This window comes from Pectinophora gossypiella, chromosome 21, assembly GCF_024362695.1.
Source record: "Pectinophora gossypiella chromosome 21, ilPecGoss1.1, whole genome shotgun sequence".
Classification (NCBI taxonomy): Eukaryota; Metazoa; Arthropoda; class Insecta; order Lepidoptera; family Gelechiidae; genus Pectinophora; species Pectinophora gossypiella.
In genome coordinates, this window is record NC_065424.1 from 10,359,500 (window position 1) to 10,647,161 (window position 287,662).

General features: G+C 38.6%; 5 protein-coding genes and 1 non-coding gene across 9 annotated transcripts; 1 reads left to right on the forward strand and 5 right to left on the reverse strand.

Moving 5' to 3' along the window:
• Positions 1–40,240: 40,240 nt before the first annotated feature.
• LOC126376571 (solute carrier family 2, facilitated glucose transporter member 8-like) lies at positions 40,241–49,511 on the reverse strand. Its single transcript, XM_050024051.1, has 10 exons — positions 49,355–49,511; positions 47,668–47,900; positions 46,870–47,023; positions 45,986–46,155; positions 45,465–45,588; positions 44,803–44,919; positions 44,126–44,184; positions 43,608–43,766; positions 41,106–41,288; positions 40,241–40,549 (listed from the first exon to the last, which is right to left on the reverse strand). Exons 1-10 carry the CDS (start codon positions 49,389–49,391, stop codon positions 40,322–40,324), a joined length of 1,464 nt encoding a protein of 487 aa, XP_049880008.1. The 5' UTR covers positions 49,392–49,511; the 3' UTR covers positions 40,241–40,321.
• Positions 49,512–50,631: 1,120 nt separating this feature from the next.
• Positions 50,632–62,257, reverse strand: LOC126376568 (facilitated trehalose transporter Tret1-like). 2 transcript variants are annotated; one of them, XM_050024046.1, is made up of 10 exons: positions 62,069–62,257; positions 61,363–61,472; positions 60,843–60,962; positions 59,327–59,489; positions 58,637–58,794; positions 58,006–58,132; positions 56,149–56,238; positions 54,992–55,209; positions 54,392–54,574; positions 50,632–51,979 (listed from the first exon to the last, which is right to left on the reverse strand). In XM_050024046.1, exons 1-10 carry the CDS (start codon positions 62,127–62,129, stop codon positions 51,740–51,742), a joined length of 1,470 nt encoding a protein of 489 aa, XP_049880003.1. In that variant the 5' UTR covers positions 62,130–62,257; the 3' UTR covers positions 50,632–51,739. The 2 variants fall into 2 exon arrangements, with proteins under 2 accessions (XP_049880003.1, XP_049880004.1); XM_050024047.1 differs by lacking the exons at positions 60,843–60,962; positions 61,363–61,472; positions 62,069–62,257 and adding an exon at positions 60,347–60,426.
• A 12,921-nt stretch (positions 62,258–75,178) lies between these two features.
• On the reverse strand, positions 75,179–124,807 carry LOC126376533 (uncharacterized). 2 transcript variants are annotated; one of them, XM_050023989.1, is made up of 6 exons: positions 124,756–124,807; positions 124,610–124,660; positions 92,845–92,920; positions 91,971–91,997; positions 77,537–77,632; positions 75,179–77,150 (listed from the first exon to the last, which is right to left on the reverse strand). In XM_050023989.1, the coding sequence occupies exons 2-6, from the start codon at positions 124,610–124,612 to the stop codon at positions 75,469–75,471; spliced, it is 1,884 nt and encodes a 627-aa protein (XP_049879946.1). In that variant the 5' UTR covers positions 124,613–124,660; positions 124,756–124,807; the 3' UTR covers positions 75,179–75,468. The 2 variants fall into 2 exon arrangements, with proteins under 2 accessions (XP_049879946.1, XP_049879948.1); XM_050023991.1 differs by lacking the exon at positions 91,971–91,997.
• LOC126376522 (zinc finger protein 729-like) lies at positions 107,035–169,990 on the reverse strand. 2 transcript variants are annotated; one of them, XR_007567724.1, is made up of 11 exons: positions 169,761–169,990; positions 169,098–169,229; positions 167,223–167,918; positions 166,344–166,546; positions 165,991–166,123; positions 164,927–165,223; positions 163,835–163,957; positions 163,354–163,464; positions 162,857–162,972; positions 161,919–162,368; positions 107,035–107,101 (listed from the first exon to the last, which is right to left on the reverse strand). XR_007567724.1 is itself a non-coding variant. In XM_050023971.1 (10 exons), exons 1-10 carry the CDS (start codon positions 169,866–169,868, stop codon positions 162,218–162,220), a joined length of 2,070 nt encoding a protein of 689 aa, XP_049879928.1. In that variant the 5' UTR covers positions 169,869–169,990; the 3' UTR covers positions 160,820–162,217. The 2 variants fall into 2 exon arrangements, 1 of the variants encoding a protein (XP_049879928.1); XM_050023971.1 differs by lacking the exon at positions 107,035–107,101 and having other exon boundaries at positions 160,820–162,368.
• Positions 140,488–140,560, reverse strand: Trnav-aac (transfer RNA valine (anticodon AAC)). The gene has a single exon. It is a non-coding gene; the product is annotated as a tRNA-Val (tRNA).
• LOC126376689 (PSME3-interacting protein) lies at positions 142,854–152,210 on the forward strand. The gene is made up of 7 exons (XM_050024244.1): positions 142,854–143,062; positions 144,029–144,127; positions 144,250–144,370; positions 145,803–145,917; positions 147,012–147,106; positions 148,106–148,247; positions 149,014–152,210. The coding sequence occupies exons 1-7, from the start codon at positions 142,966–142,968 to the stop codon at positions 149,098–149,100; spliced, it is 756 nt and encodes a 251-aa protein (XP_049880201.1). The 5' UTR covers positions 142,854–142,965; the 3' UTR covers positions 149,101–152,210.
• Positions 169,991–287,662: the final 117,672 nt, after the last annotated feature.

Consider the following 287,662-nt stretch of genomic DNA (forward strand, 5'->3'; position numbering starts at 1 on the left):
CATCGTGAGGAAACCCACATTCCCGAGAAATGCATTTTCGGAGGTATGTGACCTAACCTGTATTAGGCTGGTTTTCCCTTCGCGGTTTGGAACGTCAGACAGGCAGTCGATTCTGTAAAAAACTGGACTTGTCGAATCTTCAGGTTAAATTAAAAACGGAATAATGGAGGGAGGCGAATTATCTAGCTTACCGCCCGTGACTTTGTCGATTATCTGTCATAGTAAGTATAATTATCATCATATTACAATACCAAGAAATAATCCGTGGTACAGTGGTTGAGCGTTGAGCTCATGATCCGGAGGTCCCGGTCGAATCCCGGTGGGGACATATCACAAAAATCACTTTGATCCCTAGTTTGGTTAGGACATTACAGGCTGATCACCTGATTGTCCCAAAGTACGATGATCCGTGCTTCGGAAGGCACGTTAAGCCGTTGGTCCCGGTTAGTATTTACTGGTGTAAGTGAATAATCGCTACATGAGCCATGTCAGTAATAACCCTGACACCAGGTTTGATGAGGCTGGTATTCCACCTCACAACCTACACGATAAGAAGAAGAAGAAATGTATAGTAAAATGTACATAATCCAACCAAATTTAATTCATTCTAGACAGCGGTGATACGTACGGCTCGCCACCCGTTAGGTTGGCCTAACCGAAAGCTCAGTGAGGTGTGGGTACTTATTATGTGACTCTGACTGCCCCATTGGGAGACGTGTGCTTATGTTGTTTAAAATATAATCTAATCTTTTCTAAAACATTACGCAACAAAAATATACAGAAACTATCTCTCTGCCTACCCCTAAGGGGATACAGGCGTGATGCTATGTTATGTTATTATTATTATACACGAAACGTCATTATTTATCACAACAGCTTTTAAACCATAATGTCTCTATAAACGTAATATTTTACAACAAAAAATTCCGCTGCCATAACAGTTATCAGTACCGTCTCGCGACGGTAACCGACGGTGACCATTTCGTGGTGATTGCACCTCAATGACCATGGTATTGTGAAACCGGGTTTGTCCAGCAATTTACTTAATCATATGGTCGCCCTATCCTTTAATGATACTGTGTTTGCGGAGCGGGAGGAAAGTGGATATTTCAGGAACAAAAAGTTTTCGAAGTGACAGTAAGTGTGTTATTATGTCCCTTTCTTTATTTTATTTTTTACTAGCGACCCGCCCCGGCTTCGCCCGGGTGCAATTCTGAGGAGAAAATGAAATTATTTACGACATCACATTAAAAACCTCAAAAATAACAGTATTTCTCCACTGTTTAATGGATGTTATTATACATATAAACCTTCCTCTTGAATCACTCTATCTATTAAAAAAACCGCATCAAAATCCGTTAAGGGACACTTTTTTCAAGTTGATAGAGTAAAATAATAATTATGTCTCTAGATTTTTTTTTTTTGAGCATTGTTCTTTCATCACAGAACGGTATAATGCATTCATAACATAAACATAAACTGCCTATATACGTCCCACTGCTGGGCACAGGCCTCCCCTCAATCAACCGGAGGGGGTATGGAGCATACTCCACCACGCTGCTCCACTGCGGGTTGGTGGAGGTGTTTTTACGGCTAATAGCCGGGACCAACGGCTTAACGTGCCCTCCGAAGCACGGAATCATCTTACTTTTTCGGACAATCAGGTGATTCAAGCCTGAAAAGTCCTTACCAAACAAAGGACAGTCTCACAAAGTGATTTCGACAATGTCCCCATCGGGAATCGAACCCGGACCTCCAGATCGTGAGCCTAAAATGCATTCAAATATTATAAAGAATTTATGTCCATACTTATTCAGCTTACTACTTCGGTGACAGAACACTCAAAACCAGTACCGTATCTGTACAACATACTGCCGGTCGACATACGTCAGGAGTGCAATATAAATAAATTCAATAAATATTTATTTAAACATCTTATTTTTTTATTTTTTTTAATTAAGATGGGTATGTTTTTGACTTCGTTCTTCCACGAGGGGAAGAAGAGAACGACGCGTCGCGACGTTGGAACGAGCTTACCCAGAAAATGCCTATTCCCCCGTGATTTAAAGGTCTCTTATGCAAAAGATCTCTCAGCTATAAGTTAACTGTAAGTATTTTAAAACATAATATCTTTAAGCGAACTCCTCTAGCACAGACAAACCGATGAATTGGTTTTGTGGGATTTTTGTTGTACCAATATGTTTTGTATTTTTATGAAAAATAAACATTTCACTTACTTATAAAAAAAATAATAATTACAGAATTCATTTGTACAAAAAATGCGTTTAATACTGTACAGTTGTGCGCAAGATTGACATTTTGAGTTCTGAAATGAAAGGAGTAGGTACAATTTTACTTTAATATGTAAGTATAATTATAGTGGGTTGGGCTTTGATAGCTTTCGATAAAGGCTTGGCATTCCGAGTTATCTGGAAGAGATTTCTCTTAGTGATAAGTATGTGTCTGTCCTTTCTAAAAATGATGGACAATTTGTATTGGCACAGGTTGGCAGGTCGGCATAAGGTTCATCATATCCATCTTAGGGTTTTGTATCAACAGTGGCTGCAAGTTGTCTTCTGATTTCTTGTGCGTCTGCCTACACCCATTGGGGATTATTGGCGTGAATTTATGTAGGTATATATGTAAGATATCAAATAAAACTTATCTAAAGTAGTCTAAAGATCAAAACTGAAGATGAACATAACTTTAAACCTATCACGTTGGTCTAACAGAAAGCTCGGTGAGATATTGTGTTATTAATTTATCTTAAGTGCAGTTTTTACTAACACAGTTGGCTCGACCATTATAATATGGCGATACGGCTCACCGAAAGAAACACACACACAAACAGAAAGCTCGGTGAGATGTGGGTACATAAGTTAGTTCATCTTGCGATCGATGTACCTCTGACTACCCCAATTGGGATATGGTCGTGAGCGCTTATTTATGTACCTAGATCAGGTGCAAATAATTATAAAAACTTACTAAACTTTTATACGGAACCATAAAATATGCAATAGCTCAATAATGATCCGTAACTATCATACATCTTTTTTTATAACGTGTCAAGTAAGTATGACACATTATATCAAAGTCCTTAAATACATATTATTAACCAAAGTAGCGCGGTTAGTAGATAATGGTGCTAATTCCTGTAGACAATAATTAATTTTATTTTGAGTTATATCTATCATTTTCTTATCCGCCGAAAAGGAAAGGGACGGGTAATCGACAAGCATAAAATTTATTGAACACACATCATATTTCTGTACCGTCGGTGAAAAGTAATACAACTCGAGTTGTATCACTTTTGAGTTATTAGCACACACTTCATGTTCAAAAAATTCTCTTTCTTTCTGTCTAATTCTCGTAACTGTAGCTATTATAAATACGGAGATAATTTTTGTGTTTAGTGATATAAGTACTGTTTGTGAAGGATTCATGCTGTTATAACACGTGTAACATAATTCATCTTAACTTGCATTAAAGTGAAATGAAGATTTTCACTAAATATTTTGGTGTAAGTAAATGCAACTCAACATATATTAAAAAACACGCAATCCTTGAATTCTCACAGTCCGTGTTTAATTATATAATTTTAGTTGTAACATCAAACACCAAATTTATTATTTCGTGAAAAGTAATATAAATTAATATATATCAAAATATTTCAGAAAATACGATCTTGGATATCAATAACGGGTCGTGTATAATGATACATACAAGTTCGATTCCATGCGCCACCAGTGTGTATTCTAGGGTGACCTCCGCATAAACCTGTCTATGGGAAGACATTTTGTCTAGAGCCACAGCAAACCATATCTGATCCGCATTGCGAATGGGTATAGGTTAAGTTAGTACTTCAGACCACACCGTGTTTTTTCTCTTTCTGCTATAACCACCTTGTAGTACTTAATTACAGTACCTCAATAAGTTGTGGGTCCTGATCATGGCGTCGTTATCACCATGGCAGGGTTAGTCAAGAGGTATTTGAGATTTGTCATAACTGTCGTTAGTCTCCTTCCATAGCTCGAAGAATAGCTGTTTTACATAGTTTTCTTGATTACATGCAGGTTAAGCGGTGGCAGATTGAACGCTGCCTTCATTGGTAAGGAGGTTGTAGACGTGAAATAATGGCTCCAAATATTATCGAGCTCCAATTAATATGCAAGCCATTCAATACACGCTGGTTAGATCTTTTATGCAAGCGCCGGTAGTGGTATTTTTGAACCTACACAGCCGTAGATAACAGCTCGGCATCGGCAGCATCGGGATCTGCCACATCTTCTCAAGAGAAGATTACCAGTTTCTCAAACACGTTGAATGGTGTAAATTTGTCGAGCTTCCTCATTTTTATAAAGGGGTTATTCCCTTCTGCTCTGAACTCTTGAGCACCACCAGTAATATTTGTTTTCTGTATTTTGATTACATAAGAGAGAATTACGCACAGGACTGTGAAAAATGGAAAGAGGAAGGGGAGGCCTTTGCCCAGCAGTGGGATCTTGTAGGATAGATTAGATTAGAATAAATAATTGGCAACACCACGGGCACAACCCTTTAATTAAACCAGGTCACAAAGTTTGTAAAAATCCCAGGAGGTATTTGAGCTTCTGAAAGGAGTTAGTTGGCTTACATAGTCAATAAAAGCACGCATAATGGACCACTTGTGTTTATGCGGAAAACTGAGCCCATTAAAATAACATTACATATGGGACATTCGAGTATTCATTGAGTCAAGTCAGGGGCCTATGGCGGCTCAGCTATAACCCTGACACCAGGGTTGATGGGGTTGGTAATTCACCTCACAATCCACACGATAGAAGAAGAAGAAGATGGGACATTTGCCCATACATGTTGTGCCGACCCCACCTAGAGTGAGATAAGGGCAGGAGGATGATGATGATATAGTGGGAAGTTTGCCCACTTCACAATAGTGGTCCATACGCGAGGATACGCGGAAAGTCCCCCACGTGTGCTTACGTGTAGAGTTTTGCGGAAACGAGCTCATTTAGCTTAACCATATCAGACCATGGTCCATGGTGGTCATGGTCATGGTCTGAGGATAGCCCTGTGTAACCTATAGGTTTGGAGGTGAACCAATGATCTTCATTTTCACTACCTATTCTCATCGTCAACATTGATTCGACTCCGTTTATCGTTCTGTCAATGTTGCGGGCTACCATTAGACCGGGAATTTTGATAATTCGAAATATCGAATTTTACTTTACTTTAGGGGATTGTGAGTGTGGAATGAGTTGTGATCTTTTAAATAGTTTCAGCAAGAAAGAAGTAACACTTACCGGTTTGTGTGATTTTGGTTTAAAAGTACGTAGGTACATCACCTTTATCTCCAGGCCATACTTCCAGGCTAGCCCGAAACATTCCTAATGACCAGTCTTAATATGATTCCTCTTACCTTCATTTGTTAGGGGTGTAAATATTATCATAATTGAATTTGTAAGATTTTGACTGCAAAAATGAACCAAAAGTGGTTTTGATTAGGGGCATAGTGTAGTTGACAAAATGTGTTTGTAGTGGGCAGCAGTGGTGGTTTTGACCGGTTATTTATGAGTTTTGAGAGTAAAATCATAACAAAAATATCTTATTATCGCCACCTTACACTATATATACGTGTACCATCTTTATATGTATTTATTATTAGAAATTCGTAAAAACATGTATCATTTTACACAATAAAACCGACAAAATAAGTCATGTTAAACCACTTGACACAAATTCGTTATAGTTTATCGTTTGTGTCAATTGATATAAGTTACGTTTATTTACTTTTTAAAGAAAATAAATAGAATTTTGCCTTTCTACAACATTATGAAATAAACTTTCTTCCAAGACATTTTGTTTTTTGTAGAATAAGACTGTAAAATTAATAATTGAAATATGATATATCAACGATGACTTTTTTATAGTTATGTGTGTAAAAAGGTATAAGTAGACTTGTATCAATTTACACAATGTAAAAGTTGGTGTCAACTGATACATGTAATTTATTTTGATCCTCTACCATTTCTGTTTAGGTTCTAAATATAACTAAATATTAGAAAAGAAACCTTCCATCATCACCTATCGACACATCTAACTTCTGTTCCATTATTCCTTATAAGTCGCGAGCTAGAATATTTTTAACTTTAAACTCGATTTTCTCAAAACTTGAATTTTGGACTTGTATTACTTTTCACCGACGGTACAGATTTAAGGACAAATCTAAAACCCTATAAAAAAATTGCATTGGCTAATAACCCGACAGAATTAAGTTGAGAGCACACGTGAAACGGTTTGCAAACCAGCGAGATTTCTTTTTGATTCGCCCGGGTTATTCATTTATTTACTCATTCTTTCTAAAAATTAAGAGCTGTCAGTCATCCGTCCCTTTCCTTTTCGGCGGATAAGAAAATGATAGGTATAACTTAAAGACAGTAGTTAAACAAAAACTTTACAAAAAAGGTTATTATAAAGTTAGTGTTTATTTAGAAGATATAAATGCATGGGATTAACTGTCTGAGAACTGTTATTAGGCAGCTAAATTACTCAATTGTATATCAATATTTTATGTTTATTTTTATTTTTTTTAAAAACGTCTAGGGCCCTGTGCCGAGGTTTTTCTTGCAGCTTCTTTTCCCCGGCTATACAGGTTGTGAGAAGCTGCAGTAGTTTTAGGCGGATGAGACGTTCGTTATGTAAAAATTGACGATTCAAAGTGTAACTATGTTACCTACTGAATAAAGATAATTTTTGAATTTGAATTTGAATTTGAAAAGTAAAATTAGGAGGTGTCTGCACGAATCGGGGCCAAATACAGATTATTATTCTATTTGAATGACCAGATAACCAACTTGTTGAAATATACGTTTTATGTATCGTCAATGAGAAGAATGAATGAGAAGCCGTGGTAGCCCAGTTGGTAGAACGCTTGCCTCTCACTTTGAGGTCGCAGGTTCGAATCCAGCATGGGCCTAAACCAATGCTTGTCGAATTTGTTTTCGAATTCATGTTTGGATCATAAATGATTATCACGTGCTCAGCAGTGTAGGAAAACATCATGAGCAATACATTTTCCCGAGAAATACATTTTCGGATGTATGTGACCTAACCTGTATTGGACTGGTTTTCCTTTTGCGGGTTGGAAGGTCAGACAGGCAGTCGCTTCTGTAAAAAACCGGACCTTATCTAAAGGCGACAAAAAACGTTTTATTTTTCTATTCAACTTAATTATGAATTTGAATAAAGAAAACTATAACAAAAACGTTAAATAAAAAGTATCCGATTTGACTAGTTGGAAACTGTCGTATTCTTACCGCGCATGTGGACGGTTGTAAAATGTTATCTTTATTTAAATATAATTATTAATTGTACTGAACTGGGGGGTTAAAAAGACCACAAGGAAACAATTCATCTAAAAAAGCAACATTGCAATTTGACATTTGCGCATATAAATGCGCAATGCAAACAAATGTCAATATTGCTTTTTTATGAATTGCTTCGATGTGGCCATTTTAACCCCCCTGGTCGTACTGTTGAATACAAATGTTTAATTTTTAATAGTTGCGTTCGAAATTCAAATTTTAAAATAAAACGCTGGGTTTGTTTAAAACAAATTAGGTGTTTCGAATTCACTGACGATTTGACACGCTTTACAATGATTGACAATAATAAGCCCGAAGATAATCGGCTCTACAATTGGTAGGCGTCACTCCGATACACAAATAACTATTATTTTGACAGCACGCCCGTGAATGACATGTGAAAGTGTTGTGCCTGTTGTTATTCCTAACGGTTATAAAGTTATAACTTTCGTTTTCACTCGCTAATTAAATGCTATTTGTGGAGCTCAATCTTTGATTTGATTGGTTTTATTTTGAATTTGAACGAGCATTAATGTAAAAAAATAAATGGTGTTTGAACAAAGTTTTTGTTTCGTTTTAACTTTCGCTGCCATTATACTTTTGAATTGAAGTGATACGTGAGATAGTATGTAAACAAGTTTTGTTGATGTATTGTCAATGTCGACGAGCTCATAAGGTAAATACGAAAATAGGGACGGTACTACTACTTTCTTTATGTGCCTTGGTAATCATCGTAATTCTTTACCTTATTTTTGTATTTCAAAGTACTTTATTTTTATAAATAAGTCACTTTAGTCCTGTGGTTCACTGGCTAGCTTCTCAAACTGGGAGCGTTGGCTCAAACCCCGGTAGCGGACTTGCACCAATGAGTTATTAATCTATCTTAAGTACAGTTTCGCTAACACAGTTGGCTCGATCATTATAGCAATACGGTTTCCCTATCAGGTTGGTCTAACAGAAAGCAGTATCGTATACTGCATATTATTATTACAAATACAAAACAAAAAAGAAATAAAAAAATTTTCGCTTTTTGTTTCCAAAAGATCTATATTGATAACAATAATTTAAATATTAACTCACAAAACATAGCGAGAAACGAACCATCAGTTTTAAATAAAACTTTTCAGGCTAAATAACAGATTTAAAAAATATATATACGATAGGTACGTAGGTTACGTACATTGAAATTACAACTACAAAATGCACGGACATAAAAATTTAAACCGGAAAAATTCATAGCCACAGCCTACGCCGCATAAAAAAGGAAAAAAATGTAGTTTAATGACAGCGCGCGCAAAAAAGTAAAACATAAAACAAAATGGCGGGAGGAAAAACAATATGGCAGACAATGGAAGAAAGGACAATAATTTTACCAGACCGTGAATCGCGCGGTGATTTAAAACTAGTAGCGAGACGAATAATGCTTTATTTATCTAACTACTTTATAATTATTATTAAATAAATTGATGATGAAAGAATTTGAGCTTTTCACGAATATTTCCCAATTGGTGTAGTCAGAGGTGCATCCGTCGCAAGATGAACTAAGTACGGTCACGAGCATTAATATGTATACACTTTGGTACCATGTCACATTAACTTTTTTGACAAATTGAACTGTAAGTCTCACTTAATATCAAATATGTTAATGCGACAGTCCTAAAGTGGGTAAGTACATTATATTGCTGATGACTGTACCCACATTTCACCGAACTTTGTGATGGATGTACCTCTAACTACCCAATGAACATAGCCGCGAGCTTTATTTTTGTTATATTTATATTACACGTGAACAGGCATTTTCAATAATATTTTATCCAATCTAAAATGTCCAATATCGTCATATCTTTCCGAGATAGCAAAACCTATAAAGATGTATTCAGACACGTTGCTCGGTATTCCAATATCTCGTGGTATCTGGCTGATGTTTATATCTTGACCAGGCTGCATAGACCCTTTAGTATATCTTTCAGATATATTGAGTTAGCTGCAGGTTGAATTTTCTTATTGGTTTATTTAAATGTTATTGGATAAGATTGCTTTTCTTTTATAGCATGCTTGTTGTGCACTGTACATCTTATTTGCCTTTAGGTACAAAACAAAGTTGTTTTAAATTATTTCGTCTCTCACAGTTGGTGGTTGATAGTTCTTTTACGTGACTTATAGGATCCACATAATACCAGCGTCGTGGTTCACGCTGCGACTTGTGCTGAGTGAGGCCCTTTTATCTCAGGCCGTCCACCACCACCTTAGGATCATTCTAATGAACATCCTCCTATGCTTTTTGTAAAAAAAATTAATTGGTGTTATTGTCTTGTCTTTGTGTGTGGCGTCCTTTTATAATAATCAATTTCTATTCTATTCTATTCTATACAAACTTATTGTTGATTTGCTTCGGATAGGGCTATCTGCTTGGCAGGAACTCTTATATTAGTTATGCATGGTGTTGAACAAAATTATTTTCTTTGCTGTAAAGTTGCGTTTGACTATAATTTCACCTCTTGGCAAGTTTTCAATGTGTGTCACGCTCTTCTAGCCAATACCTTAATGCCTTTTAGAGTAAATACTCTAGCTATAGAATCAATGCGTTGGAATCCCGGCTAGGGCTCACTGAATTCGACTTTATTAGTTTGAATTCATACTAGGGTCATAGATATTTGATATCACATAGTTACCAGGATTTGTGCCCGGTCAATGGCCATAGTTTTACCCCTATAACATCAACATGGGACTTAAACATAGCTGGCGACGAGTGGGTATATACTATACACCTCAGGCTACCCCTTTGGGATACAGGCGTGATGCTAATTCATGTTGTGTTAGTAAAATTAAAGTTACTACTTTCTGATGTAAGTAAGTAGTCGTTACATGAGCCATGTCAGGGGCCTTTGGCGGCTCAATAGTCAGCCTGACACCAGGGTTGATGAGGTTGGTACTCTTGGTACTGTTGAACCTTACAACCCACATGATAGAATAACAATAATTAAATAAATAAATCCCTTTAGGCTCTTTTATGAAGGACACCACCACAAATTGATGACCAATCCATACACTCAATTACAATTTACCTCAATGTTTACTGTCTATTTATTTCTACTCTCTTCTGTAAGTTGTTTTGATTGTAAGTTATGAGTTATTCCGTGTTTTGTTTTTAAATATATGTGTTACTGTGGTGTCGTGTGGTGTATGTGGTGGCTATATACAATAAACGTTTCTTTCTTTCTTTCTTTAAATAGTAACCAAACTGTTGTTACAATTAAGCTCACAAAAGGCAGCTCACAGCTAGATTTTAATACTCAATACAGTTAGTTACATCTATAGCACAGTTCCTTGCATTGAAGAAAGCAAAATATTTCATTATGCCCGCTGCATCGCCTCGGCTATCTCGGCTATTGCCAATAAGTACTGGGATCCCAACAATAGATGGATTTATATTAAAAGACGAGCTATTTGAACGTGGCCTTCCCGAGGCCTTTATTTATTGATTTTCATTGACCACTTGCGGAATATATATTTACTTCAAAAAAAAAAGTGATAATATAAAATATTTTTTAAGGGGAACCTCAAAAGGTAAAACGGGTCCCTTATATTTTTGTCAACCTCACCTGATGTTTTGTTGGTTGTGCAATCAGCAAGACATTATGAGGGTCTTGTTGGTGACTGTGTTCCGCCATCTTGGTTTTCTTATGAGATAATTAACTAATGTAGACGACAGGTCGACATGGCTATTCTCGAGTGACGTGACGTTTTCAATATCGATATATTTTTATTATGTTTGTAACAAAATGTGAATAAAATAATACCACGTTTTCATTTAAGTTAATATTTATTCATCTGAATCATCTAACATATTGCTACAAAAACATAAAGAATCTTCGTCACTGGTATCTCCGACTTTTATAATAAAATCTTCCATTTCATTTTCCATTCCCATGTCTTTTTCCCAATATTCATTTTCAAGGTTCTGGACATGTTTTTCGAAATTGCACACAATAGTAATAAATTATGTGAGCCGTGTGAGCGAGATTATATCCATAAACGCGGTCGATACGGACTCGTGCGACACTAAGACTAAGACGCCGCGGGGACTGTGCGGGTGTGCGGGGCGACCACGTCTCCGCGGCTCACCTCATGCCCCGATTGCCATGTCGACCTGTCGTCAACAGTACAGTATTTCAAATAATAATTTAAAAAGTTTACCAATGTCGAACTGTTCGAGCATTTAATTTTACCCCCGGTCCCATAAAGAAGTAACAGTATATGTTAATAAGTTCCCCTTATAAGCACAGCTAGGTAACGACCTAATCCATGCTGCAGTTAATGTAAGTAAATAAAATGAAAGCATGAGCATGTACTAAAGTAATAAAGCTGAGTGGAAGTATTTGTTAAACGAAGTTAACGGTAAATTTAATAATAGTAAACTAGTAGCCGATATAAATAACCCGTAATATAACATTGCAGCAGAAACCACAGACAATACAACTCACACGAAAGGCACAATCCACCACTTTATCTTCCTCAGACAGTTTTTGTTGCACATTGAAACCCATAGTATATTGTTTAAATGGTTCAAATTCAAAAATATCTTTATTCAATAGGTAACTTAGTTACACTTTGAATCGTCATTTTTTACATAGCGAACGTCTCATCCGCCTAAAACTACTGCAGCTTCTCACAGCCTGTATAGCCGGGGAAAAGAAGCTGCAAGAAAAACCTCGGCACAGGGCCCTAGACGTTATTTTAAAGACGTTCATTTGTTTATACTCCCATGCTCATGTGTCTTAATGGGATTGTTTTAGAATACGACCATAAAATACTTAATTTAAACTACAACAATTGCAATCATCTGTTCGTTACCGAATATAAATAAGTACTTAAATGAAATTGTGGACCGCATAGTAACAGGTTACGAATAAAGCAGTAAATATGCTAGCGATCTGAAGACAACTTGCAGCCACTTTTGATAAGAAGTCATAAAATAATTATGATGAATCGTATGATTACAAGTGACGCCGCTCATCGTTTGTAAAGAACGGACACATTGTCTTATACATGGGAAAATAAGCATCTGTATGCATCCTATATTTTATTAAAGAGAAATAAATTGAAAAATTCCCACAAAATATAATCTGCCCACACACAATACATTGAACATACCAATTAGTCTCAAAATAAATTCAATTCTTATCCAAAAGCCGGTATAAAAGTGCCAATCCGTTTATTATCTACACAAAGAGCAATTTAAAATTGAATGCCTTGTAAGGAGTGGACAATTTAAAGCCACGATTCAATGGTAAACAGGACAAAAAGCTTAATAACGAGGATGCTTAAGAATAGCTCTTAGCAACGGTCTCAGAGTCTGCAAATGCAATAAAGTTAATTTATATTTAAACTACGGGACAGATCGCCCGACCTTTGGGCGAACAGTATGAAATGCACCTGATATTATCGGTTAATAGTTGCATTGAAACACAAAGATTTGAGTAAAAAAGATTTTTTTATTGCAAATTTGCAAATGGCATTAACTACTTGGCCGGACAAATGGGGAGCGCTGGGGACTCTCACCCGGTACAAAATTAAAAACAATAAACCGGAGGATGTGCAGTTGGGCGCGAACCTCGGTTCATGGCTTATATTCGAAAGAATTAATTCACCCTAGTGGACCGATAGCGAAAAGCGTAGAATGAGGGAAATCGTCGACGGCGCCGACGGGTGTAGTGTTATGAAGTTGCAAAAAAGCAAAGGTGCCTACTGCCTAGCTCTTGTTAAAAAACTGCTGGTCGCATAAATATATAAATCAATTAATACCTGTCGCGGTACGGCGACCTAAACTTGATAATGTACATCAAATTATATTCACTACATTTGAAGAAATTTTTCAGTCTAACAATATATATATAAATTACATTTATACACATCATTACTAATTTTTGCGCCACGGTCTTGTCGGTGTAGCATCGTCCATGCTACTTTTTATGGAAAAATAGAGCAGTGGTTTCCCTCTTGCCTTCTGCCCCGCAGTACTCTGTCTGATGTAAATATTAAAATAACGGTTAACAAGTAGTTTATTAAAGATAGTAAATATTTTCATTATTATATAGAATTACACTGCTATGTTATAGAAGAATTATATAGCGCAATTCCTATTTGTTTTATACCATAAAATAGTTTATGGTTGATTACAGGAAAAGGAAAAGGGCCAACTAACGTCGGATACACTTTAAATTTTAATTACATCACAAGTTCACTACAACCCTAATGGTAAGATCATAGGTAATAAAATCGGTCATATCATTTATAATTATTTTACGCTTTCTATGAGTATCCAAGATTCAATCTTTAAGGTAATACTTATGAGACAGCATTGTCACGGGAAATTAAAAGAAATAAAATATATATTCATTTAAATTGTTTCCAAGTAAACAAATCGTTACCGATGCATTTTTTTACCAAATCAAAGTATTTGTTGATTTATCTTTGTTTTTGTACCAAATAAAAGGTTCAACATGCCATACAAATTCATACAATAGCTACGTATACATATATAGGTACGTTATCTTTTACCAGGTCAAATACAAATGGTCAAACTATATCAGACGAAGCTAGAATAAAATACTATTTTTACACTATCTATGGACCTAGTTACAAACGGCCTTATTCACGGACCACACCAATGCGTTTGACTGTGTAATGCATAAAATTTTGCGCCTTTATTCTGGTCGTGATAGAGATAAGGCATCACGATGCTCTTTAAAACAATTCTGGGTCGACTAGGAAGTAGATTTGAGGTAGCATTTGAGATTCGCATCTAGTATTCACCGCATGTAAAGTCGGTGCCGCGGGGCACTGTTCTGGGGTCCACTATTTCTATTGTTTGTTTGATACTTAAAGAGGAGCGTTCATACACTACGTACACAAGGGAGTGGTCATTGTTAGTACTTTGTGATTACGAAAGCACTTTAGTTTTAAATTACTAGTCTATTTACATGTGATGTCGTAGTATTTAGTAACTCTACTTGTATTAGTATAAATGGATAAAATAAAGTATTTTACAATGTTATTTATCTCCCTAGTGCCATACCGTTTTTCACAGGGTGCAGTTATCAAATCCAAAGATTTGACGGGTCTGTTTTTTTCCCTACAAATTACTTTTCTATATGTACACGTATGGTCATGATTAAAATTACGAATTCACGACATCATGAACTTGTCAATTGTGATGATTAAGTTTTTTGCGTCCATCATTAGTTCACCTGTTTATTTCTAATAAGTCGTCATGTCAAAACAAGACCTTTATATAATTGTCATCTGCTGTTATCTACTTTTTTAAATAATACAATTTCACGTACTACACGACAGTCTCCTTAACCAGTGCTGCTATCGCAAAGTACACCTTACGGTGCTGATTTTGCGCTTGGATAAGTTCTGCATCAATTGAATTGGCTCGGCCATTGACCCTTGCGTATGCACACAACGGATTCTGTTGGTTAAACTTTAAGTTGTACTGACTAATTGGCAATGACTGGCGTTTTACGATTGTATGGTTGATTTTTCGGTTGACATTGACACCTGTGTTGTTGGGTGCGATTTCGCATATGGTATTCAAAATTTCACTCAAAAATTTAAGTAAGGAAAGTCGTGCCTCTCCATATCTACGAAACAAGAGAGTAACTACATACAATATTAGTCCGATAAGGGTATGTCTATGTTCAGTTATTAGTGGAAAGTATTCTAAGACTAAAAGTTTCAATTATCTATTAATACTTCTTTTCTCGGACCCGGAAACCGGACCTGTCAAATCTTCAGGTTACGTAAGCGGTCCCTGTGAAAACCGGGATAACGCTAGAGAGATGACGATCATAATGGCTTCTTCTTCTTTCATGTGGGCTGTGAGCTCAACAACCGACCTCATTAACCCTGGTGCCACGGTTAGTATTGAGCTGCTAAAAGCCCCTGACATGGCACATACAGAAAACATTAATGTGATCATCCAAAACACTCTCAGTGTTACTACAAAACAAAGACTAAAAGATAAACTATGTTTAAAATATAGTGCGTATACGAAAGAAGTCCCGAAGGCCGCAGCGCTACTGTTGCAGATTCTGCATAGAATTATTATGACTTGTCAAGTTAGTTTCATTAAAAGCCGCCGACTTCTTTCGTGGCGTGAAATACTATTTAAAACCTAGTTTATTTTTAGTTGTGTTTTCTAGTAACACTGTCTTAGTTTAAATCCACTTAGTAAAGTCTCGTTACATCTTTCTGGAAAATAATATCATAATCACTTTCATTACCTAATACTATTTTTCAGTCACGAACAAACTTTATTAACGAGATTTATTCCGAATTCACGTGTTAACGTGACAACACAGAACGTGTCCGCATTCACATTAACACGTCACCTAAACGTGTAGAAAAATCTAGACAATTTGTTAATAGCTGAAAAAAATGACAGAAATTTCTGTCTTAACAAATTTATTTCTAGTCACGTAAATAGCTGTGACATAATTACTGCTAATTGCTACGAAAATTAAACTAGGCTGTAATAAAACTTTACCGTATTCAGAATGGGTTTGTTGACTTCTTTTTCTTTCATTAAGGGGTCTATTCGAATTTTACGAGTACTTACTTTTTTATTTTTTATTACCTTATAGGTAATTTGTTTCCTATCTACGTTATCTGTTACGTTTTATGTTTCAGTAGCAACCCAGTTTTTATGAAAGTTTATTTCATATGTGTAGAATCTCTTTATTATGTAGTTTATGTAGTCAAAAGTGTATTTATTTTTATATGCACAAGTATTCCCATGCTGCACTATCCCGCTATATTACCTAATATTCAATATCTCTTATACTTAAAGGTTGCCTGGAAGAGATTGCTACTTAGCAATAAGGCCGCCTATTGTACTAATTCTATTTCTCTTTTGTTTTGTATTTTGTTTTTTCCTGTTTGTGCAATAAAGTATTTGTTATGTTATGTTATGTTATGACAAGTCAAATTACTCCTATACCTAACGGTTGCTTGGAAGAAATTGCTGCATGAGCAATAAGGCCTCTTGATGTGCAATTTTTTATATTTATTTTTGCTGTTCTAACTGGAAGTTCGGTGGGGTGTGGGTGCTTATTTCATACGATGGATGTACCGCCGTCAATCATCCGTCCCTTTCCTTTTCGGCGGATAAGAAAATGACAGATATAACTTAAAATAAAATTAGATGGATGGTGTACAGGCATTAGCACCATTAATTATCTTATTTTAGTATTACTCATGATCAGCAATTAAGCACCAATGTAAGAGGCTTTAAAAGTTAACAGACTGTTAAGTCCTATCTTTAGAAGTCAATTCAATTAAAATTTTTACTTCACCACCGGACGTATAAAGACTTAACGGATTGAAATTACGATAGTAAACGCACATAAACTCACAAATGCTAATATAACTTGTCTATTATTTTTTATAGTTTACTACAAATGTAAGTTCAACATGCTAATTCCACGAATCGTGATACATAACATAATCTGACGATTATATCCCAATTGCAGTAGTCAGGGGTACATTCATCACAAGATGAACTAAATACCATACCTCACCGAGCTTTCTGTTAGACCAACGTGATACGTGGTGAGGTGAGTCGAAACGCCGCCGCGCCATCTATAATGGTCGACCCAACTGTGCTAGTGAAAACTACACTTAAGATAAATTAATAACTCATTGGTGCAAGTTCTGTACGGTCACGAGCATTAATATGTATACACTTTGGTACCATGTCACATTAACTTTTTTGACAAATTGAACTGTAAGTCTCACTAAATGACAAATATGTTAGTGCGACAGAGTCCTAAAGTGGGTACATTATATTGCTCATGACTGTACCGGTGTTCAAATCGGCGCTCCCCGTTTGAGAAGCCAGCCGGTGTACAGTCATGAGCAATATCCCCCCCCCCCCCCCCCTTTAGAACCCTGTCGCACTATAATATTTGTCATTTAATGAGGCTTACGGTTTCATTTGTCAGAAAAGTTAATGTGACATGGTTGCAAAGTGTATCATATTAGTACTCGTGTCCGTAAATGACCACAGTGATTTCTATCGTGTTACCTATGCTGAAAATATGCTATTCTGTGATAGGATAAGAAACAGTGTCATAATAAATAGATGTGGTATAAAAAATGATACAGTGACTAAGATTAAGAATAGGTATGTTTCCAATTAACAAAAATCTACTTTGGATACGTAGAAAGCATGCGAAGGCTGTCGACACTGCTGGCAGAGGATGATCTAGAAGAATATAATTGTCAATTATAATAATATTAGGAAGGGGAGAATCCCTCAGTAGTTTTATACGCCATGTCAAAACAGAATTTAGAATGGATGTGTGGTGTGACCAGAATGGACAAGATTAGAAATATTTATATAAGAAATCTGAAAGTAGCGCCCAACACTGATAAATTGAGGAGCAACATATTAGCATGGTATGGACACGTAATGAGGAGAGATGAAAGACATATTACGAGGGAAGTGATGAGAGGTAGGGGATGACCCAAGAAAGTGTGGATGAATTGTGTGAAGAAGAATATGTGTGTGAAAGGTGTGAGTACTGAGATGGCGAACGACAGAAATGAATCGAAGTTCATCATCTCACACCACTTAGAGTGGGATAAGATTAGAATCTTTTCCCAAATTGATCTTCTGGTCCACTAAATATATGAGATCCAATAATATAAAATTAAACCAATAAGGCCGTCATTTTAAAAGCAGACGTACAATACAGTCACGCCGATTGAATCACTCAGCGGGATTCTTTACGCCTCGTTTAATACAATACAACGTTGTTGAATAATCTGTTCTATATCTTCGTCCTTTAGAGTTTTTGTGCTCAATTCAATGTGGGTTACCGCTTGACTGAACTAGTTTTATATAGTTTGAAATATATTTTTAAAGTCATCTGCTGGATTTAAAGAAAAGCAATCTTTACAATGCATTCAGCTTATTTATTATTACGAGCATGTTATAACAGCCCATTATAATATTTTCCACGGTGCTTCATTGCGTTGTGAACCACCTGTTTAATTTGTCCGTATGGATCATTTTACTTTTGAACAATCAGGTGTTCAACCTGCAATGTCTTAACCAAACTAAATGTTTATATTTATCATGATTTTAACATGTTATATTTGATATTATGAATTTTATTTTTAGAACATTAATATGTGTATATCTTAAAAATTTTCGTGCTATTGTCGATAGCTGACTGGGAGGAACTTATTTTAATGACGACCAACAATGTAATGTACCGTACTCAATGGCAAAAAAATGAATATGATTATGTCCCCAAGAGGATTCAAATTCGGCCGTTCACACACAACGTACAAGAATCTCATTCTTACCGACGCTATCAGTCTCTACTTCTATCGTATAAGTATAACAAAATTCGAGCGCGCGCGCTCGACTGGGCACCCTCAGGCCTATTGTTTTAAACTTCACCTTTCAAACCATTTGTGTTTTTTCTAGCTAGACTCCGACAGCTTTTCATTGTATCTGGTATCCGTGAATACATCTAACTTTCTACATCCACTAAGCACAATTAGAGACGTCCGAATTCTCGTTCTTTTTTCAAATATTTAATCTAGTCGTTTCCCTATTGAGTCTAGTCTGAAATCAATTTCACTGCTCCACATCGGAATTCAATTGGTGCTCTTTGGTACCAATAAATATTTTAAATTAACAAGTCAAAGAGCAATTATGGTACGTTGCCCCTTTCGGCGTCTTCAATAATGTGATTAGGGTCATCTATTGAATACAAAAGTCCGTTTTTGTGTCACTGTCGACCATATAGGTTTTAGAGAATGGTATTGAGCTGCTTATGTTTTTTTTATATAAATAAATAAGTAGGTACGTATTTCCTTGGGTTTTTTTTGTACAATACAACGATGTCTAGTTCCGGCCAAGTTAATGCCAATTGCAGCAAATCTACAGTAAGCTACGCCAAAAAAAGACAATACCTAGTCAAATAATTATACGTGATACGTGCCCTGTTTCAAGAACAAAGTGACGAACTAGTCGTAGTCATCATCATCAGCCCATAAACGTCCCCACTGCTGGGGCACGGGCCTTCCCTATGGATGGATAGGGAGATCGGGCCTTTAACCATCACGCGGGCCTAGTACGGATTGGTGGTTATTAACGACTGCTAATGCAGCCGGGACCAACGGCTTAACGTGCCTTCCGAAGCACGGAGGAGCTCGAGATGAAAACTTTTTTTTTTTGTGGTCACCCATCCTATGACCGGCCTCTGCGAAAGTTGCTTTACTTCAACAATCGCGGACCGAGCGCGTTTACCGCTGCGCCACCGAGCTCCTCTAGTCGTAGTGACTAGTTCAAATCCCGGTTCGGACTTTAAACCACTTAATTGAAAGAAAGAATCATTTATTATTTTCGTACACCACAGACAGACAGGTACATTACGTTTACGCAGTACATAATCCATACAAAAAACAAATTGAGACTTTATGAGTTTGAATATATGTTTGAATATAACTTAATCATCTCCCCACTAGCGCTGTTCCGTATTCACAGTGTTCAAGCGGTCCCTGACCTAACCTAACTTGAAAATTTGACAGGTCCGGTTTTTTACAGCAGCGACTGCCTGTTTCACATCACTACACTCCTGAGCCAGGTGTAATACTTTGTTCAGTTATGTTATAATGTTCCAGTCAAATAACTCGTTCTACTTTCCTTATACCAACATCCTCACTAGCAATTCAACATTTAACACTCGAAATCTGCTTTCATGTCTTTCACCTGATAAAAACTTAATCTTCAACTCAACCAGCTCGCCAGTTGAAAAAAGTTATAATGAATGATAATATAAGCATAACCGACGTCGACATAATGGTATTCCTACACTGCTGTTGTAAAATGTTTTGTTTTAAAACATTCTTCAACATTTTTTTATTTAAAATTTTATAGTCATCATCATCGGGTGCTAGGGTTTGCATTATCCCGTTTTTCACAGGGTCCGCTTACCTAACTTGAAGATTTGACAGGTCCGGTTTTTTTACAGAAATAAAAAATCAAATATTAATATCAAATATTTTCGTATCATTTGTAACATTTTAGGAGCTGATTTCCCCTTTCATTCTTCGCTTGGAGTAAACTAGCCCAGTTGCATTTCAATTCGCGCGCAGGCCAGATATTAAGTTGGCGACTTGCCACCTTACCCCCTTTTTCTATCGGTTTCCCAAGAAACAGGCTCCGCCTAGTTTGGGAACCTCTGTTCGTTTGGATATATTTTTAATATAAGTACTCAGCCTGCTTTATGTGCATTGTTTTCTGACAATAAAAACAAACTTTTTATTTTATTTTATTTTTTCATTTTCATTTCATTTTTCCTTTTCATTTTCATAATATTAAATAATGATTTTAGATTTATATTATTAGCAACAAAACCCAACACTCTCCTGGCGTGCACTGCCAGCAGACCAGATGGGCCAATTGCGTTATTTATGTATGCCGAATACAATACAAACACTCTTTATTGCACTTGAATCACATTAAAAATTCATTAGTATTATAATTAAATTGGTAGTACAACAGGCGAATAAATATTTTTTTGCTTTTTTTTCATTCAGAATAAAATTATTATTTAATTTTCATTTTTTTTCTGTAATTATGGATTTGTGAATTGTTCGAAATAAATTATTATTAAGTACATTATTATAGAATAAAAAAAATCCGTCCGCGACAGATTTTGATTTGATCTATTTTTCTTCTCTCTGTGAGCAGTGTACTAGTCCCATAATGGATTCTAGTGCGCCGACGCGACGCACGTTGCGTGCGCACTGACTATTGGATGATAAATTACTACAACAGATGTTATGGAAAAGTTGCTGGATCGTTTTGAATGTATTGAGATGAGAGTATAGAAAAGTAAGAGATAGATATGTCGTGGACAGATCTTAGAATTGACCATTTCATGATGTCTTCGACCATTTCATAAAATGGGTCACTCGGTGTGTACAGTCATGAGCAATATAATGTACCCACTTTAGGACTCTGTCGTACTAACATATTTGACATTTAGTGAGTCTTACAGTTCAATTTGTCAAAAAAGTTAATGTGACATGGTACTAAAGTGTATACATATTATTATTATTAATGCTCGTGACCGTACAGGCCAAGATACGGAAATATTTATGAGCCAAAACTACCTCGCCGGCTAGTTGCCTCCCTCATTCAGCGCTTATCGCTATCGGTCGACGTTGATGGTTGATGTGGTTGGTCATCCATCTCACAACCCACACGATAGTAGAAGACGTTAGGGTTGACTAATTCTTTCAAATAATCCTCTCAGAGGACGCCCCAAGCCGTAGCCGGAGCCCTCAGCGCTCCCCATTTGTCCGGCCAAGCAGTTATAGCCAATTGAGGCAATTGCACAATACCACGTCAAAAAATGCTTGAGGTTTTGACCCAGCCCGGTCACGGCTATTAGACGTTAAACACCTCCACCAACCCGCAGTGCAGAAGCGTGGTGGAGTATGATACATACCCCCAGTCAGTCAGTTGGCTGACGGCTGTGCCCAGGCCTGTGCCCAGTAGCGGGACGCATATATAGGCTAAAACACACAATAACGGGTTCTTACCGCATTTAAAGCAGGGATATGAGACTCCCAATATTTCGACACTGTTGCAAGTGCCATGATCACGGGACGACTAATGAGATTGGAGTGGAGTAGGTAGATCCATAATTTTCTACGGGCAGACATATCACCATATTTATGATCGCCCGAATAATGTCCTACTAACACTAGTTTATAAGTCGTTTGTATACTAACATTCTATGGACTTTGTCCGAAATAAACGTTTTTTTTTTTTTTATATCTGACAACGTGTTTTAATTAACGCATATAGGCTGTGTATGTTGTGAATCTTATGTTATAATAAAGATACCTGGCTCAAGTTGGATTTGTCCACGTCAAAAACCAGCTGAAAAGACTTTACAAGCGGCTATAAAGTACAAAGTAATGCTGAATGCTTCTTTCCCTCATTCAGCGCTTATCGCTATCGACCCACTAGGGTCGATTAATTCTTTCAAATATTTTTCCTCTCAGACGACGCCCTGAGCCGAGGTTCGCGCCCAACTGGGCACCCTCAGGCCTGTTGTCTTAAACGTTGTATCGGGAGAGAGCCTTCAACGCTCCCCATTGGTCCGGCGAAGTAGTTAATGCCATCTGCGGCAAATCTACAATAAGTCACGTCAAAAAAAAAGCTGAATGCTTCCACGGACCTCATTTAACCGTTTTACTTAATCTTAACACCCATCTCGCTTAAATGTCAACTTAGTACACAAAGAATAAGATGAAATGAACTGATAATATACACGGCCCGTATACAGTTAGGTTTTGACATTACTGCTTGGACATTAAGATAATGGTGTAATGGAAAATACGGGCAGATCTGGGTTGTATTGTAAGTATACAAACATATAATCATGTATATGTTAACGCTTTAGAACCCTATCGCATTAAAATATTTGACTGAACTAAAATAATACAGATACTCAATAGTTCAATTTGTCAAAAAGGTTAATCTGACATGGTACTTATTCTTCTACTATCGTGTGAGTTGTGAGGTGGATTTCCAACCAGGAGCAAAGGTGTGCGTCAAGCCAGCGAACTCAAAAAAAAATGGGCACGAAAAAAAAATTTTACCATACCAAAAATTAGTACTCTTATTGAAAAAAAATAGTACCTGTTGTAAAAAAAAATAGTACCATCACGGTTATAGCCATGTTTTATTGCACTTGCTGGCTTGACGGTGAGCGAAATTTGGTGAGAGTTTGGGGTTATTCATTTTTGATGCGAACAGCAAAGGACTGGAACTGCCTGCCGTCGTCTGTTTCTCCAATTCATTATAATCTAAGAGTCTTCAAGGCTGGAGTGAATAGGCATTGGCCCCGATTGCTGCAGACACCTCCTAATTTTACTTTAAGTTTTTCTAATCCGCCGAAAAGGAAAGGGACGGATGATTGACAGCTCTTGTTAATTAATGAATAGCCCGGGCGAATCAAAAAGTTCTCGCTGGTATGCAAACCGTTTGACGTGTGCTGTCAACTTAATTCTGTCGGGTTATTGGCCAATGTAAAATTTTTAGACGGTTGTTTTAGATTTGTGCTTAAAATTGACGTGTGTTCCATAAATTTTATGCTTGTCGATTACCCGTCCCTTTCCTTTTCGGCGGATGAGAAAATGACAGATATAACAAAATAAAATTGATGGTATTTTCAGGAATTAGCACCATTGCCTAGGTATGCTTGATCCACCCTCATCACTTACCGTCAGGTGAGATTGTGGTCAAACGTGAGCCTATATTCTTAAAAAAAAAGTCGTGAGCTAATGTCGTGTTAGCAATATCTGGGTTACCTCCCCAGAAATACTTACAAGACGATTATTTTTAATAAATGTTACCATACCAAAAAAACAGTTAACAGTTTAAAACACGAAACATAAACATCGTTTAAGGTTGCTCAAAGAGAAAAAAAAAACATATAATTACAACGGTACCTTGTTTGGATTAATTACGATGGTTTCCGGAATGGAGGTCGCGGGCTTGGCTCCCCGGTGAGGCTTGTTACGGATCATTGCTGACCAGTGCAATGATCTTTTGAGTAGACGATGATCTATGACATGGCCTTGATAATGCTTGATATAACTATAACTTACTAAATCCCGAAGACGTTAATTATATTAAGTAGAAACGTTGGGCCCATGGGGTTCAGAAGCACGACAGTTTTTAAAGACAATTTCGGCTCGCCTCATCGAGGCAACTTCCGACCCTAGAGCAGGCAGTTATTTTGCCCAAAGGGTCAGTTTGGCGGTGCAGAGGGGCAACGTGGCCAGTATTCTGGGGACTTTGCCTCGATGTGGTGAGCTGGAGGACATTTTTTATTTATAGCTTTTTATCCCTTTTTTATGTTTTGATTTTAATAATATGTGTGTTGATACAACTGTAGTTGGATGGAATGTACTTGTTTATGTATTTTTATTTAATAAATAATGTGGATTATATTAATGACATTCATACATTAATTGGGACTTAAACATAGCTGGCGTGGAGTTGGTGTATTATAATGTATACACCCTTGCCTACCCCTATGGAAGCCAGGCCTGATGCTATGTTATGTTATGTATTAATTAGTTTAGACTCTGTTTCGTTATTAGTAGAAAGACCATACAATATTATTATTATTCTTCTTCTCTTCTATCGTGTGGGTTGTGAGGTAAATTACCAACCTCATCAACCCTGGTGTCAGGGTTACTATTGACCCGCCAAAGGCCCCTCACATGACTCATGTAACGACTACGTACTTACATCAGTAAGTAGTAACCGGAACCAACGGCTTAACGTGCCTTCCGAAGCACGGATCATCTTACTTTCGGACAATCAGGTGAACAGCCTGTAATGTCCTAACCAAACTAGGGATCACAAAGTGATTTTTGTGGTATGTCCCCACCGGGATTCGAACCCGGGACCTCCGGATCGTGAGCCCAACGCTCAACCACTGGACCGCGGAGGCCGTTCATTTACAAAGCTAGGTACATTTTTGCAAATATGTTACCAATTGAATGAAAATATTTTTCGAGTTTGAGTTTAATTTTGGCATGACTTTTATCTGTCTGTCTGTTAGCAAGAATCGAATCTAATCACCAGGTAAATACTAGCTAAGTAAACTGATCAGTATTTTACACCTTCCAATAAAACAAATCACAATTAACCTTTATAATTATCTAATTACCCTACAGTTCAAACTGATATTTAGAATTCGAACCTCAGACCTTGATGTGGGAATTTAACCCACTATTTAGGTTTATGACTATCGAGATTAGAGATTAGAGAGAGAAAAAGTATATACATAACATAACATACATACATAAACAGCCTATATACGTCCCACTGCTGGGCACAGGCCTCCCCTCAATCAACCGGAGGGGGTATGGAGCATACTCCACCACGCTGCTCCAATGCGGGTTGGTGGAGGTGTTTTTACGGGTAATAGCCGAGACCAACGGCTTAACGTGCCCTCCGAAGCACTGAATCATCTTACTTTTTCGGACAATCAGGTGATTCAAGCCTGAAAAGTCCTTACCAAACAAAGGACAGTCTCACAAAGTGATATCTTATATCGGTAAAAACAATGAAATATATACCAATATCTTCTTATTCTTATCGTGTGGGTTGTAAGGTGGAATACCAGCCTCATCAACATTGGTGTCAGGGTTATTATTGAGCTGCCAAAAGGCTGACATGGCTCTTGTAACGATTACTCATCATCAGCCCATTAACGTCCCCACTGCTGGGGCACGGGCCTTCCCTATGGATGGATAGGGAGATCGGGCCTTAAACCACCACGCGGGCCCAGTGCGGATTGGTGGTTATTAACGACTGCTAATGCAGCCAGGACCAACGGCTTAACGTGCCTTCCGAAGCACGGAGGAGCTCGAGATGAAAACTTTATTTTTGTGGTCACCCATCCTAAAACCGGCCTTTGCGCAAGTTCCTTAACTTCAACAATCGCAGACCGAGCGCGCTTACCGCTGCGCCACCGAGCTCCTCACTTACATCAATAAATAGTAACCGGGACCAACGGCTTGACGTACCTTCATAAGAACGGATCTTCTTACTTTCGGATCAGCCTGTATTGTCCTAACGAAACAAGGGACCTATTACAAAAATCACTTTATATCTTTGGATACTACAGGCTGATCACTGATTGTTCTGTAAGTAAAATAAAAACTAAAACCCGAAAAACGGACAACACACGCTCTAAAAGTATAAAAGAAGAATTATTATTATTTTTAAAATTATCTTTGAAATATATAAAAAAACTACATAGCTGTTAAACCAAACACATAATCCTCTCTTTTGCTTCGCCGCTGTCGCGTAATGATCCGTGCTTCGGAAGGCACGTTAAGCCGTTGGGCAAAGCGGTCACCCATCCACAGACGGACCCCGCCAAACCCAGCTTTACTTTTCTGACGGTTTCACACAAGTGCAAGTGTTCTACCTCTTCGGGTCAGCTAACATTCGCTCGGATATAACGGTGAGGCAGACCGGGGCGGAAAACAATTAGGATTTCGATTGCAGATATCAAGGTTCGATGCCGGCTTTGTTCGCCTTGTATCTATTGAGAACATTCTCTGAAGTTACCTAGGATTTACAGCTATGTTCAGCAACAGACTCCTTTGTACCGGCTAAGACGTATCGGCTAAATAATTCACACAAAAAACCTTCATACAAATACAGTGAAACCTGGTTAAGTGGGACCTGGATAAGTGAGAAACCTCCATAACTGGAACTCATGCTGAGGTCCCAACACTTTGGCACTGAATTACCTCTGTTAGTGGGACGAGGTAAGCCTCTATATCTGGGATTCGTCTTTCGATTTATCATCATAGTTACCTCTATAACTGAGACAGCGAGTAAATTTTATATGCATAAACATTGACGTTATCGTACACGCGCACCTGTCTGACGTCTGACGCCATACGATTGAAGACTAAAGTAAGACCGGGGGTGAGGTAAACCTAGCTAAGCCGCTGGGGGGGGAGCGGAGAGTTGCCGTTCTATACGTAGTATTATTCCTATATGGAATTCCAGGGTAGACGAATAAGAGAAAACAAGTGATCGAAACTCGAAGAACAAAGGGGGGACAAGGCTAGTTTATAATCAAATCAGTTACTACTAAACGAAATTACTATGATATTTGTGTGAAAAAGCACACTGTGACGTCATAGACAAACGTGATCTCTCTCTCTCTCTTTATTCTGCTGCGCTCTTGTCGGTGGAGTAATCGCCATTCCTCTCTTCTTCCCGCCAAAACCTTCACCTCCCGATACGACACGACCTGCACCTTCGCTTTTATTTGTTTCATAAATGATATCCTAGGTCTACCCCTTCCTCTCTTCCCTTCAATTTTTCCTTCTATAATGTTTGTTATAAATGAATCGTGTCGTATCAGGTGGCCAATCATATTTCCTCTCCGGTTCTCTTTTCTTCAACTCCTTCCAGCACTTTTTCATTTGACACCATTTCAGTCCAGCTACAAACGTGATAAGGCCGCCATTTGCCATGTACCTAGTTAAGAGTCTTTTGTAATTATTTATTTTTCATCATCATCAGCCCCTTAACGTCCCCACTGCTGGGGCACGGGCCTTCCCTATGGATGGATAGGGAGATCGGGCCTTAAACCACCACGCGGGCCCAGTGCGGATTGATAGTTATTAACGACTGCTATAATGCAGCCGGGACCAATGGCTTAACGTGCCTTCCGAAGCACGGAGGAGCGCGAGATGAAAACTTGTTTTTTTTGTGGTCACCCATCCTATGACCGGCCTTTGCGAAAGTTGCTTAACTTCAACAATCGCGAGCTCCACCGATCACCGAGCGATTAAAATTCATAAATAAGTTAAATAGGATCACCTTACTGTTGGTCAATAGGATAATCAGCCTGCAATGTCACGGCATTGCATTGTTTGGCCAAACTAGGAACCACAAAGTGATTTTTGTGATTATATCCCCAACGGGATTCGCACCTGAGAGCTCCGGATCGCCAGCCCAACCTTTGACCACTGGACCACGGAAGCCGTTCAGAAAATTAAGCTGAAGTTTCCTTACGACCCGTTGCTCGATGCGGTGTGGGTACTTACTTAATTTATAGTTCATCTTCCGATACCTCTAACTACCCTGATTGGGATATAGCTTATGTCATGCTTCATGCCCTTATTACCAGACAGCCCCACTCCGGCAGAGAAAAAAAAAACTAGCGGTCAATTATAAAACGGTGTAAATAGGAATTTATGCAAAAATTATAGCGTGCAACGTATTAATTACTTGACTGATTATGATGAAATAATAGAAGAATCCATTGTTAGTAGTGGTCAATACTTCTCATAGGTTTTCTTACTTTTTATTACCTTTCAGATTATAGACTTGAAACCAAGGGAGAATGTTTAATTTTCCTAATGCAGCGGACTGGTCTTCTTCTATCGTGTGGGTTCTGAGTTGGAGTACCAACCTCATCAACCCTGGTGTCAGGGTTACTATTGAGCCGCCAAAGACCCCTGACATGACTCATGTAACGACTACGTACTTACATCAGTAAGTAGTAACCGGGACCAACAGCTTAACGTGCCTTTCGAAGTACGGATCGTCTTACTTTCGAACAATCAGGTGATCAGCCTGTAATGTCCTAACCAAACTAGGGATCACAAAGTGATTTTTGTGATTTTTCCCCACCGATAAATAATCGATATCTTACTTTTTCGGATAATCAGGTGATTCAAGCCTGAAAATTCCTTACCAAACAAAGGACAGCCTCACAAAGTGATTTCGACAATGTCCCCATCGGGAATCGAACCCGGACCTCCAGATCGGGAGCCTAACGCTCTAACCACTAGGGAGGCTGTCTGTGTCTGTGTGTTGGCTGTATAATGAAATATAATAACAAAAATCTTATAGTGTAGAAATCTTTCACGCGTGATTTGTGAATTTTATGCACAGCAGGTACGATGCGCTATGTCGCGTACCTGTCGCCTCCTACCACGTTGGTCTAACAGAAAACTAGGTGAGGTGTGGGTACTTAGTTCATCTTGCGATGTATATATAGTCGTGAGCTTATATTATGTTATGTTTGGACGAATACAAGCCTCGTAGTGAATGCGCGGTTCATTTCAGGTGAGTAGCGATGCGTCCACACTTGCAATAAACATGTAATGTAAAGCTGAATGTTACATTTCACCAGTTTGTGCGAGGCGTAGAATAAATTTCCTTTTTAAGAAGTTAAAGATTAGAAATGATATAATTTTATAGCGCATTATACGTACCGGAAAGCTATAAAACATTTTTTCAATTCAGTTAAATGATTAATAGTTTTTTTTTACTAGGTAGGTAAATTTTATTTTTATTTTACGGCAACAATTTCTTTGTGTTTAAACAACATTTTATTTAGTAGATTGTTTGTTTTGCTTTTTTAAGAAGACGATGTTTACAATATAACAATAAATTATGCATTATATTGGTCTAATTATAACGTCCTCAACTTATGAATTTTAATAAGTTATTGCGAAGAGAAAAAAATGAATTTTACGATTTTAGTAGTATAGAGATATAACTTCAGATTTACAATGACGTTTTCAATGATAAATTTATACAGGGTTAATTTAGTGCTTTATTGCGATCGGTTCAGATAAAATGCAATTTCTATGAATATAAAACGGTACAACCAGGCCAGATGTGTATCGATTAAAAACTTGTTTGAGCTTTCAATATTAAGCGCCGCCGTAAGCTTTTTCGAAGAAAACTTTTTTTACACTTCAAACTTTGAAATTTTAAGTTATTAAATTTTTCATTTTGTTATATTTATTGCACCGTGTAAATATTCAAAATTCATTTTTTTTTTATTTAAAAAGAAAATGCAATAAATACTTTTTGCAAAAAATCCAATTAGAAATAAAATAACAAAAAACTTACTCGCAGTATTTCCGAAAGCACTCTTCCAAAATGGAACACAACACAAACTTATTTCGAATTCGATTCGAACTTTTTCTTTTAAAACTGGAGCCGGTACGCGTGCGGCCTTGGTAGCGGGCGCTACGGGACTGGGCTGTGCGGTGGCTGGCGGGCTAATATATCTCATATACTAGGTTTCATCGTCTTTCACTGGTTCAAGCCGCGGACCGACGGCCTGTTTTCTGGGTTAATGAGGAGTCTGACGCGCCGCCGTGGTGTTCGCCGTTTTCTAAGTTTCGAATTGACGCCATGGGTGCGCGGATTTCGAGAGCTACTCTGTTCTTATGCGAGCCTGGTACTTTCGGATTTTATACCTACGGTTTTTTGCACTGTAGAGGTGTGGTGCAATTTTTTTCTACGAAAGGAAGGTGAAACTTTCATATCTTTTAAAGTTAATTATGAAAAACATGTTTCCATGAAGCTTAAATTTTCTTTAGGTTTTTAATTAGGGTCTTCTACTTAACTTGTCCTAAATATTATTTAAATGAAAGATATATTGCAGGACTTTGAGAGTTATGCACATTGGTTACCATTGTTTAATTATTCAGAAGCAAACTCGTCAAATTAAAAGATATTCAAATTATTTTAATTGCAAAAGCTTTTGTACTTGCTATGGTGGCTAGTTTTGAAATACTCGCAGTGATGTTGAATTCATCCATTATTTTTCACATGACTTTATATTTTTAGTAACTTCAAATTAATTTCTGTGGACCTAACTTCTATATTTTTATAAATGCCTGGTACTTTGACATATATGTTTCTTGCATTCCAATTTTAAATTAACACTTTACATCGTAACGAATAACAAAGGACAAGGGTTGGTTAATAGGCTAGTTTAAAAATTTCATAATTTATCTTGAACCTAGTTTCTGCAGTCATGAGTTACAGTCATGAGTACCCACTTTAGAACCCTGTCGCACTATCATTTATTTGGTTTAATGAGACTTACGGTTTAAATTGTCATAAAGTGTTAAGTGACATGGTATCAAAGTGTACATACATATTAGTACTTTGACCGTACACAACCCAATTATTGGTGGGATTTATCCCTGGCAATTTTACTTGACTTATTTATAAAAATAAAAGAAAAATAAAATGTGTCAATCTGAGGTCAATTATGTCGTTATGGTCGCGTACGGATTTTGAAAGCTTCTCTACTTTTATATGCTCCTAGTACTTTCGGATTCTACGTCTACGATTTTTTGTCAGCTGTCATACATAGGCAGCGCCGGATTAAGGGCGTCTTTCACCACTTATATTATCCTCGAACATTATTCCTTAGTAATCTGATACCCTTTTTATATAGAGCACGTGTGAGTTACTTATTTTTAATATCACTGGTTCATATCCCTGCTTGAACTCTAAAACACTGAATTTGACTTTATAAATTTGAATTCATGTTTAGATCATAGATAATTGATAAGTGGTTTCCAGTTTCTCCTTAACCTTCCCTTATGATTTAAAGAATGATTTTTAATTATTTAATCTTTCTCATTAAGCAATAAAGTAGAGCACCTGTCTCTATTTTTAAAGCCCCTTTTGAAAACAAGTGACAATAGATAAAAAAAATTGCCCAAAGAGAAGGTTTTCAGTTTATATGCATGTGTGTAACTGTTTATTTTGCTTGTAAGTCAATCCGGCACTGTGTTCCAAAATTGAAGTTCACGGTTAACTGTTTCGAATTGACGCCATAGCCGCGCGGATTAGAGAGCTTCTTTATATTTCATGTTCTCCTGGTACTTTCGGTTGGTATACCTACGTTTTTTGTAGCGTTTTTTCTACGTCAATATGATTTATTATAACGTGACATAAACTCACGACTTATCCCAACGGGGTAGTCAGAGGTACATCCATCGCAAGATGAACTAATTACCCACACTTCACCGAGCTTTCTGTTTACGATTTACGAATTACCATTTTAATTTAAGTAAAAATAAATTATAGGCGGTGATCTGATACGTCCCACCTATCACGTTGGTCTAACAGAAATCTCGGTGAGGTGTGGGTACTTAGTTCATATTGCGATGGATGCACCTCTGACTAACACAACTGAGATATAGTCATTATGTTATGGTACAAAGAAAGTCTGTAGAAGTCGATACTAAGTGAACTACGCAAAATGTTATCACGTATTTTCTCGAGTCTTCTAAGGATTAACGTTTATAGGTAAGTATGTTTTTGCTATAATATTTTTCATTCCTTCACCTTATAACCCTACCAGTTTATAAAACCCATGGTACACCGCGGAGGTCCGTGTTGCTGTATGATGGTACATCAATCGTAACATCCTTTTCCGTTACTCCGCATGTACCTTTCAAACTCCGACGGATATTCTAATGGCGTTTACAACCAATTTGTCAGTATAATCTGGTTGTGATATAAAACCTCTATAAAGGTATAAATAACTGTAAGTATCCTTAAGGCTCACCCACACCGACTGTTGTAAACTATTTTGTTCATTACATACAATCATTTTCAACAAGAAATAATTGTACATTATTTGAGATTTCTTCTTCTAATCCGAAGACAATTGTACATTATTTGAGATTTCTTCTTCTAATCCATTTATCTGCCGAAAATCTACAATAAGTCACGTTAAAAACGAATCATTTGTGCAAATCCGGCACAGGGGAAGCAGCACTCACTATGAGTATTTCGCCACTTAATAGTACTAATAATTCTATAATCAATATCGAACCCTGCAAACAAGCAACAAATTGAAACTCAACATTCACCCTAGCCACGGCCCGAACTAATCGCAACAAAACTAACTAAACTAAACTAATCGCTTCAAAACTATTCGGGCCGAACTTAATCCAATTCAACTCGGCACTCGGTTAAGTTAAATTCAATTAAAGTTAGTCCAACGCGATACTGTTTACTGATCGGTGTTAGCCGCAGTATGTGGGCTTTGTGTTGTGTTTTGAACTGTATTTGCTTCTTCTTCTATCGTGTGGGTTATGAGGTGGATTACCAACATCATCAACCCTAGTGTCAGGGTTACTATTGAGCCGCCTAATGCCCCTGACATGACTCATGTAACGACCACGCACTTACATCAGTAAGCAGTAACCGGGACCAACGGCTTAACGTGCCTTCCGAAGCACGGATCGTCTTACTTTCGGACAATCAGGTGGTCAGCCTGTAATGTCCTAACCAAACTAGGGATCACAAAGTGATTTTTGTGATATGTCCCCACCGGGATTCGAACCCACCTGTTTCGTAACCCTATTATCCTTCATCCGCTCTTTGTGTCCAAACCAACTTAACATTCCCTTCTCAATCTTAGTCACTATGTCGTCTTTTACACCACATCGCGCAAGTTGAAATAAAATATTTACTCCAGGCGCGCACTACGAGTTTTTCGCCGCGCGGCAGAAAAGTGCAGCGGCATAATATCGCACTGTAATACTGCGCCGCTGCGGTGACTCTGCCGTCAAGTGTGCGCAATACAATTTAAAACTGTTTGGTACAGTATTACAGTGCGACATTATGCCGCTGCTTTTTTCTGCCGCGCGGCGAAAAACTCGTAGTGCGCGCCTGGCCTTAAATAAAAGCTCTGTTCACAAGCCGCACGCAATTTCTAACAAAAAAACGTCCCTGCAATAGTACTTTGCAAGTGCATTCTACCGTGCAGCTTTGAATGCACCTAAATTATATGTTTCGCTTTGTTGTCCTGCGCCGGAAGTCCGGTCCTACCTCATACTTCCGGTAGAAAAATATTTGTACAATTATGATGTGCGAAAAAGGCTGTCCTGTTTCGTACCTACCGTACCCACTGTGCTACCGTAGAACGCTCGCCTCTCACTATGGGGTCGCACGTTCGAATCCAGCACAGGTCTAAACCAATGATTGTCGAATTAGTTTTGTGCTCAGCGATGAAGGAAAACACCGTGAGGAAACCCACATTGCCGAAAAATGCATTTTCGGAGGTATGTAACCTAACCTGTATTGAGCTGGTTTTCCCTTCGCGGGTTGGAAGGTCAGACAGACAGTCGCTTCTGTAAAAAACCGGACCTGTCAAATCTTCAGATTAGGTAAGCGGACCAACAGATGACCAACTACTAACTACATGTCTCGGCTTATTCAAGACTTTTACTATTCTCTCACGATAACCTTAACTTTCAGTATTGCCAGTAAAGTTCGAAGTGTTTGATACTTTCACGTGTAAGGAGGATAGTAGGCAAGCGGTGTTGCTATTGTTCAACTATGGAACCATGTTTATAGCTGCAATGAGCATGCGACCCGACCATAGTGGGAAAACGCGCCGGCGTGCGGCGGTCTTCTTCTATCCTGTAGGTTGTGAGGTCGATCAACTCATGAAATGAAATGAAATTAAATTAAATATATTTATTGTGGATCATAGGTACAGTATAGGCGTCCATGTCAATTATAAGTTGTTTCATTTAGCTATATCCCGCCATATAGGCATACAATACACCGCAGGACCGATCGTCGTGGAGATCCTTGGGGGAGGCCTATGCCCAGCAGTGGGCGTCGTACGACTGGTGATGATAGGCATACAATATTAGGTCTTATAAATCTAAAGTTGTTGAGGAGCTCGGTGGCGCAGCGGTAAACGCGCTCGGTCTGCGATTGTTAAAGTTAAGCAACTTTCGCAAAGGCCGATCATAGGATGGGTGACCACAAAAAAAAGTTTTCATCTCGAGCTCTTCCGTGCTTCGGAAGGCACGTTAAGCCGTTGGTACCGGCTGCATTAGCAGTCGTTAATAACCACCAATGCGCACTGGACCCGCGTGGTAGTTTGAGGCCCGATCTCCCTATCCATCCATAGGGAAGGCCCGTGCCCCAGCAGTGGGGTCGTTAATGGGCTGGTGATGATGATGATGAAATCTAAAGTCATGCTCATAACCACATTATGCACATAAACATATTATTCGGGGTATTAGCATTACGATATTCATAATGTCAAATACAATAATAATACAATGAAATTGTCACCACATATACATTTAATTTATTTCATATAATATAATTTAAGTGTTCATTTAGAGTATAGTAACATTTGGTCTTTAACATTATCATGCAGTTTATTTTTAAAAATATTCTTGTCATCACATTCACGCACGCACGCTTCATCAACCCTGGTCATGTAACGACTACTTACTCACATTAGTAAGTAACCAACAGCCTAACTTTCCTTCCGAAGCCTGGATCATCTTATTTTCGGACAATCAGGTGATCAGCCTGTAATGTCCTAAGTCCTAACCAAACTAGGGATCAGAAAGGGATTTTTGTCATATATCCCTACTAGGATTCAGATTCGAACCCGGAACCTCCGGTTGGTGACCCCAACGCTCAAACATTTGACAATAGAGGCCGTAACGCGGCGGTAAAATGTTAAATTCTTATAGGTGCCACAAATGAAAGGTAACATAAACATAACCCCATAACATAAACAAACAGCCTATATACGTCCCACTGCTGGTCACAGGCCTCCCCTCAATCAACCGGAAGGGGTATGGAGCATACTCCACCACGCTGCTCCAATGCGGGTTGGTGCAGGTGTTTTTACGGCTAATAGCCGGGACCAACGGCTTAACGTGCCCTCCGATGCACGGAATCATCTTACTTTTTCGGACAATCAGGTGAATCGAGCCCTGAAAAGTCCTTACCAAACAAAGGACAGTCTCACAAAGTAATTTCGACAATGTCCCCATCAGGAATCGAACCCGAGGTATTTTTAACAATTGCCTTGTACACCCTAACTTGCAGTGGAGAAGCGTGGTGGAGTATACTCCGTACCCCCTCCGGTTGATCGAGGAGAGGCCTGTGCCCAACATTGGGACGTATAGAGGCTATTTTATATTAGCGGCGCGGGTGTGCTGCCGCCAAAGTATGGTAACGAAATGAGCATAGTACGCGTTACGTTGGAAGTTGTATATATTTGTCGAGCTATGTAAACTTCGATAGCGCGTTTCAGGACCGATGAGCGCCATCTCTGTAGTATAGGCGTTTGGCGGCGAGGATGTGCTGTTAACCAAAGGATGGTTTGGGGGTACCGAACAGAGCATAGTACCCCGCTAGCCACAAGTTGGTAGTGTGACTAGGGATCGACGATCCAACAGTGTTATGTTGGAAGTTGTATATACGTATACGTCTTGCTGTGTAAACTTCGATACCGCGTTTCACGACTGTTTCAAGACGGCATTATTGAATGTGGCGCCATCTGTTGCATGTGGGTGGAATTAGCTGGCCAACTAACTGGTTTACTAGTTAGGTCCGCCATACTATTATAAAACCGCGCGGCTTTCCACCATCTTCGGTCAATCAAGGGGCCACAGATAAACCAACACCACAGAACGTAGAACACTATACTACCAACTAACATAGGCAACTGCCAGTATATTTATCCAGCTCTGCAAAGGTCACCCTTGCTTAAAGGCTTTTGTTTGAGACCCCACTGCGTTTGTGCACTCTGTGCCTTTACTGGCGATAAGGCGAAATTCTATAAAAAAAACTTTAACTCGACAATATAAAATTTTATGCTGAAAAGTGCGTTCTGTTTTATTTTTTAGTATTCATGATAATTTGTTGGAAAAAACTGTTTGGAAACACACTCACGCCTATTTCCCATCGGGGTAAGCAGATACTATGGAATTCCATTTGCTTCGATCCTGACAAACTTCTCGTATTTTCTCTACATTCATCAATCGCTTCATACACGCACGCCGCCGCCGGCTCAGAGTAGATCGTACTGAACCTTTTCTAAGAAACACGCCATTAAGTAAATAAATAAAAAACATATTTATTAAGTATTGATGATTGGTTAAATGTCTCAAGTGGCGCCGACTGCGTTGCGAATATCGATTCCGTCCAACCACTTGAAACGTCTAAGGTACCCATAAAATTGTAAGTTTCCAAACTAAAACCCGATTTCAGAAAAATCACGCTCTAAACACTATGAAACATATTTAGAGATCAAACACATAACCTTCCTTTTTGATTCGATGAAGTTTGCCAAATCCAAGGATTTTGAGACTGCAAACGAAAGTCGCTACCCGCTTGCACTCAACCAGAAGTCATATTTCTGGTACAATGATTTCATTGTCTCCACATCTGAATTACTGTTATGTTTACTAGTGAGGTAATAGAATGTTGATATCTAAAACGTAACAAAAACGTTAACAATAGTAACACTCGTTTTTCTTATGAAAATCGAGTTGGTACAAACATTTTATGTGGCCAATTAGTGAATGCCAGTCCGGCCAACTAGTGAATGCTATTTCAGGTAAATGTACTAACATAAACGCACACGTCAAACTCTATCTCAAAAGTATCGAATTGAAAATAAGTAATTTATAAAAACACAAGGAGGAATTGAGGAATTCTTGCGACGGAAAATTCGACTTGATATTATTATTCGGTTCGGTACCTACGGTGTGACTAAACACTCTTTATAGTGTAGTGACATCGTAACGAATACTGAGGGGAATGAATCATCAGACCATGATTCTGAGTTAATCATCATCATCAACCGTACGACGCCCACTGCTGGGCATAGGCCTCCCCCAAGGATCTCCACGACGATCGGTTCTGAGTGAATATCAAGTGGAATTTTCCGTCACAAAATTCATGACTTTTGGTTTTTTTTTTAATTATTTTCAATTCTATACTTTGGCGATAGAAAATTTTACTTGATATTAACTCAGAATAATGAGCTGAATCACCCCCCTCAGTATTTGTTACGATGTCACTTCCACCCCGTACAAGTATGTACAGGTAGCCATACGGGTAGACATATGGGTGTTAATTAATGACACCGTAACAAATACTGAGGGGGATGATTCAGACCATGATTCTGAGTTGATATCAAGTGGAATTTCCAGTCGAAAAATTCATAAAATGATAGTGTTTTGTTAAATTATTTTCAGTTCCATATTATGTATATTTGGGACGGAAAATTCCACTTGATAACTCAGAATAAATGTCTGAATCATCCCTTAAAGTTTTCGTTACGATGTCACTAACACCTTCGTATGTTTGAAGTTGATGTTTGAGCGCCTCTGGAGTCATTAGCTATATCCCCCTAAGATGACACTTGCTCCCATAGTCCAGCATAGAAGTACTAAGATACTGTACCTAGCACCATCGTGCAGACTTTTAGGTATTTCCCACGTACCGATTTCCTTGGCAGCATAAAGTTGCACCTCCACCATTGTTACGCCTGGCAACACAGCAGAAAGCTGAGCTAATCTGAATAACAAACGTCTGGGTCTGCACTCACCACTTTCGCTTTTTAACCGACTTCTAAAAAGAACGAGGTTCTCAATTCAATGTATATTTTTTTATTTTTTTTTGTATGTATGTTCACCGACATCGACATTACTTTCGGACAATCAGGTGATCAGCCTATAATGTCCAAACCAAACTAGGGATCATAAAGCGATTTTTGTGATACGTCCCCACCGGGATTCGAACCCGGCACTCATGAGATGTCAGCAGGTTAGGTAAGCGGACTCTGCGAAAACGGGATAACGTTAAAGATATGGAGGGATAGGTGAGTTGAGATGATTGTGTGAGAAGTAGATGAGTAACATGAGTAGTACAGAAGGTATAGAGTATAGAAGGGATGCATAGACAAATGATAGAATGAGTGAAAGAGTGTGAATGAGTGAGAGAGGTATAGAAGGAGTGAGAAGGGAAGGAGAGGGGGGGAGATAGCGGATGGCGGACGAAAAACAATAGTGGTGTAATATTGGGAGAATAAAATAAAAATAAGTGTTTGAACCGTACTAGACTGTTTAATTGAGCAAACCCAAATCCCACAGATATCATATGACCTTGAAACGTTATTATAAAGTGAGAAGTGTAATCTTTTCAATTCCAACCGAGACATCCCACACCTTTGCTTTCGCTAACAATCCACAAGACATTCCCACCGACTGGGAATGAAGTCAATAAAAGTAAAAGGTCAACATGATGTGAGAATCACCTTGTTTCTTAATTAAACGGTATTAGAATAATCACGCATTCACAAGCTATCTTCATAGAACGGTGTAGTGAAGGCGGTATGCACAAAACGATAATATCTCAGTCAACTAGGGTTGTCGTCACCATCACAACGAGCGTTTTTATTTTTCTAATTTATTCCCGGGCTGAACTTGAACCTGATAAGGTAAGCGCTATCGGCGACAGACAGTGTTGGCAACATCAAAGTCGTATACTTATTGTTATATTTTATATATTGTTTATGTAACGACTACTACCTTTTTTTTACGTTGGGAAATGCGTTACGCATACCACGCCGCCCGGGGGGGTGACGTGGTTATGTGGGAGTCCCCGGGTGTCGCCACCCGGTATACCCACTAAAACCCAACGGTGTTCCTCCTTGTCGCCGTGTGGCGGGGATACGGGAACGCAATTGCACACAACCGCGTCCCCGCCGGCGGATGCCCTTTGGGGCCCAGCGCCCATGGGAGTGCGTCAAGCGCCTCCCCCTCCGCCGAGGGCTGCCCGGAACACTTGCGGAGCCCTATAACTACTACTACCTTGCATCAGTAAGTAGTAACCGTAACCAACGGCTTCCAAAAGTTGGAATGTTCCTGTTGTAAAAACGTCCCTTCCTGCTTTTTTAATTTTCTTTCTTGTACTCGGATCCTATCTGCCTAAAAGGCTAGGGAATAAAGCTCTTTTATCATAACTTTTACTTCCAAGCATGTTCCCAAAGCGGGAATATTCTCAAAAATAGCACATCTCTGCCCGGAACGTGTTAATTGATTCGTATATGTTTGTGTGAGGTACACAATACACTTAATGAAGATAGCTTACTCGCTTTAATGTATTATGTATCGTCGTCCCGATTATATAATTAGTTTTGCTAATAAGTAAGAAATTATAGATAATTGTATCTAGTGCCGATGAGAATGAGCTTATACATACACACGCTAATAAATAATGATTTTACACATAACAAAATCGCAATTGGAATAAAATAATATGAGGGTTCAAAAATTGCGCTACGCTTTGCTCGTCTTGACGGGGCCACTACTGTGCCCCCAAATTATTATGTTTGACTAAGAATGAAATTATATCTAAGTACACGCTTCCTATCGTGTTGGTACACAGCAGATAAAAAATAAGCCTAATATAAAATAGACTCTCCTACGTCATAATTAATATTATTAATATTTGCTCTAATACTTCAAACGCCTGATGAAAAAGAAATTCAATGTTACTCTCGTTGCTATATAATGTATTTGCTATAATAAATTTCCCAGGCACTAAGAAAGCATCTAAACACGCACCGCGGGTGTTTTTTTTTTTGGCCGTTGCTTTAAAATAAAACATCTTCCAATATTAAAACAATAACAGTTTATGCATACAAAAATCGTTCTTTATACACTTAAAACTAAGACCTAATTAATTTATAATCTATCTACTTTCGCTTCCCCAACAGTGCTTCTTGTATCTGAACATTGGAGAGTCCTTTAGTCTCTGGTACCCTCAAGTAGCTGACCACAGCGTTGACGACGGCCACCACTCCGAACACGTAGAACATTCCATGGATTCCCAGGAGTTTACTCGCGAACGGGAAGACCGCTACAATGACGAAGTTCAGGAACCAGATCCATTCTATCAGGAGCATGGAGGCTAGACCTTGGACCTGGAGAAGATAAGAAATACATTTTTAGAAAAAAAGGAAGAAAGATAAAATAACATATTTTTAGAAAGAAAGATAGAATTGATTGAATTGATTGATTGAAGAAAGATAGAATTGAAGATGAGAAATTGCTCTAGAGCAATAAGGCCGCCCAAATTGTACTGTATTCATGTGTTATGTCTGATTGTTGAAATTTTAGTTTTGTGCAAAAAAGTATATTTGATTTGATTTGATTTGATAAAATTATGTTTATTATGAGAGGACACCAGAGAGACCATAAAATAGAATAATAATCGTTTGTATACTAAAAGAACACAGCTACAATTGGGTCGTGTTTTAGGTTCAAGATAAATTATGAAATTCTGATTACTAAACAGCAGTAACTGCCAGTACTATTCATTACTACTCTGGGCGCCATCCCACTTGCGTCAGACAGAGTACTGCGGGGTGGATAGCAAGAGGGAAACCACTGCCCTATTTTTTCCTAAAAAAGGATAGAGATATTAGTCCTGTAAAATTAAGTTGGCGGTTGCCTGAATTGGCACCATTGAAAACTTACTTCAGGAACAAAAACCTCTGACAACAGCACATAGGGCACCGTGCCAGCTCCGAAGTTGAAGGCGAAGCAGTACAGCAGGATGACGACAGCAGACATCCAGGTAGGAGCGAAGCTGGTTTGCAGCAGGAAGCCTAATGTTGCCATGGTTACTGCCACCATCACGGACGAGGAGATGATTAGGATCTGAAAGAAGGTACGAGATATAAGTGCTGTATTCTAGATCACATTGATACACTGAGGAGCTCGGTGGCGCAGCGGTAAACGCGCTCGGTCCGCGATTGTTGAAGTTAGGCAACTTTCGTAAAGGCCGGTCATAGGATGGGTGACCACAAAAAAAGTTTTCATCTCGAGCTGCCGTGCTTCGGAAGGCACATTAAGCCGTTGGTCCCGGCTGCATTAGCAGTCGTTAATAACCATCAAGCCGCACTGGGCCCGCGTGATGGTTTAAGGCCCGATCTCCCTATCCATCCATAGGGAAGGCCCATGCCCCAGCAGTGGGGACGTTAATGGGCTGGTGATGATGATTGTAGATCACATACCAGACAGAGATAGACACAACTGAAGACTAAAATCCCTTTTAGGAGTTGCTAGAGAAGAACTTGCAGCCATTATCAGTATTGGAGCAAGCTGTCAGATGGAAGAGATGACGTCCATGTAGGTTTTCATTGTCATCAGATGAATTCGACGCGTAATACACGGGTTCAGATTTTGTACATTTTTTTTTGTATTTTTTGTGTGCGCGATAGAATTTCTTCCACGGTAAAGCAGTGGCATCGTTGGCCGGCTTGTGTGGTCCTGTGACGGAAGAGGGAGAGTGGGAAGACAATTCTTCAGAGCATTCTCCGTAATACAGGCGATAGAAGACGCTCAGAGATGCAACTTTTCTGCGGAGTTGGAGCGGTTCCAGGTGTTTAGTAACTGCTTCGTCGCCTATTATGCGGATAGCCCGTCGCTGCAATACATACAAAGAGAAAATTTAAATAGAAAAAAACTCGCAGCTCTTGGCAAGCCGGGACGAGCGTGTTAACCATTACACCACCGGGTCCTCCTCCTGTCCATGTGAAATTCTTTCGATCTATGTATCGTCATTAACCCGACGTCGTCCGAGTCAATAATCAAAACTTTTTTTCGATTTAAATTTTCTCTTTATGAGTTTCCCTAAGCACGGGTAAATGATATAAAAACAAATCATTCAAGAAATACTTTCTCTATTACAATTTGATATAAAACTGAAAATTCTGACAGCGCGTACGATGCCGAAGATGTTTGATCTTCTGATGACTATCACAAATCACAAGTAAGAATATAATGGCCCCGATTCCTGCAGACACCTCCTAATTTTACTTCAAGTTATACCTGTCATTTTCTTATCCGCCGAGAAAGTAAGGGACGGATGATTGACAGCACTTAATTTTAGGAAGAATGAGTAAATGAATGAATAACCCGGGCGAATCAAAAAGGTATCACGCTGGTATGCAAACCATTTGACGTGTGCTGTCATTAATTCTATTGGGTTATTGGCCGATGTAAAATTTTTAGACGGTTGTTTTAGATTTCTGTTTAAAATTGACGTGTATTCCATAAATTTTATGCTTGTCAATTACCCGTCCTTTTCTTTTTCAACGGATAAGAAAATGACAGGTATAACTTAAAATAAAATTAGATGGCGTCTGCAGCACCAAAGTTTCATACAAAAGAGGGGCAGAATTTAACTTAATTTATTTATTTACATTTCACAACTTTACAGTGCAAAAGCGCCAATGCGCCGTGAAACTTCCAATAAGTATAAATAATAATATAATTAAACATATTTTATGAAACTTAGGTGTAAACAATATAAAAACATATTTTATTTTCACACATCATTCATCAATCCCTTTATCAAGTACAATAACATGCTCGAGCAAAGGAAAATATTTTGTTTTTTCTTTATTCCCAATCGCCATTTGATTGCTTCCGCCCCAATACCCGAAGACATGACGTAATTATGTGTGAATTGTAGCATTGACAGCGACTTTCCGAACGGCGACCCGCGCTACGGGTTGTCGGAATAAAGAAGTGTCGGATTTTCATATCGCCGAAGTTAATCTTGTTGGATAATAGTTTGTCGGACTTCAGTTTTTAACCCCCCGTTGCCATCCAATTTGCCTTACCGTTCTTTCTTGACGTTTCAAAAAGCATTTTTCTGATTTTATAAAGAACACAAAATTAATTTTCATTTACCACCCAACCTAACCTGTATTGGGCAGGCAAACCTGACAGGCAGTTGCTACTGAAAAAAACCAGTCCTGTCAAATCTTCAGATTAGGTAAGCGGACCCTGTGAAAACACTAGAGAGATGTATTGGGCAGGTATTTTCATCGCGTGTTAGTAGGTCAGACATGCAGTTGCTACTAAAAGAAAACGAGTCATGTCAAATCTTCAGATTAGGTAAGCGGACCCTGTGAAAACCGGGTTGATAATGAGTTATAAACCACATTGAAAATTATTGTTAAGACTCACCCGTCTACCAGCCCTGTCGGCAATAACCGCAGTAATGAGGCACGCACTGGTTAGAACAATTGCGAACAGAACCGAACAGAAGTTAGAAGACAGGTTTGGAGCAGCCTGGGCGAAGAGGGTATTCGCGTACACCATCACTGGAACTATACCCATGAAGACCTGGAAAGAGAAAGATGAGGATTATCGATAGATGTACTTGCACAACTGGGTAGTATCCTAGGTCAAAGATAAATTATGATGCAGCGAATTATGATGAAGCAGTAGTTTAAGGCGCATAAGACGATTCAAAGTGTGACTATGTTACCTACTCAATAAAGACATTTTTGAATTTGAAGATAAAAATCTAATTGCTAATAATGAATTGCGTGAAGAAGGTTATGGAGTAAAAGATATAAGTAATGAGAAGACAAATGACAGAGATGGACTGTAAAGAAATACATATTGTGCCCAGTTAGAGTGAGATAAAGACAGAAAAATGATGAATTAAAAACTCAATATATGGTGCATAATTATCATACCTGCAAACTCAAGGCTGTCGCTACTACTTCAAAAGCTCTTCTCGATGCTGGCGATAAGACTGAAAAATGAAAAAATATCACCTTTCCGAGATGTAACCTTAACTAAAACAGTATCAAATACTTAAAAATCTACAATACATGGGCACAGTTTTTTTTACTTGACTTATTGGCTTTAACTACTTGGCCGGACTAATGGGGAGCGCTGAGGGCTCTCTCTCGGTACAAAATTTAAAACAACAGGCCTGAGGATACCCACTTGGGCGCGGCGTCGTCTGAGGATAATATTTGAATGAATTAATCGACCATAGAGGGTCGATAGCGATAATCGGTGAATGAGGGAAATCGTCGACCACGAGAAATCGTAGAGTAATCGGTTCGTCGAGGTTGTATATTTCGTCCTTTTATCATTTTATTGTAAAAGGATGATTTATAATTTATTCATTATTTTTGTTTCCTATTATTAATTATTATTTTTGAATTGAATGAATTCTTCAACTGCAGCAACAGCCAATTTAATAGTAGGTATTTTTTAATTGATTGAAAGGTAGCTGTTTAATGTGCTCAGACACTGCATTAAATATTCTTAAGCACATCGCATAGCAATATTTTTATTGGAAACCTCATTTATGTATACATGTATACCTAACATAGGAATGTATCCTCAAATTGATACTTACACAACAATTTCAACGTCGACATTTTCGGCTCCTCTGGAATGTCTTCGTGTACAGTCTTTTCATTATCTGGCTGCAGTTTCTCTTTCTCTGCTTCTTCTGCGTTCTTTTCGTTTGCATCTGTAATCAAATCAAATCATGTAATTAAGACTACTTAGTTGCCAAAAGTGGCAACCACTTCTCTTCTCCCATATTTGACTTCACCTAAGCGTAATAGTCGAAGATTGGGCTCAGCAAAGTATTTTTTGGAGAGTCGCAGTGTCATCCATGTAATTTATCTCTATCCATCAAGTACAAAGTCAAATAAAGAGTATTTCTACTTATGCTCTACGGAATTCCACTTGCTACGATTCTGACACACCATCTTCGCTTCATCCACTCTCCCTCTAAGTGGAATTCCATGGTTATAAGCGTGATCATATGACTACTTAATACAGTGCAAAAAGAGACTTCCCTGACTGACGTATCCTGACCTATCCTCTGGGAAATCTGTGAAAAGCCAAACAAAGAACAAAAAGCAGTAAAGAAGAAATACACCTAATGTTGAAGAGTACATAATTATTTAAGTCTTTAAATTATTAAAGAACGATAAAAAATCCATAAATAAAGGATTGGTGGACTTATCTGTAAAAGAGATTCTATTCAGCACAATTAACCATAATTACCTTGTTTGACTGACACCAGTTCCACTGCAGGTGTGATCTGTGCCTTCATCCGGGATAGCTCTTCAAGGACAATCTTGGATGATGGAGTAGCTCCTCTGTATTTGGCTATGGCTTGTCTGGCATCCTGAAATAGGATTCCCCATTTTAAATGTAACACTACGTTTTGGAGAAATGGAAAGCGCTGCAACATCTTATTATCATGTTCGTTTGTTAGTGGTAATCCCTATTAGATATTTTGGAACTAAAAGCCACCACAACACTTGACGTTGAAGTCCGGAGATGCATAATGAGGGCCTTTGAGGAAGGTAGCCTGGAAAGTCTCTCATTATGACGACACGTACTTATATCTACAGGTAAAAAACGCTAATATTGATTGTCCATCCCTTAGTAATTTATCAACACATTTCAAAGAATATACTATAGAATTCAAACAGAAGAGAAGTAGAAGGTTTACGCGAGTAGTAATTTTGCACAGAGAAAGACCAAAAATAAGTAATTGTTGTAAAGTACACAATACGAACCTCCTCTCTGTTCTGGCGAAGCAAGTACAATGGGCTCTCGACGACCAAAAAGCAGAGCACGACACAGAGCACACTGCCGGCCAGGTTAGCCCAGATGATCGCCCGGTACGACAGGAACCAGCCGCACATGTACGAAATCAGGGAGCCCAGGCAGTAGAGAGCGACGGGACCTGGTAACAGAACAGTCAGGTTAATCAAAAATTAAAGAGTAATCTTACTGACGGCCAAGAGGATCTAGCCGACGTGATATGGGCTAGTCAAATTTGATGCCAGAGCCACATAGAATGGAGCTGACTGAGTTCCCTTATGCAGATTCTGTTGAAAGGAGGAAAAGACGCCATTGCACCTATTGTAGAGCTGAGAGCACTGCCATTTAATAGATCCCAAGGAGGTCATGGAGCTTCTACCCAAAAAGACCTTAGATCTCATCGTCCGGATCGGTTTGGAGGAGAATTTAGGGATTTGGTCACAATAGTTCTAGCTAGGTCGTAGTGGCCATGCGAGCAGCATCAGCTCGAGCTCTTTTCTTTTTCAAATAATAATAATAATTATGATGCCGGAGAACCGACAACCGTTAGGGAAGATGGGTTCTTGAGTGGAGATCGCGTCTTGGAAAACATAGTGTAGGACACCCTTGGGCTACATGGAGTGACGACATCTGGGCTGGCAGCGGTGGAGTAGATAATCTGAGGACCGAGCTCAGTGGCGTGCCATAGGAGAAGGCTGTTGACGATGAAAGAATACAATATTCTACTTGAAAACTGTCAATCAGCCCATCTTGTCTTGATGAGAAATTTCAATGATAATACTGTTAGGAAATAACCAAGGAAGAAAAAGACAAAATATTTCTATGATAGACGCCACAATACGAACTAATCACGTACCTGAAGCTAAAAATCCCCGTATAGAATCTTCAGCTATTTCAGATATGAATATCGGAGCAAACACGAGGAATGCTCCTCCACCAATACCGCTGATGAATCTGGCTACTAAGACGACTATTGAAGAAGAAGTCTGCCCTATAATGGCCCAGGATAGCTGAAAACAATTAACAAATACATTATGAGAATTATGGCGTCGATCACTGAGAAATGAAGCTCGGTGATGTGTGAGTTAGTTCATTTTGCAATGGATGTACCTCTTACTACCCCAATTGGGATATAATCTTGAGCTTATGTTACGTTGTATAGGTTAGCATGGTATGGGCAAGTAATGAGGATGAAAGGCATATCTTATATATTACGGAAAGTTGTGAGTAAGAAAGTGTGTGGATGGATATATGGGTGAGAGGCCTCAGCGCTCCCTATTTGTCCAGCCAATTCTTCTCTTCTTCTTCGTCGTTCCCTCACTGCTGAGGATCGCGACCACAGGTTATGGTTTTCCACTCGGTACGGCTATATGCTGCGTGGACCGCCCTCTGTATGCTGCCGCCCACCGTCTTCTTTTGGATGTCAGACCACCTCGTAGGTGCCCTTCCTCGCGCACGTCCGGCCAATTAGTTAATGCCAAATCTATAATAAGTCACGTCAAAAAAAAAGGATGGATATAGGGATAGGGGGCGACCCAAGAAAATGTGGATGGATTGCATGGAGAAGGATATTATGATGTGTGTGAAAGGTGTAGGAACTAAGGGCGACTGAGCTGAATAAAATATCTAGAGACTTCCAGAATAAGACACTTACCACAAAAGGCAAAGCCAACACCACACCTCCTTTCTGCCGTCCAATCGTATTAATTGTAAGTCCAGCTATGGAACTGCCCACCATAGCACCCAAAGAAGGTAGACTGCCCACTAAAGAACTCTCCAGCTCCGTCATAGGAGCTGATAGTAGGGTTGTGTTGGGCGAGGTGTACAAGTCCAAGGTGTATGAGGGCCAGGAGTATAGAGCACCCATTATTAGAGAGCCAAAGGAACCTGAAATTAAAAAAAAGAATATTCATATTATATGCATTGTGAATAAAGCCGTGGTAACCCAGTTGGTAGAACGCTTGCCTCTCACTTTGAGGACGCTGGTGCGAATCTAGCACAGATCTAAACCAATGATTGTCGAATTTGTTTTCGAATTCATGTTTGGATCATAAATTATTATCACGTGCTCAACGGTGAAGGAAAACATCATGAGGAAACCCACATTCCTGAGAAATGCATTTTCGGAGGTATGTGACGTAACCTGTATTGGGCTGGTTTTCCCTTCGCGGGTTGGAAGGTCAGATAGGCAGTCGCTTTTATAAAAAACCGGACCTGTCAAATCTTAAGGTTAGGTAAGCGGACCCTGTGAAAAACAGGATAGTGCTAGGGAGATGATGATGATGGATTTTGAATAATATTCTTTTGATTGTTTCGGGTGAAGACCTCAACGGTTGCAGAGGTGGAGATAAGAGCCAACGGTACGGCAATATAGGATGGAAGGGGCAAGTAACAAGAACTGTAACCTGGAACCTGACAGAGGCCAGCAGTACTGTCAGTACTATTCAGAGGCGTAGAGCAGGAGTATACGGCTTTGTAATAGTCTACTCTGGGCGCCATCTCACTCGCGTCAGACAGAGTACTGCGGGGTGGAAGGCAAGGGGGAAACCACTGGTCTATTTTTCCCCAAAATGTAGTATAGAGAATAATACACCGACAAGAGCGTGGCTCTTAATTTAATGATGATGAATTGTAAGCAGGGTTGTCGACAGTAATAATAATATGTTTAAATCCTCAAATGCATTGCAGAAGTTCCCCACATTTGGGGTGAGCAAAATTATCATTCATACACTTTTTTGCGCCAAACCTTTTTGTGCAATATTTTAGAGGACGGATACATTTAAATCCATCCATTATAGACGGCTATACGGCTCACCGCCTATCACGTTGGTCTGACAGAAAGCTCGGTGAGGTGTGGGTACTTAGACCACATTGCGATGGATGTATCTCTGACAGCTCTGACAGCCTCCGTGGTCTAGTGGTTAGAGCGTTAAGCTCACGATCTGGAGGTCCGGGTTCGATTCCCGATGGGGACTTTGTGGAAATCACTTTGTGAGACTGCCCTTTGTTTAGTAAGGACTTTTCAGGCTTGAATCACCCGATTGTCCGAAAAAGTAAGATGATTCCGTGTTTGGGAGGGCACGTTAAGCCGTTGGTCCCGGCTATTAGCCGTAAACAAAAAACACCTCCACCAACCCGCATTGGAGCAGCGTGGTGGAGTATGCTCCATACCCCCTCCGGTTGATTGAGGGGAGACCTGTGCCCAGCAGTGGGATGTACATAGGCTGTTTATGTATGTTATGTATCTCTGACTACCCCAAATAGCGATATACTTACTGAGCTTAAACAACTGTGCTCACCTTATCGATGGCTTATAAAATGAAAAAAAAAAAAAAACTTACATGCCAAAGCAGCAAAACATTGCATTCCCACGCCCATTTTGTTTTCAATTTAAAGTCTAACTTCAAACCAAAAAATAATTAAATTACTAACACAACTTTCCTTTGTATTCCTTGAAAACTTATTGTAAACTGAGTGCTTACTCCAAATTCTGTTCAAAGAGACATCATAAAATGTTGTATGCCTAAATATTACACAATAGGTAGCAAAATCCTATGTAAATAACTTCTATAAATATTTCAACGCGATATCTTATTGTTCCTTTCCATGTTATCTTTTAGGAAACCGCGTTAAGAAAAGTTTGATTTACAACCTTATGACGACAATCCATTATGCAATAATTGAGCTATATTTCTATGGGTTTTCGAAGACTGTTTCGCGGACAGGAATATATGAGGACTGACAGTTTTAATTGGGTTATTTTTGTCTTCTTTAATGCATGTGCAAATTGGAATTACGTTCGCTCTTTTGTCTCACTCCATACAAAAATCTCGGCCGGCCAAGTACCTACTTAATGCCACTTGCGGCATATTACAATAAGTCACGACAAAAAGAAAATCTCATTCTTACCATGGGATTCTCTTAAAATGCATAAATGATTTTGACATAATTTTAATTATCATAATCCTTTTTGCATAACGTTTTTAGCATAATAGTACTTTCCCATAATAACATACTTACCATCATCTCACCTCCCCATTATCCCGTATTTCACAGGGTCCGCTTACCTAACATGAAGAACTTACTGATGTATGTAGTTACATGAGTCATGTCTGGGACCTTTGGCGGCTCAATAATAACCCTGACACCAGGGTTGATGAGGTTGATAATTCACCTCGTAAACCACACGATAAGGAGAAGTACGTAGTATTTTTTTATTCTTTGTTACAAGTCACTAGAAATCAACTTTTTTAAAATAATTAAGGCATTATGAAACAATGCGAGAATAAAGGACTCTGTAGTCCAGTGGTTGAGGCTTGGGCTCAGGATCCAGATGTCTCGGGTTCGAATCTTTGTGAGGTCATAACCACAAAAATCACTAATCTCTAGTATGGTTAGGTTATATTGCTGGCCTCACCTTGCTGGATCACCCGATTTTACGATAGTAAGTTACTCTCTGTTACTATTTACTTAAGTAAGTATGAAGTCTGTTAGTCAAGAGCCATGTCTGGAGCTTTTGGCATCTTAATAACAACGCTGACGGGCTGATGAGGTCGAGCATTGACCTCACAACCCACACAAGAGAAGAATGTGGAAATGTAAATAAAACAAAACGTTATATCTCGTAAAAATATTATTTACTAACCTTAACTAAGTTTAATTATCTCATTTGTACACTTTATGGCTAATATTGGCTTAAATGATTTTTGTTTTTATAGCACCCACTCGTGTTTAGGGAAACTCACAACGGGAAAAAATAAATCGAAAAAAAAAAACTGACTCGGACGGGACTTGAAGCTCTCGTCAAGCCGGGACGAGCATGTTAATTACACCAGCGGACTTAGCACCGTAAACACGCGACTCTTTCTCGCCGCGACAGAGATCATCTGTCTCTTTTTGTGCAATACTGTGAGAGAGTGACGGGTGACGTATGTCGAGGCGAGAAAGAGTCGCGCGCTTACGGTGCTAAGCCCGCGGGTCCTCCTCGAAAATTCTTTCGATCTATGATTAGTGATTATCTAGAAGACATGAATTCATGGGATTAGCTGTCTAACTGACATTTGGCAGCCATTATGTTTTAAAAAAATAACTTCTAACGTTTACGTTTGACCGTTATGCATGGGTGTACGTATGTTTGCGTGCATGCACTTCTGTTCAAAACGTAACAACTGACAGAATTTAACAAATCAGGTCACTTGAAGCGTCTTGACTATCCGGTGGTTATAGGTTATGTGACGTCACGCCAAATTCAACATGGCGCCCTCTAGAGGACATAAAGTGAGGACGAAAAAAAAAATTGTTTTCTTCTAATGGTATCAAATGAAAGGGTGACTACTTTTTACATCGTGTTTTTTCCGTAGTCGGTTTTTAGTTTTTAAACTTATTTTTTACGCTTCTATGTTGTTCTGGGAGCAAATAAAAAACATAGAAAACGTTCAGCTGCTTGTCTTCCCGGGTATGTCGTAAAAACCGACAGAGGGATTGTGTCCTCTAACATGATGGACTAATGTTATGGGCGATAGGCTGATCCCTTATCACCATAAGGTTCATCATATCCATCTTAGGACTTCGTATCAACAGTGGCTGCAAGTTGTCTTTGATTACTTGTGGCTCTGCCCATCCCATTTGGGATTACGGGCGTAAGTTTATGTATGTATGTATGTATGTTAAACTTATATTTTTAATTATATCAAAACAGCCATCATAGCCATCATGGCGTGCCTAAATTAACATCGAGTCTTTTTCTTTTCTTTCAAGAACAGCATTTGTATAGCATCTGCGGACAATCCCTTCGTTTCGGGGAGAAAGAGATGACTATAGGCAGCTGTCAAGAAGCAGACAGCAGAGAATCCGTAGAAGAGAGGCCCTAACCCGAAGTTGTCGACGAGAGGGTTGAAGATGATGAGGGTAACGAAGTTGGTAATCCACATGCAAGCCATCACGATGCTGTTGCAGAGGCCTCGGATCTAGAAGAAGATGATATACACTTCTCATCAAAAAAATCGAAACACCTTGCAAGTTTACGTTTTGTCAGGATTATCAGAAAAATGTGTACATTTAGGAATAAATGTTAAATGTCGTTTAATAGTGAGTAATATGAGCTTATCAAATCTTAATGTTAATGTTCTAAATTTAAATGAATTTTTCATAGGTTTCGTATTTTGTTAAATGAGTCATTTTTATTCCGTATGGAGTATAAAGGAAATGGATAAAACAACACACGTAAATGAAAAAAAAAGCTAAAAAACGTTTATTTAATAACTTGTATTCCCTCCCCGAGCTCTAATTACTGCTTCCATACGGTTCTTCATCGATCGGATGAGAGTCACGATCACATGCTGTGGTATATTGTCCCATTCCTCTTGGATTGCATCTTGCAGCTGGCTAAGTGTTTCTGGGGCAGGATCTCTTGCTCGAATTCGTCTCTTTAATTCATCCCACAGATGTTCAATGGGATTCATGTCCGGGCTTCTTGCTGGCCATTCCATAATAGAGATATCGACTTCGTTAAGATAATCTCGTACGACGCCCGCGGTGTGAGCCCTAGCATTGTCGTGCATGAATATGAAGCCGTTGCCAATAAAATGTGCATAGGGCATCACATGAGGCTCGAGACACTCTTCGACGTACCGATGACAGTTTAGTGCAGGCAGACGTGGCCCAGACACGAAAGCAAGCTCTGTCTTACCGTCGGCGCTGATTCCTCCCCAAACCGTCCACGAACCGCCACCATAGCTGACCTTTTCTTCAATGCAGCATTGTGCATAGCGTTCTCCGTCTCTTCTGTAGACCTTGTTCCTTCCGTCGTTACCATACAGCATAATTTTACACTCATCAGAAAAGAGAACTTTGCTCCACTGTAGGTATGACCAATTTAGGTGCTCACGTGCAAAGTTAAGGCCCGCTCTTCGATGGTCTGCAGTTAATTTCGGCCCATTTGCTGGCTTATGCGGTACCAGTCCACGATCCTTCAACCTTCTTCTAATTGTAGAGTCACTTACAGCCACCCTTCGTACAACACGAAGCCGCTGCTGCAGTTGAAAAGCGTTAAGGCGTCGATTTCTTAAAGAAGTTGTTACAATAAATCGATCATCTCGCTCAGAAGTGACACGATTCCTGCCAGATCCTGAACGGCGCGTGAACAAACCAGTCTCCCGATAACGTTTATAGACTCTATGAACAGATGACAGGCTTAGATGCAGTCTTGCAGCCACAACACGCTGACTAAGGCCAGAATCCAGCAATGCCACAACTTGGGCGGCTTCTGTGGGCGAAGTATCCATACGTTTTAGAAAAAAAACCTTTTTTCAGACGTCCCAAAGTCACAGTATTGAAATAAAAAACAAAAAGTTTAAGGATAGGCGCCAATTTTTAGTTTTTAAACGCTAAATGTACTCCAACCCTAAACACACATTTGTCTCAAAACAGTGATTCATTTCGTTTATAAGATAAACAAATGAAATTCTAATTTTGAATTTAGAATTTTCGCTTTTTACTGTAATGGCCAAACTGCCAGCTATACATTTATGTATTTTTTTTCATCGTATGAATTCTTTTTTGTGTTAAATTCGGACAGAAACAATGAAAACGGAAGTGTTTCGATTTTTTTGATGAGAAGTGTATTAAGTCCTATTTAGGCAATTCTCACAGTTGTCAATTAATTGCAAATTCATTGTTATGGTACTGATTAGCGTGTAATAGGGACGTTACAGGCTGATCACCTGATTGTCCGAAAGTAAGAAAGGCACTTAAGCCGTTGAGCTCGGTTACTACTTACTGATGTAAGTTAGTAGTCGTTACATATGAGCCGTGGCCTGTTGCGGCTGAATCATAACCCTGACACCAGGGTTGATGAGGTTGGTTCCACCTCACAACTCACACGATAAGAAGAAGACTTTGTGAGACATTCCTTTGTTTGGACTTTGGACATCACCTGATTGTCTGAAAAAGTAAGACGATTCCGTACTTCGGAGGGCACTTTAAGCCGTTACTGGTGCGTTACGCTCCATACCCCCTCCGGTTGTTTGAGGGGAGGTCTGTGCCCAGCAGTGGGTATCATCATCATCATCAGCCCATTAACGTCCCCACTGCTGGGGCACGGGCCTTCCCTATGGATGGATAGGGAGATCGGCCCTTAAACCATCACGCTGGCCCAGTGCGGATTGGTGGTTATTAACGACTGCTAATACAGCCGGGACCAACGGCTTAACGTGCCTTCCGAAGCACGGAGGAGCTTGAGATGAAAACTTTTTTTTCTTGTGGTCACCCATCCTATGACCGGCCTTTGCGAAAGTTGCTTCACTTCAACAATCGCAGACCGAGCGCGTTTACCGCTGCGCCACCGAGCTCCTCAGTGGGTATATATGCTGTTTTTATACCTCAGGCAAGAATATCTCGGCAGCCACAATGAAAGGCACGGTGGCAGCCCCAAGGTTGTAGAAGAAGCAGTAGGCGTAGATCATCAGCGCCGTGACCCAGTGGGGGGCGTAATGCATATGCAGTTGAGACGCCAGGAGGAGCGTGAAGAAACCGGAGATGAATGATGTCCAGGTCATCAGGAACTGAAAATGAAAGTGCGTTTTTTGGTACATTCTCCTTGGGTTGAGTTAGAGCATTTAGTTTACGTACGGGTTCGATTTCTGAAAGGTTATTCAAGTTGTAAACGGTGAGACAGTCGACAATGAAAGTGACAAAAAGTATGCGATTGATGTAAGGTGAAGAAACAAGAAATCAATCTCATTTTGCTTTTCGATTCATTTTCGAATTTTATTTGTACGTCGTTTGACCGCTTTTATTGATGACGTCATAGGACAATATTTCCATGCAGGCTTTAAAGAAAACTTTCCTTCTGAAGTTTCGAAAATAGTATCTCATTTGACTATATATCGTTTTGGCGTTCAAAAAAAAACGTTTAAACATTATCTCATTTGACTAGGTAGTCCCTGTAGTGTCTATGTAGTGCATCTGTTCATACAAACCTTTCTCCCAAACCGATCAACGCTAACAGCGCAAATCAAACTTGGGACCATCAGGTCAATAGCCAACATGATGGCACAGAGGTTGGAGTCCATAGAGGGCACAGCCTCCGTGAAGAGGGGCTCCGCGTACACCTGCAGCACGATGGCTCCCATCATTATGTTGGATGCCATCAGAAATAGAGCGCAGCCCAACGCGCGTTTTGAGGATTCCGATTTTACTGAAAAAGGCATATTTATATCCCTTCGGCCGCCATCGCAACGACGTCTCACAACCCGTTGCAACGGAAGATTTTTACTCCTTTTTTGGCAACGAGTTGCGAATGAAGAATGTTTTGTCTTAATACGCAACCTGTTGCGAACTAAGAATATTTTTAACAGCATAGTTGCTACAAAATATTTTTTATTCTGAATACGCAACCAGACTGAATAATTCATTTGACGCTAAAAGCGCGAAAACAAAACTTCGCGATATTTTTCGTAGTCGTTACATGAGTCAGGGGCCTTTGGCGGCTCAATACTAACCCGTAAATAGTAAATAAAAGCCAGGAACGATTGCTTAACATACACTGTGTTTATACATTGTTTGAGGTTGACGCGGTTATTATCGTAATCTAAACACATAATACCGGGTTCTTACCGCATAATATCAGGAGTCTTATGTCCCTGATTAACGCGGTCTTCTTATCGTGTGGGTTGTGAGGTGGAATACCAACCTCATCAACCCTGCTCTCAGGGTTATTACTGAGCCGCCAAAAGCCCCTGACATTGCTCATGTAACGACTACTTACTTACATTCAGTAAGTAGTAACCGGGACTCATCATCTTACTTTCGGACAATCAGGTGATCAGCCTGTAATGTCCTAACCAAGCTAGGGATCATAAAGTGATTTTTGTGATGCGTCCCCATCGGGATTCGAACCCGAGGCCTCCGGATCGTGAGTTGGGCTCAACCACTGAACCACGGAGACCGTTACGCGCGGTAAGAACCGTGTATTATGTGTTTTAATTATACCTTGTCATTTTTGTGATATGTCCGGATCATGCTCTCAACGTTCAACCTCAGAACCGGAGGCCATTTCTGATCAATGGGGGAGACTTCGAAAACCATACTAACTGTGCTTTCATCAATTTTCAAGCATCAAATGAGCTGGACTTACGTAAGAATTTCCATGGTGATTCAGGAGGTGGCTGCTCCTGTTCGACAACGGGATTTTTTTTGTCAATCAACTCTTTTGAAGCCTCTGCGTCTGAAAATAATTCAATATAATGATAAATTACAAATAATTATCATCAGTCATCCCGTGATCATGGCACTTGCAACAGTGTCGAAATATCGGGAGTCTCATATCCCCATTTAAACGCGGTAAGAACCCGTTATTATGTGCTTTAATTATGATAATAACCGCGTAAACTTAAAACAATGTATAAATTACAAATAATTGTCTACAGGCAATATTAACATTATTCTAACTTAGGTACGTCATTGTAAATAGCATGCTTGTAAATAGGCTGGACTGTCCGTACATGACTCATTGCTCCATGAGTCACCTGTACAGGAGCAGTACTGAAATAAATCTCTCATTTTTATTTATTTGTATTGTGTATCTATGTAATACTAATATTAGTGAGTAAGAAATCATTGTTACTAACAACCTGGGTCCAAGTTACCCGTATCTTTTTTATTTATTAAGTAGTAACCGGGACCAACGGCTTAACGTGCCTTCCAAAGCACGGATCACCTTTCTTTCGGACAATTAGGTGATCAGCCCGTAACGCCATAACCAAACTTAGGATCACAAAGTGATTTTCGTGATGTGTCCCCACCGGGATTTGAACCCGGGACCTCCGGATCGTGAGCCCAACGCTCTAACCACTGGAGTACGGAGGCCGTTTGAAAGTGACAATTCGGTCGACAGACACACAATATCATGTACACGCTTCTGTCAAGGTTAGTCAAACTAATGATTCTAACAACAGTAATTTTGCATAAATTATACTTAATACTCGCATGTTTAATTATAATCTTTGACAAACACAAGTTTATTGTTAAAATTAAATAAAGATATATTTAGACAATGTTTGCGCTTGTCAGGCATTATGTATGACACTAATTATTTGCTATGATTTATTTACTCTACCAGTCCTCTGACGTGTGACTGGAAATTCACTGTTACATACATACACACACCACATATCACAAGATATCATACAATTCATACATAATGTGGCGGACACAACTAGTTGGCCACCTAGTTCCGCCCACATGCAACAGATGGCGCCACATTCAATAATGCAGTCTTGAAGCAGTCGTGAAACGCGATATCGAAGTTTACACAGCGAGACGCATATATACAACTTCCAACATGTCGATCCCTAGTCACACTACCAACTTGTGACTAGCGGGATACTATTCTCAGTTCGGTACCCCGAAACCATCCTTTGGCGGCAGCACATCCTTGCCGTCAAACATAATATTAATTATCGCCATAGACGGTTTCGTACGATTTACTCTGAACCGGCTCTGAACCGGCGTGCGTGTATGAAACGATTGATGAATGTGGAGGAAGCAAAAGAGAAGTGTGTCAGGATTACTCAGGATCGAAGCAAATCAAATTTCATAGTGTCTGCCTACCCCAGTGGAAAATAGGCGTGAGTTTATGTATGTATAAACGGTGATACAGCTCACCACGTATCACATTTGTCTAACTGAAAGCTCCTGGGTATTCAATTCATCTTGCGATGGATGTACCTCTGACTACCCCAATTGGGATATAGTCGTGATATTTAATGTAATACATACACATAGATGTAATACTATCATCATCATCATCAGCCCATTAACGTCCGCACTGCTGGGGCACGCGCCTTCCCCATGGATGGATAGGGAGATCGGGCCTTAAACCGCCACGCGGGCCCAGTGCGAATTGATGGTTATTAACGACTGCCAATGCAACCGGGACCAATGGCTTAACGTGCCTAAAACTATAAAAAATATTATTATGTGCGTAACTCACCATTGTCTCCAGCCAGTATCCTATCAATCTGAGGGTCTAGTTGCAGTTTGATCTTGTTTATAGCCACCTCCACTTCTTTAGAGGTGATGCTTACTTGCCTGTAAAAGGCTATCGACTTCGCTGCTTCCTGTTCATTACATGGAATAAATAAAAAAAATATAAATTTCCATCAATTAGGTATACAAACACATAAACACGAGAAAGAGCTTGGTGAGGTGTGGGTAATTAGTTCACCATGCAATTTATGTACCTCTGACTACTCCAATTCGGATATAGTTGTGAACTTATATTTTGTTGTTTTCTAACACACAAAAACTCAGACAGAACACACTAACAGAAAAATAAAGCTCGGTGAAGTGTGGGTACTTAGTTCATCTTACGATGGATGTACCTCTGACTACCCTACTGTCGTGAGCTTATGTTATGTTATTTCAAAACAGTAATTGCTTAGATTTTGAGTTTAAATCTGTTTTTAGCTTAAAAATAATGAACAACTCCTGACGTAAAATTAAAGCAATAACGCAAGACAGCTTGGAAATTTCATTGCTATTTATATCTATCAGGCATTAAGTCACGAATTTTTATTTTATTCTTATTCTATTCTTCAGTGCCTAACAGCTGTAAAACTTACCTCTTCTCTTCCTTTTTGTATCAAAAACACGGGAGATTCCTTCAATAGCATAAGCATTACTATGTACAGGATGGACCCTGATAAATGTACGTAGACAATTTGGTAGTATGTTAGTTGTCCACCTATTATGTACGAAAACAGAAGACCTAGGAAGTATCCTGTAATAAAAGAAAAACAAATGATAACTATGAAAAAATATAGAAACTATTTATTTGTTTATTGATTTAACATCAGAACTAAACAGCCTATATACCGCTGCAGGGCACGGGTATAGAATAAGGGATAATACTACCTACAAACGGCATCTCTCCGCTTCCCACCAGCGACTAAGCTAGGATTACCTCACCCCCCGGTCTTACAATAGGTTTTCAATCGTATAGGCGTTCGACGTCACACACACAGATGCGCGTGTACTACGATAACGCCAATGTGTAGTGTCTGTGTAAAACGAGGTTTTTTGTGCGAAGTATCCGGGGTGTGACACAGATCACCCCTAAACTGGAGGGTGTATGGAGCATACTTCACCACGCTGCTCCACTTTGTGTTAGTGGAGGTGTTTTTACCGCTAATAGCCGGGAACAACGGCTTAACGTGTCTTCCGAAAGACCGAATCTTACTTTTTCGGAGAATCATTCAAAGGTGACTCAAGCTAGCTATGTCCTTCAATGATGCTATGTTGTGTTATGTTACCTGAAACACAAGAAGACGTCAATCCTCCTCTGATGGAGTCCTGGGCTATTTCAGCTATGTACACGGAGGACACTGCCTGGCCTGCCGCGCCGAACCCGGCGACTCCAATGGCAGCTATCACCAGGGGAACATAAGTTGTCAAGGAGATTATGGTCCACGCTACCTGGAAAGAAAAGATGCTTGATTTGGATCTGCCCTCTAGCTAGCCTCTGTGGTCCAGTAGTTGAGCGTTACGCTTACGACCCGGAGGACCCGGGTTCGAATCCCGGCGAGGACATATCACAAATATCACTTTGTGATCCCTAGTTTGTTTAGGACATTACAGGCTGATCACCTGATTGTCCGAAAGTAAGATGATCCGTGCTTCGGAAGGCACGTTAAGCCGTTGGTCCCTGTTACTGCTTACTGATGTAAGTAAGTAGTCGTTACATAAGCCATGTCAAGGGCCTTTGGCAGCTCAATAATAACCCTGACACTAGGATTGATGACGTTGGTACTCCATCTCACAACCCACACGATAGAAGATCTTGTTTATGTTGAGTTGTGGTGCAAAATAAGGATTTCTTATTATTATAATTAATGTCATTTAATAATAAAGGCCATATACCTAATATAGAGGAGCTCGGTGCGCAGCGGTTAACGCGCTCGGTCTGCGATTGTTGAAGTAAAGCAACTTTCGCAGAGGCCGGTCATAGGATGGGTGACCACAAAAAAAAAGTTTTCATCTCGAGCTCCTCCGTGCTTCGGAAGGCACGTTAAGCCGTTGGTCCCGGCTGCATTAGCAGTCGTTAATAACCATCAATCCGCACTGGGCCCGCGTGATGGTTTAAGGCCCGATCTCCCTATCCATCCATAGGGAAGGCCCGTGCCCCAGCAGTGGGGACGTTAATGGGCTGATGATGATGATGATGACCTAATATACAGTGCGTAGGCTTTGGCTCGTTAGATAAATAAATAGATCCACACGTGTGTTTTATTATATTACTAATTACAGTTGTGATAACTGCGAGTGACACTTACTGATATCAAAGATGCATTCATTTGAAACATCCCATTTATCTAATATAAATAGATCGACAGAGATACTGTAGCTGATTCCTGTAAACACCATCTAAATTTTAAGTTACAACTGTCATTTTCTTATCCGCTGAAAAAGAAAGGGACGGATAATCGACAGGCATAAAATTTATGGTACACACGTTTATGTCACAATCCCCCAGGGGGGTTCATGACCCCCACCACAGAACACGTTCAGCTGCTTGTCTCAACGGGCATGTCGTAAAATCCGACAGAGGGATTGTGTCTTTTTAACATGATGGACTATTGTTATTGGCTATAGACCGATTCCTTGTATATGATATGGCTCATCATATCCATCTTAGGACTTCTCAACGGTAGCTGCAAGTTGTCTCGAATTACTTGTGGCCCTAAGTTAAGGAGTTAAGGAGTCTTCTTCTTGTGGAAGAACGAAGTCAAGAGCAAACCCATCTTAATTAAAAAAAACTATTAAACTCACCACAAAAGGCACCCCAAACAGCATAGCCGAATACTTCCTGCCAAAGGTATCAACAGCATATCCACAGAAGGGGGTGATGATGAGAGCCCCAATGTTGGTCAGACTGCCCAGGATGGACACCTGGAATATAAAAATATATATCATAATTATAGCCTTTAACGACCTCCGTGGTCCAGTGGTTGAGCGTTGGGCTCACGATCCGGAGGCTCCGGGTTCCAATCCCGGTGGGGACATAATCACATTGTGATCCCTAGTTTGGTATTAGGACGTTACGGGCTGATCACCTGATTGTCCGAAAGTAAAATTAAGGGTCGGTTTATTCTTACAAATAAAGGTACCTAATCCTCCCAGCTGGCACCCATTCGCACCCATCTGAGCATCCTCAGGCCTGTTGCCTTAAATTTTGTACCAGATGAGAGCCTTCAGCGCCGATTTGTCCGGCTAATCTATAATCTGCGGCAAATCTACAAAAAGTCACGTCAAAAATAAGCGTCAGTGCGTCAGTGCAGAATCGTCTTACCTCTCCGGAAGACAACGGCCAAGATAGCACGGTCTCATTGGACACGAAGTTGCCGAGGGTGTAGGAAGGCCAGGCGTACACGAAGCCTGTCAGGCTGGTGAGGTAGGCGACTGAAAATGATCGTAAAATGTAATTTTAAATGTAAGGAGTTGGCCACGAAGTTGAATGAAGAAAGAAACACTTTATTGAAGTCACAAACGCGGAACACCCACAAGGATAAACTAAAAGTGGGTAAGGCGATTCTCACACTGCCCCGCATGATGCAGCGTAGCGCGTGGATGCGTGTTCTTCCGTTGCTTGTAAGTATCTCCGTTTGTATAGAAAACACACACGGTCTAACACACTATAGAAGTTTTCACTATAAAATATGGCGCCGATAAGAACTTAAGTAACCCACAAGAAACAGTTATTTTAAAAAGTCAAAATCAGATGCTAAGCAGTTACAAAACTTCTTCGTCATTTATCTTTAGTTCATTTCATTTAACATTAATTTCATTCTTTACCTTCTTTTTCTATCTTGTGGGTTGTGAGGTGGATTACCAACCTCATAACCCTGGTGTCATCAGGGCTATTATTCAGCCGCCAAGGCCCCTGACGTGGCTTATGTAACGACTACTTATTTACATCAGTAGTAGCCTCCTTTAGCTCCTATAACTAATATTTTGAATCTCTTATCAATAGCACAAATAGACAGATTTATACTAACTAGAGAAAGTCGCCAACGCTTGCACTGCAAATGCTCTAAACTTCACTTTTTCACCGTCCATTATCACCCTTTCTATCACCACTGCTTCCTTTAATCGTGTTTTAGCAATTACTAAATATTTTGCACATTATTGTATTAATACTGATGTTTCATATCCTTTATAATAGTGGATCAAGTTATAACGATAAGGTAAATGGGCTCGTTGTAGACAGCCACAGTTATGTTATTGAAGTATTGACACTTAGTGTAAATGATGTTATGTGTGACTTCATGTTTGTTGGACACGCTAAATTTAGATGCAACGGAATTTTATCAAAATGCAATTATATTCGAAAAATATACAAAATAATAGTAGAACACGTTGTGGAAAGGCACGTTAAGCAGTTGGTCCCGGTTACTACTTACATGAGTCATGTTAGCCCAGACACTAGGGTTGATGAGGTTGGTAATCCACCACACAACATACATGATAGAAGAAGAAGACGTTCTGGAAGGTCTAGACCTTCTAGGTGAGTGCTTAATAAATAAATGAGATAAAAAGCTTACGGTAGAAATAAAACTATCACTTACTGGCTACAAAAATGTAGCATTCTGGATTTAGATAGATTTAATCTTTTTCCATGACGCAATTTGTATTTTACTGGAAGATCTTAGTGGCGTTTAAAGAATGTAACAATTTAACAACTAATCGCACCAAAACGAGGATCGAGACGAATCAGGAGAAAACTAGCAGAAACGCAATGTCGACAATTGCAACATTTACATTAACAAAAGGACGGCCGATAATGCCCGGATGAATTTGCTCAATAGATTACAGTAAATTGGCCGACAATGGGATTTAAATTCTCTTACGCTTTAGTGACATAGCTTTAGAATACATAAAGTTGAAGATTTGGAGAGAATGAAACTTAAAACAACTTTTTATTGTCAGTCAGGACACCTTCATCCGTTCACTGTTTGTCAATATAGTAGTCGACCATTAAATTCATCATCATTAGCCCATTAACGTCCCCACTGCTGGGGCACGGGCCTTCCCTATGGATGGATAGGGAGATCGGGCCTTAAACCACCACGCGGGCCAAGTGCGGATTGATGGTTATTAACGACTGCTAATGCAGCCGGGACCAACGGCTTAACGTGCCTTCCGAAGCACGGAGGAGCTCGAGATGAAAACTTTTTTTTGTAGTCACCCATTCTATGACCGGCCTTTGCGAAAGTTGCTTAACTTCAACAATCGCAGACCGAGCGTGTTTACCGCTGTGCCACCGAGCTCCTCCTTTACTCCACCGACGTCGATGTTTAGTTAACCGCAATTAAAACTTCATCCAGATTCTGCAACCCTATGTCGTGTATCATTGGCCACGCATATACAAGGCCAAATCTGTATAATAAAATTATAAAATTCGTCATTTCTTTTAATTTGTTCCATGTAACCTCTTTTTAGTCATCTCCTTCCTCTTTTTCCTTCTATCTTCCCTTCCGTGATATTTTCTAAATAAATCCGTTCAAAAAGGGAACTTTTGATAAAATAATCTTAAACTGTATGGCGCTAATAATTCACTTTACCCGACAATCTGTTAATACGTAGCAGCATTATATTTGCAGACGATATCTTTCAGCAAACAGTTGCTAGATAATGTGGTGTTCACATTAAAGCATTTTACATTTCCTTTATTTGATATTTGTTTTATACATACTCTTTTATGGGTTGGTAACTGCTTCTGTGGCTCAGTGGTCGCGCGATGGGCTCATTATCCGGAGGTTCCGGGTTCGAATCCAAGTGGGAGTCATATCACAAAAAAATATTTTGCGATCCCTAGTTAGATAAGAACATTGCTGGCTGATCACCCGACTTTTCGAAAGTAAGATGATCAGTGCTTCGGAGGGCAGGTTAAGCAGTCGTCTTGGTTGCTATTTTGCTAAATATGTAGTCGCTACTTGTGCCATGTCAGGGGCCTTTGGCAGCCCAATAGTAACACTGATATCAGGGTTGATGATGTCGATCATTGTTGTCACAAGTCACAACCCACAGGAGAGAAGAAATAGAAACAAAAAATCTAGTAGATTGCGCCAACTCCAATGAATACTGGGAGGAACTTGCTGTTCTAAGACCGGAATGGCGTCACTGTGTAGCCAATTTTGAAGAAAATCGTCTGAAAGAACTCGAAGAAAATTGCTTAAGACGCAAACATCGTCCTAAGCCCATCTATAAGGTTTAAGATACTTTATTTCTCAAAAGAATACATTTGATTCGCTTACTGAGAAACAATCAATTTCATAATATAGTAGTTTAAACAACATTGGAATTGGACTAAGGTAGGTAGGTACTTAAATAACATTCCGAGACTTACTATACTAATTAGTAGGTATCTGTGTTCTATATGCGTTGACACTTTAATTGTTCCATCCACCAGCAACACAAGATTCACACGTAACACCCTCAACGCGAATGGACAGGGGGGTTAAAAAGGCCACATCGAAGCAATTCATCTAAAAAAGCAATATTGCAATTTGACATTTGTTTTGCATTGCGCACTTACTTTTATATATGTGCAAATGTCAAATAGCAATATTGCTTTTTCAGATGAATTGCTTCGATGTAGCCATTTTAACCCCCCAGTTATTCTGCTTTCAATAAGACAGTGCGTTCAAAGCTGCTTTGCCAGTCACATTCACAGAGAGAAGAGACTAAGGTCCTCATTATCGGATAGGATAAGGAAGACTACAGAAGTAAGACCAAATGTTCATGTATCATCCAAACCATATCGTGCAAGCATAATGGGTACGTTCGGGCGGAGCTCGCTTTCTGGAGAACTTTTTGACCGATATGGTTTACTATATCTTTGTGTGTTTTATGTGCTTTGGCGTATTTTAGTGTAGGTATTTAATTTGACTATGTTAAATATTTTATTAACAGCCGCCGTGGTCTAGTGGTTAGAGCGTTAGGCTCACGATCTGGAGGTCCGGGGTCGATTCCCGATGGGGACATTAACGAAATCACTTTGTGAGACTGTCCTTTGTTTGGTAAGGACTTTACTGGCTTGAATCACCTGATTGTCCGCAAAAGTAAGATGATTCCGTGTTTCGGAGGGCACGTTAAGCAGTTGGTCCCGGCTATTAGCCGTAAAAATACTTCGCCAACCAGCAGTTGAGCAGCGTGGTGGAGTATACATACTCCCTCCGGTTGATTGAGAGGAGGCCTGTGCCCAGCAGTGGGGCGTATAATATAGGCTAATAATTATGTTATGTTAATGATATGTATGTTATACAGGGTGTTAGTGACGTCGTAACGAAAACTTTGAGGGATGATTGAGACCATGATTCTGAGATGATATGAAGTGGAATTTTCCGTCGCAAAAGTATGGAACAAAAAATAATAAAAAGAAAAACAAATTTTCATGAATTTTCCGACTGAAAATTCCACTTGATATCAACTCAGAATCATGGTCTGAATCATCCCCCTCAGTATTCGTTACGGTGTCACTAACACCCATACCTACTTGTATGGGTACAGTATGTACTTGTGCGGGGTGTAAGTGACATCGTAACGAATACTGAGGGGGATGAAACAACTGATTATTCTGAGTTAATATCAAGTGGAATTTTTCATCGCAAAAGTATAGAATTGAAAATAATTTTCAAAAACTAAAAAAAATCATGAATTTTGCGACGGAAAATTCCACTTGATATCAACTCAGAATCATGGTCTGAATCATCCCCCTCAGTATTCGTTACGATGTCACTAACACCCCGCACAAGTACATACTGTACCCATACCTGTATATTTTATTAACAATGTAACTATGATATAACCATATTGTATAACTATTGTGTCAGGAAATCTTGGTCTTAGAATATTGCCAGTGTGAACGCCGTAGATCAGATTGCTGGTACAGTCTACACCACAATATTATCACCATCTTCCTTTTTAGCGTTTGTTCCGTCCCGTCTGGTAACATCAATTTTAATTTTTACATCCTCTGTTCTGAACTTTAGTTTTGAGGTACTATTTCTTCTTTTTCTTTTGTCAGGCCTGCCGTCTTAAATTTTAGTACCGGGTGAGAGCCCTCAGCACTGTTGCTATGCTTTTATTATAATTTTATTTACCTGGAGAAGATTGCTATATACCTTCACGATAAGGTCGTCTTTTGTACTTTTTTCTGATGATGTTGTTTTTATTACACTAAACTGATGTCTTATTATGTTACTATTATAATAATTATCGTTGACTGTAAGCCACATCATAGCCGCCAACGTGGCAAACCAAATAAACTGGGATTTACTTAGACAACATGACAATAGAATTATGCAAATTTTAATAATTATAATAATAAAAATAATCTCAACAAATATGATAAACCCGCGACAGACTTTTTACGCGCAGATAGACACTTCACGCCCGTATACCCTATCTAGGTAAGTCACACTTGGGCATTTACTTGATGACAGGTTATACTTAATCATAATCATTTATTTGTGAAACATGTGTAATATAACGAAGATCTTACAATTTATATTTTGTGTTTCAACATTTCCAGCCTGATCGGTATACAAATATTTAACACAAAAATCGATTTAGATGCTAATAAAAAATATAAATTATAACAAAATAAATTAAAATAAATCGAAAACACATTTATAAAATATTAATATTAAACAAAGCAACGTCACAAAGTAGTAATAAATCAATAATATTCATGTCAAAGATTAGAATAACAATAGTAAAAATAAATTCAATTTCCAATTTAACCTGTGGCTTTGCAATAAATAAATAAATAAATAAATAAATAAATAAGTAGTATCTGTCAAATAAATATGAATTAATGCTATAATAACATTTATTTACCAAATGTTCATACATTTTCGTTTGAAAAATAATATATAATCAATTTTATGTATGCTTAAAGGTAGATGATTATAAATCTTAGCACACCATATTTAATATACTTTTACTGAATAGAGCACTTTTGCTAAGATGTGAAATATGGATTTTTACCTTCATAACGTTTACTTCGGACTTTTTCGAACATGTCAATGTTAGTTTTTACAAATATAGAAACTTCTAGAATATTTTAAACTAGGTAGAGTTAACAGGTTCAGCCTCTTAAGGTAGGGTTCACAAGTATCAGTAGGCTTCAAACCACAGACAGATCGAAGACATTCTTTTGTGCAACAAAAGCCCCTATCCGTGGACTTGCCCCAAAATATCAAACCATATCTGACTTACTTCTAACCTTTTTGGGATGTTAAGCAGCTCAAAGCATATATTTATTCTCAACTTTCCTCTTGCAGAAAAATTTAAGAAGTGCCTTTGCACACTATTGTAGCAAATATTTTTTGTATAAACATTGCTGAAAATATAGTTACAGGCATTTTTTGTATTTTATTATTTTATTTTCGCTGTGTCATGTACCTCGCAACTCACATGTTTCGAATGGTGAATCAAACACTAAAATTTAAGAAATAGCTATTTATTTTAAACTTCCAAGTATTTAACAACATAAATTCTAAAAACTTTTACAGGAAGCATTATTACTGTAGCCGTTTTAAATTCATAATAAAGACTGTTCCATACACTAGAGTTTCCACATAGCACATTGATTTAATTCACAATAGAACAAAAAACTTAATAAACATGTTTTTGACGGAGAAAATCTTCAATTTATTTTCTATGTCTGCAAAAAGTTACATTGCATAATTTATCACACAAATTCACGTCGAAAACAAATACTTCAATCACCATCAATCATTATTAATCAATTCTGCTTGATATAGGAGGATCCTTCATAAACAGAAGCTGTATAGCATCAGATGGCAAGGCCTTTGTCTCTGGCAAGAATAATTGGCTATATGCAGAGGTGAGGAAGCAGATTGCAGAGAAACTGAAGAAGAGAGGTCCCAAACCGAAGGTATCCACAAGAGGGTTGAAGATTATGAGGGTGATGAAGTTGGTGAACCAGAGAGATGCCATCATGAGGCTGTTGCGAAGACCTCTTACCTGGAAAAAGAAATTACAGTTATACTTAAAAAATACGCGCTCGTTACCGCGACGTAGCGGTAACGAGCGAACTACCTACTTCTTCACTACCGTGTGTACTCATCCATTTAGTACATTTATCTTTATTGTATCTACCTACAAAATGCAAAAACACACGATGAGTTGCGGTGTACAGAAAAACCTGTCGATAGGTTTATGAGGCACCGTTTTTGATTGTAAAATGTTTATTATTACTTTGAATTAATTAAATACACAACATAACATAAACAGCCTGTATACGTCCCACTGCTGGGCACAGGCCTCCCCTTAATCAAAACGAATTAATTAAATAAATTAATAAATTTACTTATAAAGATATTTTTTTATTGTGTATAAATTTAGGTACAGTTATAAATAAATGTTGCAGTTACAGTTGCAAATAACGTGTCACAAAATTTTTGCTTTGCAGACACATTTCACACAGGGTATAAAATAACAATAAATGTACATGTAACATAACAATAATTAAAAAAAGCGGCCAAGTGCGAGTCGGACTCGCCCATGAAGGGTTCCGTAACAACAAGTAACACAATATAAAAGTAAATTACGGTGTACGATTTATGATGTATTAAAAAAAAAACTACTTACTAGATCTGGTTTAAACCAATTTTCGTTGGTAGTTTGCATGCTAATCTACATCATATATTTTTGTAGTTTTATCCTCCTCTTATTTTAGAAGTTACAAGGGGGAGGGGGGGGACACACATTTTACCACTTTGGAAGTGTCTCTCGCGCAAACTATTCAGTTTAGAAAAAAAATGATATTAGAAACCTCAATACCATTTTGGAAGACCTATCCATAGATACCCCACAAGTATGGGTTTGATGAAAATTTTTTTTTGAGTTTCAGTTCTATGTATGGGGTCTTTCCTTTTCAACGGATAAGAAAATGACAGGTATAACTTATAGTAAAATTAGGAGGTGTCTGCAGAAATCGGGGCCATTGTGAATTTAGAATATTTGAAGGTATTCGACACTATACATTGACGATATCGACGGGGGGTGAGGTAAACCTAGCTCAATCGCTGGTGGGGAGCGGAGAGTCGCCGTTCTGTACGTAGTTTTATCCCTTATTATCGTTATGTTGAAATCCTTTACCTCAGGCAAGAATACCTCTGCCATGAAGATGAACGGTACAGTAGCGGCGCCGAGGTAGTTGATGTAGCAGAATGCGTAGATCAGCACTGCTGTGAACCAATGAGGCGCGAACTGTAAGAGCAGTTGAGCGCCGATGAGCGACGTGCAGACCCCTGAGGCTACTGATGTTGAGGTCATCAGGAACTGGGGACAGGAAGCAGTCGAGAGCCTTGTGAGTTAGTTGTTGATTGATGCTGGTTTTCTTATGCCAAGTAAAGGATGTTGGCAAAACTGATACTCGCGTCAAAAAAGAGTCAATGAAGGAAACTAATTGATTTGGAGCCTCCATGGTCTAGTGGTTAGAGCGTTAGGCTCACGATCTGGAGGTCCGGGTTCGATTCTCGATGGGGACATTATCGAAATCACTTTGTGAGACTGTCCTTTGTTTGATAAAGCTTTTCAGGCTGAATCACCTGATTGTCCGAAAAAGTAAGATGATTCCGTGCTTCGGGGGGCACGTTAAGCTGTTGGTCCCGGCTATTAGCCGTAAAAACACCTCCACCAACCCGCATTGGAGCAGCGTGGTGGAGTATGCTCCATACCCTCTCCGGTTGATTGAGGGGAGGCCTGTGCCCAGCAGTGGGACGTATATAGGCTGGTTATGTTATGTATGTTAATTGATTTGGAAAGGCAAAACTCGATAGTTCTGTAATTGATTATAATTAATTCTTGACTTGCTATTGTTGAGATTTCATCTATGTTGTCAAGGCAAGTAGACTTTGCCTTTTTGGCTACAGATTCACGAAGCGGTTTTCACCCACGCCCGCCGCAGTTGCGGACCCGCAGACTTTGTAGAATAGGTACAGATTTATATGTAAAATATCAAAGCACACTTCACGAAGCTTACGACGTTTTCCGGTCTTGCGAGTTTTGAAAATATAACTCCATTCCGCCAATGCGGCGGGCTGGGTGAAAACCGCTTCGTGAAACCTTAGCCTTTCTGTCATATGCCCCTCACAATGTCTGTTCAAAATGAATAAAGTGAACAATAGTGTTCATCACCATCACCAGCTCATTAACGTCCCCACTGCTGGGGCACGGGCCTTCCCTATGAATGAATAGGGAGATCGGGCCTCAAACCACCACGCGGGCCCAGTGCGGATTGGTGGTTATTAACGACTGCTAATGCAGCCGGGACCAACGGCTTAACGTGCCTTCCGAAGCACGATAGAACAATAGTGTTACTTTCATTTAATATAGTAGTAGCAAGAACATTAGGTAAGTAATCTGAACACACCTTTTCCACCTTTTGCCTGATAACAACTTTTGTGTCTTTAGTTTTCTGCATACTTCTGTTTACTGTTATGAACTTTTCGACGGATTTCCCGAGACACTCGAGAAAGTCAGTTCTTTTTATGGATTTTTTATTTTATTTTATAAAAAAGAGAATGTTTTGGTTCCTGTAATTTATTATCACATGTTTTGTATAAATATTCGATCCTTAAATTAACTTATAATATTTTGCAACAGTTTTCTGATTTTGACATAAGTCAAATTGACTGTTAGTGCTCAAAGGCTTGCGTCTACTAAATTCTCCGAGCTGAGTCGGTACGAGGCTTTTTGGCGGGAACGGGAACAGGACAGTGTTGCTTTCTTCATTGAATAATCTAAATAATTAATACAAAATGGTATTTTGTGGTTAATGATCGCAGTAAGTTAGTCGGAAAACATTCGCGACAGTGTTATCATATCGGAATATTCAATAAACAAAGTACTTAATTATTTTCGCTTCGTGCCAACAAGCCGCTTCATAACTCAAAAGTTTTTGCGGGTTTTTGAGTTAATTCGTTTGGGGTTCGGAGTAGGAGTCTGTTCCGAAGGTGGGGGCTTAGGTTTCATCGTTCATCGTCATCACCTTTCATCATTTCATTAATCATCAAGAAAAGAAATACGTAAGACATGGCTGTATGGGCATAGTTCCCGCCAAAAAGTCCTTGGATCATAAATAATTTACCTCTGCCGATTTTTTTACTTTTTTCTTGCTCCTTCTGGTTCTTAGCCGTAACACGTTCTGAAGTGACAGTAAATGATAGATTCTTGCAAAAGACTAATAAATAGTGAGTTTGTGTATGTATTTGTATGTAGATTAACTTCATTACTTTCTAATAACATTATATACATTACAAACTACATTTAGTATAATTAGGAAACCGTCTTGCGGTAACGTCTATGATTTACCACGTAAACATCTCATTAGGAACTGCGCATACGCCACTGCTGCATGCTGCTGTCATCGTGAACGAACCGTGGTCGCCCCTGTCAGGTCGCAGGGTCCAATCTCAGCAAAAGCTGGATCACAAATGCCCAATTTATCACATGCTCAAGGTGTCGTGAACCATACATAATCATGTAAGGTCACGAATTATCTGAATTCTGAATCACATTCCAAAACTGAAATGTGTCATAGTTATATGAAATACCTATGGGGCAAAATACCCACAAATGGGCAACGTGCCCATAGCTGTCTAAATATAGGGTAAAAAACCAACGATGTTAGAATATGTGATTAGAATGTTTCATAGTTATATGAATACCTATGGGGCAAAATACCCACAAATGGACAATGTGCCCATAGCCGTCTTAATATAGGGTAAAAAGCCTTTTGCCGTTTGAATATGGGGTGAAACCCCGCGAATGGCCTCCAACCGCCCCTTACAGCCATCCCTGTCCACCTGATTGCCTTGATAAATTCATCTGATTACCTGATAAATCACCACAACGATATTACCTACTGCAATGTTTTACTATCCGTTTTACTGTTTACGGTCTGTTGTTCTCTTTATCGATTTGTATCGGATAATACAAATATAGCATAACTGATATCTAAGTAATTAGGAAAATATATAAGTACTTATTATAAGACTTAACTGAATATTCTTCCTGCACATCGACAGGAAGTCTGATAAAACTGTTGTTTATTGTTATACCTGAAAACACACTGTTTCTTCTCTAATCTGTTTCTGAATAATCTGAATATTCACTGATTTCTGTTCCTTTTGTCGATTTATACCAAATAATACAAATACCTATAGCATAACTGATATCTAAGTAATTATGAAAATATATAAGTATTATTAGACTTAACTCGGGGGAGGCCTATGCCCAGCAGTAGGCGTCGTACGGCTGATGATGATGATAAGACTTAACTGAATATTCTTCCTGCGCATCGACAGGAAATCTAATAAAACTGTTGTTGATTGTTCTATCTGAAAATACACTGTTATTTCTGCTCTGATTTGTTTCTGAATAATCTGAATGTTCACTGATTTCTGTTCTCTGTTCTAATGCACTTTCATTTGTTCTCTGAAAATTATTTAGTTTTTTCGTAATGACAGCCCGCCAAAAGCATGAACTTTTTTTCTGGCCAGTGTTATTATGACATATATAACCTACAAATCGATTACTCAGTCGAGTAAAAATAAAATCGATATGATGCATTTTAATATTATTATGAATTTGATTATTTAAATTCGAGAACTGATTACAGTTCGAGACACAAGGAAAACATCGTGAGCCAATTACCCTACAAGCAATTCATACATTCATCTTCCTATTTTTATAATGCAAATAATCTTCGCACAAACATTATAAGATAAAACGTAATGATAATAATAAGTTCCGAGATATGGACGACATACAAGGTAATGGTTACGAATGTTCTATTTATAATTAGCTCGTATTGTTATTATTGTTATTTTTAGATCATTTTTATTATCATAAAAACAAAATAAAATTGTTACGAATGTTACATAATAGTATTTTATGCAACAGTTGTATAAGAAGGGTCAAAAAATGCGAGTGGCGTGAGTTGCGATGTGAGCCTTGGCGAACATCGCAATAAGAGACGCCACGAGCATTTTTTGACCTAGTTATACAACGTTGCATACAATACTTTTTCTACGACGACGTAATTTTAAACGAAACACAAAAATTTTCCAATTTATTTTCCAACGCGCGGGAAAATGGCGGCAAATGTATACTTTTTTTTATAGTATATCTATGGCACCAAACAAAGTAAAGGTGCCAGTTTCCAGGTCAAAAAAAAAAAACAACAACAATGCTTTTTTGGCGACATTATAGTACAGTTACACTTTGTAAACAATGCTTTTATAGGCCATAGAGCGTACACTTTTTCAAAGAGTTTAATTATGTATGTACTTATATTAGACTTTTTGGTTATTTAAATGCCAGATTAAAGTAGAGGAGTAGAAAAATATTATTACGAACTACCTCTGCTTCTTTATTAATAATAATTGTTTTAATTATTCTTAATTTATAAGTGACAAATTGTATTTCTAATGCTAGAAAATAAATAATAATATGCATCTTTATAAATAAAACGGATTTTTTATTGTATTTAAAATGTGTCGTGTGTGTGTGTGTGTGTGTGTGTGTGTGTGTGTGTGTGTGTGTGTGTGTGTGTGTGTGTGTGTGTGTGTGTGTGTGTGTGTGTGTGTGTGTGTGTGTGTGTGTGTGTGTGTGTGTGTGTGTGTGTTTTAAAGGTTGCCTGGAAGAGATTGCTACTTAGCAATAAGGCCGCCTATTGTACTAATTCTATTTCTCTTTTGTTTTGTATTTTGTTTTTTCCTGTTTGTGCAATAAAGTATTTGTTATGTTATGTTATGTTATGTTGTGTCTTTTTACATAACATAGGCTCACAACTGTATCCCAATTGAGGTAGTCAGAGGCACATCCATCACAAGATGAACTAAGTACCCACACCTCACCGAGCTTTCTGTTAGACGAACGTGATGTTGGTGAGCCGTATCGCCGTCTATAATGGTCAACCATCCGTCGCTTACTTTTTCGGCAGATAAGATATTGTCAGGTATAACTTAAAATAAAATTAGGAGGTACTACTACTACTATCGTACCTCACAACCCATATGTGAGGTGGATTACCAACCTCATCAACCCTGGTGTCAGGGTTACTATTGAGCCGCCAAAGGCCCCTGACATGACTAATGTAACGACTACGTACTTACATCAGTAAATAGTAACCGGGACCAACGGCTTAACGTGCCTTCCGAAGCACGGATCGTCTTACTTTCGGACAATCAAGTGAATCAGGTGGTGGTCAATTATACTTTAAGTTTTAATAAAACAAATTTGTTTTGCATTGTTAATTTAATATATTTTACAATAAAACTTCTTAATCACTAATATGTACAGAGAAACATAATTTAAGGTATCATTTCAGTTATAATGTAAATCTACATATAACTAAAATAAAACTAAAAATCTTACAAGCAAAATAATAGTATAATAATTATACTTTCTTACACATTAAAATGGTAAAACGGTATGCCTTATACAAGTTATAAAATTAATATATTGGCAGTGAATACTAAAATAATAAAACGTATTATTTAATATTTATATAAAATAATAATTCAACGGTCTAAATAAGTTTTTGACAAAGATTTCAATAATTTACACTTTCTTTCTTTCATTAAAGTGTAGTATTTCTTTATTAAAATTTAAAATTCAATCGCTGTAAAAAACTCAAAAAATGACGTAGTGATAAATAAAAAATAAATGAAGTATAAATATAAAAAAAACGAAAGTACATTTATAAACATTAGTACATAAACTAATGAATAAAGTACATAAATACATAAGAGAAAATAAAAGTTTAATACAAATTTTCTCTGAGAAATAATAATAATATACACATTATGACAGAACATAATGTTAAATATTTATTTAAAGTTAATTTTAGTGGAGAAAGTGGACGTTAGTCAAATGGGAAAAATATTTTCTTAATGTATTATAATAATTGATAGAAAACTAAAATTATTTATAAAAATAAATACATAAAGTACATTATTTTATCACATGTCATAACACCTATAAAAATACAACTTCATAAGAATAATCTTTAAATAGGCAGTGCTATTTTTTATTGGCAGGTAAGTAAGTACATAAAAGAATAAAATCCAGCATGTTGGATAAATAATATGATAAGAAAATAATACATTTGTGAATTTATGTGAGTTAAAAAAATATTGTCTAGAATACTTAAAGCGCCTCGAACATTTGGAAAGGGCCCTGTACTGCATTTCTAAGGCGAGAAAATAGATTTATTAACTTTTCCAGTGAAAATACTTTAAAAACGTTTGATATAAAAACAGATTCAATAACTCCATGACTTCATTCAAATTATTTTCGATGGTGGCTTCCATACAATCATCTCTCACACGCTCAAGATCAACACATTACATTCTTATGTGAACTTCATAGATCCGCGAGACTTTTGCCAACAATATGACACTATGACACTGCTCATCAAAGACCCTAGGAGGACCAGAACACCGCCCCAAAGGGCTGCCGCGGGGGATACGCAGAAGCCAGAAGGCTCAGGAGGTAGATCTTCGGCAAAGACCACTCTCAAGCCTTTTCCAACAGTCGTAGATTGAGGCGAAGTCCTGTTTCCAAAGTGAATGACGTCTCTTCTCTTCCTTCTTGGCTCAATACTTCCCGGCTCGGGACAAACATCGCAATCCGTCTTGCACAACTCCACGTCGCACTGAATGATCAAATCCATCTCATCAGGGAATTTAAAAGCGTTAAAGAACGCATAAGCTATGATGGACGCTCCCGTATTACCCGTTTCCCTGGTCTTCTGGAAGGAGCCGAAGAGTTTAGGCTTGAGTACGCAGCCGTTGCTGTCAGTTAGAGGAACTACATGACGCATTTCTGAATCTCTAGCGACGCATTCTCGTACTAAAATGTCGAAGCCTGGATCTCCAGTGACGGATACAACCAAGGTCATAGTTTCACCAATCTTGACTAAGCCGTTTGCCTCCGGAGCGAATGGACCACGACCCGTTTGGATATCAAGACGCGCCATAGCAGTATCTCCGCTAAAGTTGCTTGTGATCTGGTTCAGCATACCAACACTGAGCGACGAAACCAGCTGCTTGGTCAGGTTACCTTCCCACAAACATCTGACCCTTCTGATGTGGTCCCAAACTTCTTGGATTCCAGGCTCATTTTGCAGAACCAGAACATTCTCTAAATAAGCTTGGCCTTCGTTTTCGAAATCACTGTAGAATCTAGTGCCACAAGTGTTTAGACTGACTGTGAATGAGAATTTGACTTGGTTAGAGTTCTCTCTAACGTATACGCATTCTGGTTCATTGAAATGATCTTGGGAATAGATTATGCCGTTATAAGCTTTGTTGAACTCGATGTTGATTGTCATCATATCTTTACCGCAGTCGACGGTGATAGCGTGGATGTGAGGAGGGTGGCGGTCCTCGTCATCACCAGCTGTCGTAGTTTCCTGGGAGCTTCCAACGCTGGTTTGAGTGTCAGTTCCAGCTACAATTCCACTTTGAGTCTGTTCGGTTTCAGACTGGTAAGTCGGCTGCTGACTAGGCTGATATGGCGGAGAGGTGGGTTGACTAGGTTGGTAACTTGGCTGGGGTGGTTGGTAAGTTGGTGAGGGAGGTTGGTAAGTTGGCTGACTCGGTTGGTAAGTTGGCTGACTCGGTTGATAAGTAGGTTGGCTAGGTTGATAAGATGGCTGGCTTGGTGAATAAGGAGCCTGGGTAGGCTGAGTAGGCTGGTAAGCAGGTTGGCTTGGAGAGTAAGGAGGTTGAGTTGGTTGACTGGGTTGATAGCTCGGGTAACCAGTAGGCTGTTCCGGTTGGTAAGTAGGTTGCTCAGGTTGAGATGGCTGGTAAGGTGGTTGAGTAGGAGTTTGCGATGGTTGGTACGGGGACTGGCTTGGCGGTGGGTTGTAGGGTGGCTGCGTAGGGATAGGTTGCGGTGAACCTTGTCCTTCAGTAAACGTTGGAGTTGGTCGAGTACCAGTAGAGGGGTAGCCCGTGTGCGGAGGCAGATAACTCGCTGGTTCAAATGGCCTTGGCCTTTCCGGCTTTCCAGTGAAGTACTGACGTGCTGAAAAATATAAAAAAATAAAATTAATCCTCTGAAATATCTCATTTAAAGTTTTACTACTCGTGCGAGTCAACTTGGAATTGGTTGGAAAGTAGTGCCCATAAGGCTAATAAGGGTCTTATGACTAGTATGTGAGCTCTATAATGATACGCACTTACACTGTACGATCACGAGCATTTAACATGTGTAAACTTCAGAACCCTATCGCATTTACATTTACTTGACATTTAGTAAGCCATTTAATTCAATTTGACAAAAAAGTTATCGCGACATGGTTCTAAAGGGTCATAGGTATTACGTCCTCGACGCAAAGTGTCAAGTTAACTCGCACGGGTTATCCAGCACTATTTACATGCAGTATCGTGTAGTGTTTATGACAAGCGAACCTTTCCTATTTTTCTGTTGGTATAAGCCCTGTATCCACTGAAGCAGGTTGGAGACCATCTCATCGACCTCGGCTTGTTGTTGTGGCTGGAGATCAGCTGGAAACCAGGAGTTGATGAGGAAAAGCATCGGTAACGATGGAAAAAGTTTCCAGCACCATGGGTCATACAACTTGGATATACGGATATCAACATTTGTTAAGAAGAATTCGTTAGAAGGGAATGTTTCAGGTTATAAACTAGATAATGAATTGGATAATGAAGTAGGAAAGAGATTTCTGTTAAAAGAATCTTGATTGGTTAATGTTCTTTGAAAGAGTATCGCTTTCAAATGTTTTAAAAAAGAAACTAACAATTATTAAACATAGAAAGTTAAGATAGGAACCTTGAAGAAATACAAGAAATAAAAAATAAAAAGAGTACCTACAGAGATTGATTTAGAAAAGACATTTTATACAGGAGTTGGGTTTGAACTAAAAGTACTATTAGTCAAATTAAGAGCGAAAGAGTAAATTTTGAAAACAATTAAGTTGAAGAGAACAGTAGATATTTATTACTAGCTTTTGCCCGCGACTTCGTCCGCGTGGCGTGTTATATAAGAGAGAGATCTTTGTGTGTGTGGGAGTGCATACTTATGCAGTTTAGATTTTTTCATAAGTACATTTTTTTTCCCAATAACTTTTTCAAAATACAGCCAAAAATAAACTTTATATTTACTAAGGTATACATGCGTGCTAGATTGAATCAATTGATTGAATTGTTTTTTTTTAATTGATTGTTCATTGAGTTTTAATTTTAATACACACTTCCTCTCTTCCCTTCAACGTTGCTGTGCCCTATAGGGTCCATGTTTTAATTCCTATGCCTATGTAACACCCTATTGTACTACATGGAATGCAATAAATAATTTAATTGAATTGAATTGAAAATATCTATCTTACGCGGTTTCGATTTTTTCATACAAATGTTTTTTTCCCACTAACTCCCGTTTCCGTAGGAATTTTGCAATATCCTGTTGCAACTAAGCTTTAAGTTTACTAAGGTACCTGCATGCCAAATTTCAAGCGTCTAACTTAAGCGGTTTAGATTTTTCATACAAAAAGATTTTCCCGCTAATTTCCGTTCCCGTGGGAATTCCGGGAATTCCTTTCTTAGTGCACCTCTACGGTACCTAAGCTATGTCCCTTCCAAATTTCAAATGCCTACGTTTAGCCGTTCAGGCTATGCGTTGATATATGTCAGTCACTGAGTCAGTCAGTTTCTCCTTTTATTTAGATTTGATTTTTTCATACAAATGTTTTTTCCCGCTAACTACCGTTCCCGTGGGAATTTTGTAATATCCTGTTGCAACTAAGCTACCTAAGCTACCTAAGCTACCTAAGCTTTAAGTTTACATGCCAAATTCCAAATTGCCAAATTGCATGCCAAACAAACGTCTAACTTGAGTGGTTTAGATTTTTCATACAAAAGGATTTTCCCGTTAATTCGCGTTCCCGTGGGAATTTGGGAATTCCTTTCTTAGTGCACCTCCACGGTACCTAAGGTACCTGCATGACAAATTTCAAAGGTCTAACTTGAGTGGTTTAGATTTTTCATACAAAAGGATTTTCCCGCTAATTCCCGTTCTCGTGGGAATTTCGGGAATTCCTTTCTTAGTGCACCACTACGGTACTTAAGGTATCTGCATGCCAAATTTCAAACGTCTAACTTGAGTGGTTTAGATTTTTCATACAAAAGGATTTTCCCGCTAATTCCCGTTCCCGTGAGAATTTTGGGAATTCCTTTCTTATTGCACCTCTACGGTACTTAAGGTACTTGCATGCCAAATTTCAATTGTCTAACTTGAGTGGTTTAGATTTTTCATACAAAAGGATTTTCCCGCTAATTCCCGTTCCCGTGAGAATTTTGGGAATTCCTTTCTTAGTGCACCTCTACGGTACTTAAGGTACTTGCATGCCAAATTTCAATTGTCTAACTTGAGTGGTTTAGATTTTTCATACAAAAGGATTTTCCCGCTAACTACCGTTCCCGTGGGAATTTTGTAATATCCTGTTGCAACTAAGCTTTAAGTTTACTAAAGTACCTGCATGCCAAATTTCAAACGTCTAACTTGAGTGGTTTAGATTTTTCATACAAAAGGATTTTCCCGTTAATTCGCGTTCCCGTGGGAATTTCGGGAATTCCTTTCTTAGTGCACCTCCACGGTACCTAAGGTACCTGCATGACAAATTTCAAAGGTCTAACTTGAGTGGTTTAGAATTTTCATACAAAATGATTTTCCCGCTAATTCCCGTTCTCGTGGGAATTTCGGGAATTCCTTTCTTAGTGCACCTCTACGGTACTTAAGGTATCTGCATGCCAAATTTCAAACGTCTAACTTGAGTGGTTTAGATTTTTCATACAAAAGGATTTTCCCGCTAATTCCCGTTCCCGTGAGAATTTTGGTAATTCCTTTCTTAGTGCACCTCTACGGTACTTAAGGTACCTGCTTGCCAAATTTCAATTGTCTAACTTGAGTGGTTTAGATTTTTCATACAAAAGGATTTTCCCGCTAATTCCCGTTCCCGTGGGAATTTCGGGAATTCCTTTCTTAGTACATCTCTACGGTATCTAAGGTACCTGCATGCCAAATTTCAAACGTCTAACTTGAGTGGTTTAGATTTTTCATACAAAAGGATTTTCCCGCTAATTCCCGTTCCCGTAGGATTTTCGGGAATTCCTTTCTTAGTATACCTCTACGGTATCTAAGGTACCTGCATGCCAAATTTCAAACGTCTAACTTGAGTGGTTTAGATTTTTCATACAAAAAAATTTCCCTTCACTACTCTGCTCCTATTGATTGTAGCGTGATGAAAAGTATACTATAACCTGTCCAGGAGTGTGAAGAATAATTGTACCAAGTTTCATTAAAATCCGTCCAGTAGTTTTTGTTTCTATAAGGAACATACAGACAGACAGACAGACAGACAGACAGACAGACAGACAAAAATTTTACTGATTGCATTTTTGGCATCAGTATTGACCACTTATCACCCCCTGATAGTTATTTTGAAAAAATATTTAATGTACAGAATTGACCTCTCTACAGATTTATTATAAGTATAGATTAACTGGATTGTGTATTAATAATACATACAAATAAAAGTAAAGGAAAGACTCTAACAAAATCAACACCTGTACAAAAGAAACCCAATCACCAGAACAGAACTAACAAATAATAAAGAAACTCAACTAAATATTAAGGTGAAAAATTATAAACAAAGTGCAAGTATAATTATTTACACACACATGAAAATAATGATATAGCTATTTCAAATAAAATACCATTATTCATGTTCATACATGAATAATGGTATTTTATTTGATGATTTTCGGTGGGAGGAGTCACCACGAACAGTCTAATTTGAAACCACGCCGCTGTTTTTAATAAATTTTCATAAAAAATATAGTCCTGCTTACGTGAAACAAAGTGAAAACTGATCCAGATTCCCAGTACAGGAAGTGACATTGATGACACAGTGGAACGAGGTGGATTTCCCTGGATTCTCGAGTAAAGTACAATACCTTTTTCAGTTATATCCACAATTTTGAATCCAAACCGTAAAAACATTTTGTATTGTCGACGAATCGATCCAATTTTCGAAAAAAAAACTCCGCCCACAAAACCGCTGATTGGAACTCGTCTTATGTCAACCTTGACACCTGACATAAATGTCATCGTTCAGAAACTCACCTCCTAAATTGTACACTAATAAAAAATTCGGATACACACACGTAATTATCATCAACATTGTAAACGACGAGCAGTGCTGCCATCTGCTAACGAGTAAATAAGCACGGACAACCATCAAAAACTGGGGTATAGATGCGCCTTGACAAAATGGCACAAAATAATAATATAGCACCCACGACATCATCTGGTGGCCGCAAATTGACGGCAACATGCTTTAAATGCAAAACAACTACAGATATACGCGAGATGGTCAAATGTAGTAAATGCAATAAAATCTACCATTTCGACTGCATAGGTTTTTCGGAGAAGCTCTTTCGATTGATGGACCGTGTTAAAAGAGAAAATTGGAAATGCCAAGTATGCATTAAATCAAGCTCACCTTCGTACATTACAATAAGAAAACCTAAAAAACAGTCAAAATATATACCTGAAGCATCCACTACCAGCCAAGATGCTCAGGCGTTTATAGACTCAAAGAATATCGAAGACTCCGTTATAGCGAAAACACCGTTATCTTCACCAATCTTGCCCGCAAACACTGGTGGATTCATCACTACTCCTGAATCCCACATTATTACGCAGCCAGAAATAAACGAGATATCTCCTATGACACACGAAATGCTGTCGAAAAGTGCAGATTACTCAATTGACGACACATTTATTGCACTAGAGCTGAAAGAAGACATAATTCGATTAACTTCTGAACTTGCTTCCACTCAAGAGGCACTGGAGGATGAAATACTTGAAAATAATGATTTGAAAAGGCGTATTGAGATATATAAAAAAGAAATAAATGTATTAAAAACCCTGTGCCAATCTACTGTAGGCCAACCAAATAAAATTATAGAGAAAAATAAGATACCACCTGCTTTCGGTAGATCTTACACCCCCGCTAGAGCAACAGTTTTGCAGAGAGACCTCTATCAAAACCAAAACAAAACTGATGAAATAAAAACATTACACGAATTAATTAGTATTCTAAAACAAGAATTAACGACGACAAAAATACAGATTTCTGATCAAATTAAACAAATTGAAGGACTGACCTTGAGACTGCTGGATACAGACAAGACAGAGGTAGGAAAGACAAAGGCTGATGCCATGAACAAATCCCCGAATAAACATCTACAGTCAATTCGCAATGATCATCAGATTGCACCTCTGGTACAAAGCGCGCAACAGATATTGTCTCATGGAAAAAAAGTTTATGTTCTGAGCACAGATAGGGTGACCAAAGTAACACAAATCGGAAGAAACTCTTTTGGTGACGTTGATTTCTGTCATTTTATCGTGCCTCGAGTAGGGGTAATTTCGCTTCTGGATAACATAGAAAATAAACTTAGAGATTTCACGTTTGAGGACTACTGTATAGTACTTATTGGAGAAGACGACTTTGAACAAACACAAAACTATCATCAACTGGTTACACAAATACGGGAGAAACTACTAATGATACAGCGAACAAACATCATTTTATGTCTGCCAACCTACAGATATACTGAATACAGTAACATTTACAATTTAAGAATCGAAGCCTTCAACAACAAACTGTGCCAGGATAATAAAATCCACAAATATGCGTTCATAATTGACTCAAATCTGAATTTGACTTGTGACAATAAGATGTTTACAGGGAGAGGGATTTTGAACAACAATGGCATGAGGACTATCTTCAAAGATATTCAAGATCTGATAATGGACATAGAGAAGAGTAACAGTAAGAATGACATTGTTAAAGACACCTTTTTTCGTGTCTAATACGGAATCTTGTAATAATAATGTCTTGACTTCGACATGTACAATAAATGTTGTTTCGCAAAACGTATGTGGCATCACGAAAAGGAGAGACTCTTATGAAGTTTATTTAAATGAATTAAATCGAACACCCCAGTTTGTCTGCCTTTGTGAACACTTTTTAAATGAACTTTCGGTTCCTCACTTGAACTTTGAGAACCATTACCTCGCAACTCATTATACACGAAAAAACAAAGTGCGAGGAGGGTCGTTGATATTAGTTGAAACTGGGAGGCAAGTTGAAATAGTTGACTGTAAAGGCTTTAGCAAGATAGATTGTTTCGAAATTTGTGGTATCAAAGATTTAATTTCAAATATTTTCATATTCTGCTGCTATCAGAACAACACTAAGTTTGACAGTTTTATGGAACAACTTGATGTTTTTTTGCAGCGCTTTTATAATAGAAAGTGCATTGTCTGCGGGGACTTCAACGTCAATATGCTGGCCAATGACGATAACAACAACAAATCTGAATTCTTGAGTTTGTTGGGTAGCTACAATTTCAGGCATCTAGTAAATTCAGTTACGTTTTTCCGAAATGATATTGAGTCATGCATCGATAACATTCTTACAAATATGCCCAGTGATAGCTTTGATTCTCCAATAATAGACCGAAATGGTCACTCTGATGGTCATGCAGCTATTTTGGCCACTTTTCATACGGAAGAAATTAGTGCAGATCGGGGAAAGGAGACAGTGTTTTACACTTGTAAAAGGCTGTTTAATGTCAGAAATCAAAAGAAATTTCGTGAAAGAATTCTTGGTCAGGATTGGTGTGCCTTGGGAATAAATGGTTTCATAAAGCAATTTAATGTGATATTTGGAATGAGTTTTAAAAATGCAAAGAGAAAAGTCAATTTAAAAAAGTACAAAAAAATTAGATGGGTCACAAGAGGTATCAAGGTATCTAGTAAGATGAAACGTATTCTATGTAACACAAATAATCAGAATAGTCACACTTCGATTAACAAGTATAAGGATACATTTATCCGTCTCTATAGAAAAGTAATTAGACAAGCAAGATTACTAGCGCTACAAACTGATATAACTCGAGCTGCAAATTGCTCTCGGGGAATTTGGCAAGTAGTTAACAAATTAGCAAACAAGAAAAGTGTTACGTTTAAAGAAAAAATTTTGTTGAAATTGGATGGTAAAATAATACAGGACCCTAAAAGCATTGTAGAAGTGTTTAGTAATAAATTTGACTACGGGAATAAGTCTAACAATTATAATTCTGCTCTTTATTGCCTTAAACAAAACGTTGAACGTGTCAAAACAGCTATGCCAATTACTATGACAAATCCGAGAGAGATTGCTAAAATTGTCAAAGAAATGAAAACCAAACATTCTTGTGGTTACGACGATGTTCCCATCACTATTATAAAGAATAATATTGATGTCTTATCTATTCCATTAGCCCATTTCTATAATATGTGTATCGAGGAAAGCACTTTCCCTGAGCAATTAAAAATAGCAAAAGTCGTACCGGTACATAAAAAACTTAGTAAAACTGACCCCCAAAATTATAGGCCCATTTCCCTCCTACCGATCCTATCTAAAATATTCGAAAAGGTCTTAAAAATAAGATTAGTTTCTCATTTAAATTCTAGTGCAATACTAAATTCGAGACAATATGGCTTTCAAAAGGCAGTCGGAACAAGTGATGCCATAGACGCTCTAGTATCTGATACAATAGAGAGTCTAAATAGTAAAAATAAGGTTGCGGGGCTATTCCTAGATCTAAGCTCAGCTTTTGATTCGGTAGATCATTGCCTGTTAATTCATAAATTGGAGCATTATGGAGTGAGAAGCAGCTGTCTTCACTTGTTTGAGTCTTACTTGAGCAATAGGAAACAATTTGTCGAAGTAACGGACATCTCACCTGAAAATGTGGAATTGCGGATCAAATCTAAGTTAAAGCACATCAAGAGAGGCGTTCCCCAGGGATCAATATTGGGCCCAATATTTTTTCTCGTTTTTGTGAATGATTTATTATTTTATGTGCAAAATTTATGTAGTAATGTCAAATTAGTAAACTTTGCAGATGATACAAATGCAATTCTGACTGGTAAAACTATGACCGAACTAAACACTGTATTAAATGAAACTCTAAATGCTTTTGAAGAATGGTTCACATTAAATAACTTACAGATTAATGTATCTAAAACTAAGCTCCTACTCTTTAAAACGACATCTCGAAATAATGACATTTTAAGTGGCAATTTATGTAATTCAAGAATCACCTCGGCTGATGAAGTTAAATTTCTGGGAGTTCATATTGATACCTTGTTAAACTGGAAACTAGAAGTGTCAGCTGTTGTAAACTCAGTAAGCTCTGCTTGCTATGCACTTAGAACTCTGCGAGATGTTTTAACTACACCTCAATTGAAAACGGTATACCACGCGTTAGTGGAATCAAAATTTCGCTATAGTATTGCACTATGGGGAAATAGTTACGAATATAACATGAAACGAGCTTTTGCAGTACAAAAAAGAGCTATACGTACAATGGTGCGTATTCCTCCATGGGAGAGCTGTAAAGACCACTTCAGACGCCTAGGTATCCTAACTTTACCGAGTTTATACATATTGGTGGTAATGATGGGCTTTATTAAACGGCGACTTAATTTTGAATCTGACTCGGAGAAGCGAGACAGAGAAAATACGCGAAGGAAGGATCTAAAAAATGTTATACGACCAAAACTAGAAATATCAATGCACTGTGCTCGGTATCAAGCTGTGAGACTGTTTAACAGGATGCCCCTGGAATTGAAAAGTCTTTCGGATTCGCATATATTTGAACGGAAATTAAAAGCGCTTCTTTTACAAAAGTGTTGCTATCATGTTGATGAATTTTGAGTCTTGTTTTGAAATTTATTATTTATTCACACTTTAATAATTACATTTTGTTTATTTTGCACTGTTTTTATGTGGTCTTTGACATGTCTGTTTTTAAATCGTGTTCAATCTTGATTAATGATATTTTGAATTCTAATATTAATTTCACATTTATGTAATATTATTTGTACTTATTAATTGTATTTTAATTGATGTCTCGCATGTATATTAATCGATGTTTTTAATGTATTTTAGTTGACGGCTTGTTTAAAATTATGTTTAATTCTGAAGATATTATTTTTGTTTCAATATTGACTTTTTATAATTTGTAAGTATGTAAAATCTACTAGATGTGTTCGAACACAATATTGTTATTGTTTCCGAAATAAATGAAATGAAATGAAATGAAATACAACTATTGACAAAGTAGACATAGAAGTTAAAGAACAAAATATTATGTTGTTAAAAGTAGTAAAGTGGACAAGTTATAGTTATATAATAGTCTATAAGAAAAGGCTCTTGAGGTCTCGTACTCAGATGGCACCAGCTTAAAATCTAATGAACTATATTGAAAGGTAAACAGGAATCTGTAATACTCTAAGGTCCTGATGTATGGCAATGCTGCGAATATCGTTGTCAATAAATGTCGCCCACTTGAGAACCCTGTCGCATTAACATATTCGACATTTAGTGAGACTTACAGATCAATTTGTCAAAAACGTTAATATGACATGATACTAAAGCAGGGTTCATGACCGTACAGAGCTTACAGACATCACAGCTTATGCTACGAGTACAACACTGAAGCAGCTTTTAGAGAATCACATATCAGATAATAAGGATAATAATATTGTTAATGAAGACTATCTACCAATTCTAGTTGTGCTAACTACTTGTAATATTAGGCATGGTTTTAATGATTGTTAAATTGGAACTTAGAATTAGTATCAAGGGAAAATAGGTTGTCTTTTCATTACTTATGACTCCCTCTCATATAAGAGATATTAGATATATTATAAATATGAATGTATCAGAAAACGATGATTCAAATGAAAATGAAATTATGTGTGTTGCGTGCAGTGAATTGCGTGTCCAAGTGACCTATAGTAAAAGTGTTGCTAAAACGTAAATAATTTTAAATTGAGCTACGGTTGAAGTGGATTTGATATGGTCTTTCATAATTTAGAATACATATTTGGGTGTCGTTTGAATAATCAAAAAAAGATGTACAAAGCCTATGATGGTGATAGTTTTTGAAGAGGATGTAATTAGGTATACTTAAATTACTATTTTAAGCATTTAGTAGTAAAAAAGGTTAATGAAAATTTTCCTGTTAGGATTGCCAATGTTTTTATAGAACAAACTACTTTGAATAATAAAAAAAAATGAAAGACTCGACGATTTTGATTCAATGGTGGTTTATTGATGTCTTCTTAAAGAAATAATAATCAACCAAATATGGGTAGTCGGCAGTAATAATATACTATAGTTAGTAGTAATACCCCCATGTGTATTTTGACTTTGTAACGAATTATTATTTATACAAATAAATCCTCGAAGACACTTGCATTAGCAAAGAAGACAGAAGAATTTCATACAGTGGAAAAAAGTGTCAATAATTACATCAGGCAAGACATTGCCTCTTTGTGCAGTCGGTGTCACAAGTTGCGCTACAAAATGTTCTTACGATACTCGGCATATCTTTGCGCCCTGCAACGCGAGCGACCCTTTGTATTCTCTTGTGGTACTTTGACTTCTGTAGTGTCGATGCTATTGGCTTCTTCACTACCAGCTAGGAATTCTGGTGTTTTTGTTATAAATGTCACTGGAAGGACAGAATTAAAATCAGATGATAAACTTTGATGAAGATGATGGAGCAGATATAAGTGAAAATATGAAAAGACAAAGAAGAAAAATAATGGTTTTCCCATAGGTACTGGTCACTTTTGAAAAGAAATAGTGCAAAAGATTCTTTGGAATTACTAATTGTTGCAAAATGTAGAAAGATAAAATAATTCACTGTTGTAGGGCTAAAGACATTGAAATGAGAAGAAATGAAGAAGAGAAATCCGATGTTTTGGTTATAAATACCACTGGAAAGACAGACTTAGAATCAGATGATGAAAAATTTGATGAAGATAATGGAGCAGACATGAAAGTATGAAAACAAAAAGAAGAAAAGTAATGGTTTTCCCATGAGTATAGTAGTAATGGTCACTTTTGAGAGAAATAGCGCAAAGATTTATCTTTGGGGTTACTAATTGTTGTAAAATGTAGAATTGGATGAAATAATTCACCGTTGCAGGGCTAAAGACATTGAAATAAGAAGAAATGAAGAAGAGAAATAAGAAGGAAGATGTAAAGACTTCCAAAGTTGACACACTACGGTTTATACAGAATATAGGTAGAGAATCTAATATAAAATGTGACCCTTATAAAAATAGTCAAACTAAAAATGGTAAGTGGGATTTCTTTACCGATTTTACAAAAGGAGATATATTTTTTTTCGAAGATAATAATTTCTTCTATTATACACTTACGATGTAGGCGCTACATAGACACGTAATAGTAATGGGAAATATTATACACAGTATCTTTGAGGAAGAAGGCAATACGAAGACAGGTGATGAAAATATTATATTTTTTTAGCTTCTTATTTATCTTAACCCATTGTTTGAAATTCTTACCATTTCTTAACGCAAGATTGTCTTGATATCATTATTACTGGCTGTAGAGCATTTACATCATTAAGATTATAGATAATTTACACTGTTCCTTAAGCAAATAATGGTGGTGATTCCAGTAAACACCATCTAATTTTATTTTAAATTATACCTGTCACTTTCTTATCCGCCAAAAAGGAAAGAGACGGGTAATCGTCAGGCATAAAATTTATGAAACACTCGTCAATTTAAGGCAGACATTAAAAACCCTCCCAAAGTTTTATACTGGCCAATAACTCGACAGATTTACTTATTTTCTCATTACTGGAGTACATAATTATTCAAAAATGCAATGTAATGGCAGAAGCATAATAAAAATAATTGTTGCTTGATATTTGGATCATATTTGGTATAGAATCATCTTGCTACCTATATTGCTTCTTATTATTTTGATCAGAGTAATGGGTTGTTGGCAACCCCAACATTAAATTTATATTTTCCTTACTGTGACAACATTTTTATCTATTCAGTTCCGTTCTTGCTCTCCATTTAACTACTGTAAACGTAATTTTTGTACGAATTTTAATTACTTGTCATGTCCTGTTGTTTTTTTTATAAAGTGTCAGTTTCGTTCAATATTAAAATCAGCTTATAATGTTTTGCTTTATCGATCTTTTTATTTCATGCACTCTCAACAACGATTTCAATGCAGGGTGCATTACTCTTGACTGAATCATCAAGGTCAGATGTCGAACCCCGACCTCGGAACGTGCAGCTAGTGACTCTCTGCACTTTCACTGTCGTTAAGGCGATCTTCGCTCGACGTGATCGCGAATCGTGGCGTAATCGATTACTGTTGTCAAAGTGCTTTAACTAAGTAATGAGAAGGATTTATGACGTGACTGTGGCTGAGTCGGAAGAGGAAAGTCTGAACGAACATAGATTACAGTGAGCTGCCTTATAAAAAAACAAAGACTAAAGACCAGACCAGCCGAGTCTGCATGATAATCGCACCGCGCACGCCGCGAATTATATCAAGCGCTTGAACCAATAAACGATACGAATGCTATCTACGTAGATGGACATCAAACGGCTATTGGTCGAAATGCTCAATATAATTCGGTAGTCATGCAGACTCGGCAGTAGGGCGTATGTTAATGTGATTATTATTATTGCATATGGCAGACAAAAATAAAATATCCTGCGTGGATCATATATCCAGATCCCCTATCCCCTAACCAAGTCTCTGCCGAATCCGTCACACAATGCAGCTCGGCTATGCCACCTGGGAACCGGTACAGAGGGCACTCGTTCACTACGCAACGTAACGTATTTTGTCACGGTCATTTTATCGCTTCTGACGATATAATTATGTCGCTGTGTCGATTGGTTCTAATATGTGAACCCAAATAAGTCATGACGTTCTGTCAAAATACGAACAAAATCACGTTGCACGCATGTTAGGAAAATCAAACTTGACAAAATGTATTGAATGTAAATGTGATGTGACACCAACCGGCGATTATCCCTGTATGCACTATGGGAGTGCACCCAAAGACAATCCCCGGTTCGTGTAGGACTATTGCAGATTATGGGAACATTATTATTATGAATACTAAATAATAATAATAATAATAATAAAATCTTTATTTACTCTCACAAAAAGTAATGCCATTGTAATATAACAATACATTATGTGAGAATCTGGTGCCTGATCTAGGTATAACCCTGTGTTCCAGGTCACCAGGTTCCCACTCCCGGAGGTCACATATACATGAAATTGGCGACGTTATTTCAATTATGAAAAATAGGTGTGTGTGTGTGTGTGTGTGTGTGTGTGTGTGTGTGTGTGTGTGTGTGTGTGTGTGTGTGCGTGTGCGTGTGTGTGTATGGTTGTGTGCTAGTCATGCGAGTGGTGTTCCTTTTTTTAGTTACCTAATTTACTACTATCTGCATATTGCGAGCAGTTTCTCAGTATCATCGTACAAATAGGTATGCAACTAATGATTGTGAGTCTACATTCTAAATTAAAGCAAGTGGTGAATTAAGTGGGAATACATGGTGGTTATTCTGATACGCAGTAGCAGTGTCTATCTGGGCCCCTTCACATAACTAAGAGTTTTTCGCCGCGCGGCAGAAAAGAGCAGCGGCATAATGTCGCACTGTATTACTGCGCCGCTGCGGTAACTCTGCCGTCAAGTGTGCGCAATACAATTTAGAACTGTTTGGTGTACTGAATTTGACCAAGATTTTAATAGGCTTGGTGGAAAAAATATTGTTCTAGGTGCGATAGTTTTGCCACGCCTTAGGGTGTCTCACTGATGCGGAGCAGTTTCTGAAGATCTAAAAGTATTTCCATACTCAGGTTGACGTTTCGATCACATCTCCCATACATCATATTTACCTCCGAGCCATTTTCTGGAAAAACAAAATTTTGTATGGCGGCCATCTTGTTTTTCGGCCATTTTGTTTAATACTGCGTAATACTGTAGTATTACAGTGCGACATTATGCCGCTGCTCGTTTCTGCCGAGCGGTGAAAAACTTGTAGTGCGTGGCTGGCCTTAGTCGTAGTGTGACAGGACCCTTACGCCCATATTCTAAGATGTTCACTTGACTCTCTGCTGACTCCGTCGTCAGTTGAGGCGACCTCAAGGTCTTACTGGAGCTGTACTGAAATTCGGTATTCTTAGGGTGGTATTAATAAACGAATCTCAGCTGAGACTGCCCTCAAGATCATGCTCAACTCTCTGTTTTTATATGAGAACTGTCACATTGACATGATCTTGAGGGCAGTCTCGAAGCTAAGGTTAGTTTATTAAGACCACCCTTAGAAAGCGCCTCAACCTTAAATCAAGTTTACTCTAGTATGAAATGACGTCATTATTTTCATATTATATTGGCAGTATTTAATGCTAGACTCCAGTGAGTAAAGTCCTCAAGTCGAGTACGTAAATGTCAACTTCTTATCGTGTGGGTTGTGAGGTGGAATACCAGCCTCATCAGCCCTGGTGTCACGGTTATGATTGAGCCGTCAAAGGCCCCTGACATGGCTCATGTAACGATTACTCACTTACATGAGTAAATATTAACCGGGACCAACGGCTTAACGTGCCTTCACGCACGGATCATCTTAGTTTCGAACAATCAGGTGATTAGCCTGTAATGTCCTAACCAAACTAGGGACCACAAAGTATTTTTTGTGATATGACCCCACCGGGACTCGAACCCGGGGCCTTCGGACCAAAATGCTCAGCTAAGGCCGAGTCGAGTGGACGAAGAGTTGAGTGAAAATCTTAGAAGACGGGCGTTAGTGTTATGCCGATTTTAGTGAGTGAATAATCTATAGGTAGGTGCTAGTATGGAGTATGGAATAGTGTCTAGCTACTGAGGTGGGGTATGTACGTACCATTCCTAGACCTAGACCTGCGTGGTTCTGTAAAATGTATAATTAAAGTTATTGTCAACATTCATAGTGAAGTAAAACGTGGGTAGGTCTGTGAGGATGATAATGTCAAAGAGAAACTCGAGTGGGAGTAGACATACAGTCATGAGCAATATAATGTACCCACTTTAAGACTCTGTCGCACTAACATATTTGACATTTAGTGAGACTTACAGTTCAATTTGTCAAAAAAGTTAATGTGACATGGTACCAAGCACAGGCGTTCCCCTCTGCGAACCTATACACGGTGTTAGGGACATCGTAACGAAAACTTTGAGGGATGATTCAGACCATGATTCCGAGTTGATATCAAGTGGAATTTTCCGTCGTAAAAGTATGAAACTGACTATAAGTAATTAAAAAAAATAAAAAAAATCATGAATTTTGCGACGAAAAATTAAACAAACAAAACATAAACTATAAACATAAAAAAACAAAACAAACAATAACAACAAACATAAAAGTTGAAAGTTGAAGTTGAGTTGAGTTGTTGTATGCATAAACTTCATTAATTCTAACGTTTCCTGGCAGAAATTGCTGTTTAGCAATAAGGCCGCCTATTGTGCTTGTATTTTTATTCGTTTGTTTGTGTCCTTTGTATATGTCATTGTGCAATAAAGTATTATTGATTGATTGATTGAAAAAATCCACATGATATTAACTCAGAATCATGGTTTGAACCATCCCCCTCAGTATTCGTTACGTTGTCACTAACACCCACACCTTTCGTCAATGCCTTCGGGTAAGTCTGGGGCCAAACCCATCAAAGGTAAAAAAAAAATAGGACGTTATGTTTTGTTGTATGTAAGGTATACCTAAGATATAGTATAATACTTACGCAGCCTGGAAGAGGAGTCGGCTGCGTTTGCGCATGCCAGCAGCGCACACAGCGCCACAGCGCTCCACCGCAACATCTGGAAAGATCCAACATATTGGATTAATATTAAGAACATTTGGATTAATATAGATTTGAAATTGTTTATTATAAAACAATAATGATGTACACCTAAAATTAATATTATTATATGTATGATTATGTATGAGGAGCTCGGTGGCGCAGCGGTAAACGCGCTCGGTCTGCGATTGTTGAAGTTAAGCAACTTTCGCAAAGGCCGGTCATAGGATGGGTGACCACAAAAAAAAATCATCTCGAGCTCCTCCGTGCTTCGGAAGGCACGTTAAGCCGTTAATAACCACCAATCCGCACTGAGCCCGCGTGGTGGTTTAAGGCCCGATCTCCCTATCCATCCATAGGGAAGGCCCGTGCCCCAGCAGTGGGGACGTTAATGGGCTGGTGATGGTAATGATGATAGTATGATAAATACAAATATAAATAATTGTGGAGCAGCGTGTTAGATAACCCTCTGTTTGATTGAGGGGAGGCGTGTTAAAGCAGTGGGAGGTAAATAGCCTGTCATCCCGTGATCATAGCCCTTGTAACAATGTCGAAATATCGGGAGTCTCATATCCCTGATTTAAACGCGGTAAGAACCCGTTATTATAATGTTTTAAATAGCCTATTTATGTTAAAAAAGACGTGATATTTCTTTATACTTAAATATAAAAGTCTACTTAATACCTATGGATTGTTAAGTGGTTGAGTTTGGCTGGTGCAAATCGCAGCTCGGTCTCTCATCATCATCATCATCTCCCCAGCATTATCCCGTTTTTCACAGGGTCCGCTTACCTAACCTGAAGATTTGACAGGTCCGGTTTTTTTACAGAAGCGACTGCCTGCCTGACCTTCCAACCCGCTAAGGGAAAACCAGCCAAATTCAGGTTAGGTCATATACCTCCGAAAATGCATTTCAACGCTGCACGTGATAATCATTTATGAACTAAATATGAATTCGAAAACAAATTCGACAATAATTGGTTTAGGCCTGAGCGGGATTCCAACCTGCGACCTCAAAATGATAGGTTCTACCAATGGGCTACCACGTGGTTACCACATTGTTTCCATCATGAGATACTTCTCTCGCTTCCTTCACAAACTAAAACTTTAATTCTTATGAAAAGTGGTTGCAACTTATCTTCTGATTACTTTACGGCTCTGCCCACCCATTTAAGAGCAAGGCGTGATTTTATATTTTTTTTTTATTGGTTTAACTACGATCAGTCGACAGACTATGAGCAGTTGTGTTGACGTATGAAAGGTGGCGTGACTGTAGCAACGACCAGCGTCGTAGCTTACCTCCATTACACAATGTAGCTTCTTTTTAAGCGCTTTATAACGAGTATCTAAAGATTCCAACGGTTGCTGAAGTTATCAAGCACTACCAAAAGAAACACCTAGACCGCTTGGCCAGTCATCCTAATCCTCTTGCTTCTGAGCTTTTAGATCCAACTAATGTTATAAAGCGCTTAAAAAGAAGCCACATTGTGATTTTATACAGGGTGTTAGTGACATCGTAACAAAAACTTTGAGGAGTGATTGAGGCCATGATTCTGAGATGATATCAAGTGGAATTTTCCGTCGCAAAAGTATGGAATTGAAAATAATTAAAAAAAAACACAAAAATTTTCAGGAATATTCAGACTGAAAATTCCACTTGATATCAACTCAGAATCATGGTCTGAATTATCCCCCTCAGTATTCGTTACGGTGTCACTAACACCCATACCTACTTGTATTGCTACCGTATGTACTTGTGTGGGGTGTAAGTAACATCGTAACGAATACTGAGGGGGATGATTCAGCTGATTATTCTGAGTTAATATCAAGTGGAATTTTTCATCGCAAAAGGATAGAATTGAAAATAATTTAAAAAAAAACTAAAAAAAATCATGATTTTTGCGACGAAAAATTCCAACTCAGAATCATGGCCTGAATCATCCCCCTGAGTATTCGTTACAATGTCACTAACACCCTGTATAATGTGAGAAAGTATGTATGTATTGAAATAAAATCTAGACATAAAATTACGCTTCCGTGCATTTAAAATTCTAAACGAAAAGTTGCGTAAACCATGGCACAGTACGAGAAGTCGGGTAATTGTTCATTGTGTGCCGGTTCGATTCCCAGCTTTGATTTATCATCGCGTTTACAATAGGTTTATCTTGCTTCGTATAGCGCCTTGACATGCATTCGGAATTAGAACTACTTAGCGTAATTAATTTAACATTTATTTAGGGAAGATATCTTGTGTTTTTACCGGGTGTTAACCAAGCGCAAAACCTGGAAACAACGCGATATGTACCAATTATGAATAAATGAATGAATGGTCCCGGTTCGATTCCAGATGGGGACATCATTTTGTTTGATAATAGGCTGTTTAAGTATCTACCTATATAATTTTCAACGAATTAACTTTTTTTGTACTCTTTTTTTGACGGGACTTATTGTAGATTTGCCGTATGGCATTAACTACTTGGCCGGACTAATGGGGAGCGCGGAGGGCTCTCGTCCGGTACAAAATTTAAGACAACAGGCCAGAGTGTGCCCAATTTCTGAACATTCAAAGACAGAACAGGAAGAATTAAAATTAAAAAGTAAAAGTGGGCAAAGGCAGCCTATCTGTGATCCAAACATGAATTCAAAACACATTAAATCGAATTCGGCTTAGAACCCGAGCCAGGATTCGAACCCGTCACACTGCGATGTGAGTCACGCGTTCTCTGAACAGGACTATCAACTCTCTCTCCCCCCTCTCTCACTCTCTCTCTCTCTCTCTCTCTGGACTCTTGTAAGTCTTAAGTCCTAGAACATAAATTATAGCTTAAGTCATTGGTGTCTTAATTTTAAAACTTTTTTTTCAGTTTACAGGACCAAAACAAGATCTCCTTCAAGTTTCCCTTGCCCAGGGATGCAGGTAAAGACCTCAACGGTTGCAGAGGCCGAGACGAGAGCCATCGGTAAGGCATAACAGAACGGAAGGGGCAAGTCACAGGGACTGTATCCTGGAACCTGATAGAGGGCAGCAGTAACTGTCAGTACTATTCAGAGGCGAAGGACAGGAGTCCTAGTACGGCTTTGAAATAGATTACTCTAGGCGCCATCTCACTCGCGTCAGACGGAGTACTGCGGGGCGGAAGGCAAGAGAGAAACCACTACCGTATTTTTCCCTAAAAATGTAGCATGGAGAATGCTACACCGACAAGAGCGTGGCTCTTAAATTAGTGAGTGAAAACAAGTTCTATCTCTGTCTTGCTCTTATTGTTAGTGAAGGACGGGACTAGATTAAGCTGTCAAAATAAAGGTTAAATTTGTCTCCGCCCGAATAGTCACCAATGTTTTCTTTTTAATCCGCGACCTCTCTTCAAGTACGTATTAGGTAAGTCGCAAATAAGTTGGAATTAAGCAAATAACTTGAAATAACAGTCGTAGTTAACAGTTTGTAGTCACAGTTTACTTATGGTGAAGTTCTCGAGGCTTATGTAATGTGCTAAGTAGATATGTAAAGTTACAGTAATGTAATCGGCTTAAATGTGACCTTTTCTATACTTTTGCACCAGGCTTAAGCAGTGACCTCATGGAATTCAGTTTGGTAAGTACTTAGATTAATTAAAATACATAATAACGAGTTCTTACCGCGTTTAAAATAGAGATATGAGACTCCCGATATTTCGACACTGTTGCAAGTGCCACGGTTACGGGATGACAAAGTACTTAGATTATAACCAAATAATTTAGTTTAAAATTAATTCAAAACTGTTTCTATCTAAGAAAAGTATTTGAACAGCAAATCCGTAGATATAATAATGGTAAACGAAAATCTAATATTTAAAGAATAATTAGGTTAAGTAACAATATTAAAAATAACAAAAAAAAAAGACAGAAATTTTTTTTTCGAAAGATAGAAACAGCTACAAAACATCTCATCTCCCTAGCATTATCCTGTTTTTTTAAAGAGTCCGCTTACCTAACCTGAAGATTTGACAGGTCCAGTTTTTTACAGAAGCGACTGCCTGTCTGACCTTCCAACCCGCGATGGAAAAACCAGCCCAATACAGGTTAGGTTGCTGCCTCCGAAAATGCATTTCTCGGGAATGTGGTTTCCTCACGATGTTTCCTTCACCACTGAGTAAATATGAATTCGAAAACAAATTCGACAATCATTGGTTTAGGCCTGTGCTGGATTGGAACCTGCGGCCACAAAGTGCGAGGTAGCGCGTTCTACCAAACTGGGCTATCAAGGTTTAATAATGTGAAACTTACACAATATCAAAAACAAAAGAAATGTTGGTGGAAATAATCATTATGTTGGAGGTACACGTTCTTAATAAATGGACCTCACTCAGGTTAACTTTTATTTTTTACACGCAACTTAATTGGGATTGCCTGTAATGAAAATTGTGAATAAATAAAAAAATAAATAATAATAATACAATTGCCGGGTTTAGATTAAATTGTCTTAAGGGGCCTCTACGTGTTGGCTTCGGCCCCACACACGCCTTTCAAAAGTCCGGGACTCCATAGGCCCGAGATATGGAAACGACATACAAATAATAATAAATAAACTTAACCTCCATCATACCCATACCCCCTCCGGTTGATTGAGGGGAGGCCTGTGCCCAGCAGTGGGACGTATATAGGCAGTTTATGTAAACTTAACCTAATATCTACAGCGACCCTCGGGGCACGAGAATTCTGAATACGGCGCTGCGATAAAGGAGAACACATAACCCCTTCTTTTGTTAACACTTTCAAATATATCATCTTTGACATAACACATTTAGGAAACAAAGTAAGTTAACTGAAATGAGTTAGGTACGAGTTAGATAACATACGTGGGACGTATCGGTAAACATAACATAAGGTTACTACATCCCAAACAAGGCATTGGTATCATAGATACTACCGTAACTTTAAATATAAAATATATTATTATAATATTACCAGATAATATTTTAAATTTGTCAGAAAATAAATTTAAAGCTCATGTGAAGCTTACTTTATGTAAAAAAGCTTATTATAAGATTAATGAATACCTAAATGATAAAAATGTCTGGTATTGAATGTGTTCCTCTAGTTATTAAATAACTTGTAATGTATATCCTCATTGGTTTTTAAAAGATGTGTTGCTGTTTCAGTTTCTTGTCATTTCTTCTCCTCAGCCATAACACCTTGCGAAATGACGTAAATTCAAAAATGTTACATTGACCTTCAACAAGTTTATCCATGATAATTACGTTGAATAAATGATTCTGATTTCTGATATATTATAAATTCATAATTATAGTTTTTATCCAATTATTTTTTAACTTAAGCCGTTAAGCCATTAAGCCGTTGGTCCCGGCTATTAGCCGTAAAAACACCTCCACCAACCCGCAGTGGAGCAGCGTGGTGGAGTATGCTCCATACCCTCTCCGGTTGATTGAGAGGAGGCCTGTGCCCAGCAGTGGGACGTATATAGGCTATTTATGTTTATGTTTATGTATTTTTTAACTTCTAGCTTTAAGTTACTTCAATCACGTGTACGTGTTGTTTTATTATTTGATTTAAACTTTTTAACTTGAATGTTGTATACGCCTGTAATGGTATTACATACGGTCATTGTTTGTTGAATTTTATTCATTTGATTTTTATGGTGTATCTTAAATAAAAATGAATAAAAATAAAATAACAGCCTCCGTGGTCTAGTGGTTAGAGCGTTAGGCTCACGATCTGGAGGTCCGGGTTCGATTCCCGATGGGGACATTGTCGAAATCACTTTGTGAGTCTGTCCTTTGTTTGGTAAGGACTTTTCAGGCTTGAATCACCTGATTGTATGAAAAAAGTAAGATGATTCCGTGCTTCGGAGGGCACGTTAAGCCGTTGGTCCCGGCTATTAGCCGTAAAAACACCTCCACCAACCCGCATTGGAGCAGTGTGGTGGAGTATGCTCCATATACCCTCCGGTTGATTGAGGGGAGGCCTGTGCCCAGCAGTGGGACGTATATAGGCTGTTTATATAAATAAAAAGATTGAACATCAGCGCTCAAAAGTGGGACGCAAAGTTACTCTTAATGTAGCGACGTACGAAGCACAGATCATCTTACTTTCTTCACGGGTGATCAGCGTGTGATGTAACCAAATTGGGGATCATAAAGTGTTTTGTGATATGTCCCCACCGGGATTTGATCCTGGGATTTCCGGATCATGAGCGACGCTCAACCACTAGACCACTGAGGTCGTTCTATGTTGAACAATCTTTTTTTGACGTGACTTATTGTAGATTTGCCGCAGATGGCATTAACTACTTGGCCGGAAGTTGAACAACCGTATATCGGTAGCACCATAGCGGTCTTATTCCATCGTGTGGGTTGTGAGGTGGATTACCAACCCCATCTACCCTGGTATCAGGGTTGTTATTGAGCCGTCAAAGGCCCCTGACATGGCTCATATATCGACTACGTATTTACATCAGTAAGTAATAACCGAGACCAACGGCTGAACATGCCTTAGCTATCAGCTATAATATCAGTAGTTTTGTGTTATATTTTAAGTTCACCTATGGCGAAAGTATGTTTACTTTCATGTTTACTACATTGAATCATAGTTGTAAAATATCTATTTAATTATCGTTGTATATGAGCAATTATATATTCCAAAGTGAAGTAGTGAAACCCATAATTATTATAGCATAAGTTTATGACATAATTATTAGTGTAATATTTTTATTTTATTCATCATCACCAGCCCATTAACGTCCCCACTGCAGGGGCACGAGCCTTCCCTATGGATGGATAGGGAGATCGGGCCTTAAGCCACCACGCGGGCCCAGTGCGGATTGGTGGTTATTAACGACTGCTAATGCAACCGGGACCAACGGCTTAACGTGCCTTCCGAAGCACGGAGGAGCTCGAGATGAAAACTTTTATTTTTGTGGTCACCCATCCTATGACCGGCCTTTGCGAAAGTTGCTTAACTTCAACAATCGCAGACCAAGCGCGATTACCGCTGCGCCACCGAGCTCCTCTATTTTGAAAACATATAAATATATTTAAGATTTTTAAATATGGACAATCAGGTGATCAGCCTGTAATGTCCTGACCAAACTAGGGATCAGAAAGTGATTTTTGTGATTGTATCCCCACCGGGATTCGAACCCGGGACCTTCGGATCGTGAGCATAACGCTCAAGCACTCGACCACGGTGCACGTGGTAACAATAGATAGATAAACATACAAACTCAAAATTTATTCACATATTAAAGTAACATAACATACAAAAGAGAAATGGTTTCTCGTGCGCATAAACCATACTGTAACAGCGAACTTTCACTGCCTTACCTGATAAGTCACGTTAGCTTGTTAAGGCCTAAACCAAGTCTAATCGTGAGAGTCCTAGGCTGCCTACGGATGCGTTAATAAGACACATTTCATAGTACTAATCTAGGGCTTACATCTAGGAGTCTAGGAAGTAGATATTGTGTGTAAATAGCTTTCTAGTCAAGGAATAAAAGAGGTTCGAAGGGGCAAGTGAGCGCTAAATGCGCGCCATACATCATCATCAGCCCATTAACGTCCCCACTGCAGGGGCACGGGCCTTCCTTATGGATGGATAGGGAGATCGGGCCTTAAACCATCACGCGGGCCCAGTGCGGATTGATGGTTATTAACGACTGCTAATGCAGCCGGAACCAACGGCTTAACGTGCCTTCCGAAGCACGGAGGAGCTCGAGATGAAAACTTTTTTTTTGTGGTCACCCATCCTATGACCGGCCTTTGCGAATGTTACTTAACTTTAGCAATCGCAGACCGAGCGCGTTTACCGCTGCGCCACCGGGCTCCTCAAGCGCGCCATACAAGTGTGAGCAAATAGTTCACACTTCAACTTTGCTCTCCACTCGTCCGCAATTTTTACGAAGTATGGAGCTGCATGCTACGATAGTATATCAAAGGATCTTCTTGTGCATAATAACCTGCAGGGTAAAAAATCTTATATCGACCGTCTTCTTCTATCGTGTGGGTTGTGAGGTGGAGTACCAACCTCATCACCCCTGGTGTCAGGTTTACTATTTAGCCGCCAATGGGCCCTGACATGGCTCATGTAACGACTACTTTTTTAGATCAGTAAGACTATCATGCGAGGAGATCCCTCCTTATATAATCGGCTATTTATTAAAAAATAAAATGTATGCAGATTTGTGATGAAACAACAAATCTCCGCCAAAAAATGAATATGACTCATTAAAATATACTTACATTGAAATAGCAAAGGTTATAATAATTACAATTTAAAACCACATCTTAACCTCGCCAGCCTTCAATACAAAAAAATATCACAAAAGGCAAAATATATTTTATTTTCATTTAATAGTGCCTTTTCAGTATTCAGGGGTCATGACCTCAAGTTCGGGGGTCACGGGGTCAGAATGACGGGGTCATTACATAATGACACCTACAGTGCGTTTTGTACGTTCATTTGAGCTTATGTAAGAGAAACGATGTGCCCGTTTTACTGTTTGCGGAGGTGCAGACTGGCGGTTGGAACGCAGCGTTTTTTTTTTGCTGACTTGAGACGTGCATCACACAAAGTTAAAAATGTGTATAAAAGGACGCCACACACAATAACAATACAAAAATATCAGACTCAAAAGCTTGCACAATTTTAGTCGATGTACATATCGACAGTATTTGTAGATTTAGAAATATTTTTTGTAATGTTTAAGTTTTATGTTTAAGTTGATCCACAAATTCATTTAATTAAGTTAAAATGCCCTTTGTTATCATGTCTGATGCTGTTGTTGTATTTTATATTGTATGATTGAGTTACTTCTATTTTTTATTTCTATTTTTTTTTGATATATCAAAGAAAGAAAATTTGCAGTGCCCCGACGGGGTGTCATGTTGTAAGTGCTAAATAATTAATTTAAGAACCTTTGTACACATGATTGCACCAATAAAGAATTAAAGAATTAAAGAATTTAGATTAAGCGGAAACAGACCTGTGCCTTTATATTTATTAGATTCAGTTATGTACTTTATAACCTACCTACTTATTCTTTAGTCTTTGTCATTTTGCTTGCTTTGTTTACTTGTAATTAATCTCTACACTTAGCTTTATATACACTTGATGTTACCCTAAGAAAATACTGTGTAAGATGTATCATGAGACTGTAAGTAATTAAAGCACATAGTAACGGGTTCTTACCGCGTTTAACCGCTTTAAACGCGGTAAGAACCCGTTACTATGTGCTTTAATTATGATAATGACTGTAAGTAAACCAATAAATAAAATAAAAATACACGAATTGATAATAATGATAGGATATAAATGACATTTTAAATTTAAAATTACAAGGAATTTGAAATTAGAAGGTTACTAGAAGGAAAATATTTACAGCGCCATCTATAATATTGTTTTTCAGGAACGTAGCCTGGAAAGTCCCTCGTTCGAAAATTGTGAATACCGTATGGTGCCAGACCATCCCGCTCATATTAAGCTGGTACACGCTTACCTAATACATATTTGTCTCTAGATATAAACATAACAACATAGCCTCACGCATGGAATATATCCCAGAAGGGGTAGGCAGAAGTGTATTATATAGTCACCCACTTCTAACCAGCTAAGTTTAAGTTCTATTTAATGGGGGACGAAACTATTGCCTCGTATTATAATAATAATTCGTCGCTGACGTCGCAAACAGACGTATCTGCAAGATTTTGCTAAAATAATTTGTGTCTTATTGATAATAACATAAGGTGCAAATCAGATCCGCCAGAAATTTGAGATACGTCAGTTTGCGACTTCAGCGACGAATTATTTATTTATTTATTTTATTTAGATAACCAACAGCTTATAAAACAGAACATTTGACAATGTATTTAACAAACCAACTTAAGCTACTTAAAGGATACCCTAGATAAGTTATTCAGATATAAAGGTACATTGTCATTATGACCAGACTTGTGCAAACCCGCGCCGCGTTTTGCTTACGTTAAGTACATAATTTTAAAGGAAACATTTTTTATATACTTAATGATAATTAATAATAAATATTATAGATATATTTTGTAAGAAAATCTAGTATTTTAAAGACAACAGCGTTTGAACCGCCCGTCTACTCTGAAAATTAGACATTTCACAGTCACACACTATATCGTATATACAAACCGAGCAGGCGCGAAACAATATGAAGTAAAATTTCAATATTCGTTTACTTAGAAACAACGATTGTTTTAAAGCTACGACATTTTATGTACATTTTGTATGAATAGACTTTAATAACATAACATAACATAACAAATACTTTATTGCACAAACAGGAAAAAACAAAATACAAAACAAAAGAGAAATAGAATTAGTACAATAGGCGGCCTTATTGCTAAGTAGCAATCTCTTCCAGGCAACCTTTAAGTATAGGAGATATTGAATATTAGGTAATATAGCGGGATAGTGCAGCATGAGAATACTTGTGCATATAAAAATAAATACACTTTTGACTACATAAACTACATAATAATAATACACATAATTATAATTGTTATAATAAATAAATATCACTACTTAAACTACTACATATACTATGGAAGAAAAGGAGTAGATAGATTATGAAGATGAAGAGGAAATAGAGGTAAGGAAATGCGCCTTGACTTGCCGTTTAAAGGACTCCAATGACGAAGCTCTCCTAATGCTTTCAGGCAGAGAATTCCACAAACGGACAGCTTGCACCGTGAAAGACTTGGAGTAGAAAGTTGAGGAATGGGAAGGAATATTATTATTATGTATTTAATTGTTTGGCTTTCAACACACATTCATACATAGGTAAACTCAGGTTGTAATCCCTAACGGGGTGGGCAGAGCTCCCGATCTGAAGACAATTTCCAGACACATTTATACATTTTACACATGTAGACATTATGGCGCTTTGAGAACATGTCACATTAACTTTTTTGACAAAGTAAAACGCAAGTCTCATTAAATGTCAAATATGATAGTGCGACAAGGTTCTAAAGTGGGAACATGATATTGCTCATGACAGCACAACGTCCTAAAAGGAATATTTTGAATCTGTCATTGTCCTCAATATGGTCCATACATACATACATAAACAGCCTATATATGTCCCACTGCAGGGCACAGGCCTCCCCTCAATCAACCGGATGGGGTATGGAGCATCCACCACGCTGCTCCAATGCGGGTTGGTGGAGGTGTTTTTACGGCTAATAGCCGGGACCAACGGCTTAACATGCCCTCCGAAGCACGGAATCATCTTAGTTTTTCGGACAATCAGGTGATTCAAGCTTGAAAAGTCCTTACCAAACAAAGGACAGTCTCACAAAGTAATTTCCAAAGTGATGGTCCATATACTTAGTTAAAAAGGACAGGATTCCTCTGTCGGTTTTAACGACATTCCCGGGAAGGTAAGTAGCTGAAAGTGTTCTATGTTTCTTATCCGTTTCCTGTCTTGCATACAATAAGCCGTGGCAGCCCAGTTGGAAGAACGCTGGTTTCTCACTTTGAGGCCGCAGGTTTGAACCCAGCAAAGGCCTAAACCAATGATTTTCAAATTCATTTGGATCATAAATGATTATCACGTGCTCAGCGGTGAAGGAAAACATCATGACGAAACTGCACACTCCCGAAAAATGCGTTTCATTATGTGACCTAACCTGTAACGGGCTGGTTTTCCCTTCGGTTCGAAGGTTAGACAGGCAGTCGCTTCTGTAAAAAACCGGACCTGTCAAACCTTCAGGATAGGATAAACGGACCCTGTGAAGAACGGGATAATAAAAATAATACGTAAAAATGTATCTCTCCTTCCGAGAAACTGTGAAAGGCATACTTACAATACAAGGAATAAAAATAAAATTGTTGTTCAAAATTCTAGATTAAGTAAATTAAATTCATCTTTTTTTTGGGGTTATGTATACGTTTTTACAAAAAAATACCAGATAATATTTTAAATTTGTCAGAAAATAAATTTAAAGCTCATGTGAAGCTTACTTTATGTTAAATAGCTTATTATAAGATTAATGAGTACGTAAATGATAAAAATGTCTGATATTGAATGTGTTCCTCTAGTTATTAAATAACTTGTAATGTGGTATACATTGGTTTTGTGTTGCTGTTGCAGTTTCTTGTCATTTCTTCTCCTCAGCCATAACACCTTGCGGAAAGGACGTAAATTCAAAAATGTTATATTGACCTTCAAAAGATTATCCATGATAATTACGTTGAATAAATGATTCTGGATGCGGGCGTCGTGGAGATCCTTGGGGGAGGCCTATGCCCAGCAGTGGGCGTCGTACAGCTGATGATGATGATGAAGTGATTCTGATTTCTGTTTTAATTTGAAAACTGACAACATGTTGCACATAGAGTCGTAATCATAAAGCTTAACATAACAAAAACACTATTAAGAACATTATTGGCTACAAGAAAACCCGTCATTTACAATACAATTACTATTATTACAAACTTGTCGGCAGACGAGTCGATAAATCGATCGATTCATCTCACCTCTATTGTAGTGTTGCGACATCGATTATAACAGCGGTTGGAGATGTAACAACTCTATTTAAGTTGACCTAAAATTTTGATCTACTTATAAGGAAATGATTGGTAATAGATGTTTAAATTATAACATTATAATTTATAGTCGTTGCAATGTTAGGAAACTTGACTTAAATTATACATACATGTATAAGATTACGCCTATCTTTGTGTGTTTTTATGTGTTTTGGCGTATTTTAGTGTAGGTATTTAATTTGACTATGTTATAATAATATATTTGAGGAGCTCGGTGGCGCAGCGGTAAACGCGCTCGGTCTGCGATTGTTGAAGTTAAGCAACTTTCGCAAAGGCCGGTCATTGGATGGGTGACCACAAAAAAAAAGTTTTCATCTCGAGCTCTTCCGTGCTTCGGAAGGCACGTTAAGCCGTTGGTCCCGGCTGCATTAGCAGTCGTTAATAACCATCAATCCGCACTCGGCCCGCGTGGTAGTTTAAGGCCCATACTCCCTATCCCGTGCCCCAGCAGTGGGGACGTGAATGGGCTGGTGATGATGATAAGATCACGCCTATTTCCCGTTGGGGTAGGCAGAGATCTTTGCGAAAGTTGCTTAACTTCAACAATCGCAGACCGAGCGCGTTTACCGCTGCGCCACCGAGCTCCTCAATTGAACTGTAAGTCTCACTAAATGTCAAATATGTTAGTGCGACAGAGTCCTAAAGTGGGTACATTATATTGCTCATGACTGTACCTCATTAAAAAGGCATAAAGAGAAAGTAAAATTAAAATATAATTATATGAAAGGAAAGTATTTTTTACACATAACTCATCATTTACTTTATGCATAATTCACTTTCGTAATCCCTTTAGAGTTACATACGTCATTAAATTTGAAGTAAGTAATAGAATACGTTATTTCATTGCGTCCAAAAAACAGTCGGAAACAGTCGCTTACGCAGGATATCATCTCCGCCCAAGTAGATAATGCCATTTGCGGCAAATCTACAATAAATTACGTCGAAAAAATAAATGCAGGAATCTAGTGTATTGGGCAGGTTTAAAGGTTATTATAAGGTTAGTTATTACTTAGAAGATATGAATGCATGGAATTAACTGTCTGGGAACTAATATTAGGCCGCCAAATTACTAAATTGTATTATTATTTATTGATTTATTCAAAAAATATACACTGAAGTTTTGCAAAAAATGATGTTTCGCCAAACTGCAAAACAGTTTGTTGGCGAGTCGGTTGCCATAAGAATTAGCCCTAATGCACCTAAATCTTTCAGTCGCTGATATTTTTCCGCCAATATTGACCATGAAACTACTTAAATATATCTGTAAGTACCCGATTTAATTATTGTACCTATAACAATATTTATAAGAGAGGAAGGGGAAGACCAAGAAGAGCTTACATGGAACAGATTAAAGAAAAGGTTAACGTCGTGTCTTATAGGGAAGTCAAGGAATTGGCCTTTGATAGACTGGAATGGAAAATGCTACACCGACAAGAGCGTGGCTCTTAAATTGATGATGATGATAACAATATTTTATGTTTTTTTAAAGAACTTTTTTGTATATTCTGTTTGTGTACTTACAATTTGAGTGGTATTTATTCGATGTTTTACTTATGCAGTTTAACCGTGGTAGCCCAGTTGGTAGAACGCTTGCCTCTCACTTTGAGGTCGCAGGTTCGAATCCAGCACAGGCCTAAACAAAAATTGTCGAATTTGTTTTCGTATTCATGTTTGGATCATAAATGATTATCAAGTGCTCAGCAAACCCACATTCCCGAGAAATGCATTTTCGGAGGTAGGTATGTGACCTAACCTGTATTGGCAGGTCAGACGGGCAATCGCTTCTGTAGACAACTGAATCTGTCAAATCTTCAGATTAGGTAAGTGGACCCTTTGAAAAACGGCATAATGCTAGGGAGATAATATTACCTATACAGTTTAGCAGACTGTATAATGTATAAGTACAAAATTGCACAATTGTATATTATCTTTACAAACGCTTTATACGGCTTTTAGCCATAACTGTTATATCAGTTAGATGATAATTTTGTTGAACCGAACCGTAAAGAAATCATTAGACCATAACATAGCCGTTTTGAATTAGACTGTTGGTATGTATAATATATAAGCCATATTCCTTATATCCATTAAAAGAAAAATAAAACGGCAAGAACGTGTGACTTACATAGTCGTGTCAAGGGTTTGAATCCCGCTTTAGGTGTATATATTTTTTAATTTTTACAACGGCCTCCGTGGTCCAGTGGTTGAGCGTTGGACTCACGATCCGGAGGTCCCGGGTTCGAATCCCGGTGGGGACATATCACAAAAATCACTTTGTGATCCCTAATTTGGTTAGGACATTACAGGCTGATCACCTGATTGTCCAAAAAGTAAGATGATCCGTGCTTCGGAAGGCACGTTAAGCCGTAGGTCCCGGTTACTACTTACTGATGTAAGTAAGTAGTCGTTACATGAGCCATGTCAGGGGCCTTTGGCGGCTCAATAGTAACCCTGACACCAGGGTTGATGAGGTTGGTACTGCACCTCACAACCCACACGATAGAAGAAGAATTTTTAAACAGTTTTGTCACTGCCTAAATAGAAAGTCTAGTTCAGTACAATTAGTGGTTATATTTTAACGTAGATAGTAATGGTGATAATTCCTGCAGACGCCATCTAATTTTATTTTAAGTTATACCTGTCATTTTCTTATCCGTTGGAAATCCGTTATGAAACAAATAAAAGAGAAGGTGCAGGTCGTGTCGTATCAGGAGGTGAAGGATTTGGCGGGAAGAAGGCAGGAATGGCGACTTTGAGACCGACAAGAGCGCAGCTCTTAAATAAAGAGAGAGATTAGACAAATACATATAAAAAAAGACCGCAAAGGGCAAGTGCAACCTGCACAGATGCGGCAAATCAGCTCGCGATAACAAACACTTCCGGACCCCGATAACGACCCCGTTGGCATGGTCGAAGGTCGATTCTCTTAAATATAATACTCTTAGACGCCCTGCGCCGAACTATGGTCACCCTCAAGCCAGTTGTTTTAAATTACGATCAGATTTAGGATTTTTAAAGAAAGGCCAAGTCAAGAGCACTCTAAACCGGCGAGCACGAATGATGTTTTTGTTTATTATTGCGTATGGCAGACAAAAATAAAATATCCTGCGTGGATCATATATCCAGCTTAAGATCCCCTAGCCAAGTGTCTGCCGCATCCGTCACACAATGCAGCTCGGCTATACCACTTCGGAACCGGTGTAGAGGGCACTCGTTCACTATGTGACCACATTTACAGTATGGCGACTCCTTTAAGCCCCATTTATGTAGGCAAAATTGTAATTTTTTTTTATTATTATTATTATTGCGTATGGCAGACAAATATCCTGCTTGGATCAAATATCCAGCTTAAGCTCCCCGCTTAAGCTTAAACCGGTGTAGGACCAACCATGGAAAGTCAAACCATCACCTATGTAAATGGGGCTTAAAGGAGTCACCATACTGTGAATGTGGTCACCCGGACCAAACCATATCTCACATAGTGAACGAGTGCCCTCTGCACCGGTTCCCAGGTGGTATAGCCGAACTGCATTGTGTGACGGATGCAGCAGAGACTTGGTTAGGGGAGCTTAAGCTGGATTTTTTTTTATGAGAGTGGAAGAAGCGAAAGGTGTCAGGATCGTAGTACGTGGAATTCAGTGGTCTCTGCCTACCCCAATGGGAAATTGGCGTGATCTTGTATGTATGTATAAAGTTAGATAACATTCGTCGAAACTGATGTAACCGCGTATTTGTGTACACAGCAAAACGCAATACACAGAAGTCACTCTTTAATTGACACATAAAGTAAACTTTCGTTGAGTCTGTGACGTAACATAGTGATTTTTAAGTACAACATCATCAATTTAAGAGTCACGCTCTTGTCAGTGCAGCATTTTCCATGGTACTTTTTTTAGGGAAATATAGGGCAAAGGTTTCCCTCTTGCTTTCCGCCCCGCAGTACTCTGTCTGACGCAAGTACATAAATACTATAATGATTCATTCTTGTTGTGTCTTGCCTCGCTCGTATCCACCATCAGAATGGATGTCCCAATTTCCCAAACCCTGGAGGGAGTATTTACTTCCCGCCTCCGTCACATTTTACGTTTTTATATTTGCGCGGGAATTTAACTCACCAATAGCGTGCTATCTCCGCAGTTGATATATTGAAACCTAACATGAAGCTTATTTTATGTAAAAAAAGCTTATCATAAATAATAAAAATGCCTACTATTAAATGTGTTCCTCTAGTTATTAAATAACTTGTAATGTATACCTACATTGATTTAAAAGATGTGTTGCTGTTGCAGTTTCGTGTCATTTCTTCTCCTCAGTAGACGCTCAAGTAAGTATAACTTAAATTGATAACCTTAGTACAAACAACATCCGAAGCCGTCGTTACATCTCTTATATAAGTGTGAAGCAACATACCGTAATGTTCAATTAAACCTTCATAATGCTCTCTCATGTTGACTTGTACACGAAAATTGATGAACGGAGATTTGTTTTTAAACGACCTTTCTTTTTCGTATGTTTATGGTCGATAGTTAAAAGATAGATTGGCTTTTTGACCCGTCCTACAGTTTATGACGTTGAAAACAAATGTTACATGTATTCAGATATTTTATTACTATGAATGCATGGGATTAACTGAGCTAAATTACTGCTTATTTTATTTTTAAAAGACACTACTTACTTCAAATAAATTTATCGTATAAAAATATATTTAATAATATAAAAATATATATTTTTTTATTTGGTTTGCCCAATCAAGATGTTTTTGATTTTAAATGATATAAGACTTTGGCGGCTCAATAATAACCCTGACACCAGGGTTGATTTGGTAATTCACCTCACAACCCATAGGATAGGAGAAGACCACACTTTCTGGTTTATCCCCTACCCCTATTCATATCCTCCAACATTCATAGATACTCATCACTTTTCTCCTTGTAAAACAATCTTCCTAGATTTCCCCCGTTAAAACCATTTTATAACTATAAAATGACCATCAAAGTATCTCAATTCATGGTAATTGCTAATTATATCACGATCATAGTTCAATAGAGATCGCAAGCGCAGTAACGACAGTGAAAGTAGTAACCTGTCTTCACGTTCCGAGGTCAGAGTTCTATTCCCGACCTTGGTCATTACTTGAATGAGTTGAGTTTATTGACTGGATGCTAATGAAATGACAGTCTCACAATGGTGCTAATTCCTGTAAACACCATCTAATTTTATTTTAAGTTATATCTGTCATTTTCTTATCCGCCGAAAAGGAAAGGGACGGGTAATCGACAAGCATAAAAATTATGGAACTCACGTCAATTTTAAGCACAAACCTAAAACAACCGTATAAAAAAATATTTTATTTTGTGTTTTATTTATTTCTTTTAGTTTAATTTAATTTTTGATTTATTTTATATTTTTGTTCTGTAACTGTTTTGTTTATGGTGTAAATAATATATTTTAATTATAGAACAATAATAGAGACTTTAGAGAACCGGAGAGGAAATTGATTCGTTTATAAAGAACCTCATAGAACGAAAAATTTAAGGAAGAGAGGAAGGGGTAGAGCTAAGAGAACATTTATGAAGGTAATAAAATAGAAGGTGCAGGTCATGTCGTATCAGGAGGTGAAGGATTTGGCAGGAAAGAGAGGGGCTATTACTCGATTATGCACGACAAAATGTGTATGGGCTAAAGAGTGCTGGGGAAACAGAATTAAATGTATCGTCCTGTCGATTAATACTCCAATGGCAAATCGATCGTAGGAGAACGGTTGTAGAATAACATAACGGCCTCCGTGGTCCATTGGTTGAGCGTTAGGTTCACGACCCGGAGGCCCCGGATTCGAATCCCGGTGGGAACATATCACAAAAACCACTTTGTGATCCCTAGTTTGGTTAAGACATTACAAGCTGATCACCTTATTGTCAATAAAATAAGATGATCCGTGCTTCGGAAGGCTCGTTAAGCCGTTGGTCCCGGTTACTACTTACTGATGTAAGTAAGTAGTCGTTACATGAGCCATGTCAGGGGGTCTTGGCGGGTTAATAATAACCCTGACACCAGGGTTGATGAGGTTGGTATTCCACCACACAACCCACACGTACGATGAGAAGATTATTATTATTATTAAGTAGTTGTATAGCTATAACATAATCTATTATTTCTTTTGCTGTAGGTTTTCCGAAGATAATAAAAAAAAAATAATCATAATTATTATTTGTATATCGTTGTCATAGACTTTTGGAAAGCGTGGGTAGTAAGTAGTTTAATCTAAATATAACTTTAAAACACACTTCATATTATTAGCAAAAGCTTTCGAGCTGGCCAGTTTATGTCATAGTATATTTAGATAACCAAAGTCATTACGTAAATTTATTATTCAGCTTTGTGCAAACTTACGTAAATATTAGCTTTACTGCGAATCATCTTATATGTTTTCTGCTTGACCTAAAACTTTCATACAGACCTGTCAATTATCTGTGACAAGTACTCATGAGTAGGTATCTACATAACTCATGCAATATATTATATCCAGTGTATGGAGGTCCCATATTCGAATCCCGGTGGGGACATATCATAAAAATCACTTTGTGATCCCTAGTTCGGTTAGGACATTGCAGGCTGATCACCTGATTGACCAAAAGTAAGATGATCCGTGCTTCGGAAGTTAGTAAAGTTAGTAATCGTTACAGGGGCCATGTCAGGCGCCTTTGGCGGCTTAATTATAACCCTGACACCAGAGGGTTGATCAGGTTGGTAATTCACTTCACAACCCACACGATAGAAGAATAGTTCTTAATTTATCTTAAGTTAAGAATAACCTCCACCAACCCGCAGTGGAGCAGCGTGGTATAGTATGCTCCATACCCCCTCCGGTTGATTAAGGGGAGCCTGTGCCCAGTAGTGGGATGTATATAGACTGTTTATTATGTTTTATGGTATGTTAAGTTAAGGATAATTTTCACTAACCCATTTAGCTATGGTATAGATATCGATACGTTTGCAAAATTCATATTTGGATCAAAAACAGTTGATATCACATCTCGACCCCTCTTACAGTCATGAGCAAATAATGTACCCACTTTAGGACTCTGTCGCACTAACATATTTGACATTTAGTGAGACTTACAGTTCAATTTGTCAAAAAAGTTAACATTGACATGGTACCAAAGTGTATACATATTAATGCTCGTGACCGTACATGGGATTAAAACATAGCTGGCGAAGAGTGGGGGTATATACTAATTCTCTGCCAACCCCTTCGGCGGTATAGGCGTGCTGCTATGTATCTAGATAAAGTTGGGAAATAGACTCATTGTACCATTACGTTAGCACTTTATGATTGATTATGATTTGTCACGTCACGTCCTGGGACTTTGTCGTTTAAAGGTAGATAAAATGCAATGGTACGGTACATTGTTTAAAAAGTTTAAATTAAAAAAAAAACTTAGCCATAAGAACAAAAACCCACCAAATTAGCGGTTTCTGGGGAGTCTGTATCTTAGCCAGCATCAGCATCTAAGATCCACAATATCTTCTGAAATACCCCTTGGTTAAAAAGATGACATCGATGCAATTCTTCTGTTCAGTCCATCATATCTTAGCCAGCATCAGATTTTAAGATCCACAATATCTTCTGAAGTACAGGAGGGTCCTCACGTTTCATCATTTCATTAATCATTAATCATCATCAAGAAAAAAGAATATATAAGACATGGCTGTATGGGCATAGTTCCCTTGCCCTTCGGGGAAAACCAAAACAAAAGAAAAAACTTCTTTCAACATCGCGCCATGAGAAGAAGCCCGGGAGATAAGCAACTGAGCGCGTTCTTTGTTTTTATTCATCATCATCATCAGCCCATTAACGTCCCCACTGCTGGGGCACGGGCCTTTCCTGTGGATGGATAGGGAGATCGGGCCTTAAACCACAACGCGGGCCCAGTGCGGATTGATGGTTATTAACGACTGCTAATGCAGCCGGGACCAACGGCTTAACGTGTCTTCCGAAGCACGGAGGAGCTCGAGATGAAAACTTTTTTTTGTGATCCTATGACCGGCCTTTGCGAAAGTTGCTTAACTTCAACAATCGCAGACCGAGCGCGTTTACCGCTGCGCCACAGAGCTCCTCGTGTTGTTTATTTGCTAATATGTTTTTATTTGCTTATGACTGTTTATATGTTTTTATTATTTGCTCCCAATCCAGAGCATATGTCGATAACAGATGGAGAAACATTCAAATTTTTGATAATAAATCCGTCAAAACCGTACCAGATTTCAACCAAATAATGGCTTGCCAACATGATTGATGTGATAGTATTATAGAATACGAAGAAAAACTACTTTATTATCTGTGGCAAAAACTATAGTCCCACGCCAGGGCAATAGCAAGGCACTGCTCAGGTGATTAGATGTAGTACCGTGCATATGACAAATTATATCGGAGACAACAATGGAACTATATCTTTAAGTTAGGAAATGTAGTAAATTAGGTATTTCAATAAGTATATTACGTAGCAAGTTGTCTATGCACTTAAAACGAAGAGTCTTTGAGCAATGTGTTCTATCAGTATTTGCATACGGAGCTAAGACCATGAACCTGAGACATCCGCCGAGAATCTCCATGTTGCTCAGGGAGCAATGGAAAGAGCTACGCTCGGCGGGTACGTATAATAATGCATAAATTTAAAGTTTACAATGTACAAGTTCAAAATACATAAAATCTCTCTCTTTATTTAAGAGCTGCGCTCTTGTCGGTGGAGTAATCGCCTTCATTACTCCATATATAGGGCGTGTAGAACGGTGGTTGCCCCAATCGCCTTCCGTTCCGCAGTACACCGACCAATTTCTCAATCGGTGATGTTCTAGCTAGAGCCCTACCAGAATCCATTTCCTCGGCCTCCAGCCAGTACTGATACCGCTGCTGCTCAGCATCAGGGGTGCGCTTTTGAAGTAGCGGCGCCTACTCGCTACGTCACAAGATCGTCATAGAACCTAAGTAGCATTTTATAGGTTAGCCCATCCCAGTGAGCTACCCACTACGTTCTGCTAATCCTGTTGCTGTACATACATAAAATACTTAAACTAAAATCTTCACCGCCGCATCTCGGCCCTTCGGGGCTCGATGGTCACAAGTAACCTAACCCACTCGACTATATTGGCAGGGGGATCGCTTTGCTCGCCCCCTGCCATACAGCCTTCTTAACCTATATCTACAGTGTCGGGGTGCCGCGAATTTCCGTGCTCGCTTCGCTCGCACCCGTGACGCGGAGCTCCATGGAGAAAATAAAAATATATTTAATTTTAAATAACTTATTACGCGTAAAGCCAATATGCCTAAAACCACTATGCTACACAAGAATATGGCAAACATCATTAGGCTTAACAAACATATTATGCTAAGTAAAACAGTAACCATAATGCAAACACAGCAGTAACAAGTAACCATTATGCCAAAAGACGATTATAAATATTTTGATTTTCGGTACTTTAACTTTATATATTCCAACCATATGTATTTTGAAATTACATATTATTATGATAGTACCCTCCTAAGTAGTAACCGGGACCAACGGCTTAACGAGCCTTCTGAAGCACGGATCATCTTACTTTTGGACAATCAGGTGATCAGCCTGTAATGTCCTAACCAAACCAGGGATCACAAAGTGATTTTTGTGATATGTCCCCACCGGGATTCGAACCCGGGACCTCCGGATCGTGAGCCCAACGCTCAACCACTGGACCACGGAAGTCGTTAATAGTAAATAAATAAATGATTATTTGATTTGATTTTGATTGCTTTTCCGCACTCACTTTTGCGTGTATGCGCAAAGTATCTAGACCAGAATTTCTCCCACGAGCTCACTCTGGGGTTATGCAAATACAGTTAATATGCGTTTCAGCCTATTGTCTCGAGTGGAAATAGATTGTAAGATTGTTTTCAAGTTATTATTATGTTAAAGAGCGCTAAATTAAGTTCGTAATCGACACCACCATCTGTTGCGAGACTTGAGAAAAATTGTATCATGTTTAAAATACATAACATTAGCTCAGGACTACCCATTTACAATAAACGCAACAGTTAAGTAAGTATATTTGTTTTATAACATAAACAGCCTATGTATATCGCACTGCTGGGCACTCAATGATAGGGGGTATGGAGCATACTCCACCACGCTGCTCCAGTGCTGGTTGGTGGAGGTGTTTTACGGGTTTATAGCCGGGAAAAACAGTCTAACAAATTGATTTCGAAAATGTCTCGATCGGCAATCGATCCCGGAACTTCAATGGACAGGGTAGGCTAGACGCTCTGCACAGTGAATAATGTATACATCACTACATAGTACAAAACAAAGTCGCCTTTTCTGTCCCTATATCCCTATGTACGCTTAAATCTTTAAAACTACGCAACGGATTTTGATGCGGTTTTTTTAAATAGATAGAGTGATTCAAGAGAAAGGTTTATATGTATAACAACATCCATTAAATAGTGAAGAAATACTGTTATTTTTGAGGTGTTTAATGTGATGTCGTTAATTTCATTTTTTCCTCAGCATTGCACCCGAGCGAAGCCGGGGCGGGTACTATTTAATATGAAAAGTCTGCTCAAATGAGGAACGCCGGTTCGAACTCCGGTACCGGACTTGCACCAATGAGTTATTAATTTATCTTAAGTGCAGTTTTCACTAACACAATTGGCTCGGCCATTATAGACGGCGATACGGCTCAACTATCACGTTGGTGTAACAGAAAGCTCGGTGAGGTGAGGGTACTTAGTTCATCTTGCGATGGGTGTACCTCTGACTACCCCAATTGAGATAAATATATAGTCTTGAGCTTAATGTTTAATATCACTCTTCACGTCCAGGAAACTTAAAGACACTTTCTACTGTAATATAAAATAATTACTTTTATGATAAATTGTAAACCGACAGACTGATAGCCTATACTTAACACTCTCTTCATTATACACACAACTCATTAACTTCCTCACTACTTGTCCACACAAGTAAGGATGCTTTTAACAGTAGTACAAACACGATGACTATGGATGATATCCGAGTCCTGGGTATGAATCCTCAATAACTTCTCCCTTTGAAAGGACTGACAAGGTCTTTTGTAAGATAAAATTCCATCATCATCTCCCTGGCATTATCCCGTTTTTCACAGAGTTCCTTTTCCTAACTTGAAGATTTGACAAGTCCGGTTTTTTACAGAAGCAACTGCCTGTCTGACCGTCCAACCCGCAACGGTTGAAATCAGCCCAATATAGGTTAGGTCACATACCTCCGGAAAAGCATTTCTCGGGAATACGGGTTTCCACACGATTTTTTCATTCACTTTAATCATTCATGACCCAAACATGAATTCAAAAACGTACGACCTCAAAGTGAGAGGCAAGCGTTCTACCAACTGGGTTACCACGGCTCATAATAATATGTAAGATAAAACTCCATAAATAAAAAAAATAAAAACAAAAGATCGGATTGAGTGGACTAGAGCCCAACTCGTAACTAATTACGAAATAGGTCATATTCCTCCGAATATTTGACAAAATTGACAAGAATTCGATAACCATTTCTGAAACAGAATTCTATTTTATAAATTCAAATGAGTATTTACTGCCGCTGTTATAAATCCAGCTTCTGCTAATACAAGGAGACAAATACTGAGGGGGTGATTCAGTTCATGATTCTGAGTTAATATCAAGTGAAAGTTCAAGTGGGTGTAATAAAATTGACACCCGAATACTGAGGGGAATGATTCAGCTCGTGATTCTGAGTGTAAGTATGGAAAAGTATGGAACTGGAAATTTTTTTGAAAAAAAAACACAAAAATATCTAGTGAAATTTCCACCGCAAAACGCATGTTATTTTTCCAGTTCCACACTTTTCCATACACTCAGGATCATGAGCTGAATCATTCCCCTGAGTATTCGTTATGGTGTCAAATACACTCTGTATATTTTCTTTACACTTATTTTCTATAAAAATTATATTAAATAATACCGTGTGAAACAGTGAGGTAAGTTAAGGAGCCTCTGCTATGCTCGGGCGTATAAAAAACAATTGAAAGTGCTCTGCCATAACCGCTGATGTAACTCGATGTGAAAGGTCAGAGAGCAGTTGACACCTTACGTTTTTTTATTGTACTACTAATACATACTGTCACGGGTTGTAGATTTGCCGCAGATGGCATTAACTACTTATTACTATGCCGGACAAATGGGGAACGCTGAAGGCTCTCACCCGGTACAACGTTTAAGAGGCCTGAGGGTGCCCAGGGCGCGAACCTCGGCTCAGGGCGTCGTCTGAGAGGAATAATATTTGAAAGTTAACTTAATATAACTTAACTCTTTGTTGCAAGTCCGGTATCTGAGTTGGATCCGACGCTGCCCGTTTGAGAAGCAAGCTAGACCAAAGTGACTTCCAGCATCGAATATCACGAGTGCCTTGGATGATTTGGCGATAACATGTGGCTTTACCCGCCTCAAGAGGGGACTCCTAAGCAATAATTTATAATTACTTTTAAACGTTGCTCACATTAAGATGTAAGGTCAAACTAGTGTTGTCCTTGGCTTAAATTCACGTCAATAGAATTGCAAGTTTTATCATTTTATAGCAACATTTTATTACCTGTGCGGTTTAGTGGAAACTTATTGAGAAACGCTCAAAGTATTTCGAGATCTCGAAAAGTTCGAACCCTCTCAAGCTAGAATGTGTCTCACAGACTACACTACCAGGTTTAGGGTGCGAATCCAGTTCAAGTCCAAAATTTGTCGTCCATTTTTTTAAATTCCATCAAGCTGCTCTATTTATGGGTTGGGAGAAAACCAATGACCTCAGGGCAATTTACAAAAGTTAACTAAATAGTATTTTAGACCGATTTTAGCTTCTCGTCTTTCCACGCTGTCCAGGAAAGTGCAGCCTACTTCGATGTCAAATGGGCGAAGTTTAAGGCTACGGGGTAAAACCCACTGAATTCGACTTCATAAGTTTGAATTCGTGATTGGATCTTAGACAGTTGATATCACGTGGTTTCCAGGAATAAGCTAGTTTCGAACTAGTCAAATCAGTAACTTTTTACTAAACGTCAAACACGAAATTACTATGGAATTTGTACGAAATATTTAATAATACGAGTAAGTACGACATTTTGTCACGTTTTTCTATGACGTCACAGGTTGCTTTTTCATAAAAATTCCATAGTAATTTCGTGTTTTGACGTTTTGTAAAAAGTATCTGATTTGACTAGTTGAAAACTACCCTATTGATATCACGTGGTTTCTACAATTTATGCTAGGTTATTGGTAATTGGCTTATAAATAAACATAGCTAGCTAGGAGTGGGTGTATATAATATACACATCTCTGCCTACCCTATAGACGTGTGATGTTACGTTATGTTGTAAAAGTCTAAAGTCCTTGCTCACCAGAATTGAAATCTCGCAAGATTTACTGTTCTAAACCCGAATTAAGTAAGATAATGGTACTTTTAGTGGTCTTCTAAAGGCCATGTGAAGTTAGTCAATTCGACCATAGTATTGTTATTATTGTTATTTAGCTGTGGCAACTTTATTGTAAACTAATTTATTGCAACTTGAAATAGCAGTCCTATTGTATTGTACTGTTAATTGAAGTGTTTTGTTTCTTGTAATTGTTTGACTGTGTGAACTTTTGGATTGAGATGTCTTTAGGGAACCTTGACTTGGATAATTCTAGTCTTAAAAGTTGAATGAACAAATAATTAAGATACTATTTTCGCATAAAACAACATCTAAAATCGTCTATTTTTGTTAATTTAAGGTCATTTATGAAACTCAAAATTATTTCTAACCATCCTTACACACTACTTATATCGGTAGTTAAAGTAGGTTAAGAAAAAGAAGTAAATTAAAACTCTTTAAAAACACGTATAATTTAATTAAGTAATAATGAACTTAAATTATTAACGTAATAATATTCTCGAGAATTTACGAATAGCCTGTACAAAAAACTAAATTTTAAAATTATACAATTCGAACTAAACATACATCACAACGCTTATCGGCCCAGTTGTTCCGAATTCAAAACACGAGCACGTAATTGGACAAAATCGGCCAATCGTGAGACGAGCTGACGATTAGCCAATGAGGAAATCGTAATTATAAGATTGGTTTGCAATGCGACGCGGTGATTGGTGGTTATTGATGTGAAGTTGGTAACTGCATCAGAGAATATGATTTGATAGGTTGGTTTTGTAAGGAACATTATTTTTGGAACTCTCTGTGAGGTTTGCAATGGTAATTGATGTTCAGTTAACTAGGTCAAACCCGCCAGGTATTATTAGATGCATCAATAAAATAGTCAGGAGTAGTTTATGTTTCATGCAAAGTTTAACTTTAAAGAAATACTACATAAGGGGTCACTTATCATTGCGTAGTCGCTTGATTCGTTTGTTTCTAATTGACAAAAATGTGTACACTGTACAGTCCTGAGCAATATGATGTACCCACTTTACGACTCTGTCGCACTAACATATTTGACATTTAGTGAGACTTACAGTTCAATTTTGTCAAAAAAGTTATTATGACATGGTACCAAAGTGTATACATATTAATGCTCGTGACCGTACGGAGCGCTACTGTTTAACAACCGCAACCATCTTGCACAAACATCATGAATAAAGGAACTGGCTTCACAGCGTCCCACGATAAAGATGGCACAAACATGTAGTGAAATCGAAAGTCATCGCTTAGGTCTTAGGTCACAGGGAAAGTTCTAGGTCTTGGCTAAGTCTAGGAGCACTAGCACTTCCTAGACCGGTTTGGATTCCTTAGGATTTCCCTTTCAATAAACGTGGTGATATTGATGAGTGTGAAGGTCACGCGTGATATATGATGAGGAAGTGATAGGTGTTTATGATTTATGTTTGCCTGGTACTTGTGAAAAACTGCAGATGCAATTTAAGGTCGTAATTTCTTCGGGGGTGGACAGAGCTATAAATAAATCACTATAGGATGCATTACACGGCCTTCGTGGTCTAGTGCTTGAGCTTGAACTCAAGATCCGGTTCCGGGTTCGGATCCCGATAGGAACATATCACAAAAAATACTTTGTGATCCCAAGTTTTGTTGGGACATTTCAGTTTGATCACCTGATTCTCCTTTTTTTTTGACGTGACTTATTGTAGATTTGCCGCAGATGGCATTAACTACTTGGCCAGACAAATGGGGAGCGCTGAAGGCTCTCATCCGGACCTGATTCTCCGAAAGTAAGACACGTTATCCAGTCGGTCCCGATTACTGTTTACTTAAGTAAGTGTGTAGTCGTTACATGAGTAATTTCAGCAGCTTTTGGCGACTCAAGTGTCACCCTGGCACCAGAGTTGATAAGGTCAGTCAATGAACATTTTAAAAGATAATTTTCGCATTAACTCTTTGCTCAAAATATTATTATGATATTTTATGTAACTATCAAAACACCTTTTCAATACCGTACATGATTTTTGCAAGTGGCCATTAGTTGATCATTAGAGCTTTTTAAATTGATGTCAAATGTCACATGTCAGCTGGCTGTTGGTGACATAATACATTATAACATGCACAGAGCATTAAATCATTTATGCTGTCTCGCCGCTAGAGGCGACGGTCTCTTTATTCTTGATAAAACGGTCACAATTCTCCAGTATCCTTAGGTACGTGTCTTTTCGTACATTTATACCTAAAAAGTTGAAATCTTGGGCGTCAAATGGCTATAGTTAACTATAGTTTCATATCAGGGCATAGAAAAGGTTCAATACGATCTACTCTGAACCGACGTGCATGTATGAAACGACTGATAAATGTGGAGGAAGCACGAGAAGTGTGTCAGGATCGAAGCAAACGGAATTCCATAGTCTCTGTTACCCCGGCGGGAAATAGGCATCAGTTTATTTATATATGTATGTATCAGGACATAGTTAAAAAGGATTATGCAAAAGAGTGTAATGTATCGCTAACTGGGCACAGGCCTCCTCTCAATCAACCGGAGGGGGTATTGAACATACTCCACCACGCTGCAGGTGGAGGTGTTTTTACGGCTAATAAATAGCTGGGACCAACGGCTTAACGTGCCCTCCCAAGCACGGAATCATCTTACTTTTTCGGACAATCAGGTGATTCAATCCTGAAAATCCTTACCAAACAAAGGATAGTCTCACAAAGTGTTTTCGACAATGTCCCCATCGGGAATCGAACCTGGACCTCCAGATCGTGAGCCTAACGTCTAACCACTAGACCACGGAGGCTGTGTCAACTGCAATATTATTAACTATAAATAATAATATTATCTGTCACCTTGGGAACGTTCCCGCCAGAAAAAGGCGCGAAACGTATGTAGAAAGAGCTTTATTACCTAACCTTTATGCAGATAAGACCAGAGTACAAGAATGAACAATTTGAAAAGGAAAAGCAGCCAACGGGAACTTTCCCACTTTGGGAATATTCCCGGGAATGACACGTCATCATCATCAGCCCATTAACGTCCCCACTGCTGGGGCACGGGCCTTCCCTATGGATGGATAGGGAGATCGGGCCTTAAACCATCACGCGGGCCCAATGCGGATTGATGGTTATTAACGACTGCTAATGCCGCCGGGACCAACGGCTTAACGTGCCTTCCGAAGCACGGAGGAGCTCGAGATGGAAACTTTTTTTTTGTGGTCAACCATCCTATGACCGGCCTTTGCGAAAGTTGCTTAACTTCAACAATCGCAGACCGAGCTCGTTTACCGCTGCGCCACCGAGCTCCTCATCAATGACACATCACTGAGTAAATTATGTTATGTTTATTTATTGTTGTAAGCTACCCCTGTTTGCGAGATAAAGCGCCTCTACATGCAGCCAAGCACGATTTTATTCCGTGCTCTATGGACATTCGCCACAACACAATTTATGGAGAGTGTAGGGCCTGGTATTGTTACTGTTACGTATGACACCTACGGCTTTTACCTGTAGAGTGTAATGTTGATGTTATTATTATAAAATTGTCTTCAATTTTGTACCGGGTGAGAGTCCTCAGCGCTCCCCATTTATCCAGCCGAGTAGTAAAAAGGTTTTCGCTTTTGTTAACACTGTAGTAACAAAACGATCATCTTCTTCTATCGTGTGGGTTGTGAGGTGGATTACCAACCCCATCAACCCTAGTATCAGGGTTATTATTGACCCGTAAGCATTATCATAATTACATGAGAATGTGTATCCCATACATTTGTTAACAAAAATCACATCCAAATATGATTTTTCAAAAAGGCGTTTATGTTTTCACTATAACGGCCTCCGTCGTCCAGTGGTTGAGCGTTGGGCTCACGACCCGAGGCCCCGGGTTCGAATCCCGATGAAAGTCGAAAGTAACATGATTCGTGCTTCGGAATTTAAGGCACGTTCAGCAGTTAGTCTCGGATACAACTTACTGATGTAAGTATGTAGTTACATGAGTCATGTCTGGGACCTTTGGTGGCTCAATAATAACCCTGACACCAGGGTTGATGAGGTTGATAATCCACCTCATAACCCACACGATAGAAGACTATAAGGGGACGATATATTTTATTTATTTATTTATTTTTATTTATTTATATATCATCATCATCATCTCCCTAGCATTATTCCGTTTTTCACATGGTCCGCTTACCTAACTGCAGATTTGACAGGTCCGGTTTTTTACAGAGAAGCGACTGCCTGTCTGACCTTCCAATCCGCGAAGGGAAAACCAGTTCAATACTGGTTAGGTCACATACCTCTGAAAATGCATTTCTAGAGAATATGGGTTTCCTCACGATGTTTTTCTTCACCACTGAGCATGTGATAATCATTTATGATCCAAACATTAATTCGAAAACAAATTCGACAATCATTGGTTTAGGCCTGTGCTGAATTCGAACCTGCGACCTCAGAAAGAGAGGCAAGCATTCGACCAACTGGGGTACCGCGGCTTTTTACAAGGGGACAATATACGGACTGTTTATATATGTTTAAGACATTTTTATGAGCATCCGTAATGTTCCAAGTACCTACATCATTACTGTATGAATGACTGATGACTGACTACCTCGATTTAGACATCATTATTACATCCTTTGTAGAGAATTGTCATTAAGAATATTTGCGCAATTTATAATAATATCATCATCCAGTAACGATGGTAGAAGGGAAGGGAAACCTTATGTATAAAGGTTAGATAAACATACCATAAACTTACGCCTTCACACACATAATATAAATATGTACTAGCATAGGTATCTTTAAGTATTTTAGTTTGTGAAGTAAGAAACGAAGCCACAGGACGTTCTTTCGGCCATAGACCTCTGATTTTATAACTAAGAAGGAAAATGAGAAAACTTATAACCTACTTACCTACTTAATTTTTCTTCTTTATAACGCCCCCTAAATACCCCTTCCCTTTTCATACATACATAAGTAGGTACTTAAAAAACTCATGCCTATATTTTAAAGTCTTGATACACAGACGGACAGACGGAAGTACAACAAAGTGATCCTATAAGGGTTCCGTTTTTTAAAAATAAAATATTCTGACAGTTCTTATCCACACTATGAACAAGAATAGTATACTTAGTAAATGTTAATACAACATGTTATAACCCCATGACATAGATATACGCGTTATGTATGTATGAATGTAAGTACCTGCTCGATTAGAATCGATTCCCATGCATTGTAATTGTTATCAGAATTGCAATCGTTGTGTTGTTTATTGAATTGTTACATGCTTTGATCAACAGATTATAAGGTTAATGAATTTATAGTCGATAAGAGCTTTTTTGTTGATTCGAATTAATTTAAATTTCGAAAAATGAGATTTATTTTTGTTTTACGTATTGTTTTAAGAAAATAAAATATAGTTTGAAAAAGAGGTTTTATACATATTAAAATTTTATGCGCAACAAAAAAAAATGATTTATTTGTATTTTGAGTTAATTAAATATTTGCAGATTAAATATATGCAGATACCTAGTTAAATCTTGTTTATGAATTGAATTAACAAAAAATATATTTTTTGAATTCTTAATAAACGAATTGAAATAATCTATTTTAATTTTATTTAACTTAAAAATAGAACACCACAATATTTTTACTTAATTCTATAAAATAGACAGAAAATAAAAAATAGGCTTACCATTATTTCGTTCCTTTTTAATAAAAAAGAAAGCACAGTAAACTCGAAAAACTGTAAATTTAAAAAAAATTATAAGCACAACACAATCCACTGGCCGAAAACTTTTAAAGAGTCTTTAGAAATATTTTTTAGATTTTCAAACTCACGTTCGCACTTTGAACTTTTTCAAATTTCGAATGTAATGTGTTTCGACGATGTTTAGACGGTGAATGCACGCGTGGGGTTATATCTTACGCTTTTAACCTCTTCTAGTGAACATAAACCATTTTATATTGCCTTCTACTTACGAGTATAGACTTCTAAGCCAGAGGTCTCCTTACATTGGAAGAATTTTGCATAGACAACCATCATAACTTGAGCTGTAGGTTTTCAAACCATTGGTTGAATAGTCGTAGAATGCGAGAGTTCTTTTTAAAATGGCCGTTCTTTTGGAAGGTATAACCTGACAATAAATGAAGTTTCGGCAATTACAAATTAACAAGCTTTTATCCCGGCGGTGCTTGCGTAAAGGTAGACAATAGGACGTTGAAGGATGGATCACTTAGAACTAATTAAGAAGCGATTGTTTTTTTTTTAATTTCATTTTCTTTTTAATTCAAAAGCTTTGTTCGTCCTAGATACGTCTACGGTAGAACATACTCCTTCTATAGTAACTTTATTACACATCAAATTTTAAAGGTAATTCTGTGGGTACTTAACAAAGTATCGGTAAGTATTTACTATTAACATATGTAACCATAACATACTCGTAACATAACATAAAATTACATAGGATCGTATATTACGTCCTTCGGATGCCGATACTTTTCAGTACCGTCCTTAAGCGGGATGTATTCGGAAGCCGCAACTACCAGGGGATTTGGATGGTGCGGAGCAGAATCGAAAAAACGTTTGGAAGCTAATTTGAGCCATTGGGCAATGGTTGGCTATAATTTTCTATGCATGCGCGACACTAGCGCCGCGGCAGCGAACTTCTTTCACGTCGGGGACTCTATTTTAAACCCGGTATTTTAGTCTTCATTGTGTAATTAACAGTTCAGTAATTATCAAAGTCAGTTTTTCCATTTTACTATCAGCATAATAAAGCGTGGGAAGACTGTGGCAACGTAAGTTTGGGCGTTTAAAAAAATAATTACTAGTGGTGTAAACCCATGAAAGTAGAATAGGCACGGATTTGGAAATCCATACAAAAACCTATAAAAACATTGTGGGAGTAAAAACGAATGCTCTCAACTAACTGCTTCTCCTTCTATCTATCGTGTGACTTGTGAGGTGATTACCAACCTCATCAACCCTGGTGTCAGCGTTATTATTGAGCCGCCAAAGGCCCCTGACGCGGCTCATGTAACGACTACTTACTTACATCAGTAAGTTGTAACCGGGACCAACGGCTTAACGTGCCTTCCGAAGCACGGATCAGCTTACTTTTTGGACAATCAGGTGATCAGTCTGTAATGTCCTAACTAAACTAGGGACCACAAAGTATTTTTTGTGATATGTCCCCACCGGGATTCGAATCCTGAACCTCCGGATCGTGAGCCCGACGCTTAACCACTGGACCACGGAGGCCGTTACAATGTTCTTTGTGGTCCCTGGTTTGGTTAGGACATTACAGGCCGATCACCGGATTGTCCGAAAGTTAGACGATCCGTGCTTCGGAAGGCACGTTAAGCCGTTGGTCCCGGTTTCTACTTTCTGACGTAAGTACGTAGTCGTTATATGAGTCATGTCAGGGGCCTTTGGCGGCTCAATAGTAACCCTGACCAGGGTTGATGAGATTGGTAATTCACCTTCTTTATTTGCATACTATGATGGTGTACAAGTTTGTAAGTTACATATGAGTTTCACATCATAGTCCCTTTCGGTCACAACAAAATAGAAGTTTATATATATATATATATATATATATATATATATAGTCCTCCTTGTCGTATCCGACAACGGCGACCTCAGTCTCTTCTCTCGTGCGCTCGAATGTGACTGGCAAAGCCAAACTTTGTTCTGAAAACCCGGTCACATTGGAGGCAGAATAGCTGTCCATCCGAGTTAAAGGTGTAGCTATAGGTGGGTTTGGGACGATCTTTGCGTTTTTGGCGTTTTTCGTCGAGCTCTTTCAGACGATTTTGTTCAAAGTTGGCCACCCCTGTTTTGACACAGTGACGCCAATCAGGTCTTAAAACAGCAAGGTCCTCCCAGCGTTCAGTGGAAATATCGCAGGCGGTCAGGTTACGTTTCAAGACGTCCTACGTACGTAGTAGAAGTTTAAAAGAGATACTAAATATGGCCGCGAGAACGACTACTCTAATTTCGCAATCGTTCAAATCCTAACTGAGATTTCATCACAACCTTAATTTACTTCCTACATCTATTCTGTTCCGTTTGTTGACTACAGAACATATTAAAACATCTACTTACATACATACACTTGTTCATTAAAACCATTTATTTATTACACCAAAGTACTTTACGTTGCATTATGAGTCATTTGATTTTACATTTTGCAACCAAATGTAACAGCCTCCGTGGTCTAGTGGTTAGAGTGTTAGGCTCACGATCTGGAGGTCCGGGTTCGATTCCCGATGGGGACATTGTCGAAATCACTTTGTGAGACTGTCCTTTGTTTGGTAAGGACTTTTCGAAAAAGTAAGATGATTCCGTGCTTCGGAGGGCACGTTAAGCCGTTGGTCCCGGCTATTAGCCGTAAAAAACACCTCCACCAACCCGCAGTGGAGCAGCGTGGTGGAGTATGCTCCATACCCCCTCCGGTTGATTGAGGGGAGGCCGGTGCCCAACAGTGGGACGTTATAGGCAGTTTATGTAACCATATGTAAGAAACAACCTACTTACATACATACATAAATACATACAGCGATCAGATCCAGGATGTTTTAACGAAAGACCAGATCAGGAGTACTCTAAACTGGAGAGTATGTATGAAGTCTTTGGAGATAGTGGAAAAAGCGAAGATGGTGTACCAGGATCGTAGTAACTTGGATTTCCGTTGTTTGTGCCTACCCCAACAGGAAATAGGCGTGATCTTATGTATGTGTGAGGTATACTTAAACACACCGGTTCAGTCGTGTCCAGATTTTTCGCTTGGAGTCAAAGCCAGGGACCCTCCGCGAGGGATCCTGAATAAGGTCCGAATCTGTGCCGTCGAACATGTTCCACTCCAGCCTACACGTATCTTCCACACTGAATTGACTTTGACTTTGTGTGACGGATGCAGCAGAGACTTGGTTAAGGGAGCTTAAGCTGGATATATGATCCACGCAGGATATTTTATTTTTGTTTGCCATACGCAATAATAATAATACATAAACACAAACCTACTTCCCACAGGGGTAAGTAGAGACTATGGAATTATATTTTCTTCGATCCTAACACACTTCTCTTGCTTTTTAAGGACATCCACAATTTTTACTCATTTTGTGTGTCATTGTAAATTCAACATAATCCATCTTCTTTAGGGCTTCGTATAAAAATGGCTGCAAATTGTCTTGTGATTATGTGGCTCTGCCAACCCCGTAAGATATTACGCGCGTGAGTGTTATAATGTTTTATGCGCATTGCATAAAATAATGATGAAGATCTACTCTCACACCAGTACGGTAACAGACGAAATAATAAAATTCAAATTATTGCAAATGAATTTTTATACCCCCAGCACTTTTACTTTTGTTTTTAAAAATACTGCCTGTACAACTAGACGAAGATTGTATATGTTCCAATCGCATATAAAAAAAATATAGGCATAGACACAAGATAATACCTCACGCCTGACATTACTTCCGGGGTGAGCAGAACCACAAGTTTCCAAATAACTTGTAGTGGACACAAACTCAACCTATTTTTACTTTTACAGGTCTTCACCACAACTATTGTCCATAGCGTTAGTAAGGATACAATCTCTGTCGGATTTCGACATGTCCAGGAATACAAGCAACTAAGAGAAAAAAAACATACATACATAAACTCATGGGATAAGTAGAGACTATGAAATTCCATTTGCTTCGATCCTGACACACTTCTCTTGTTTCCTCCACATTCATCAATCGTTTCATACACGCACGCCGGTTCAGGATAGATCGTACTGAACCTTTTCTAAGGACATCTCCAATTTGGTTAATGTATGTTCTTCTAAGTATTCCTCTGCCAGCCCTACTACTGATCTTCGCTGAAGAAATTTGCGTCATGCTATGAGAAAGAAAATAAATATAATGTAATCTTTTTAAACATCAAAGCTAAGTTTATCCAGTTCTCTTTATGAGTAAACTAAGCATTCCTCTCTTTCAAATCGTGACCAATACAGTAGTGATCTTGACTTTGATTTCCACGTTATAATGTTATTGACTTTCAATTGCTTGTTCAAAATAAAATAACTACATTTATGTGTTAACTTCATATCTTTATTATGCACTTACTTATATTAAAAGTGAAAAGAGAAAGAACTATCTCTTTTAACTTTTCTATCTATGAAAACGTTATGTATGTACGTAAAAATGTATCTCTCCTTCCGAGACACTGTGAAAGGCATACTTACAGTAAGTACAAGGAATAAAAATAAAATTGCTATTTTTTTTTTGTAAGTAAAACGTTTATTTCCTCTACAAAATTCAAATCAAATTATCTTTTTTTGGGTTATATAAAACTCATGTGAAGCTTCATCATCATCAATTTAAGAGCCACGCTCTTGTCGGTGTAGCATGTGAAGTTTACTTTATGTAAAAAAGCTTATTATAACATTAATTTTAACTAAATGATAAAAATATCTGGTATTAAATATGTTTCTAGTTTAGTAGTTTCTAGTTATGAAATAACTTGTAATGTATACCTACATTGATTTAAAAGATGTGTTGCCGTTGCAGTTTCTTGTCATTTCTTCTCCTCAGCCATAACACCTTGCGAAATGACGTAAATTCAAACATGTTAAATTGACCTTCGACAAATGTATCTGTGATAATTGTGTTGAATATATTATTATGATTCTGTTTTCTATTTTTTTTTCTTTTACACCAAAACCGATCCACCGATATTTATTTTTTGATGTAACTTATAGTAGATTTCCCGCAAAGGCATCTTCGCTACTTGGCCAGACAAATGGGAAGCGCTGGGGGCGCTCAGCCGGCTCAGCTGGCACAAAATTTCGTATTTAAAGAGTATTTCTATTGCTTTTTTAGATGAATTGCTTCAATGTGGCCTTTTTAACCCCCTGTTGTTTTTTTTTACCGGGTTAGATAAATTGCTTCTTTACAACACTGGTACTCTATTAACTTTATTAATATTTCATTTTTATAAAAAAAGTATCTACCAATATCATTCTAACGCGTTATAAGTACTGATATTGTTAATACTTACTTAACCTAACGATAAGAAAACGTTATGATAATGCTTAATATTTACTTAAGCCGCCGCCATTTTGAATTTAAATTTGAAGGTTATGCAAATAAAGAATTTGCATGTGATAATTAGAAAAAGCCATTTTATTCTAATATATTAATTTACTTTAATTATGTGTTAAATTATGGCTTTTTTAACGTAATGTATGAATAATTTACATATGACAGTTGGATAATTAGTTTTCTGAATCATACTTTATTGGTGTGCATGTCTCTGACTGAGAGCATAGAATTAAGAATAATGCTACCTACAGAATGGAACTCATTTTGTATGAGAACCGCTGTCACCGCTTCAACCCCACTCTATTTTGCTACTACTCCTGCAAACAGATAACTACGGTAGCTCTACTGCTTCTCACATTCTATATTAGCCACTTTACTGGCAAGGTATATTTTATGTGATGGGCTGCAATTTTATCTTTACTTTTCGTAAGATTATTTATTTTATTTATTTTTTATTTATTTATCGTTGTTACAATTTAATGTTATACATTTTAAATAGTCAACATCGGAAAATCCTAAAAGGGTTTGTCCCGACATTAATCCCACTTATTATACTAGTACATCTTACACTAATGACAAGTATATCAATTGCGACACCCAACGAAGTTTCTCGCGCAGCATAGACTGCTTATTTTTACAAACACAATTGTTTATAACGATATACCAAATCGGCAATCCATACCGCAACGTACTACACCTCCGCTGGATATCACAATATCTTTACAAACATGGTAGGTAAGTACAAGTTGATCGCATACATAGTACCTAGTGGTGGCGGCTCGCGTCGCAGCGCACTGCACGAACCGATACGGCATACAAAAGTATTTTTTTGATAAATAGCCGATCATACTAAGGTTTTAGCTTTCCTGTGATAAGGAGAGATGTCCTTGCATGATAGTCGATATTTGATTTTTGTCCTGCAGGTTATAATGAACAAGAAGACCTTTTAATATACTATCGAGAACTCCGTGCGTCGTAAAGTTTGCGGACGAGTGGAGTGCAAAGTTGAAGTATATATGAACTATTTGCTCATAGGTACAGTCATGAGCAATATAATGTACCCACTTTAGGACTCTGTCGCACTAACATATTTGACATTTAGTGAGACTTACAGTTCAATTTGTCAAAAAAGTTAATGTGACATGGTACCAAAGTGTATACATATTAATACTCGTGACCGTACTTGTATGGCGCGCGTTTCGCGCACACTTGGCCCTTCCTTCCTCTTTCTTCTATTCCGTGGTATGGCAGTATGTACATAATGAATTAATTACAGTTGGGTAATTAATTTCCTAAATAACACAATAATGATTGTATAGACGTAAACAAATACGTTTACGTTCACGTTCACGTTGTTATTAAGAAAGTTATGGAGATGAAGTTTGAGTGTGAAAGTTCTTTTTTTAGGTTTTTAGGACCCTTCATGTAAGGTTGCTATGCGTTTCCGAGGTATGTGACCTAACCTGTACTGGGCTGGTTTTCTCTTTGCGGATTGGAAGGTCAGACAGGCAGACGCTGAAGAAACCGGACCTGTCAAATCTTCAGCTTGCGGCCCAAGGCCCAATTTCGCACAACTGCATTTTGTAATAAATAAACTTTGTGAATGGAGTCAATGGCTTCTAATGCTGGTCTTATCTTATCTTATTTAGCCTATACGATCCCACTGCTGGTAGGCCTCTCCTTGATTTTTCCACTCCTCTCGACTTTGCGCGATCTCCGGCCAAATCTTCTGATAAGCATTGAGGTCGTCACACCATCTTTTAATGTTGGTCTGGGAGCGATTAAAAGACATAGAACACGTTCAGCTGCTTGTCTTCCTGACAACCTGATTAGGTAATCTAACCATAGAAGCGGCCAATCAGCTCGCGACAAGAAATACTTCAGGACAAAAAAACTGGCGTGTTTGACGATTTCCCTCATTCAGCGCTTATCGCTATTGGCCAACTAGGGTCGATTAATTCTTTCAAATATTATCCTCTCAGACGACGTCCTGAGCCGAGGTTCGCGCCCAACTGGGCACTCTCAAGCCTGTTGTCTTCAATATTGTACCGGGTGAGAGCCCTCAGCGCTCCCCATTTGTCCGGCCAAGTAGTTAATGCCATTTGCGGCAAATCTACAATAAATTATTATTATGTTAGTCTGGATTGTCCCAATGCTGGGCAAAGGCCTCCCCTCTGAGCTTCCATTTCTGCCTGTCCTGAGCGATCTACAATAAATCGCGTCAAAAAAATGATGTAATGTTCTAACCAAAGTAAAGATCACAAAGTGTGTGATATGTCTCCATCAGGATTTGAACGTGGGACCTCTGGATCGTGAGCCCGACGCTCAACCACTAGACCACGGGGCTAGTTAGTTGTCTTCGCTTACTCGCGTTGACCTCCTAGTGGTTCACATTCGCAATAAGAACACAATAGTAGGCATTTAGTCAACAGAAAAAAGCAAATAGGCTAAAAACGTGAGAATCATTTAAACAAACAGCAATAAAACTTGAAATTTTACAGCACTGTTGCTGAAAAATAACATCTAAGTGACATAACACAGTGGTAATATGGTAACAGAAGGAAAATTTCAACTAAAGTGACAATTGCAAACGCCAACATTACTTTCTAAATGTGACAGAGATGAAATAACAATACTGTGCTAACATACATAATATAAACAGCCTATATACATCTCACTGCTGGGCACAGGCCTCCTCTCAATCAACCGGAGGGGGTATGGGGCATACTCCACCATGATGCTCCAATGCGGGTTGGTAGAGGTGTTTTTACGGCTAATAGCCGGGATCAACGGCTTAACGCGCTCTCCGAAGCACGGAGGATACTGTGCTAAATTGTGGCAAAATATCAGTGACAGAACATGAAATGGGCTTGTGCGAATTAGAAGATTTTAATCTTTAAGGTCATTTTAACACCCCAGATATCATTTTAATCGCTTTGCGTAGGTAGTCATTTGGCCCCGATTCCTGCAGACACCTCCTTTATTATTTTAAGTTATACCTGTCATTTTCTTATTCGCCGATTTGAATCCATCATCGATTGTACCCATCATTTCCATCAGGATTTGAACCCAGGACCTCTGCATCGTGAGCCCAGCGCTCTAACCACTAGACCACGTACAGTTAAACATAACCTGCCTTAATATCTTAGCACTCATTTGATGCTAACCAAACAGGTTATAAAATTATTCAAATCATATTCAAGTATGTTGATTTGAATACAAAAGAAAGAAAGCTACTATGAACATTGCACGGATTTGACTGTTCATTATAATAGACAGACATTATGCGTTTTTTGTGGAGAAAGTAACTTGGATACTTATGTAATTATAAGCACTAATCAATTACATACTGGTTAGAAAACACTTAAGTATCTATTTTCGGATTTAAGATAACAAAAAGTGGTTGCAGCACGGTGCTGCTTTTCGCGTGAATCTATTTTGTATCACCTGTTGGCGATGGATTGGAGAGGGACTCTTCACTAATTTAAGAGCCACACTCTTCAAGTTCAAAGTTCAAAGTGCTTTATTTGTAAGAATATAGGTAAGTACAAAATGATCTTACAGCTAGGATGTCCGCCATATTCGACCTTAATTCAGGTATACAAATTAAAATTATATATCATGCATTGTCATGTCACATCAATTCAATAAATTAATATTATTAATAATTATAATTAAATCTATATATAACTTAAGTCAGCTAGTAAAATTTGACAAAAAAACAATTCATATAAAAACAATTACATTAAAAGTCATTATTATACATTTCATCAAAGTCAATTATAATAAAAAAATAGAAAAAATGATTATATTATATTACTTTGTAGAAAAATATTATAGAAAAAGATATTGTCCTAATTTAAATTAAAGTAAACTAATTAATAAATAAATTATCTTAAATTGTATACACATTTATCCAACAAAAGCTTTTTTAATGCGATTTTAAATGAATTAAAAGGAAGTGCTCTGATTTCTTTCGGTATTTTATTATATACAGTTGGTGCCATACATATGACACTCTTTCTCATTAGCGCTGTGTTAGCGTATGGTACACTCACTCTTGTCGGTGTAGCATTCTCCATGCTACTTTTTTAAGGAAAAATAGGGCACTGGTTTCCTTCTTGCCTTCCGCCCCACAGTACTCAGTCTGACGCGACTGGGATGGCGACGCCCAGAGTCTATTTCAAAGCCGTACCTAGGACTCCTGTCATCGGAATAGTACTGACAGTTACTGCTGCTCTCTGTCAGGTTCCAGCTTACAGTCCCTGTGACTTGTCCCTTCCGTTCTGCATTGCCGAGAGAGGGACCAGCCTGAGCGAATTTCTTTATCTTCCTTATCTTCGATTAATTGAAACGCAAGCGCATCGACATGTGTTTCTTGCCCGTCATAACATACGGTGCCTAAACATGGTCACTGACAGAATCTCAGAAATCCAACCTCAGGGTCTGCCAAATAGAAATTGAACGCAGTGTTCTAGGCGTCAAACGTGAGATACACTACACTGCGTTCCAAGACAGATATCAGGGGGGGGGGGGGAGATCAAAGCAATTTATCTAAAAAAGGAATATTGCTATTTGCTCTTTAGATGAACTGCTTCCATGTGGCCTTTTTAACCCATGATGTAGGGAAAAACTCCGCCATACTGACGTAGGACTGGGCCGGACACGTTTGTCGGATGCATCCGGAGCGATGGGCACGAGTCGTTACCCACTGGACACCTCAAGGCGGGTATATATGTCGAGGCAGACCGCGTAAAAGATGGTATGACGACCTCATTGCTTATCGGAGGGATTGGACGAAGATCTCTTCGAGAGGAGTGGAACAATCAAAGGTGCAGTGCGATCGAATAGGCTACGTAGCATGAAATAAGAATCTTCGACATGTCGAAACGACGTAATTAAATTTGAACACGTTCAAAATGCTTAAATCAAAAAGTCATTGCCACAACATTTAACAAAAAAAAAAATGTTTTTGGCGACTGTGACCAATAATTAATCTAAGGACTTTTTATAATTATTTTTTGTCGTTTAATCACTTGTTTCCGCTATGTTTCCATTTAGAAGATTACACCATGGAAATGATAATAATTTATAATGATGATGTGTGAAATTTGTAACAATAAACCGTTGATAATTTGTTAATGATGTGGTGACTCCTTACTTGTTATAAATCATTGCCGGCCTCTGTGGTCCAGTGTTTGAGCGTTCTCACCATCCGGAGGTCCCGGATTCGAATCCCGGTGGGAACAAATCACGAAAATCACTTTGTGATCCCTAGTTTGGTTAGTACATTACAGGCTGTTCACCTGATTGTCCAAAAGTAAAATGATCCGTGCTTCGTAAAGCACGTTAAGCCGTTGGTCCCGTTACTCCTTACTGATGTAAGTACGTAGTCGTTACATGAGTCGTGTCAGGGGCTTTTGGCGGCTCAATAGTAATCCTGACACCAGGGTTGATTAGGTTGGTAATCCACCACGATAGAAGAAGACTTGTTATAGTGATTATATTATATCTTATTCTATATTCAAATTTGATAATTCTGACACAAACGACGCAATAGTTTTCACGACATGCTCGACAATACATTTTTTTATTTTTCTATGTTTTTAAATAGCTCACAGACCAGCACAGAAGCCATTGACTCTATCTATCTATATAAATATATAAAAGGAGAAACTGACTGACTGACATATCAACGCACAGCCTAAACGGCTAAACGTAGGCACTTGAAATTTGGAAGGGACGTAGCTTACGTACCGTAGAGGTGCACTAAGAAAGGAATTCCCGAAATTCCCACGGGAACGGGAATTAGCGGGAAAAATCCTTCCACGCGGACGAAGTCGCGGGCAATAGCTAGTTCAATATAAAGTATCAAACATCAACCTTATCTTTATAAACGGGGACCGTAGTAGTCCTGTTGGTAGAACGCTTGCCTCCCACTTTGAGGACGCCGGTTCGAATCCAGCACAGGCCTAAACCCATGATTGTCGAATTGGTTTTTGAATTCATGTTTGGATCATAAATAATTGTCACGTGCTCAGCGGTGACGGAAAACACCGCGAGGAAACCGACATTCCCGAGAAATCCATTTTCGGAGGTATTTGGATTGCTTTTCCCTACCGGGTTGGAACGTCAGACAGGCAGTCGTTTCTGTAAAAAACCGGACCTGTCAAATCTTCAGCTTAGGTAAGCGGACCCTTATCTTTATAAATAACTAACCAGCTGGGGTCACCGGTAGTTAAACGGTGTTAAATGGCCTATGACCTTACTCAATCATGACGCTATTTCTACCCACTACCTAGCTTTGTCAAACAAATTCGAGCTTTCTGCGTGATCTAATGGCATTTAGTATAAGCGCCGAGAAAACGCTTACGGGGCATAGAATCTTCTTCTATCGTGTGGGTTGTGAGGTGGAGTACCAACCTCATCAACCCACGGCATAGAATAAGGAATAACTACGTATAGAACGGCAACTCTCCGCTCCCCACCAGCGGCTGACTCTTCAATCGTATGGCGTCAGACGTCACACACACAGATACGCGTGTACGATAACGTCAATGTGTAGTGTCTGCGTAAAACGTAACGTAAACGTAAAATTTTATTCGTAATTTTTAAGGTAAGGACTTTCCAAAATTCACCCTTCCAATAGAACTTACCTACCTAATTAAATTATTAATATTTTGGTCATATCAAAACAGAAAGTATTATCTATTTTAATTTTAATAATTCAGTTTTAGTTTTAAGGGATACATTTAATTTTCCATCTTTAATTGTGTCAAAAACAATTACAGGCACCGTTAGCGGAAAGATAAGTACTTATATTAATTTGAATTTAAATAAAATTATAATAATTAAATTTCACTTTCTATTAGGTAAGCTATTAAACGGTGTTTTGCAAAATGGGCAGTTTCTAGGTTTCTAACTACGTTTCTAAGCATCATACATACATACGTACATACTGTTAAATAGAACGACGCGGCGACGGGGGGGTTAAAAAGGCGACATCGAAGCAATTCATTCAAAAAAAGCAATATTGCTATTTGACGTTTGTTTGCATTGCGCACTTAGATACTTTTATATTATGCGCAAAAGTCAAATTGTAATATTGCTTTTTTAGATGAATTGCTTCGATTTTACAATAGCCTCAATCAGTGAGGCACCTACTGGGCGAGCGAGCTCCATATTAGGCCTCGTCAATGCCTTCGGGCAAGTCTGGAGCCAAGAGCAAATCCGTCAAAAAATAAAATGTGCCGTTCCCGGGAATGTTCCCACTTGTATGCAAAACTTATCATCATCATCATCAATTTAAGAGCCACGCTCTTGTCGGTGTAGCATTTTCCATTCCAGTCTATCAAAGGCCAATTCCTTGACTTCCCTATAAGACACGACGTTAACCTTTTCTTTAATCTTTTCCATGTAAGCTCGCAAAACTTATATAAAGCCATAAATATTTTTTTTTGTTTTGGTTTTCCCCGAAGGGTAAGGCAAAGGGAACTATGCCCATACAGCCATGTCTTACGTATTTTTTTTTCTTGATGATTGATGAAATGATGAAAGATGATGATGATGAAACCTAAGCCCCCACCCTCGGAGTAGACTCCTACTCCGAACCCCAAACGAATTAACTCAAAAGTCCGCATAAACTTTCGAGTTATGAAGCGGCTTCCTGCCACGAAGCGAAAATAGGAAGATACACTTTGTTTATTGAATACTCCGATATAATAACACTCGCGAATGTCTTCCGACTAACTTAATGCGATCATTAACATCAAAACACCACTTCGTATTAATTATTTAGATTATTCAATGAAGAAAGCGACTGTCCCGTTCCCGTTTCCCGCCAAAAAGCCAAGCCATAAATAATCAAAAATCAAATCGTATCAAGAATTAAAAAAGTAAGATTATTTTTTACTTAACTTGCTACTTTTGACACAACCATTATTGTTTGAGACTTTTCTCATCGCCAGTACGAAAGGTCGAAGGTCACGAGTCACCACAGCGAAGGTCCAACTGACCTTGCCTGCCTTCTATTTATTGACCACATCTAGTGGCTTCTTTTAAATTCCATTTCGAACGAAACTTCGGTTCGTCTTGATAATATTATAAAAGTTTTCAGAAAGTTTCTAGCTTTTATACCTCTGTCTACTTCGGGGTATCTGTAGGCATGATGCTATGTATGTAAGAAATTACGGGGGGTTAAAATGGCCCCATCGAAGCAATTCATCTAAAAAAGCAATGTTGCAATTTGACATTTGCGCACGTAAAAGTAAGTGCGCAATGCAAACAAATGTCAAATTGCAACATTGCTTTCTTAGATGAATTGCTTCGAATTAGCCGTTTTATACCACCCAGTGTAGACTTACTTTGCTATCATAAATTAATCAAATCAAATATCCTACTTTATTGCACAAATTCAAATTCAAAAATATATTTTTTCAATAGGTAACATAGTTACACTTTGAATCGTCAATTTTTACATAACGAACGTCTCATCCGCCTAAAACTACTGCCGCTTCTCACAACCTGTATAGCCGGGTACAGGGCCCTAGACGTTCTTTAAAAAAAAATACATAAAATATTGTTATAGGTACAATTGAGTAATTTAGCTGCCTTAATATCAGTTCTCAGACAGTTAATCCCATGCATTCATATCTTCTAATTTATAGACTTCCTTAAACACGCCTCAACTGAGGCTAGAGACGCGAAAGGTTCGAGTTAAAAGGTTAATTTAGGATAAGGTCAGGAAAATGTGCGGTACGTAAGCAAACCGAAGTTATGCTCGCAGTATCATTGCAAAATATCTGAATGGCGACATTATTTTTGTAAACAAAACAAAATGTCAGATTGATAAATAATTGTTATTGCGATATTCTTTCCTTTGTTAGTGATATTCTCAGTTTTAAAACAAAGGTGTGTGATAAATACTATTATTGCTCTCAGGTTGGGAGGTGCTAGTCGTAATCAAACAATTCATCAATTCTCTTGATGCTGTTAATATAATTTTCATAAACAATGTTAACTCTCCAACTCTTCATAACCGATTACCGCAACTGAACAAAAATTTTCGCCACCGCATTTCAAAAAGGCGGGAAAACGTTCGCGTTCGAAAAAGAAGAAATACAAAATACAAAACAAAAGAAATTATAATTATGCCAGTTTTAAATTAAAAATAATAAAGTCGTGACACGATTCACTGACAGAGGACAGCAATATTGTCAGTACTATTCAGAGGCGGAGGACAGGAGTCCTAGTACGGCTTTGAAATAGACTCTGGGCGCCATTCCACTCGCGTCAAGGCAGAGTACTGCGGGGCGGAAGGCAAGAGGGAACCCACTGGCTATATTTTTCCCTAAAAGTAGCATGGAGAATGCTACACTGACAAGAGCGTGGTTCTTAACTTAGTGATGATAGTACCTATGTTTAATTTTAAAAACCGAAGCGGGGTACAGAGTAATTTACTCCCATCACTCTATTTATTACATAGGTAATTTATAATTACTTACTACTGCCTTAGAAATAAACGCTTCTCCATATAGCACATACACAAAACGAAACCAGAACAGCAATTTAATCTACTAGGAAACAATATAACTGAAAATATTAACATAAAAATACGATATACCAGTCTTAAACACGTGTTTTTTAAACAATTATCAAAGATACTCAGATAACGGTACATAATTTCATATATAAATGTCTAAATGATGCGATTTGACCTAACTTACTTACTGTTGTATAATGTGTCTTTGGCAATAGTGAGTGCATTGTGAAGTCGTTCTTACTTTTTTTTTACACATACACACATAATTTCCCGTGGATTCCAGGAATTGTGCCCTGGTATTGGTGATAGGCTCGCCATAGTAGGTACGTAATTTCGGAGTCTATTATTGAGCCGCCGTAAAATCTAATATTATTGAGCCGCCAGAGGCCCCTGACATGACTCACGTAACGTCTACATACTTACATCAGTAAGTACTAACCGGGATCAACGGCTTAACGTGCCTTCCAAAGCACGGATCAACTTACTTTCGGACAATCAGGTGATCAGCCTGTCATGTCCTAACCAAACTAGGGATCACAAAGTGATTTTCAGAATCATGGTCAGAATCATCCCTCAAAGTTTTCATTACGATGTCACGAACACCCTGTATACCTACCATCTTCTTGGTATGACGTAATAACGAAAATAGAAACACTGTACAAGATAAGTAGGATAACAACTTAGCTTATGCAAATATATTAATTATACAATACAATTAGGTTCGATTTTTGTAACGGAAGTAGCGAACACCATTTTGTAACATAAATAAGCGCCTGTTGGTTTTATGCGAGCAATGAGTTTGCTTCATTTCATGTGCTAAATTCGCTTAGTTATTATTGCTTAGATTGTTTTATAATTAAAGGTTGATTTTATGCCATGTAAATTTACAAAATAATTGCATTATAAAATGTTCTTTTTAAAAAAGCAAAAAGCTATGTTTCCGCCCGGGATCGAACCGGGGGCCTTCTGCGTGTTAGGCAGATGTGATAACCGCTACACCACGGAAACCGATGTGTGTTACGGCGAAATATTGATACGTATACCTGAAGGTATACCTATTTTATTATAAAAAAAGAATATAAATAAAGGTTTTATTCTTAATAACTAATTATCTATTTATAGTGTTGTCTGTGGTAAAATGCCATAAAATTAAACAAAGAAAATAAACTTTATGGAATTTAAAATATATTTTTTTCACAAAACTTGCCAGTGTTTGAGTATAATACATGCAAAAGAAAAATATATAATACATACATCAACTCACGCTTATTTCCCACCGGGGTAAGCAGAGACTATGGAACCATTTGCTTCAATCCTGAATCCTGACACACCTCTCTTGCTTCCTCCACATTCATCAATCATTTTATACTCGCACGCCAGTTCAGAGTAGATTTTACTGAACCTTTTCTAAGGACATGTTCAATTTGGTCAATGTACGTCCTTCTAGGTCTTCCTCTGATAGCCCTACCACCAGCCTTCGCATTATATACTGCTTTCATAATTCTATTATCCTTCATCCGCTCTACATGTCCTAACCAACTTAACATTCCCTTCTCAATCTTAGTCACTATATCATCTTTTACACCACATCTCTCTCTAATCACACTATAAATAAATGAAAAATATATAATAATTATAAAATAATTATAATTGTAGTATAAAAAGTCTCATACAAAAATTGTAGCTTCACTATAATCAATTGTAGCACATAATAAGCTCATAATTATTAATATTGTACAATGTACCTACTTCACAAAACATGTTTTATTACAACAAGTTTGTAACTAATTATTATTTAATACAAAAATAATATTTACGGAATGGTGCTAAAATGAGCAATACATAAAAATAGTAAAAATACATATTTATTTCTTAATCCAGTTAAGATATTCATTTTTCAATTCGCAGCATAGTACACTTTACAAATATATTTAATTTTTTATAACAAGACATCTAATTAGGTAGGTATACATATATTTATTTTAAAGAATACCTAGTGATTAGTTATTACTTTATATGAAATCAATCATAATTATTAAATTTGCAAGCTGTTTAGCTCTAATTATAGTAATATTGTAAATTAATAGCTTATTTGAAACAATGTTTACAGTTCAAAAAGCATTATAACTATGATTCAACATCCATTTTTGTTTTTTTTTTAGGAATGTACAATCCTACATAAAGCCACATAACTGTGTTTTGTGTCCATATCATAATACCCGACGGGACCCGCATCACAATCTGCACAACTGAGATACTTATGATTAGCCACAGTATGAGTAAAACCAATATTTTCAAAAGTATACATGTTTTCAACATGATAAAACTCTTTAACAATCTCATTTTGAATTTCGCCCTCCTTCCTATTGACATCTTGCTGCATGAGCGGCAATTCTTTCTGAAAAAAAAAACCCTTTTTCAAAGTAATAAGAATAAGTATTCACAGAGGCTCTTGTTATATTAATTCAATGTTCTAAAAATGTTAGGTTATCATTAGGAGAAACTGCAAAAAATATCACTTAATTACAAAGTAAAAGAAGCGATAGATACCTCTTGCGTTATATATTTGGCTGATTTCTTATCCAACATTTTAGAATCGCAGAATTTACACTTTACTACCAATTTATTCTTCCCATCTTCCACATAGTCTTTTGACCCTTCCTCGATGGATATCTCCTGGTTTTCGGCCTCCGACATGTTGGGAATATAGTCCAGTTACTATTCTACTTCCTACAATAGAAGAAAGCGCATCGGTTTTATAATGAAATGCGAAAATTTATGGACCGGCACCGGCAACAGATTTTGCAAAATTCATTACTTGTTGTTTATAAGGTAAGTTAGTGAATATTGAATACTCACATTATGAATATTTTTAAGATATTAAAAACTTTATGACGTTATTATTATATAAAATATGATAAATTATCGAATTACCTGTAAGAAAAAAATAGATAGTATAAAAGAGCATTTTTTGCGGAAACAATAATCAAACAGGATATTATTATTTACGTACTTTATAAATATGAAACATAACGTCAAATGTAACGATTACGTTTCATTTTACAGTAACAGATTTCAAATTATAAAATGGGCAAAAGGAAAAAAAAGATTTCATATTAATATACATAATATTATTATTCAAATATTTATGTTTCCTCATGAATCAACTTTGTAAATAAATAGCTTTTTTATTTTATATATTAAAAAGAAACTTAGAATTACAACATTCATAAGGCTGCACAACTTACATTGTGTGTTGCCTCAAAGTACGGACTTTAAAAAAAACATGAAAAAACAAAGTGTCAGTCAAATCAAGTCAAATTAAAAAAATTGCAGCGAGGTCGCACACACTCGTTATCTTGGAGTTTTTTCTTTCTTCCATCGCAAAAGATAATAAAATCTAATTATTAACAATGAGTTCTGGGTTTATATCCGAGTCGGAGATATTAGAGGCTCGGCGTCGTCGACAGGAGGAATGGGAGAAAGTGCGTACGGAGGATCAGCCGAGGGGTAAACTACTTACCTACCTTATCATTGATTCTATCATTGGTTTATGTTGATCAACATATTTTATTAATTTACGTAGCACATAAAAAAAAACATTATGATTTACTAGTATTATTGCACTAGGCCATAGAGGTCTCTTCTATGTTAATTTTCAATATTGCTTCAAAATTGTATTGATATTTTCGAATGTTTGTAACCAATAGAATTACTTCCGTACATTTTCACTTCAATACACGTTTCAGTCTCGATTGATAAGAGCAATTACACAAAATTACTTGGTAACCGTAAGTATGATATAATTAATTGAAAAACTATGTTGTGTTTGTGTGCACTTTCAAGGTAACCGCTCGAATTATAGTTATTTTAATTTTATTAGCTTAAACACACATATTGCTTACACACACATGTTGCCTATAACATAACCAGCCTATATACGTCCCACCGCTGGGCACAGGCCTCCCCTCAATCAACTGGAGGGGGTATGTTGCCTATAATATGTACAAATATAAATATACTTTATTTTACCCTGTGATTGCACCAAAATAAAAAAAAAATAGTTACAAAAGAGACTTAACTAGGTACATAGCGAATGGCGGCCTTATCGCTTAAAGTGATTTCTTATAGAAAACCAAAAAAAGGCAAAAAAATTCCTACCTACCTAATATACTTTTAAAATAGTAAATATTTTATGTATGGTAATTTCTTTTTTGTTCTATTTGCCTGTACTGGGCAGGCAAAAGAAACGTAGGCCATACAGCCAAAATATGATTGGTAAAGCTAATAATAATGCTCTATAATAATAGACCATGGACCAATATGGACCATGTCCAAAACTACTAAATAAAAAAAACATACATATTCATGTCTTTTTCCCGCCAGAGTAAACAGAGACTATGGAGTTCCATTTCATTCATTTACTTTTTTGCTTGGTCTTTCAACAGTTCCTTGATTTAAATTTTTGCTCAACAGAGGTTCCAGAAGAGCCCTACGACACTCGACCACTGTACCAACGTCTTGAAGAAAACCGCATGAAGAAAGATGCAGAATATGAGGAGGCTCATAAGCTCAGTAAGTGATCATTAAAAATAATAATTTTAGTGACAACTGCATGGAGAGTGCTTAGAGACAGAGAAGAATAAATACATTTTCTGACATAACCTTACCATATTTTATACTTCTCTCTTCAATAGAAAACATGATCCGTGGTCTGGATGATGATGAAGTTGGCTTCTTGGACCTGGTGGAACGTACCAAAGCCAAAGCAGCGCAGCAGATATCTATGGAAGAAAAGAAAGAGATGCAAGAGTTTAGGTGAGAGTTTCTCTATTTCCCTTCAACTTTAAATACCTACATATGGCAAAGATTAATACTACGTATAGAACGGTAATTTTCCGCCACGCACCAATTCGAATCGGGTGCCACCTCACCCCCTCTGGCGGGATCTTACACCGGTATTAAAAAAATATATCTATACAAACAACAGGGTTTTTTTTAAATATGTTTGCGTTTGACAACATGCTTACATAGTGCCTAGTCGCTCTAGTTTTTAAGATTTCAAAACTGTGATGATTTCCTGAAATATGTTACTTCAACTTCAACTGTATGGTTGTATGGCAACCGGTCGTCATAGAGTAGAGACAACCATTACTGTCAATGTCAAGTACAGGAACCACATTTGTCCATAGAGAATGTCCATATAAGTGCGTCCATAAGTTACTTTTATTACAATTAATTATAATGTGACGCCTCAAAAGGACACACATATGGGATAACATACCGTAGCACCTTAATGAAGGCAGCCTTCTAATGAGGGGGCCTGTCCTGCATGTTAATAAAACCAAACCATCAAAACTGCTTATGGTCAATCGACCGATCGCATGTTTGGGCACAAAATGAAAAAAAATAATTATAATGTGACACCGCATTACAAAGAAAGTATCAATGTTTGAATAACTGGATTTTTTAGTGCAATTAGTTCAACTGATTGAACTTATATTTGAATTTTGTGGCATACCAAAGAAGACATAGCGCATGAGGGGCTGACACTCCCCTAGTATACAGGGTGTTAGTGACATCGTAACGAATACTCAGGGGAATGATTTAGACCATGATTCTGAGTTAATATCAGGTGGAATTTTTCGTCGCAAAATTCATGATTTTTTTTTTAGCTTTTTAAAATTATTTTCAATTCTATACTTTTGCGATGGAAAATTCCACTTGATATTAACTCAAAATAATCAGCTGAATCATTCCCCTCAGTATTCGTTACGATGTCACTTACACCCCGCACAAGTACAACTTAGAGTCAACTAACCCCAAAGTGGTCATATGCTTACCAGTAATGTCAGGGTTGTCGCCAAGGTGCGCAAGTTGTTCCTACTCATTCCAATTACCAACCACACTTTGATTAGTAACTGTCCTAATATCAGAATCGGAATCATTTATTCAACGTAATTATCATGGATAAACTTGTTGAAGGTCAATGTAACATTTTTCAATTTACGTCATTTCGCGAGGTGTTATGGCTGAGGAGAAGAAATGACAAGAAACTGCAACAGCAACACATCTTTTAAAAACCAATGAGGGTATACATTACAAGTTATTTAATAACTAGAGGAACACATTCAATACCAGACATTTTTATCATTTAGGTAGTCATTAATCTTATAATAAGCTTTTTTATATAAAGCTTCACATGAGCTATAAATTTATTTTCTGTATTTATCCGTATTATCTTCATCAGGGAGCGAGTATCAAGCCTAGCAGAGACGGAGGAGATGCAGCGGCTGCGCGCGCAGCTGGCGCCGACGCGGCCTGCGCAGCCCGCCGCCGGCAACCAGAAAAACAAGCTGCAAGGGGTGAGTGGTATTATACAGGGTGTTAGTGACACCGTAACAATTAGACTGTATTTTTAATTTCATAATGATATAAAATATTAAATGTTTACCAAATGTCTCAACGAAACGCAAGACAGAAGTCATTCGTTCAATCATGCATCCTAATACGTCTGTTATTATCTGTGGATCGTTTTTCATCCATATTGCAATGAACATTGGAAATTACCCGGTACCAAACGCCGAACTTAGATTTATCTGAATCGTTTTCAAGTCGCCGAAGTTCGGCGAATTAGCCGGTAGGCCCCCAATTGTTATTCTAAGTCCCACAAACAGGCATAAAGCTCACAATATTGTTTCACAGTGTGACAACTTGATACTGAAACTTAAAGTTATAATAAATACATACAAACCTATAATAAGCAGTCCTAATAACAGCTTAAACATCTACATGATTGTACTAAAAAGGATAGAGTGTTCTTGTCGGAAATGTTTGAATGAAGCGACTGCCTGTCTGGCCTTCCAATCCGCGAAGGGAGAACCAGCCAACACAGGTTAGGTCACATACCTCCGAAATGCATTTTTCGAGAATCTGGGTTTCCTCACGATGTTTTCCTTCACCGCTGAGCTCGTGATGAACGTTTATGATCCATTTTTTTTCCCCTCTCTAACTTGCGATCGGTTTTCCAACCATAAGCAGTCTTTTGCTAAGCAGTATTGGCGTGTAAGGCATGCCTGCCCATTGTTGGGATGCCTGCATGCAGATTACTGTAGATTGCTACAGGTTATCCCAAGTGTAGGATCTCTTCAGACGTCTTGTTTGTAGTGGCTCGCTTAAGACTTGGGCAACTTGGTTCTGGTGATGTTCGATCCTGTCCCTATAGGTTGTGGTCATCGCTTTTATCTCCTCTCCTACTGTAGGAATGTTTAAGTACTGGTGGATTTCATCCATCTTTGTGAACCAAGGGGCATTTACTATTATGATCCAAACATGGATGCGAAAAATTCGAAACTTATTGGTTTAAGCCCGTGCTTGGATTGGAACTGGCGACCTCAAAGTGAGAGTCAAGCGTTAGGGATAACGCTAGGGAGATGATGAATGAGTTTGTCTGTTCTAGGTGTTAGTAAGGAAACGGAAGGCGAGTGACATCGAAGGTGAAACAAAGGACAAAGAAGCTCGCACTGCGAAGAGCAATGGCGTCCGCAACACAAGGTAATAATAATTATTCACTAGAGTACAGTCATTTTTTTTTGACGTGCCCTACTGTAGGTTTGCCGCAGATGGCATTAACTACTTTGCCGGACAAATGGGGAGCGCTGAAGGCTCTCACCCGGTACAATGTTTAAGACAACATGCCTGAGGGTGCCCAGTCGGGCGCGAACCTCGGCTCAGGGCGTCGTCTGAGAGGAAAAATATTTCAATTTCTGAAAGAATTAATCGACCCTAGTGAGAATGAGAAAATAGGTAATTGTCACGTTTAATCTGTACAGCGCCATCTATATTGTTTTTGGGGAACGTAGCCATGAAAGTCCTTCAGTCGTATCGGGCACCTCACCCCCTCTGAGTCTTACTTGTGACATAGAAATAAGAATAATACTACGTATAGAACAGCAACTCTCCGCTCCCCACCAGCGACAGAGCTAGGTTTACCTCTCGAACATAGTTTAGACTTGAATCGTGAAGGCTGCCCGTGGACCCTCTTCTTGCTTCTTCTATCGTGTGGGTTGTAAGGTGAATTACCAACCTCATCGACCCTGGTGTCAGGGTTATTATTGAGCCGGCAAAGGCCCCTGACATGGCTCATGTAACGACTACTAACTTACCGTTAGCGGACCCTTGTTTTTATTTCTTTATCAGTTTAGTTTCTCTTTCTCTATTTAAGAGCTGCGCTCTTGTCGGTGGAGTAACCGCCATTCCTCTCTTCTTCCCGCCAAAACCTTCACCTCCCTATACGACACGACCTGCACCTTCTCTTTTATTTGTTTCATAAATGTTATCCTAGGTCTACCCCTTCCTCTCTTCCCTTCAATTTTTCCTTCTATAATGTTTGTTATAAATGAATCGTTTTAATCGTTCAGTTTAGTTTATATGTTCGAATTTTGAAATTGGACTCCGATGTTCTTGCTTGCTTGTGAGCCCAGCCACTGAACCCCCTGGTCCAGTCAGGCCGATGAAGGCGTAGTGTTATGTCATGCTATGTTATTCTTCTAGCGACCCAGAACCGGACAGTACGACAGCCATGCAGCAGCCAGGCGATAACGGCGCTCTGCACTGCGTAGGAGTACTGCCAGGCCTCGGAGACTACGACACGGACTCCACCAGCGACTCTGACTCCTCCAGCGAGGAGGAAACTGTAGGTTTTACATTATTATTACGCTTTAGGGTTCGAAAATTAAGAGTTATATATATCATACGCAGCCATATATCATACAGCCTCTGTGGTCTAATGGTTAGAGCGTTAGGCTCACGATCTGGAGGTCCGGGTTCGATTCCCGATGGGGATATTGTCGAAATCACTTTGTGAGACTGTCCTTTGTTTGGTAAGGACTTTTCAGGCTTGAATCACCTGATTGTCCGTAAAAGTAAGATGATTCCGTGCTTCGGAGGGCACTTTTAAGTCGTTGGTCCCGGCTATTAGCCGTAATAACACCTCCACCAACCCGCATTGGAGCAGCGTGGTGGAGTATGCTCCATACCCCCTCCGGTTGATTGAGGGGAGGCCTGTGTCCAGCAGTGGGACGTATATAGGCTGTTTATGTATATCATACACATTAGAATGTGTTTTTTTCAGAAAAGAGGTTTGTAGTCCAGTAACGGCCTCTGTGGGCCAGTGATTGAGCGTTGGGCTCACGATCTGGAGGTCCCGGGTTCGAATCCCGGTGGGGACATATCACTTTGTGATCCCTAGTTTAGTTAGAACATTACAGGCTGATCACCTGATTGTCAAAAAGTAAGATGACCGCGCTTCCGAAGGCACGTTAAGCCGTTGGTCCCTGTAACTACTTACTGATGTAAGTAATCCTGACACCGGGGTTGATGAGGTTGATAATCCATCTCACAACCCACATGATAGAAGACACACATAAGGTGAGACATTATGTTATGCTGTTTCATTTCAGAACGACAACTGCTGCGCTAAACGCGACCTACTAGGCCGCAGGGCTGAGCAGCAAGAGGAGAAGAGAAAAGAGGAAAGCAAGAGCTAGGTAGAGAGAGACAGCGATACTTCGAGCCGATGGTGTTGGAGGCAGGACTGTTGCAAGGCAGTCTTTGTAGTTCTTAGTTTAAGGGCTTGAGTAGGTTTCCACTAGAGATGTGCCGAATAGTGATTTATCCGAATATTAGTCGGTTTGATACCGAACCGAATATTCGGCCGGACTATTTGGTTTTACAATACGTGTAACTAAACCATTTGAGGAACGAATCTAGCCTACAAGATCCCACTGCTGGGCAAAGGCCTCCCTTTCCCCTTTCCATTTTTCGCGGTCCTGTGCGTACTCCATCTCTTCCGAGGTCTGCCACGACGCCTGTACGCTCACGAGCATTAATATGTATACACTTTGGTACCATGTCACATTAACTTTTTTCGACAAATTCAACTGTAAGACTAAATGTCAAATATGTTAGTGCGAAAGAGTCCTAAAGTGGGTACATTATATTGCTCATAACTGTACCCGTCATGAGGCACCCAATGCGTGACGATCCGTGCCCATTTGAGGAACTACCTAACCAAAATAGTCGGTTCTATATTCAATGTTCATAATGATACGACACGCCGTCACTAGATGACGCTAGTTTCCATATGTAAGCTTATACGGCTAGCGACATCTAGTTGTTCCGTCATGAAAGAGTAATACTACTACTAGTATTACTACTATTTATTTATTTTATTTTTTTACTTACTAGTATTTTGTAGTCCCTTTCTTACATTTTGGATTTAGTGTGCTTCTTGTAGTAATAGATGTCGCTACGTGTATTAATTTGAGATATCGACGGGGAAGATTAAAACATGAGATAGGAGTTATTGATTTCTGTAGAAAGGAGATATTTTTTATAAAAAATATTGCAACATATAAAATCTTTATCTTAAGAGCTATTTCTATTCATCGAAAATCACCCTAAAAGTGGGAAATATACAAAGGAGATCTTGCCAGCCAACGTAAAATTAAATTTGAACTACATCTAAAAGTCGATTTGCCTAAAAGTGTAAGATAGGAGTATTTGCTTCTTTCCCGTCGATACGTATTCATTAAAAAAAATTGCTGGCGAAGCGGTTCAAAGAAATTGCTCCACAATTATTATGTTATTTTAATATTGGACGCATTTTACTTATTATATGGTGTAAAATATGTATTTGTACAAAAAATATTTTATACTGCTTATAATTAATGTCTTTAGTTTTAAGTAGATGGCGTAACAAGCGCAATGCGATTATTTACGTTCTGCTTTACTTTGTATGGAAACAGGTGCCATCTAGTGGAGATGTTGTCGTATCATCATCATCAGCCCTTTAACGTCCCCACTGCTGGGGCACGGGCTTTCCCTACGGATGGATAGGGAGATCGGGCCTTAAACCACCACGTGGGCCCAGTGCGGATTGCTGGTTATTAACGACTGCTAATGCAGCCGGGACCAACGGCTTAACGTGCCTTCCGAAGCACGGAGGAGCTCGAGATGAAAACTTTTTTTTTGTGGTCACCCTACGACCGGCCTTTGCGAAAGTTGCTTAACTTCAACAATCGCAGACCGAGCGCGTTTACCGCTGCGCCACCGAGCTACCTTAGTTGTGTTAGCACGTAGTACCAATCGCACGCCCCTGTCGCTCTGCAAGTGCGCATTATGGTGGCAACTTTTCTAGTATGGCGAGGGACTCTTCTGTTTTCGTAGCTCCAGCTTAGGGATGGCACTGAAAAGTATCGGCGCCTGAAGAACGTAATATACGATCCTGACGACCCGATTACTCTATCAGTAGAGACAGCCAATGAGTTCGCGGCAACAAACCACCGATATCGAGTCAACGCACCAACCCACTAGGGTCGATTAATTCTTTCAAATATAAACCTCTCAGACGACGCCCTGAGACGAGGTTCGCGCCCAACTGGGCACCCTCAGGACTGTTGTCTTAAATTTTGTACCGGGCGAGAGCCCTCAGCGCTCCCCATTTGTCCGGCCAAGTAGTTAATACCAATATGTCACGTTAAAAATATATTTTACGTAGCATATTTTTTATCTACTATAAACGATCTACGATGTAAAATGAACTAGGGGGTTAAAAAGGTCACATTGAAACAATTCATCTAAAAAGCAATATTGCTATTTGACATTTGCGCAAATAAAAATAAGTGCACAATGGCCCAGATTCCTGCAGACACCGCCTAATTTTATTTTAGGTTATATCCGTCATTTTCGTATCCGTCGAAAAGGAAAGGGACGGATGATTCACAGCTCTTAATTTTAGGAAGAATGAGTAAATGAATGAATAACCCGGGCGAATCAAAAGGTACGTCGCTGGTATGCAATCCGTTTGACGTGCTGTCTACTTAACTGTGTCGGGTTATTGACGGATGTAAAATTTTTAGACGGTTGGTTTAGATTTGTGCTTAAAATTGACGTGTGTTCCATAAATTTTATGCTTGTCGATTACCCGTTCCTTTTCTTTTCGGCGGATAAGAAAATGACAGATATAACTTAAAATAAAATTAGATGGTATTTACAGGAATTAGCACCAATGTCAACAAATATCAAATGGCAATATTGCTTTTTTAGATAAATGAGGGAATTTCCTTTTTAACCCCCTGTACCGTCTGTTTCCTTTGTATGTACATTTTATCTGCCCTATTTTGTACAAATAAATAAATATTTAATTGTATTAAAAGGTGTTTTAAACGCCAATAATCATTCCCTAAATAATTTATTATTTACCTTCTTATTCGCAACTACCCCATAATTATTCTAACTATAAATTAAAATTAAAAAATGAGTGTCTAATATAAAATAATAGTAATTGAAAATAAAATAAATTAAATATTTTCTAAATAACATTTAATATGGCCTAGCCATTAATGTAAGAAAATATTTCACAGTAGACTAATTGGGTCGTTCAAAATAAATTATGAAATTCTGTTTACTAAATACAGATCTAAAACTAACGAGAATCCTTTTATTTTTATCTATGATCCAAACATGAGTTTCAAGATAGGGAATAGACATGTATTCGCGTGCATTAGCGTGGGTTTTACAATAACACGCGAGTTTTGTTGTATATTTATATACGTCTAAGTATTAAGTTATGCGTAAATAAAATTGACGTAAAATATTGGTGTTTTTATTACCGATAGTGTATACTATAACATAACATACATAAACAGCCTATATACGTCCCATTGCTGGGCATAGGCCTCCCCTCAATCAACCGGAGAGGATATGGACTGTGGACTTTAAGACAATCAGGTGATTCAAGTCTGTAATGTCCTTATCAAACAAAGGACAGTCTCACAAAGTGATTTCGACAATGTCCCCATCGGAAATCGAACCCGGACCTCCACATCATGAGCCTAACGCTGTTAACCACTAACCATGGATGCTGCTTTCTTTATACCTGTTCTGTGTTTGTGTGTGCAATAGTGTTTATTCATTCATTCAATAATACTACGTATAGAAAGAAAACTCTCTCTCTCTGATGATATTAACAGTATTTTTGTTCTGCAAAAGCGAGCCATTCGGGCGATTTACAAATTGGGACCCAAGATGTCACTTAGAAATAAATTTAAAGAAATTAATATTTTAACTTTGGCATCACAATATATCTTTGAAAACTTAATATATGTAAAAAAACATATAGGATTATTTGCAAAAAATAGCGATCGGCACATTGTTAATACCAGGAATAAAAATAAACTTGCTTTACAAGTCAGTCGATTACATAAGATTACTAAATCTTTTAAGGGGCAATGTATACGTTTTTACAATAAGATTCCCATTGACATTCAGAATTTGCCTTTCAACTGTTTTAAGACAGTAGTTAAACAAAAACTTTACAAAAAAGGTTATTATAAAGTTACTGATTATTTAGAAGATATGAATGCATGGGATTAACTGTCCTGAGAACTGATATTAGGCAGCTAAATTACTCAATTGTATACCAATATTTTATGTTTATTTTTTTAAAGAACGTCTAGGGCACTGTGCCGAGGTTTTTCTTGCAGCTTCTTTTCCCCGGCTATACAGGTTGTGAGAAGCTGCAGTAGTTTTAGGCGGATGAGACGTTCGTTATGTAAAATTGACGATTCAAAGTGTAACTATGTTACCTACTGAATAAAGATATTTTTGAATTTGAAAATTTGAATTTGATGGAGCTCGTGTGCACACTCCCCGAAGTACAATCTGTAAAAAACCGACAAGCAGGCGACTTTACGGCGGTGGTCTAGGCTAAGCAGTTTGTCTTCCACCAGCTTCCTGTTGCCGATCAACCGTGGATGGATTGTGTAAAGAAGGATATGTGTGTCAAAGGTGTGAGTACTGAGATGATGACTCTTCTCAGGAAGAGGAAATGACTGAAAACCAGCGCTGGATGGCGCCATAACATGGCTCCATAGCAGCACAAGCTGAGCCATTTCCTTTTGCCCGTATTCGCAATATTCATAATTAAGTCAGTTATGGTTTAAGTTGCTATGGGCGAACCTTCGATACGTACCTTAAAGACATTAAAAACCTACAAATTAGATTCTTAAAGTTCTTAATTAGCCCAAATACCAGGAAGAAATATTGTGACGACTACGGCAGATTATTTTCTTTACTCAAAATACTCCCGGTTGATGCCAAAGCAGAATACCTAATAGTTTTGGAAAATTACTATGATGACTACTTCAGAAAAATTGTTTCAAATAAATATAATACCAGAAGAGTTAGACAAAGAACTTATATTTGTCCAAAAGTAAGAAACTATTATGGCCAACGTACCAACAAATACCTTTTGCCAAAGGTGTTTAACAGAAGATATGGGCATTTCTACGGGAAGAGCCGATTGAGTGATTCCAGTGAAAAAAGTACCTGTAGCATCTAATTACGTACTTGGAAAAAATACTCACGTATTTATAGGACTCTTGGCTTCGTGGAGAGTAATTTAGAAGACCGTAAAGTTTTATAAAAGCGTCAAAAAAAAATCCCGAAGTTTGAAAACGGGCAGAATTTGGCTTAAAATGACGTGAAGCCATTCCAGAATTGACTCGTTATTGCTTCATAACTTCTAAACTACTAGTTTCCAAAACATAATTCCAACGTTCACAGAACAAGGGATAGTTAATAAAGCTAAATACGTAATTGTGTTTATTGTGAACCTTTTAGTTTTAGTACAATAACATATTTTAATTTTGAAGCCAGCATGTGTCTCAATTCGGTGAAATTAAGTTTTGTCAACTTACATCACTAACTACGCGCAGTACTATCACCACTACCCGGTTCCCGTGGAGAGCCAGGTGCGCCCGAGTGCCCGAGATGTGTGGATGGGCGGACTGCTGCATAGAGGAGAGTTTTTCGAAGGGTCGAAATCGTTGGTTTTTTTTGGGGTAGGGTCAATTCTAAAATCGGTGGAAGATATTAATTTTGTTTATGAAGTATTTAATAATATATGTGCTAAATTAATTAAGTATTTAGGTGATATTTGACTGTATGTTTTGTATTAATTGATTTAATTGATAACTTTACTAGATAATTGATGAAATGTGATATTTTCTCAATTCGATGGGTCTCAATTCCCTAGAAAATGGGGCACCGAATTGAGAATTACTTGCATCGAATTGAGATTTGATAATGTTTACATAACAAATGGCATCACGCCTGTTACTCCGAAGGAGTTGGTTAGGGAGAGGGTTAGTTTATTATTATTATGAGAACATTATTAGTATTAGATGTAATAATTCAATCAAAATTTAAAGCGAATAAAGCCAACTGCCAGAACGTATTTGCCGGAGTGATGGCTCCAGTGGAAAGTCATTCCTCACACGAGACAAGACCTCTTAGGCCCAAACTTGGACCCGCTTGTTCTGAACACAATTAGATTCGCTCTCCCGACAGTCGAGCTTGCAAGAGCATATTGCTCAGAATGTACATCCCTCCTGGAGAAGACCCACCGGGATATGAAAATTAAAATACCCTTTTGTGTAGGTCTCATAATTGGCACACCTTAAATCAGTTCAAGGATCAGAGGATCAGCTGTTCTAAACTTCTTACACTTCTTTACTTCTTCTTTACTTTTTCTTCTTGTACTTCTTTGTACGTCACGCCAGTGATGATGGCTAGTCCACGTTCAAATGGCCCTCCATTTTGGTGGACAGTAAATTGTATTAGATTAAGGTTGTTATTTTTATTTAATAAAAGAAAAAAAAAATGAGCTGATAGTGGCTTCACTCGCTGAATTAAAACCACTGCTTTTAAGCCGTAAGGATGCGTCTAAGGAGCTAGCAGATAGTGAAGATACAGACGATCTATCTACAGTTCGGTCCTCATCATCGAAGTCAAAGAAATTGTCCAGGGTCGATAAATTAGAACAGAACTTTAGTGAGATGAAGGACATGCTTTCCAACAACTCAAAGAGGCTCGATAATACTTCAGACGATGAATGTCGTTCGCACGAAGGATTTCTTGAGGAGGATACAACGAAATCATTCACCTGAAAAGTTCCGGATCTATTACCTGAAGAAGATGTAGAAGATTTTGATTTCGCTTCCATGACTAAGGAACAAGATCCTTGAGGGAATCAAGTGCTTGAGGTTGGGTGAACTAGCATAAAAGCAGATACGTTATTCGTCTTTCACGTCTTTTGAGTTAACCCTTGCTTAAAGAAGTTTAACTCGTCAAACGCCGCAGCTGATTTTTTGATAAAGCAGGAAACCGGTTTCGGGACGACTTTACACGGCTTGTTATTGCAACGAGAAACGCTTGGCAATACTATGAAGGAACTTTGAACCAAACATCCTACTCTGAAACAGGATCTTAAGGATACATTTTTGGGATCAAACTCAGGTTTCAAAAATATATCGGATGATGTCCTACAATATGTATGCGGTCGCAAGGTAGAAGCTATTGAGCAGAGAAGAAATGCTATCTTGCCACAAGATGAATACCATGCTACATTAAAATAGATATAAAGTTATAAAGACAGGTCATAGAAAATTCTTGACAATAGTGCACAACACAGAAAACTTCAGTTTATTTGCCTACCTTTCGGCCTATCGACTGCACCGCTCACATTTGCAAGGGTATCAAACACAGCTAAGGGAAAACCCTTAGCTGTGCAGCGATCCAGTATAAGGGGATAAGAGTGATAGTTTACCTCGACAATTTCCTCTTAGCCAATCAACAGAAAGACCAGTTAGAGGAAGACACCTTATACGTGGTAAATTATCTGGAAAAGCTTGGATGGAAAATAAACAGAAATAAATCTCTGAACCCACCAACCCATTGTCTAGACTACTTGGGGATAATGTGGGACACAGAGAAAAACAGAACCTTTATACCGGACAGCAGAATAGACAACTTAACAAGTATCCTTATGGAAGTATTGAAATCAGGAACTTGGAATTGGGTCACAGGAAAAAGTCTTGTAGGGAAATTGGGTTTTGAATCTTTCACGGTCCCTCTAGGAAGATTACATATCAGACATCTTCAACGTGCAGCCATTTGTCTTCCTCAACACCAGAAAATACGGAAATTTCTAATACCGACAAAAGCTCTACAGGAATGTTCTTGGTGGTTGGAACACCTTCACAAAGGACAAACAATTTTCACATATCAGGGCACAGTATTCATCACAACAGATGCTTCAGACAACGGATGGGGTGCTCATGTCAACGAGTCTCTAATCAGCGGAGTTTGGGAGAAGAGCCAAACCTTGTGGCATATAAATCGCAAAGACCTGTATGCAGTATACCGAGCATTTCAGATGACGTTACCCCAACTACGAGAACGACGAGTTCAGTCCGACAACAAAACGTTTGTGTCCTATATAAAGAATCAGGGGGAACAAAATCCAGTCTCTTAACAGACCTAGTAGCAAAACTTTTGGAACTTGCTTAAAGGAACAGAACAGAAATTTTTGCTTAATACATTCTAGGTGTTTTCAACGAGATTGCCGACAGCCTCTCGCGGCAGAAATCTCTAGCGGACTGGCATCTGTCGGATCGAGTGACGAACTTTCTATTCAAAAAGCGGGGAATTCTTCAGATAGACCTTTTCGCAACTTCTCATTCGAAAGTAATTCCGATTTGTATGGCTTGAGATGTGAGGGACAAAGGTGCTATTTTCATAGATGCATTCAGCAAAACATGGGACTTCGACCTAGCTTGGGTATTTCCTCCACCAGCGTGGATACGCAGGTCAAAGGGAAGTGAGGAAGGTGTAATCTCACATGGTCAAGCCTAGGCAAGACATGAAATATATCATTTTCTTCCCTTCGTGGGGAAAAGTTTCCTATTTTTTACGATATTCATTTGTTTGTCTTTCGTCATCTTAATACACCTTTCATACGTCCTCACGCAATCCAATCCACACCTTTTTCGGTCGTCTCCTACCCCTTATGTCTATGCACATTCATACTCACTACATACCATCTAATATGACTTCCATTCCTCTTCATCAGATGCCCATACCACATCATTATTGGTCATTCATTGCATTATTTTTATAATAACTGACAGCATTTCTAAATTCGCTGGCTTATTTCTCAATTCCGTGATTCATTTTCTCAATTCACTGAGCCGCTTCTCAATTCGATGTTTCATTTTCTCAATTCGATGGTTGCCCAATTCGGTGATTAACTTTTCTCATAAACCACTTCACCAAATCTGGTCCCAATTGCATCATTAGATTCAAGATGGAATAAATTTCAGTATTTGTTATTAAAATATTCATAAAAGCCTAATTTCAATTTCGGCACCGAATTGAGAAAAAATAGACCCTTCCGTAGAAATGCCCATATTTCTTGAGAGAGGAGAATGAAATATGTAAAAGTACGTTAAAAAGAAAACTTAAAATATCATTATTTGAGAATTAATAACTACCTACTACACAAACATCACATCATGCTTCTGACAGTGCTTATTTCAATTTTTATATTGAGTGATAAATGTAAGTTGTGCTAATTCAATGTGAATATTACTCTTATTTAAAGGTAGGTATTATAATTAGACTAAGGTAACGAGTGCAGGCTTGTGTGCGTTACCCCAGCAAGAAAGTATCTCCTAGAGTTATATGAGTAGAACGTATAGTTGGTGCCTTATCTGCTGTAAATGTGCCCCACATAAAAAATGTGTGCCCCCTGTCGTTTCGAAAAAAAATCGAAAAAACGATTCTTGCTGGGGTAACGTTTTTCTAGCAGGAAAATTCTAAACGAATGATCGGAGAGAGAAAAACTGTGCATGGCCAGATAGCTTATATGTGTGCCAAAATGTGCCCCCAAAAATAAAATCTGTGCCCCTTCAGATTTTCGAGATATTGCATTTCCTGCTGGAGTAACGTTTTGATGAATAGTATATCTCTAAAACCATTGCATGTGCCCCTGTAGAATAAACATACGCGAGTAGCTCTTAATGTGTGCCCCTTTGTGCCCCAATTAGATTTTAGAAAATATTTATAGTTTTCAAGTTATCGCGGTTTTATGAAAACCCGAAAAAACATCGCAGCGCCTAAATGAGACAAGGCATAACTTCGCTAAAAACTGTATTCGGTCTTTCTTGATGCTAATAATAACCATACAAAGTTTCAAAAATGTTCATGCATGCGTTTTTGAATAATCTTGCTAAAAGTAAAAACGATGGTGTCATAACTTTGACGGCAAAATACAAGGAACTGGCACAATCCCAGATGTGTAGGTGTAAACCAAAATCTTGTGCCTTTAGTCAAAAATATATGGTGAAAATATTGAGCTTCAAATGTTACGCATTAAGTAAATATAAACAAAAAACCAAAATATGTAAACAACGGCTGGTTATCCGACCAAATTTGAATGACTACTAAAAAGCGACGGATTCATACATATCGATGACCTTCTTTACTTTACTCACTAACCGGTTCACACGCGTTGTGCCTGAGTACACTGAAGTAGAAAAGTAATAACTAATAAAATAAAGTTTTTATTGGATTATATTTTAATAGCTGTTTCTATGACCTTACACATGATTAAGTACATTTATAAGAGCCATTTTCAAATAAAATGTACATGTGACTAACATGCTCAAAATCGTGACCAAACTGTTTTGTGACATACCTGTATTTTTATACTAATGTAAATAATAATTTCCACATCAACAAGCTGTTTCATTTATATAGTCACAAGGTGCATTTAATATATTTTTTAATTAGCCCTCAAAACTTTTGAACGCGACTGTAAGGACAACAGCTTAGGTATAATACGTCCAATAAAGAAGGTCCTCGTTAAGTATGAATCCGTCGCTTTTTAGTAGTCATTCAGATTTGGTCGGATAACCAGCCGTTGTTTACATATTTTGGTTTTTTGTTTATATTTACTTAATGCGTAACATTTGAAGCTCAATATTTTCACCATATATTTTTGACTAAAGGCACAAGATTTTGGTTTACACCTACACATCTGGGATTGTGCCAGTTCCTTGTATTTTGCCGTCAAAGTTATGACACCATTCGTTTTTACTTTTAGCAAGATTATTCAAAAACGCATGCATGAACATTTTTGAAACTTTGTATGGTTATTATTAGCATCAAGAAAGACCGAATACAGTTTTCAGCGAAGTTATGCCTTGTCTCATTTAGGCGCTGCGATGTTTTTTCGGGTTTTCATAAAACCGCGATAACTTGAAAACTATAAATATTTTCTAAAATCTAATTGGGGCACAAAGGGGCACACATTAAGAGCTACTCGCGTATGTTTATTCTACAGGGGCACATGCAATGGTTTTAGAGATATACTATTCATCAAAACGTTACTCCAGCAGGAAATGCAATATCTCGAAAATCTGAAGGGGCACAGATTTTATTTTTGGGGGCACATTTTGGCACACATATAAGCTATCTGGCCATGCACAGTTTTTCTCTCTCCGATCATTCGTTTAGAATTTTCCTGCTAGAAAAACGTTACCCCAGCAAGAATCGTTTTTTCGATTTTTTTTCGAAACGACAGGGGGCACACATTTTTTATGTGGGGCACATTTACAGCAGATAAGGCACCAACTATACGTTCCACTCATATAACTCTAGGAGATACTTTCTTGCTGGGGTAACGCACACTGCAGGCTTGCCAACAAACTGCCTCTGCAGTTTGGCGAGACTATTGTTATGTAAATATTATAATACCACTTTGTGAATAAATAAATAAATAAAAAATAAATAAGTACTTAGTTTATATAGCAAATGTAAATTGTTACTGGCAATAAATTTATTTTATTCTTAACCCTGGTGTCAGGGTTATTGAGCCGCCAAAGGCTCCTGACTCATGTAACGACTACATACATCAATAAGTAGCAACCGGGACCAACGGCTTAACGTGGCTTCCAAAGCCGGTTACATCTTACTGTCGGATAAACAGGTGATCAGTCTGTAATGTCCTGACCAAACTTGGGATCACAAAGTGGTTTTTGTGATCCTTCGTTCTCATAATATTATATTCTCAAAATTGATATGTCCCCACCGGGATTCGAACCCGGGACCTCCGGATCGTGATATGTCCCCACCGGGATTCGAACCCGGGACCTCCGGATCGTGAGACCACTGAGTTTTTGAGTTTTCTGATCACACTCTCATCTCAGCTTTGATACTGCTCTCAAGATGATGTTAATGTGACAGTTTATATAAAAACAGGGTTTTGAGCATGATCTTGAGGGCAGTCTCAGCTGAGATTAGTTTATTACCACCCTCAGTGGTATACGGACAGGAGAATGAATAAAAGAAATATGAATGTACTAATAAAATCACAATATTTATTCATGCCACATCAATAGATCGATGACACTACAATACTTAAGCTATGAGATACAAAATTATCTTAATAACTAATTTGTATGACTGCTAACAGTTATGATTAGAATGTATGCTCGTGTATGGTAAGTTAATTGATGACTAAAGTTCTCTACTTTTAACAATTATTGCTTTATGCCTAAATCAACATAAAATCACGCCTGCATCCCCGAAGGGGTGGGCAGAGGAGGAAGGGGTAGTATATACACTGGCCCGATTCCTGCAGACACCTAAATTTATTTTAAGTTATACCCGTCATTTTATTATCCACCGAAAAGGAAAGGGACGGGTGATTGTCAACAAGTTAATTTTAAAACGAATGAATAACCCAGGTGAATAAAATAGGCATCTCGCTGGTATGCAATCTGTTTGACGTGCTGACTACTTAACTCTGTCAGGTTATTGGCCGATGTAAAATTTTTACACGGTTGTTTTGGATTTCTGCTTAAAATTGACGTGTGTTCCATAAATTTTGTGCCAGTCGATTACCCGTCCCTTTCTTTTTCAGCGGATAAGAAAATGACAGGTGTGGGCTACGATGGTGGTTGATGAATATGTTGTGGACTGTATTACTAAATGAAATGAAGGAATAACGAATACTTAGCTTTGAGAGATATTTTTAATGTATTTTCACCAATGTTCATCAAAAAACCACAAGACGTAAGAACGAAACAAAACCAACATACAAAACGTAAAAAAAGGAGAAATATAAAAAAAACATATAAAAAGATTCTAAAATCTGCGAAGAGTTCGCAACAACAGGTATAGCTTGAAATAAAATTAGAAGGCGTCTGCAGGAATTAGCACCACTATACACCCACTCGCCAGCCACATTTAAGTCCCATTAAGGAGCGATTCATCATCATCATCATCAGCCGTACGACGCCCACTGCCGTGCGACTGGGTTAAGGGGCGATTAACCGGGCACAAATCCAGGAAACCGCGTGATATAAATTTTCTATGATCCTAAAAGCCATGGTAGCCCAGTTGGTAGAACGCTTGCCTATCACTTTGAGGTCGCAGGTTCGAATCTAGCGCAGACCTAAACCAATGATTGTCGAATTTGTTTTGGAATTCATGTTTGGATCATAAATGATTATCACGTGCTCAGCGGTGAAGAAAACATCGCGAGGAAACTTCTATACGTAGCATTATTCCTTATTCTATGCTTCAGTCTTAAATGGTCGTAAGCCGCTAAGAACTGTTGCGTTGTCCACCAGTGGGGCCAATGGTGGAACGCGCGGAGTGTCCTATGCGTAACCGCATAAGTGCGAGTGAGATAGACAATCCGCGCGTTCTAGGACTCGGACTAAGTGTCCGAGGTGTTCTAGGACATCCGTTCTAGCTGAGAGTGAGATAGTGTATAGTGTCGTGCGCGTCTTGCAGCGGGGCCGGCGCCGGCGCAGCGTCGGGCAGGCTGGCCTCCGACTCCTCCGAGCTCGTCTTGTTGTCCTCCGCCGTTGGGATGTCATCCTTCTTTTTTCTTCTATTTCTGTTGGCGAGAAAAATCACAAAAATTACTTTGTATATATATAAAATAGTAGAAAATTGGTTTAGGCCTGTGCTGGATTAGAACCTGCGACATCAAAGTGAGAGGCAAGCGTTCTACCAACTTGGTTACCACGCCTCAACTTTTTTTCACTTTTAACACGTTAACAGTCCCCATACAAGCGTTTCAAAACATGCCATATGTCCAAATGAGATATTATATTTTTTGGCTTTCGTTTGTTATTCAATGTGACATGTTTTTGACTTTTTCTATTTATAAGGTCTTTGGCTACAAGTCCTTTATGAAAATATCAACAAATTTTACGAGTCCGTGATTTGACAGCCCATAAAGCTGCACTGGTCTCGTGTACCTCATAGGGTACACGAACTCGGCGGAACCGCTCCCCGTGTGCCACATACGGTACACCGGACTGTTAACGTGTTAAGTTACACCCGTCATTTTCTTATTAACATAAAAAATATGTGCCTTACCTCTTTGGATACGGCTGTTTGAGATGGAAGGTTCTGTAATGCAGCTTCATGCTGTTGCTCTGCGTGAACCGCTTGTCGCATAGCGTGCAGGCAAACGGCTTCTCACCAGTGTGGGTCTGAAATATTAACACCCAATATTCAAGCTACATCATCTCCCTAGCACACACACGCACACTCTCTCACAAGCACATACCCTCTCACACGCACTCACCCTCTCACACGCACTCACCCTCTCACACGCACTCACCCTCTCACACGCACTCACCCTCTCACACGCACTCACCCTCTCACACGCACTCACCCTCTCACACGCACTCACCCTCTCACACGCACTCACCCTCTCACACGCACTCACCCTCTCACACGCACGCACCCTCTCACACGCACGCACCCTCTCACACGCACTCACCCTCTCACACGCACTCACCCATTGGAATCAAGTAAAGTAGAAAGATCAAGGTTTATATCGACACTATAAACTGTTAACTGTTACTGACCACCATATGTCGTCGCACGCCGATGCTGGAGTGGAAGGTCTTCCCGCAAGTCTCGCATGGGAACATCTTCTGCTTAGAGTGGATGTTCTGATGCATCGCCACGCTGCCTGGCTGTGGACAACAAACAACATGTACTTTAACATTTCTAAGGCATAAAATAACATAACATAAACATACTATATACGTCCCACTGCTGGGCACAGGCCTCCCCTAGATCGACCGGAGGGGGTATGGAGCATTTTACGCTGCTCCACTGCGTGTTGGTCGAGTTTCGAGTTTCGGTCGCGGTTACTATTTACTGATGTAAGTGTGTAATCGTTACATGAGCCATGTCAGGGGCATTTGGCGGCTCAATCATAACCCTGGACACCAGGGTTGATGAGGCTGGTAATACCATCCACGCACACGATAAGAAGCACATGGCCATCTATATTGTTTTTGCGGAACATAGCCTGGAAAGTTCCTCATTAGAAACACTTACAGCGAGCGAGGCTCCGCAGATTTCACAGATGTGCCGCTCATGCGCAGGGAAGAACGACGTCCTCGGGTGCTCAGCTAAGTGGTGCTTCATACACGCCGCTTGCGTGTCGAAGTGTTTGCCGCACTGGAAGCAATATAGTAGACTACTCATCATCTCCTCTCCTATTCCCCTCCTCTATTCCTCTCCTTTTCCTTTCTATCATCCTCTTCTATATTAGGCGCAATGCTTTGATGTGGCCTTAAGATAAATTAACCTCCTAAGGCCGAGATTTCAAGACACAATAGTTAAACAATGGGGTTTGGATTTTAAAAGAATATTCGGTCTTATGACTTTAAAGATAACATTATATAGGTACAGGTGCTGATTGAAAACACACCATCTAATTTTATTTTAAGTTTATTTATCCTCCTAGCATTATCCCGTTTTGCACAGGGTCCGCTTACCTAACCTGAAGATTTGACAGGTCCGGTTTTTTACAGAAGCGACTGCCTGTCCGACCTTCCAACCCGCGAAGGAAAAACCAGCCCAATACAGGTTAAGTCACATGCCTCCGAAAATGCATTTCTCGGGAATGTGGGTTTCCTCTTGATGTTTTCCTTCACCGCTGAGCACGTGATAATCATTTGCGATCCAAACATGAATTCGGAAACAAATTCGACAATACTTGGTTTAGGCCTGTGCTGGATTCGAACCACGGCTCATAATAGAGTAGACAAGACGACCCAAAACTCAAAAATGCTATGAAAGGTCAATGAATGTAGGAAGCCACAAAGTGTCTATCTATCTACTCAGCCTGCATCCACCCACTGCTGAGCACAGACCTCCTCTCTTTCACGCCCTTCTTTCCGGTCCTATGCAAGTCTCATCTATTGCCTTCTGGCGTAGCTCACAATGTCATCCGACCACCGGGCTGGTGGTCTGCCTCGATATCGCATACCAACTCTTGGCCACCATTCAGTAACAGCTTTAGTCCATCTGTTGTCTTCCCGTCTTACCAAGTGTCCTGCCCATCTCCATTTCAGCCTAGCGATTCGTATACCTACATCTTCGACTAAAAAAACAACAAAAATAAAACTACTATTACAGCTTTACCTGATGACAAGTAGTAGGTTTCTTATGGCACCGTCGTTTATTCTTCCGTCTCTTTTTCGCTGTCCTCACCAGCTCCTCAGGCAGAGGCGTCTTCTTCTTCAAACTATGAGTTATTTTCGCTTGCAACTTCTTGCCTAGCACCTTCCTGGGCACTGAGAACTCGTCCAGTTCATCTTCTAAGCCTTCCGTATGCATTGCCGAGTGAAATAGATGTTCTTCGTACGCTTTCCTAGTTTCGAAAGTTATGTCACATTTCTCGCAGAATGTGTTCACTTCCTCGTCGTCGTCTGGGCTATCCTGAAATAATAAAAAAAAAATCATCGAAATTGTGTGTTTGTAGAGGCGTTGACCCCCACTGGTAGACAACGCAACAGTTCTTAGTGGCCTTGGCCCCCACTGGTGGACTACGCAACAGTTCTTAGTGGCGTTGGCCCCCACTAGTAGACAACGAGACAACGCAATAGTTCTTAGTGGTGTTGGCCCCCACTGGTACACAACGCAACAGTTCTTAGTAGCGTTGGTGCCCACTGGTAGACAACGCAACAGTTCTTAGTAGCGTTGGCGCCCACTGGTAGACAACACAACAGTTCTTAGTGGCCTTGGCCCCCACTGTTAAACAATTCAACAGTTCTTAGTAGCGTTGGCCCCCACTAGCAGACAACGCAATAGTTCTTAGTGGCGTTGGCCCTAGACAACGCAACAGTTCTTAGTGGCGTTGGCCCCCACTAGTAGACAACTCAAGAATTCTTAGTGGTCTTTTCCCCCACTGGTAGATAACGCAACAGTTCTTAGTGGTGTTGGCCCCCACTGGTGCACAACGCAATAGTTCTCACCTAGGCACAGTCGTAAGCGGCTTACGGCTATTAAGAGCAAAGTAAGGGGATCAGGTCGGCGCCCGATACAAATTGGTACGGGGCGGAGAGTTACCGTGCTGAATGTAGTATTATTCTTTATTTTAAGGATCCGAAATGAGAGCTGTCATATGATTACCCTTCCAATCATTGTAGAAGACAACTACAGTTACGATAAAAATCGCGAAGTAGATAATACTGAATTTTACTCACAATTTCATCATTTATATGTTTTATCTTCTTGTGCATATGCAGCCCACTGGGACTTACGAAGGACATACCGCACAGAGTGCACACATATTCGCTCCTGTGTGTCCGGAGATGTGTGTAGTATGTTGATGAGTGCCTGAAAACATACTTACATAAGATCACGCCGCAATCAGGTGATTCAAGCCTGAGAAGTCCTTACCAAACAAAGGTCAGTCTCACAAAGTGATTTCGACAATGTCCCCATCGGGAATCGAACCCGGACCTCCGGAGCCTAACGCCTAGATCGTGAGCCTAACGCTCTAACCACTAGACCACGGAGGCTGTTAGTAAATGAATATTATTCTTAAAATGCTCACTTGAACTCTTCCCCGCAGTGAATACATTTCTTGATCACCCCTTTGTGGTAATCCTCGTGCATGATGGCAGTATTTTCCACGGAACATCGCAGGTTACACAGTAGACAGACGTATCTTGTGAAATGTTGCCGCATGTGCTTTCTCAACTTGCAGTCCCACTTGAATCTCATGTGGCAGAAGCGACATTCCAGAGGGCCCAGTGACTGCAAATAGATTCGAAACATTGATTTACCACTACCGTAGATACAGCGCTTGATACAAAAATGCGGCGAAAACTTGGCGCTTGTTTGACTATGCATTCGTACACAGCGGTCTATACATGCAATAAAATTGTGTCAAATTAAGAAAGTATGCTTCGTCTTATTACGTGTATTAGCGCGTGGTGCTTCGTAACGCGGTCGAGTTATACTGTGACTCGGATTGACCGGTTGTACTTGTTTTAGTGTATTTTAACACTAAAATAATAATTTTAGTGGGTTTTACTGCGAAAATTAAAATGTTTATACTATGATAACATGCACAATGTCATTACTTATTAGAAATATGTTGTATAATCCTTCTTTTTTCGCTTTGAGCTTCTATTTTTGCAAGTTTTTACCATGCACTTTCCTGTGTTGCCAGTTCGGCGCCTAATCGCACACTGAGGTAAAGTACTGTCAACGTCGCTATATTAACAGCAACTTTGCGTCCCACTTTCTGAGCGCTGATGTTCAACTGAATTGGTTCTTTGGATTCACGATAAATTAATAACTCATTGGTGCCGCAAATCCGGTGCCGGTGTTCGAACCCGCGCTTCCCGTTTGAAAAGCAAGCTGGTGAACCACAGGACCCCAGTGACTATAAATTAAATAAACGACATAATTATGTATTTCTACTTACCTCACTATGTCGCAGTTGTTTATGCCTTTTCAACATGTCTTCTTTAGAAAACCCTTTATAACAATCACCACATTTGAACGCAGCAGAATCATACTTCGGACTTTTTGCTTTCATCTGAAATTCTTTCACTGCATCTTCTTCAGACAATGTATATTTCTTCCAATTCTCACTGTCAAGATATCTAGTTCTTTTCTTCGTCTGTTTAGGATTTTGTTTCTTCAATCCAAATTCCCCAGCATACCGCTTTCTTTCTTTGAAAGGTTCATTTTTCAATGTTATCACATCTTTTTTTATATCAACAAAGACCGTCTTTGGACTTGGTATTGGCGTTTCTTTGTCTTTCCTTCTAGTTTGGGAATTATTAATAAAAAAATCCATTTTTTTATCGACTTCTGTAGAGACGTCATTTGCTAATAAGATATTTTTGGAATCTTCGTCAATAGCAATGCATTCTGAATCAAAATTGTCATCGGCTATGGATCCTTCATCTAAGAAGACATCTTTACAGTCTTCAATGTCTTTAATATTGATTTCCTTCTCATCCTCAGCATGTATGGACTCGGATTCAGAGTTACTAGCTTCTGCAATATCCGTTGTGACGTAGGTTTTAACTCTTTTAGTAACGGTGAGTATTTCCAACGGTGATTTAAGTTGTCTCAACGCTCTGTCTATTTTGTAAATGGCTTCGTATGTAATCTGAAAATGGTATGTTTTATAAACAATACATAATATTGAATCAATCTTCGTTTTCTAACAATGTATTTTATTGATCAGACTTATTTAGGACACATAATGGAGTTGGGAATGTAATGGAATGTCATAAGATGGATACCCTAATCTGTCTTTCGATTACTTGTGGCCCAACCCATCGTATTAGAAACCATGAGCATTAGTTTAAGTGTGCTTGTACTATACCGTATATATACCAGCAGAAAAAGAAACTATATTCAAGGTTACAGTATGTAGCGCGTCCTAGGTACTGTAGCGTGTCAGGATTGTTTGCGGCGGCGCGTGTTGATGGCTTTCACGCCATCATTCGCAAACGAATCGCTTCCCTGATGCGCAGAGTGAGATGTAGCCCGAACGGCATTCTGAAGGCATTATCAGATAAGCCAGATTGCCCTTTTTGGGGGCACTGGAATGCGATCCATGGGCTTTTAATTGCTTTTCTTAATTGGTGTTTTTTTTTGTCGGTGTGTAATGTAATTATGTTGTCTGTGTGTAACTTTTTATGGGCATCGCCTGAAATAAATGCTTTTTATTTTATTTTATTTATTTTTATAAAAGTAATCTCAGAAACTACAAGAGCTAGGAATCTCACATTTTGCATGAGGGTTCCTTCTAAGTCACAGGTGCTCACTGTGACGGGATTTTGCGCAACTCTTAAGGCGGTAAAAAGAGGCTGCAATGGTCGTATGAAACTTCTACAGTCTAATTTTAGTTTTAATAGTAGGATTTCATGCGAATGAACTTTCAGGTAAATTTAAAAATGTAAATATTTAAATATATTTTTCTATTTACCAAACAAAAGTAAAATTAACAAAGGTTAATAGCGTAATTAACCATAAGAGAAACAGGGATAGGCAACTTAAAAGGTTTTTAGAAACTCTAAGACCTGGACCAGATTCGTGGATAACAAAAAAGAATGGAGAGAAATGGGGGAGGCCCTGGCCTGAAGGCACACAGATTGGTTATCGTAGATCGTAGATTAAGGAATAACTTTAAAATGTAACTTCTATGTCTGATAAAAGGCTATAAATAAATAAATAAAAATAGCAAATAAACAAAAAAAATCTTTTAAACAATAAAAATCTTTATTCTTTATCTTTTTTATTTTTCTTTATTTTATTCTTTTTCTTTTTTTAATATACTCACTGGACCTCTCCAACCAATCTCTTTGAGAGTATTCTGTCCATTGTAACACTTCTCCTTAAACTTGTGGAACTTATGCAGCATGGTGGCGCACTCGTAGCAGAAGAAGTGTGGAAGACCATCCTTGTCATTTACCTGAAAATTAAAATAAAATAAAATACAATATAATTATCTTTTTATTGAAAGGCAAAAAACAAACAATTTTAAGGAATTTTATACATAAGTATTTGAATATGGAACATTAATATTATGAAATAAAAAGTCATTGTAAAGAGTCATTTATTTTTTATTCTTAGGTAATACCATTGCATGTAATACATTACAGGTGTAGTTTAAAATTAGTAGAATAAGGAAATGAATAATAAATATTATTGTAGTATATTATAATTCTTAAGTTAAAAAAGGAAATATTAGAAGGTGAAAATAAACTTAATACTAACGTAAATATGATAATTTCTGTGTATAAATTGTTGCATAAAAAACAAATAGGTTTAAGTATCACAGCTATAGGAATTTTACTAGGTATGCGAAAGAGCGAAAATATGAAGCTACATTTTACGCCTTTATAGAAACAGTAGTCGTCATATTTCGACGTCGATATGCTGTACAACTATTTAAAATACAAATAATATGCCCAAATTCTCAAAAATATGCGAAAATACTTACTTTTACGGCAGTAACTTCTTCATAATAATGTTTGAGTTGATATCGGTCAAATCTGTACACTTTGCACTGAGTTCTAAGGCAAATTCTACAAATTTTCAAGTCGGACATCTTAATTAGTTTATTCACACGCAAATACCATCACTACATATTACTTATATTTATAATAAAATTTGAAATTATGAATTTTAGTGCAGAAAAGCCGTTCCCATCGTTTGTTGATTGATTTTGGGTCGTGACATTTTACTTTTTTTGACACAGACTAAAAACATTTTGCGTTCCGTTTCACTCAGAATATTATTATTTATAACTTGTAGAGGCCCTTTAAAACATTTTAATCTAATGGTGTTGGTACACCAACCAGCGATTATCCCTGTATGCACTATGGGAGTGTCCCTAAAGACAATCCCCGTTTCCTGTAGGACTACTACTGCAGATTATGGGAACAAAGGGAACTGGACTGTTGGGTTGGGGGTTAGTGGACTGGGCTATAGGGGATTATGGCGCCTGCTCGACCAATGATACTAACAAGGATACAATGAGCAGGCGGTGACTCGCCACTCACTGGATGGGCTACCTATCCAATTAAGGACAATCTGGTGATCAGCCAGTAATGTCCTAACCAAACTAGAGATCACAAAGTAATTTTTGGGATATATCCCCACCGGGAACCGAACCCGGGACCTCCGGATCGTGAGCCCGACAATCAAGCACTGGTCCACGGGGGTCCATAATAGGTACTCATGACATACCTAGGTACTTATCAACTAAGAATAATCTGAATCATCCCCAAAAGTTTTCGTTACGGTGTCACTAGCACCCTGTATGTCAAGAAACTCGTAATAATATAAAATACCTGGCTAATACTAAATTCCCAACGACCCTTTAACGCCAAATTAACTTGTTGCCCATTTCCTCACTAAAACCAAAAAAGTACCCTTGGGTTAAATAATCTTAAGCATAAAACAAATATTGAATTTCTTTGCCAATGATTCGTTTACATCCTAAATAAATATTACCCGACTTAACCATAAAGAAGAAAGGTCAATAGAAGTCAATATTCCAATATTTATCGATGTGGAACTACAGAACAGATCAGTGGCGTAATCAGAGTGCTTTTTAGAAAAGAACAGATTATAGCTCACGACTATTTCCCAATGGGGTAGTCAGAGGTACATCCATCGCAAGTTGAACTCTAAGTACCAACGTGATAGGTGGTGAGCCGTATCGTCAAGCCATCTCTGTTGTGAAAACTGCACTTATAAATTAATAGGTAACTCATTGTTGTTCAAATCGGCTAGTAGCTTGGAGCCAACGATTAACTTTGCTTCCCAAAGCACGGAAACATCTTATTTTTTGGACAACTAGACGATTCGGCCTGCAATGTCCTAGACAACAGGGACAGTATCACAAAGTGATTTTCGACAGTGTGTCCAATCGAACCTGGACCTCCAGATCGTGAGCCCAATGCTCTAAACACTAGACCACGGAGGTTATTAAGGTCTGCTTCAACAACATCAACACCATCAACATCACAACATCTTACAAGCGACTCGAAAGGAAGGCTTACCTTACTTATATGTACAATACCCCCTTACTAAATCCGACTCTGGCCCTCAATATTTATCGACTTCAAACTGAGGGTTCGTCAAAGAGTTGGGCTTTAGTAAAAGCTTCCTTTCTCACTAAGAAGGGGAGTGATTTCACAGGAAATTGTGCCAGGCACCCCTATTGCTTGCTGCCGTTAACAACGTCGTTCCCATGTGGCTATAGATGTAGAACAACCAATTTAAAACGTTCTAAACAAAATGTTGCCACACATGTGGTACTGCGAACTCTAATTGAAACCACTTGTTAATTCGTTCGTTAAACTCCGCTTAACTTTTGTAATTGATCGGAAAATATTTAAAAAGTTAGTTTGGTACGCTTAGTTTAGCCACATGAATGAATGAATAAAAGTTATTTATTTTTATAACAGACAACCATATGCCTAATGTTATCCCATTGTCACAGGGTCCGCTAACCTGACCTAACCTAACCTGAAAATTTGACTGGAGCATTTTTTTACAGAAGCGACTGCTTGTCTGACAATGACTGTTAATACAAATATATTATGTAGAGTCTATTTTTATTTATTTTATTTTATCAGGGAACTAACAGCATTATTTACAAAATAGACTTAAATAAATGTGAGTTTGATCCTGCTCATGATTCTGCGTTAATATTATTATTTATTTATTTTATTTTAATTTTTATTAGTACTCCTCATATTATCAATACATGTTTTACAAGTATTTGTAGTAGCTTATATTTGTTATTATTACATTTTCACATAAGATAAGCTCAAGTAAGACCGAGTGGGGGTGAGGTGAACTCAGCCGCTGGTGGGGAGCGGAGAATTGCCGTCCCGTACGTAGTAATATTTCTTATTCCATGGTACCAGGCAACCAGAATAGGGAGGCGGTCAGGCCTCAATTAATCATAATCAAGGCACACCTGCTTACATATAGCTGGAAGCATAATGTTGACCTTCCCAGAATACATTATCGTCTCGCCCACGCGGAAAGTTGGACCTAATCAGAGGGCCCAGGGTAAGGACTGACCTTAACCAAGCAACACTCTCTTATCACACATAAAAGAACAAAACGGTTCTCATTCCTGTACGGTCACGAGTACTATGTATGTATAGGTACACACTTTGAAACCATGTCACATTAACTTTTTGACAAATTAAACCGTAAGTCTCATTAAATGTCAAATATGATAGTGCGAAAGGGTTCTAAAGTGGGTACATGATATTGCTTATGACTGTACACCTAGGTACATACATACACATACATACATAAACTCACGCCCGTAATCCCTAATGGGGTGGGCAGAGCCACAAGTAATCAAAGACAACATGTAGCCACTGTTGATACACCTAGGTACACACTATTTAATTTTATTTTAGATTATACCTGTCATTTTCTTACGGCCTCTGTGGTCCAGTGGTTTGAGCGTTGGGCTCACGATCCGGAGGTCCCGGGTTCGAATCCCGGTGGGGACATACTACAAAAATAACTTTGTGATCCCTAGTTTGGTTAGGAAATTACATGCTGATCACCTGATTGTCCGAAAGTAAGATGATCCGTGCTTCGGAAGGCCGTTGGTCCCGTTACTACTTACTGATGTATAATGTTGATTGGGGGGAAGCCTGTTCTCAGCAGTGGGATGTGTGTAGGCCGTTTATGTTTATGTAAACAAATATATGTACCCAGGAAAGTATAGGCGAACATACCGCGATGAAATCCAGGATGTTTTAAAGAAAGGCCCGGTCAGAGTACTCTAAACCGGCGAGCGTGCATTGAAGACTTTGATGAGAGTGGAGGAAGCAAAAGTGGTGTGTCAGGTCAGGCTAATAGTAACTTGAATTCGGCGTAATTTGCATATCCTCTGTCTCCTTTTCAACATCCTTCACAATCCTTCTACTCCCAATTACCTGAAAGAGCGGTTTAGTCTTACGACAGAGGTTCACCATCGACAGCCTCGATCCTGCAACAGAATGTTGTTAGTAGGCCCTGTTCACCATACAGATTTTTATGGGCAGTCTTTTACGGTGCAATTTGTGCGACTGTGGAATTCTTTACCTCCCGCCATCAGAGTAGCTAATTCTCTTCAGAGTTTTAAAAATCTGTTACGTGCTCATTACGAGTCGCTTTTTATCCTTTAGTAGTTACAGGAAACTATTGTCATATCTACATGTAATGTCATATTTAATTAAAATATATACGTCTGATATAAAAGGGTATATGTATCTATGTATTTATATTTATATATTTCTATTTTATTTTTATTTATTTATTTTACTTTTGTTTTATTTTTATTTATAGTATTTATTATTTTATACAAGATGTTGCACTGTCCCGCACCAAATTGTAATAATGTTTCATATCCACTGGTTGCCTGGAAGAAATTGCTGCTTAGCAATAAGACCGCCAGATTGTACTGTATCTTTCATCATCTGTGTTAATTTGTTTTGTATGTTGTGTGCAATAAAGTATATTTGATTTGAATTCCATGCTCTCTGCCTACCCCAACTGTGTTTTATAATCCTTCCAGATCTCTCAAACCGCACCTTCGCCGGCGCCGTTAGCGCCTGATGAAAATGAAAAACAAAAATTTCGGAACCTGTATTTAATCGTAATCTTCCAACAGGTTATTGAGTGAAATTGTTTACGTTTTTCGATTCCGATGTAGGCACAACACACTGTTCTTGAAACTCCTACGGATATTATTCAGCCAGTCAGAAAGGAAACCATTCCACTGACTGCAAGTTAATTTGGAGATATTAGGGTTCCGCGGTATTTTTTTTTCTCCGAGCGCTATCCCACACGCGTCAGATAGAGTACTGCGGGGTGGAAGGCAAGAGGGAAACCACTGCCCTATTTTTCCCTAAAAAGTAGCATGGAGAATGCTACACCAACAATAACATGACTCTTAAAATAGTGATGATGATTTAAATGAAGAATTAGAATAAAATATTATGGTTTATGATATTACAATCTAGCCTACAAGCTTAGAAAAAAAATCGCCATTTTTAACTTTTAACCTTCTAATTTCATGGATTTACTTATTTATTTATTTATTTACATTTCGCGACTTTACAGTGCAGAAGCACCAATGCGCCGTGAAACTTTAAATATAAACAGTATAATAAAAAACATATGAAACTTAAGTTTAAACAATATAAAAACTTATTTAATTTTCACACATCATTCATCATCTCGCAGAACCTCAGACACTCGCGACACACATACGTCCACTCACTCACAAACAGATCACACTCTGGTGCTGATGCAAGGAGTGCATTAAGCATGTGCACGGCACGGAGGACTGGCGATGTGTGTGCGCGCCTCCGACATGGCCAGCAGCGGGTGGCTGCGCGGCCGCAGGTTGTGTGTGGGCACGTTGGGGACGTACAGTCTCACCAGCTGCGTCACTAACTCCGGGCAGTCTGAACCACCACGTAACGTGCGGCAGGCATTTGTTAATAGAGTGCAATTACGCCTCACCTCTACAGAATTAAACCCTAAAGTTCCTAGAAGGAATTTCGTTGAATAAAGGAAAGGGTAGTATCCGTACATTTTCCTGTAGAGGAATCTCAAGAAGGCCTTCTGTATTTTCTCCAGAAGTAAAGCGTAAGTACACTCATAGGGATTCCATGGATGACAGACATTATGTACATCTTTTATCTTTGTTTTTGGTTATAAATGATGACCATTGTTATTACCTACAACCAGTCACAGCACATTTTCCACCCATTATAATTCTGATAAAGTATAGGTAGCAACATAATTCTATACGTATCTGATCGAAATATGAAGCAACAATTATTTTCATATGCCTCTCTCGTTAGATTGAATATTTTTTTGAATAATTATGTTTCCAGAGGTATAATTACCTATTTTATGTCACCTATATTTATGTGATAAATGATATAATTATACTTATATAATATTAAGTATGTTTAGTATCCAATTTGTTCAGACTGATTGATTTATAGGTAATGGTTTTTCAGGCTTGAATCACCTGATTGTCCGAAAAAGTAACATGATTCCGTGCTTCGGAGGACACGTTAAAACGTTGGTCCCGGCTATTAGCCGTAAAAACCCCTCCACCAACCCGCATTGGAGCAGCGTGGTGGAGTATGCTCCATACCCCCTCCGGTTGATTGAGGGGAGGCCTGTGCCTAGCAGTGGGACGTATATAGGCTGTTTATGTTATGTGTATGTTATAGGTAATGGTTAATTTTTGAATATTTGTTTTTATGTTGTCTAAATTGTCTTATATGCAGTGATATCGATTTGGGATTGAATCCTGTAATGATACCATTTATTGTATAATGTAAATGTGAATAAATAAATAAAAAAATTCTCATTAAAACTGAACAGCACCATCTATATTTTTTCTGGGAACGTAGTCTGGAAAGTTCCTCATTTTTTTATTTATCAATTTACTTAAGTAAAAATAACAGTAGTTTTATTTTTTATTTAACTTGATGTACGGGACTGTACACCGCACGCTATGTTCTATGGGATGCTGGTTCGAAATAAAAACAACTATTTAAACTTTGTTTCTGTACGGTTGTGTCTGTTCCTAAGCTATGTTGTGTGAAGGTCCTATTGCGACCTTCCTATTAAAAATAAACCTCGAGTTGCGAGGTGTTCGAATTGTCTGTTTTTGGCGCCGTCTCGCCCTAGCTATATACGAGTTTACGGTTCGCAACTAGTGCGCCTTGCGCGCATTAAGACGAGACGGCGCCGCGAATGAAGTGAGTGCAATTTTATTGGATAAATAATAATATCACATACAATCGTTATCACAATATTTTCTTAACTATACTTATATCTATATCTTTATTTGTGAATCTAAGCTATTTACAATAATTTGTTAAACTATGAAAATATGAGATCGTTCTGGACGTCGTCCGGCACACTTGACATCCTCAAATCTAAATACCTTTGAAATTTTGACATTATTGCTTAATTCAATTCATTGATATTGTTACTTTGTTTTTGCTATTTAAATTATTATAAATTGCTTAATTTTATGCTATTAATTATTTTTGTATATGTAAAATTGTTATGTTCTTGTCATGAAATATTTAAATATGTTAAGTATGGATGATATATAATTTATTTATTTATTTATTAGGCACATCAACAAACACACAACAATGTAAAAATGATGATTATAATGTCGAACACAATGTAAAAATTGTTAACGATTACATAAATAAATAAAATATTATTATGACAGTCATGCTTAAGCATGACTGTCATAATAATATTTTGTAGCTATAAGGTTATTTTTATACTTATCTTTGTCAGTGAACAGATAAAAAATAATTTAAAAATTTAAATTATTTTCTTTTTGTGAAATTAAATTTTTGAACACAATAATAATGACGACGGAACCCTTCCGTTAATATAAGACATACCTGCTTACCTACCGACACCTTTCTATTTTCGTTTTTCACTTTTTATCTCATTTAACATCAATTCGTACTTCGTCGCTTTGCTCGTAAGTAATTCTATTTTGAAAACGCGAGGCGTTACTGTTTTGGGCAAAAGCATCTTCACATAAATAACTGTGTATCCGTACAGTACTTTATGTGGTGTTACATACCAGCGAGATACCATTTGATTCGCCGGGGTAATTCATTCATTCATTAATAATAATAATATCTTTATTTGTACTATTAAACGCTTAAATATATGATAATATTTGTTTACATTTATAAGTATGTAGTTACAGTAGTATGTAGTTATCCCTAAAAGTTTTAAAACTGAGCTAAGGACACCAGCTACGATCCAAAAGTTGTACATGCAAAAAGCCAAAAGTGAGGGTACTGACAATGAATATTGTTATATTCAGACTATAATATTTAAAATTTTAATAATACCAAGTTAACAATAAAAATATAATTAATAGGTAAGGTAAAGTCGAGGAGCTCGGTGGCGCAGCGAGTAATAACCATCATAAGGTAAAATGCAACTTGCGCGCGCGCGCGCGTGTGTGTGTGTGTGTGTGTGTGAGTGCGTGCGTGCGTGCGTGCGTGTGTGCGTGCGTGCGTGCGTTTTTTAAAAAACTTTCTGTACAACACTCTTCAGCTCTTCAATTCACGCATTGAAGAGCTGAAGAGTGTTGTACAGAAAGTTTTTTGACGTGACTTATTGTAGATTTGCCGCAGATGGCATTAACTACTTGGCCGGACAAATGAGGAGCGCTGAAGGCTCCAACCCGGTACAACGTTTAAGACAACAGGCCTGAGGGTGCCCAGTTGGGCGTGAACCTCGGCTCAGGGCGTCGTCAAAGAGAGGAAAAATAATTGAAAGAATTAATCGGCCCTAGCGGGTCGATAGCGATAAGCGCTGAATGATAAATCGTCGACCACGCCGGCGGGATCAACACAGAAAGGGACCCAACAAGCAGAAGAATCTATGGCTAAAACTGGTGTTGAAGAAGGAAGATTTTGCGACCAAGTGGTTACGTCTTGTATATATGTAACGTGGATGTCAACAGGAGTCTGGTCAATCATCCGTCCCTTTCCTCATCAGTGGATAAGAAAATTACAGGTATCTATAACTTCAAATAAAATTAGGTGGTGTATACAGGAATCTGCACTAATATCATGCTTAATAAAATTTGGAGGTAGGTACATACTTTTTTTTTGTCGAGGGGAAATGCCTCCCGCATACCGTCCCTCCACGGGAGCAGCCAGGGGGTTATGTAGGACTCACACAAACTAAAACTCCCCGGTGTCCATATCACCGTTGTTATACCAAGCTGCGGGGATACTTTCGCATTCTTCCGCGGCTTGGCGATGATTGCCCGTAGCACCATCTCGTGGGGCGCCAAATGTCCCCTACCCCACCTTCGTTGTATACATGGTATAAGAAGACCAGGTATCTATGTTCAATCCTATCTTCTTCTTCTATCGTGTGGGTTGTGAGGTGGAGTACCAACCTCATCAACCCTGGTGTCAGGGTTACTATTGAGCCGCCAAAAGCCCCTGACATGGCCCATGTAACGACTACTTACGCGCACACTATGTACGCCACCTCTCGAAGGTAGGTACCTACCTAACCTAGGTACTTCCCATTTAAACTGTGCTCAATACGACCTTTATTAACGAATATAATCCAATTTGGAAGGGGCCTCGCTTGAGTTTCACGAGCAAACCTAAGTGTTAATAATAGCATTAATATAATATACCAACCCATCAGTTTCGCGAGGGTACTAAGTATGTGTTATATTACATTAAGGAACTAAATTCTTGTTACAATTTCGCTGTTCTTAGTACCTAAATATATTATACAGAGTGTAAGTGGGTCGTTCTTCTTTTTTATCGACAATGATCTGTCTTACGTACTGCTTTTAATAAGTTATGTTTTAGAATTTTATTTCATGTTTCCATTGTCCAAAAATATAGTTATCTTATTATACTCAAAATACAAGCAAAATACTAATCGGTTCCTCAATTAGTTATTAACGTAGCTTCATTGTTTTTCACAAAATTTTGTGACAGAGTGGTATATTGAAATGCTGTCTCCGATGAAAAGGGCCACTCTGTCACAATATTTTTTGGAATGCGCCTGCAGAGAAAAGTATGTTACCAAGATAAAGAGAACCACTAAATAGTCCTCTACGGACAGATCTTTATATGATGTTTTAAAATATTTATTGCCGTTATAATTTTAAAGATGTTAAGTCCGATTAATTGGGAAAATGTCTTTTTATTGTCGATAAAAAAGAAGAACGACCCATGTGACATCGTATCGAAAACTTTGAAGAAGATACAGATCAGATTCTGAACAAAATTGATCAAGTAGAATCAAGTAGAACCCTGCCTGTTCTACCTGGTATAGAATTATACCTCGGTATCTGAAAGAAATAAAAAAAAATCTTTTTTTCATAATAATAATAATAATAATAATATAACACTTTATTGCACACAAATTCACAAAACATTTACAGGATAAACTTATTCTAAGGTGGGCAAAGGCGGCCTTATCGCTAAGAGCGATCTCTTCCAGACAACCTTCGGCAGAGGATATAGTACACTTGTACAGCTGCAGTGTAGCGCGCAAAAAAGTAAAATAGAATAAGAGAAAAAACCTAAATAAATAAATAAAAAATATATATACAAAAGAAATATATATATTTTCATTTTCCACGAAAATCCACTTGATATCAACTCAGAATCATGGTCTGAATCATCCCCCTCAGCATTCGTTACCCATACGTACTAGTACGGGGTGTAAGTGACATCGTAACTAATACTGAGGGAGATGATTCAGCTTATTATTCTGAGTTAATATCAAGTGGAATTTTCCATCGCAAAAGAAACAAACTTTGCCTCGGAAAATTCCACTTGATATGTGTAGGGTTCTTCGGTAATTAATAAACTGTTTCATATACTTTCATTAGCCTTTTATTTCCATAATTAAACTGTTTCAATATCGGATTCAACCACAGCGTACATAGTAATAATTTTGACACTGACAGTGACAGATGTCTGAATGACATTCGGGAATAGGGACGCTTTACATCTCTACAATATGAACTCAGAATCATTGTCAGAATCATCCCCCAAAGTTTTCGTTACGATGTCACTAACACCCTGTATAGTTATAATAGGATTGTTCCGCGATGAACATCTTAAGTTTAGGTATAATAAGGTATTCATCATCTTTACCGACGCCGCCGTGGTCCAGTGGTTGAGCGTTGGACTCACGATCCGGAGGTCCTGGGTTCGATTCCCAGTGGGGACATATCACAAAAATTACTTTGTGGTCCCTAGTTTGGTTAGGACATTACAGGCTGATCACCTGATTGTCCGAAAGTAAGACGATCCGTGCTTCGGAAGGCACGTTAAGCCGTTGGTCCCGGTTACTACTTACTGTGTAAGTACGTAGTCGTTATAAATGAGTCATGTCAGGGGCCTTTGGCGGCTCAATAGTAACCCTGACACCAGGGTTGATGAGGTTAGTAATTCGCCTCAAAACCCACACGATAGAAGAAGAAGACCGACGCCGCCATAGGGGTCGATGCTTTCCCTACTTCAGATTACCCTGTTTTTTTAGAATAGGCTCGAAGAGGCGGTTACATAGCTCATCGCTGTCGACGTAGGTCTACGTTTCCACTGGAGTACACTAAATCGAGGAGCTCGGTGGCGCAGCGGTAAACGCGCTCGGTCTGCGATTGTTGAAGTAAAGCAACTTTCGCAAAGGCCGGTCATAGGATGGGTGACCACAAAAAAAAAGTTTTCATCTCGAGCTCCTCCGTGCTTCGGAAGGCACGTTAAGCCGTTGGTCCCGGCTGCGGTTCACTAATGTTTTACAAAAAACGTATAACAAATAATCATTTTACAAACAACGTTTGGAAAACTAATCATTTGACAAACTTTCATTTCGCAAACATATTACTTTAAAAACAATCATATGACATAATACAGATTCCGCAAATGTTTTACTTAGAAAATAATTCAGCTGTTAAAATATTATATTTAAAATAATCACATGACTAAATAATTCGTTTGCCAAACTGGTGATTATACAAAAAGTTACAAGATAATTATTTTTTTTAAATAACTATTTTTATGTGAAGCCGTACAAAAGGCGGTATTTTAGAATAATTTTATTGTAGTACCCACTTATGGCCGCACTATTCCGTTTATTGCACTGTCTTTTAAAATAAGTGTGACTGACGCGTATTGTATTTTTTTTAACTATAGTAAACAGAGATAGATTTTTGTTGATTAACATAGATTTTGGTTATTACAAAAAGTTAGAAAATAAATTATTACTTAGTCTTTAAAAATAACTATTTAAACTCTTGAACAGATTGTTTATAGGCCAGAAATAATTTTGTATTAATACTAATACCATAGAAACTTAAATCTTTAAAAAAAAATACATACTACGTGAATTAAGTGAAATAAGTAGAATTCTGTTCTGGCACTCGCCGGCCGCTGCCGCGGCACGCTCGCTTCGCTCGCTCGGCTCGTGCGTTGTGGTCGCAGTTCTAACCTAACCTAACCAAACATTGGAAAATAAATGATTATTATAATTATTTAACTTCTTTATTATTATTGGACTTTCATGCATGAACCCAAAGTAATGATATACACGTACTTAATAGCTTACTACTTTCTTCTAAAATGATCTTTTTTCATACGTTTTTTGTTAAACTATAGTAAACTAAGAAAGATTTTTGTTGATTAACATAGATTTTGGTTAATAAAATATTTACCAAGCAATGCATTTTGTCAAATGTTATTTTTGCTTTACGTTGTTTTGCCATCTAACATGTTTAAAAAATAATCAATTTGTAAATTAATGTTTTAGCGTAATAATTATTTTTTTTGTAAATATATTGTCTAATGAGTAGTTTATTAAACAATAGTTTGTAAAATGATACATTTATCAAATATAGTTTTGACAAATGTTGTTTTTCAAATGAAAATTTATTATTTGTTTTTTGTCAAATAATCGGACACCCCCGGCTGCATTAGCAGTCGTTAATAACCACCAATCCGCACTGGGCCCGCGTGATGGTTTAAGGCCCGATCTCCCTATCCATCCATAGGGAAGGCCCGTGCCCCAGCAGTGGGGACGTTAATGGGCTGGTGATGATGATATTTAATATTAAATATTTTGAAAAATTAAAGCTTACTTTACGAAAAAAGATTAGATTAAAATTAACTTGTTGGAGGAGTTATCATTTTTTAATCTACATGATTTCGCAGGGTGTTATAGTTGAGAAGAAATAACAAGAAACTGTAACAGCAACACGTATTTTTAAATCAATGTAGGTATACATTACAAGTTATTTAATAACTAGAGGAACATATTTAATACCAGACAAAGTAAGCTTCACATGAGCTTTAAATTTATTTTCTGACAAATTCAAAATATTATCTGGTATTTTATTGTAAAAACGTATACATAACCCAAAAAAAGATGAATTTAATTTACTAAATCTATAGAATTTTGAAAAGCTATTTTATTTTTATTCCTTGTATTGTAAAACAAGTAAAACACTGCACAAAAGCCAGAAGTAAAAATGGAAACCGTGAAATTTTCTCAAGCCACTCAATTCAAACTCAAAAGGTTGTTTTTAAAATGAAGCCTGCAATGAAGCTCAGATAAGGGCCTTTGAAACTCATTCGGCCCCAAATAGGTAGTAAGGAAAATAATCGCGACACGTTTCTTTATGAAACGTCAAAGATTAAATGAGTATGAGTGGAAGGAAGTAGACTTGACAATAGGTAGTCTGCACCAAGTGCAGTTTGTATGTTGACAAATAGTACTTAGGATTTTTGTTGAAACTAATAAACTCTCCTTTGAAAATACAGAATAGGTGTTCTAAAGTCATCATCATCTCCCTAGCATTATCTTATTTGTCGCTTACCTAACCTGAGTTTTTTTCGGCGGGAAACGGGAACGGGACAGTTGCTTTCTTCATTGAGTAATCTAAATAATTAATACGAAGTGGTGTTTTGTGGTTAATGATCGCATTGAGTTAGTCGGAAGACATTCGCGAGTGTTATTATATTAGAGTATTCAATGAACAAAGTGTATCTGCCTATTTTCGCTTCGTGCCGGGAAGCCGCTTCATAACTCAAAAGTTTATGCGGACTTTTGAGTTAATTCGTTTGGGGTTCGGAGTAGGAGTCTACTCCGAGGGTGGGGGCTTAGGTTTCATAATCATCACCTTTCATCATTTCATTAATCATCAAGAAAAAAAATACTTCAGACATGGCTGTATGGGCATAGTTCCCTTTGCCTTACCCTTCGGGGAAAACAAAAAAAAAATTACCTAACCTGAAGATTTGACAGGTCCGGTTTTTTACGGAAGCGACTGCCTGTCTGACCTTCCAACCCGCGAACGGAAAACCAGCCCAATACAGGTTAGATCACATACCTCGGAAAATGCATTTCTCGGGAAATTTCGGGAACTTCGCGTTTTCCTTCACCGCTGTGCTCAGCATTTTTGATCCAAACATGAATTCGAATACAAATTCAACAATCATTGGTTTAAGCCTGTGCTGGATTCAACCACCAACCACCCTGGCCATCCGTGCTTCGGAAGGCACGTTATGCTATTGGTCCCGGTTACTACTTACTGATGTAAGTACGTAGACGTTACTTGAGTCTCGTCAGGGGATTTGGCGGCTCAATAATAACCCTGACACCAGGGTTGATGAGGTTGGTCATTCACCTCAAAACCCACACGAAAGTTCCTTATTTGTATCAAAGTAAAATGTCTGTTAATCTTAACCCTTATGGGTCACATGGGTTTATTTTTACAGTTCGCTACTTTGTAATACGTTGGCATCTACTTGTAAGTACCTATTAGTACGTTACGAGGCACTTCACGTGCTGTAAGTCTGTTGTAAAACTGAGATTAAGAGTTCAAACATACTTTGGTGAAACATCGCTGCGACTTTTGTTTTTTTTTTTATTTGATAAACTTTGAGTATACAGTTTTGACGCATAGCATTGCTAAACCAGGAACGGTTTGTCTTGACTTGACTTGAGGGTCTTGTGACTTGAGGGTGTTGGGTCGGTCGCTCAGCAAACATGGATAGCGTAAGTGTAGAGGTGATCGAAATTATTGTTTTTGTCATAAATAAACTAAATGAGCTCTACACCTTTTTGCTATTACTTGAAGGTCTTGAGAACCTACAAACAATAAAAAAAATTATAAATCCTTCCTATTTTCTTCAGAGACGAGACGAGACGATTTCCCTCAATTAGCGCTTATCGCTATCGACCCATTAAGGTCGATTAATTCTTTCAAATATTTATTTATTTATTTATTTTATTTAGATAACCAACAGCTTATAAAACAGAACATATAATAAAGTATTTAACAAACCAACTTAAGCTACTTAAAGGTTACCCTACATAGGTTATGCAGATAGAAAAGTACATTGTCATTATGAGCAGACTTGTGTAAACCCGCGCCGCGGTTTGCTTACGTAAAGTACATAACTTTAAAGGAAACAGTTTTTATATAATGATATTTAATAAATTAAATTAATTATAGACTCAAAGTTGTGTCGGTGTGAGTTTGTGATCTGTATGAGGTGAGTGTGTATGTAAAGGTACATTTTTCTCTCAGACGACGCCCTGAGCCGAGGTTCGCGCCCAACTGGGCACCCTCAGGCCTGTTGTCTTAAACGTTGTACCGGGTGAGAGCCTTCAGCGCTCCCCATTTGTCCGGCCAAGTAGTTAATGCCATCTGCGGCAATTTACAATAAGTCACGTCAAAAAAAAGAATCAGGCGTTAAGGTGCGGGCCCACCGCGGCATATGAAGGGGCTACGCACGTGTATGTGGTTGTGTCCACTGTAACCCACGGAGCGGCCACGCATGGATGACGTCATTAAATAGGCTCGAATAGGCGGTTACATAGCTCAACGTTGTCGACGTGGGTCTACGTTTCCACTGGAGTACACTAATTGAGGAGCTCGGTGGCGCAGCGGTAAACGCGATCGGTCTGCGATCGTTGAAGTTAAGCAACTTTCGCAAAGGCCGGTCATAGGATGGGTGACCACAAAAAAAAAATAAGTTCATCTCGGGCTCCTCCGTGCTTCGGAAGGCACGTTAAGCCGTTGGTCCCGGCTGCATTAGCAGTCGTTAATAGCCGCCAATCCGCACTGGGCCCGCGTGGTGGTTTAAGGCCCGATCTCCCTACCCATCCATAGGGAAGGCCCGTGCCCCAGCAGTGGGGACGTTAATGGGCTGGGACCCACAACTATGTAAATGCCTCCTGTGATGAAGCTCGTGTCCGTGACACGTGCGTAGTCTCTCTGTGCGCCGATCCACACTAAACATAGTCGTGGGTCATTGTGTACTCCAATGAAAAAGTAGACCCACGTTGTCAAACAGATTAATACACACGGCTAAAATGCGCCGCGTATCCGTGCGCTGCATGCGTCGCGGTGGGCCCGCACCTTTTTCACCGTTGTCACCATCGTGTGTTGCAGACATGTCTGATTGCGGCACCATCAGGGTTTAAGTACATATTTTATTTATTTACGCTAGTTTTAGCTCAACGTTCATACAAACACATTTAGTATACAACTTAGATATTTTTACAACTGGGAATGTTGCTCAAATTGTACTGTTTTCATATCTTATGTCATAATATGAAGAAATTAGAATGTAGATTGGATTTATTAATTAGAGAATCGAAGGTGTCCCTGAATTCAATCCACTCAGTTACATTACCGGTGAATGTTGGTAAAGAAATTTCAGGGAACTTGATATCAACGGGTTCGGATGTGAGCATTGCCTGTGAGGTGTCACCTTGTGTGGTATTGGATGCAGCCTGGGTATGCTTTCGTAAATACCCCCTTGCCTTGGCCATGGACTCGTAGAAGCCATTCTCGAATGATTCCCGTTCTACGAGTTCCTGCTCAATGTTTGTAGTCAGAGTTTCAATTTTATCCTGTAAACTTTCAAATTTTGTGATTAATAAAGACAGTTTCTCTACTCATAATTCGAGATACGAGCAATAAAGTATATTTAATTTGATTTAATTTGAATGTTCCGACTTTGGGAACGACGCATCACTACGACGAACCTAGATGTATTGTACCTAAGGCGGTTACAGAATGTAAGCTAAGGGATGGTATGCGATATCGAGGCAGAACACCAGCCCGGTCGGAAGACATTGTGAGGCACGCCGGAAAGCAGTGGATGAGACTTGCACACAACTGGAAAGGATACAGTAGATAGATACATGCTGAGCAGACGATATCTGGACGATATTTTGACTTGACTTGAAAGAGCATTATAAGATTAATGATTACCTAAATGCCTAAAATGCCTGGTATTAAATGTGTCCCTCTAGTTATTAAATAACTTGTAATGTACATCTACATAGATTTAAAAGACGTGTTTATAGCAGTTTCTTGTCATTTTATTCCTCAGCCATAACACCTGATTAAATGACGTAGATTCAAAACTAGCATTATCCCGTGTTTCCGCTTACGTAACCTGAAGATTTGACAGGTCCGGATTTTTACAGAAGCGACTGCCCAATATAGGTTAGGCCACATACCTCCGAAAATGCATTTCTCGGGAACGTGGGTTTCCTCACGACGTTTTCCTTCACCGCTGGCTGGAACATGAATTCGAAAACAATTTCAAGCCTGTGCTGGGACTCCAACCTGCGACCTCCAAGTGAGAGGCAACCGTTCTACGAACTGGGCTACCACGGCTCCTTTAGCAAGTTTATCTATGATAATTACGTATAATAAAAAAATATACTGATTCTTTCTTACTTATTCTATGACTGACATATTCACGGCAAAACAAGGATCTTTGGGTGGAAATTATGTAGGTACCCCGAATGAGGGGGAGGGGAGGAAAAGGGTCGTCCTGTTTAAGGGTAAATACCCTTTGAACACCTGTTTGTAGCCAGTAGTTTATCATATGAAGATGCTACTGTGGAGTATGTAGTAGACCTTCTTATTCGAGTTCTTTAGGTTAGAGTCATCATCAGCCCATTAACGTCCCCACTGCTGGGGCACGGGCCTTCCCTATGGATGGATAGGGAGATCGGGCCTTAAACCATCACGCGGGCCCAGTGCGGATTGATGGTTATTAACGACTGCTAATGCATCCGATACCAACGGCTTAACGTGCCTTCCGAAGCACGGAGGAGCTCGAGATGAAAACATTTAGGTTAGAGTATTTACGAAAATTAAGTACTTATAGAGGTATACTTTTTTAGATAACACTTTATTTTTACATAGCAGACGATCTAAAAAGGCCAAATTCTTGTATTACCACTAATTTAAGATGCACGCTCTAGTCGGTGTAGAATTCTCCATGCTACTTTTTAGGCAAAAATAGGGCAGTGGTTTCCCTCTTGCCTTGCGCCCGCAGTACTCTGTTTGACGTGAGTATATAATTATATATAAATAGCATACAACTCGAATACCTTCGTATTTCTATCTATATCTTAATTTTATATACGAACTTATGAAATATAGATGAAGGGTTGGCGTGGGGATGGAAAGGGTGGCTGAATTGTTTCCTAATTTATAGTTCTTGATTATCGTTTATAGCGTTTTATAGGAGAAAAAGGTTACAAACGAGTCGGTTTTCGAATTCATGTTTATGAAGGAAAACATCGTGAAGAAAACTACTTACCTGAGAAATGCGTTATAGAAGTATGTGACCTAACCTGTAATAGGCTGGTTTATATTATTTATAATATAATAAGAGCATCACGCGTATATCCCCTAAGGGGTAGGCAGAGATAAGGCGTAGAATTCTTCTTCTATCGTGTGGGTTGTGAGGTGGGTGTGAGGGTTATTATTGAGCCGCCAAAGGCCCCAGAAATGGCTCTATGTAACGCCTCCATACTTACCTACATCAGTAAGTAGTAACCGGGACCAACGGTTTAACATGCCCTCCGGAGCACGGATCATCTTACTTTCGGAAATCATCTGATATCAGCCTGTATTGTCCTAACCAAAGTAGGGACCACAATGTGTTTTTATGATGTGTCCCCACCGGGATTGGAACCCTCCGGATCAAGAGCCCAACGCTCAACCACTGGCCCTCATAGGTCATTATGTCTACATTATCAATGCTTACATTGATTTGGCCGGACAAATGTGGAGCGCTGAGAACTTTCCCCCGGTACAAAATTTAAGAAAAAAAAAAACAAAAAAGGTCGAGCGTAGAAGCATCTGTACGACTTTATTGCAGTAGAAAAAAAAAGGTGAATATACTTCCTTTTTACCTAAAATAACTTCGGGTCCTTAGAGTTTCCCATTTTTCAGGCTCAATAGGCACTATTCTAGGCCAATATCACAAGTCACGCCAGAAAAAAAACGTTTTGCCACTCACCGCAGTCCATTTAAGAACAAGAAAACAATGGCATTGCCTAACGAATTGCTGACTAAGGGAGATCGAGGAACTTTTAGTGTGGACCATCGACTATACAACCAAATAGACGCCAGAAATGTCTTGGTGCTTTTCCTTCTTCTTTTATCGTATGGTTTGTGAGGTATATTTCCAACCCCATCAACCCTGGTGTAAGGGTTACTATTAAGCCGCCAAAAGCCCCTGACATGGCTCATGTAATGACTACTAACTTACAGTAAGTAGCAAGAAACCCCTAGAAAATAATCAATGGTGTAATCGTCCCAACAACTGACTCATAGTGGGCCCAGTTACCCATTATCAAATTAGAAAAGGGCAATCTCGCCCCTGGGCCCAGTTTAAGACTGGGACGAGATGGCCCCTAAATGTTTATATCTGAGTTATTTGTCAGATGTGTTGACAGAGCACGTTCGTCTGTTATTTAGGAGTCTAGTAGTTGTATCGTCTAATAGCGCGGACTCACTAATGGCACGGTCGCGTGGTTCCAGTTTTTGTGTGTCGTATTGTCAAGGGAATAGACCGGAATAAGGACTTTGTACACTAAAGGTTTTAGATTAGTTTGTCGATTATTAATCTGTGAATAGTTTTGTTATAAGCTCAAATGAAATAGTATTTTATGCAACAGTTGTATAAGAAGGATCAAAAAATGCGAGTGGCGTGAGTGGCGTGGTTCGCCAAGGCTCACATCGCAATAAGAGACGCCACGAGCATTTTTTGACCTAGTTATACAACGTTGCATACAATACTTTTTCTACGACGACGTAATTTTAAATGAAACAAAAATTATACAAAGAAAAATTTTATTTATAAAAATTATTTTCCAACGCGCGGGAAAATGGCGGCAAATGTATACTTTTTTTTATAGTATATCTATGGCACCAAACAAAGTAAAGGTGCCAGTTTCCAGGTCAAAAAAAAAAAACCACAACAATGCTTTTTTGGCGACATTATAGTACAGTTACACTTTGTAAACAATGCTTTTATAGGCCATAGAGCGTACACTTTTTCAAAGAGTTTAATTATGTATGTACTTATATTAGACTTTTTGGTTATTTAAATGCCAGATTAAAGTAGAGGAGTAGAAAAAAGCTGAAAACGCCTTAAGTTGCTTTCTGTGGTATGGTTTTCAGTGTGGTTGTTCCTCTCAGACGACGCCCTGAGCCTAGGTTCGCGCCCAACTGGGCACCCTCAGGCCTGTTGTCTTAAACGTTGTACTGGGTGAGAGCCTTCAGCGCTCCCCCGATTTGCCGCAAATGGCTTGGATTTGCGGCAAATGTACAATAAGTCACGTCAAAAAAAGTGTGGTTGTAGTTCTGTGGTATGAAGGGGTACAGTTGCTTCTAATGTGGTAGACCAAATGATCGATGGGCTGATCTTCTCGTCTTCTAATCCTTTTATCCTCTGTTAGGATGTAGGTCTCGAATAACAGATTTTCACTCCTCGCGATCTTTCGTAGCTCCCAGAGTTTTCAACTCTCGGTCAACCAAGCGTCGCCAGGTCTTTTTGGGCCTTTTGTGTTTTCCACGCGCACACCAGGTCAGAGCTCGTCGGAACGGGTGTATCTATCTTGTGTTATTATGTTTCGTGGCTCTGCCCTCTCCATTAGTGATAACAAGCGCGGGTTTCTATGTCCCAATACAATACTACATTATCTACGGACAGGAACAAACCACAAACGATCTGTGAAATAAAGAACTGAACCACAACGTATTTGAATTCTAAAGCTGTATTAAAGCACGTGAATTCGAAACTGTTATTCTCTGAAGCCCTATTATTCTGACATAGAATTATGGTTCCATTGTGGTCGTTAGCGTTTCATCACAGTTCAATAATATTGTTATACATAATATAATGTAATTTGAGGAGCTCGTCTGCGATTGTTGAAGTTAAGCAACTTTCGCAAAGGCCGGTCATAGGATGGGTGACCACAAAAAAAAGTTTTCATCTCGAGCTCCTCCGTGCTTCGGAAGGCACGTTAAGCCGTTGGTCCCGGCTGCATTAGCAGTCGTTAATAACCATCAATCCGCACTGGGCCCGCGTGATGGTTTAAGGCCCGATCTTCCTATCCATCCATAGGGAAGGCCCGTACCCCAGCAGTGGGGACGTTAATGGGCTGATGATGATGATGATGATGATGACATAATATAAGGAAAGCAGACAGGATGGTGGTTCCGTAATTAGAATAATGTTTCAGAGAATTATGGCGTTGACCATGGAACAGAAGAGAAGGAACAAAGGAAAAATACCAGATAATATTTTAAAGTCAGAAAATAAATTTACAGCTCAATTTACTTTATGTAAAAAAGCTTATTATAAGATTAATGACTACCTAAATGATAAAAATGTCTGGTATTGAATGTGTTCCTCTAGTTATTAAATAACTTGTAATGTATAACCTCATAATTAACCCACCCTTGTAAAAGTCCATTTCTTGTTTGTGATGTAACTAGTTGTTAAGTGCAATAAAGTATACTATTATAATTAAAGCACATAATAACGGGTTCTTACCGAGTTTAAATGGGGATATGGGACTCTCCGTAAACTTAAAACAATGTATAATGCATACCCTCATTGGTTTTTAAAAGATTTGTTGCTGTTGCAGTTTCTAGTCATTTCTTCTCCTCAGCCATAACACCTTGCGAAATGACGTAAATTCAAAAATGTTACATTGACCTTCAACAAGTTTATCCATGATGATTACGTTGAATAAATGATTCTGATTCTGATTCGGAGGAAGGGCCCATTGAGCCCGAAAACAGTTCTTACTTCAACTTTGCACTCCAATCGTCCGCAAACTTTTCGACCCACGGAACTCCGTGATAGTATGTTAAAAGGTCGTCTCGTGCATGATAACCTGCAAGGCAAAAAATCAAATATCGACTTTCATACAAGGAGATCCTTATCACAGGAACGCTAAAAACCTTATCAAAAATACTTTAGTATGCACTGATCGGCTGTATGATCAATAAAACTTTATCGGTACATAATACATATATAAATAGCCTACATACGTCCCACTGCTGGGCACAGGCCTCCCCTCAATCAACCGGAGGGGGTATGGAGCATACTTCACCACGCTGCTCCAATGCGGGTTGGTGGAGGTGTTTTTACGGCTAGTAGCCGGGACCAACAGTTTAACGTGCCCTCCGAAGCACGGAATCATCTTACTTTTTCGGACGATCAGGTGATTCAAGCCTGAAAAGTCCTTACCAAACAAAGGACAGTCTCACAAAGTGATTTCGACAATGTCCCCATCGGGAATCGAACCCGGACCTCCAGATCGTGAGCCTAACGCTCTAACCACTAGACCACGGAGGCTGTTATATGGTGGCTGTATAATTTACTAACATAGTTCTTAAGTTTGTTACTAACCAGATGGATCTAGTTGTTCAATAATAAAATATTTTTATTTTATTTTTTTATTTATTCAGTATCTTACGACAGAGTACTGCGGGGCAGAAGGCTAGAGGGAAACCACTCTATTTTTCCTTAAACAGTAGCAGAGAGGATGCTACACCGACAAAAGCGTATCTCTTAAATTAGTGATGATGGTCTTACGACAAGTAATGATAAAATTGCAGCGTATCGCATTAAATATACATTGCCGGTAAAGTGGCTATGGAATTTTAGAAGCAGTAGAGCTATAACAGGGTGTTAGTGACATCGTAACGAATACTGAGGGGGATGATTCTGACCATGATTCTGAGATCATATCAAGTGGAATTTTCCGTCGCAAAATTCATGATTTCTTTTTAGTTTTTTTAAATTATTTTCAATTCTATACTTTTGCGATGAAAAATTCCACTTGATATTAACTCAGAATAATCAGCTGAATCATCCTCCTCAGTATTCGTTACGATGTCACTTACACCGCGCACAAGTACATACTGTAGCCATACAAGTAGGTATGGGTGTCAGTGACACCGTAACGAATACTGAGGGGGATGCTTCAGACCATGAGTCTGAGTTGAAATCAAGTGGAATTTTCAGTCGGAAAATTCATGAAAATTTTTGTTTTTTTTTAAGTTATTTTCTGTTCCATACTTTTGCGACGGAAAATTCCACTTGATATCATCTCATAATCATGGTCTCTATCATCCCTAAAAGTTTTCGTTACGATGTCACTAACACCCTGTAATTATCTGTTTGCAGGAGTAGTAGTAAAAGAGAGCGGGGTTGAACAGCGGTTCTAATACAAAATGCGTGTTAGGGCCTTTCCAACTTCTTTCTTATTCCGTGGCGTTGACAGAGACTCCTTTTTCGGCGAGTGGCTTGATGTCGCGTGACGCTACGGCGCGCGTTCACTTTATTTTCTCTCTACGTCGAGCGAACTTTTTTGATTAGTACAGTTATGCTAAAAACTGTTTGGAAATCAGCTTTCAATCAAGTATTTTTAGTAAACCAGCTTGATCCCCAGACCCAGTTGGTACAACGCTTGCCTCTCACTTTGAAAGAGAGGAGACTTTGTGGCTTCCCACATTCATTGACCTTTCATACCATTTCACAGTTTTTAGTCGTCTCGTCTACTCTATTATGAGCCGTGGTTCGAATCCAGCACAGGCCTAAACCAGTGATTGTCGAATTTGTTTTCGAATTCATGTTTAGATCATAAATGATTATCACGTGCTCAGCGGTGACGGAAAACATCGTGAGGAGACCCACATTCTCGACAAATGCAATTTCGGAGGTGTGTGACCTAACCTGTACTGGGCTGGTTTACCTTCCGCGAGTTGGAAGGTCAGACAGGCAGTGGCTTCTGTAAAAAACCAGACCTGTCAAATCTTCAGGTTAGGTAAGCGGATCCTGTGAAGAGCGGAATTTATCCATTCAAATTCAAATTCAAAAATATCTTTATTCAGTAGGTAACATAGTTACACCTTGAATCGTCAATTTTTACATAACGAACGTCTCATCCGCCTAAAACTACTGCATTATATAGCTAGGTATATGATAAAAGTAAAGAGATTGGAAGGTTGATATATAATGCATAGGAAAAGACAATACGGGGTTTTGCCCGTTTCTATGCATTACCTACTTAATAAGTTACGTAACGGATCTACGTCGAAAGACATTAACGGTATATATCTGCGAATTTCGGCGAACAATGATGTCGTAAATGTTTGTGGGGAGGAAAATGTGTAGAGGTTCTACTAAGAGTTTTCTTTTTTTTATAAATAGAAAAACATAAAAAGAATAAACACAAACAGCTTATATACGTCTCACTGCTGGGCACAGGCCTCCCATCAATCAACCGGAGGGGGTATGGAGCATACTCCACCACATTGTTTTAAGTTTACGCGGTTATTATCATAATTAAAACACATAATAACGGGTTCTTACCGCGTTTAAAATGGCGATATGAGACTCCCGATATTTCGACACTGTTGCAAGTGCCATGATCAGGGATGACTGATGAGATTGGAGTGGAATAGGTAGATCCATAATTAATAATAATTATTATTAATCGGGAGTCTCATATCGCCATTTTAAACGCGGTAAAAACCAGTTATTATGTGTTTTTATACTCCACCACGCTGCTCCGCTGCGGGTTGGTGGAGGTGTTTTACTGCTAATAGCCGGGACCAACGGCTTAACGTGCCCTCCGAAGCACGGAATAATCTTACTTTATTAGACAATCAGGTGATTCAAAAAATGTCCTTACTAAACAAAGGACAGTGTCACGAAGTGATTTCCACAGTGTCTCCATAGGGAATCGAACGCGGACCTACAGATCGTGAGCCCAACGCTCTAACCACTAGACCACGGAGGCTGTTAATAATAGGTACTTATATAAAATATAGGAGGAGCTCGGTGGCGCAGCGGTAAACGCGCTCGGTCTGCGATTGTTGAAGTTAAGCAACTTTAGCAAAGGCCGGTCATAGGATGGGTGACCATAAAAAAAAAGTTTTCATCTCGTGCTCCTCCGTGCTTCGGAAGGCACGTTAAGCCGTTTGTCCCGGCTGCATTAGCAGTCGTTAATAACCATCGATCCGCACTGGGCCCGCGTGGTGGTTTAAGGCCCGATCTCCCTATCCATCCATAGGGAAGGCCCGTGCCCCAGCAGTGGGGACGTTAATGGGCTGGTGATGATGATATAAAATATGTATATTGTCGGTTCGGACCCCGGTACAGGACTTGTAACAATAAGTTACATAAAGACGGCAGCGGAATGAACAATGACCTGAATCATCCCCCAAAGTTGTCGTTACGATGTCACTAACACCCTGTATAATTACATACTACAACGGCCTCTGTGGTCCAGTGGTTTGAGCGTTGGGCTCACGATCCGGAGGTCCCAGGTTCAAATCCCGGTAGCGACATACCACAAAAATCACTTTGTAATCCCTAGTTTGGTTAGGACATTACAGGCTGATCACCTGATTGTCCGAAAGTAAGATGATCCGTGCGCGGAAGGCACGTTATTTCAAAATCAGAAATCGTTTATTCGCTTATATGTAAGTAGTCGTTACATGAGCCATGTTAGGGGCCTTTGGCGCCTCAATTTTAACCTGTCAGGGTTGATGGGGTTGGTAATCTACCTCACAACCCACACGATAGAAGAAGATTACATACTTGTTTGTTTCAGCTTAGCGGCTTATTTAAGCTGTTTTGCAACCCAAATACACGAAAATGTTGATCCCTAACAAAGTACAAAGGAGAGCCAGTCTTCAAGTCGTTTAGATGCAGTTAGTATTCACGGAAACTAGAAGAGGATTTCCGTTCGCCGTCGCGTCGCTTGCAGTTCAAATATCGAACCATTTATATTCCGTTGCATTAATTCTGTACTGGAGGAGCTCGGTGGCGCAGCGGTAAACGCGCTCGGTCTGCGATTGTTGAAGTTAAGCAACCTTCGCAAAGGCCGGTCATAGGATGGGTGACCACAAAAAAAAGTTTTCATCTCGAGCTCCTCCGTGCTTCGGAAGGCACGTTAAACCGTTGGTCCCGGCTCCATTAGCAGTCGTTAATAACCACCAATCCGCACTGGGCCCGCGTGGTGGTTTAAGGCCCGATCTCCCTATCCATCCATCCATAGGGAAGGCCCGTGCCCCAGCAGTGGGGACGTTAATGAGCTGGTGATGATGATGAATTCTGTACTGGACTGGGGAAAAAAACAGAACGCGTTCAGCAGCTTATCTTCCCCGGCATTTAGTACGCATGGGTAGAATTTTGTCTCTGGAAAGACTCTATCCCATCAAAATTTACGCTTGAGCGCTAGGGAGTTCTAACGGCATCTAGTGATCATTATGAGAACGAAAAATAGCCCGAAGAATTGCGCGACTTAGAACGGCACGGTTTCGTTGTATGGCGTGAGGCATCTGTACGTTAGTATTATATAATCTGTGGTACTACCCAGCACCGTAGTAATACTAGGGGAAGAAAAATTTGCCCGTGGTACTGGTATTACGGAGGTCCCGGTTTCGGATCCCGGCGGGGAGAAATAACTTCGTGATCCCTAGTTTGGTTAGGTCATTGCAGGTTTATCACCTGATTGTCCAGAAGTAAGATGATCCGTGCTTTACAAGGTACGTTAAGCCGTTGGTCCCGGTTACTACTTAATAATAATAATAATAAAGTTTATTTAGGTAAAATCTACGACACACATATACACTTACTGATGTAAGTACGTAGTCGTTACATGAGTCATGGTCATCCACCTCACAACCCACACGATAGAAGAGAAGACCTAGGATACTAACCAATTCCTGAAAACTTAATGGAATAAATTGAATTGAATTGACATTTGCGCATACATAAAAAGTAAGTGCGAATATTAACAAATGTCAAATAGCAGTATTGCATTTTTAGATGAAGTTTTAGATGAATACCATAACAGACATCGTAAAAAATACTGAGGGAGATGATTCAGACCATTATTCTGAGTTATTCAAAGATCCGAATCACCATTAAAAATTTTCGTTACGATGTCACTAATACCTGTACGATGTGCCTGTAATTATCTATGCATGTATGTAGAAGTAGGTACTTATAGTAAAATTAGTATGTCGCATGCCAGGAGTGTTTATCTCGTGAAACGTCAAACAATTCGTCATAGTTAATGAACACTTCGTAACGATGTTTACGCACCCACACGCCCGCTAGTTGCGTTCACTCACACATCCGCTAGTTGCGTTCACTCACACACCCGCTAGTTGCGAACCTTTGTTCTTAAGTTATTACTCGACTTGCAAAGTTGGCAAGTAATGTTGTTCGAGTGTATGTCTGTATGTATGTCTGTTTCTTTGTGTCTTCCTGTAGCTTAAAAGGCATTATGGATTTTGATGTATGTATCGTTTGCTTCGTCTTGATCACGGAAGTGTCATAGGATACATTCTATCCCGAAAGTCCAACGAGATATTCGTTCATGACTTCCCCCCCCCACCCCTGCGGTAATTTCCATCAACATTATAAATTATTATTTAGTTAGTGAACATTTAGAATAGGTGAGCTTTTATTTATTTAAATATCGATTACGAATACATTTCGTATTGCATAATATTATAATAAAAATATAATAATAACGGGTTCCTACCGTGGTAAGAACCCATTATTATGTGTTTTAATTATGATAATAACCGCGTAAACTTAAAACAGTGCATAATATTGTTTAAACAATATTCTTGTGGGGCTTCTTTTCCTCTTTTTAGTGTGCAGTCGGGTTTTTTGGTTTTTATTTTATTATTATTTTTTTATACCTGTGTCAGTTGTTCATAAATAGTTTAATAGGTTCTGACATCATATTTATTAATAAACTGCTAACTTATCAAAGCGGGTTGGTAGAGGTATTTTAGGTCGAGAATGTCCCCATTGGGAATCTAACGCGGACCTTCAGATCGTGAGCCCTACGCTCTGCCCACTACACCACTGAGGCTTTTATATATTATATAATTATTAATATATTATTATAATGAAATTACTACGTAAGCAACTTAAATTTCGGTACTTTTTTACATTACCAGGTGAAAACCCTCCATGCTCTCCGTTTGTCCGGCCAAGTACGTCTAAGATAAGTCTCGTCAAAGAAAAGGTACATTATTTACAGTCAACAATGGTTTCCAGTTTATTAAAGAGACAATATATATTGACTTTACAGATTAGTACGAAACTCATTCACACCACGCCTCGGTTTACAACGACAACAGAAAAAAACAATTAATATAAATGTCGGTCAGCTGTGAGTTGGGCTAGAGCGTTTGGGTTCCGCATTTTTTTTTTAATAGCTATTCTGCTGGCCAGTTATTCTGTGCGCCATGTGGCCGAACCTTCAAATCGAAGTTCGGTTTTGCTAGCCACATGAGAGCCTATCATAACGTCGACTTGGGATAGACATTTAGAAGTCGCCGTCGCCGGAAACGGCTTGGATAATATGATGATGATGATGATGATTTTAGAATAATCAGGTACCCGAATAATGAATAAATCGGTAACTTTCACGTTAAATCTTTTCAACGCCATCTGTATATTTTTTCGCGAAACGTAGCCTGAAATAAAACCGTGTTAAAACGTGTTCAATCAATCTTCGTTCTCCAAATTCAAAATACTTAAATGATTCTCCTTACAATAAGCCCAAAACTTAGCTTAACAAAATTCCAATAAGTAAGAAAATTCTTCGTAAAAGGAAAATTATGTCGATGCATAAATTATTGGTTCCTATTCACGACAAAGAAAAAGCGCAAATAGCGATAATTTATTCTTATTTATAATTCACCGTGGCCATTCCATACAAAAATCCTATTCCGCTGCCTACCGCATAAGTGCGAGCGAGATAGATGGTCCGTGCTCTCCCTCTTACTCTGCTGCGGCTTACGGTCGTATGTTAAGAGTCCAATCAATCAATCAATAATACTTTATTGCACAACGACATATACATATACAGGCCATAAACAAACGAATAAAAATAAGCACAATAGGCGGCCTTATTGCTAAACAGCAATTTCTGCCAGGCAACCTTAGCGTGAAAGAAGTTTATGCATTGGAGCACGGGCTGGTGCAATAAATATAAAGTATTAAGTTAAGTTTTAAGTTAGTGAGTTAGTTTGGTGTTAGAAGTTAGTTAGTTAGTTGGTATTTAGTTTTAGTAGTAAGTTTTATGTATTTAGTATTATATTTTTGGTGCTCAATAATGTATTTTATCTATCTATCTATATAATAATGATACCGACATAACTAAAAAATACCATAAATAAAAAAAAATATATACCTCCATAAATATACACACATACTTATATATGTATATACACATACATACATACATACACACATATATTTACACACACATACATAAACATACATACAAATAGCCTATAGAGTTATTATTATTATTTTCATTGGAGAGGGCTTGGATCGATATAGCCCGAATGGCCATTGCTAGTGAGATCTATTATGATCAAATCCCTACATATATATTTAAAACTACTCTAGACCAATCCGGTCGATTAGATCGAGCGTCTTTTTGGGAGGAAGCTCCATGATCTCTTCTATGATGTTTTTAATAAATTCGTCGTGTCTTATTAAGTGTCTAATCATCTTGTCTACAAGCCCGCATTATCGCACTGTTGGGTAGGCCTCCTCCATTTTGCACCAGTCTTTCCGGTCCTGCGCTAACCTCATCCACTACTTTCCCGCCGTAGGTAGCAATGATCCGACTGGGCCGCTGGTCTACCCACTGACCTTTTCCCATCTCGTGGCTACCATTCTGTGACGGCCTTTGTCCACGGACCATCCTCGCATCTAGATAGATAGATAGACAGATAGATAGACAGATAGATAGATAGATAGATAGAATCTTTATCTTTTTTCTTTTTCTTTTTCTTTTTCTTTTTCTTTTTCTTTTTCTTTTTCTTTTTCTTTTTCTTTTTCTTTTTCTTTTTCTTTTTCTTTTTCTTTTTCTTTTTCTTTTTCTTTTTCTTTTTCTTTTTCTTTTTCTTTTTCTTTTTCTTTTTCTTTTTCTTTTTATTTTTCTTTTTCTTTTTCTTTTTCTTTTTCTTTTTCTTTTTCTTTTTCTTTTTCTTTTTCTTTTTCTTTTTCTTTTTCTTTTTCTTTTTCTTTTTCTTTTTCTTTTTCTTTTTCTTTTTCTTTTTCTTTTTCTTTTTCTTTTCATGTCAGGGGCCTCTAGCGGCTCAATAATAACCCTGACATCAGGGTAGATGAGGTTGGTAATCCACCTCACAACCCACACGAGAGAAGAAGTATATTTAAGTATTTATTTCATATCCCCTCCGGTTGATTGAGGGGAGGCCTGTGCCCAGCAGTGGGACGTATATAGACTGTCAATGTGTAATGTCTTTGTAAAAGGAGGATACTTGTATGAATTGCTCGGAGTGTAATCGGATAACAAATGACACTTCAGGACTCCGATACCGACCCCGCCGGCGTGGTGGACGATTTCCCTCATTCAGCGCTTATCGCTATCGACCCACTAGGGTCGATTAATTCTTTCAAATATTTTTCCTCTCATACGACGCCCTGAGCCGAGGTTCGCGCCCAACTGGGCACCCTCAGGCCTGTTGTCTTAAACGTTGTACGGGGTGAGAGCCTTCAGCGCTCCCCATTTGTCCGCCAAGTAGTTAATGCCATCTGCGGCAAATCTACAATAAGTCACGTCAAAAAAAAAGGATAACAAATGAACAAGCTAACCAAAAGACGACAAACCAACGAACCCTAAAAAGAGGAGCAATTAAAAAACACTTTGATGGTGATAAATTGATGCCTACAGCCAAATAAATTGTCGCCAAAACACAGTTGATTTTCATCACAAACCGTTGAAAAAAGGTTGAAAGATAAAACAATGAAATATGTTGGCTTTTAACTTTGCTGAAATGCGTATAAAACTGTGTGAATTGTCGTCAATCAGTGTGGGTTGGAAAGCACGACTGCGCTAAAGCCATTCATTGAATGTTTTATTCAAGATAGGAATTTCATTCTCTTGTGCTGCTATTGTTTACATATAACAATAGAATAAGGAATAGAACGGCAACTTCCCGCTCCCCACCAGCGGCTGAGCAAGGTTTACCTCACCCCCTCTCGGACATAGTTTAGTCTTGAATCGTGAAGACTGTGTGTGAACCGTTGTTTTTATTTCTTGTCAGTTTAGTTTATATGTTCGAATTTTGAAATTGGACGTTGACGTTCTTTCGTCTGATTCGAATATTTGATCTCACAGTAATAGTCCGCGCCACAAACACCAGTTGCGATTAAATACGTATTGTATTCATTTTATAATAATAATTATTTTTTTTATTTTTTTTAATGTGTAATGAATGATGCCTAATGAATTATGCTACTAGTAGAATGTAACCTAGATTATATGTATACGACGTATGATATGTAATACGAACTATTACGAATAAAATGAATATGAATGGAACTCTTTGTTTTCCGAAATAAATAAATAAATAATTTTATTATTATATAAATAATATATATAAATAAATAAAATTTAGGAGCTCCGTGGCGCAGCGGTAATCACGCTCGGTCTGCGATTGTTGAAGTTAAGCAACTTTCGCAAAGGCCGGTCATAGGATGGGTGTCCACAAAAAAAAGTTTTCATCTCGAGGTCCTCCGTGCTTCGGAAGGCACGTTAAGCTGTTGGTCCCGACTGCATTAGTAGTCGTTAAGAACCACCAATCCGCACTGGGCCCGCGTGGTGGTTTAAGGCCCGATCTCCCTATCCATCCATAGGGAAGGCCCGTGCCCCAGCAGTGGGGACTTTAATAGGCTGGTGATGATGATGATATAAATAGTATATATTTAAGATTTTTAAATATGGAAACACTTCATGATTACATTCGTTCGCGGAACTTCCACTCTTTCTTCGCTCAATACAACACAAAAACAAGACGCTGCTGTTTTATTCGGTAAATAAAATTTCATGGACCCGACACCCAAGGAATTCTTCAGTCACCTAACACCAGGGTACGTCCTAGTTCCCTCTACGTAATTATTTCTAACGCAATATCGAGCGAAATGGGACCAAAATTAAGTTAAACTTCAAAAAGGTACCTTAATGGATGGGCGATTAACAATTACGTCGACGAATATTTTTCCTGTGAAGTCGTGCGAAATTCAGTGAATGTTTTTTTAGCGGGACAGGTAGAAAGTCTGGTTCAGTACATACATACATAAATAACATACATAATGAACTTGTCTTACAAAATTCCTTCATCATTTGCATTCAACATCTATGAATATGAACAAGTTCAAAACTGCTCTTAACACATAGCTTGCACAAAAATGTTTTTGTTACATCAAAGATTTTTTGGATGAAAAATAATAATTATTTTATAGACCTTCTTATCCAATGTATATATTTTTAAATAGTTTTTATCTCTTTCTTTCTTATGATATTTTATTGCCTGTGTGAAATGTGTATATGCCTGAAAAGAAAAAAGAAAAAAAAAACAAAATGGCGGAAAACAAGATGGCCGCCATACAAAGTTTCGAACAAATATAGGACACGCGAAATCTAGTTGGTAACTATAACTGAAACATTTATTTATAACTGCACCTAAATTTATACACAATAAAAATGTTCATCTTTTATCTTTGACAATGAAATTCCATTTGCTTCGATCTTGACTCACATTTTCATACACGCACGTCGGTTCAGTATTAGTCCTTATAATTATATAATTTAGGTTTAAGAAATCTTTATTCTCAATAAGAATACAAATTCACTTACTTGAGAACTTAAAAACTAAGTATACGTACAAAAGCATTTTGAGGGTATATGATAAATATAAGAGCTACAATAACATTTTTTTTTTTTAATTTTATTCGAATATGGCATAGCTTGCTCACCAGTGTATTCTGAGTTGAGACATTGCGTTCGCAGCATATTAAATCACGCGGACACATTCCGATATAAACTGGTTGCCCGATTGGTACAGAGAGTAGTATCATGGATGTCTTACACTGCGATTTGTTAGATATGGCATTATATATTATTACGTTTTAAATTATATATATATAAATATATATGTATATATAATAATTATGTTGGGTCAGTAGTAGCTATTTAATTTTAGACTTATTATAAATTGTGTACGTAATTTTTTTTTTCTTTTTTTTCTTTTTTTTAGGATTTAATGTCAGGTGCTTGACACAAACTTTTTTAGGGACTTTTTGAAGATTGACATGGATTTGGCCTCTTTTATGTCTTTCGGAATTTTATTATATAATTGTGCGCCTTCATACAATATCTTTTTACCATAGTTGGTTCTTGTTTGCCGTAATATTAATAATTTCGAGTTACATCCGTCAAAGTACAGAAGCCAGTGTTGTGACGTTCAATAGCATAGTGTTGTATCAGTCGAGGTTAGACCGATCGATTCTGTTCATCATCATTGGCCACAGCATCTATCGTAGATGATTCTTGCAGCACTTGTGAGTCTACGGGGTCCCGCAGCGCCGCCGATAGCTATAGAGCCCTATAGCAGCGCGGCATTTCTTGCCACATCGTTTGCACACAAAACGCGACCTCCTCAGGAGGTGGTAAAGACGACGAAGACATTTTTGCTTCAAGTTTTCCAGCCAGGTTATCTAACACTATACTTCTACATACTTAACATACATAAACAGCCCGTATACCTATACATTTAGCTACTGCTGAGTACAGGCCTCCCCTTAATCAACCGGATCGGGCATGGAGCATAGTCCACCACGCTGGTTTAACGCGAGTTGGTCGAGGAATTTCGGCTAGTAGCCAACTAACCGCTAGTTTCCAACTAGTCAAATAAGTTGGCATTTATGCCTACTCGGTACGACAGTGCGATGTGTATGTATCTGAATTTATTTGTGGATCACCATAACTATTAAGCTACATTTTGTATAATGCTATCGATATGATTCCTCTGAATATTTTCTGTATTTTTATCATTATTTTTTTTTCTGTTTTAATGCGACGAATGGGTGCCGAGACAAACCTCTGTGGTTTTACGGCATCATTCAAACCATGAATTTCTCTCTCTCTCTATTTAAGAGCTGCGCTCTTGTCGGTGGAGTAACCGCCATTCCTCTCTTCTTCCCGCCAAAACCTTCACCTCCCGATACGACACGACCTGCACCTTCTCTTTTATTTGTTTCATAAATGTTATCCTAGGTCTACCCCTTCCTCTCTTCCCTTCAACTCTACTATCTCTATTTTACTCTATGGAAGTGAAACGTGGACTATGACACAGAGAGACAGAGAGAGGTTGGAAGCATTTGAGATGTGGTGTTGGCGAAGGATGGAGGGTATAAGCTGGACTGAAATGGTGTCAAATGAAAAAGTGCTGGAAAGAGTTGAAGAAAAGAGAACCATATTGAAGACTATAGAGAACCGGAGAGGAAATATGATTGGCCACCTGATACGACACGATTCATTTATAACGATTAAGGATATAATGAAAAAAAAAATAAGTGACTTTTTACTCAACGTCAAAATACGAAATTATTTCTATGAAAAAAGCACACCGTGACGTCATAGAAAATCGTGACGAAATGTCGGACTTATTACGTTTTTCGTGATTAAAAGTGAAATTGAAAAAAGAAAATGTTTTTCGTCAGTTTTAGATCTGTATTTATTTAGTAAACAGAATTTCATAATTTATTTTTGCCTCACGATACTACCGAATACCGTAGTATGTTATCAAAGCATTTAGTAGGTTGTATAGGCATAATAGCACATTGTAAGCGGAAGGGTCATTTCCGACTAGTGTTGTACGGTACGTTGTGTTAAACAGCGGGACGAACGTGTGAAAAGGGGTAAAGTGACCGCAACCGACTTTACACTTTTCATATTTTGTAGTACATACATACATACATAAATTCACGCCCGTAATCCCTAATAGGGTGGGCAGAGCCACAAGTAATCAAAGACAACTTGCAGCCACTGTTGATACGATGTCGTAAGCTGGATATGATGAACCTTATGGTGATAAGGGATCAGCCTATCGCCCATAACATTAGTCCATCATGTTAGAGGACACAATCCCTCTGTCGGTTTTTACGACATGCCCGGGAAGACAAGCAGCTGAACGTTTTCTATGTTTTTTATTTGCTCCCAGAACAGCATAGAAGCATTTTGTAGTCAACTCGCGTAAATTGTGAGCCGTAGTAGCCTAGTTGGTACAACGCTTGCCTCTCACTTTGAGGTCGCAGGTTCGAATCCAGCACAGGCCTGAACCATTGATTGTCGCATTTACGCGGTGAAAGAAAACATCGTGAGGAAACCCACATTCTTGAGAAATGCATTTTCGGAGGTATGTGACCTAACTTGTATTGGGCTGGTTTTCCCTTCGCGGGTTGGAAGGTTGGAGTCGCTTATGTAAAAAAAATGTTTTGGATGTTTGTTACTGTTTCACGCAAAAACTACTGAATGGATTTTAATCAAACTTTACAATAATGTAGCTTATACATCAGAATAACACATAGGCTTTAACAATTGAAAAAAATCGGAAATTCTTACCGCGGAAACCGAAAACCACGCGGAGCATGACGCGGGCGGGCGCTACTAAAAAATAAATTGGCGTCACGGGCACTTTTTATTGACTCTTAGAACCTTAGCAAAACGGCATGTTACTCGCTCTTCTTAACTGACAACACTATTTCCGACTAAAGTGTGGTAAGGCGGTTTCTCAGAGGTTACAACAAGGTCGCCCGACCTATTTTCGACCTCTTACAAATCGTGTGTTATCTACGGAACCCATTCGTCCGACACTCGGGGTCCATAAAAATGTCATTGCCTTGATTGGTACACGATTTAGCGAGATCGGTTCCGAGGTTAGTTTAGGATTAGAAGAAAATGTGGCTACTTACTAAGCGAAAGAAAGTTTTTCACTTAGGCAGTTGGCTCAAGCATTATTAGACGGCGATACTGCTCGTCACCTATCACGTTGGTCTTCGGTGAAGCATGGGTACTCAGTTCATCTAACCATGTCTTCTTCTATCGTGTGGGTTGTGAGGTGGATTACCAACCCCATCAACCCTAGTGTCAGGGTTACTATTGAGCCGCCAAACGCCCCTGTCATGGCTCATGTAACGACTACTTACTTCCATCAGTAAGTAGTAACTGGGACATGCTTAACGTGCCTCCCGAAGCACGGATCATCTTACTTTCGGACAGTCAGGTGATCAGCCTGCAATGTCCTAACCAAACTAAGGATCACGAAGTGTGATATGTGATATGAAAAGGAACCTTCTGGACGAGCTCCATCTTAGGCCTCGTCAACGCCTTCGGGCAAGTCTACGGTTAAGAGCAAACCCATTAAAGGTAAAAAAAGAAGAATAGTTTTTACAATTTGGGAACATGCACAGAAACAGCATATCACTGGTTGCAATCGCCAATCGTACCCCACTCGACTCCAAACAACAATGTAGCGATACCACAGGATTATTCAACTTTATCTTTTTAATTTCGGCCACGAGATTCGAGCGGTCATACCATGCATTTCTGATTACACCGATTAGATAACTCAGTTATTAATATTTTGATTAAGCAAACAAACTGGACGTGACATCCACGTGATTGCAATAATGACTTTTCATTTATTAATGCACCGATGACGAATATTGAGTTCAAATTCAAATTCAAAAATAATTATCTTTATTCAGTAGGTACATAGTGACACTTTGAATCGTCAATTTTTATATAACGAACGCCTCATCTGCCTAAAACTACTGCAGCTTCTCACGACCTGTATAGCCGGGGAAAAGAAGCTGCAAGAAAAACCTCAGCACAGGGCCCCAGACGTTCTTAAAAAAAAAAATTGTAATACAATTAATAATAATCATCATCAATAACAAGTTCATACTTAGCAAGATCTGCCTCCATGGTCTAGTGGGTAGAGCGTTAGGCTCACGATCTGGAGGTCCATGTTCGATTCCCGATGGGGACATTGTCGAAATCACTTTGTGAGACTGTCCTTTGTTTGGTAAGGACTTTTCAGGCTTGAATCACCTGATTGTCCGAAAAAGTAAGATGATTCCGTGCTTCGGAGGGCACGTTAAGCCGTCGGCTATTAGCCGTAAAAACATATCCACCAACCCGGATTGGAGCAGCGTGGTGGAGTATGCTCCATATCCCCTCCGGTTGATTGAGGGGAGGCCTATGCCCAGCAGTGGGACGTATATAGGCTGTTTATGTAAACTAATCTTTGAGTTAACGATCAACTCCTGCAACTACAACTGAAGGTGGAGCGCTGAAGCCGGAACCCAGCTTTGGCGCTTACGACACTAAAGAATAATATTGCACTAGAATTTGAGCATTGTCAGCAAGTTGAGCAAGAATTGAGCGCAATAAAGGTCCAAGTGTCACCAGTATTACATGCCAGGTGCACTGTTCGCTTTGTCGTACTTGTGGAACTCGAATCGAACTCACTATTTTGTGACTTCCAAGATACTCACAAAATAGTCACACTAAATAGTGAGTTCGATTGTTTCCAAGATGCCACAGGAGCCAGGATGGTTTAAATGCACAATGATGATGGTCCTCTGCAATATTACAGAGGATGTAGATAACGTGTTTATAAGGCACTGGACGATGTTGCACCGCACTGAGAATGACAACTTAAGATTATGAAGCTGATTTTGACCTTGTAATTTAAAATTTACCGTTGAGTAGGTATTTTATTTTTATCAATTATATTTTATTTTATTTTTACAATTTTACTGTATATTTTATTTTATTTTATTTTCTTTATCATTTTAATTGTAATTCTATGGGTCTGAGCCTGAAATAAAGATATATTTAATTTAATTTAAAGAAAGGCCAGGTCGTGAGTACTCTATACAGGCGAGCATGTATGAAGGCTTTGATGAGAGAGGAAGAAGCGAAAATAGTCAGTTAGAAGAAATGGGAGCCATAGGTTTTTCACAGAGTCCGCTTAACTAACCTGAAGATTTGACAGGTCCGGTTTTTTACAGAAGCGACTGCCTGTCTGACCTTCCAACCCGCAAAGAGAAAACCAGCTCAATACAGGTTAGGTCACATACCTCCGAAAATGCATTTCTCGGGAATTAAGGTTTCCTCACGATGTTTTCCTTCACCGCTGAGCACGTGATAATTTATGATCCAAACATGAATTCGAAAACAAATTCGACAATCATTGGTTTAGACCTGTGCTGGATTCGGACTTGCGACTTCAAAGTGAGAGGCATGCGTTCTACTAACTGGAATACCACGGCTCCGTTTTAAAACAGTGAGTACAAATTCGTATTGAAACTACGTAAGTCTTGGGACAGCAATTTGAGAACAATGATGCGATTGCGATTAATAATAGTGGGCTGAATGGATCTCGATCGTATCAGGTATTGTCTTTACTAAGGGAACTTGAATCGTTCTCACTCACTAAAAGTGAGACCCTGTAATGTTGCTTTTTTAGATGAATTGCTTCAATGTGGCCTTTTTAACCGACCCAGGGCTAATACGAATGACTTATTTTACGAATTGGCTTTTGATAGACAAGAATGGAGAATGCTACACCGACAAGAGCGTGGCTCTTAAAGTAATGATGATGAAATACATAGTTAATTTATCAGTTTGATGGACATTGTCGTCTACACTTGGGTTGTTGTCCTTACATAAGCAAATGATAAACCATAACAAAATAAAATTAGGAGGTGTCTGCAGGAATCGGGGCCACTGTCAACTTAAGTTAAAAAAAAGTGCCTCGACAATAATTTGAGTTCGAGTTTGATGCAAGAACCAGTAGTACCAAAACAGGCTTGTTATGCACGTAAAGAGGTTTTCCTCCCATCGCTACCATTTGCACTGCACAAAAGCAGTTAGACCAGACTGGGAAATATCAGGTTTTATAGACCATTTCTTGAAAGCTTTTAAAACTTAAGGACCTTGCAATAGTAAGATGTCTCTAAGGGTTATATTAAAAAAAAAAAACTTTCGTCGTCTTGTACCAACAAAAGACTCAATGTTGCCTTTTTAACCCCTGGTACCAAAGGGCCGTCCATTAATCATGTGATGTCTTTTTTGGCATTTTTTAACTCCCCCCTGGTGATACATGGTGAGGTTCAAGACTACCCCCCCTATCCTATATCACGCGTATTTTTAGTACCTACCAAAATAATTGCACGAAACGCCGCTTTTCGGTTCAGTATCCTTATCTTATTTAGCCTATACGATCCCACTGCTGGGCAAAGGCCTCCCCTTGATTTTTCCACTCCTCTCGACTTTGCGCGATCTCCGGCCAATCCTTGCGATAAGCATTGAGGTCGTCACACCATCTTTTACGCGGTCTGCCTCGACTTCTAAGCCCGCCCTAAGGTATCCAGTGAGTAACGACTCGTGCCCACCGCTCCGGATGCATCCGACAAACGTGTCCGGCCCAGTCCCACTTCAGTTTGGCGGACTTTTTCCCTACGTCAGTGATACCCGTTTTGGAGCGCAGTGTAGTGTTTCGCACACGGTCGATTCGTTTAACGCCTAGGATACTGCGTTCCATTGCTCTTGGCAGACCTTGAGCTTGGACTTTTGAGATGCTGTCAGTATCCTTCGTTTGCCGAAAAAATAAATACTCGTGATATATTACTACACCCCCCAACCCCCTTATGATATTTCGTGATTTTTTCATGGATTTTCCCCCCCTCTCGAGCCTCGCAAGATTAATGGACGGCCCCTAACCAATGTCAAATTGTACATACATACATACATACATAAACTCACGCCCGTAATCCCTAGTGGGGTGGGCAGAGCCACAAGTAATCAAAGACAACTTGCAGCCACTGTTGATACGATGTCGTAAGCTGGATATGATGAACCTTATGGTGATAAGGGATCAGCCTATCGCCCATAACATTAGTCCATCATGTTAGAGGACACAATCCCTCTGTCGGTGTCGGTCAAATTGTAATAATATTATAAGTATATAAAATCTTTATTGCAAGTAATCATTGACTCATATGCGTGTTAGTAAATGACTTATTTCTAGTGTTAGTATAAAATAAATCTCAAATAGTCTCAATGTTGTTTTTCAACCCCCCTGGTACCAACCAATGTCAAATTGTAATAATAATCATATATAAATAAATAAATAAAAATTCTTTATTCTTTATGTCCATATCAATTACAATAGCGAACAAATTAAGTTATAATAATAAATTAAATTAAATATAGTAAAACAATTAATTGATTTTTAGTTTAACTTAACACATTGATCACATACACACAAACACAGTCACACACGCACCGCATACACATGCCATATATAAAATCTTTATTGCAAGTAACCATTGACGCATAAATATGTGTAAATGACTTCTTCTATCGTGTGGGTTGTGAGGTGGATCACCAACCCCATCAACCCTGGTTTGACTTATTAATGACTTATGTCTAATGTTAATATAAAATAAAAAGAACAGAACAATAACAATAAGCTGATAATGCATCTAGGGCTCTCGTCCACAATTGAACAGAGAGTAAGGTTGGTAAGGTGATATCGCTTTTTTGGATGAATTGCTTCAATGTGGCCTTTTTAACCGTCCAAGCAATAAGTTGATGTATGCTCTTCGTAATAGCATGGAATTTCGGCGGCTACTCGTATTATTATAATGCAACTGTTATTAACAGTCGACCAAAAACTTCGTACAAATGACGGACTTTCCAAACCGCGTTCCTAAAAAAATATAATTCATAATCTAATTTTTTTTTGTGGTCACCCATCCAATGACTTTGCCAAAGTTGCTTTACTTCAACAATCGCAGACCGAGCGCGTTAACCGCTGCCGCACCGAGCTCCTCAAAAAAAAAGTAACGAAAAAGTTTTCATCTCGAGCTCCTCCGTGCTTCGGGAGGCACGTTAAGCCGTTGGTCCCGGCTGCATTAGCAGTCGTTAATAACCATCAATCCGCACTGGGCCCTCCTCCCTATCCGTCCATAGGGAAGGCCCGTGCCCCAGTTAATGGGCTGATGATGATGAAATATGTTATGTTTATTTTTATTTTTTTAAAGAACGTCTAGGGCCCTGTTGTGATTGCACAGCGCTATGTATATTTTTCATTATAAGCTCACTACACTGGACTGAAATACACATTCATTCATTGGAAGCACAGTGAATAGCAAAGGCAATTAATTGAATAGATTTGAGCATCATATTGTTGAACAATCATTATTAATGCAGTGAACGAAATTAATATAGTGACTGTTCGAGTTTTTTTATTAACTACCTATAGTCTGGGGGTTAGATTATGTATCTTCGGTGGATATGTATTGAGAATTCATACACGCCTGTATCCAAAAGCTGTGGTAACTCAGTTGGTAGAACGCTTGCCATCCCACACAGGCCTAAACCAATGATTGTCGAATTTGTTTTCGACTTCATATTTGGTTCATAAATGATTATCACGTGCTCAGCGGTGCAGGAAAACATCGTGAGGAATCCCACATTCCCAAAATGCATTTTCGGAGGTACATGACCTAACTTGTCTGGCTGGTTTTCCCTTCGCGGGTTGGAAGGTCAGAGAAGCAGTCGCTTCTGTAAAAAACTGGACCGAATGTGGAGGAAGCACGAGAAGTATGTATATAGTATAGGCGTGAGATTATGTATGTGTATATTGTGTATGTATGTATCAGCAGATATATAATGGACAATATTAGAGTCTGTCAGGATCGAAGCAAATGGAATTCTATAGTCTCTGCTTACCCCGGTGGGAAATAGGCGTGAGTTTATGTATGTATGTATTAAATAAATATAATATTTATTAATAAATAAGTATTATTAATAATATATTTAATAAATATTTAGTTATTTAAAAATAATTAAAACAAAATATGTTGAGGAAGAAAACAAAAACCTTTATTCTTTAATATTACTAACTAAATAATTACGTTTTCTTTGGGAATCAGCGTAATTAAAACAAAAAATATAACTCAAGGAGATTCGCCCAATTCCGTCAATTTCAAATGGGATCTCGTCATATTATGCTTTGGGATTGATCCCGAAAAAATTGACGAGATCTCGGAGTTGCATTCCCTACCCCCCCACATGTCTAAACTACCATAGATACCGTAATGGTCATTCGCAATGGCAATGGCCATTAGCACACGTAATAGAAGCAAGTTGATCCGCTATTTAATAAGGAACCATAAACGGATAGAGCTCGCTCATGATTAATGAAGGTGACCTGGCGTTTTCAGGTTGGGCAGGCCACTTTCATTAACGCCAGCCTTTGAAGGCTTTCACGCACTACAGAAATATTGGTACGATTCAAAGGATACAATGGACATTCAAACAAACGGCGGATACAAAATTCAACACTAGAGTTAATTCTATACTAGAATTACACGCCATGAGCTCATTTAGCCAAGTCCATCAATATATACAGGGTGATGTGCGAAGGAAACAATATTAAGGTGATATACGAAGAGAAACTGTAAAAATACATTTATTTAGAATCAGTAGTCCGTCTTCAACGCATTTGAAACCTTCAAAAAACTTGTAAGTATATTATTATTATTTTATCTAGAAGACCATTTTGGCGGAATGTAAAAAACAAATATATTGTAAGAAATAACATTTGTGAAAATAGTATCTCATGAGATTGTCAAAAGTTTATTCAGAAAATTTTGTAAGTATATGAAACAATAATGTATACGTGGAAATGTTCGTAATAAGGCTAAATTTTAAAACTTTAATAAATTGTCGACATAAACGCCTGAAGAATCAGAAATAAATATTTGCTCTTAGGATTCCATCAGGCGCAAATTTTATTGCAGTTTTGCTAGAAGGTTAGTTTTATCACAATACGGATAAATTTTAAAATAAAGCTCCATACCTTTCTGGTTTGCAACTAGTCCATTTGAGAGGGTTTACAAAAAATAACAATAAAAAATAAAAAAGTTTATTGAAGTAGGTAAAATCTACGACACACATATACATTTACAACATTAAAATATACACACATTAAATTAATATTTAGTTGGAAAACATAAAGGTATATGGTTTACCTAGTTCAACAGCTGGTGGGGAACGAAGAGTTGCCGTTCTGTACGAAGTATTATGCCTTTTTCTATGCTTTCTCTTCATCTACTCTCATGGTAGTTACTACACCTCAACACCTCAAGCCAAGTTATACTCCTCAAGTCTAGTCGCATACAAACGACGTAGAAAATAAATGAATTACTAATACAGTTAAATTCAATTCAAATTTAAAAATATCATAACATAGTTACACTTTGAATCGTCAATTTTTACATAACGAACGTCTCATCCGTCTAAAACTACTGCAGTACAGTAAAGTAAAGTACTTCGTAAGCTGGCGCGAAATTTTGTCAAGATCTCTACTGAGAATTTATGCTGGTAATCCTTAACGTAAGGATGAAACCTCTCGACTACACATATGTAAGCTTGCATACGTAACTCCTGACGTTAAGCCCTTACAGGATGAGCAAAGCCTCGAGATGTTAGAAGACAAGTATGATATTTATAATTTTCCTCATAGCAACGGATTTATAATCGCTTGTATACAGAGTGTAGTGATCGTAATGTATACGGAGGGGATAATTTCAGCTCATGATTCTGAGTTAATGTCAAGTGGAATTTTCTGTCGAGCCATACGAGTACGTATGGTTGTTAGTGACACCGCAACGAATACTGAGGGGGATGATTCAGATCATGATTCTGAGTTGATATCAAGTGGAATTTACTGTCGGAAAATTCATGATTTTTTTTTTAGATCCTTACTTTTGCGACAGAAAATTCCATTCGATCGTCATCTCCCTAGCGTTATCCCGATTTTAGACTAAAAAGTATATTCAAATTAAAATATGTTTATTTCAGACATTAACACATCCATAGGGGTTAGTATAAAAGAAAACTTAATAGTGTTACCTTAATAATTTATAAATAAGAGCTTGGTTTCGGCAATATGAGCCCTTGTCCATTGCTCAAAAGTAAACTCTGTGTGCAGTCTGCTACAATTTTCAGTATAAAGCATAGAAAATTCCACTCGATATCAACAGAATCAGAATCATTTATTCAACGTAATTATCATGGATAAACTTGTTGAAGGTCAATGTAACATTTTGAATTTACGTCATTTCGCAAGGTGTTATGGCTGAGGAGAAGAAATGACAAGAAACTGCAACAGCAACACATCTTTTAAATCAATGAGGGTACATTACAAGTTATTTAATAACTAGAGGAACCCATTTATTACCATCCATGTTTATCATTTAGGTAATCATTACATTAATCTTATAATAAGCTTTTTTACATAAAGTAAGCTTCACGTGAAAATCATGGTTAGAATCGTCACTAACAGCCTGAATTATTTGCATCGTTCGTTGGATTAACGCAGGCAACTGTGGTGCTGTGGTAGACTAGCTTGCTTCTCAAATGAGGACCGCCGGTTTGAACTCCGGTACCTCACTTGCACTAAACATCATCACTAATTTAAGAGGCACGCTCTTGTCGGCGTAGAATTCTTCATGCTACTTTTTAGGGAAAAATAGGGCAGTGGTTTCTGGTTTCCCTCGTGCCTTCCGCCCTGCAGTACTCTGTCTGACGCCCAGAGTAGTCTATTTCAAAGCTGTTCTAGGCCTTGCACCAATGAGTTATTCATTTATATTAAGTGCAATTTTTACTAACACAGTTGGCTCGACCATTAGAAATCAGAAATCAGAATCATTTATTCAACGTAATTATCATGGATAAACTTGTTGAAGGTCAATGTAACATTTTTGAATTTACGTCATTTCGCAAGGTGTTATGGCTGAGGAGAAGAAATGACAAGAAACTGCAACAGCAACACATCTTTTAAAAACCAATGAGGATATACATTACAAGTTATTTAATAACTAGAGGAACACATTCAATACCAGACATTTTTATCATTTAGGTAGTCATTAATCTTATAATAAGCTTTTTTACATAAAGTAAGCTTCACGTGTGCTTTAAATTTATTTTCTGACAAATTTTAAATATTATCTGGTATTTTATTGTAAAAACGTATACATAACCCCAAAAAAGATGAATTTAATTTACTTAATCTAGAATTTTGAATAGCAATTTTATAGACAGCGATACGGCTCACCACCTATCACGTTGGTCAAACAGAAAAGTAAGTGTGTGCGATATATGTACCTCTGAGAACCTTATTGAGCTTATGTTTTGCTATGTTAGGAGAAATACCACTGAAGTCGACTATGGGTTTGAATTCATAACATAACATAAACTGCCTATTATACGTCCCACTGCTGGGCACAGACCTCCCCTTAATCAACCGGAGCGGGTATGGAGCATACTCCACCACGCTCCACTGCGGGTTGGTGGAGGTGTTTTTACGGCTAATAGCCGGGACCAACGTGCCCTCCGAAGCACGGAATCATCTTACTTTTTCGGACAATCAGGTGATTCGAGCCTGAAAAGTCCTTACTAAACAAAGGACAGTCTCACAAAGTGATTCCGACAATGTCCCCATCGGGATCCGAACCCGGACCTCCAGATCGTGAGCTAACTCTCTAACCACTAGACCACGGCGGCTGTTTATATGTAGTTAGTTTACTATAATTAGTTAATTAACATCACGCGGTTTCCAGGATTTGTGCCTGTTTAAGGGTAATAGGGTCGCCTCCTACATGGGACTTAAATATAGCTAATGAATGGGTGTGTCTACTAAACCTATGCCTCTTTTGGGGATACAAGTGTGTCGGTAGATAGATAAAATATGCTTTGCTATGCTATGCTATGCTATGCTATGCTATGCTATGCTATGCTATGCTACGTTATGTTACGCTTGAAATGCAAGTTTGGAAATCTGTATCAACAGCAACATCGCGTCAAACAGCAAAGCTGTTCATTCTGCGTGTCGACATGTCGTCATTTTCAAATTAATCAGTACTTGAAATCGGATATGGACAGAAAAAAGGAATGGTAGAACATTTTTTTTTATAGATTATTTTTTATCTGACTGTCATCTCCCTAGAGTTATCCCACAGGGCCGCTTACCTAACCTGAAGATTGGTCCAGTTATACAGAAGCGACTGGCCTTCTAACCTGCGAATGGAAAACCAGCCTAATACAGGTTAGGCCACAAACCTCCGAAACGCATCTCACGATTCACCGCTGAGCGCGTGTTAATCATTTACAAAACATGAATTCGATAAGAAATTCGAAAACCATTGGTGGACCGGTACGACTCGCCGCTGCTGAACCGCTGGTGCTGCACGCTGTTACATAGCTGCCCGCGGCTTCGGTGATTCGGGCCGGTCTCTTGTGTTTTATTTTTATGTTGTTCGTCTTTCGAATCTGTTACTAATACTAGGTTAAGCCTTTTGTTACTAACTAAATATGGACTAGTTTCCGAAATAAATATTTTGAATTTGAATTTGAATTTAGGCCTGTTTGAACTTGCGATATCACAATGAGAATCAAGCGTTATTCTAACAGGACTACTACGACTGCACGGCATTTTATTCGCTAATTCAGACAGACTGATTTCTGCAGACACCATCTAATTTTATTTTAAGTTATAGCTACCTGTCATTTCCTTATCCACCGAAAAGGAAAGGGACGGATGATCGACAGCTGTTATTTTAAAATGAAACTTCGAATATTAATTGAAGATCGCAAAGATAGCCGTCCCTATACAAAGCTTGTCCGTCCGTCGTTTTCAGGAATCTCACGTAAAAGGATTGGTTAGAGTGTCATGAGAATCGCCTGAACATTGACGATATAACGTGTAGATCCCTGTAGACTGCTTATACTATTTATGATTTGTACGTACAAGCCATTGCCCGCGGCTTCCTCGGTTTAAATTCGGTATGTAAGGACATAAGTTACGCTAATTCTAGAACCATTTCGAGATTTCGTTTTAATTAGCCTTATTTCTCTTCTCATCTGTTTTTCCAACTCGTTATAATCTGGGAGTCTTCCAAGGCAAAGGTGAATAGCCAATTGCTAGGTAAGCGTGATCCATCCTAGACCACATTCTCACTTACCATCAGGTGAGATTGTAGTCAAACGCGAACCAATTTAATTTAAAATAAACTACGTTAATGCAAAGGCATAATCGTCATTCAGCCGACTTTAGGAGACGTTTTTTACAAAATGTAAAAGAAGCAAAACTATTCAAATTAGTATTTTTAACCGCTATCTAAAAAAATAAAATGTAGAAATATAAAAATACATACCGGAATCGGGTCGAATTTAAAATTTTGAGCTTCCTAATATGAAACCGCCAGGTGTCTATTAGGTCGTATGTCGATGCTGCAAATGTCCAGTTTCCATGAAACCATTTCAATCGGTGCCTTAGTCATTTTGTTCTCTTTTGTGATATCTGAGCTGGGATTTAAATTCGATTGTCAAAATGGTTTTTGACCGGGCGCTGTGCTTTTGCTTTTCCTAACTGGGTTAGGATTTCACGGTAAAGGTTTGACGCATTGGATATTCCAAATTATCATTCCAACCCGAGTACGCGTGATTTAGGTACAACATTGTTGGTGATGTGAAGTTCCCGGGAATATTTCCAAAGTGGGAATTCCTTTTTAAATTGTTCTTTATTGTTTGTAGAATTTTTCATCGCAAAAGTAAGAAACTGAAAATAAATAAAAAAAAACTAACATATTTATGTCCACTTGATATCAATTCAGAATCATGGTCTGAATCATCCCCTCAATATTTATTACGGTGTCACTACTATACGCACTTGTATTGGGGGTACTTGGGGCGTAAGGGACATCGTAACGAATACCTACTTAGGGGGATGATTTAGCTCATTATTCCGAGTTGATATCATGTGGAATTTTCCATCGCAACAATATAATTGAAAATAATGAAATGAAAATAATTTAAAAAACATCATGAATAGTGCGACGAAAAATTCCACTTGATCAACTCAGCATCATGGTTTGAATCATCCCTTCAGTATTCGTTACGATGTCACTAACACCCTTTATTCCAGTGTGTAGAAAATACGTAGGTACTAAATGTAGGATACCTAACAAGCTTACATAAGGGAGAAACCGCGGCACAGCACATGTATCTAGCAAATATAACGGCTGTATAACCCGTGTACTATACACATCTGCCTACCCCATCAGGGATACTGGCGTGATGCTGTGATATATTAAAGCGTATAATTAGGGCTAGTAAATATGATATGGGTAGGTGAAGAGCGTTGCGTGTGGATAATCACGGGCCTCGCCTTAAAAATGAGGACTTGCTATGGTGTACAGTCAACTAGAGCCATAGTTTACCCTCACTGCTGACTTAAACTCTTGTACCGGGTGAAAACCCTCAGCGCTCCCCGTTTGTCCGGCCAAGTAGTTAATGCCATCTGGGGCGAAATTACAATAAGTCAGGTCAAAGCTTGTAACTCTGTCGACGCCACTTTTGGAATATTCCCGACAGTAAAAGGCGCAAAATTTATGTAAAAAAAGCCTAACCTTTAGGCAGATAAGACCAGAGTACAAGAAAGAATAATTTGAAAAAGAACCTAACCTAACCTAACCTTTAGGCAGATAAGACCAGAGTACAAGAAAGAATAATTTGAAAGAAGAACCTAACCTAACCTAACCTTTAGGCAGATAAGACCAGAGTACAAGAAAGAATAATTTGAAAAAGAACCTAACCTAACCTAACCTTTAGGCAGATAAGACCAGAGTACAAGAAAGAATAATTTGAAAAAGAAAAGCAGCTAGTGTCTTTACTATTAAAGAGTTTTTACTAGGGAATATTCCTGCTTGGGAAACATTTCCGAGAACACATCATACGGGCTTGTTTTTACATAATAAATACAGGGTGTTAGTGACATCGTAACGAAAACTTTGAGGGATGATTCAGGCCATGATTCTGAGTTGATATCAAGTGGAATTTTCCGTCGCAAAAGTATGGAACGGAAAATAATTTAAAAAAGGGCTAAAATTTTCATGACTTCTCCGACAGGAAATTCCACTTGATATCGTCTCAGAATCATGGTCTGAATCATCCCCTTCAGTATTCGTTACAGTGTCACTAACACCCATACCTACTTATATGGCTACTGTATGTACTTGTATGGGGTGTAAGTGACATCGTAATGAATACTGAGAGGGATGATTCAGCTGATTATTCTGAGTTAATATCAAGTGGAATTTTCCATCGCAAAAGTATAGAATTTAAAATAATTAAAAAAAAACTAAAAAAATAACATGAATTTTGCGACGGAAAATTCCACTTGATATTAACTCGGAATCATGGTCTGAATCATCCCTCTGAGTATTCGTTACGATGTCACTAACACCCTGTATATATTTGACATGTCAAATATTCCTGCAGACACCTCCTAATTTTATTTTAAGTTATACCCGTCATTTTCTTATTCGCCGAAAAGGAAAGGGACGGACGATTGACAACTGTTCATTTTAAAATGAATTAATACCCCGGGCGAATTAAATAGGCATCGTTTGACGTGTGCTGTCAACTTAATTCTGTCGGGTTATTGGCCAATATATAAATTGGGTCGCGTACTTGATTCAAGATAAATTATGAAATTCTGATTACTAAATAATGACTGATCTAAAACTAACGAGACACATATTCCTTTTTCTTTATATAATAACTTATTTTAAGAATTTTATTCAAGAAAAACGTAATAATAAGTCCGACATTTTATTACGTTTTTCTATGATGTCAGTGTGCTTTTTCATACAATATCCTTAATAATTTCGTGTTTTGACGTATTTATAGTAAGATGTAACTGATTTGACTAGTTGAAAACTAGCCTATTTGGGTGGGTGTTTTAAATTCCCGCCTAAAATTGACGTGTGTTCCATCATTTTTACGCCTGTCGATTATACGCCCCTTTCCTTTTCGGCCGATAAAAAAATGGCAGGTATAACTTAAAATAAAATTAGATGGTGTCTGCAGGAATCAGAACCAATTAATACTTTAACAGCGCTTGGCAACAAAAAGTTAGCCATTTTCTAAAACAACTTTCATGATTGTTCCATATATTTCCATAAATCGTCTTCTTGAAAGATTTATTTCACTGATACCTACTTGTTTTGACGTGTTTAAACAAGATTTATTCGAGTTTTGTTTATGTTCAGCGTTTAATCACGTACTGTTTAAATTAAAACAACATTGAAGATATTAGATATCCTTGTATGTTTAGGGAGTTAAGTTACTTAAGCATAGGATAAAGAATAAAACTAAATGTAGAAAGGACACACTCCGCCCCGCACTATTATTTATCAAGCGGCAACCTCACCCCCTCTGGGTGTTATTTATGTCTAAATGACACTAAGCCGTTAAGGAGTAATAAAGCGTGGACTCTGTCTCACTCGCACTTACGCGTTAGGCGGTACGTGCAAAAATGAGATTTTTGTATGGAGTGTCCGCTCTGTAACCAAGGTTAGGTAGAAACTACTACATTTCGTGTTAGGTTTCTTGTTGGTGGATTATTTTGTTTCGACATTAATAAACCCTCTCAGACGATACCTTGAACCGAGGTTCGCGCCCAACTGGGTACCATCAAGCCTGTTGTTTTAATTTTTTTAGGTACCGAGTAAGAGCCTACAGCGTTTTCCATTTTTTCGGCCAAGTAGTGAATGCTATCTTAGGCAAACAAATCACGTCCACTGATGTGCCGTTTCCGGGAATGTTCCCAAAGGGAATATTCTCGTTGTAAAAACTCTTTAGTAGGGACACCGGCTGGTTTTTTTTTTCAAATTGTTAATCTTTCTTGTACTTTATTCTTATTTGTCTAAAGGTTAACTAGCCATAGAGGCAGCCAATCAGCTCGCGACATCAAACACTTCAGGACCCCGATACCGGCCCCGCCGGCGTGGTCGACGATTTCCCTCATTCAGCGCTTATCGCTATCGACCCACTAGGGTCGATTAATTCTTTCAAATATTTTTCCTCTCAGACGACACCCTGAGCCGAGGTTCGCGCCCAACTGGGCACCCTTAGGCCTGTTGTCTTAATCGTTGTATCGGGTGAGAGCCTTCAGCGCTCCCCATTTGTCCGGCCAAGTAGTTAATGCCATCTGCGGCAAATCTTCAATAAGTCACGTCAAAAAAAAATCTAAAGGTTAAGTAATAAAGATCTTTTTACATAAGTTTTGCGCCTTTCAACAGTCGGGAATGTTCCCAAGGTGAAAACATTCCCAGTCGCAACTTGCCATTTGACCGGCCAAGTAAATATACCTGGGTAAAAAACAAGTTTTTACGAAGTAGACTGTACCATGAGTAGGTTGATTTTGTTAAAATCACGCGGCAAATAAAACAATATCATTTCACACCATTAGTGATGTTAAAATGGAAATTCACTCCAGTATTTACCCGACTGCCGCAAAAACGAGGATTATTTCTTCACGTCACTTTCTGCACGTCTGTTTCAACCTAACTTCTAAACCACCTGTCAGAATTTAACAAATGACGTGTCACTAGAAGCGTCTTGTTTGTCCGGTGGTTATAGGCTATGTGACGTCACACTAAAATAGGTATAAATATTTGTTAAGGTTATTCTTCCTAGCTGTTAGAGCGGTCTGTTCAGTGTAACAGCGGTAGGTTACAGAAATAAACGACTGTTTACCGGGATTGTCTATCAACTTGGCAATTTTTTTCCGTACCCTTTGATTGTATGAGTAATAGGAGTTGTTAAACTGCTCTTTGGTCTAAAATAGTTTATCGTTGTAATAAATTAGTTTTAGTTTTCGGACAGTGGTTTGTTCTTTAGAGTGAACTTTCAACTCTCACTGAGACGTCACAGGTTCGAATCTTAAATCGTAGAATAATATTTTGTCTTTAAAAAAAAACGTCTAGTGCCCTGTGCCGAGGTTTTTCTTGCAGCTTCTTTTCCCCGGCTATACAGGTTGGGAGAAGCTGCAGTAGTTTTAGGCGGATGAGACGTACGTTATGTAACGGAGAATTATTGTGTTGACAGCGACTCTCCGAACGGCGATTTCCGCTGCGGCGATTTATTTATTTATTTATTTATGTAATCGTTAACAATTTTTACATTGTGTTCGACATTATATATAATAATAATAATCCATTTAACATATTTAAACATTTCATGACAAGAACATAACAATTTTACATATACAAAAATAATTAATAACATAAATTCTCTTCTGAATAAAGATATTTTTTAATTTGAATTTAAATTATGAATTGTGTGCATACTGCACACAATTCATAATTTAAATTCAATTCAGTATTAAATAAATTCAGTATTCGTTACAGTGTCACTAACACCCATACCTACTTATATGGCTACTGTATGTACTTGTATGGGGTGTAAGTGACATCGTAATGAATACTGAGAGGGATGATTCAGCTGATTATTCTGAGTTAATATCAAGTGGAATTTTCCATCGCAAAAGTATAGAATTTAAAATAATTAAAAAAAAACTAAAAAAATAACATGAATTTTGCGACGGAAAATTCCACTTGATATTAACTCGGAATCATGGTCTGAATCATCCCTCTGAGTATTCGTTACGATGTCACTAACACCCTGTATATATTTGACATGTCAAATATTCCTGCAGACACCTCCTAATTTTATTTTAAGTTATACCCGTCATTTTCTTATTCGCCGAAAAGGAAAGGGACGGACGATTGACAACTGTTCATTTTAAAATGAATTAATACCCCGGGCGAATTAAATAGGCATCGTTTGACGTGTGCTGTCAACTTAATTCTGTCGGGTTATTGGCCAATATATAAATTGGGTCGCGTACTTGATTCAAGATAAATTATGAAATTCTGATTACTAAATAATGACTGATCTAAAACTAACGAGACACATATTCCTTTTTCTTTATATAATAACTTATTTTAAGAATTTTATTCAAGAAAAACGTAATAATAAGTCCGACATTTTATTACGTTTTTCTATGATGTCAGTGTGCTTTTTCATACAATATCCTTAATAATTTCGTGTTTTGACGTATTTATAGTAAGATGTAACTGATTTGACTAGTTGAAAACTAGCCTATTTGGGTGGGTGTTTTAAATTCCCGCCTAAAATTGACGTGTGTTCCATCATTTTTACGCCTGTCGATTATACGCCCCTTTCCTTTTCGGCCGATAAAAAAATGGCAGGTATAACTTAAAATAAAATTAGATGGTGTCTGCAGGAATCAGAACCAATTAATACTTTAACAGCGCTTGGCAACAAAAAGTTAGCCATTTTCTAAAACAACTTTCATGATTGTTCCATATATTTCCATAAATCGTCTTCTTGAAAGATTTATTTCACTGATACCTACTTGTTTTGACGTGTTTAAACAAGATTTATTCGAGTTTTGTTTATGTTCAGCGTTTAATCACGTACTGTTTAAATTAAAACAACATTGAAGATATTAGATATCCTTGTATGTTTAGGGAGTTAAGTTACTTAAGCATAGGATAAAGAATAAAACTAAATGTAGAAAGGACACACTCCGCCCCGCACTATTATTTATCAAGCGGCAACCTCACTCCCTCTGGGTGTTATTTATGTCTAAATGACACTAAGCCGTTAAGGAGTAATAAAGCGTGGACTCTGTCTCACTCGCACTTACGCGTTAGGCGGTACGTGCAAAAATGAGATTTTTGTATGGAGTGTCCGCTCTGTAACCAAGGTTAGGTAGAAACTACTACATTTCGTGTTAGGTTTCTTGTTGGTGGATTATTTTGTTTCGACATTAATAAACCCTCTCAGACGATACCTTGAACCGAGGTTCGCGCCCAACTGGGTACCATCAAGCCTGTTGTTTTAATTTTTTTAGGTACCGAGTAAGAGCCTACAGCGTTTTCCATTTTTTCGGCCAAGTAGTGAATGCTATCTTAGGCAAACAAATCACGTCCACTGATGTGCCGTTTCCGGGAATGTTCCCAAAGGGAATATTCTCGTTGTAAAAACTCTTTAGTAGGGACACCGGCTGGTTTTTTTTTTCAAATTGTTAATCTTTCTTGTACTTTATTCTTATTTGTCTAAAGGTTAACTAGCCATAGAGGCAGCCAATCAGCTCGCGACATCAAACACTTCAGGACCCCGATACCGGCCCCGCCGGCGTGGTCGACGATTTCCCTCATTCAGCGCTTATCGCTATCGACCCACTAGGGTCGATTAATTCTTTCAAATATTTTTCCTCTCAGACGACACCCTGAGCCGAGGTTCGCGCCCAACTGGGCACCCTTAGGCCTGTTGTCTTAATCGTTGTATCGGGTGAGAGCCTTCAGCGCTCCCCATTTGTCCGGCCAAGTAGTTAATGCCATCTGCGGCAAATCTTCAATAAGTCACGTCAAAAAAAAATCTAAAGGTTAAGTAATAAAGATCTTTTTACATAAGTTTTGCGCCTTTCAACAGTCGGGAATGTTCCCAAGGTGAAAACATTCCCAGTCGCAACTTGCCATTTGACCGGCCAAGTAAATATACCTGGGTAAAAAACAAGTTTTTACGAAGTAAACTGTACCATGAGTAGGTTGATTTTGTTAAAATCACGCGGCAAATAAAACAATATCATTTCACACCATTAGTGATGTTAAAATGGAAATTCACTCCAGTATTTACCCGACTGCCGCAAAAACGAGGATTATTTCTTCACGTCACTTTCTGCACGTCTGTTTCAACCTAACTTCTAAACCACCTGTCAGAATTTAACAAATGACGTGTCACTAGAAGCGTCTTGTTTGTCCGGTGGTTATAGGCTATGTGACGTCACACTAAAATAGGTATAAATATTTGTTAAGGTTATTCTTCCTAGCTGTTAGAGCGGTCTGTTCAGTGTAACAGCGGTAGGTTACAGAAATAAACGACTGTTTACCGGGATTGTCTATCAACTTGGCAATTTTTTTCCGTACCCTTTGATTGTATGAGTAATAGGAGTTGTTAAACTGCTCTTTGGTCTAAAATAGTTTATCGTTGTAATAAATTAGTTTTAGTTTTCGGACAGTGGTTTGTTCTTTAGAGTGAACTTTCAACTCTCACTGAGACGTCACAGGTTCGAATCTTAAATCGTAGAATAATATTTTGTCTTTAAAAAAAAACGTCTAGTGCCCTGTGCCGAGGTTTTTCTTGCAGCTTCTTTTCCCCGGCTATACAGGTTGGGAGAAGCTGCAGTAGTTTTAGGCGGATGAGACGTACGTTATGTAACGGAGAATTATTGTGTTGACAGCGACTCTCCGAACGGCGATTTCCGCTGCGGCGATTTATTTATTTATTTATTTATGTAATCGTTAACAATTTTTACATTGTGTTCGACATTATATATAATAATAATAATCCATTTAACATATTTAAACATTTCATGACAAGAACATAACAATTTTACATATACAAAAATAATTAATAACATAAATTCTCTTCTGAATAAAGATATTTTTTAATTTGAATTTAAATTATGAATTGTGTGCAGTATTACGGGTCACTGCCCACTCAACAAACACCTATTTAATTTAGGGATAACGGACAGCCCACTTGAGGCTCTCTTGACGCAGAAGAAACTGCCCCCCATGTAATCCTGGAATGCACGGGAGTGTCAGCACAACGGGTAAAAATCCTCAAAGGAATGGGGTCGCTCCGCGAAGCCTGTGAAAACCCCAGGAGGCTTCTGAGCTTCTGGAAGGAGGTAGGTTGGCTTACGTAGTCAACAATTACACGCATAATGGGCCATCTTAGAGTCTAAATGCGGAAAACAGAGCCCACTAACATAACATAAAATTATGAATTTTTGAATCCCCGCTCACCCAACACTCAACTACAGAATCGCGGAGACCGTTAAGTTATTTATAAGTAAGTTTGAGCTTGAGGTGATACCAAATAATTGAAATAGCAACAAGATATTGTTGACAACTTCCAGTTTGTATCTCGATATTGATCTTTGATTCTATTTCTCAGCGGATTGTTTTGAAGAGAAATCTGTAACAATACTCCTCTATATCTATTATCCTTTGAACTACAAATACTATTTATTTTACAAAGCCTTGAGCTACGGTAATGGACTGTAGTAAGCTGGACGACCTACAATATTATTCTGCGAAAGTGTCGATTTGCGAAGTGTACTTACATTTTGCGTTAATAGTATGTTTTGCAATAAATACGTTTTGTGCATGGGGTACATTTTGCTAAAGATACGCTATGCGAATGGAGTTTTGTGCGAATGGATTTTTATGCCAATGGGACTTTATGCGAATGGGACTTTATACGAATGGGACTTTATTTGAATGGGGCTTTATGCGAATGTGGCTTTATGTGAATGGGACCTTATCGGAAAGGGATTTTATGCCAACGGGATTTTATGCAAATAGGGCTTTGATTAAATACGAATGTGACTTTATGCAAATGGGACATAATGCGAATGGGACTTTATACGAATGGTACTTTATATGAATGGGACTTTATGCGAATGGGGCTTTATGCAAATGGGACCCTATAAGAAAGGGACGTTATGCCAACGGGACTTTATGCAAATGGGACTTTATACGAATGGGACTTTATACGAATGGTACTTTATATGAATGGGACTTTATATGAATGGGGCTTTGTATGAATGGGACTTTATATGAATGCGACATTATGCGAAGAGGACTTTATGCGAATGAGACATACGTTTTCTCAATGACATTTTGCGAGTTGGACTTTCTGTAACAAAATCCATGCTTAGTTAGACCCCGGACACTTGAAACAACTATCTCATTCTTACCATGTGCTACCTACCTAAGTACGAGTGACACGGTAAGATTGAGTTTTTGTATGAGGTGTACTTTATGAGTTAGTAGGGGACGACCCAGAAATGTGTATGTGTATGTTGATTGTGTGTGTGTAGCAGCGTGGTGGAGTATGCTCCATACCCTCTCCGGTTGATGACGGGAGGCCTGTGCCCAGCAGTGGGACGTATATAGGCAATTTATGTTACCTATGTTATGTATGGATTGTGTGAACAAGAATATATGTGTATGAAAGGTGTGAGCACTAAAATGATAATTGATAGAGATGCGGGCGGGCGGGCGGGCGTGCGTGCGTGCGTGCATGCGTGCGTGCGTGCGTGCGTGCGTGCGTGCGTGCGTGCGTGCGTGCGTAGGAAGGAAGATAGAAAGTGTGTGTATGTATTTGTACTTGTAAGCTCTACGACCGTAGCCTACGACAGAGTCTTGGAATGATAGCAGCTTCCACTTATAACTTGTGTGTGTGTGTGTCAAGTACAAGTTATTATTTTAATTGGGTAAATTGGAAATATGATAGTGCGACAGGGTTCTAAAGTGGGTACTGATATTGCTGATGACTGCACCTGTGTTTTAATATTTCGCATTTAAGCATGCGGCGTTCGGCGTCCGAGGTACATTCTTCGCAATATAATATTATGTATCCGCCTTTAGGATTAAGGATTTAAATTGCTTTGTTAAGTAATATTTCACAAGCAAAATTATTGAACAATACTTTAAAAACTTAGAGTAGTAAAACATTACGTTCTTAGTCGGTAAAATACAACTGACATGATTTATAGGGTCTTTGGTCAAAGTTTGTACCTAACATTGATTTATATCGCCGTATAACTTTTCCTGCAGTTAAACTTAACTCCCTGCCGTAAGCTGTAATTCTAATAACCGTTTTCCAACTAAAAATAATAGCACAATAAGAGAAATTACTCACTTGCAACATGTCCTTTTTTTTGACGTGACTTATTGTAGATTTTGCCGCAGATGGCATTAACTATTTGGCCGGACAAATGAGGAGCGTTGAAGGCTCTCATCTGGTACAACGTTTAAGACAACAGGCCTGAGGGTGCCCAGTTGGGCGTGAACCTCGGCTCAGGGTTTCCGTCTGAGAGGAAGAATATTTGAAAGAATTAATCGACCCTAGTGGGTCGATAGCGATAAGCGCTGATTGAGGGAAATCGTCGACCACGCCGGCGGGAATTCCTGAGAAATGCGTTTCGGAGGTATGTGGCCTAACCTGTATTGGGCTGGTTTTCCCCTCGCAAGTTCGAAGGTCAGACAGGCAGTCGCTTCTGTGAAAAACCGGACCTGTCAAATCTTCAGTGTAGGTAAGCGGACCCTGTGAGAAACGGGATAACGGTAGATGATGATGACTTGCAATACGCCTTCGACTACCATCTTTTTTCGTGCGGGTTGTAAGGTCTATGATCGATCTCACCTAGCTTGATGTCGGGGTTATTATTGAGCCACCATAGGTAGGGACCTAAGTTGGGTTACAAGGCATACGTAAAAACTAATAATTACTTTAGTAATTTAAGTAGATATAGCCGGTGTTTATACTCTGGGCGTCATTCCACTTGCGTCAGACAGAGTACTGCGAGGCGGAAGGCAAGTGGGAAACCACTGCCCTATTTTTCCCTAAAAAAGTAGCATGGAAAATGCTGCACCGACAAGAGCGTGGCTCTTAAATTGATGATGATGAGCCGGTGTTTCCACCAATAAATTAATTCTATATACGGCAAATCTACATACAATAAGTCACGTGAAGAAAAAGTGCTTTGCCAGTAGGTAATGTGGATGGAGCTTTATATTATTTTATGTCTCAATTTCTATCTTAAAGCGAGTAGTAGAAATATTCTAGCGTTACGGATGTAGGTAACTCACAGATCATAGAAACAAGGGAGATATGCCCACAACACTAAACTACACGAGTCCGCATGTCGCCTGTCAACCCACGTCGGCGTGTGAAGCGGCCACACCAAGACACTTCTGGCTGGACCGCTACATCGATTTACCCGCCGTTCATTGCGTAGTCCAATGGTTGAGCGTTGGGCTCACGATCCGGAGGTCCTGGGTTCGATTCCCGGTGGGAACATATCACAAAAATTACTTTGTGGTCCCTAGTTTGGTTAGGACATTACAGGCTGATCACCTGATTGTCCGAAAGTAAGATGATCCGTGCATCGGAAGGCACGTTAAGCCGTTGGTCCTGGTTACTACTTACTGATGTAAGGAAGTAGTCGTTACATGAGCCATGTCAGGGGCCTTTGGCGGCTCAATAATAACCCTGACACCAGGGTTGATGAGGTTGGTACTCTTCCTCACAACCCACACGATGGAAGAAGATTGCGTAGTAACACAAGCACGTGTTTCGGATGCGTGATACCAAAGAAGCAACGAATGACATGGAAAGTTTTAAATACGATCGTTGCCTCAGTAAAACGTTTCGTTTTGTGCATATTTCGGTCTTACCGGCTATGCTCCCGCGGCATCTGTCTACATTACGAACTCTGTGTTAGGTAACTTGTTAAAAATAATTGGCAATGGCGACATAGGAATGCGATGAATTCAGCTATTTTTGTAAATAATATATGTAAGCAAAGCTTGTTAAAATACGTTTCGGAGGTCTGTGACCTAGCTTGTATTGGGGTGGTTTTCTTTTCACGGTTTGGAAGGTCAGACAGGCAGTTGCTTCTGTTAAAAACTGGACCTGTCAAATCTACAGTGTAGGTAAGCGGACCCTGTGCGAGGCAGGAGAACGCTAGGGACATGATAATCTGGAAACTTGTTAGTTTCTGTAGCGTTTTCATTGGCGTACGCTTCTTTTGTTCAAAGTGAGAGCAGCATCGTTGAATATATTTTTTTTCTTTTAATAAAAAAAAAATCGAATAAGATAGCAATAAACAGAATGTAAATGTGTAACGATGTGTGTGTGTGTGTGTGTGTGTGTGGTGTGTGTGTGTGTGTGTGTGTGTGTGTGTGTGTGTGTGTGTGTGGTGTGTATGTGTGTGTGTGTATGTGTGTGTGTATGTGAATGTGTGTATGTGTGTGTATGTGAGTGTGGGTATGTGTGTGTGTGAATGTGTGTGTGTGTATGTTTGTATTTTTGTGACTAGTTCGAACCCCAGTACCGGACTTGCACCATAGAGTTATTGATTCACTTTAAGTGCAGTTTTCACTGACACAATAGTAACCCTGATACCAGGGTTGATGAGGTTGGTACTCCACCTCACAACCCACACGATAGAAGACTGACACAATTGGCTCGATAGTTTTAGACAGCGATACGACTCGCCAATTACGTTGGTCTACCAGAAAGCTTGGTGACGCGTGGGTACACAGTTCATCTTGCGATGGATGCATCTCTGAATACCCCAAATGGGATATAGTCATGTGGAAGTATGAAAACACTTCGCCGTTAATTCCAAACAAATTAAAAACTAATAGGTACATGATAATATTAGGAGATTAACAATTTTAAAGCACTGCTGGCACTTACAATATGTACTACCTGTGCTATAAGTACCAGCTATCTTCCATTTGTACAGTATTATATATTCTTGAGTTGTGCGGAGTTCTAATACAATTATTATCTATATATTTTTATACAATTTAACAATGAGGTGAAAAAAGAAAATTAAAATTATGGAAATTATTATAATAAATTTAAATAGTTCAAGCTACTTAATGTGTAAGTATGTGAGTGTGTGAAGGTGTGTATGTGTGTATGAGAGTATTTGTGTGCATGTGTGTGTGTGTGTGTGTGTGTGTGTGTGTGTGTGTGTGTGTGTGTGTGTGTATGTGTGAAGTACGGATTTAAACAAATCTTATTATCATTGAATAGACAATAGGGCAGGGACAAAAAGTTAAAGTTATAACGAAGCTATGAATATTCAAATAAAATACTTATTAACATTTTATTCAAAATTAAAAAATCCTGCTTTTTGGAGTCAGTTAATTAATTTTTTTAACAACTTCAAAGTAACTCGAAAAAGTTGACGAACCGACTTTTTAGTCGACTTCAGACAAAGGGTCAAATTAAAATTTTAAGATGGCTTTAATTTGATACAATTGACGACTTGACAATTTTAAATTCGGATAAGTATTTAAAAAAAAAACAAACGCTTATTTTAAACCTGTCAAAATATTTAAAAACTGTACATACATTTATATTTTGTTAAAATTTTTCATAAAAATTTATTAATATATATTTATAGTTTAAATAGTAGAGCATTAATATAGTTTGTTTGTTTTCATTTACGGTGAATGCTGTGTACGCATGTAATTAGCAAGCATATATACCAAGTCTTTCTATTTATAATGCTGTCTGTAAAAGTTCCATAATACAGGGTGTTAGTGACACCGTAACGAATACTGGGGGGGGTGATTCAGACCATGCTTCTGAGTTGATATCAAGTGGAATTTTCAGTCGGAAAATTCATGAAAATTTTTGTTTTTCTTTTTATTATTTTCTGTTTCATACTTTTGCGACGGAAAATTCCACTTCATATCATTTCAGAATCATGGTCTCAATCATCCCTCAAAGTTTTCGTTACGACGTCACTAACACCCTGTATGTATTGCTGTACGTGTACTTACCTAAATAAATAAATAGAAATAAATAAATAAATAATTTTAATTTCTCAAAAAGCTCACTTTTTTATTTATTTCTAATTTCGCGTGAAAATAATTGTTCATGTGACATTTTGCCCAGTGACGTCGCATTTCAATAAATAAAGAAACTGTTAAACAGTATAACTTGAAACCTGACAGATAAGTACCTACCTAAGTAGTTTTAGTTCATTTTGTGATATGTGACGTCACACGAAGCTCTATCATGGTCGCCCGTGTTTCGGGCCTTGTAATACACAGATAAAAAATCGCATTCTTATTTAGTAAAAATAAAATATTTAAATATTATGATAAATTACCATATATCCGATACATTTCATATTTTATTGTTACAACTGTCAAGTAGCCAATTCAGAAAATGTTCTATTTCCAAATTTGAAAATTGTGACGCGTTCCATTTTATCTGTTCAAAAATTTAATTAAAAATGTAAATTAATCCCGACACAAAAAACGCACCTTAAAAAGCGAAAAACAATTATTGTCTATGCTTATGCTTACCAGCATATTTATTTATTGGTTGGGGTGTTGGGGCTTAGGGACAGCCCCATACTACCATACGGGTATGGAGTGTTCCGGGTGTAGGGACGTTTTTTCTATCGTGTGGGTTGTGTGGTGGATTACCAACCTCATCAACCCTGGTGTCGGGGTTACTATAGGGCTGCCATAGGCCCCTGACATGGCTCATGTAACTATATACTTACATAAGTAAGTAATAACTGGGACCAACGGCTTAACGTGCCTTCTGCAGCACGGATCATCTTACTTTCGGACAATCAGGTAAGATACTTTTGTGATATGTGACATGGGGCTTCAGGATCGTGAGCTCACAGCTCAACTACTGGACCACATAGGTCGTTCCGGGTGTCCTGGCCTGAAAGAAATGACAAAATGCACTCAGCTACTTATCATCCAGAGCATTGTCTTTGAGTTTGGTATGTCCGTAGCTCACCATCATCATCAATTTAAGAGCCACGCTCTTGTCGGCGTAGCATTTTCCATTCCAGTCTATCGAATGCCAATTCCTTGACTTCTCTATAAGACACGGCGTTAACCTTTTCTTTAATCTGTTCCATGTAAGGTCTTCTTGGTTTTCCCCTTCCTCTCACCATAGGTCCCCCATAACACCAGCGCCGGGGCCCGTGCTAAGCACTAAATTTTTTTTAATAGTAAGGACTTTGGCTGCTTACCCTTTTCAAATTGTTCTTTCTTGTACTCTGGTCTTGTCTGCTTAAAGGTTAGGTAATAAAGCTCTTTTTATATAAGTTTTGCACATTTTTACTGCCGAGAATGTTCCCAAAATGGGAACGTTCCCAGAAACGGCACATCACAGTGAGGGAGATCCTTTTTTCATTTTGGACGATAAAAAAGCCACAATGTATATTTTAGATGATTGATATATTTTTAATTATTTCTGTGTTTACCTTTTTTAAGTAAATTTTAATTTGTTAATGTGGCGTCCAATATGGAATGTTTTCTTATAAATGTTTTCTTTCTTTCTTTAGATAATACATTCATCATCACTAATTTAAGAGCCACGCTCTTGTCGGTGCAGCATTCTCCATGCTACTGTTTTAGGGAAAAATAGGGCAGTGGTTTCCCTCTTGCCTTCCGCATCTACGAAGTTGAGAAGTCTGCCTGGCCACTTTCATATTACTTTGTTCAATATTATACGTTCGAATATATTAAGTTGGAACTAGTTCAGACCTTAGTAGATTGATTAATAGATAGGTACTATTATTATGTGGGGTTCACATTATTACTACAGCTTTTTTTTGACGTGACTTATTATAGATTTGCCGCAGATGGCATTAACTACTTGGCCGGACAAAATTACTTCAGCAAACCCATACTAACACACATAAAACACACACACACACATACACACATATGTACACGTATATAGACTCTTCATATAAAACACCACATTTTACCTGTGTAAAACAAATTCGTCCATTATTTTCATGACGATCGTTGAGAGGTAGTTTCTGATTCCGATATAACAGCAATATCGAGTTCCGATCGCATAATCTGATATTACAATTCTCGTAAACTTATTTTCAATTCCCAATTCTTTCCGAGACGTCGGTTCGAATATAAGTTATTTCGCATTTTCTTTCCAACATGAAATCTAGATACTTGGAATTTCACAGAGTCTATTTTTATGAATACGCATACTCACACACACACACTCACACACACACACACACACACACACACACACACACACACACACACACACACACACACACACACACACACGCACACACGCACACATAAAAGCATTTGTAGAGTTGATACTTTCTTTTTGAAAAATGTTTTGTAATTTAGTCTATGTTTAATTCAAGTTAACTATTTTTATTGTTTCTTTTTCTATTTTGTTATTTTCTCTTGACCATGACTTTCTGGAGGCGGAGGCCTGGAGTCCTAAAACACAGGGTATCCTAGTTTAGGCTCCAGCCTCTACAAATATTGTATTTTTGTATGTATCCATGTGTCTTTGTAGAGGAAATAAAGATTTTACTTACTTACTAATGGGGTAGTCAGAGGCACATCAGTCGCAAGATGAACTAAGTACCCACACCTCACCCGAGCTTTCTGTTAAATCAACGTCTATAATGGCCGAGACAAATGGGTAGTGTCCTAGGTCAAAGAAAAATTATGAAATTCTAAGCACCTATAATATACACCTAGAATGCACCTAGAATGACACAAGCAAGAATGATACAACCTAAAGGTGAGACAAAAGTTTTCTTTTTTCTTTATAACGTATTTATGAATGTTAGTAAAGAAAAACCAACGCACGTGTTTCTATGACGTCACAGGTTGGATTTTCATACAAAGTTCATAGTAATTTCGTGTTTATGTAGAAAAGTGAGAATACTATGGAAGAATAACGAATGGCAATTTGATTGTTTAGGGTATGAAATGAGGATGGTTAATGAATGGGAGGTAAGGAGGGTTTAAAAAGTAAGAAAGAGGAGTCTTTGGTGCGATGTCGGTCGGGTTAGAGGATTTTGTTAAAAAATAAGTAGTAAAGATATTGATTAAATGTCATAATATTTTTATTTCAATTTTATTGTGTATGTGTGTGTATTGTGCATCTATGTAATACTAATATTAGTGAGTAAGAAATCATTGTTACTAACAACCTGGGTCCAAGTTACACGTAAAAAAATTATTTTATTTTTTATTTTTTAATTATAATAAAAATTTAATTATAATAATTTAATTATAATTATAATTTATTATTATTTTATTATTATGTAATTATAATTAAATTTTAATTATAATACTTTTTTTAATTGTAAAGATATTTAAAATATCCCGTGTTATTTCTACATTCCACATTAATATTATTTAAAAATCAAAATTTTTAAATATTAAAACAGACAGTACATTATTTTTTAACATCCGATTTTCGGAGATAATCCTCTTACAGTATTTTTTTCACATTAAAAAAGCCAGTCAATTGCAAATCCGTGACGCGCACCGAGGGTTCCGACTCAACTTCGCCATTGTAAACTATAAACTCCATACAAAATAGGTAGCGATTATTTTACAAACTGGGATTTTTTCCTTTACGACTTGTACTGTAAAATTTTGTCCGGCCAAGTAGTTAATGCCACCTGTGGTAAATCTATAATTTCAAGATTCTAGGTGTATGAGAAGTACCCTATAAGCAATAATTCCTCTACGAAATGTTAAATTTGAATTAAATTACATACATAAAGGTGCTAATTCCTGTAAATACCATCTAATTTTATTTTAAGTTATATCTGTCATTTTCTTATCCGCCGAAAAGGAAAGGGACGGGTAATCGACATGCATAAAATTTATGGAACACACGTCAATTTTAAGCACAAATCTAAAACAACCGTCTAAAAATTTTACATCAGTCAATAACCCGACACAGTGAAGTAGACAGCACGTCAAACGGATTGCATACCAGCGACGTACCTTTTTGATTCGCCCGGGTTATTCATTCATTTACTCATTCTTTCTAAAATTAAGAGTTGTGAATCATCCGTTCCTTTCCTTTTCAACGGATATGAAAATGACGGATATAACTTAAAATAAAATTAGGCGGTGTCTGCAGGAATCGGGACCAAACTCTCGTTTATTTCTCACCGGGGTAAGCGATTACAGTATGGAATTCCATTCGTTTCGATCCTGACAAACCTAAAGGTGATAAAAAACGTTTTCTTTTTTCTTTATAACGTATTTATGAATTTTAATAAAGAAAAATGTAATAATAAGTGTAATAACAAGAACTGTGCGGAGATGAGCGGAGATGTGCAGGAATCGATCAATCACCATGAGGTAGAGAGTGACAGAGCGTCTTTCTCGTACGCTGTGATTGGCCAAATCCGCCCATCTCCGCTCATTTCCGCACAGCTCCGCTTCAATGGATACGCAGCCAAAGGGTTCCGTGTTTCGTTTTGAGGTTTGGAACCCTAAAAACCAAAGAAAACGAAATCCGTCTTGTTTCCCATTACCTACTGTTCTAGAGAGCGTTATCGCAAAAAGCTGCTAATTTAAGTTGTTTTTCCTTAAAAGAAATTGTTTGAGGGCCTTTCTTTCTTTCTTTTAAAAGAAACGACGCTACCACAGAAAGACAAAGCTTTGACTCACACAATGTAAAGTTTTGTATTGTTCAGAGTTCTGAAGTGCGAAGCAAATAATGTCAATAGACACTGGGAACGGATGGAGGGTTCAAAACTTAGAGGGTGGATTGGTAACGTGCATATAAACAAACGTATCCATACTAATATTATAAACGTGATAGTGTATTTAGGTGTCTGTCTGTATATCCGTTTTTCACGGCAAGACGAAGCGATTTGATTTACGTGATTTTTTAAATGGAGATATTTGAAGTGACGGAGAGTGACATAAGATATTTTTTGTTTCTTTCTAATTAATTTAATTTAATTAATTTCTAATGAAAACATGAATTCCAGAACTAATTCGAAAATCATTGCTTTAGGTCCATGCTGGGCTTGAGAAGCCCGGACACTTTATACGAAACACCTCGTTTCACACAGACACTACACATTGACGTTATCGTACACACGCATCTGTGTGTGTGACGTCTGACGCCATACGATTGAAGATTAAAGTAAGACCACGGGGGTGAGGTATACCTAGCTCAGCCGCTGGTGGGGAGCGGATAGTTGCCGTTCTATACGTAGTATTTCCGTTCTATTCTGTAGTGAGAGTCTACTGTTCTTCTAACTGAATTTTCAAGGCTCTCTCCACCACGAAAGTATCTATAATATATGTCTCATGAAATATTATACCCAAATTACGTTATAATCATATTATTTGACAGGCAAAAGAAACGTTACCTACGTCAAAAGTTATTCTTCCATTGGATATATATTATTACTAGAGCTGAATTCGTTATACAAGGGTTAGTGACGTGACGACAACTTTGAGGGATGAGTCAAACCATGATTCTGAGTTGCAATCAAGTAGTATTTTCCATTGCAAACGAATGGAGCTGACAATAATTACAAAACAAAACACAAACATTACATGTGAGGAAAATCAAGCTTGCACCAAGCTCGTATCAGAGTGCGGATAATATCCCTTTTATACGTAGTATTATTGTTTATTCTATTCATCATCAAACCCCTTTCCCACAGGGTTCGCTTATCTAACCTGAATATTTGACAGGTCCAGTTTTTTTTTACAGAAGCAGCTGCCTGTCTGACCTTCCAACCCGCGAAGGGAAAGCCAGCCCAATACAGGTTAGGTCACATACCTCCGAAAATGCATTTCTTGGGAATGTGGGTTCCCTCACGACGTTATTCTTCACCACTGAGCACCATCACCAACGTGATAACCAAAAATTTATGATCCAAACATGAATTCGAATACAAGTTCGACAATCATTGGTTTAGGCCTGTGCTCGATTCAAAGTGAGAGGCAAGCGTTCTACCAACAGGGCTATCTGACATGAATTTTCTGACCGGAAATTCTACGCGATGTAACTCAGAATCATGAGCTGAACCATCCCCCTCACTATTCGATACGATGTCACTAACACCCTGTATTCAAGTAACAGCACTTTCAGATAACTCTTTAAGAAAATATAATTGAAAAATCTTACAGGATCCTATTAAGGGGATCCTGTTTTATCTAAAAACTTATGATTAAAATTTTAACGGCTTCAGCAGTCTATTAGTTAGAGCGTTGGGTTCACGATCTGGGTCCTGGGTTCGATTCCCAGTGTGGATGTGTCCGACGAAATGTCACTAAGATCGTGTTCAACAATGTCTCCAACGGGAATCCAGAGGGGGTATGGTACGGGGGGTGATACTTTTTGGTGCGGGGCAGAGAGTTGCCATTCTATACGTAGTTAAAAACCACGAAAAGGCCTTTTCAGTAAATCACATTAGTATTATGTTTTTTGTTAATAAATCCTCGCTTTAGACACGCTTCTTTCAATCCAGGTATGAAATGGTCGAAATCTTTACTCGATTTAAAATTAATTGAAACAAATCAAGGTTTTGTTGCCAAAAACTAAATCAGAATGTGATTTTCCAAAAAGGTGCTCACTTAGTTTCGACTATCGCAACGACCTCCGTGGTCCAGTGGTTGAGCTCTGGGCTCACGATCCGGAGGTCCCGGGTTCGACGGTGGGGACATATTACAAAAATTTATTTGTGGTCCTTAGTTTGATTAGGACACCAGATTGTCTGAAAGTAAGATGTTCCGTGCTTCGAAAGGCGCGTTAAGCAGTCGGTCCCGGTTACTACTTACTGATGTAAGTAAGTAGTCGTTACATGAGCCACGTCAGGTGGTTTGGCGGTTCAATAGTAACCTTGACACCAGGGTTGATGAGGTGAGTAGTTCAGGTTAGTAGAGATGAACTAAGTAGCCACAGCTCACCGAGTTTTCTGTTAGACCAAGGTGATAGGTGGTGAGCCGTATCGCTAAAAGGCGACAATATGTATGTGGGATATAGAAATCAAACGTTACTCCTTCTATTTTAATAAATTATAACTTAACAAAAAAAAATACATACATACATACATAAACTCACGCCCGTAATCCCAAATGGGGTGGGCAGAGCCACAAGTAATCAAAGACAACTTGCAGCCACTGTTGATACGAAGTCCTAAGATGGATATGATGAACCTTATGGTGATAAGGGATCAGCCTATCGCCCATAACATTAGTCCATCATGTTAGAGGACGCAATCCCTCTGTCGGTTTTTACGACATGCCCGGGAAGACAAGCAGCTGAACGTGTTCTATGTTTTTTATTTGCTCCCAGAACAGCATAGAAGCAAAAAAAAATACTTCTTCCCTTATCCTCTAACCCGACCGACATCCCACCATAGACCTTCCCTTTCCCTTTCTTACTTTTTAAAACTGCCTTACGTCCCATTCATTAACCATCCTCCTTTCATACCATAAACAATTAAATTCCCATTCATTATCCATACATAGTATTCTCACTTTCCTACATGTATGTGTGTATTCTTTATTCTTTGCCATTGTATTGGAATACTATTGTATTTAAGTCTATAAATTATGTAATACAAACTGGATTAAAAAAAAAAGAAAAGAAAGGAAAACATGAGACAGTAGGACTAGGGCCCTGTGCTGGGAGGTTTTCTGGCCACGTCTTTCCCTCAGCGTTACAGACTCCGATGTGGTAGTAGTTTTACAGCTACCACCGAAGTTTATTTGTATGTTTTGATTTAGTTTAGTTTAATTAAGTTTAATTACCTTTCTGCTACTGTTAAATTTGTAAATTAGTTTATGCATTGTGAGTGCTATGTACACCGTTATTGTTACACATATCAGTCAGAATACATAGTTAAGTTATGGAATAAGCTCAATATGTGTGATGTGGTTGTACTTTTTTAAATAAATAAATAAATAAAAATACAGCTAGTTACATAATATGTGATTTAATTTTTTGACGTTCAAAAAGCGCTAACTTTGTAAGCCAATTTTGAAAAATATATATTATATTTTTGATTTTTTTTTAATTTGCCTTTAGGCAGTCTATTACTCAATATTTTAGATAGATGGCGCCAACGTCGGCTTAATGACGATACATAGAGAGAGATAGAAAGAATTTCGCATGGACAGGAGGAGGACCCGGTGGTGTAATGGTTAACACGCTCGTCCCGGTTTGACAAGAGCTGCGGGTTCAAATCCCGTCCTAGTCAGTTTTTTTTTTTCGATTTAAATTTTCTGTTTGAGAGTCTATTACTAAGTTCAGTCCTGTGCGCTTCTCAAGAGAGTGTTGTATTGTGTTCAATAAATGTAAAAATCTTGTTTCTGCAAACTTCAACATCCTTAGACATAATGGTTGTAAAGTAGAAACGAAAATATTATTGTTTTCATACATTCCTTTTCACTTAGGAAATGTATCCGAAGCACTTTTGATACAAACTCTTAAGATGGGTATCCACGATGAATTACCACCCTTAATGCTTGTCATTTTGTCCGACGAAGTAAGAGTACCTTCTGTTTTAAATCTACAATGTTTAGTTGTAGAATCGAAGAAGTCACTACGGAGTGACATTATCTTTTTGTAAGATAAAACTCCTTAAATAAAGAAAAAAAGACACAAAGTCTTAAGATGGGTATCCACGATGAATTACCACCCTTAATGCTTGTCATTTTGTCCGACCAAGTAAGAGTACCTTCTGTTTCAAATCTACAATGTTTCGTTGTAGAATCGAAGAAGTCGCTACGGAGTGACATTATCTTTTTGTAAGATAAAACTCCTTAAATAAAGAAAAAAAAGACACAAAGTTTTAAGATGGGTATCCACTATGAATTACCACCCTTAATGCTTGTAATTTTGTCCGACCAAGTAAGTATAGTACTTTCCGTGTCAAATCTACAATCTGTCATTATTATCAGGCTTCATAGATCTTTTCCAGATGATTGATTCAGTGTGTAGAAGGCACTTAAGACTTTCGAAAATTCTCTTCAATAACAAATACGCATTTTTCAAACGAAGTCAAACCTCAAATTACGAAGCTTTTGAGCATTATAATTTTTATATCCGGATAAAAGACTGAAATGCAAAAAATTCTGCGATTAAGCATCAAAAGAAGCCGGTATGAACTTCCTGCTTCCTGGTCCAAACAGCCTTCAAAGTTGAGAACAAATTGAATATGATCCCTGGGACAATAGACGGCGAGGCAATGTCGGCTGCAGCACAAAAGATACGGCAAATGAGCGCATTGATTAGAGAACTAGACGAAAACACCGATCTAGAGAGATTTGAAAAATTTTCCAGAATATTTCAAAACATGACATAACATAAACAGCCTATATACGTCCCACTGCTGGGCACAGGCCTCTCCTCAACCGGAGGGGGTATGGAGCATATACCACCACGCAGCTCCAATGCGGGTTGGTGGTGTTTTTATGGCTAATAGCCGGGACGGCTAAACGTGCCCTCCGAAGCACGGAATCATCTTACTTTTTCGGACAATCAGGTGATTCAAGCCTGAAAACTCCTTACCAAACAAAGGACAGTCTCACAAAGTGATTTCGATAATGTCCCAATCGGGAATCGAACCCGGACATCCAGATCGTGAGCCTAACGCTCTAACCACTAGACCAGTTGTTGGTTGTTGGTGGTTGTTTACAGTTAATAATATAATAATATGTCGATTTTCAATATTTCGCTTTCGCGCTATCATATGTATCTATTATATTACCCTCATCTCTTCTTCACATTTATTTGCGGTAAATTCTTGTCAAATATTTGCATTTGTCTAAAGAAATGCAATCGGATCCGGGATCTGCCCTCCGGGTATCAATCATAAATATCAAGATACGGTAGTGGGGACAGCCCTTATAAGACGGTGAGCCGCACGAGTTGTACCGGGACTGGAAGCCGTATCCTCGCGAGCTGGCTGATGTGGAGGAGCTCGACGAGGATCCTACCCAGCAACGGACTGACCCAGGCCGCCGGTTTGAGGGCAACCGTCATTGTTGACGGTTTCGACCTTGCCGGCGGACTCATCGGACTGACCCCGCCGGCTCGAGCTGACCTGGAAACTTCGGGTCAAGCTCGCCGGCCACCTACTATGACGAGAGACGTACCGCCTGGCTGGAGTCGCTCACTGGGCCTCCCTCAACAGGGTCTCACCCGGTGGGCTGACTCGCCGGCGGTACCACCCCGGACAAGAAATTGGGCCTTCGGAGGCGCGAAACTCGCCCGCCGTGGCCCGCTCCCGTGCCCCGCCCGTTTTAGCGGGCGGCGAGAGCTACCGCACCAAAGGGGCCAAGCCCCGAGGGTGCCTCACAACAGCAACAACAACAATTGCTGGAGTTGTACCATTCTTGTGTCAAACTCCGTAAGATAGAGAACATCCAATAAAAGTAATCTGTGACAGTGAGCCATCGTTTAACTGGCGCTAAGCGTCCTCCACAAAGGTCCCTGTTGCCTTGGGATCAGAGTACAGTACTCGTGTTCTAACATATACGTATATACTAGACGATATACTGGGTGTTAGTGACATCGTAACGAATACTGAGGGGGTTGATTCAGACCATGATTCTGAGTTAAAATCAAGTGGAATTTTCCGTCGCAAAATTCATGATTTTTTTTTAGTTTTTTTAAATTATTTTCAATTCTATACTTTTGCGATGGAAAATTCCAGTTGATATTAACTCAGAATAATCAGATGAATCATCCCTCTCAGTATTCGTTACGATGACACTTACACCCCGTACAAGTACATACGGTAGCCATATAAGTAGGTATGGGTGTTAGTGACACCGTAACGAATACTGAGGGGGATGGTTCAGACCATGATTCTGAGTTGATATCAAGTGGAATTTCGTGTCAAAAAATTCATGAAAATTTTTCTTTTCTTTTTAATTATTTTTCTATCCATACTTTTGCGACGGAAATTTCTACTTGATATCAACTCAGAATCATGGCCTCAACCACCCCTCAAAGTTTTCGTTACGATGTCACTAACACCCTGTATTATGCTTAAGCCCAGCCACTTTGTTAGTGCAGAAAAAAATAAAGTTTTCAACTTATCAGAAAAACTATTCAAATAAAACTTGCACCACTTTATTAATGGCCACATAAACATGATAAATGTGTGCCATAAACGTTTTCAGCAACTGCGTATATTTTTCCGCGCATTTATACTGCAGAGTTTCTGAAAAAGTAACTTAATTTATTTAAAGCTAGTGGTGCTAACAGACCATCTTAATTTATTTTAAGTTATACCTGTCATTTTCATAACCGCCGAAAAAGGGACGGGTAATCGACAGGCATAAAATTTATTACGTCAATTTCAGGCAGAATAAAAAAAAAACAAGAAAAATATATAATGGCCAATAACCCAAGAGAATTAAGTTGACAGCACACGCCAAACGAAAACACCATAAACATATCAGGGAGATGCCTATTTTATTCCTCGGCGTTATACATTCATTATTTTAAAATTAAAAGTTGTCAGTCATCTGTCCCTTCCATTTTCGGCGGAAAAGAAAAAGACGGTTATAACTTGAAATAAATAAAATTAGGAAGTGTCTGGAAGAATCAGGGCCATTCTCTTCACGTTATAACACTGCTTGGACACTCCGTGCTAAAATCTCTTGTGCCTCCATAGCCCATGCGTACAAGTGAGATAGATTGTCTCTTTTACTCCTTAACGGTAAAATGTTAAATGAGTGATGTGCCGTTCCCTGGAATGTTTCCATTTTAGGAACGTTCCCAAAAGTAAAAAAAATGCGCAAAATTTATATAAAAAGAGTTTTGTTACCTAACCTTTAGGCAGATAAGACCTATTACTACTAAAGATTTTTTTACAAAAGTACTGTACTGCGGACTTAGCACTGTAAGCACGCGACTCTTTCTCGCCGCGACAGAGATCATCTGTCTCTTTCTGTGCGGTACTGTGAGAGAGTGACGGGTGACGTATGTCGAAGCGAGAAAGAGTCGCGCGCTTACGGTGCTAAGCCCGCTGATGCAAATGTACCTCACGTAAAATAAAATTTCGCTTCCAGTAAAAAAGTTTACAAGCACCTCAACATCTGTGTATCTATTGAGACCGAGAATGAATGAATGAACCGCCGTAGTGGTCATTACCAGACGCTTTTAACGCTGATCCGCTCCTCTTTGATGGTGGCGCGGAAAATACTCTACTTTAATTTCCACTTTTCTACACAATTTATCTATTATTACATATATCGACTTCGGTGGTTTAGCTCGGACTCACGATCCGAAGGTTCCAGGTTCGAATCTGGTGTTTAAGCCACAAAGTAATCCACAAAAAGAGAGAGAGAGAGAGAAGGCGATGTTGCCATAATACAAAAAAATATATATTTATATACATTTTAGTGTGTACTACACAAGCAGAGCCTTTGACGTTCTTAAAAAGCTTTCTATTTGACTAATCGATAGGTGGTAAGCCGTATCGCACTCAGTAACGATCACACGAAATCTAAATTGATAATGTTAGAAATACGCGGGGGATATCTGAATGGGGTTAAATTGACAGACGCCATTGAAATGCAAAGTAAGGGTTGGTCTTATCTATATCTTTCTTAGATTCATCCATACATAAACTCACGTTTGTAACCCCTAGGGTACTAGCTAGCTCGCACGATTTGAAGCCACTTTGATCTCAGTAGGGTCATTGCACTCCATTTTCTTCTTAAACATTACTTTTCCGTCAACTCTTTTATAGTGTGGGTTGTGAGGTGAAATACCAACCTCGTCTGCCCCGATTTTTCCGTTTTTTTTTCTTTTTTTCCAATGTTAAATGAACATTATAATTAAATTAAATGTCAGTAGAATATCATAGGAAGTAATACAATTATTGGCATTATATCATGTCACAAACAAGTCATCAGGTAAATGTCCAAAACAGTAAATTAAATAAACTAAGTTCTTACATTATGTTTACGTCATAAAATTAATTTTGTATTTTTGTCAGCAAAATATTCTTTCACACTATAATAACATTTAGTGACGAGCTATTTAATGAAGTTTTCGTTTAAGTACAATGTCTAGCATATATTTTTAAATGGTTCAGGCAATTTATTATAAATTCTAATTGCCATAGGGTAGCAGCTATCTCTATATAAACCTGTTCTCATTTTTGGTAAAATTAAGTCGTTAAAATTGAGTAGTTAGGAAGTACGTCACTCTAATCTTTTAAACAACACAGGATGAGTTCTGACGAATTTGCACAGTTCAAATATGTATAAACTTGGTAGGGTCAATAAAGACAAACTGACAAAAAGAGGCTTGCAGCTATCAAGTTGAAAACATTATTTAATAGTAAGAACCCTGCTTTTGTTTTTCAAATTTTTCTTTCTTGTACTCTGGTCTTATCTATATTTTATGTTTAATTTTATTTTTTTTAAAGAACGTCTAGGGCCCTGTGCCGAGGTTTTTCTTGCAGCTTCTTTTCCCCGGCTATACAGGTTGTGAGAAGCTGCAGTAGTTTTAGGCGGATGAGACGTTCGTTATGTAAAAATTGACGATTCAAAGTGTAACTATGTTACCTACTGAATAAAGATATTTTTGAATTTAAATTTGAATTGAATATCTGCGATGCGCCGGAGAACATGTTCAGGAAGATAATCTACGTGTACGGTCACGAGCATTAATATGTATACACTTTGGTACCATGTCACATTAACTTTTTTGACAAATTGAACTGTAAGTCTCACTAAATGTCAAAAATGTTAGTGCGACAGAGTTCTAAAGTGGGTACATTATATTGCTCATGGCTGTACACTTTGGTACCATGTCACATTAACTTCTTAGACAAATTGAACTGTAAGTCTCACTAAATGTCAAAAATGTTAGTGCGACAGAGTCCTAAAGTGGGTACATTATATTGCTCATGACTGTACTCTCTTTTCCGATCCCAGTTTAACGAAGAAGTTCATACTTCCTAATGAACAATAATCGTTTCCTGGTATTTTGCAAAGTGAGAAAAAAAAATGCAATTTACGTCATCTAAGCTAGCCTGGGGGAAGATAAGAAATAATGGGTTTTATGGTGTTATAACGTTACTTGTATCTAACTAGGGATGTGCCGTCCCCGCGAACCTAGGGCAAAAAGTGTTTTATGTGTGGTAGGCTGAATGAAACGTAACGCAAAGGTGTGTGAAAGAGAGAGCGGCGAGTGAGCGAGAGAGAAGAGAGGATTGCGGAATGACAGGGAAATGGCGGACGGTTGTTTTTTAAAGAGGAAAAGGTAGAAGATTATACAAGGTAATAATAAGGTAAAAGTAAAATAAGGTAAAAAAATAAATAAGGTAATAATAAATACTTTCATTCTTTCTTTCTTTTAAGGTTAAAAATAAACAAGGTGAAGAAAGAATAATCGTATCCTTCATGCCCTATCCCACAATTTTATTCCTATTCTTATTCTTTATATCTAACCTTTAGGTAGATAACATAATACAAGGTAAGAGAGGAAGGGGAAGACCAAGAAGATCTTCATCATTAATAATTTAAGAGCTACGCTCTTGTGAGTGTAGCATTCTCCATGCTACTTTTTAGGGAAAAAAAGAGCAGTGGTCTGGGGCGGAAGGCAAGAAGAAGAACTTAGTTGGATCAAATTAAAGAGAAGACGAATGTCGTGTCTTATAAGGAAGTCAAAGAATTGGCCCTTGATAGACAAGAACGGAGCTCGTTGGCGCAGCGGTAAACGCGCTCGGTCTGCGATTGTTGAAGTTAAGCAACTTTCGCAAAGGCCGGTCATAGGATGGGTGACCACAAAAAAAAGTTTTCATCTCGAGCTCCTCCGTGCTTCGGAAGGCACGTTAAGCCGTTGGTCCCGGTTGCATTAGCAGTCGTTAATAACCATCAATTCGCACTGGGCCCGCGTGGTGGTTTAAGGCCCGATCTCCCTATCCATTCATAGGGAAGGCCCGTGCCCCAGCAGTGGGGACGTTAATGGGCTGATGATGATGAGACAAGAATGGAGAATGCTACACCGACAAGTAGGGCTATCATGCGCAACGTGATAAAATTTTGTCACGGTCATTTTATCGATTCTGACGATATAATTATGTCGTTTTGTCGATTGGTGCTAATATGTGAACCCAAATAAGTCATCTCGTTCTGTCAAAATACGAACAAAATCACGTGCCACGCATGTTAGGGGAAAAACAAACGTATCGATTTCGACATTTATGGAATTGAGCTCTTAAATTGATGATGGTGAGGTAAATAAGACCAGAGTCCTTTTTTTTTGTTTTGGTTTTCCCCGAAGGGTAAGGCAAAGGGAACTATGCCCATACAGCCATGTCTGACGTATTTTTTTTCTTGATGATTAATGAAATGATGAAAGGTGATGATGATGAAACCTAAGCCCCCACCCTCGGAGTAGACTCCTACTCCGAACCCCAAACGAATTAACTCAAAAGTCCGCAAAAACTTTTGAGTTATGAAGCGGCTTCCCGGCACGAAGCGAAAATAGGCAGATACACTTTGTTCATTGAATACTCCAATATAATAACACTCGCGAATGTCTTTCGACTAACTTAATGCGATCATTAACCACAAAACACCACATTGTATTAATTATTTAGATTACTCAATGAAGAAAGCAACTGTCCCGTTCCCGTTTCCCGCCGAAAAGCCTAAGACCAGAGAAAGAACAATTTGAAAAAGATCAAAGAGATTTATTTCACAACGAGAACATTCCCACTTTGGGAACATTCCCGGAGAAGGCACATCACTAGTTATAACATTAGCTACTGGTATAATGTTCATTGGGTTAATAGTAGCTGAGATTAGAAGAGATTGGGAGGAAATCCCCGACTCTACACCACTGAATTCGACTTTATGAGTGTGAATTCATGTTTGGATCATAGGGTGGTATTAATAGCAGGGTCTACAGAATACCAGCGTCGTGTCTCACGCCGCGGCTTATGCTGAGTGAGGCCCTTTTATAAAGGACACCACCACCATCGTTGACCAGTCCATACTGTATGTATTTCTCGTGTATGTTGTTTTTATTATGTGTTTTGATTGTAAGTTATGTGTTACTCCGTGTTTTATATTATATTTGTTATTTGTTTTATATTTGTTACTGTGGTGTCCCTTTATAATAAACGTTTGTTTCTTTCTTTCTAATAAAGTAAGTAAGTGAGTAGTGAGTAGTAAGTATATCAGTGAGTAATCGTTACATGAGCCATGTCAGGGGCCTTTGGCAGCTCAATAATAACCCTGATACCAGGGTTGATGAGGCTGGTCATCCACCTCACATCATCATCATTGGCCTTATACGTCTGTTTCAGACGATTTATGACGTCATTGACAAATAATTGAAAACGGCAAAAAAGTCATGTATTTTGCACTGGAAAGTTTCAAGTTTATTTATTTCTGAACAATTTTTACATTGTGTCGAAAATTATACAAAAAAAATAATAACAATATATCCGGAATAAAATAATATGAACGAGAACAGTAAATAATAATAAAAACAATCAAATAAAGTTAATAAAGTCACAAAAGCGTACTATGTGAATAAAATTAATGACAAAAATTATTACCTAATTTCATTATGGCTACATGATATCAACAGCACTGATTAAAAACTACAAGAAAATACGAAAAGTAAGCGACTAAAAGTGCCGATAATTTAAAAGTTATAACAAGAAGACGCAAATCGCATGCATCGTTTATTTATCATTCAAATATTCATCAATGGTATAATAGCGCTTATTAAGCAAAAGGCATCTCAACTTGGTCTTAAATTCATTGAACTTCGTAATCGTTTTTAGGCCCATTGGCAGTTTATTATATAGTTTAACTCCCTAGTAGTGAGCACTATGTCGGACAACATTCAATCGTGGATTATTTTTTTGTTGTAAGTCCTTCCTTCGCGTATTTAATCTTTCATTCCACAATACCACTTGATATCAACTCAGAATCATAGTCTGAATTATCCCTCAAAGTTTTTGTTACGATGTCACTAAAACCACCAGCCCCAATAATGTCCGAATTTGTTGAATGAATCATTACATTCTTGACTGATTATCACGTGCTCAGCGGTGAAGGAAATATCGTGAGCTAACCCACACATATCATAAGCTCAGTAGCGGCCCTAGCATAATATTTAGGTGGTGCGAAACCTCAAAGTGGCACCTATCAGCCTCTATAAATAAAAAAAAAATATTATGGCCACTCGGTAAGAGCAATCTGACCCGATGAAGTTAGCTTGCGGCCAGGGTGAACCAGTCTTGGTTGATTTTGGCCCCCTCCCCCATTTCGGCGCCCGGTGCGGTGGCACAAATTCAAATTCAAATTCAAAAATATCTTTAATCAGTAGATAACATAGTTACACTTTGAATCGTCATTTTTTACATAACGAACGTCTCATCCGCCTAAAACTACTGCAGCTTCCCACAACCTGTATAGCCGGGGAAAAGAAGCTGCAAGAAAACCTCGGCACAGGGCCCTAGACGTTCTTTAAAAAAAAAACTCGCACCGCCCTAGGGCCTCCAAGCTCACGACTATATCCCAATTGGGGTAGTCAGCGGTACATCCATCGCAAGATGAACTAAGTACCCACACCTCACCGAGCTTTCTGTTAGACCAACGCGGTAGAATGAGCCAACTGCGTCGATGAATGTGGACCAGGCATAAAATAATAATGTCTATAACCAACCGCACTCCTACTAACGTCTGAACTAGTTTCAACTTTATATTCTTGAGCATATTGAACGAAGTAATATAAAACTGGCGGGCAGAGTTCTCAACTTCAAAACTAATATCACTTTAATGGTTTTATAATGTATTATTTCTGCCCACAAAGACATTGCTCTGGATGATAAGCAGCTGAATGCATTCCGTGATTTCTTTACTCCACTATCTCTGAGGTATGGTTTGGTCTAATTTCGATAACCACTAAAATTAAATGGTTATCATAATTTCCGCTCCCGTAAAAAGATTGTAGGATCGAGTCAAATGAGTTAATCTTCTTCTATCTTGTGGGTTGTGAGGTGAATTTCCAATCTCATCAACCCTTGTGTCAAAAATTGTACCTTTTTTGGAATAAATAAAAAAAAAAACAAAAAAAGGTTATTATTGAGCCGCCAAAGGCCCATGTAACGATTACATCAGTAAATAGAAATCGGGGCCTACGGCTAAACGTGCCATCCGAAACACGGATCATCTCACTTTCGGACAATCAGGTGATCACCCTGTAATGAATAAAATAAATAAATCTTTATTCCAAGTAACCATTGTCTCATATGTGTTAGTAAATGACTTATTTCTACAGTTAGTATAAAATAAAAATAACATACAATATCAAAAGCTTATAATACATTTGGGCGCGTGCAGCCCACTACAGCGACGCAAATAGGGACTCTCATTCCCAATCGAACAGAGAGCAAGTTAACGTCCTGACCAAGCTAGGGATCACAAAATGATTTTTGTGATTAAGTATGTCCCCCCATTCGAACCTGAGTCCTCCGGATCGTGAGTCCAACGCTCAACCACTGGACCACAGAGGCCGTTAATGAGTTAATGAAAACCGTACTTAACATAAATTGATAATTCATTAGTGCAAGTCCGGTAGGTTCGAACCGTTCAGACAATTCACTTTCTTGAGAAATGTGTGGAGTTCGGAGGTATGTGACTGAATCCGCTTCATCGCAATCTTGTCCCTCAGTCAGTAGGTCAAGTACAAGATTATCCACACCTGTTTCTGGACCTTGACTCCAGAAATAGGTGCCTAAAGCTGGACGCAGACTAAATATATTCCGCAATGTACGCTTGGTCAAAATTTTACACATGAAAATATTCTTTTTTGCACAAAGTAACGCGAACTGAAATCTTACAGAACTTAAAGATAGGTAACCTCTCTGTAATCGTTGAGATAACACAGAACAGAAAAGTCGGTTTCTTTTTCTTAATTTAAAAAAGATATTATGATGACGTCATCAAGATGGATGACCACCGCATTCTTCTTAACAAAACAATCATCATTAAAACACATAATAACGGGTTCTTACCGCGTTTAAATGGGGATTAAAGAACATATTAGTGCCATGAAGAAAAACGACGTGCAGAAATCTGCTATAGCTGAGCATGTACTGGAGTCGGGCCCTAACCACTGGATCGAGTTTAACAATCCACAAATATTATCGACAGAACGTCATTACATCCCCAGACTCGTAAAAGAGGCTATTGAAATCAGAAAATATAAAAATTTCAACAGGGAAGACGGGTTCAAATTATCGACCATGTGGAATCCAGTAGTAGGTGTTGTAAAAAGCTTGAAACGGCCTAATGTGGTGAAAAAACGTGAGGACACAGTGAGTGCGGTTTGTCGTAGTGAGTTTGGTGCGAGTTCAGATGGTTCCGAACATTCCGATATCAAAAACATAAACAAGCGGCAAAGAAAGAGGGTAGACAGATATGTCTGCCCGTAGAAAATTATGGATCTACCTACTCCACTCCAATCTCATCAGTCATCCCGTGATCATGGCACTTGCAACAGTGTCGAAATATCGGGAGTCTCATATCCCCATTTAAACGCGGTAAGAACCCGTTATTATGTGTTTTAATTATGATAATAACCGCGTAAACTTATAACAATGTAAAAACAATCATCCATCTTGGACCGGTCAAGTTGAAAAAGTTGAAGAAAAACGCTAGTTTTTCGACGGAAAACGACAGTGCAGGTTACTGAATAAATGTATACAACTTCGCGGGTGTGGTCGACGATTTCCCTCATTCAGGGCTTATCGCTATCGACCCATCAGAATCGATTAATTCTTTCAAATATACTCTCAGTTGACGCCCTGAGCCTGAGGGCATCCTCAGGCCGGATGTCTTAAACGTTGTACCGGGTGAGAGCCTTTAGGGCTCCACATTTGTCCGGCCAAGTAGTAAATGCCATCTGCGGCAAATCTACAAAAATCGAAAAACGTCAAAACACGAAATTAGTGGTATGGAATTTGTATGAAAAAGCAACCTTTGATGTCATAGAAAAACGTGGTAAAATGTCGCACATATTATTTAAGTATTACATTTTTATTTATTAAATTTCATAAATAGGTTAAAAAGAAAAAGATTTTTGTCAGTTTTAGACCTGCCTTTATATAGTAATCAGAATTTCATAACTTATCTTTCGCATATGAAACTACGAAATTCTGCCAGCGCGTACGGTGCGGAAGAATTTTGATCTGCTTTCAGCTTAAGCCGGCAATAAGGCCTGTGACGTCATACTTACGTTTTGTTGTGCCTTCTAGCCTTTTCTCTCGCTTATAAGAAGGTTGACCTTTTACCGTGTTCCTACGTACCTATGTAAACCTACTAACCTCTATAATTGCGGAGATTCGTAGGTCAAAGATACATTATCAAATTCTGATCGTGACAAAAAACGTTTTCTTTTTTCTATTTAACTTATTTATGAATTTTAAAAATGGAAAACGTAATATTAAATGCGACATTTTATCACGTTTTTCTATGACGTCACAGGTTTCCTTTTCATGCAAATTCCATGGTAATTTCGTGTTTTGACGTTTAGTAAAAAGTAACTGGTTTGACTAGTTGGAAAATAGCCTATTGATTCTTTTTGGTACCATAATATAGTATGTAAATATTTTATATTATTATTTATTTGATTACTTGTGGGTTTGCTCATCTCATTATGGATTACCAGCGTGAGTTTATGTAAGAATGTATGTACGTAAACACAACAAAATATGAACGTTTTTGTGTTGCCAGACTAGCCATAGAGGCAGCCAATCAGCTCGCGACACCAAACACTTCAGGACTCCGATACCGACCCCGCCGGCGCCGTGGTCGACGATTCCCTTAATCAGCGCTTATCGCTATCGACCCACTAGGGTCGATTAATTCTTTCAAATATTTTTCCTCTCAGACGACGCCTGAGCCGAGTTTCGCGCCCAACTGGGCACCCTCAGGCCTGGTGTCTTAAACGTTGTACCGAGTGAGAGACTTCAGCACTTCCCATTTGTCCGGCCAAGTAGTTAATGCCATCTGCGGAAAATCTACAATAAGTCACGTCATAAAAACAAGATGTAAGTACGTAAACACAACAAAATATAAAAGTTTTTGTGCCGCCAGTCTGTGATGTTTAATACCACTCTTTCTTCCCACTTAGTAATTTCAGTCTCTTTATTAGGTAATAACTTCAACAAGAAAACCTTCCTATTACGGTTTATTGAAGGCTTTATGTTCTGAGAAAAAACCGCGTAGGCCAAACCGGACTTTAACAATGTAAGTACCACGGCTTTATAGTTAGGGGTGTCGAAAATCGTTGTCAAAGATAACATAACATAGCATGACGCCTATATCGCACACAGAAGTGTATATAAAAGGTGTTAATGACATTCATACCATGATTCTGAATTATTATCAAGTGGATTTTTCCATCACAAAAGTACACAAAAAATGAATGTTGTGATGGAAAATTCAATAGAATAGAAAAGAATAGAAATTGTTTATTATAAAAGGACGCCACATACAAAGACAAGACAATAACATCACTTAAAAAAAAATAAAAAAAAATCACAAAACAATTACAAAAAGCAAAGGAGGATGTTAGTTACAATGATCATAAGGTGGTGGTGGACGTCCTGAGATAAAAGGGCCTCACTCAGCACAAGTCGCGGCGTGAACCACGACGCTGGTAATTCCACTTAATATCACCTCAGAATCATGATCTGAATCATATCCCTCAGTATTCGTTACTGTGTCATTAACACCCTGTATAGGTCAGTGGCTCCGCACGGAAACCGTGTCGCGCGCGGCGCGATTTATATCGAGGGTTTTGACCAATAGACGCAGCTAATGCTACGTGGATAGACTTCGTACGGCTATTGGTCAAGGCCCTCAAACACGTTCAGCTGCTTGTTTTCCAGGCATGTCATAAACTGCGACTCGGGTATTCTGTCATTTCGAACATGAGAATGCAGGCTGGTACAATTTTCCATATTAACTTATTATAAAATTTTACTTTTATCATCATCATCATCTCCCTCGCATTATCCGATTTTTCACAGGGTCCGCTTACCTAACCTGAAGATTTGACAGGTCCGGTTCATGCAGAAGCGACTGCCTGTCTGACCTTCCAACCCGAAGGGAAGACCAGCCCAATCTAGGTTAGATCACATACCTCCGAAAATGCATTTCTCGGGTATGTAGGTTGCTGAAATTTCACTTCTATGGCCTTCCATAAATGCGCATCCTTATTTGAATGCTCCATCCTAACCCTACCATTCTAAATATACCTACCCTCTTGTCCCCGAAATTTCTCCTTAGCATCCCTACTCAGCTGAAGTGCTAAACCCTGGTAAATAACGTTTTAACTGCCATCCGGAGGCATTATCGCTTCGACTCAAGACGATCCTATAGCCGATCAGCTTGGTTCGAGTAGATACTACTTGTTCTCGAAATAAAATCACTCAAATGGAATAAACGACATACCAGGCCACGATACCCCAACGTATACAGCCTTATAAATGAACCTGGTGTTAATTTTTATACCGATCATAACCTAAGAATAAACACAATCTAAGAAAATGAGGAGCTCGGTGGCGCAGCGGTAAACGCGCTCGGTCTGCGATTGTTGAAATTAAGCAACTTTCGCAAAGGCCGGTCATAAGACGGGTGACCACAAAAAAAAGTTTTCATCTCGAGCTCCTCCGTGCTTCGAAAGGCACGTTAAGCCGTTGGTCCCGGCTGCATTAGCAGTCGTTAATAACCATCAATCCGCACTGGGCCCGATCTCCCTATCCATCCATAGGGAAGGCCCGTGCCCCAGCAGTGGGGACGTTAATGGGCTGGTGTAGGTAAGCACAATCTACAAATAAACCCGGAATAACTTATACGTTGGTGTAACGTCTCGTGTGGATTGTGAGGTGGAGTACTAACCTCATCAACCCTGGTGTCAGGGTTACTATTGAGCCGCCAAAGGCCCCTGACATAGCTCATATAGCGACTATTTACTTACATCAGCAAGTAGCAACAGTAGTAGTATTTTTGGCGGTTTGTTGGTTTCTTCAAGGTATTTTTAAATTATCTTCTTATTATCGGCTTATACCAGGTTTAACTATTCCTAGTATAATCTTGAAATAAGAATGGATTTTTTTATTTATAAGGCCAATATAGATGGCGTTTTCCTTGGTTTTGACGATTGTAGATTCGTCGCAAATGGCGATAACTACTTGGCTTGACAAATGGAGAGCAGTTTAAGAGAATAAGCTTGAGGGTGCCCAGTTGGGCGCGAACCTCGGCTCAGGGCGTCATCTGAGGGGACTATATTTGAAAGAATTAATCGACCCTAGTGGACCGAGAGCAGTAAGCGCTGAATGGGGAAAATCGTCGACCACGTCGGGGACGATATCGGGGTTGATGTGTTTGTTGTCGCGAGCTGATTGGCCGCCTCTATGGCTAGAGTAATTGGGTCGTTAGGACCTTATTAGCTAGTTCCCTTATTACTTAAGTTTTACGTTTCAAATATGTTCAAATTCTAATATTAAGAAGTTAATGTAACCTCTTAAACATTAAATAAAAACTATGTCTATCTTATCTATCTATTTAACTATACCCACATACCCGAGAAATGCGTTTCGGAGGTACGTGACATACCCTGTATAGGGCTGGTTTTCCTTCGCGGATTCGAAGGTCAGACAGGCAGTCGCTTTTGTAAAAAACCGGACCTGTCAAATCTTCAGATTAGCAAAGCTTCTTCGGACCTTGTGAAAACGGGATATCGCTATGGAGATGATGGCATATCTATCTATTACGGAAAGTCCGATGCTTTGCGACCAGAATATGCAGTACAACCCTAAAAAATAAAAAAAACCTTATTATTATAATGTTCAAAAGATAAGAACAGAGGAAAGAGGAGTTATTGTTCGAATAAGCTCGGGGTCCAATCGCACTGTGATCAACTCGATATTTTCGAAGACACTCTAACACTCTCAATGGGCCTTGAACGAATCTCTTATCCTGATCAGTTTTTGAAGAGTCCTTCTAAATCACTTTGCAAATGAAAGCACATTTTTTGATCTTTTTATTGTTACTTAATCAATTTCTTTTTAATATGGTTATAAGTGAAACCAGGGAATTAACCTTTGTTTTCGTTTATGTGCATAAAACAAACCTAATAAAGGTATATCTATACCTTATAGTATTTTGATTGCTCATTTCTGGTAATTCCAGTGCATAAACATAGGTACATAACCAACCTATATACGTCCCACTGCTGGGCACAGGCCTCCCCTCAATCAACCGGAGGGGGTATGGAGCATACTCCACCACGCTGCTCCACTGCGGGTTGGTGGAGGTGTTTCTACGGCTAATAGCCGGGACCAACGGCTTAACGTGCCCTCCGAAGCACGGAACCATCTTACTTTTTCGGACAATCAGGTGATTCAAGCCTGAAAAGTCCTTACCAAACAAAGGACAGTCTCACAAAGTAATTTCGACAATGTCCGCATCGGGAATCGAACCCGGACCTCCGGATCGTGAGCCTAACGCTCTAACCACTCGACCACGGAGGCTGTTCCAGTACACTCTATCTAATTTTCTAATTTGACACGCCAGGTATGTTTAAGTCCCATGTAAGAGCCTATTCCCATTAACCGGGCACAAATCCTGGAAACCACGAGACAATGGTGCTAATTCCTGTAAATACCATCTAATTTTATTTGAAGTTATATCTGTCATCTTCTTATACACCGAAAAGGAAAGGGACGGGTAATCGACAAGCATAAAATTTATGGGACACACGTCAATTTTAAGCACAAATCTAAACCAACCGTCTAAAAATTTTACATCAGTCAATAACCCGACACAGTTAAGTAGACAGCACGTCAAACGGATTGCATACCAGCGACGTACCTTTTTGATTCGGCCGGGTTATTCATTTTCTCATTCTTCCTAAAATTAAGAGCTGTGAATCATCCGTCCCTTTCCTTTTCGACGGATATGAAAATGACGGATATAACTTAAAATAAAATTAGGCGGTGTCTGCAGGAATCGGGGCCATTAGTTATCTTAATCCCGACCTGGGGGGTTAAAATGGCCACATCGAAGCAATTCATCTAAGAAAGCAATATTCCGAATAGATCGAGCGTTCGTTTAATACTGATCCATTTATAGATATTGGTTATATGCAACATTAGGTTACAGGTATTAAGTATGTATAGTATTAAGTACACACTACAGCTGTTTGACATTTGTTTGCATTGCGCACTTTTATATGCGCAAATTTTAATGTCAAATTGTAATATTGTATTCTGAGCTGAATTGCTTCTTGAAGTCAAACCCTTAAGGCCGAATTCAGTGGTTTGAAGCCCCAGTTGGGAAATTAACAAGCACGCAAGCGCGCATGCGCGTAAGTCACGCGTTTTGTGAACAGGGTTATTACGAATTTTATTTGTCAATTGTTTCTTAGTTCTAAAAATAGAATAGTACTCGTATCTAATGAACCGTGCACGCCACAGATCACAAAAACAAGGGTGATATGCCCTTAGCAATAAATATAGGCCAGTTTCCAACTAGTCAAATCAGTTACTTTTTACTAAACGTCAAAACACGAAATTACTATGGAATTTGTTTGAAAAAGCACACTGTGACGTCATAGAAAAACGTGATAAAATGTCGGACTTATCATAAATTTTTCCTTTTTTAAAATTCATAAGAAAAAAGTAAGTTTCAGATGTGTCTTTATTTAGTATTAATCAGAATTTCATAATTTATCTAGAACCTAGTACAGTCATGAGCAATACAATGTACCCATTTTAGGACTGTCGCACTAACATATTTGACACTTAGTGAGACTGACAGTACAATTTGTCAAAAAAGTTAATGTGACATGGTACTAAAGTGTATACATTTATGCTCGTGACCATACACGACTCAATTACACGAGTCCTCATGTCGCCTGTCAACTCAACTCACGTCGGCGTGTGAAGCGGCCACACCACGACACTTCTGGCTGGACAGCTACATCGAGTTACCCGCCGTTCATTGCGTAGTAACACAAGCGCTAGTTTTGGTTGCGCGATACCAAAGAAGCAATGAATGATGAGAATCTTCTTCTATCGTGTGGGTTGTGAAGTGGATTACCAACCCAGTGGTTGATGAACCCTGGTGTCAGGGTTACTATTGAACCACCAAAGGCCCCTGACATGGCTCATGTAACGACTACTAACTTGCATCAGTAAGTAGTAACCGGGACCAACGGCTTAACGTGCCGTAGCACGGATCATCTTACTGTCGGACAATCAGGTGATCCACCTGTAATGTCCTAACTAAACTAGGGATCACAAACTGATTTTCGTGATATGTCCCCACCGGGAATCGAAACCGGGACCTCCGGATCGTGAGGCGAACGCTTTAACCACTGGGCCACGAAGGTCAATAAATGAGGAGAATAGATTTATAATACAACAGTTGCCTTATACAATATGATCGTTTTGAGCATATTCCGGTCTCATCGGCTATGCTCCCGCGACATCTCTTTATATTATTACTCTATGGTGCTCACATAGCGGCAGTAGAAATCTCACGACAGATAACAATTTGTAAACAGTGCAGAGCATACTCAAACTTTCAGGATGAATGCTTTAGAATATTCTAGTGCCAACTGTGCGCCATTTTAGGACTATTACAGACTGCTTCTGTTGAACTGCAAGCCAGCTACAATATTGCAGTTTAACAGTTCAAATGATGTTTTTCTAACGGCTTCCGTGGTCCAGAGGTCCCGGGTTCGAATCCCGGTGGGGAAATATCACAAAAAATCGTGACCCTTCCGACCTATTTCTTCTGTTCCTTGGGTGGCTGTGACCGGCGGCCTTTGCGGTGTGCCTAAGGCTGCTAGAGCTCCGGAGCGAAGCGAGGCAGCGGAGTGGAGAAACGGAGAAATATTAGCCTTTACAGAGAGTAAACGACCTCCTTGGTCCAGTGGTTGAGCGTTAGGCTCACGATCCGGAGGTTCCGGGTTCGAATCCCGGTGGGGAAATATCACAAAAAATTGTGATCCCTAGTTTCGTTAGGACATTACAGGCAGATCACCTGATTGTCCGAAAGTAAGATAATCCGTGCTTAGGAAGGCACGTTAAGCCGTTGGTCCCGGTTACTATTTACTGATGTAAGTAAGTAATCGTTACACGAGTCAGGGTCCTTTGGCGGTAATAATAACCCTTACACCAGGGTTGATGGGGTTGGTAATCCATCTCTCAACCCACACGAGAGAAGATGTCTTTCTGTATTTCATACATACTTAAACAGCATATACACGTCCCGTATAGCTTATATACGTCTCACTGCTGGGCACAGGCCTCCCCTCAATAAACCGGAGGGGGTATAAAGCATACCCGCTGCTCCAATACGGGTTGGTGGAGGTGTTTGAGCTAGCAACCTGGGGCCTCCGCATCGTGAGTTTAACGCTCAAACCACTGGACCATAGAGCGTTGGGTGTGACCGGCTATTCGAGCAAGGCACGCATGTGTAAATGACGTCAATTCATGCGTAGCCTCTCCGTGGGTTGCAGTGGACACAACCACATACATTTTCTTACAAAGCCAAGCTTAATACACGTGCATAGCTCTCCGTGTGCCGCGGTGGGCCCGCGCCCTAACTCCTGATTCAATGAAGCACCAAAATAAAACATGGGACAACAACAGCCAAGTTAAACGAATGTTTTATGGTGGTATATGGGTTTGGCCCTCGTAAAGTTCAATTCACGGTTATAAAGTAATTGACCTTTTCATGGGTTGCAGGGGTGGTTGTGACCTGATTTTTGTAAAAAAAACAAGTTTAGAAACTAAAAAAAACACTTACACGAAAAACGCCGTAAAAACACCTCCACCCGCATTGGAGCAGCGTGGTGTAGTATGCTCCACACCCCCTCCGGTTGATTGAGGGGAGGCCTGTGCCCGGCAGTGGGACATATATAGGCTGTTTATGTTGATGTTATGTAGAAACTAAAACCCGTGTGAAAAACATGGTTTTTACTTCACCGGTTCATATCCTTAAACTTAGCTGAGGAGTGGGTGTACTGTACTTATTTTGCTGTGTTATGTTTATCTAGGGCGCGAATAACCCTTTCATTTGATACTCAACACAATATTATTAAAGAAAAGTTGTATTGTCCTTAGTTGATGTCCTCTAGAGCCGTGGTAGCCTAGTTGGTAGAACGCTTGCCTCTCACATTGAGGTCGCAGATTCGAATCCATCACAGGCCTAAACCAATGATTGTCGAATTTATTACATAAACGTATCGGAAGTATTATAAAATATATTTTTAATAAATAAAACCCCTTTATAAAAGTTTTCATTAACACACTTGGCTTGACCCCTCAGACGGCGTTATGAATTTATACGTTTAGAACTCGAGTTGGGTTTGAACGTGACATATAGGTATCGTGTGTACCTTTGTATGTATGTAAGTGGTTCATTATGTTTCGGCGGACCCAATAACGAATAGAAAAGGTTAGGTCCCATGGGCCTGAACTCACTTGACCAATTGACATTTAATGTTAGCAATAGCAGACCTTAGAAACCCATAATAATACGACCCCTCAGATTGAATCCAAAAGTTAGCTAATTACTGTTAATGGACCTTCTTCCATTTACGGCAAATCTACAATAAGTCAGGTCAGTCAATAATCTACAATAAGACTAACGGCCTCTGTTGTCCAGTGGTTGAGCGTTGGGCTCACGATCCGGAGGTACCGGGTTCCAATCCCGGTGGGAACATATCACAAAAATCACTATGTAATCCCTAGTTTGGTTAGGACATTACAGGCTCATCACCTGATTGTCCAAAAAGTAAGATGATGACGTTAAGCCGTTGGTCCCGGTTACTACTTACTGATATGAGTACGAAGTGGTTATATGAGCCATGACAGGGGCCTTTGGCGGCTCAATAGTAACCCTGACACCAGGGTTGAAGAGGTTGGTAATCCACCTCACAACCCACACGCTGGAAGAGAAATGACCGGAATCAAAATAAAAGTTTTCGTTACGATGTCACTTTTACCCCTTATAATGATTCAGCCAACGGTATTAGTGAAAATTGCACAAATTTGAAACTGCGTTTCAAATGTAAAAATATTTAACTTCGTTATAGTAACTCTCATTTGGAGTGAAAAGATGAAATGAAGCGAGCATCGTGGCGTCGTAGTTACGACGAGTGTCATTTGGCAGAGGCCTGCATTCGGAGGGCCCCGGCCTCGTTAGTAACTACTCAAACTTACGGCGGCCAGTATTTGCCCGACTTCGGCGAAGATCAAAGGAGGGTTATGTGTTTGACCGCTTTTCCTTTGGTTTGGTCGTTTGAATTCCACTTGATAATAACTCAGAATAATGAGCGGAATCATCATCCTCAGTATTAATTACGATGTCACTAACACTTTTTACAAGTATACACAAGTAGCCATACAAGTAGATAGAGTAGTAACATAGTTATATATAGAATAGGTTTTGTCTCTTTACCCCGATACCGACCCCGCCAGCGTGGTCGACGATTTCCCTCATTCAGCGCTTATCGCTATCGACCCACTAGAGTCGATTAATTCTTTCAAATATTTTTCCTCTCAGACGACGCCCTGAGCCGAGGTTCGCGCCCAACAGGGCACCCTCAGGCCTGTTGTCTTAAACGTTGTACCAAGTGAGAGCCTTCAGCGATCCCCATTTGTCCGGCCAAGTAGTTAATGCCATCTGCGGCAAATCTACAATAAGTCACGTCAAAAAAGTGTGGTTGTATTTCTGTGGTATGATGAGGTAGAGTTGCCTATAATATGGTAGACCAAATGATCGATGGGCTGATCTTCAATTTGAAGTAATCATTCATTTAGTTGATCATATCATTAAATGTTTTGTGTTCATTGATCTGGCCAAACTACATCATGATGTGGCTACCGAATGATTTCTATTTCATGAAATATGACCATTTCATGAAATGGTCGACCACAGCATGAAATGATCAATTTTACGATCTGGCCACGACATATATATATAAAAATATCCGTTAATAACAAACACACAGTAACAGGATTTCTTCCTTAATAAAACTTAAACAATACAAAGGAATAAAGCAACTGCCTGAATATTCTTTTCTTTCTAAATCCCTAAGCTGTGAATTAAGGCGCTGTAAGGCGGACATTTTCGTTCTTTTGTCTGGCTTTCATTAAAAAAAATGTGTCGTCGGATCCGACGGGCACATCCGACGGGAAACAATGGAGCAAAGCAAAGTTCCGAATACGGGCGGCGTATTGCAAACGTAACAAGGATGAGACAAATAAATAAAGAAGGCATTTTATTCTTTTACTTTTTTGGTTCTTTTTTGACGTGACTTAAATACACACCCACACACACACACGCACACACGCACGCACGCACGCACGCACGCACGCACGCACGCAAGCACGCACGCACGCACGCACGCACGCACGCACGCACGCACGCACGCACGCACGCACGCACGCACGCACCCACGCAAACACACAAATTCATTTCATTTCCGTCATTATGATTTATACTAAACTATAATTTTGGACACGTTGTACTAGCAACAGTCGTAAATCGAATTAGTTTTTGGCGGCGTGGGTGTGCTGCCGCCAAAGTATGTTTTCGGGGTACCGAACTGAGCATAGTACTCCGCTAGCCACAAGTTGGTAGTGTGACTAGGGATCGACGATCCAACGGTGTTATGTTGGAAGTTGTATATATGCGTCTTGCTGTGTAAACTTCGATATCGCGTTTCACGACTGCTTGAAGACTGCATTATTGAAGGTGGCGCCATCTGTTGCATGTGGGCAGAACTAGGTGTCCAACTAGTTGGGTCCGCCACAAGTTATTGATGCTATAGCACAGGAATTAATTTTCCTATTCTAAGCATCATCAGCACGTTAATTACCCTGTAATCTAGCTGTACAACACAGTGTTAAGTTTGTATACCCCTTTTGTATGTACAATAAAGAAATAAAAACAAAATCTCCTGTACTCAAAGGTTGTCTGGAAGAGATTTACTACTTAGCAAATAAGGCCGCACTAAGAAAATTCCACTTGATACATAAAACAAAAATGTTCTCACTTCATGTCTTATAGAGGGCGCCATATTGAATTTAATGTGACGTCACATAACCTATAACCTCCGTACAATCAAGACGCTTCTAGTGACACCTCATTTGTTAAATTCTGACAGGTGGTTTAGAAGTTAGGTCGGGTAATAAACATAGATACATAGCTCAAACACATAACCCACACACACGTACACGTGTGGTACACAGACTAAACAGCTATATTAAAAATAATTACTTAATAATAATATTTAGTTATATTATGGTGCTAATTCCTGTAAATACCATCTAATTTTATTTTAAGTTATATCTGTCATTTTCTTATCCGCCGAAAAGGAAAGGGACGGGTAATCGACAAGCATAAAATTTATGGAACACACGTCAATTTTAAGCACAAATCTAAACCAACTGCCTAAAAATTTTACATCAGTCAATAACCCGACACAGTTAAGTCTAACGGTTTGCATACCAGCGACGTACCTTTTTGATTCGCTCGGGATATTCATTCATTTACTCATTCTTCCTAAAATTAAGAGCTGTGAATCATCCGTCCCTTTCCTTTTCGACGGATATGAAAATGACGGATATAACTTAAAATAAAATTAGGCGGTGTCTGCAGGAATCGGGGCCATTATAATATTATTATAATAAGGTACCTAGTGTCGCCTCTTTTATATTGCCGTGCCCTTGCAGGGCGTCACATGTACCTTTTTACTATGTTCCACCTTAATTTATATTTGTGACATGCAATAAATGAATATGAATATGAACCCTGCTTTTCCTTCCACTCAAGTAAAATAGCTTAATTGCCATATCCATCCTTTCATATACTCCTCCTTTCGTAGCTCAATGGAGCATGGATTAGTGTCGTGTTTCATATTCGCCGATAGCAAGGCAACACACCACAGAATGACATCGCTTCTTCTTCTATCGTGGGGGTTGTGAGGTAGAGTACAACCTCATCAACCCTGGTATCAAGGTTATTGTTGAGCCGCCAAAGGCCCCTGACGTGACTCATGTAACGACTACTTACTTACATCAGTAAGTAGTAACCGGGACCAACAGCTTAACGTGCCATCCGACGGATCATCTTACTTTCAGGTTTACTTTCGCACAATCAGGTGATCAGCCTACAGCAACCCTGGTGCCAGGATTACTATTGAGCCGCCAAAGGCCTGTGACATGGCTCACGTAACGATCACGTGCTCAGTAAGTAGTAACGGGACCAACGGCTTAACTTGCCTTCCGAAGCAAGGAATCGAATCGGGTTCGAAACCCCGTAGGGACAGCCTCGCTGTGACATTGGAAGTATCTACAATATGTGTTCTACTCAGCCTGTATCCATCCACTGCTGGGTAAAGGCCTATCACTAACACTCTGATTGACAACAAAATAAACGACATTGAAAAAATATTAGAAAAAAAAAAGAAACGAAAATCAATTAGGGACTTTCCAATCGGCGTTCCCCCAAAAACACGTTATGGATTTCACGTGTGATATAATATCATAATACTCGTATGTCACTTTGTTCATCGGAACCCGAGACTAGCGATGTGGCTTTCCGGGAAATATTCCCACTATTTAGGAATGTTTCCAGCAGTAAAAATGCGAAACTTGACTTATGTAAAAAATATACTTAAGTCTAAAAACTACCAGACTACGAAAAAATCGCGCTAAAAAGTATAAAACAAGAAAATAGGTATATGCCTATCTATTTTAAGAGTTTCTTTACCACGGCAAATGATCACAGCTATCGTCCAAATCGTAATTTTCGAGTAAATACAAGAACAACTGCAAGTGAAAGCTAATAATATGTACATATTCGAAATGTGCAAATTAAGGCCTTTCATTTGATACCCAACACAAAAATAAAAAAATAAACATAACATAAAAAAAAATTGCTGGAGCTTTTTATGTCCTCTAGAGGGCGCCATAATGAATTTATTGTGACGTCACATAACCTATAACCACCGGACAATCAAAACGCTTCTAGTGACATCTCAAAAAAAAAAGAAAAGAAAGGAAAACATGAAACAGTAGGACTAGGGCCCTGTGCTGGGAGGTTTTCTGGCCACGTCTTTCCCTCAGCGTTACAGATTCCGATGTGGTAGTAGTTTGACAGCTAGTTACATAATATGTAAGTAATTTAATTTTGTTTGACGTTCAAAAAGCGCTAACTTTGTAAGCCAATTTTTAAAAATAAATATTTTTGAATTTTTTTTTCTCATTTGTTAAATTCTGACAGGTGGTTTAGAAGTTAGGTTGGAACAGACGTGCAGACATACATAAATAGCGGTCAAACACATAACCCTCTTTGCTTCACAGTCGGGTGACAAGAGCATTATTACCTATCCTTCAGGCAGAAAAGACAAGAGTACAAGAAAGAACAGTTTGAAAAAGAAAAAACAGTCATTGTCCTTAGTACTAATGAGTTTAACAACGGGAACATTTCCACTTCAGGAACATTCCCTTTTTGGGAACATTCTTTGGGAATATTCCCGGGAACGGAACGGATCCTTCGAAATTGCGTAACTAGGTAAACAACCTTTCGATATAGCTATCTGCGTGTCAATACACCATTTATCCAGACGCAACTGATACTAATGATCACATAACATTCCTCTAACTGACAATCATTCGACATGTAACTGACGTTATGATAGTATCATAGGCATAGAATAAGGAATAATACTACAGAACGGCAACTCTCCGCTCCCCACTACCCGCTGAGCTAGGTTTACCTCAATTAGTCTTACTTTGTTTTTGAGGAGCTCGGTGGCGCAGCGGTAAACGCGCTCGGTCTGCGATTGTTGAAGTTAAGCAACTTTCGCAAAGGTCATAGGATGGGTGATCACATAAAAAAGTTTTCATCTCGAGCTCCTCCGTGCTGCGGAAGGCACGTTAAGCCGTTGGTCCCGGCTGCATTAGCAGTCATTAATAACCATCAATCTGCACTGGGCCCGCGTGATGGTTTAAGGCCCGATCTCCCTATCCATCCATAGGGAAGGCCCGTGCCCCAGCAGTGGGGACGCTAATGGGCTGATGATGATGATGACGACTAAAAATGCTTAAAAGCTTATTGTAAGCAATAAGCTTTTTTACATAAAGTAAGCTTCACATGAGCTTTAAATTTCATGTCGAAAATAAAGAAATGAAAAAAAAAAAATTCAAGTCATAAGTCATTTTTGAAAAACTAGCAGAGCTAAGTCAAGTTCATTCTTGGGATGGTATGCGTAAACTCTATGTTTTTTTTTACATTCAGTCAGAACGCATGATTTAGAGTATTTCAAATTAAAATTCGAATTAAAAAAATTTTTTATTCAATAGGTTTGGCGGCTCAATAGTAACCCTAATACCAGGGTTGATGGGGTTGGTAATTCACCTCACAACCCACTCGGTAGAAGAAGATTCAATACTGTCTGAGAACTGATATTAGGCAGCTAAATTACTCAATTGTATACCAATATTTTGTTTATTTTTTTAAAGAACGTCTAGGGCCCACATAGAAGAAGAAGCTGCAAGAAAACCTCAGCATAGAGCCTTAGACGTTCTTAAAAAATAAAATATTGTTATATTTTAAACAAAATGAATACTTTTTCAGTCTAAAGCATTTATCCTCTAAATCTATTTAGCCCTACGGAGAGGCTTTTAGGGCTAAATTACAAAAGATTTTATTAAAAACGTAAATCATTTTACTTCTTTTTGAATGGAATTACTTAATTTAGTTGCATAATCTTTAGACAACAACAACAGCCTCCGTGGCCTAGTGGTTAGAAGCGTTAGGCTCACGATCTGGAGGTCCGGGTTCGATTCCCGATGGGGACATTGTCGAAATCACTTTGTGAGACTGTCCTTTGTTTGGTAAGGACTTTCAGGCTTGAATCACCTGATTGTCTGAAAAAGTAAGATGATTCCGTGCTTCGGAGGGCACGTTAAGCCGTTGGTCCCGGCTATTAGCCGTAAAAACACCTCCACCAGCCCGCATTGGAGCAGCGTGGTGGAGTATGCTCCATACCCCCTCCGGTTGATTGAGGGGAGGCCTGTGCCCAGCAGTGGGACGTGTGTGTGTAGGCTGGTTATGTTATGTTATGTAATCTTTAGACTCAAGCATTATAGATGGCCATACACCTCATCACCTATCACGTTGGTCTAATAGAAAACTCGGTGAGGTGTGGGAACTTTGTTCATCTAATGGATGGATGAAGTAATATGACCGTGAGCTTGTATTATGTAATCATTTAGGTAGGTAGAATAACATAACATGATGTAAGCTCGTGATTCCCGGGAACGGACTGGGTGGTAGTGAGGTGATCTGATCAAATTCAAATTCAAAATTATCTTTTTTCAGTAGTTAACATAGTAACACTTAGCGCTGTAGATAGCGTCATACTTGTTGCGATCACATGTTAAGTAGAAGATAGTTACACTTTGAATCGTCATTTTTTACACAACGAACGTCTCATCTGCCTAAAACTTTTTTTTATCGTTGGGAAATGCGTTACGCATACCACGCCGCCCGGGGGGGGGGGGGGCAACGTGGTTATGTGGGACTCCCCGGGTGTCGCCACCCGGTATACCCCCAAAAACCCAACGGTGTTCCTCCTTGCCGCCGTATGGCGCGGATACGGGAACGCAATTGCACACAACCGCGTCCCCGCCGGCGGATGCCCTTTGGGGCCCAGCGCACATGGGAGCGCGTCAAGCGCCTCCCACTCCACTGAGAGCTGCCCGGAACACTTGGGGAGCTCTACAGGACGGGACCTATGTTGTGGACGGCGATCCCCCGACCACCGCCTAAAACTACTGCAGCTTCTCACAACCTGTATAGCCGGAGAAAAGAAGCTGCAAGAAAAACCTCGGCACAGGGCCCTAGACGTTCTTTTTCTTTTTTTATCTACCTACGACTACATATAACAATATATTCTGAACTATTAATTTCAAACTATTCAAACTAACTAACTTGTAAATTGATTTTAATTTGAAATTTGTTGTAACTATGTCGAACTATCTAATCTAAATCGACTCAGTATCAGTTGAAGCGAGAAAAGTTAATAAACAATAAAGACTGGTTACCTTACAAATAAAATTAAACCAGGGATGAACGTGGGCTTAAGTATTTGACAGCCAAACTGTTAGGTTTGGGGTGCAAGGTTCCTGGTTCCTAATGGCTGTGAATGTGTGTGTGTGTGTGTGTAATGGTGTGTGTGTAATGTGTGAAACTATAATTTTAATACTTTTACTGCCATATATGTTAGAGTACGAATATTATACTCTGATCCCAAGGTAACAGTGACCTTTGTGGAGGACGCATAGCGCCAGTTAAACAATGGCTCACTGTCACGGATTACTTTTATTGGATGTTCTCTGTACGGAGTTCGACACAAGAATGGTACAACTCGTGCGGCTCGCCGTCTTATAAGGGTTGTCCCCACCACCGTACCTTGCACGTGTGTCGTAAACAAGTGCAGGTGTTGTTTGTTTGCTAGCCGCACGTGTTGTTTACAGTTAACATAATATTTAGATTTTCAATATTTCGCTGTCGCGCTATCATATATGTACCACACGGTTAGTCTTTATTAGTTACTAGCGACCCGCCCCGGCTTCGCTAGGGTGCAATGTTGAGGAAAAAATGAAACTATTTACGACATCACATTAAAAACTTCAAAAATAACAGTATTATGATACATATAAACCTTCCTCTTGGATCACTCTATCTAATTAAAAAAGCCGCATCAAAATCCGTTGCGGAGTTTTAAAGATTTATTAACTTTGTTAGGCGAGAACAGAATAACTTCCGCGTTTGCATTAAGTATATTATTATAGTGACTAGTACCTACGCATTACCAAAGCCAGTACAAGGAGATAAGTAGGTGCATTAATTATACAGGGTGTTAGTGACATCGTAACGAATACTGAAGGGACGATTCGGACTATGATGACGCGACGGCAAATTCATGTTTTTTGTGTGTTTTAAATCTATTTTCAATTCTATACTTTTTCGATGGAAAATTCTATGAATAATGTGCTGAATCATCCCTCTCTGTATTCGTTACGATATCACTCACACCCCGACCAAGTACAGTCATGAGCATTATCATGTACTCACTTTAGAACCCTGTCGCACTGTCATATTTGACATTTAATGAGGCTTACGGTTTAAATTGTCAAAAAAGTTAATGTGACGTGGTTGCAAAGTGTATACATATTAGTACTCGTGACCATACATATAGGTAGACTTACAAGTAGGTATGGGTGTTAGTGACACGGTAACGAATACTGAGGGGGATGATTCAGACCATGATTCTGAGTTGATATCAAGTGGATTTTCTATCGGAAAACACGTGAAATTTTTAGTGTTTGTTTTCCTCGGTCCATACTTTTCGGACGGAAAATTCCACTTGATATCAACTCATAATCATGGTCTGATTCATCCCTTAAAGTTTTGGTTACGATATGACTAACACCCTGTATGAATAACTGAATACTATACCGCAATCAAAACAAGCAATTTCAGGTTAAGTCACCTTCTGGTTGAAAGGTTAATCGCAGCACTTATTACTATGTTGTGTAAGCATTCTAGATCACAGATTGTCTTAGCAATAATGATAGAATTATGTCGGGTTCAACGCTCACGTATCACTTCTTTATAAATGAATGATTTACAAATTATACCTTTACATACATACATATCCTATATACCTACGTCGCACTGCTGGGCACAGGCCTCCCTTCAATCAACCGGAGGGGGTATAGAGCATATTCCACCACGCTGCTCCAATGCGGGTTGGTGGAGGTGTGTTTACGGCTAATAGCCGGGACCAACGGCTTAACGTGCCCTCCGAAGCACGGGATTAACTTATTTTTTCAGACAATCAGGTGTTAAGTGTGTAATGTCCTTACCAAACAAAGGACAGTCTCACAAAGTGATTTCGACAATGTCCCCATCGGGAATCGAACCCGGACCATACACCCGGACATACATATCGTGAGCCTAACGCTCTAACCACTAGACCACAGAGGCTGTTACAAATTATAGTAGCTTATATTTAGGTCTATACAAACATAATATTCTGTTTTTTAGAAATAATAAATAAAATAATGAAATTAGTTATGTCACAATATTAATCAGTGAAATATTAAAATACAATACTGTGCTGGACTAAGATCTTAGTCAGCCATTGTTGCCTATTGATAGAACAGCTAGATAACCAATACCCTAGTCTTCTGAGCATCAGGGTGAATATCAAAATGTGCCAACTTTGGTGGCGAACTTTCATATTATTTTTTCGTGAAAAATTAGAACGAGGAACAAGTTACCTCGTAGCTAGAACTATCCTTTTTCACGTCGGAACCCAAGTTTTCACGAAAAAATAATATATGAAAGTTCGCCGCCAAACTTGATATTTTGATATTCACCCATCAAAGGGACAATCGCTCCTACCTCCCATAACCCTCATTTTTTTTTTGTTTTTTTTTGACGTGACTCAAAACTCAAGAGAGATTTCTTCCGTACAATTGCATTGAATGTAGTGTCAATACAGATTTCATACACAAAAGTACATTACACATTTAACCAAATTAGTTGGTATGCAAACAAATACATAATTATGTAACATAGTATGTAAGTTTTTGTTACTAACCCTATGGATGTTATGGTGTCCGAATAAATATTTTTTGATTTGATTTGAATAAAAAAAAAATTACGCTTTAAAAAGTATGAAACAAGAAAATAGGAAATAGGTTTATTTCTCTGAAATTCTCCAGAATATCGATGTTTAAAAATAACACTATTCGTGAGAATTTCAGAGAAATATAGCTAATTTCTTGTTTGCTTTCGACTAATAGCGTGATTTCTTCGTAGTCGAGTTTAAGTTTAAGTATATTATTATTTTTTTATTTACATTGACACATCGCATTTGAAAAGATAGATACATACATACAGAAACTTACGCATATTTCCTACTCAATTCCATTTTTAAAACACATAATAACGGGTTCTTACCGCGTTTAAATGGGGATATGAGACTCCCGATATTTCGACACTGTTGCAAGTGCCATGATCACGGGATGACTGATGAGATTGGAGTGGAGTAGGTAGATCCATAATTTTCTACGGGCAGACATATCTGTCTACCCTCTTTCTTTGCCGCTTGTTTATGTTTTTGATATCGGAATGTTCGGAACCATCTGAACTCGCACCAAACTCACTACGACAAACCGCACTCACTGTGTCCTCACGTTTTTTCACCACATTAGGCCGTTTCAAGCTTTTTACAACACCTACTACTGGATTCCACATGGTCGATAAATTGAACCCGTCTTCCCTGACATATCCCCATTTAAACGCGGTAAGAACCCGTTATTATGTGTTTTAATTATGATAATAACCGCGTAAACTTAAAACAATGTCAATTCCATTTGTTTCGATCCTGACACACTTCTCTTCCTACCTTCACATTCATCAATCGTTTCATACACGCACGCCGGTTCAGAGTAGATCGTAATAAACCATTTATTAAGGACATCTCAAATAGATATAGATAAAATACTTTATCGAACACAATGTACCTACACAATTTTTCCAACTTTTTTTGCTATAATCGCTTAAATAATTCCCGCCGCAGCTTCCTGAGTCATTTAAGGTACTTTTCAGGTTAATTTATAATAATATATTTTTCATAGTAATTGTTCATACTTAATTTCAGTTTCATTATTTTTGGTGTTTTATGACACTTTTATTTACTTGCTCAATTACAGTGTGTCGTTGCTATCCCACTTGATCGGTTTCAGTGAAATTCCAGGACTCCTTGGTCAATAGTTGTATTTTTTGAATATTTTTCATACAAATTGGGTCAAATTTCGCTTTTTAAAAAATTCCCAGCAGTGTTTGTATGGGCGTATCCCCATTTTATTGCACCGTTCGAAGGCTCTTCTTGCCCCCTTTCTAGAAACCCCTCGATCGTGGCGCTACGAGCCATTCTTTTTGTAAACAAAACCTAGTAACAAATATGGTAATCCAGCTTTGTACAATCCAGGTACTTTGTGGTCTTTGCGGTATGTTGAGCCAGATAGCGGGCGTAAAAAGACCTGTAGGGCGTCCATCCTTACGATTTAAGGACTCCTGCAAGCGGGACATGAACAGCTTCAGTATTCAGACGGATGGGTGAGAGAAGCGCGCCGAAGTGAGACCTGAATGGCGCCATGATATTAACGTCGGGACTTCAAGACGTGACGATGACTGGCTGGAAAACCTGAAGCAAAAAAGTCTTGGTCGTGCTTTACCACCTCCTGCCGTTATGGGACGAGAATGCGGTGGAAATTATGCTTACTCCAAGAGCAGCAAACACTGCGTTACCGTGTTTCGGATGTTGGATCTCAGCGATAAGCGTTAGTCCAGCTATGTGTGGGCGACTCTGTGTTAGGCCTCGGTGGGTTTCTTGAACGCAAAGAATGTCACATTTTGTTTTGCGACAGAGGGCAGCGAGAATCTCTGATTTATTTTGAGAGAACCCTTCAATGTTTACCGATATCACACACAGAGCCGGCTTAGTTAGCGGACTGTTTACAGTTTGGTTTGCCATCGTGGTGTAGTAATTGGTTTCACGGCTATGCCGCTACTCACAGGGAGGGCCCGAGCATAGGTATCGCTCTGCGAGAAGGCTTACTACATCCCCCCCTAGTTGTAAACAAAACTAAACTCCTCCTGAGGAGTCGCGTTTTGTGTGCGAACGATGTGGCAAGAAATGCCGCGCTGCTATAGGGCTCTATAGCCATCGGCGGCGCTGCGGGAACCCGTAGACTCACAAGTGCTGCAAGAATCACCTACGATAGACGCTGTGGCCAATGATGATGATGTGGTCTCAATATTTACAGCTTAATTGAAAGAGTTAAAGCTTTTGTTGAAGAAAATCGCACCAGAATGTGATTTTTTAAAATGGTTTTCCATTTAAGGCGACGATATATTATGAATGTACAATTTGAATTGTTCGCTTGTCTTCGCACTCAGTGATATTCCCAAGTCAACAAAAAATCCAATATAGTTGTAAGGATTGATATTTCAAATCTATTTCAAATTCTTAGAAAATTGTAGATGTTGAAATACTTCAGCTGAAAGCACATCAGGATTTTCCCTTTCAGAATTATCGGTTTTTCAGCGCGTAAAAGTAGCTTATAAACATTTATAAGAAAAACCACATGAGCGCCTGTTTGAATTATTACATTTTGATGTGATTTTGTTCAACAAAACCGCGATTAGAAATTAATCGTAAGCAACATTTTTAAAAGTTTAAAATAGGTTAATTTCGATGGCCGTAAACTAATCGAAACATTTTGTATTTTAACACTTTCAAGGACAGAACGTCTAAAGACGTTCCGATGCCAAGGTGTCATACTATCTATTATGAACCATCAATGACCCATAGTCTCTGCCCGTGAAAGGGTTAAGGGCCTGAGGGGTGTCACTATGGGGTCTCGCACCAGCTAAATATTTTGCTAGGGCTGCCACTGCGTTGGTCTAACGTAATACTCGGTGAGGTGTGGGTACTTAGTTTATCTTGCGATGGATGTATGGTCACGAGCATTAATATGTATACACTTTGGTACCATGTCACATTAACTTTTTTGACAAATTGAACTGTAAGTCTCACTAAATGTCAAATATCTTAGTGCGACAGAGTTCTAAAGTGGGTACATTATATTGCTCATGACTGTACCTCTGACTACCCCAACTGAGATATAGATGTAAGCTTTATTATGTAAAAATATAAAAATATATTATGTAAAAAATTACCTGGAACGTTTTACACTAAAATAAAACTACAGCTTATTTTTTTATTGGTGTCGTATTTATTTACACAAAATTGAATTAATTTAACATAATAAATACATTTTTTTTTGTAAAATGTGTATCTTTTACAACATGAAATAATTAATACTTGTTACTAGTCAAGCTCGGAAAAGTTGTGACTTACTTAATAATAATATTTACATTTATATTTATTAGTGTTGCTAAAATATTATGATAATCTTTTAAAATTTATAATTTAAAAACGTGTTAGTTCAAGCTTAATCAAGTTTATTTACAGATTATCAAGGAACAAAATAAAATAGACTTATTTTTAAGTATTTTTTTAATTATGTACAAAAATAGTAAATAGGGACTTATTTATGTCATAATATAAACTAACTAGATAAGCAAAGATAATGCCGTATTAGTATAAATCTAACAATTGATGGACAAAGAAATCAGCATTTATTTTTATTCAGAAATGCGATGACAGGCGAGGGATATAAAGAAAAATAGTGAGACAACGTGTTTATTTACATAAATTCTTATAGTGAAAAGAAATAATTATACTGTTATGTATGTACAGTTACCTGCATTATATTTTACTCCTTACACAACAGTTACTTACAACCATGATGGGAAATATTTTTTGATAAGTATGCAAAACAGAAAAGTCAATGCCTGAAATTATTTAGAATAGAATAGAAATTGTTTATCATAAAAGGACGCCACACACAAAGACAAGACAATAATATCACTTAAAAAAATTCACAAAACAATTACAAAAAGCATAGGAGGACGTTCATTAGAATGATCATAAGGTGGTGGTGGACGTCCTGAGATAAAAGGGCCTCACTCAGCACAAGTCGCGGCGTGAACCACGATTACTATTTCACTGATTGCGGAGCTCGGTTGCGCAGCGGAAGTTAAGCAACTTTCGCAAAGGCCGTTCATAGGATGGGTGACCACAAAAAAAAAGTTTTCATCTCGAGCTCTTCCGTGCTTCGGAAGGCACGTTAAGCCGCTGGTCCCGGCTGCATTAGCAGTCGTTAATAATCATCAATCCGCACTGGGCCCGCGTGATGGTTTAAGGTCCGATCTCCCTATCCATCCATAGGGAAGGCCCGTGCCCCAGCAGTGGGGACTTTAATGGGCTGATGATGATGATGATTGAAAGCCCTTATTGGCCAGTGAAGTAGTGGATGTCTAAGGCAAAATGTACATTAAGACATGTCATCAAATGGCCCAATCTATAAGCTACAGTCATTCCAACCTCACTCACTATGGTGAGTAGGCATTACTTTGACAAGCTCGACCCAACCTTTCTCCGCTCCGTCACTTTCTTTTAACATGATTTGTTAGCGGTCAAAGGCAAATCAGAATTCCGGAAAAACCATTCACAAGCTTAGCCTTATAAAGACCCTTCCATATACAAAAAATCACCCCTGTTTCTTGTCGGATGAGCAGATACGAGCAAACAGAAGATCTTCTATCGTGTGGGTTGTGAGGTGGATTACCGACCACACCAACCCTGGTATCAGGGTTACTTTTGAGCCGCCAAAGGCCCATGTAACGACTACTAACTTTCATCAGTAAGTAGTAACCGGGACTAACGGCTTAACGTGCTCTGAAGCACGGATGATCTTTGTTTCGGACAATCAGGTGGGCAGCCTGTAATGTCCTATAACCAATAACTAGGGATCACAAAGTAATTTACGTGATGTGTCCCCACCGGGATTTGAACCTGGGACCTCTGATCGATTTGTTTGAAATCGATTAGTTTGTTTTGTTCCCTAACATGCGTGTCACGTGATTTTGTTCGTATTTTGACAGAACGACATGACATATTTGGGTTCACATATTAGCACCTATCGACAAAACGACATAATATATCGTCAGAATCGATAAAATGACCGTGACAAAATTTTATCACGTTCCGCATGTTAGCCCTACTCAACTATGTTCTATACCTACTCCAAATCGTGACATGACGAGCATCATCATCATCATCATCACCAGCCTATTAACGTCTCCATTACAGGGGAACGGGCCTTCCCTATGGATGGAACAGGGAGATCGGGCCTTACACCACCACGCGGTCCCAGTGCGGATTGGTGGTTATTAACGAGTGCTAATGCAGCCGGGACCAACGGCTTAACGTGCCTTCCGAAGCACGGAGGAGCTCGAGATGAAAACTTTTTTTTTGTGGTCACCCATCCTACGACCGGCCTTTGCGAAAGTTGCTTAACTTCAACAATCGCAGACCGAGCGCGTTTACCGCTGCGCCACTGAGCTCCTCATCATCATCATCACCAGCCTATTAACGTCCCCACTACTGGGGCACGGGCCTTCGGTACGGTTACGGGATGGATAGGAAGAATGACGTGCATTTTCATGTAATGTAAATGTTTATTTAAACAGTATTGAATCAAAAATCACTTGTATAATAAAGTAGGCGTAGAAATCGATAACAAATACTCCGCTAAAATTTTTATTGGTTTCGTGAAATTGAAATGGCTGTTCAATTTATGAGGTTTACAGTGTATGGTTTGAATAATCGGATAAAGCTGTGGTTCGTCTGTTTTATTTGTGTGTTTTTTAAGTGTTTTGCTGGTTGTACTAACGTAATATGTATACATTTTGGTACCAAGCCACATTAACTTTTTTGACAAATTGAACTGTAAGTGACACTAAATGTCAAATATGTTAGTGCGACAGAGTCCTAAAATGGGTACATTATATTGCTCATGACTGTACAGTGACAAAAAAATGTTTGGTTATTGATTAAACAAAAATACTACCGAACTAGTAATGTTTTACTCTTCTTCTTATAGTGTGGGTTGTGAGGTGGAATACCAACCTCATCAGCCCTGGTGTGAAGGTTATTATTGAGCCGCCAAAGGCCCCTGACATGGCTCATGTAACGACTACATACTAACATCAGTAAATAGTAACCGGGACCAACGGCTTAACGTGCCTTCCGAAGCACGGATCATCTTACTTTCGGACAATCTGGTGATCAGCCAGTAATGTACTAACCAAACTAGGGATTACGAAGTGATTTTGTGATATGTCCCCACTGGGATTCGAACCCGGGGCCTCCGGATCGTGAGCTTAACGCTCAACCACTGAACCACGAAGGCCGTTACTAGTTACAACACTGTTTATTTAACAATGATTAAATACTGTATTCTGTAACATACGTTCACGAGCATTAATATGTATATACTTCGGTACCATGTCACATTAACTTTTTTGACATATTGAACTGTAAGTCTCACTAAATGTCAAATAATGTTAGTGCGACAGAGTCCTAAAGTGCTCGCGTGCGTGCGCGTGCGTGAAATTATATTGCTCATGACTGTACGTACATGACATTCCAATCATTGGAATTAGAGTTCCTTCAAACTCTACTGTATTCAGTCTGATCGAATCCTCACACGAAATAATGTGGAAATACTAGATTTTTTAGTTTTTAATTCGACAACAAGATGGCGCGTCTAACACACTCTCTCTCAAAAATGACAATTTAGAAATATAGTCCAAATTTAACTTTAATGTGCAATTTTATTTAATTTTTAAATCCAGTCCACCTACGCACACTGTCACAAAAATAACATTGCTATTCATTGACATTAGAGTTCCTTCAAACTCTACTATATTCTGTCACATATATGACATTGCTATTCATTAACATTAGAGTTCCTAGATAAAATATAACAAATAAATTATGTTTCTAGTAACACATAAATCGGTAGTTACATTCTATGGTATTGTTTTTAACATAATTTACATGTTATGTTATTTCTAAAAAAACATAATGTGTTAGCTGCTGAACATGATGTAAAAGTCCACTAAGTTATTATGTCTTTTCCATTATGATGGACGCGCTATGAGTGATGGTGTGGGCGCCATCTCGTAAAGTTCGTTATATTCAAGACAACAATACCAACAGTGGCTGCAAGTTGCCTTCTTGTGTAAAGGATTAAGTATAACATTATAATAAAGAATAATAACAGATATTCACGGCAACTACCAGAAGAGACAGAGCTGGACGCTATATTGTCAGTTTACCATTCAAAACCGAAGATCCTCGTTGTGAAGATGGCGATACACAGGCTATAGCCCAAAAATGATTTCATCAGCTTACATACATACATACATAAACTCACGCCCGTAATCCCTAGTGGGGTGGGCAGAGCCACAAGTAATCAAAGACAACTTGCAGCCACTGTTGATACGATGTCGTAAGCTGGATATGATGAACCTTATGGTGATAAGGGATCAGCCTATCGCCCATAACATTAGTCCATCATTAGTTCATCAGCTTGTACCTAAATAAACTTTTTATTATTATTATTACGTATAGACTCCCAAACGTATAGAACTCTCCGCCCCGCACCAATTCGTATCGGGCCTTGAGCTAGATTTACCTCACCCCCTCTGGGTCTTACTTTAGTCTAAATGACCGTAAGCCGCTAAGGAGTAAGCGGGAGCGGAGCGAAGGGGGTAATGTGTCTTGCTCGTACTTGGGCGTTAAGAATGTCAATTTTGTAAGGAGTTTCCGGGGCGTAATATAGATTCAAGCTAATTGTCTCGGGTTAATGACTGTCCATCGGGCTAGACGCGTCAAGGTTACGGGTGGTTACTATGGTTCATCATCATCAGCCCATTAACGTCCCCACTGCTGGGGCACGGGCCTTCCCTATAGATGGATAGGGACATCGGGCCTTAAACCACCACGCGGGCCCAGTGCGGATTGATGGTTATTAACGACTGCTAATGCAGCCGGGACCAACGGCTTAACGTGCCTTCCGAAGCACGGAGGAGCTCGAGATGAAAACTTTTTTTTTGTGGTCACCTATCCAATGACCGGCCTTTGCAAAGGTTGCTTTACTTCAACAATCGCAGACCGAGCGGGTTAACCGCTGCGCCACCGAGCTCCTCACTTGGTTACTCCCCGCCAACTCGCTCGAGATCGTAGTTACCATGGTTACGCCCTGCCGATTTGCTGTTAGACTATACGATCTGATCGGCAAACCCGTTACCTTGACGCATCTAGCCTGGTGGACAGGACAATGTAGTAACCAAGACAAAAGCTGCGGGTTCAAGTCCCGTCCAAGTTAGATTTTTTTTATTTAATTTTCTCTTTCGGTTCGAGTTGTTTGTCGTTCCAATAAGTAAGTAGGTTACTTAAATATTCATAATTTATCCTTCCACATTCAACAAAGAATTGTACATCATTTCATTACTCTATAATCGCATTTACTCAGGATTGCTAGGGTTTAGCCGTTTATAATTCAAACAGTTACCGCATTTATTAAATCTTTCGTTATTCTAACGTAAGTACTTTTGCTACCATTGTGTTTTATCCGTATAAATGTTGGTGCTTCGTAATTTATTCATAATTTTGAGGTAGGTTTTAAATTTTAAAATTTATTTGAACTAATTGTAAAAACCTTTTCCTTTTGGTTGCCTTTGGTTTTGGTTTCATGCAAGACTATTAACCCGGACCCAGGGGGGACAGAGTCATTTTCTCTGCCCTTTAATGGGGCAATTCCTGTTCGGCGTGTCCTTGCGGGGGTGGGCGCCTCTTACTTCAGTAGGCCGGAGTGAGGATAGGGACCCAAACCTACCGGGTACAACGTAAAACCCCTACCCAGGGATACGGGTGAAGATCTCAACGATTGCAGAGACGGGATGGGAGCCATTGGTACGGCAATGCAGGAAGGGGTGAATCACAGGGACTGTAACCTGGAATCTGACGGCTTTGAAGTAGGCTACTCTGGGCGTCATCCCACTCGCATCAGACAGAGGACGGATGGCAAGAGGGAAACTACTGCCCTATTTTTCCCTAATGTACTCTGTCTGACGCGAGTGGGATGGCGCCCAGGGTAGTCTATTTCAAAGCCGTACTAGGACTCCTGTCCTCCGCCTCTGAATAGTACTGACAGTTACTGTTGCCCTCTGACAGGTACCAGGTCAAGAGTACGGTCACGAGAATTAATATGTATACACTTTGGTACCATGTTACATTAACTTTTTTGACAAATTGAACTGTAAGTCTCACTAAATGTCAAATATGTTAGTGCGACAGAGTTCTAAAGTGGGTACATTGTATTGCTCATGACTGTACTCTAAAACGCCAAGCATCAAGTCTGATGAGAATGAAAGAAGCGAAAGTCTCTGCCTACCCCGATGGGAAATAGGCGAGATTTTATGTATGTAAGTATGTGTGTAAGATTGGTGTTTTGTAGTGGAACGTAATATACAAGGTGAATGACTCAATAACGGAACAATTTAAACTCAAAATAAACGTATTAGAAAATAACAAATACTCAGTATCGAATAACGCGTCTGTTAATGTTTTCATTTCCTTCATACAATGTTTACTAACTACACGATTATAACGTGAAGACCTACGAATAAATATAGGTGAAGACATACAACAATATATAAACTTACTCATGTTCCTCACATAAGTATATTGATAATAACTTGCTTATTAGCTTTATAAGATTACTGATAACCTAAATGATAAAAATAAAAATACCTGCTGGTATTAAATGTGTTCCTGTAGTTATTATATCGTAGTTGTGTCGTATCGGGAGGTGAAGGTTTTGTCGGGAAGAAGAGAGGAATGGCGATTACTCCACCGACAAGAGCGCAGCTCTTAAATAGAGAGAGAGAGAGAGTTATTATATAACTTGTAATGTATACGTTAAGGTAGGTAGGTGTTAAGGTTCATCATATCCATCCATCCATCCATCCATCCATCCATCCATCATCCATCATTTATATCCATCTTTGGACTTCGTATCAACAGTGGCTGCAAGTTGTCTTTGATTACTTGTGGCTCTGCCCACCCCATTAGGGATTACGGGCGTGAGTTTATGTATGTATGTATGTTGTAATGTATACCTACATTGATTTAAAAGATAATTAAAACACATAATGACGGGTTCTTACCGCGTTTAAAATAGCGATATTAGACTCCCGAACCATAACATATTGCGAATTGACGTAGATTCAAAAATATTACATTGACCTTGAACAAGTTTGTCCATGACAATTACGTTGAATAAATGATTCTGATATCTTGCGGCTCTGCCCACCCCATTAAGGATTACGGGCGTGAGTATTATATAGGTTGTTTAGTGACATCGTAACGAATACTAAGGGGGATGATTCACACCATGATTCTGAGTTAATATCAAGTGGAATTTTCCATCGCAAAATTCATGTTTTATTATTAGTTTTTTTTAATTATTTTCTATTCTATACTTTGAAAATTGCACTTGATATTAACTCAGAATAATGAGCTGAATCATCATCTCAGTATTCGTTACGATCTCACTAACACCCCTTAGAAGTACATACTAGTAGTCATACAAGTAGGTATGGGTGTTAGTGACACCGTAACGAATACTGGGGGGAATGATTCAGACCATGATTCTGAGTTAATATCAAGTGGATTTTCCTGTCGGATAAATCATTAAAAATTTTGTGTTTTTTAATTTTTTTTTAATTAAGATGGGTTTGCTCTTGACTTCATTCTTCCACGAGGAGAAGAAGTTGAAGAAGATGGAGAAGATGAGACTTCTATACCTTTGCGACGGGAAATTCCACTTGATATCAACTCATAATTATGATCTGTATCATCCCTCAAAGTTTTCTTTACTATATCACTAACAACATGTATATGTAGATAACTAGCAATTCATATCTAGATTGATACTAGTTTAACGATCAGTACTGCGACATTTTACGACTGCAGTTGTTCGTGTTTGGAGCATTTTGAATAAATTGTTATTTTACTTTTAGTTTGAATGTGAACGAAATTTTCAGTGTCAGTCTTGGAACTTGTATTTAAGCAACTTATTTCGTATATTTTCTTTCCCTCTCTGTCATTCTCTGTCTTTCTCTCATGTATAGATTCTCTACATCATTCAACGTACATCTACATCATGTTGAACTAAAAAGAAAGAAAGCGTGTTTCAGGGTGATTCAGATTATGATTCTGAGTTAATATCATAATGGAATATTCCGTCACAAAATTCATGTTCATTTTTTTAACTATTTTTAATTCTATAGTACATTCATAAACGTTAAATTGACCTTTAAAAAGTTTATCCATGATAGTCACGATGGATAAATGATTCTGATTCAACACACATGCGCTGCTCAAAGTAGCGATACACTTGCGATGCTCCTACTGTATTATGAGAATATCGCTGCTTTCGGTAGCGCATGCGAGGAAGGACGTATACGATCCTGACGACCCGATCACTCTAGCCATAGAGGCGGCCAATCAGCTCGCGACACCAAACACTTCAGAACCCCAATACCGACCCCGCCAGCGTGGTCGACGATTTCCCTCATTCAGCGCTTAACGCTATCGACTCACAAGGGTCGATTGATTCTTTCAAATATTCTTCCTCTCAGACGTCGCCCTGAGCCGAGGTTCGCGCCCAACTGGGCACCCTCAGGCCCGTTGTCTTAAATTTTGTACCGGGTGAGAGCTCTCAGCGCTCCCCATTTGTCCGGCCAAGTAGTTAGTGCCATCTGCGGCAAATCTACAATAAGTCATGTCAAAAAAAAAGGTAGCGCATGCGTGCAAAAGTCGACGTTTTGCGTTCGAACCGATGCTGCATCGCATTGAATCGCGACAGTGGCCCAAATTCCTGCAGACATCTCCTAATTTTCTTTTAAGTTATACCTGTCATTTTCTTACCCACCGAAAAGGAAAGGGACGCATGATTGACAACTGTTAATTTCAAAATGAATGAATGAGTAACCCAGGCGAATCAAATAGGTATCTCGTTGGTATGCGGAACGTTTGATGTACGCTGTCGCCTTAATTAGGTCGGGTTAATGGCCAATGTATTTAGAGGGTTATTTTAGATTTATGCCTAAAATTGGCTTGTGTTCCATAAATTTTACGCCTGTCGATTACTTGTCCCTTTCCTTTTCGGCGGATAAAAAGTGACAGGTATAATTTAAATTTAAAATTAGATGGTGTATACTGGAATTATTATTAGCACCAGTATCGCTGCGAAAAACCCCCGACGACCCGATTACTCTAGCCATAGAGGCAGCCAATCAGCTCGCGACACCAAACACTTCAGGACCCCGATACCTACCGCGCCGGCGTGGTCGACGACTTCCCTCAATCAGCGCTTATCGCTTTCGACCCACTAGGGTCGATTAATTCTTTCAAATATTTTTTCCTCTCAGACGACGCCCTGAGCCGAGGTTCGCGCCCACCTGGGCACCCTCAGGCCTGTTGTCTTAAACGTTGTACTGGGTGAGAGCCTTCAGCGCTCCCCATTTGTCCGGCCAAGTAGTTAATGCCATCTGCGGCATATCTACAATAAGTACATACATACATACATACATAAACTCACGCCCGTAATCCCAAATGGGGTGGGCAGAGCCACAAGTAATCAAAGACAACTTGCAGCCACTGTTGATACGAAGTCCTAAGATGGATATGATGAACCTTATCTACAATAAGTCACGTCAAATAAAAAAAAAAGCAGCGAAAAGTCGTAGTGTGTAAAGGGCCTAATAATTACAAGTTGAGTTTCTATGTAAGTAATTAATATTTATGTTTGTTTAGGAGTTTATTATGTTTGTTTATTGTTTGATTATATTTTAATTACCATACACGTGTCTATTAGGGCAGCTACCGTATGATTTGAACGGCTTAATTATATATTATCACAATAGATATTGTTCAATTCTACAATACATACATACATAATCAGCCTATATACGTCCCACCGCTGGGCACAGGCCTCCCCTCAATCAACCGGAGGAGGTATGGAGCATAATCCACCACGCTGTTCCAATGCGGGTTGGTGGAGGTGTTTTTACGGCTAATAGCCGGGACCAACGGCTTAACGTGCCCTCCGAAGCACGGAATCATCTTACTTTTTCGGACAATCAGGTGATTCAAGCCTGAATAGTCCTTACCAAACAAAGGACAGTCTCACAAAGTGATTTCGACAATGTCCCCATCGGGAATCGAACCCGGACCTCCAGATCGTGAGCATAACGCTCTAACCACTAGACCACGGAGGCTGTTAACCTACAATACAATACAATATAAGTAAATATACTTTATTGCGCCAAAATAAAAGAAGATAGTTACATATGAGACCTAACTACGTACATGCGTAATGGTGGCCTTATCGCTTAAAGCGATTTCTTCCAGAAAACTTAATAGCGCGAGATTGTTGTATTCTGTACCCAGTAAGGACAAGATTGTTGTATGGAGTGGCCGGGATGTGACGGTAAGGACGAAATTTTTGTACGGACTGTCACATCTGCGCTTTGGTTTAAAAACTTACTCTTTGTAAACAGACACGTGCCTATTGTGCCTAAAGGACAATCTGCCGTTAGTTTTACTTCGCAGCTTGGTGTTTATAGATCTAACAATAAACTTCATTTGCAAAACAGACTGATGACACAGTTCCCAATTCAGTTTTAAACTTGTAGTGGCTGCAAAGTTTAGATCAGATAATTGATATGGGTCACTGATTGGGTCGTCCTTGTTGGTATACAATAGAAAGTCATCACTTGAGAATATAAATTAAGTTGTAAACTTATATAATATACAGGGTGTTAGTGACATCGTAACGAAAACTTTGAGGAATGATTCAGGCCATGATTCTGAGTTGACACCAAGTGGAATTTTCCGTCGCAAAAGTATGGAATGGAAAATAATTTAAAAAAAACATAAAAAAAATCATAAATTTTTCATAATTAAAGCACATAATAACGGGTTCTTACCGCGTTTAAATGGGGATATGAGACTCCCATTTAAACGCGGTAAGAACTCGTTATTATGTGCTTTAATTATGATAATGGTGCTAATTCCTGTAAATACCATCTAATTTTATTTTAAGTTATATCTGTCATTTTCTTATCCGCCGAAAAGGAAAGGGACGGGTAATCGACAAGCATAAAATTTATGGAACACACGTCAATTTTAAGCACAAATCTAAACCAGCCGTCTAAAAATTTTACATCAGTCAATAACCCGACACATTCATTTACTCATTCTTCCTAAAATTAAGAGCTGTGAATCATCCGTCCCTTTCCTTTTCGACGGATGTGAAAATGACGGATACAACTTAAAATAAAATTAGGCGGTGTCTGCAGGAATCGGGGCCAATAACCGCGTAAACTTAAAACAATGTAAGTATAAATTTTTCGACAGGAAATTCCACTTAATGTCAACTCAGAATCATGGTCTGAATCATCCCCCTCAGTAAGTACCTAAGAATAAATGCAACGTTTTGTCATACTTGCTATGACGTCACAGGTTGCTTTTTCACACAAATTCCATAGTAATTTCATGTTTAGTACTTAACTGATTTGACAAGTTTGAAACTACCCAATTGTCTATAATATTCATTATGGTGTCACTTATACCCGTAACGTAAACGTACGTAAACAGCCTATATACGTCCCACTGCTGGGCACAGGCCTCCCCTCAATCAACCGGAGGGGGTATGGAGCATACTCCACCACGCTGCTCCAATGCGGGTTGGTGGAGGTGTTTTTTACGGCTAATAGCCGGGACCAACGGCTTAACGTGCCCTCCGAAGCACGGAATCATCTTACTTTTTCGGACAATCAGGTGATTCAAGCCTGAAAAGTCCTTACCAAACAAAGGACAGTGTCACAAAGTGATTTCGACAATGTCCCCATCGGGAATCGAACCCGTACCTCCAGATTGTGAGCCTTACGCTCTAACCACTAGACCACGGAGGCTGTTATACCCGTACGTGTACATATGGGTTTTAGTGACACCGTAACGAATACTGAAGGGAATGATTCAGAGTTGATATCAAGTGGAATTTCCTGTCAGAAAATTAATGACATTTTTTAAATTATTTTAGTTTCATACTTTTGCGACGGTAAATTCCAATTCTTCAAAGTTTTCGCAACGATGTTACTAACAGCCTGTAGGTTTCTATAGACTAAATTGAACAGATAAAGGAAATATGTGGGGCGAGGTAACAGGAAGTTATATAATATGATAAGTTGCCTGGTAACTTTAGATAACTGTTAGGGACATCAAGTGGAAACACTATTGTGTTAGAAGCCTTTGAATTTTGTCAATGAGTGAAATTGGTTCCGTCTCTCGAGAGGGTGTTGTGTGATTATACGAGTAATTAAGTAGACTTTGCCCGTGGCTTCACTCGCGTTAAATTCGGGGTAATGCGGTTCCCCTTTCTTATTCCCTGGGTTTCCAGTGGTTTTACCGAGTAGTCTTACAAGTTGAATTATTGGGGATTTCCTTCCGTGTGGCCGTGCTCGTATGCCATGGTAAATAAACTCTTAGAACAGATTGAAAGTTGACAACGACTATCTCCTAAACATCACTATTCCTTTTTCTTATTTTGGGGTTTTTAAACTTAAGTATATTTTTATTTATATTATTTTGGGGTCTTTAAATATTTAAATAAAAATATACTTAAGTTTAAAAACCCCAAAACAAGAAAAAAGACACTATTCTTTTTTCTTGTTTTGGGGTTTTTAAACTTAAGTTTATTTTTATTTATATTATTTTTGGGTCTTGTTTATAAAGATAACCTGCTTCTCGTGTTCTTGCAAGATTTGGAGATAAAACCTATCCGGAATATGAATGTGGGTCAATGTTATGTTTTCTGATGGTCCTATATTAAATAAACGATCTTTTATTTTTGAAAGAAAACAAAATCCAATGTCTTTCCTTACACATTAAGAACTACTTACTTAAGTATTTAAGCCACCACACTGCGCTCCTTTCCTCAATCTTGTCCACATTTACACTAGTATAAGACTCGCCATTGTGGTGAAAGGATTTGCCAATTCATGTGGTGAGTGTTTTCTCTAATTTCCCAAGGGATAGCCGACATAAAAAAGGTCACCTACGTAGCCTACTCAGCCTGCCTAAGTAAGGTAAATGTACTCAGGAGATTTGCGTCTTTCTTTCTTGTAAAACAATGATGATGACTTTTTATTTATTCAAGATTGGCGCAGCGTAGATAGGCATTGGAAGGGTTAAGTGAGCGCGAAACTTGAGCCGTACAATAATGAACAACTAGTTCGTACTTTATCTTTGCACACAACTCGTCTGCAAACTTTACGACATATGGCCTCCGTGGTCCTGTGGTTGAGCGTTGTGCTCACAATCCGGAGGTCTCGGGTTCGAATCCCGGTGGGGACAAATCACAAAAATCACTTTGTGATCCCTAGTTTGGTTAGGACATTACAGGCTGATCACCCGATTGTCCAAAAATAAAAAAAAATCCGTGCTTCGGAAGGCACGTTAAGACGTTGGTCCCTTAAGACGTAGTACGTAGTCGTTACATGAGTCATGTCAAGGACCTATGGTTCAGCCCCCCCCCCCCCCCCCCCCTAACACCCCCAATAACCCTGACACCAGGGTTGTAAGGGTTGGTAATTCACCTCACAATCCACACGATAGAAGAAGAAGACGACATACGGAGTTCCAAGTAAGTAAATTCAAAGGTCATTTTGTGTATTAAAACCTGCAGGGTAATAATACACCGCGGTAGGCAGCAGGACGTTAACGTCCTTTTTTACACTCATGGTGACCAAACGTCCATCATTATGTCAAAACTGCGTCATTACAGTTATCCCCGAGCATAGAATGAGGAATAATATATTGTATAGAGCGGTAACTCTCCGCTCCCCGCCAGCGGCTGAGTTAGGTTTACCTCACTTCTCCTCGGTGTTACTTTAGTCCACAGTCGTATGGGCGTCTGACGTCACATACACAGATGCGCGTGTACTATAACGTCAATGTATATTGGTGCTAATTCCTGTAAATACCATCTAATTTTATTTTAAGTTATATCTGTCATTTTCTTATCCGCCGAAAAGGAAAGGGACGGGTAATTGACAAGCATAAAATTTATGGAACACACGTCAATTTTAAGCACAAATCTAAACCAACCGTCTAAAAATTTTACATCAGTCAATAACCCGACACATTCATTTACTCATTCTTCCTAAAATTAAGAGCTGTGAATCATCCGTCCCTTTCCTTTTCGACGGATATGAAAATGACGGATATAACTTAAAATAAAATTAGGCGGTGTTTGCAGGAATCGGGGCCATTGTCTATGTAAGGCTTCAAACTGGATGACAGCGGCAGCGGCGGGGCGGCGATAGCGGCGCGGCTGTTCCGTTCTCGATGCCAGCGGCCAGATCGCGCGGTGTTGCGGCGGTATAGAGTTGTGTCTCAAATGAACGCGATGTCGAAACGGCGACAACGCATTTTCGATTGTAGTTCTTTTGTTTCGTACGATTTATTATAGGCAAAAGAAGATCTGAATCCCTATAATGAACAAAGAAAACAAAAAGGGGAGTTTCAAACGCAGAGACACCGCTCGACTAGAGCGCACCGCTCGTACCCCGCTACCCGCGCCGCTGCCATCGAGAACACTTCAATATAAATCTTAGCATTTGAACGCGCCGCACCCCGCACCGCCGCCGCCGCTGTCATCCAGTTTGAGGCCTAAACGAGGATTTTTGTATGAAGTGTCCGGCGTGTGTGAGGCTCCTTCTGAGAGAACAACCATGTCAGTAAGTCAGTCAATCAGTAGGTCTATAGCTAGGATAACAATAGTGTTACCTAATGAATAAAAAGCTTGATAAGCGGGACAAACGTTAATGACATCGCGTATGTAGCGTGTCGCTTGTTTTGGTACTAATCTATAATAATAATGACTAATCTCATACTCAAATTGACAACCATCATTTTACAAGCGGAAATATGTACAAATGCATCTTTGGGGATCTTAAAATGTACTGATGTTTTACATTTAGTAGTTGCACGTGGAAAAAAGTACCTACATAATTCAAAAGTCGATAAAACTCTTCACATTAAGCCACATATTTGAGAGATAGAAAAAAAAACATTTATTCAAACAAGGCACACGTACATAACAACAAACAATCAATAAAATTACAACAAAACATCATCTCCTTAGCATTATCCTGTTTTTCAAAGAGTCCGTTTATCTAACCTGAAGATATCCGGTCCGGTTTTTTACAGAAGCGACTGCATGTCTTACACCCGCGAAGGGAAAACCAGCCCAATACAGATTAGGTCACAAAATGCATTTATCGGGAATGTTTGTTTTCCTTCACCGCTCAGCAAACATGAATTCGAAAACAAATTCGATAATCATTGGTTTAGGCTTGTGCTGGATCGAACCTGCGACCTCAAAGTGAGAGGCAAGCGTTCTACCATCTGGGCTACCATGGCTCACGGAAAGGTAAACACATTTTTCAGGATCAAAACAGGGTCCTTTAACCAAATAATGAA

Coding starts and splice junctions, on each gene's coding strand:
- LOC126376522 (XM_050023971.1), bottom strand. CDS start 169,868: ATGTCCGACTTGAAAATTTGTAGAATTTGCCTTAGAACTCAGTGCAAA. Junction 166,124..166,343: donor CACTGCGGGGAAGAGTTCAA/GTGAGCATTTTA, acceptor GTATGTTTTCAG/GCACTCATCAACATACTACA. Junction 162,369..162,856: donor AAACAGCCGTATCCAAAGAG/GTAAGGCACATA, acceptor TCTCGCCAACAG/AAATAGAAGAAAAAAGAAGG.
- LOC126376571 (XM_050024051.1), bottom strand. CDS start 49,391: ATGGGCGTGGGAATGCAATGTTTTGCTGCTTTGGCAT. Junction 47,024..47,667: donor TGTTGGCTTTGCCTTTTGTG/GTAAGTGTCTTA, acceptor AATTGTTTTCAG/CTATCCTGGGCCATTATAGG. Junction 40,550..41,105: donor CAGAGGTTTTTGTTCCTGAA/GTAAGTTTTCAA, acceptor TATCTTCTCCAG/GTCCAAGGTCTAGCCTCCAT.
- LOC126376533 (XM_050023989.1), bottom strand. Junction 77,633..91,970: donor CAGGTCTAGGTCTAGGAATG/GTACGTACATAC, acceptor CCTGGTTTCCAG/CTGATCTCCAGCCACAACAA. Junction 77,151..77,536: donor CCAACAGAAAAATAGGAAAG/GTTCGCTTGTCA, acceptor TATATTTTTCAG/CACGTCAGTACTTCACTGGA.
- LOC126376568 (XM_050024046.1), bottom strand. CDS start 62,129: ATGGACGGTGAAAAAGTGAAGTTTAGAGCATTTGCAGTGCAAGCGTTG. Junction 56,239..58,005: donor GATACTGGCTGGAGACAATG/GTGAGTTACGCA, acceptor AATTATTTTCAG/ACGCAGAGGCTTCAAAAGAG. Junction 54,575..54,991: donor TTGATCGGTTTGGGAGAAAG/GTTTGTATGAAC, acceptor TTTCATTTTCAG/TTCCTGATGACCTGGACATC.
- LOC126376689 (XM_050024244.1), top strand. CDS start 142,966: ATGAGTTCTGGGTTTATATCCGAGTCGGAGATATTAGAGGCTCGGCGT. Junction 143,063..144,028: donor TACGGAGGATCAGCCGAGGG/GTAAACTACTTA, acceptor TTTGCTCAACAG/AGGTTCCAGAAGAGCCCTAC. Junction 145,918..147,011: donor AGAAAAACAAGCTGCAAGGG/GTGAGTGGTATT, acceptor TGTCTGTTCTAG/GTGTTAGTAAGGAAACGGAA.